At 40.5% G+C, this 267,013-nt stretch overlaps 4 protein-coding genes across 7 annotated transcripts; 2 read left to right on the top strand and 2 right to left on the bottom strand.

Annotated features, from left to right (window-relative positions):
* The first annotated feature begins 2,951 nt into the window (after window positions 1-2,951).
* On the top strand, window positions 2,952-32,656 carry LOC131573692 (mitochondrial 10-formyltetrahydrofolate dehydrogenase). Its single transcript, XM_058827888.1, has 23 exons — window positions 2,952-3,024; window positions 8,739-8,880; window positions 10,710-10,944; window positions 14,497-14,662; window positions 15,504-15,605; window positions 16,159-16,248; window positions 17,029-17,163; window positions 17,555-17,680; window positions 19,078-19,169; window positions 19,999-20,146; window positions 20,423-20,542; window positions 21,787-21,914; window positions 24,338-24,488; window positions 25,191-25,261; window positions 25,366-25,471; window positions 25,835-25,922; window positions 26,610-26,703; window positions 26,972-27,068; window positions 27,533-27,631; window positions 28,983-29,148; window positions 29,705-29,810; window positions 31,176-31,375; window positions 32,363-32,656. The coding sequence occupies exons 1-23, from the start codon at window positions 2,974-2,976 to the stop codon at window positions 32,416-32,418; spliced, it is 2,769 nt and encodes a 922-aa protein (XP_058683871.1). The 5' UTR covers window positions 2,952-2,973; the 3' UTR covers window positions 32,419-32,656.
* Window positions 32,657-33,647: 991 nt separating this feature from the next.
* On the bottom strand, window positions 33,648-38,111 carry LOC131573762 (NOP protein chaperone 1-like). Its single transcript, XM_058827992.1, has 4 exons — window positions 38,013-38,111; window positions 37,180-37,266; window positions 36,082-36,218; window positions 33,648-34,843 (listed from the first exon to the last, which is right to left on the bottom strand). The coding sequence occupies exons 1-4, from the start codon at window positions 38,080-38,082 to the stop codon at window positions 34,658-34,660; spliced, it is 480 nt and encodes a 159-aa protein (XP_058683975.1). The 5' UTR covers window positions 38,083-38,111; the 3' UTR covers window positions 33,648-34,657.
* Window positions 38,112-41,041: 2,930 nt separating this feature from the next.
* LOC131572680 (solute carrier family 41 member 2) lies at window positions 41,042-85,087 on the top strand. Its single transcript, XM_058825941.1, has 11 exons — window positions 41,042-41,182; window positions 47,828-48,559; window positions 49,768-49,875; window positions 54,690-54,761; window positions 55,556-55,700; window positions 57,545-57,691; window positions 62,146-62,293; window positions 62,712-62,791; window positions 72,778-72,909; window positions 73,844-73,992; window positions 83,886-85,087. The coding sequence occupies exons 2-11, from the start codon at window positions 48,005-48,007 to the stop codon at window positions 84,069-84,071; spliced, it is 1,722 nt and encodes a 573-aa protein (XP_058681924.1). The 5' UTR covers window positions 41,042-41,182; window positions 47,828-48,004; the 3' UTR covers window positions 84,072-85,087.
* Window positions 85,088-93,956: 8,869 nt separating this feature from the next.
* Window positions 93,957-251,705, bottom strand: LOC131573362 (carbohydrate sulfotransferase 11). 4 transcript variants are annotated; one of them, XM_058827258.1, is made up of 4 exons: window positions 251,446-251,705; window positions 185,872-185,957; window positions 98,045-98,823; window positions 93,957-97,635 (listed from the first exon to the last, which is right to left on the bottom strand). In XM_058827258.1, exons 1-4 carry the CDS (start codon window positions 251,561-251,563, stop codon window positions 97,551-97,553), a joined length of 1,068 nt encoding a protein of 355 aa, XP_058683241.1. In that variant the 5' UTR covers window positions 251,564-251,705; the 3' UTR covers window positions 93,957-97,550. The 4 variants fall into 4 exon arrangements, with proteins under 4 accessions (XP_058683241.1, XP_058683243.1, XP_058683242.1 ...); XM_058827260.1 differs by having other exon boundaries at window positions 251,461-251,705; XM_058827259.1 differs by having other exon boundaries at window positions 93,957-98,823.
* Between the last annotated feature and the right edge of the window lie 15,308 nt (window positions 251,706-267,013).

Here is a 267,013-nt window from a genome sequence, read left to right as displayed (position 1 = left end):
GAGATTTTGGATCATGAACCAAGATTTGAAGTTCCATGAACTTCAGCAATCCTTTAATCTAGCTCCAAACCTTGCATTATAGGACCATTTTCATGCCAGCAGTTATAGTAGAAGTTGATTGCACCCTAATTGTATGGAATTTGTGCAGCTCCCATCAAGTCATGGGAATACTACACATGCATTAATTTATCCTACTGGCAGAGGTAGAATTATCATTCCTTTAGTGAGGACTGTCAATACTTCTTGTTTGAGCAGATTGTGGGTTTGCTCAGCTGCAAATGGAGCTTTCCATGAACCTGTATAATCCTATTGCTACAACATGACCTATCAAACTGGGTAGCTAATCCTTCTGAAAGAAAATGCCAATTCAAAAAGGAAAACAAGATATTAACAGCAGGCATTTCAGATCAACAGCTCCTGCAGTAGTTAAATGATGCATTTTGGTCCAACAAAATTATTAGTTTTAGTTGTTCTATTGTACAATTTAAAGAGGGAGTATTTTAAAGAAATTTAGCAATGAAGTTTTGTAGATCTTCTGTGGGATAATTGGAAGATATGAGCCTGCATACCCATGGAAGTAGCCAATAAAAATATTTTAAGAATAAGTCACAAAGCAAAATCTTTTAGCTTTCTAAATGAAATCTGGAATTACTGTACACCATTCTTTTTAAACCCACAGTACCACAAATACTAGAGAAGGAACCATTTATATAAACATATTGTCCCACTTTGTTAATAGAACTTTTTGATTAATTTTTTTTGTTTAGTTTTTAACACTTCAGAGCAAAGAAAGTCACTAACTCCCTTGGCTGATTTTTCCATAATCTAATAAATCACCACACACTCCACGTGACACCATCATGAGAAGAATTTTCACTGAAGTGGACAAGTACTCCTGTAGCTTTTTCACCCCATAGAAAAGCCATTACAGGAACTGACTAGTAATTTTTCTTTGTGGAACCTCTTTTGCAAAACAGAAGTGCAGTGGTTTATTTTAGTTAAAATGGTTTTAGTTTAATTTCTGTTGATTCCACTCAGTGCCACCTACACTTGTCGGACCACCAAGAGCCTTGAATAAAGGACAGGATATAACTTTGCTACACAGGACTAAATCAGGGGATGAATAATGGTATGAGACTCATAATGCAAGCCCTTGTGTAACTTTTCTCTGTGGGGAGACTGTGTTGTGCCAACCTGACTTCCTTGGGGACTGGCACAATTTACCTCCTTCAGCACCTTTCCCTCCTGTGCCCCCTGAACAGGGATGCAACAGCGCTCCTTGTCCTTGAGGAACTTCTCAACATTTGAAGCCCCCTGAGGAGGAGGTTGGGGGCCTGGAAGATAAACCCTGGTGATTACTATTGCAGCTCTTTTGCAGGAAAGCATAAAAAAGTCTCATTGACATATGGATATTTGCATTGTCTACTCTATTTTCAACTGTAGCAAGGTGACTGCAGGTCATAACTTTGGCTTAATCATTGCCTCTGACCTCTCTGACATAGTTCACAACTTGGCTATAAGAACTTTTTTTTTCCATTTTTGTCTTCCTTGTTTTCCTGACAGGAACATCATGTATTTCAATTTATTACACATGCATATTCTTTGTGTTGCTGGGGTTTAAACCTGACCTAATTTGCAATGATGCTTATATTACTGTCATACTGTCTACTCTTGCTTTTGCTATTCCTGTCCTTTTTGGGGTCATTTTCACTTGCTTTCTGGTTTTTTTAGCACCTTAAATTTGTATTTTCCAGATCTTCGCCATCTCTCTGACAAGATTTTGTTGTAGCTTCCAAACAATATTGAAATTGAAACACTTTTATTAATAGAACTCAAGAGGTAGATTTTTAAGAAATTGTTAAGTAGAGTGACCTGTTTTCATAATGCTTGGCAAAGGCAATGATATGGATTTCCAGCAAGTCATTAATGTTTTTTAACCCCATTACTGGCACCAAATAAACTAAAAATTAATTCTGATAATCTACATGATCTCTGACTGCCTCGGCAGAGTCAAAGGAATGTCTCACCAACAGCCTCGGTGAAGGGGGAAAAGGTGCAGGTGAGGCGTTCTGTCCCCCAAGCTGTAAATGGCCGGAGCACTGCTGGGGAAACTGCACACATCTCAGAATGCAAAATGCCACCTGGGTGGCCTGGGTGGCCGTGACTACACAAAACCAAGGAGTTACTGGAGAGGGTGCAGTGGACAGCCACAAAGATGATGAGGGGTCTGGAGCATTTCTCTTACAAGAGCTGTGGGAGCTGGGTCTGTTTCAGTGTAGAGAGGGCTGAGAGGAGATCTCATCGACTCCTACAAATACCTCAAAGACGGGGGCTTGTGGGGTGGTGCCGGACTCTTTTCAGTGGTGCCCAGCAACGAGGAGCGATGGCCATAAACTGAAACACAAGAATTTTCACCTCAACATGAGGAAGAACTTCTGTACTTTGAGGGTGGCAGAGCACACGAACAGGCTGCTCAGGGAGTCTCTCTACAAGGAGACATTCAAAACTCACCTGGACGCGTTCCTGTGTGACCTGCTCTGGGTGACCCTGCCTCGGCAGCGGGGCTGGACTGGATGATCTCCAGAGGACCCCCCCAAAACTGACGATTCTGTGATTCTGTGACCCCCGCGCTCTCGGCCCGGGAGCCCCCAGGCCCCGGCCGGTCCCTGCCCTGGGGCCCCGCGGCAGCAGCGGGAGGGCTCAGCCGCCGCGCTGGGGTCGGGGGGCAGCGGAGCTCGCCCGGCTCCCCGCCCCTCCGCTCCCCTCCCCGCCGAAGCCGCAGGGCCCCGCCACCCCCGGCGTGCCCCGGCACCAAGGGGGCGGCAGGTGCGGGGCGGCCCCGCTGTCCCGGTGGCCGCGGGCCCGGGCGGGGTTGCGCCGCCGCGGATGCAGGCGCTGGCCCGGCGCCAGCGGCATCGGCGCGGGTTGCATCAGACGAGACGCTCCGCTCGGTGTCGGCCGGGCGGCCGCAAGATGCTGCGGACAGCCCCTCGGCTGCTGCGGACCATCTGCACCACGGCTGCGGTGAGTAGCGCGGGGCGGGCGGGCGCCGACCCGCGTCCCCCCGAGCCGAGCCGAGCCCGGGAGCCAAGCGGTCGGGGGGCAACCAGGGGCCGAGCAAGAAGGGGGATGGCGGGAGCGGGTATTTTCCAGGACGTGATGAGTATTGTCTGTGCCGAGGATTTAGCAAAGCGCGCACAGGCACGGCAGGGTCGGGAAAGGGCTCGGTGCGGGTGCAGAGGCTGCATCTCGCCGTTCGGCGAGCGGGATCGCAGCCATCATCTGGGCGCTGCATCGCGCAGGGATGTGCCTGGAAGCTGCGGGGAGCAGGCACCGGCGATGCTGTGATAGTGCCCCGTAATCGTGTGTCAAGAACAATGTGATGCAGCCGTTCTCTGCCTCCCTCGTGCTGGATTTGCCCTGCGAGAAGCTGAAGGCTGTCACCTCAGTTAGAAGGGACCGTGCTCGTTCCCAGTGCCGGAGAGAAGCCCCCCGCCCTGGCCTGTTTCGTTTGTGACCGTGTCATCGCCGGTTCATAGCTCTGGGATGGTGGGTTGCTCAGGGTTGAAGTTGATGGCCTAAATTCCTCTGCACCCCGTGTTTTAGTCTTTTACAGCTCTGAGCATTTGTTTCAAGCCATTTTCTTTACGTCTTGTTGCATATATAGTCTGCAGAACTCCTCTGAGTAACCGCTCCCTGAAAGCCTTGTCCAGTCCAAATTATCCAGATGTGTAGCTCTGGCAAGTGGAGTGAGGCTGGGGGATTTTTTTCTTCCCTAGAGATCGTTCATTGTTTCGTGTTTGGCTGCTCAGTTTCGTGTGAGAACAGCAATCCTCGGGAGGTATCTGCATGAAAGGCGTTAGAATAAGGAGATTTAACACAAGCCTTTTGGAAATGCAATCCAAAAAAAGAGAGAATGAATGAATGGGAACACATTGCCCTGGATGTGTATGTCGATGGGGGCGGGGCTCTACTATAGGTTTCTATTTACAGGCACTGGAATTTAGCACATGTAGGGAGATCTCAATAGAAATAAAGTTGCAGTACTGCTTCTCAAAAGAGGCATCGTTCTATGATTATTTGAAAAAGATGTAACCATCAAATATTTTTAGTTTCACTAAATTCTTATGCAAACTAAGTAAAATACTGTAATCTTTTTGATAATAAGCTTTGGAAGCAGCAGAGTAGAGGTTACTAAATCTTGATTTTTAGGAAATTTAATTAGAAGCTGATAACCAACTGAAGTTTAGATGCACAAACAAAAGAGGCAGTAAGAGAAAATTATTTTTATCCAAAAAGTAAATATTCTCCTGTGGCGAGATTTTGTAACTTTAGACTCTTCTTAGTGAAGAAAATGTAGATGTTGAACTTACCTCCCATTTCTACGATCTAGAACTTGACAAGATAGTTACCAGAATTGGTCAGCCATCTATGCAGTACTTAATTCTATTTGTTAGTTTTATTTCTGTTTAAGTGTTTTGGAGGAAAAATAGAACCAGAATGGAATCGAACATTAAAATACTGTATAACTTTTAATGAGCTATTGTAAAACAAGTTCCAATATGGTATCAAGGGATTATATGGACAGAATTTTTAAATACAGAAGTTTAACTTAAATCTTTGCTCTTGTATTGAGGTGGTGAAACACATGTGAACTTTCAGACACGTTGAACATTTAAGATAAGACTGTTTGTACAAGCACTTCTCAGATTTTATGCTTCTACCTTTATCTTATTTTCTTCATTCAAATCATGAGTGCTTGAGTCAAGGAAACATAATCACTGTTAATCTGTGTTATGTTATAAAAAAAAATAGAAAGTTAAAGAAGAAATGGAAAGTTCAGACAGTGAAAACAAGAGAATTACAGTAAAGTGAAAACTGATTTTCTAAAATCTTGTATTTTGGCAGCTCTGTCATAATAACTATATTAGTCTATGATTAGTCATAAAAGAAAGGCCAGATCTCCCTCAGCCACCTGAACTGCATTGTTTACTATAACCAGGAATTGGGTAATCTTACAAAAGTGCAGCAAAAGATCCACTCTGATGGTACATGACCATTAACCTTCGTGTGCATGCTACACATTCACAGTCAGCCAGGCAACTGCAAAAGAATTCTAATATAATCTCTTAACCCCACTGTCAAAAACAAGGAAAAGTTTTATCTCTGTATATGTTAGTGATGATGATGGAGTATCCATCTAGCACGTTATTCAAAATCAAGATTGTTTTGGTGTTCTTTAACAGAATCCATTTTTAAAGTTTCGTGATGAATGCTAGTGATGGCAGGGTGGCCAAAATGTGTCATTTCTGTGAGACACAAAACATCAAGCTGTTTTTCTTCTCTCTGTCATCTTATAGAACTTTCCATTTTAATTGGGTGTTATGTCCACATTAAATTCTTCTACAGAAATTTCCCACTTCCAGAGGTCTGATTCATTTTAGGAGAGTTTCCAAAAGAAGATATGAATGGCTATAACACCTCATTCAGTTTTTCCACTGTAATTTTTCAAATAAAACAAAAAATGAAGGACTGAACTTGTGGTCTGATCGTGCAAGCCCTTCCACACAGATTTCTTTCCCTTTTTTTAACTCAGTGGAAACCCTGTGCATGGTTGACTTGTGAGTTTCTCTCCTGCTTTCTACCGATGGCAGTGAATGTTGATGCACAGACAGTCTAATCAGATGTCATGCAATACTTCTGTACCATTCAGTGAAGAGAGAGAACTCAAGAATCACTGGTCACATTTACCAGATCCATATTGTGATTGAAACCAGTCCCCATTTGAGTTACTTTCTGTAAGTGTGAGACAGCAAAGCTCCAGACTAATGTTTTTGTGCACTACAGATTTTCCCAGCCTGCAATCTTCTCAGTCTTGCCAGTTTCAGTTTGGGTTTGGTGGGCTTTTTGTATTTGTTATTCATTTGGGGACTGTGTTCTCTGTTTGCTTCTCACCATTTTTTGATTCAGTTCCACAACTCGCAGAAATTAAAGGTGTCGCTTTATTGAAAGTATGTTGATTTACAGCAACTCATGATTTGGAACTGGAACTGCTATGCCATTCCATGTAATATGAGAATCAGATTTATTCACAGGGAAACATAAACTGAAAGTTTAGGAATAGAAGGTGCATATGTTATTAACACTGTGAATAAACTCTTTGTGGAAAAGTAACTCTTTAAGTGGTGATAAATTGGGACTTAAAATTACAAGAAGATTGTCCAAGACCAGAAAAGCAGCAGAATACAGCAGTGAATACTCCGAAAGTATTTGAGAATACTCTAAAAGTGCTTTGAGAAAGAGTTTGGGTAGATTTATAAATGCAATCATATGACATGATTATTTGTGATGGCAGAGGAGAAGATTTATGAGCTAAGAAGATCCCTTCCAGTCTTGTGTTCTTAGACCTTCTGTGTTCTTAATGAGAGATGTTAACGAAAGGACAGAAGTCGAATAACTAATTCTCATCTGGACTATTTTTAACATTTATTCAATATACTAGTTGGGCACTAGTTAGCACAGTACAGAGATCAGAGGATTTCATACCACGATAAACATGTTCAATGACCCAGCAGGTTAATCTTTCTCCAATTTGTCTGCTATAGTTATTACTTGGGAAAGTCTAATTATTGTTTTTTGTAGCAATATTTCTACTGTAAAGATAAAGACATCCATCATAAAGCATTGATAATGAGCACTACCTGCATCTGTTTGGCCTTGCTGGATAAGGATTGCAAGGATAAGTTGTAATTCAGAACAAGGTCTTGTCCTTGTTAAGAACAAAATAGTGGACTATTTGAGGTATAGCTGCCAGCAGTGCAGTGTTGGTTAGTAATATGATCATCCCCAATCTCACAGATGTTTTTACCAGCCAATTATAACAGTCTGTTTTTCCAAGGGCTTGAGTTATGCCCACCTTTGCATCTTACTGCTTGTTTCTACTGCAGTGACACTAGTGCTGAGTAATGCTGCAATACAGAACTGTTTTACTATGCAGTTTCATTTTCAGGGAAAATACTGTCACTGTTACAAATAATTATTTCCTACTGTTTTATATTAAAAAAAAATTAAAAGCACACTTCAGTATTTCTGTAATGGTACCTACCAATTCATAACTCCCTTTTCTAAAGCCAGCTGCACAGCAAAAATGTAACCTGAAACCATGTAAAATGCATTCATAATAAGTCAGCTGTGAAATGAATTGCAGTGTATTGTGGTTTAGAGCAACCTGTTTTTCAGGACATTTCTCTTTGTCATGTGATATGATGGGCAGTGCAGACCATTTGTTATCCAATCAATAACCCACTCAAAGTATCCTCATGTCCCAGCAGCCTAAGAAAGGGAGGAGGAGGGAGGAGATAAACATACAAGTGCCAACTTACAAACAAGACAAATGTCAGTGGTTAAGACATTCATACAGAGCTTTGATTCCTCTAATGGGTCATAATGAAAAAATGGAGGTCAAAGTCCAGTTGTGAAAAATGAAATTAAGAACAAAGGCAGGGAGTGTGTGGTTTTATTTCCTACCTTTCACTCACGCCTTCTAAGAGGAGGGATCTGTATAGTTTGGGTCTAGGAAGAGTTTGTGCCAGATTCAGCTTTGAGGAAGGTAAGTTTTCTGTTTATTCTGTGCAGACCTTTCCTTTTTAAGCAGCTCTGGTAGTCCATTTGTTTTTCAAAGGTCTCCATTTTCATTTTCCAAAAGTTGACTAAAAACACAAAGACAGTGCATATAGAGATAGTTCTGCCCTTCTGCCATGTTTCCATTCCTGCTCCCCAGCTGGCCCTATGTTAGGACTCACGGCAGTGCTATAAATTAGGCTGGTGAATAGATCCAGTTAAGAATAATCTGCATTTTTTTATGTCAGTGCCTGCTTACTTCAGTACCCTAATGCAGCTCTTGCAGCTACAGGAGTACTGGTTCTGGGATAAAGGTTAGAGGTGAGGGGCTGGAGGTAGGGTGGGAGAGGAGCACAACTGAAACATAAATCTAACAGGACTCTGAAGGAAAGAGTAGTTTTCTCAGGAAGCAATCACTTGAAAAACATAGCAATATCTGATATTCTGATATCATCATAGTGTTCTGATTCTAACTATCATAAATTTAAAAAAAAGTGTAGGTGGTTACTTGTACCTGCTCAGCCTGAAAAAGCTTAAATCGTATGTCCAGTATACTGGGATCCAAATGCAGCAGGCATTGGAAGTCCAGCAAGGGAACCACATGTAGGAGGATCAAATGGATGATCATCACCTTTAACTTGGCAGGAACAATGCAAGTTTGTCTTCTTTAGCCTATACACATTAACCACAAGTATTATACCTCAGTTTAATTACAGGGATTTAGAGGGCATGTTCCAGCCACTTAAATTATGCCTAGAAAAAGAGTTTTATGTATGTTTCAAAAAATGTATTTTAATTTCTGACTATGGATAAGATCATGGAGCCTCTCATAAGAAGCAGTGGGTCTATCTAATAAAAATTCTAGAAAAGCCTTATAAGCATCAGTGACAGTATCAGATGATACTTTCATGTGAAGTATGCTCTCTCTGAATTGTATGTTGCCTGTTATTAATCTCAAAAAATTGATTATTATTCCTTCAAAGGTGATTTGGCTAGAAAAGACTATTCCGTTTTAAATCAAACTAAAAACTGACAAAGACAGATCAAGACAGAAACGTAAGCAACACCATATTTTCTTTGCATCCTAGAACATGTTTTGTTTTTATTCTTTTTACCAGGCTTATCAACATAAGCTAAAGCTAGCCCTTATAGGCCAAAGTATTTTTGGACAAGAAGTTTATAACAAGCTGAGAAAAGAGGGACATAAAGTTGTGGGTGTATTCACTGTGCCTGACAAGAATGGACAAGCTGATCCTTTGGGTAAGTGTAACCTTATGTTAAAATGTTATCCAAATGTTAAAATTACAGGTGTACATTACAAATTTGCCTTTCCATGAGAAGGTTGTATCTATATGGGAATGACTTGCATATATTGCCTTTGTTCCACTAAATCTAGTACAAGAACTATGCTTTAACGAACACCAGTCCCAGAACCGGTTTAACCTCATCAGTTTGTCAGTACTTTAAAAAAGCAACTTTTAAAGTAGTTTCTAAACATGCAGGGCTGTATATTAAGATACTGGAAAACCAAAATTAATCTGGATATTTATTTGAATGTACAGCCTAGAGGTAATCAATCTGAACTAGATCTGTATCTTACAGCAAATAGCTGCTGAGCCTGTATTCAAGTGCAAATGTCTGTCACCTGCTTCACTGCGCTGGCTGGGACACTCATGGCATAGAGCCAAGATTGTTTATCCCTGGCTGTCTGCCCTTTTTGGCAAGCTTGTATGTGGCAGTGTACCTGCAGAGCCTATTTCTCTTCCACCTGGACTATGGAAAACACATTCAGAAGGTTGGAGGAGGCTCTGCTGTCCCTTTTTCCATGGTCAAGGTGCATAAGGATTTTTCTAGGCTTACTAAAGAAAGTTTTGCTTATTCAGAATTGTACTCATACTCAGAACCCAGCATGGCAAAGAAGCTAATTTGGAACCACCTGAATTGTCACTTTGGTTTTTGCTTCAGTGACACTAAGACAGTGAGTTAATATGATTAGCAAATAGAAGTGCCAGAATGGAATGTACCTTTACACATAATCTGAAATCAAAACTACATTCCATGAGCTGTTTCAATTCTCTCTTCATTTTGGTTGGAGGGGTTTTTTTTGGTGGTTTTTTTGTTTGTTTGTTTGTTTGGTTGGTTTTAGTATATTGTTTTTTGTTGGTGGTGGTGTTGTCTGGTCCTGACATGTTTTTACAGAACTCTCATGAGGGAAGAATCAAACATAAATTTTGCCTCCTAATGCTGTGGTGTTCACAGACTAGCATGTAGTTCTCAATTCTATCTCATTAAAAGACTTAATCACACTTTGGAAGAATTAGAGAAGGCAACTATTCACTTAGAAAATGAAAAATCGACTATCCATGTCTGGGTTGGATTACATTATATAAAGATTTTATATATGATGTAGCATAACTTGTTTACAGTATATAAATTATTCTTGTACAGCTATTATGCTAACAAATGTAACTAACTAAATCTTCCAATCTTTCAATCATATATTTATTGTAACTAAAACCGCAGATTAGTTTACTCCAATCTCTCCTGATTGGGGGAAAAAAAAAAGAAAATTAAATTACTAGCTATCTTCACTTCCTTTTACTTCCAGATGACTCAAAAGCTTAAGTCTCAAACGTTTTCTAAAGTTTTCTGTGCCCTCAGACAGCTACAGTCTTTGTTTCTAAAAGTAACTTCAGTACACACTAATTTGTGTGGAATGATATTTAAGTAAGTATTTACTTAAGAGTTAAATCGACAAGCTAAAAATGCTTCAGGTCAAGATCAACATCCAATTTCACAGACAAAAAAGCGAAAGTAAAGTATGAATATAGGTCTTTTCTGCTTTCATTGGTACTTATTAGCCAAGTCATAAGGGTGAGCTGAAAGCTGGGATTGACATAAACTGTAAGAATGAGAATCAAAGACAGAATGAATAAAATATATCCAAGCACAAAGGTTTTTAAACAGCATACAGAAAGGCACTGTAGTCACATACTTGATCTGCTTGAGTTGTCATGCAATATGTCTCTGACTTCAGCTTGAATTTGCAACACAAAAAAAAATAAAAAAATCCTGTTCTTGCCCCACAGCACTGGCAGCAGAGAAGGACGGCACTCCTGTTTTTAAGTTCCCCAAATGGAGAGCTAAAGGCAAGCCTATCCAGGAAGTCATTGCAGCCTACAAATCGGTTGGAGCAGAGTTAAATGTCCTTCCATTCTGTACACAGTTTATCCCCATGGATGTTATTGACTGCCCAAAACATGGCTCTATTATTTACCATCCATCCATCCTACCGCGCCACCGAGGAGCTTCTGCAATCAACTGGTGAGTTCTGTGCATCAAAATTACGTGTTTGTCACCTCAGGATGCTGCTCTGCACCCATTGCTCTTGTAAATGCTGCAGTTGACTTGCAACTGCTCTGAAGGAACTTCTCTGGAGCAGCTGACTATTTGATACATGCACTGCACTTCATACCTAGGATTCATTGTTATTTCCAATGCAAGTTCAGCTGTTACTCTGGGAAGATCAGTGGTGTGATCTGTACATTCATATATTTTACTCACATGCACAAATCGACAATCTGGAGTTTCCATAAAAAGGACACTGCCCTTGTACCTCATCCCCACAAACACTAGATAACTATCACAGGAGGGTTTGATACAGACCCTAAGATTTCACAGAGTGGAGGGGAGAAAAGAGAGGAGAATGCACAAGAATAAAACCTTATCTCACAATGCACAAGGTAAGTTCAGATTGTCACCCTGAAGGAACTACACTGCAATAATGGCCACAGTAGACTCAAATCTGGCACTCCTGTGACAACAGAAATGACATTATCACAGTCTCTAAATTAAATAGGAAATTATATAAATATGAAGAAACAATTTTAAAATAATCTTACAGGCGGCATGGTGCCTATCTGAATCCATAGTGTTGTGGATTCAAAGCAAAAGCACACTTAGTTTTGTTTTGTTAACTTTAATCCCTTACTAAGATAAAGTACTAAGCTGAAGTACTTAAACAGAGGTGTTAAGGAGACTATTAGAGAAGTAAAGAATTCAAAAAGTGTCAGTTGTGTCCAAGTGTGTAATGTAAAATAGCATAAGCTCAGAGGAAAATGGGAGTCAGATGGTCCAGAAAATAAAGAACCAACTTTTTAAGGCACAAAATGTAATAACAACAATTCCTCCAAATATGTTAAAGGTGGGAGGTATGTAAGTGATAGAGGTGTCTGATTTAACAAAGGTATTTATAAAAGAGAATACCACAGTAGGAAATCTGTATTGGTATTCAGGATGGAGGAGCTTAAAATGTTACTATCCTACAGTCCTTCTTTTTGTCGAATAAATCAGAACAATTCTCTTGAGCTGAACTGTGAGTAGAAGACATTTCAGTAAACTGATGAAGGAATAAGAATCTCTTATTCAAGACCACGGGGCTTCAGCAAATTTGAAGTTGCAGATTTGAGATTGCTTGCAACATTTCTGTTTCTTAAGATTATGTTGATGCAGGTGACTGGGAAATATCAAAAGCAATACCAGTTTTAAAAAGGCTGAAAGAGAAAGCCAGGAAACTTTAGATCAATGACTGATTTCAATCTGTAATAAGGAATTCACTTGCTGTGCAAATGAGTAAGTGTGATAATGTAAAGGTAAGAAAATTTGAGGTCAGATTCAAAGTTAAAAAATATAACACAATGCACACAAGGGGAAAACCCCCCTGACTATGTGTAAGCAGTGTTAAAGCCAATTGCTGTTACTTAAAAAAGATACCATGGAAGGATCCATTCATTCAAGAGTTGGACTCGATCGTCCTTGTGGGTTCCTTCTGATCCAGAATATTCTGTGATTCTGTGATCTTAAATACTGTCTGCATCTGAGCTGGAACATGAACAAGCTAAGTTCAGAAAAGCCTAAGAAAGATGGTCAAGAGTATAGGACAGCTTTCACATGACTGGAGACAAATTATGTAGTCTTCATCATGGAAAAGAGGTCATTGGGAAGGACATAGCTAGCTGTGTGTTGAGCATGAAAAACATGGAAAGGTGAATAAGGAATGATTGCTCATTCTCATCAGAAGTTAGGGAGCAGCCAGCTAAGACATCAGGTAGTAGGATTTTTCCAAAAAAAGGAGTTACTTTTACTCCATACAGTCTGTTATTAAATTGTGCAACCTCATATCTAGAGAGCTCTAAAAGGTTTTTATGGAGGAGAAGTTCATCAAGGTGTATTTCTCAGAAGGGTGTAGATACAAACTCTCTTTCAGAAAGGCAAAGGTTTGCAGAAATGGGAATGTATTGCAGTGCTGTATCACTCTGTCTTGCTCTATTTTGCATATTCCTTCTGCTCCTGCCCTTCTCAGGTAAAGACCATCATCCCAAGGCCTTTAAACTAAGCTAGGATTTGGCCTTGGCTGTCTGTTCTTGTTTTTCACCCTCTCATCCCTTTTTCTAATCACTACTTTCATATATTGTGGCTACAGCCCTGGTTATGATTAGGCCCTTTATCCCCACAGTGTAACCAAGAAGACCTTTGAGAATTGGGCATGGCTGAACATAACCAGGTACAAGCTAAGGCCCTGGAGTGCAGAGGGTTCCTCACTCACTTCATTTACAGTCTTTTTCAGCTGCTGCCACTCTGTTATCAGCAGCCCTTTGTGGAAGGAGCTGGTGGACAGAGGAGGGGGCACACAGTTCTTATCTTGTCACCTATTCTGCATCAGAGACATTCGCTCATAAAACTTTCTTGTCCATGCTTAGGACATCCATTTCTCACTAGAGTACTCTTTTGGAATTTTTACATAATAAAAAAACAGAAGAAATGCAGCTTAAATATGTGAAAGATCTGATATGAGCAGGGCAAACTCCTGGAAGATTTCACTTCTGTTATATCTGCCAACTTCCTCAGTTGTCTTTGGAGTTTGTCTCTTGTTCAGCCCATATGTACTTCAGTGTACTTCACTCGTTTTAATAATGTAGCTTTCAGTGCTTATAATTAATGAATTTTCCTGTGTAACAGCCAGATCTCAGATGATCCTTGTTACAGCATGGACTGCTGAGGGAATACTTACATGAGATATGTACCACTTAAAATAGGATTGGCGTTTGCATGCAGACAAATGGCTGGAACCATGCAGGAAATATTTTTGTCATCATTTCTGGCTGCACCCTTAAGAACACTTTTCCATATGATTCCAGTCTGATTTTCCATCATTCTGAAACACATGCCAAAGAAGAGCTGAAAAATTTTAGGAGGCTGGAGTTCCCTTTGGGTGCAGAGGCAGATTCTGAGCTGGGGTAAATCAGCACAGGTCTAATGTAAGCATTGCTATGTTCATGCACAGCAGCTGAGAATCTGGCTGGATAGCCTTAATTCCCATAACTTTTCCTTAAACAGTTGCATATCCATCATTTTCCACTCTGAGTTTAACTCCTTTTCAGTGGTGTGATAAATGTACTTTTCTTGTTGACCTACAGAGGAGTCATGAGGCTTAGCTAATAATTACAGTAAAGAATCATGAATTATTAAGATAATATTCTGTTAGGTTCTTCCATCTTTCAAAATCTGTCATAACTGAGGCACACCTTTTTCTCTGTCTTGTCATTAATAATACTTTAAAAATAATTATCACAATGAACTGTGTGAGACAGTCTGGGTTCAGTTGCAGCATTTCCTCTGTCACTTTGTGGAAGCCACACATCAACAGTGTCAAAACTGTGGGTTCCTGGCTGTGAAGTGAGCAGTGAAAGTATAGCAAAGATTGTTAGGATTTTCTTTACTATCTTCCTGAAGAAAATGAATGTGTAACATGTGAGTTGATACTCCTAACTACTTTCATTTTGTCTGTATTTACTGTAAGTCTTTTTTTATGCCCAGGACTTTAATTCAAGGAGATAAGAAAGCAGGATTTACTATTTTTTGGGCTGATGATGGTTTGGACACTGGACCAATACTTCTGCAGCGAGAATGTGATGTTGGCCAAAATGATACCGTGGATGACCTATATAACAGGTTTCTCTTCCCAGAAGGAATAAAGGCTATGGTATGTTTAGCTGTGCTAAATACCAGCTTTTTTAAGAGGAGAAGAGGTTGGAAACAAAAGAAATATAGAAAAGATATATGCATTTGGAAAGACAGAGGTTGGGATACTCAGCCAAATCCTAGACTTCACTGGAACCGTGCAGCTGCACAACAGCTGAGGAAGTGACCTCAGAATATTTGTTGCTGACAGCAGGCAGAGCATATTCTGTTTCCACAGATGGCAAGAAGCTGAATTTGTCTGGAATGTGGCTCTTTCCATAGGTTTCTTAAATGCTTTTACAAGACAAAATCTTCTAAAGGCTCAGAAAAAAAAAACCAAACAGACGTGAGATTTTTAAGAAAAAAAGGCAGTATGATGTTTGAAGCTCAGAGTTCTGGTGGATTGACTTTGGGTTTTCTATGCTTGCCGTTTTTATTTTTTTTTTAAGTGAATAAAAGAAAATGCACAAAAAATACTCATCATTACTCCTTAGAGATTTTTTTTTTTCCTTCCTCCATTTAAATGCAGAAAAATTACTTTTTGCAGAGAGAAAAATGAAAAAGTTGAATGCAATCATACTGAGCCACATTTTTGTTCTGGGGAACTCATACAGGTGCCCTAAGTTTGGTGACTAGATACTCCCATGAAATTTTGGAGGCTATTTCTTTTGCCAGAGAAGCTCAAGGAAACACACAAATTTAATCAGGGCAGCACTGGTCCCTTGAAGTTTGGAAAGACTAGGTTTAGAAAAACCCAAACCAATTCACCTTGTAGCAGAAAGTCTTTTGCTGTTATTCCTAAGCATGACTGAGGAAAAAATGGTGAACCAAGCTAATATTAAATCTTTTACTTTTTCACATAGGTAGAAGCTGTACATCTAATTGCTGATGGTAAGGCCCCTCGTATACCTCAGCCTAAAGAAGGGGCAACATATGAAGGGATCCAGAAAAAGGAAAATGCAGAGGTAGTGTGAAGTAACACTATTTTTTTGGCATAGCATTAGAAAAGCTATTAACTCAAATTACAGTAGCAGCAATATGAAGTTCACATGAATTTTAGCTGAGTTGTTTCTGCTTTTTCCTGGGATACCTATTAGGATGCATGTAATGGAGCCCCAAGTAAAGTTCCATTTTTCTTTCAGCAGTTACATGTATTTAGAAACTTGGTGTCCTATTCAGGATCATGTACAGGCAGCTAAGAGGCAGCTGCAATTTCACTGGATTCTTAATAAGCCACCAGGCTTGTAGATACAACACTGAATCAGGATCACTCTCTTTGTTTTCCAATAGGCCATAGGAAATTCTCTACCAGAAGTACATTTGATTTTAGGAAAAGGGAGATTTGGCACCTTTCCTTCTAGTGCCAAAAAAAACCACAGGCCATATAAACAACACATACAAAAATAATTGAATTTCCATATGAGAATTATTTTATCTAAGCACCCCTAACGCATTAGATGATCTTGTTTGTGGTTGGGAAGGTGTGGTGGTGCATCCTGGCATGTCTTGATTTCCTAGATCTCCTGGGACCAACCTGCAGCAGCTTTGCACAATTGGATTCGAGGGCATGATAAAGTGCCTGGAGCATGGACAACAATAAATGGACAGGTATGCTCTGAAAACCAGAAGAATATTCTTCTCTATACCCTCTTTTTTTACTTTTTTTATTCTAAAATTAGAGATGTCTGCATACAGGTGAATACAAATGGCTGTTACATTGGAGTAGCTCTAATTTGATGACTGTATGTTTTATGTGTATCTAGAACAGGCACCTAAAGAAATACACAGTATTTCTGTGCATAGTAGTTAACAGGTTTTTAGTCACAGAGTCATTTAATTTGAAGAAGGACAAGTACAATATCTGAAAAAAAAAAAAAAAAAAAAAAAAAAAAAAAAAAAAAGACATGGTACAAAGGTACCAAGAGTAGAACCAAACTGAGCCAGTCATTTTGGGAAGCAGGTATCCATTACAGTATAATACAGCCTATGTACAGTGGCCAACATCACAGTATTGACAGCAAAATGAAACACTGAGCTGCTGAAATAACAGAAGGTTTCATTTTAAGGACATATGGGCCTAGGTAGTTTGCAGAAATAAATCTATGAAATTTTATAGAGTGAGTGGTCCCTCACTCTGGGCATGCACTGACAAAAGCTGCTCCCTTTTCCTGTGCTGGTTGCAGCATGCACATTGTTACAGCTCAGCTGCTTTGCAGGTTTAGGCAATTTGCTAAGTTTTCCATGTTCTGAGTTACAAAGATCTAGAAATGTTGTAACATGTTTTCCATGTGTAGGTAATTATCTTTTATTTCTATTATATGAGAGTTCAAAACAGTATCATAAAATTGTTAACATTTAGAACCTGTGCGCTTTTAATTACATTTTTAGGTGGTTACTTTTTATGGATCATCATTACTTGATGCTTCAGTGCCTGCTGGACAAGAGTTGACAATAAAAGGTGCTTCAAGACCAGGCCTTGTGACAAAGAATGGCCTTGTTGTTTTTGGAAATGATGGGAAGATGGTAAGCTCTCAGTCTGGCAAACTTAAGCATAGTTTTAGCAAAAAGGGCAAGTAGCATGGAACTGTCAAACTAGAGAAATCCAGGTGCTTATGACTAACAGCTAATTCACTTGGAGTTTATCAATCCTCTGCCATCCTGCAGAGAAGACATTCATGTTTTGCTTTTCACTCAATCCATAATCATTTCCTATATGGAGTAAAATATATTCTTACTAGGAGAGAATCCAAAAGACAGGTACGAGTGGCCTGTGCTAAATTGCCTGCATCAATATCAGCTTTTCTGTAAGCCATTTATTTCATTATTTCAATCACTGCATTAATGCCTGAAAACTCTTCACCCAAGGATGTACTACCTCCCAAACAATTTAAAACCATATCCTCTCATTTTTCAGGTACTAGTGAGAAATCTGCAGTTCGAGGATGGAAAAATGATCCCTGCATCTAAATACTTCTCTGCTGATGAAACAACTGCCCTGGAACTTACAGAAGAGGAGAAAAAGATTGCAGAAGATATCAGAGTAATACACTAAACTGCTATAATGGGATATTATTCAGACAAAAGCATTAAATACTTAATTTTGGCAAGACATATCTTTTGTTTAGTCATACAAATAATCTTTTGATAAAATATACTCAAAGTTTATGGGGGTGAAGGTTTAGTTATTTATATTAATTCAGGTGGAATTGGGAACTCATTTGTGTATTTGTCTCGCTTTACAAAGTTTCCCTTCAGATACAAGTGATACAAAAACAGTCAGTGCAGGATCAGTAATGGGAAATATCTACAATTCATGAAGGTGGGAATGAGGAGGAACAATCAGAGCTTCACTTCATAGAAGTGAGGTTTTCAACATTGGCAGACTCGGACAGTTCTTGGAATCCTTATTTCTCTGTGGTGTTAATCACTAGGATGTGCTCAGAATGGGCCTGTTGGACAAGCTCCAGGGAGTCTCAGAACAGCCTTCTGAAAGCAAAAGGCAGCAGTGTTCTCCCTGCACCTGTGTGCACTGTCTCTTCTGCCACTACCACACACAAGGGGTTGGCTTCCAGAGGGATGGGAACAGCTGGAGCAGAAAACTCTCAGAGCCAGAGAGAAATTTTTCTGCCCTCTCCTGAAATCTGTCTCTCTGTAGTGTCAGTGGCTTAGCTGAAAGCCATGTTTGTCATTAAAGTTTTGTGCCAGAGCAAATGAATCATAGATGTCTTCCCTTGTGCTAACTCTGCTGCAGGGTTATTAACTTTTGGCACAGGTCATGCTGCTTCATGTACTAATATTTTAAACTGCTGCATCAAGATTACTTTGAACCTGCTTGCCGGCAATCTAATTCATAGCCTGGAGCTATTGAATGACTGAGAAAATTATGAAAAATAAGTATAAACTCAGCAGTTGGTGACACTGCCTGCTAACTCTGAAACTCAATTATAAGTAATTGAAATATTACATTACCAGTTATTTAACTGTTTATTTCTACATCTTATGCATGCAGCTTAAACTACTTCTCAGCTTTGGCCAGGTGCCTGAAATGCCATCAATCCATTCATAAACTGCCCCAGGTCATCCTTGCCTATACTGATGACACATTCCATCATGCAATGGGAACTTACTATTTGGAGGATAAAAAAATCTTTAAAAAATGGGTCTGAAAATTTTTAGCATTGCACCATTCAGGTTTCTTTCCTGAGTAAAATTACCATGGACAAAATACTATATTTTGATCATCTAATTATGAAACTGAAAAATTTCTTGTCTGATATCATGTCTCTAGGCTGTTTGAGACCTTCATAAAATAACTTCATGTTTTAGAAACCTTTGAAATAAGATATGTTGTAGGCACAGATACCATAGAAAATACAATTTGATAAATACTTTCTGCTATTATTCATTATTTCCTCTGTTATTGTTATGTATTATTAGGCTATTTGGAAGGGCATTTTAAGCAATGTTGCTGTGATTGAGGATTCCACAGACTTCTTCAAATCTGGAGCATCCTCTATGCATGTTGTCAGGTGAGAATATTCAAAATAACAAACTTGTAAAGCCAAAGTTAATGAAAAAAAGTTGTCACGGTGCCTTTAAATCAGTGGTGTTAAAAAATAATCCCTCTGTGTTTTCCAATATTCTTACTATTCCCTTTCTTACCTGTACAGTTAAAACATGTACAGTTCTTCTCACAAAGTTATGAGATATTGATGTAATCCTGCTCTTTCTACTTAAGAAAAATTCCCCTTAACCTCAGGAACATCATCCCCAGGGGAGATTGGTGATGCCCAAACCTGTCTGCATGCCGCCACAGGTATCTCCAGACCAGGGGACTGACTGGGAACATGAGCAAAGAACTCTCCCAGAGGGAAAGAGAAACCTTTCACAGAAAGAATTGAGCCCATGCTTAAAGAAGCACTGAGTTTATCATGACTTGGGTTTGCCTTCTTTTTGCAACACAGACCATGATATAAAACCAGCATTTTTTAAACAAACTGATTATTGTGTTGATTGCTTACCAATCTCAATGTCCTCCATATATTGATTGGAGTAGTCCCAAATACTGCTTTTCAGTGGCATATCAATATCTTCTTGTAATTGTTTTTCAAAAGTTTACCTAAGAGTATTCCAGAAGTGACATTTTCTTTTTCCTAACATCTACAATTAAATCAACAGATTTCAGTAAAATGGATAACTTCTATGCCCTTCTCAGAGAAACACACACACAGACACACACATATTTACATGCATACAAACTGAGGCCCAGTTTTGATCCCTTATGACCTTCTAATGATTCAGTTATCTGGAGAATTCTTTCATTATTAATTGAAGTTTTTCCTTCTTCCAAACCTTTAGAATGCTAGAAGAGATCAAACAGAAGCATAGTGGACTTCAGCTACAGAATGAAGATGTGTATATGGCCACTAAGTTTGCAGACTTTATTCAGATGGCTGTCAGAAAACTCAGAGGAGAAGACAAAGAGGAAGAGTTAGTCATTGACTATGTAAGACCTTTTATTTTGTACTTAATGCTTAGTCTTTCTTGGGTTTTAGAGGTGGGCAGACAATGCATTCAATTATACTGCTTGATGCAGTAGGAAAACAAAGAACTACTTGGTTATACAAACTTCTGTATATTTCCATTACATATTACTTCTAACAGCCACATATACAGGCTAAAATGTGTCTGGATATTGGCTGCACATATCAAATACTTGTTCAGGTACATTAAACTATTAATGATTATACATTTAAAATAATTTGTTGTTTGTTTCATCCAGGTTTCAAAAAATATGAACAACATGACTGTGAATATGCCATACCAATGTTTCATAAATGGGAAATTTATAAATTCTGATGATGGAAAAACATATGACACTATAAATCCAGCAGATGGATCAGTAAGTAATTTCTAAATATGATTGATACCAGTTCATTTCATTGGTTTTGCCTACTAAAAAATCTCAAACATTACCCAAATATTGCTGATTTTTCAACAATATACTAAATGGAACAACCCCTAGAAATAATTTTAATTTTCAATTTACTTCACATTTTGTGTATTCTACAATTTTTTCCATTTGAGTCAAGCTGCAAAGCAAAAATAACCTACTTCCACTTCAATTATTATATCACTTTTCACACTCAGCTGAATATTTTACCCTGATTTCATTCCTGTTTAGCTTTGCAAACAGAAATTGCTGAAGTTTATTTGCTAAGGAAGTGTTTCTTTTAGGATATTTGGTATATTTTCTGTCAGTAATTAATTTCACTTTTTTAAAATTTTTTTTATAAATCTGATACCTTAGAGTCATTTGACATTAAAACATCCCTTTAAATTCCCAGTACAAAAAATAATTTTTCAATAAGAAAATGCATACTGTTGCACTTCAGCCCTGAACTACCCAATATTGGTTGAGCAACTCATAACTGTGAATTATAAATAAGAGAAGTGATTTTGATGTCCATGTAGTTGCCATTTAATTAAAAATAAAATAAAACAACAACAACAACAACAACAACAACAACAATAATAATAATAATTATATATATATATATGAAATAAAATAAAGTCTGCTGGAATCAATGACACAAATTTCATTATCATCAGAAGTCAGACTCCAATACTTTTCCTGAAACTCATCATAGAATGGAACAAAAGTCATAACAATTTTGTATGAAGATTTACAATGTGTGTATTTATAGAACACAATCATCTTAAAATACTGTGTGTTTGTGGTGGTTTAAGATAACAGAATCTCCATTTCTTAAGAATGGAACAAGTTAAAGGAACTTGTTTTAGCATGTTTAGATATTAGATTGTGATACCACATATAAAGGCTTCCAGCTTCCATAATATCACATTGATTTCACATCGGAAAGAGAGCATCAGATCCAGCGGGACAATGCACCTTGCTTTGAAGAAGAAGAAAGCTTGAGGCATCTGAGTCCCTGCAGTGTCCTCCAAATTCTGCCACCTCAGTTGTAATCTGAACTTCTTGCAGCCTGGCTCACCCACAACAGTCACCACAGATGAGGATATTAAGCATTTGCTTATACCCATTCTTGAAGTTTGGGAGGAAGGAGTAACTCTGCATCCCAATGGTTCTTCTTCTTGAGCTAACACAATGCTACCTTTGCACAGGTAATAGCCAGTGTTTCTTCTGCCTCACTGGCTGATGTTGACAAGGCAGTGGCAGCAGCAAAGGAGGCGTTTGAGGATGGTGAATGGGGAAGGATGAATGCAAGGGAAAGAGGGCGACTCATGTACAGGTATGTACAAGACAGCTTGCATTTGTTTCATTTTCTCAAATCTTGCTCTGTTTTGCTGAAGAATTGTTGTAAATGTTTCCTGAATGCAATGGATGCTCCTAATCCCACAGTCAGAGGCTCCAGACTAGTCAACTTTTCACCCCCATTCACAATTGATTTACTTCAGTGTACCAGCCTCAGGTCTAAGCTGGCCAACTTTCTTGTGGCAGAGAAGAATCTTGTGGTCTCTCACTGCCACCATTCTTTCATTATTATTTATGAATGGAAGCAAAGAATTTGAGGAAAATGTATTTTAAATACTTGATGTCTTCATTTAAACTATATGAGGTTTGTTACAAGGATTGAGAATTCCCTTGTAAACCCCCATCCTTCCATATAAATGAGGCTAAGCTTTAAAAACAGTCTCCCTGAGTTAGGTAGGCAGAGATTTGACCTTGCTAGGCCTGCCTGCACATGCACTCTGTACAGTAAACATACAGCTACAGTATGCCACTAATTGTGAAGTAGACTGTAACTGATGCTAGATTTTCCCAGGATCACAGGCCAGCATCTGGCTAAAGACCCACTGTGGAGATGTGTTATGGTCTGCAGTGGATAAATTGTGCGGAAGTTCTCTAAGCTGATTCCAACATTTACACTTTTATCTCTTTTTTGTATCTGTCTCACTGCGTCTAGTTAATGCCTGGTTCTTATTTTTGGCTGTGTTGCTATTGGTTCAGAACATAAGCAGGGGTTTTGTTGAATTAATGGTATTTTAATGCTGAGGTTTGATTATTGAAGGGGAAGGGGTATCTTAGAAAGATGGTAATACTGATTAGATAATGTAAGCATGATACTGGAGGCAGCTAATAAAACCTCAATTATTAGAGATTCTCCATATGCAGTATGATACTTCTCACAAGCACAGGGAGAACACTGTTTTGCAAACTTCAGGTGACCAGAAGCATCAGAGCTTCCCTACACAGAGAGCCTCTTGTGTGGGCTATATTAAAACCTTTTGTTGCTTTTTCAGGTCTAAACATGCAAATTAATGAGTAGACATGAGTAAAGAAGCTACTTTTTCAGGTTGCTACTCCCGTAAAAATGCCAGATTTTACAAGACAATGCAGGAATTTTAGCAAAAAAGAATGAAAGCAAAGCCAAAAATTCTGCTTATCTTATAAAGTGTGTGACCAGGCCATGAAAAAAGGCCTGCAGGACTCTTACACAGTTAGTAGTCTTCACAAGAGAAAATGGGCAAGTCTGAACATTAAATAGAGCCGGTCACTTAAGTTTTTCATAAGTTGTACATATCCAAAGCATGCATAAACTTGTGTTTAATTTGCATCAGGAATGTAAAGTGCTTGAGAGACGGAGTTAACTCTGCCCTAAAGAGAAAATTTTAAGGTGTGAAAATTCCTGCTCTGTTTTATACTTGGAAGATTTGCAATAGCTATATTAGGTATATGGAAAATGCAGTTCCCCTACACCACGTAGGTAATCCCTGGATTAAAAGCTTTGCTTAGGGAACTCATTCTCTAGGATAAAACACCAGAGTGTTTATATTGCAAACCATTCCTTGTGGATAAAAGCCTCTCTAGATCACCTTAATTGAAATAAGACCCCTTCTTCTCTGGCCTCTGTTCAAACTGAAGATTTTGAGTGCTGAGCCAGAGTGCCATTAAAGCTCTGCTGCTTTGTCTCAAGGAATCATTAATAAAAGATATTAAGCACACTTTAAATGGAATCTTCTCCTTTGTCCCTGACATGCCCAAATCCATTCTCTTACACAACACTGCCAATGCCCTGACCTGTAGCTGGGTCTCCAAGAGACACTTAAACGTATTAAAGAACATTTTCCCACATGTCTGCAAATGCTTTAAATGGCCAGAATTTACATAGTGGAAAAATTTCACAGATTTCACACCCAGTTTTGAATACTCTTTACAGGATCTCAAATGCACTTTTTAAGCTCTTAAAATCACACGGGAGCATTGATTCTGAGTACCAAATCACAGAAGGAAGCTGAAGAAAAGCATTAATGCATGTGAGACAGTGCAAAGGACTGAATGTGAAAATTCATTGGTGCAAACAGACTTGAAAAAGGGAACACTAAACAGCAGTGCCTCATAAGTACAGGTATCAGTCTGTGCAGATGTATTTTTGAGACACTTTGACAATTGTTATCAACTTACTACAATCTTACTTGCACCTCTTGTGAGTTTGCACAGTTCATGTCTTCATTCAATCTCTGATACAGCCAGTGTGAAGACATTTGCAGACTAATGGGAAATTGTTCATGTTAGGGAGCAGTGGCTCTACCTCCAAATTTAGTGGGAATGCTATTTTGATTATGCTTCTTTGCCACACTTAATATAATTTTAGGCTGTCAATGGTTACATGTCATTTCCCTTTGACGTGGATTTTTAACCTTTTTATTAAAGACTTGCAGACCTGATGGAAGAACACCAAGAAGAGTTAGCAACAATAGAGTCTATTGACTCAGGAGCTGTCTACACTTTAGCTCTGAAGACTCATATTGGAATGTCTGTGCAAACATTCAGATACTTTGCTGGATGGTGTGACAAAATTCAGGCAAGTGAATATGTAAAAGAAATGATCAATGGCAGTGCTTCTCCACACTCCTTTTTTGTTTTTATTCTTCTGAAACAGTGCCAAAAAGGAAAAAGTAAGGAATCAAAAACTAAAGCAAAATTAGAATTTTGCCTAGAATGGGTCTCCCTGTCAATACAAAAGGATAGTCCACCTCCAGCTGGAGAATAAGGATTTAGAATGTGGCTCTAAATAGCTAAGGAATCAGCTAAGGTGACACAGTGGATATATTTGCTTGGTCAGCTCTTGATTATTCATGGGACAGAATGTCAGAATGTCACTGTGCTCATCATGCAGGTAAGTGCAGAGGCTCGTGCTTTGCTACTCACCAAGGCTGGTGAGTTTGCTTGATGGCCACACATTATAGAGCATTTCCTCCAGTATCTTTAAGACCAATGAAGAATATAATCCGGCTTTTTTTTGTTCATCAGACCCTCGCTTTATGTTCTCCCATACTTTTTTTATCCATGCTGTTATTTCATCCAGCTGACAATCAGGACTTGATTACAATATCCACAGTAGGGAATCATACATTAGAAGCATCTGCGACTCTTTCCCTGATGCAAAAATTCTTGCGGTTTTGAAGCCTATTCTGCAGCTTTCTGAAACATACTTACATGGCAAATATATTTGTAAGAAAAATTATAAATCAGGATGAAGATTTGTCTATCCTCTGTCTTTTAGGGTGCTACAATTCCAATTAACCAGGCCCGGCCAAACCATAATCTAACATTCACCAAGAAAGAGCCAATTGGGTGAGTATCACTTTTTCTTCTTAGTGACAACCTTGACATGCAGAAAATCCATTGAAAAGCTGACATCAAATATGTAATCTTTCCCTGTTTTTCCTTACTTGAAGTGTCTGTGCAATTATTATCCCCTGGAATTACCCACTGATGATGCTTGCATGGAAGAGCGCAGCATGCTTGGCTGCAGGCAACACCCTTGTACTCAAACCAGCTCAGGTGAGAGCAAAAAGAAAAATGCAGATGGCCCAGATGCCCCTGTTCAGGCAAAACAATTCAGGCAACATAGCAGATTTCACCCCTAGGTTGATCTGTCAAAGGTTGACTGTGTCATATTTTTGAAAGAGCTTTTGCAATAATACAAGTTGCCATGGTGGTACAAAGAATTGATTGACTCCAATTCTGCTCTGGTGCTAATCTCATTTTCAAGAATTAATTATTTTCACAAGAAGCCACTACTTCTAATTTGCCAATACTTAAGAAGGTGAATATTGTATCAAAACTATAATGTATTGAATGTAAAAGGTATCATCATGTTATTTTGATTAAAATAGGAGACCTAATCTAAATGTTTCTACTTAGGTCACACCTCTGACTTCCTTGAAGTTTGCGGAACTCTCAGCTAAAGCTGGATTTCCCAAGGGTGTTATAAATATCCTTCCTGGTTCAGGTAAAAACTTCAACTCATCATTTTTCTAGGAGAGGTCATGCTAAAACTGGTGAACTTCTTCACCTTTGTGAAGATCTATTACATAGGTATGTTCATAGGTACTAGGTTTGCATATTTTCATGCAGTTATTCCACATGTTTGTGGAAGAGAGTTGGACAAATCTGGCTTTAGTTAGTTGTAGGAGCTGTCAGCCCACACCCTTTACAAGTTCCCACAATTGATACAAACATTCTGGAAAAGAATGTATTGAAGAGAAACATGTTTCACTTGATTATAAAGCTTCATTTTTTTTCTCCTAATTTTATCATATATGATTGTGAGACCTAGAGCAAGCTGGTAAAACGCATATTCATAGTCCACACTGTGTTTGCTGCCTGATGTCACGATTTTCCTCCTTCCCCTAAAGGAAGAAAGTGACAATGTAATTATATGGGGCAGGCTTGGTTACAAATTAGATTATTCCACCTACAGTGGAACATTCAGAAGCTCTTTAGTCCAGACAGATGTAAGAATTTGGAGACACTAATGGGCTCCAAGTTTTTTGTAGTCCTAGGAATAAAGCTGCAAATATAAATAAGGATGTGATACTATATTTGATTTGTGGTGTAGGCTCCTTCTGTGTTACAATGCTGCTGCTGGAGTAGTAAAGATTGTCTTACAATTACACTGCTTTCCTCACCCTGATAGGTGGCTTGGTGGGACAGCACCTCTCTGAACATCCAGATGTTCGCAAAGTTGGATTCACTGGTTCAACACCAACTGGTAAACAGATCATGAAGAGGTACTCTCAATAAAAGATTAATATATAAACCCTGCTTAGTCTGGTTCTGAAGTGTCTTGCTAGATATATTGTGCACATAGCAGTAATGAAAAAACCTAACTACATATGGTCATTTACCACTATGTAGAATTCTACAAAGTCACTACGGGACAATAGAGGTTTATACATTTTCACTAGTTATGATTCAAAGGAAATAATGGAAAAATAAATTAAAAATTTGGTTTATATTACTATTTTGGATTTATATGACTATAGTTATTTTTTACAGTGCAGCTGCTAACCTGAAGAAAGTTTCTCTTGAACTTGGTGGCAAATCACCCTTGATCATATTCAGTGACTGTGAACTTGACAGAGCTGTAAAAATGGTAATGTTACTTTGAAGTAAAATTTATTCAAAGTCTTTGTGGTACATCTTCACAGTATTGCAATATTCATCTTGAATTGCCAAAAAAATACCAGGGATCCTTTGCATGAAAATTTCTTTATGCCAGCAAAATTTAACTGTTAATTCTGTCCCAAAAATACAGTACTACAAGAAATATACATTAGAAATTACAGCAAAACAAAAAATAGAACTCCCTATTACAACTATGTAGTTGTTAGTTCATCAATCAATCAATCAATCACCAATTATAAATCATAATAATTAATTTTCCCTACCAGCCATATTGTGTTCAAAGTTCATAAATAAGATGTCACACTGGTGATATCCTTTTACATAAAGCATTAAACTGATGGGGTCACAAACACTGTATGCAACCTAAGGGAACAGAATGGAAGGGAGACTGAATAAAATGCCTATAAATATTAATGCTTTTTTCCTGATCAGGGTATGGGAGCAGTCTATTTCAACAAAGGAGAAAACTGCATTGCAGCTGGCAGGCTGTTTGTGGAAGAATCAATTCATGATGAGTTTGTTAGAAAAGTGGTAAGATATTCAAGGACTAAATATGTTTTACTGTGACAGAAGAATCCACTAGTTTTATAGACACTTTTGTTTCTTGTTTTCAGTTGCTTAATTTCTCATTATTGCATATGATAGTGCTGCTTCTCAGGATCCTCTTATAGGGTTAAAAGGAAGCACTGAAGGAAGATAATTGCAACAATAATGCATAGATAAGTGACAGTTAAATAGATATTATACCTTCAGTGATAGTTCATATTTGACTAGGTAAATAAGATTACAAATGATTACTGAACTCAGGTCAATGCAATTGAAGAAGGCTTCTGTAAAGTTAAAGGAATATTGGAAGCATAGATAGAATAATAGAAAAGTCACTTAAAGGTCATTAAAAATCTAACAGTCACCATTCTGTGCTACTGGAGAATTCATTTATTTTGCTTAATGTCCTGGTTTAGGGCAAATTTAGGAGAAAACCTCCAGTGGGGCTTCCCCCCCCGGGAAGCAAACTCACGTGGCTCTTTTCCCCCACCCCCCAACCGGTTCGGGAAGAGATTTCTCCGAGAGAAGTGGAGAAAACCTGTTTATTTCACAGGCACAGCACCACCCAGCACAAAAATGAATGATATCAAATAACAAAACCTCTCGCCCTTCAGAAGAGATGACAAACTTCAGAGGGTCTCTTTCCTGTGGGTGTTTGCTCTGTTATCAGTCCCTCTGGCGCTGGAAAATGCTGCTGCCCAGGCTGGGCTCCCGGTAGTCCACGGGTGCAAGCTCCCGGTGCTCCCCCGAGTCCCCAGTCCAAAGCAGGTTCGATTTGTTTCAGAAAAGGGAAAGAAAACAGTCCAGGAAGACCTCTCTGCTCCGGCTAGTTGGAAAGCCAAGGCGATCTGTGTCTTGTTGTCTGTCTGTGCTGTAGTCAAAACTCCCGATGTGAGGGGAGCAAGTACAGTCTCTGATAACAGACTCGGTGCTTCTTTTCCACTCACTTTTAGTCTCAGATGGAATTTTAAGAATATAAAACCTGTCTCTGGGTTAGGTGGACGAATGGGGATACAATTTAACATCATAATCAACCCAGGACACTTAAGAACAGGAAATCACCGTCTTAAGTAATTTACCATTGGTAAAAGTTAACATTTTGAGTGTCTATCTTACTAGCAGAAGAGAATATACACATGAACAAAACATCAGAAACTTCCAGAAGTAATTAGAGATTATGAAACCAAAAAAAAAAAAAAAAAAAAAAGCCTCACTTTAAAAAGGGAGAAGCATTATATCTAAGAATCCAGTAATTTCTTAGATGCAATCTTCATAGCACCAAAAAACTGCAATATTGCTGTGTTATGTAACTTCATTTTAATTGGGTAACCCATAGGTTGAAGAAATAAAAAAGATGAAAATTGGTGATCCACTTGACAGATCCACAGATCATGGTCCGCAAAATCACAAGGCACATTTGGAAAAGCTGCTACAATACTGTGAAACTGGAGTAAAAGAAGGAGCCACGCTAGTGTATGGAGGAAGACAAGTACATAGACCAGGTAAAATACTTTCCAGAGTTATTTACAACTTTTACACTTTATTCAAGTGCTGTGATGATTGTCTCAGCTGTATTTTGTGGAGTTGCAGTATCATGGGAACAGTACACAGTACCAGGTAAGCCCACAGAGCTTTCAAGTCTAATATTATGAGAAGCTGTGCAAACAAAGTACGAGATCTTTATTCAGATCTTACAATCTATCTTCTTGTTGGGTAGCAAGAGAAACAGTGGCCTCTGTGACTTGCTGTAACCTTGTCTTCCTGCTGTCAGAGTACAGGGTCTTGCCCCAAGGAGTCACCTGGGCTGTGGCATGCAGACCTTCCAGCCTGGCAGGAAACAGCATGTTGTCTCTGATCAATGCAGGCCATTCTTTTACCCTTTTGCCTGCCATTTCTCTTGAAGTGCGTGCATTTCCATTCATATGTCATTCATATCTATTTTCTATTTCAAGTTGCAAGTTATTTATGACCTCAAAGTATGGGACAGAAATAGCCTGGACAACGGCAAATCCTTAAGTGCTTTTACCATGCTCAAATGCTGCTCCATCCTGTCTCTAGGTTTCTTCATGGAACCCACTGTCTTCACAGATGTTGAAGACCATATGTATATTGCCCAGGAAGAATCCTTTGGTCCTGTGATGGTCATCTCTAAATTTAAAAATGGGTATGTGCTCCTCTGGTTACCATTAGAAACTATTTTCCCATTTTCACCCTAAGTGAAGAAGTGACAGCATACACAGTATTTTGTTAAATCTGAATACCTAGCAGTATGCAGTGAAATGTGTTAGTGAAGTTTGTGTGGTAATTGCAACAGCTTGATCAAATTACAAATTGTGTATTTTTCCCAGCGGAATTACTTATTCTTCCTGTTAGAAGTCTGCAGTGTTGTGTATTGTGTAACACTGGCACATTACTGTTGCAAATGAAAATTCCTCTGTATATTTAATAAACTGTCCCTCTATTGGGAACGACGAGAAGAACGACACAGACTCTCTTGGGAGTCGAACTGGAGAATTTCTCTCGGTTTATTACCTCAGGTCTTTTTTATAGACCGATACGTGAAAAGTACAGAAAAGTAAAACTCTTATTGGTTAGTAAACTAACACATCACCATCATTGGTCAGTGGGGTTCACCACCCCTCGACCTTCTCTTGCAAGAAAACAAGGAACAAACAGCACCTGCAAGGCTGTTTTCTATCTCTGAGGATTGTTTAATTCCTCCTTATGAAAGGTCACTTTCTCAGGCAAGACTGAGAAAGTCATGTGGCCTGCAATTTCCACAGGCACTGTGCTGCCTGCTTCAGAGTTAGCATCCATAGTAAACTGTCATTTCTAATATCTTTCATTCCAGATCGTAAGAATTATTTAACATACAGATGAGATTAAAACCCCACATAGAAACTTCACATAATTATTTCCACCAGGTTTCATCTTCTGCAGTTTGATAATCAAGTTAAGAACCAGCCATGTAAATAACCCTTCACATCCATAAATTCTATAGTCTGAAGGGACTGTATTGAATCTTTTTAAAGTTTTAAACTACTATTGATTTTTGAAGCTGTATGGAAATGAGATACAGATAGAAAACAGCACTCTGGAAATGGCCTGAAATTTGTTTCTTGACAGCTGTTTAAATTCCAGCTTTTATTCTGCAGTAATTTGTAAAGCTGGACAAAATTTTAGCAAACTGATTCATCATCTGCTGCCATGCTGTCCTTTACAGGCATATTTGTATTGCTCTAATTCCCAAGTTGTACAGTAGCAACATTTCCCATGGCATTTCTCAGTGTAGATATTAACCTTTGAAATGTGAGGTTATGAGCTTCGCAAGCTTGAAGCAAGGGTGTGAGTTTCTGTGGATCTGCCAGATCGACACACAAATTTGTCCTTAATAAGACATCCTTAAAAAAGCTCACTCGAGAAGAAAGACCATGCGAAAAGTTGCTTCAGTGACAATGAAGGTGGAAGGTTGCTAACACTTGTTTAATTTACCAAGTTGTAAAAATTAAATAATTTCTTTCCCCCATAGGGACATTGATGGAGTATTGCGACGGGCAAATGCCACAGAATATGGCTTAGCTTCAGGAGTTTTCACAAAAGACATAAACAAAGCTCTCTACATCAGTGAAAAACTAGAAGCTGGGACAGTTTTTATTAACACGTACAACAAAACTGATGTGGCAGCACCATTTGGTGGATTTAAGCTGTCTGGCTTTGGGAAAGATTTAGGTAAGTTGTCTCCTTCCCTTGTTTCTTGTCTAAGAGTCCTAATCAGTGAAAGAAGTACTGTCTGGGTACAGTGTATCTAGTAAAAAATGAACTATGGGTGCACTTCCTGCATCTCCTACATTCCTCCAATTACAGTAATCCAATTCCTCTACTTCCCTAAATATTCCCACTTAATTCCTCCCATTCAGCTTTTCCTGTAAATTTGCTGAGTAACACAGAATATTCTTCTCCAACTGCTCTGAGAGCAGACAAATAAATTACAGCTTGTCCAGAGCTCTGTACAGGCTACAAAAGGCTGTCAAGTAAAAATGGTATTGGCCAAAATATTCTTTTCCTCAGAGAGAATGCTAATTTAGATTTCTTCTCTAAGTAAGAGCATGGGAAACTTTTTTATGCCTTAAAATGTCACCAAAATTTGCCAACACCCACAGAGAAAAATGCATAAAAAAATATTTTCTTTCCAAAACAATTTTTTAGAAAAGTGAAGTCACTCTGTCCAAAAAGCTTCACAAGTTTGGACAGATCAAGCTTCATGGCAGAGAAAAAAAGGAAAAACAAATTTTATTCACACAACAGATTTTTTTCTTTTGGAAGCTGCAAAGACTTTCCTGAAACCAAAATGAGTGATGGCATCAAGGAAAAAAAGATTACTGATTTTTACACAGCTTCTCTACCTATGACCTTTAATAGAGGAGAGGCAAAGTTCATAAATTCAGCTATGGGCCCCCAGTGGCCATCTAAGGACTGCTGCTGCTTGGGGAGCTGCTTATTAAATTCCAGTTCCTTTTTCTTACACATCTGTTGGGTCTGGCCTCTTGTCAAACCAGTTCTGTAAATCACAGTGGGAAGGTAATTAGTTTTCATTGTTCCTTAAGGACTCAAATATTGGCTAGAGCATTTCAAATTTTTTCTTAATAATAGTTATGTTCTGACTAACATAAAATTAATTTAGCTGCTGTTTAACAGTTCAATATTGTGCTTGTACAGGTGAAGAAGCTCTTCATGAATATCTCAGAACCAAAGCCATCACTGTGGAATATTAAAGTAGCTGCTTCACTTGAGAAACAGACTTTCAGCAAAGTTTGAATCTTGACGACTACACGAAGCACCTGATACCACACCTAGAATATGCTGTCTGCAGTGCTACAACCAAAAAAACAAAACAAAATACTCATTCTATGGATAAGTTTCTATAAATTAGGTCTAAATTTTAGTCTGATAGACAATGGCTTTTGGAAATCACCCTGAAGTTATTTAAATTATGTAGCAGCAACAGTTAGTAGCACAATTTCCCCCTAACCCCCCCTCCCCCTCCCCAAGAATATGGTTCAGTTTCTTTTTTTTAAATAGAACTGAAGAATAAGTTCTCACATACCTACTTCATATTTCTGTTACATGTTTACATGATCATTTTAAATCCTTAGTTATTAGTCTTCTAAAGCTGAACTAAAATATACTGATGATGCCATTTTTGCTATAAACCAGTTCAGGTTTTACAGTAGCAATTAAAACACTCTGCTCTGGTGACTTTTCAGCAGTACAGAAAACCTTTGTGCCATAAGAAGTAAATCAATGCAAGGAAGTGCACTTACTATGATCTTTGTATAGTAATACAGAGTTCAATATTGGTGTTAAACTATGCATATAAAGCTAAAGTTCCTGAAAATATTTTCTACCTTTTTGTTGATACAGAATGTGTGATCTGCCTGCAATTTGAAAGGTGGTTACATTAATGGATTAAAATCACTTTTTGTGTCTGTGCACATGGACTGTAATCACTGTTTCGTACTGCATGATTATTACTTTGTATTTCACTTTTGGGTTTTTTTTTAATCTGTGGGAAAACCCTTTGTAAAATGACCAAGGTCAGATGTTGGCTTTCAAACTTTTTTCAGGTTGGAAGAAATTTTCTATAGATTGAGACATTACTTAACTAAGCCTGTTAAGACTCCTTGCTCTTAGAATGCAAAAACACCCAAAGCTTTGACTATGGCTTTTGTGGGCTGCTATTTAAGGTAGCAGTCTGATTCTTTGATTCCCATCCTTCCACTTCACTAAAATATTCCATGGTGTAATCAGTAAATCATGTCTCCATCCTACATTTAGGCCACAATGTAAAAGAAAGACCAGAATTCTTGCTATTTCTTACCACAAATACTACAGAAACAGGTATTAAAACTAGAACTTTATGCACAGGATTCAAAATAAATTCTAAAAATAACTGCAGGTTTCAAGTCATGACATTAAGTTTAATATTTGAGCAAATACAGTATAGAAAATTTTACTTTATTGGTGTAGAAAATACAAAGTTCCTTTAAGAAACAATGATACCCAGGAGCATGACAGATACTTCTGAAATGCAAACTGATTTATGAAGTAAATGTAATGGCCCATACCATTGTATTTGATCAATCTGAGTTAATGTGTGAATGGGACACACTTTTATTGATTCTGGTTTCACAATTGTGTCAAGCCTACTTAAATACAGGCCAGCTGAAAATTCACCTTTACATCCTTCTGTCAGTGACAGCTGTTAACAAATGGAGATTATAAACATGGAAGGGGAACTGGGGGATGAAAAGTCTAGCTTAAAGCTATCACAACACCCGAGAGGCAGACTTGATGCTTTGAGTATGGTGGGTGTTTGCACCACAGCCACACACATTTCCCACATGGGCCTGTAACCTCCCTGTGCTGGTGTGGAGCGCAGTGCAGGCACACAGGGTAAGTAACCCTTTGCTGAACTCTCTGGTCATGGCTGTCCTTACCCAGGCTCAGCCACAGCTCCGGTGTTCAGCGCCATGAATGTAATGTAGGCATACCTTTGAGCTATTAAAGATCATGTTTAATATTGAAGAGAGTCCATAAACTCTTCACGGGACATGGAATATAAAAACAAAGCTTTCTTCCTAGTTAACTCTTTCTTGCCCTTGAAGAAAAACCTTCTATCTTCCTATAAAAAAAGGTCTTTCTTCAACAAAGCAACAGAAAAATAATTTTTAACTTTCAAGTGCCCCTTACTCTAGCTGTTTTCTTGGTGTAATCTACTATGAAGTGCATTTCCCTGTTATTTGATGAATCAAATCACACTTAATTCTTCTGAAATCCAGCTTTTCCCAGTCATGAGTGGATCCTGAAATCTCCACCATGTAAACTATAGCATTTCACAGGATCCTGAGAGATGCTACACTAGGAAACAAAGTGGTTTTAAGGGCCAACTCTTCAAAGCGAGAAAACATGATTTGGTTGGTTTGGGGTTTTTTTAAGTAAAATAAAATAGATTTACTCATTTGTTTTGCTGTCCAAAATTTCTATTTTGCCCTTTTCTCCCTTTTGTTTAGGAAACTTAATGTTGTCTACTGTCACTTCATCAGTTACAGAGTCATCTTCGTCAGATTCCGAGTCATCTTCTGAAGTCAGCAACTCTTCATCTGTATCAGAATCACTCAGCTCAACTACAGCCACATTCTGAAAATAGAGAGATCTTGGTTAACACATTATATATACTACATATATATATATATGTACACACACACACACACTACAGCACTTCTATCACTGGAGTAAAACATAAGGCAAACACATTAAACAGCCTACTACCACAAGAAAACTGTTATCACAATAAAAAAGACTTCTGGGTTTTCCTACAATTATGATAAATATCATGAAGATTCCTAAAGATTCAAATTTATATTGGCCTATAGCAAATCTAAGGCCATATTTATACCATTATCAAAGAAAGAACTGAGTCAACAGCTGAACTCAGATTGTCTAAATCAGGCATTTAAAGTGATGAGCAGCAGGCATCAAAACCACTTTTCAATTAAAAATTAAAATTAAATAATTTACTGCATAAGGTGTTGACAAATACACAAACATATGTAGGTGTGCATATACATATATATTAAAAAATAGTTCAGATTTTATAATGTAATAGTATTCAGGGCACTACAACTACTCTAAAACAGCAAGCAGTTTAAACCACCAGGATATTTTTGAAGGGATCTCATGTATTATTTATTTATTTATGAGGTATTTTTTAAAGGATCTCATATATCCATACACAGAGCCATAATCATAATTTCTGCTTAGCCAGAAGGCATTTGGCTGGGTCATGCAAATTTATCACCTTCATAATAATGTTTTCTTATATACGCATGTGGCTGCAGCACTTCAGTTAAAACCAGAAAAAAAAAATATATGTGACTGTAAATAAATAGACAAATACCAGTAACAAAGGACCACAAGAACACTAACTTTTCTAAACCCAAGATCTAGTCATTCCTGAAAATATGAACAGAGCAGAGCTGAAAGCCAGTTATTACTCTTACACTAAGCTTTCTGTTATTCCTTATTAGGCCTTATATTGCTCAGTTTCTAAACCAAATCACCCAGGAGACATTTAAAATAAAATTTGTGATTTCTGATACAGAGCTGTCATTTCAAAAGCATGTCTTATTCTGTTCTTAAACTACTTCATCCCCAGTGATTAAATTCTGCAAGTATGAAAACCAAGGCGTAAATTTCAACAAATAAGCATGTTCATTATATCTATGTTTTGAATTAGCAGATTCAAAGACTATGGTAAAGACTTCACAGAAAATGGTAAAGACTTCACTTTATCTATCATATTACTCATTCTAAGATCAGAGAGTTATTTTAATTCCATCTAGATTTATGTTAAAATAAAAAAAAAATATATTTACCATTTCTATAACTTTTTCTGTTTCACTGTCTAGATGTTCAATATCAAACTGATGAGCAGGTGCTGTTACCATTTTTCTTTTGAGCTCATCATTTGCCTGGGCCATCTGTGGTAAAAAGCTCTGTACTCGGTCCAAAACTGAAAAGAAACAAATATCACATATATTATATATATACATATAGATAAAGAGATGCTCATTAGTGTTCACACCTCAGAAATGAGCCTTTAAACAGATACTGCTTCAACTCTGATTTCCAGCTGTCTACAATAATTAAGTATAGACTGAAGGTCTCAAAGAAGATGGAAAAATTAGTTGTAGCAGATCTCATGATAGACTAATGAAAGGTCAATATAATTAACAAAAGAAACTCTGAAATTAAGATGGTGGGAGAGAGATGGAAGCTCCAGGTTGAAGTATCAAGCACTTATCCTCTACAGCTCAGTGAGACTTCACAGGAATTTTCAGGTAATCAATGGAATTAGGAGAATCACACTCATATCCCTTCCATGGAGGAAGGCAATATTTCCACCTCCAGAATTTCTTCAAATAAACTGCCCCACACATGCAGATGAGCCAAACACTGGTTTCTTTCTTTAAGAAGAGGTACTATTCCAGGGGAGCTCCACAGAAGTCTAACAGTAACAATCTACCTTTGAAACACTGTCATCTTTGTCAAATTATATCCAACAAAGAATTTGATGTAACAATCTTTTTAAAGTTCAACTCAATCACAAAACAAAAAATGAAATAATTTGACAGGAGACCTTTTTAAATTAAATGCTTTCATACAACCAATATATCACACAGAGAAGTTAATTCTAAAAAGAGATAAGAGGCCCAAGCAACAACTCCATACTAGGAAAGAACAATCTGTCCCTAAGACTTAGAGCTGTAACTCCTAATATTGCAAAATGTAATTTTGCAGCAGCAGCATTTACCTGACTCACCAGTGGGACATGGAACTGTAATGGGAGGAGGACCTTACACCTGTAGAAACTGAACACAAAAGCTTCTCCTCCTACCTTTTCAAGGAAAGCACTGAAGCAAAAGTTGTGTCACAAATGTTACTACTCCAGAGACAAGCTCCCCATTACTTACCATCACTCCTTGGCACCTTAACCGTCTGTAAAGTTGTGGCCTTCTTGCTGCTACACTTGGAATTAATCAGCAAAATGTCTTCCAGGCCTGCAAACAAACAAATGAGTATCGAAGCGCTTAAGCTGTCAAGTTCTCCGTAATTGTCATCTGCTTTTGCTGCTCTTGGGAGAAATACTGAGCTGCAGGGGTCAGGGGTCCCACCCTGCAGGTCAGTATTCACACACTCCTCAAGTTTAAGCTAAAGTTCCTTAAGCTGTTTTTGAGCCAGAGATTGATTAAGCGAGAGTCATAACACATAAAAAAACCTCTAATACCCCACAGCAAGGCATGGTGAGGTGGGAGCCGAGGCGTGCCACTCGCACTGATTTAAATCCCGGTGCCAATGACCTCCGCTAACAGTGGGCAGCAGCAGCGCCGTAAAACCCAAACCGTGTCGGCCAATTCGGCACCAATTATCCTCATTAATCCTTATGACCGCCAATGCAGCCATCCGCCTGAGTATCGTTACTTAAAGCGAAGCGTTCTGTCTTTTTCACTCCTTTCTCTGATCTCATAAAAACGTCGTTACGACTGACCATAGTTAAATGTGGATTTCCGCACTTATTTACTTCACATTACCCCTCCCCGGGAAAGCAGCTCTTCAATACAGGCACGACCTGTATTGATGCGACCACGAGTGGGTCACCAGCAGCCCGGCGGCGCGACGAGCACCTCCTTCGGGCTGCCTGGCCGAGCCGAGCCGAGCTGAACTGAGCCGAGCCGGCTGCAGGCCGTGCCGGACTCACCTGGCCGGTGCCGGACTCACTCACCTGGCCGGTGCCGGACTCACTCACCTGGCCGGTGCCGCACGTCCAGCAGCTCCCGGGAAGCCGCGGGCCCCGAAGCGCCGCCGGGCCCCGCCATGCGGCAGCCCTCACGGTACTGGAGCGGCCCGCGCGCTCGGCGGCTGCGCGCCCCCTGCCGGGCGGGAGGACCGCGGGCACTGCCGCCCGCTCCCGTGTGGGCCAGCGGGGCCAGCGCGCCGCGAAGATCGTCATGGATCGGTTCGGACCTTCCGAAACACAACAAGGGCAAACGCACGGAGGCCAGCCGTGTTGTCCTGCTCATCTGCTCACCCTGCTGAGGCACATCTGGAGTGCTTTGTCCAGTTCTGCGCTCCTCAGGACGAGAGGGACATGGCGGTCCCGGAGCAGGTCCAGCGGAGGCGACAACCACGATCAAGGAACTGAAACATCTCTGTAAGAGGAAAGGCTGAGGAAGCTGGAGGCCTGTTTAGCCCCGAGAAGAGATGAGACTGAGAGGAGATCTCGTCAATGTAGGTATGTAAAGAGAGGGTGACAAGAGGATGGAGCCAGGCTCTTTGTGATGGTGCCAAGCAACCGGACAAGAGGCAGATGATGACGCACAGGAAAGTTCCACCTGAACCTGAGGAAGAACTTCTTTACTGTGCAGTTGACCACACACTGGAACAGGTTGTGGAATCTCCTATACTGGAGATATTCAAGAACTGTTTGGACACAATTCTGTGCAAAGTGCTCAAAGACAACCCTGCTTAAGCAGGGAGGTTGGGCCAGATGATCCATTATTGTCCCTTCCAACCTGACTGATTCTGTGATTTGGCACAAAAAGTCCATCCCATCACCATGAAGTGCCATGAGCATGTGGAACCAAGCCACCAGCAGGTAACATCACCTGAACACCTGTCAGTGGCAGCTTGTCTCTCAAAACTCCCTCATTTTCATTTTCAGAATTTGGAAAATGAACCTGAAATTAAATATCATAGTCTGAGGGAGTTTTACTCATCCTTTGGAAAAGAAACTTACACAACCACCAAGTTCAGCAGACACTGGCCAACCTGTTATTCAGGATTTGCTCTGCAGTTTCTGTCCTTATGTGTCCCTATCTGTTCCGCAGTTTCTGTCTTTTCACATCTAGACAATGTGAAAGCTGCAAAAAGAAAACTGAATGGTTCATAAGAAATAAAATGGGAAGTCCAAGATGAAAATGAGAAAAAATAGTAATCAGGTAAGTGGTGTTTATAGGCCCTCATTACAAAGGACACGGGAAAAAACCCAACCACACAACCACCCAGATCCCAGCATCTTGGAACTAGCGTGAATAACAGGCAAACCTCTGCAAGGCCTCAAGCAAGAGACCACCCTGCTCTTTTCCTGACAGACTGTCCCAAACAAGTGCCTCTGCCACTTCCCCAGCCCACCCACAGTGCCAGGTGCATTCCACTGAATTTGCAACCTGGTTTGTACCTTTCTCCCTAAATGTGCTCCAGAATTTCCATTTCTCAGAAAAATCCCATTGCTAGCTTTAATGATTGAAAAATATTGAGGGCTGAGGTTTTTGCCTTGGGCCTCAAAAGTGAGTCTTTCTGAATTTGTACCCAGCCCAAAATAATAGTGTGTGAACCTCAAACAGTATATTTCATCCATGGGTATTATGTGATTTCCATGGAGGGTGGGGCATAGTGCTGTCAAGGAATCTGTAGTAGGGAGTTACGAAGTGATTGCCCAAGATAACCAGACAAGCAACTAGAAAAGCCAGAAACAGCACCCTCAGGTGCTATTCCCAAACCTCAGGTTTACAGTCTCACCTGTTGGCAAGGATGGCAGATGTAATCTTTATCTGATTTGTAGGGTAGCCCAGCTAAGTATCCATGCTGTGTAACACCTGAGCACACACAGCCATAGGGTTGCTTGCTAGGGTAGGCAAGCTACAGTATCTGCAGCCCAAATCCCCAATAAATAGAGGATTGAGACAGCTGAATTGTTACCTCCGAGGTCTGGGCTGCTTCATTCATTTAAGGTGGAATTGACATGAGTGTTCAAGCTGATCCTGTATGTTTCACTCTTGTAGCACAGAATGTTTTGGCCCCAGTCCTGCAAATACATTTCCCTGTGCTTAAGTTTCTGCTATTCCACATATCCCCACCGCAGCTAGCTCCAGTTTATGGCAGCCACTTGATGACTTGCTTGTGCTGTCTTTTTTTCTCTCTGTAGACAGGAAAAGGTTGCAGGCTTGGCTGCTGTCACCATCATTACATCTTCTCTTTTCATCCTCTTTCTTCCCTCTCACCTTCCAGTTAAGGCATCCTTACCAAAGTACCGAGCAACAGTTGAGGAATATTATTAATACTGATAATAAATGCACAGATTTAGCTGGCTTGACTGTTTTTATAAAGTGGTGACATTAAGTGTTTTGCAAAATAGGAGTCCAGCAAGGCCTCGGTTCCATACTTAGAGGCAGCTGATGTTGAGGGAGGAACTCGCAGACTTAAACGCTCTTTTCAGGGTGTAAAGTCTAGCTCGGCAAGAACAAGAATATTCCAACTGATCCAAGCGCTTAAAAAAAAATGGGACTCCAGAGAAAGCTGCTTTTAGCCAACTGGCAGGAAAGTGCGACAATGTCCTGGTAGCTGGCAGTCAGCACTCAGTCCAAAACGGCGACTCCTGTGCTACATCGCCAGGAAAGCTTTTGCGAGTGGAAGCAATGGGACGGGCACCGCCGGCGCTGCTCGGGGAGCGCCCTGGACCCCATTCCCCGGCCGCGGGGCACCAGCCGGGCGCCTGCGGGGGCAGCGAGGCGGGGCTGCAGCTTCGCCCCCGCTACGGCCGAGGGGCCGGGAGGGCGCAGCGGGAAGGGGACGCCGGCGGCTCCCGCAGCGCGGGCGGCTGGAGTCCGACACCGGGGGCTCGCCCCGGGGGCCAGGCTGGGAGCGACCACGGGCACGGCGCCCCATCCCGTCCCACGGGCAGCGCGGGGCGGCGGCGCTCGGCTCCTCCCTCCCCCGCCCAGCGGCGGCTCGGAGCGGCCGGTGGCGGCGGCTCTGCGCATCACGGGCCACATCATCGCGGGGGCCGCCCGCTTCCGCGCCTGCTCAGTGCCGGCGGCGCTCACCTAGCGCGGAGCTGTCACCGCCGCCGGGCTGCTCCCGCCCCGCCGCAGCGATGGAGCGCGACCCCGCCGCGCTGCCGGCACCGCTCTCGCCCAGGTGAGGGGAGGGCGCGGCCCGAGGGGGCGGCGCGGGGAGCGAGGGCAGCGGGGCCGGGCGGGCCGGGGACCCGCCGCCCCGGGTCGGGGGAGGCGGCGGGGGCCGCGGGCGGGAAAGTTTCCTGGCGAGTGGCGGAGCCCCCCGAGCCGGCCCGCCCTGAGGCCGGGGTGCCCAGGGCGCCCAGGGCTGGGGGGCACTCGGTGCCGCCCGCCTCTCTCCCCGGCCGGCGTTCCCGGGTGCCGCGGGGCTCGCTCTCCCCGTGCTGCGGGCCCCGACACTCCCGGCTGCCCTCCTTCCGCAGCCCGGCACCGGGCGGGCTCCGCGGCTCGCCGGGCGGGCCGGTGCCCAGCGCCCGGAGCGCGGATGCTGCCGCGCGTTTGGCCGCCCGCGCCCCGGTACCCTGTGCTGCTGCTCAGAGCCCCGCAGCGCGTTTCATCATGTGCGCCTAATTATGCACTGCTCCAGGTAACCTGGACAATGAGCCTTTTTTTTGGTTTCTCTGTGCGTGCGCAAGACCTGCTTTACATTCCCAGTAGCCCCTATTCCCTGGCACTCTTTACATCCGTATGTGCAGGCAGTTCTGTTCCCACCTTTGCACCCACAAAAGTGTGCCAGACTGAATCGCCGCAGATGCAGTGCTAGACGAGCATGGAACCTCTACCTGTACAGCACGTGTACAGACTTCAACGATCATCTCTTTTCTGATAACAACCATTGTAATTAATGTCTGATGGCACATTCATTCTCTTTCCATACTTTTGTGCCAAAACATAGGAGCTTTTTGTGATTTATTCTACTTTACTTTCTACTCTCTCATTAAATCTCAGTTAACTTCAAGTTGTAGGTCTCTATTTCTTCAGTTTCAATGAATGTTATAATTTCTGCTTCCACCAGCCCATTGTCCAGGATATAGTTGTGTGTCTTCTTCACTCACGTATATATCTGGGTTATAGAGCACAGTACAACACGTGGCTCATACAAAATAAAGTAATTGTTTAGTCTTTAGGAAGAGTCCTAACAATGTTTAGAATACACACCTAGTTATCCTCACTTTACCAATTTAGTAATGTGGGTAAAAAGATGAGAGCAGATAGGATGACCTGTTTTGGCAGCATTCCCTATACCTACTGCCATAAAGACATTGTGAAACTGGATCCATAAATGCTGCAGTATGCCTGGTAGACACTTTAGGAGGAAAAATAACAGTGTATCATTTTCTTCTCAAATACCTGTACGATATTATCCACAAAAACAATGGGAAGTCTGTGTCCTAGTGCCTAACTTAATAAGTAATTAATCTCTCCTTGGTGGTGACAGTAGGGACCTGTAATCAGGATCCCAAAGAGTAGTTAAGATTCATCTTGGTAAGTACTTATTGGTTACTTAATCTAGAGGACTACATTATTTCTTACATTTCATACTTTCCCACCTGCTTTTGATGGGCTGAAGGATGTGATTTGCCTGGTATTTTTCATGTTGGTATTGCATTTGGGTCATTTTACAACCACCCACATTTCACCGACTTGTTGCTGTGTTTTGGTCTCTTCTACATGAGTTGCCTTAAAAGTGCAGAGTCAAACCAAGTCTTTTTCTCACAGCTGCTTTTCTCTTCCTTGGGGCCAAAATCAAAAGCTGCCGTGTTCAGGAAGTGGAATGCAGCAGTCTCAAACTTGTCTGAAAACTGAGCCTGAGGGTGGCAGGTTTTTCAATGTCTTACTGTCAAGAAGGCATCTGGAGGTTCTTTAATCTGTTTTTTTTCCCCCTCTAATTATTTGTTTCTTTTGCTATTAATTTAACCAGCAACTACCATACAATAAACACAGTGTTAACCGGTTTACTGCATAATACTTAAAAATGGTATTTAATGGTCTTATATCTGCCTTGCAGGTAACATTTGTTAATTTTCAGCATGTTTTACAACCTTTTACACTCTACACTCAATATCTGGTGTAAGTAATCTTAGCCCAGTGTACCACGTTGGTTTCCGGATTCTGTGGAATGGTTAATGATAATACAGCCTGTTTACTCTCTGTAATACTGAGGGGTTATGCTGTAGCTTTCCCTTCCACTGATATGCCTACTACACTAATGTAAATGATTATCCATGGCTGCAATAAGGGTATCAGTGTGATACTGACACTTGCACTGACACAACACAATAGTGGAGAAGAGGCCGTGCAGATCCCTGTATCACCTGTGTTCTGAACTGAGAGGATGCCCCCAAAACCTCACATTTCAGTCTTTACAGGATCTCAGAAATTCTGAAGCCAGAAGGAATTGCAGGAAATTTTCTATTCAGCCACCTCTGCTCAGTGTAGGGTCAAGAAGAACAGGTTGCTTGGGGCCATGTCCCAAGTTTGGTTTCAAACATCACCAAGGATGGAGTCTCCAGAACCTGTTCAGCCACTGTCATGGTAAAACCCCCCAGTTTTTTCTTATGTTCAAATGCCATTTCCAGTGTTTCAGTTTGTGCCTGCTACCTCTCATCCTTTCAGTGAGAAGAATCTGGCCTCATCTCTGAAGACACAAAAAGAGTCTTTCATGCCAAGGAATAATCCAGCTTCATCTTTGCTTATTATGGCAAAATATTAAAGTTCAGTGTTTCGTTAGCGTTTCATATTACTTTCCTGAATCCCTTTCCAAGGTTTGTTCTTGTCCTGAGAGGCAATTCTCAGACAGGCATGTTTACACAATTGTATTTTATTGTGGACTGCTTGGAAGTGCAGTGTAGAGATTATTAATGCTTTAAAAGACCACCTATAAAAAAATGTTGGCAACTTTTAGGAAAAACAGGTTTTGACTGTGGTGTGATTAGCTTTGGATCCCTTGAAAGCCCAGAGAATTATTTAGATAGATGTTATCTTTTGGTTTTTTAGCCAAGCTCTGAAAGAAATCAGAAATTTCCCTAGACCTAAACTTCGGTAATTATTTGTTTTAGCCTGCCATAATGTTTACTCTACAGAAATTTCATGCTTGATTCTTCCTCCTTCCCCTTTTTTGAAGGTCCTTAAAAGGTCATGGTGATTTATTGTGTTCACACTTTAAATGAATTGTTGGCAGTCTAATATCTATCAGATCAAATTTAGCTGTAGAATCCGGTCTCTTAATCCTGCTAATGCTAGATGTTCTTTAAACCAAGGGGAAGTATGAAAGAAGCATTTTCTTTCCCATGCTCTTGAGAACAGCATTATAGGTGTGTCTGAAACAATGTGGACAATTATTTGGGCCATAGTGAAGAGAGTTCTTTGAGCTTCTTCCTGAACAATTTAATTTTTTTGGTTGTTTCATCTTTCTCAGATGAATCAAGCCAATCAAAGGTGAAGGATGGAAAAATGTGGTAATGATCAGGTGTTCAGTTTCATAGCTGAAGAACCTGAGATTTTTCTAAAGCAGCTTTGCATTTCCAAAAGTTAGCATCTCTCCCAGCTTGTGGACCTATTTTGTACAGCATTTATTTCTGCCTGTCCATCACGTATACTGTCTACATGTGCCTTTCTAAAATTGCTGTGTGCATCAGTTGTATTAATTCTTATGGGTAAAATTGGCTTGCTCTCTTTTGGATTTCCAACTGTCTCGCTTTCAGGAATACATCTCCAGTGAATGGTAAGGTATGTATGTATTTCTTATTTGTTTATGTTTACAGAACTGTTTGTTTATGTTTGTGTATGCTTGCAGGACTGAGAGAGAGAGAGGTGGGTAGTACACAGTAATTGTTATGTGCTATAAAATATATGAAGGAAAAGAAGAAATTAATAAAAGTAGGTACTTGGGAAACAATCAGGAAGAGGGAATTATTTTTTTCAGAGTTTGGGCATAGGTCATCATTTTCCCTGCAGGGACAAAGACAAGGTATCCTTTCATTTCACATATAATATGCCAGCTATGATAAATCTGAGGCTGCTTCCTGACTTCTCAAAGGATCTTTGTCTCTCCTTTTTTTTTTTTTTTTTCAGTACTTCATCTTTTTCTGTAACCTCCAGATTACATGTCAAGAAACCAGAACCACTTATCTCTTCTTCCTACAGACTGGGAAAGAGATTTAAGAGATTTTAACTGCCTTTTCTTCATATGAATTATGCGAGCAGTGCTTGTTTCTTTAGGTCCCATATCTTTCCTAGACAACACTACAACATAGGCATTTTTCTTGTCAAAGATAAAGCTTCTCAGGAAGTTCTTGTTGTTCCTTAGAACAACATGAACAAGGTTTTCTGCATTTTGTAGGTACAAAAAAAAAAAACCCTGAAAATACAGCAATTATTAGCATCCTGTAAATTAGGATAAAAATATTGCATCAGCATCCTCTAAATTAGGATGAAAATATTGCATCAGATGACATTTAGAAAATAGCTTTTGTTGGAACAGGTTTTTAGACATGACTAGTTACATTTAGAAGGATTGGTAGTTATCTTTTCTCTGTATGCTCTGAAGGAACAATTACTCTTTACTGTATATTATGCTATACAATACTTTTCCAGCCTAACAGTTTCATGATCCCATGTTTTTCAGTTTATCTTCTTAAATTCTCATTTTCCAGCCTTTATCATTAAGTTCACATTTTGTCATTCTAAGTCTTTGTGGTAGGAAAAACATAAATGGCTGCCATCCAAACTGCTTTGTACTATTTCAATTGTTAGCCATCTTCCTCCATTTGGAACTTGACCAAATAATATTTCTGTTCCCCTTTTTTTTCTCCTTTTAAGTACCATTTCTATTTGTTAATACTTTCTTATATTAAATTAAACCACCGCCTTATCAAAGGATTTGTTTCTTAAAAAAACACCAAAAGAGAAAAATTTAAAAGGAGAACAATCCATATGTTAAAAAATATATGGATAATTAACCCAAATATTTTTTGGCCAGAGTTTCAGAGCAATGAATAATTGCCATGAGTCACTGGTCTAGCACTCTGGTGATGAGACTAGAGGACATATGGGAAAAACTGCAATGAGAGCCAGACTGTGCCTTGCTAAAGCTGTCAGAAAATTTTCTCAATCCATTTTCCTTGGGAGTGAAATGAAATCCTTCAATTTCTTCTCCTCATTCTGTCTTTCTGTAGCACTTAACAGAGCACTGTTTTGATCTGTGGTTAGAGCTGCTCCAGCATAGCAGCAAAAGTTGTTTTGTTATTCTTTAAATAAAGTTTATGGAAACCAGAATTGAGGCCTAGGATTTTTTTTTAATGCACTGAAACTGAAATGTTCAATGTAGCACGGTCTGCTGCAGAGTGGCAAAAGATAATGCAGGAATCTTGGTTACTCTGTTGCTCTTGTGGCAAAAAGATTGCTGTTTCTTGCAAAACTTGGCTTCTTTCTAGATCAAGCTGTAAATTGCATTGTCATTTTAAAAATATTTGTTCCTTGGTCGGAGCTCCCTTGGATAAAGCAAGTGCTAGAGAGAAAATCATGTTGCTTCTGAGTCATCTTTTCACTTGAAAAACCCAAATCTAGGAGTTCTATGAGCAGCAGGAATTTTGAAGTTGACTTGCTTTGGCCATGTTGGAGTGAGTTATCGTAGCTAATGTTTGAAGACACCTAACAGCAAAGGCACCAACTTGGATCTCTTACAAGGCTATTAGTTGCTAAAAGCTTTGACATCTCCACTCCCTGTAAAATCTATCTGAAATTGCACTAGAAATACTGGATGACTTAAATCTTTGAAATAGAGGGAGAAGAAGTGTAGGAATCATAACATTAAAAATATGATCATAGGAGGCTGAATTTCTTAGGAAATGCAGATTAAAAGTCCTCCAGCTCTAAAATATTTTAATTTCTTGCAGTCTGTGAAATGTTTTCACAGCTTTGCGTAGATACAAAGTCATGTGGAATTGTGTTATCCTTCATCATGCTGGTGCAGTCTCCCTGACCTTTGTTTCTCTGTTTATGCCAACCATTTACTTGTATTTATGGAGTTTATTAATAAGTGCCATGCTCAGCAAAGCTTTGAGTCAAATTAGAATGGTTCTTTTAGTAAATTACGACAATTATTATCACAACATGAAAATTAAAGAAAAAGAAGGTCAAGTGGCTTCTGATGGAGGGAATGTGAAATGGCTTGAGACTGTCAGTATATCATTGTTTATTTTCCTACCATGATGGAAATGTCAAAGTAGAAACAACTTCATCTTAAATCATGATTCTGTAAATCTGTAAATCTATAAACAGAAAAGAGAAAATATTGTGATCTGAAAAAATAAACCAATACCTCGTTGTCGTTCTATTAGGAACGGCGAAAGAACGACACAGACTCTCTTGGGAGCTGATCAAGAGAATTTCTCTCTGGTTTATTACCTCAGGTCTTTTTTATAGACCGATATGTGAAAAGTACAGAAAAGAAACTCTTATTGGTTAGTAAACTAACACATCACCATCATTGGTCAGTGGGGTTCACCACCCCTCGACTTTCTCTTGCAAGAAAACAGGGAACAGACAAACAGCGCCTGCAAGGCTGTTTTCTATCTCTGAGGATTGTTTTAATTCCTCCTTATGAATTCCCAGGTCACTTTCCCAGGCAAAACTGAGAAAGTCATGTGGCTTGCAATTCCCACAGGCACCGTGCTCTGTATTTCAGAGTTAGCATCCATACCTTGTGTATTCTGTAGAGTTAAAATATTTTAGAAATAAATACATACTTTCTACTTTTTTGCAGATCCAGTCTTGCATATGTTGAAGTTGAAGATCTGAGAGCAATGAAAAAACACTTTTGCTTGCAAAAAAGGAACATTTTGGTCCACATGTAAGTGTGGTATTTGGTGACTCACCTGCAAGATTTCTTGGCTGACGTCTGAAGAACAAAGTGCTTTTCAACCCATACTTCTGTAGCACTATGACTAACTGTAAAGGCAGATCTACCATCTCCAAAACAAATAGCAAAGTCCATGACAGAGAAGGCTTTGTAAACTGGACCATAAACCTTAATACAATTCAGTCTGATAAATTTTTGAGACTGCTTTTAAGTATGGTTCCTGTTGTTTACCAGATAAACCAAGAGGAAAGACACAAAAAGGTGAATGGTGTCTGGCAAGATGGATTGCAACCAGCAGGACACAATTTTAACGTCAGGTCTGAACAACACACAGAGTACCATCACTTCTCAGAACCAAGCTTTCATGGTAGCAATGGACACAGCCCATCCAGCTGTAGCCCTAAATATGATGATTTTAGCAGTTATAATTACTGTGATGGAATGGACACTTCAGAAACAGATGCCATGTTGCAGGATGACGCTCTCTCTAGTGACAGTAATGAAGATATCATTGTGGAAGGAAGTAGAAAACAACCCAAAGAATCGAGTAGTATTATGGCACTGCAGATACTCGTACCTTTTTTGCTAGCAGGATTTGGAACTGTTTCTGCTGGCATGGTTTTGGATATTGTACAGGTTGGTATTTGCTTTGGAAGACTTTTTTTAACAGGTAGTCGATGAGGTCTGTAGTTCTAACGTGACATTCTAGATGTCTGCAATGTTGGGATGTAATTAGGTCTGTGTGTGGTTCTGCTACTAGGAACTTATAAAAAGTTTGAAATAACCACGATTTTTTTTAACAGAAATACAATACAAAAATTAATCTGTGTGGATTTTCCTCCCTTTTGTTTGCTTTTGCTTCATTCAGCTTTAGGGAATTCTTTAGCTACACTTAGAGTTTACAAAGTTAATGAAAATAGGAGGAAGAGGTGACAATCTTTGTCACTCAAAATCTTGAGAGACTAAAGGAAGCTCAGACTTCAATCAGTTGCAATGGAAAGAGACTTTGTTACCTCCAGAAAAAGGAAAATAAAATTTGACATACAAACTATACTTCTTCCTTGGGCTGTTTGACACGCGTCTGGTGCTTTGTTCATGTACATCTTACCAATTTATTCTATGTACAGATGCTTTAATTGGATTCTTTTCATTAAAAGAGTAATTAAAATTGTTGTAAATTGCTGAATAAAAAGACAATTTTCAGTTTTGTTAGTTTAGTTAAATTGGTAAATGATGAAAAATACATGAGTTGACAAGACATACGCAGCAGCACAGCACTTCAGTGCTGAGATCTTGGTGGACAAAAAATGAAAAGAGTTTTCTTTAAAAAATCTGTGTTTTGGAAAGCTGTGCTCTTGTAAATTTCACACTTAGAGGTAAAAGAATAAAGACAAGCTTTTTTTACTTACAGGCTCTGTTCATATGACAATTAATTCCTTGCTGGTTTTATGTGAGGTTTCTACAGAGTTGGAAATGAAAAGATGAAAATATTATTGAAAATTAGGAACAGAATTCAAGAGCAGTGATAGTATCTGGAACTATTTTAAACGATGAAAAACTAATACTTCAAATTAATGACATATTTTTTTAACTACATTTGTGTTAAGGCCAAGTTTTGTATCTATTGCTTATGGTCTTCTCATCTTTGAAGAAGTAATATGCAGTCATAAATCTGTTTTATCTAAATAGGTAACAGTTCTGCCTTCAGGTCTATTAGATCTAATACAAAAAGTTTAAATTTTTTTAGAGGGTTAAGTTATGATTTGCAGAATTTTTTTAATAATTTGTGGATGGTCTAAAGAGAAACTTTCAATTAAATGTTTCCCACTGTATCCTTTGAATAGCATTGGGATGTGTTCAAGAATGTTACTGAAGTCTTTATCTTGGTTCCTGCACTTCTTGGTCTCAAAGGAAATTTGGAAATGACCTTGGCATCCAGGCTGTCAACTGCTGTAAGTAACTTTCTCTTCCTCTTCACTCTTCTGATACATGTTTAAAACATTCCAAAAAGGAAACAAATCTTTGAGACATGAGTTTTTTATGCTTATGAATTCATCTGGCTGTTATGGGGCAGTTTATATCTGTTATTAAGTCAGCAAAGTTAAAAAGGTGACCCTTCTCTCCACACATCAAAACTTCACTTCCAACTCATCATGCAGAACAGATAAAGCAGATTTATATACAGATGTATTGTGTAAGGTTGAGAGATCTCTTTGACCTTGAGGGATTTTGAATAGGCTGATAAAATGTTTATGTTTTAAATGCATTTTTTAAACACCATTACTGTGGTACCAAAATAAAGCATCAGTAATAATTTGCTATTCCAGACCTCTGTTGATCAAACTGTAAGAAAATTTTTTTTTTTTAACTTTCTGGCTAAACAAATTTATTTATTTTTGTTGTGATGAGGTTGTTCTGGGGTTCTTTTGTGTCTGCTTATTTTTTGTGTGTGCCAACACTGTAATGTAGCATAACTGGTTTATTTTTCTGGGTGTTTTTTCTCATGTATTTGTTACAGCTGTTTTTTACATATCAGAGGATTTTCTATCTCTTTCATTTTTCTAGTAAACCAGATTGCCTTCCTGTGTATCTTTTGTGTGTGTGTGTGAATAACTAGTGATTAGATCAGTCTAATAATGTGGCTAGGCTATTTCTGATAGCTGCACTGGGTATCTCTATAAGGCTGCCTAATGCAGTGCTTCTGTTCTCCAGAAAGGCCCCCCACACTCTGCCTCTTCCTACTTGAATGAATTTTTCTAGTACATGTCTGGTCAAAGGTGTACATAACTCCAGATGAGGTTTTACTATGTCTTTGTAGAATATTGCTCTTGAAACTTTCTAAGGTTTTATGTACTTTCTTGCCTAGAAGGGTCAGATTTAGACCTCTCAGTCACATTGTGATCAATGGCTATGCTTTATTATTTATGCTTTTGTTCATTTCCAGCTGTCACTCCCATCTTCTGGCAGAAATATTATTAGTCCATAAGTGCATGACCTTGCATTTCTACTGCTGAATTTTATCAGCAGTTTTTGCTGCTGTATCCCTCAAGGACATTCAGCTTTTGTATTGTATTACAATGCTCTGTATTGACAAGGTCTCCCAGTGTTCTGTCATTAATAAATGTCTTTGCCACATTCTATTGAGATGTTGCCTGAATGCACACTGTGATGGACATAGCCTTGACAGTCCTGTGAAGGTTTGCTTGTGTCATGGCCATTACAGAAATTGATTACTTTCATACATAAGAATTGACATATTCTATTGCGTCTTTACCAACGTCATCCTTAGTCATTTAATCTTGTCTTCTGTTTGATTTTATTGTTCTTACTTTTCTGAGAATTCTTACTGTTTCTTAACAGCATTTTGTGTTTAAACCTTACTGCCTTTACTGTCAGGCATGAATGCTTTTGGCTATTACTTTGCCTTTTCGTTTTTGTTGACCTGTTGCTTAATTTGTTTCTGGCTGGTACAGTCTGTGGCCTGAGGATTAAAAATGCTTGTATTGCATAGTGAAAAATACACCAAGTCCAAGATTACCAGTGCCTTACTGAAGGCTTAAAACAAAGAAGGTCAGAATACACTTCACCACTTCTTCTTCAATTAATGTGATCTTTAATTCTTTGTCTCAATTGAACTTTTGTGACCTTTGTGATATCACAAATTCTGAACTTGTCTTGGCGGGGGGGTCAGTGGCTGAATTCCCCATCCTCATCAGTGCCATCACATTTGTGAACATCACAGCTCTCAGGGCACATTTGGAAAAAGGACACACAGACCCTTTCTTGGCACAGTGACTCGTGACCTCAGTCTTTATTATCCATCAGCTGTTTCCAAGATAGGAGCTGATCCCCCTCTCATGCACACAGATTAAGGATACTGGAGTTTCCACAACACAGGCTGCATGTCCAGTGGATAAACTAAGAGAACAACCCTGTACAAGAACAGTATAGATCATTCATTATCAAGGGTATGCTAACAAGATTATATCTAAGTTTCATACTTTAAAAAAAAAGAAAAAACTTAAAAAAACAAACAAATAAATAACCAGTTATGACCTAATAACCCAAACCAAAGCTGTGGAAGCCTTTTACAGATGATGGCTTACTACTAGACCTGCAATCTACCAGCCAATTCTCTCAAAGAGGTCATTCTGACTTTTGCATTCTTCCCATTGATTTGACTCCCTACTCTCTTAGCCACCCAGCCTTTGGTCCTGTCATCCTCATCGTAGGTGAGAACAGAAGGAGAACATTAATTTAGAGTATATCTAAACAGTTATTTGGAAACCATTTGTCTGATTAATCTTCCCCTCTCTGACCCACATTTGCACTATCTGACTCCCCAGCAGACACCTGTCTAAGTAAAAGCAAGACTGTGCCCCTGTGACCAGCTTTACTTTTTGAGGAGGAAATTTCTGACGGGAATTCAGCATTGGAGTTCATTCATGCCCTGCTTGCTCACTTAGCTTATAATTGCATCTGAATTTGCAGACATGTCTGTGCTCTTGGGACTGTAAACTAATTATCTTTACTTCATTGTTAATTATGTGGTCAGCCAAAATGTGGTGTCTTCTTAGCAAGTTTTTTATCCATAGTACATCAGTTTCAAGTGTTGTCCAGTCACTTTCATTCATCTTGTTGCCCAAATTTCTCCCTTGGCTGCATCTTACTGATCACTCACAATTTCCCATCCACTTTAGAATCAGTTATTTCACTAAATCTGTCTCGAGACTGTGTTTTTCATCTACCTCAGGGCATAGCTTGTACTTCACTTTGGTGTTGGTGTAAACTCTCCATATGCTGGCAATCTTACAACCTACTATTTTTAAAACATCATTTTATCCCATCGGAAGTTACTTCATATGTAGAATACAGACAGCAAAGAGCAAAAAGGTGCTTCTGGAATTCTTCCTCTGCCCACTGCCCACTGCTCCCTCTGCCCACTGCTGTGCTGGCATAACTGTGCGAGGTGCACTTAAGGTCAACTGCCCATTTATACTGTGTTTTGTGTCCTTCAGTTCTTCAGCTTTGTTCTGTTCTTTGGGTCTTCTTATTGTCTCAATCCACACTGCTGTCTTTTCTCTCTATTCCTTTTTCATTTTTAAAGAGCAACAACAGCAAAAAACCCCCCAAAGAAATGACCCACCACCCACACCAAAGCACCACTTATTCAGTCATTCCTATAAATTTGTGCAACTCTTGCTCAGACTGTGTGCTATTATAGTTAAGCATTAACAGTACGACTTTACAAACCTTTTGTTTAGGTCCATCTATTTCACTGTGTCCCAATAAACTTGATCTCAGTTTATGGAAATCTGCAGCTGCAAGGAGTGGTCCTGCTCTTTTTCCTTTCCAAACCCTGAGAGCACTTTTGCGAGGTTACATGATTGGATGTGACGGATCAGATCATTTTATAGCAGATAACAGCTTTTTGCTCCTGGAATAAAAATGTTTTCCACCAAAGCAGCACATTTTTGGTGCCACAAACTCACTCATGGGGCTGGTTCAAGAAAGAAAATGTGAATATGTAGGTGACAGTAGGAGAAAGAAGAGCTGTGGCATTTGGCAGGAGCTCACCCTTAGGCTGGATTAAGCTTTTTGCAAGATTACTTCTTTTAACAGGTATTTTTTGGATACTTTTCCAAAACATTTGCAAAGGAGAGAAGAAGTGAAACTCTCCACAGCCTGCCACTTTGTTCATTTATCACACACACACACACACACATATATATATATATTTAAGAAGGATGCAATGGAGATTCTTATCAGCAGTTCCTGAAACAACTGCTGTTGCACTTAAACTTACTGAATATATTTGCAGAGCTTTCACTGTAGTTTGAACATTATGAAATATTTATAGTGTGATTAAGATAAAGTGCCTTTGTATATTTGTTTTTAAATTAACGTTTCTTTTAATACTTTGATCCTTTCAAGTCACTACTATCACAAAATGAAGCAAAATGCAAAAGAAATTGAATTGAAATCTACTGAAAAGGAATTACCAAAAGATGAAAAATATATGCATGAAGTCTTTCTTTTTTTTGAGGAGTATGTTATCTTATAAATTAATATTGTATGGTAAAAACCACTAAAATTTATGCTCTACATGTAAAAAATGTTCTGTTATCTCAAAAAGGAAGTTATTTTAAACACAGGCATACTGCAGTGGTTTGTACTGTTCATCAGATCTTGTCCTCTATCTCAAAAAAAAAAAGCAGAAGTAGGAAATATATTATAAAAGTGTATATATGTACTTTTATATTTCTTAAAATAATTTTTTTTGCTATCTTTCAGCTACTACTTTAATACTGGCCTTACATCATTTATAGCATCAGAAATATCTAGCTGTATTGTATAAATGAAAAGTTAGAATGGTAAACAGTATTAGATTCTAGCATTTTTTTATTTTGAGAATTTAAGCACCATAGAAACAAGCTCAGTCTAAAGGGGTCTTCCAGCCAATCCAGGATCTTCCAGTGATCTAATCACTGGTGGTGATTGGACATTCCAGGAATGTAAGGTGGCTGTTGTATCTTGCAGAGCAAGCTAATGTTAAACAAGTTACCATGTAAAACTGCATCAATTTTAGCTGCTTTTGGAAGGATACTGTAAGTATGATTTCAAATCAAAAGCATTGTTTGACTTTTAAAATAGATATGTTTTTTAAATCAAAGTGTTTTATTATATTAGCTGAATTATTCCTGTGTATTTTCAAATAATGCCATTTAAACCCCAAATGTCTGAATATATTTTCTAATTTTGATAGGTAAATATTGGGAAAATGGATTCTCCCATTGAGAAATGGAACCTAATAATTGGCAATTTGGCCTTAAAACAGGTAAATATAATGGGTGTATTGGATTGATTCTTGTAAGTGAGTGAAATTATTGAAAAGGTCAAATCACAAACATTGGTAAGTATGGAGATGAACAGTGTTAATGGGAAAGTAGCTCTACTACACTGGCTCTTCTCTAAAAAAACATGAGCTTTTATTTATTAGAAGGAGAGGTAAAGTATTATTTGTGACTGTACCAAGGGTATTTCCTTCATAATTTTTCCTGAGAAAGGATCTGAGGGTGACTAGAGAAAAATTTCAGATTTGACAAAACCTTTTAAATTTGACCTTTCAAATGTTTCTAGTACCATATTTGCATTGGATTCAATGTTTAAAGGAAGTGTGTGATAGAGCTTTTGGATAATAAACGATATTTTAGATACCTGAGTCATTTGAGGAAAGGAATGCATGTTTCTCCAAAGAAGCTGTTTCTTGAGACCTGTTTCTTATTCATAAGTTACAGTGTAACATTCCTAAAACACTGGTGAAATATTTATTATGACTTCAGTACTTTAAGTGGTTTAGAAGCTTCTTTAGGCATTGGCTTCTTGTAAATCCTGAGCTCCTCTGCCTGATTTTGCTATTCTGAAGTCTGTAAAATGCTGGTAAAGCCTTTTCTGCTGTCCTAAGATTTTCCTTCTTAATCATCCAAGGTTGTCATCCTCCCTACAAAATAGATGAGCATGCTCCTGTTATACCTGGCATGTAAGAGTAGATAGGAGGAAAAGCTAACAGAAAATGATTCTGTGGTCCTCCTAAGTCTGTCAATTACTTTATGAATTCACTTTCTTTTTCAGGTTCAGGCAACAGTAGTTGGTTTTCTGGCAGCAGTGGCAGCAGTTATATTGGGCTGGATTCCAGAGGGCAAATACCGCTTTGATCATTCAGTCCTTTTGTGTTCTAGCAGTGTAGCAACTGCCTTCATAGCTTCCCTTTTACAAGGTAAAGGGGGGTGGTGCACATGTTACTTTGTGCAGTTATTTATTTTCCTGTGGATGCAGAATGTGTCTTATGTTGCTATTCCTTTAAAATTTAAATCCGGTAAGGTACGATACATCTGAAAACCAGCTGAGGATAAGATGCCCTTTTGCAATTTCCATATAGGTGGGCATATTGCATTCCTCTTCTGTCACAGTCTTTGGAAAGCTTTTGATTTGCATGACCTCTTGAGCATATCTAAACAAAAGAGTATGGTTTTGAGACTTCACCTACTATGATGCAGAACTTCTCCCCCTGCCTTCTATATTCATTAATGTACAAAATATATTCTTTGTACTAAGCAGGTAAAACTTGTTTATATCACTCAAGTGATCCTGGATGTTACCTTAACTGAATTCAAAGTTCCAGGTTGCCCATGCTGCTTGTGTGTTAGTTTGTGCTCTGCTTTGTGGCTGAAGTGAACAATTTGGCCCATTATTTGAAGGGTTTGGACCAAGTTCAAGTCCAGCTCTACAAACAGCGTCTGTTTGGAGCAATATCGCATGATGAATTTAATTCTCTTTCTAATTGTCAGGGAACATTTAACCATAAAAGATTGTACTTAATGGGTGTGAAGGGGAGAAGGAAAGTACCTCTACTTGTGACACGTTCTTAATGAAAATACATGGTCAGTAGTCTTAAGGATAGTAAGGCAAGTAAAATGGGTAACTTCCTTGTTTTACTGCTTTGCTATGCTTACTTATGTGAAAAATACAAAATTGTTAAAGTTTTGCATGGAATTAAGAGCACACATGTTTTTTAGTGACTAGAAAGTCACTGAGTTTGATCACGTACAAAATTAAGGGCAGCAAGAGAACTGAGGAATGTGAGTGCATTTTTTACACTGCTCAGGTATAATTTGGACATGAAGAGAAACTTTGGGTTTTGCCCTGGTGATGGGCCAGTATAGGAAATTACTTTCTAAGCGTTATCCTCCTACATGTGAAATAGGTTCTTTTGAAATATTGTGATCCTACAGGAACACTCCAATTTATTCTTTAGAGAATTTCCTGGTGTATAACTCCAAAGGCAGTTTCTCTGAAAGTGAACTCTTAATGTAGCGTACCATACATAATATAACATAAAGGATAGCATATACCATTGAAGTTCTTATAAATAATATATGATGAGAGAGAAGTTACTCAGGTTGTGCCAAAGACTGTTTGTAACAATGCAAATTTTACTTTTAGTAGCCACTTGCATTTTGCAGGGAGATTACTCTTCAAAAGTTAGTGTTGATGTTTATAGGCAAAAATACAAATTATTTTACCTCTAATTATTTTTTCAATTGTGTAGCAAATAATATTTTTAATATGTTGTCTTTGGTTTAATTTTTTATGTAGCTTCTTGGTGTTTGGTGCTAAATCCTTGGTAGTCCTGCACTATATCAGATGTCAAAGTATTTAATCTTATATTGTTTTCAGCCTAGGTTGATTTAAATTTAAGTCAGCAGAAATTACTAGGGTTGGAAAAGAATACACTTCTAATATTTTTCTTCAGGAAATAGCTGCTTTACAATTTCAACAGTGCTAATTCTAGTCATAAGTAAAGTAGTTTGTTCTTGTTGAACCTGTTTATGGTTCTTGATTTTTTATTTTTTGTATGTGCTCACTGTGTTTTTTTTTTTAAAGTGTGTGTCCATTTTTTAAAATGCCTAAAACTTAAAAACACAGTCATCAATCAGGTGGGAAGAACAATCATCCTGGGAATAAAAGCACTGACTTCTTATTTATTAAGTTTGAAATGATCAGAACTTGGAATTACAACAGTGGATACAGTTGCTTTACTGTCTTCTTTGTTGAATTTAGGAGTGATAATGGTTGGAGTTATTGTTGGATCTAAGAAGACTGGTATTAATCCTGACAACGTTGCCACTCCCATAGCAGCAAGTTTTGGAGATCTCATCACCCTTGCCATACTAGCATGGATAAGTCAGGGTCTGTACACTTGCCTTGGTAAGTGTGCTTTGAAATGTGTATGACTCCCAGGAACCTTTTTTGGGATTAAGAGGGTGGCCAGAAGGCTGGGAGGGAGAGGTTAAGCAAACCTTTTAGTCTGATTTACTGTTTTGTCAACATTTATACCATTAAATGCTAAATCTTAGAGTGCCATGATGTTTTTTCCCTTTTTTTTAATTAAATCATAGAAGACACTAACCTGAACTTTGGCACAATCTAGGACTATCTGAAAGACTTTGACAATATCACAGTCAACCTACATGTGAAATATAAGCCTTAATAATGAAGAAACAAATAATGTGAAAATATTTTCTCACAGTGAGAAAAGAATGTTAAGAGCCTTATTCAAAATGAAATCATTGCTGCAACTAACTCATTCCATAGAAACTATTAAATGTTTATTGTATTTTAAAAGACATAATTGTAGACAATTATAGTATAATATACCACAGAAAAAATACTGTGTTGTCCATAACTTACCAGAGATGCTGATATCATCACATACAGTCTTTACAGCTCATTGTCCAAACCCTTTTATATGGAAGTATTACAACATCAGCCAGAAAAAATATCTAATAAGACTCAAGCTACCATAGTGTGACTTGCAGTTGTTTTTTCAGTATTTGGTTTTTCATGTTTAGAAAGTGTTGTCATAATGTCAACTTAAATGTATCAGTGTGCAAAAGAAGTATTTTTTAATATTTTCTGTATTTTTGTTAAAACTTAAATAGCATTGTTTATTTTGTAACCATAGTTCAGTCTTTCATATTGTATTCTAATACCTCAAGATTAGATAAATCTAATACCTTAAAGTATTTCTCAAATACTTTTTTAAACACTTTTTTTAAGGAAGTTTTAAAATTTACAGTGAAAATTGATGAAGATCTTATTTAGCACCTCTTCTTTCTTCTGATGAGAAAAACTCTTAAAACATGCAATTCCTTTTAATCTGTCAATCTAAACAAAAAACACTCTACCCTTCCAAAAAAGGATGGGTAAAGAAACCTGGACTTTTTATTTCCTTTCACACATTTCCAGAAATTTACATTTCTAGATACAAGTGTTCTAATTTATCTCAGAGGAATGAAAAAAAGAAGTGGGTACAGTTTGAACTGATCCTTTGCTGCTTTTATAGCTGTCATGACCACTGACATTTTCCTCTGCCAATGCATTTGGAAAGCAGATCCCACAAGTGTAGGGGTAAGAATCAGTGTGCTTGCAAGACTGACTCTCAGTTTTCTGTCTTCTGGAAATACTTCTCTTTTGGTGAAGTATGTAATTATCTAGTTACCGCTAAAATGCCTCCTTCTGCTCTTTGTATTTTTTTTTTTTTTCAATGTCTTTGTCTTTCTTTCTTTCTGGAAACAAGAGAGTCTTTCTAAAGAAAGAAAATGCCACGAAACCCTAGGAAATAGGTGGTTTCCAAGATGCACATATTTGAACTATGAAATAGGAATAAAAGTATGGAGCACTTTCAGCTCAGGAGAGGTATATCAAGTTGGGAATGGAAGGGAAGAGGCATTCAGAGGACAATTAGGCAACAGGTTAAAAAAAAGTTAAAGAATTTTTATTTAAACAATACAGTAGTAGGATGTGAGACTTACAACTGTGATGTATTAAGAGGACTAGAGTGATTTTAGAAAACTTTGGGTAAACCAGAGAGGAACCCTTTGAGGAGTATTGACCAGACAGATGCAGAGAGAGACTTGAGAGATGAAATCCCTGATGCAAACCTCAGCAGAAGCTGACAGCTTCTTTATGCTTTATGCACCTTAAAGAAGCATAATTCTAAACCTGTCATTTTTCTTTTCTTCTCTCCATAAGCCTGAACTGTTGGCAATAATCTGAAAAAGGATACTGGACTGGATGAGAATTGTGCCTCATCCAGCACAGATATTTTTATGTTCTTTCTCCTTTCTGTTGTTTCTGTGCTTTCTCACTGCTAGAATAAGAAGCCCAAGGGGAATGATAAAAAAACCCATGAAGTTTATAGGTAGTAATGAAACTGGATTCACTTTTGAACTGTGTTCAGAATTAACTATTTTCCCATGTGATTTATTAGCCTAATGAAATGGTCTGAAATAAAGTAAGTTTCTGGGTGCTCTCTGCATGGGATGAGTTGTTTTCAGACAACAAGACTGGAAGGATGGAAATTATTTGCATACAAGCTTTATGTTTGTGTGTAACAGAGGTGTACAGCCTTTGGTTTGATACAATACTTTATGACATACCCTGAAGAGACAGGGGAAAGGGCTGTAGCATTTTTACCTAGGCCAGGGCCAAATGAAACACCTTATTTGGCCACTATCAGATATATAATTTCTTAAAGGTTGTTCTGAGTGCTTTAAAAACAGTGACAAAGTTATCAAACACGGGGATTTAAATAGTAAAATGTTAACAATTCTCAACTCCCGAAGAGCTGTCTGTGAATCCTTGTTAAATAGCTGAGGGAAAGCACTAGAGGGCTCCCCAGGACCATCACTGGGACCTGGCACATTTCCTCCAACAGACCACAAGAAGCGCTCTGGAATACACTCAGTAAATTAAATGTGGAGGTCTGTGTTGCCTATTGTCAGTAATAATTTGAAAACTTCTTTGAAACTTCCAATTTTTCTCACACAATATGCATTTAGCTCCTGTATATGTTTGATCCAGGTTGAGAAGACAAATTGTGTGATTCACTTTATTGTTTTTGGGTTATTACCAGTTGTTTTGAAGCAGTATATTTGCAGTTTACCTCTGATTTCTACTAGGGACTGCATTATTTGAGCAAGATGCCTTTTCCCATGTAAGCTGCCTGCTAATAAATCTAACAAAAAAGGAGTGAAATGAACCCTAAAATTGAGTTAATTTTCTCCTCCCATTCTTCAGCTATTGTAAAATGCATTGTTTTCTTCTGTGAATTAAATATGAAGAGGAAGATGTCTATCTTTCATTTAAAGATGCATCTCAAGGTTTATATTTTTAGATTTTTGTAGTAGGAAGTTCTACCAATAGAACTTCTTTTAAAAAAGTAAAATTAAAGTCCCTCACTGTTCCCAAGAGCTGAGTATTCTCAGCTGGAGTTGAGAATTCTCACTGGTCCACATCTTAGGTCATGGAAAGAGGTGAAAGAAGGAAAAAAAGACCACTCAAAGGAAGAGGGAGATAATACACTATAGAATAATTAGATAAGGACAGGAAAAAATTACTTCTCTTTTGGGCTTTGTCTTGTTCTCATTCTAATAGCTTTCTACTTTTAGTTTGCTCAGGGAAACATAGCTTACTATGTTTTCTGCTGGCTCTGCTGCAGAGGTTGTTACTCAATGCAGAAGGGTAGTAACTTCTAAAATTTCTACAGCAATTATTTCAGGAGATCCACTAAGGTAACATCAAAGTAGTAACTGCTTGGATTTGCAGCCATTATAATAAGCCATAATGTATGGGTGAGAATAATTTTTATATACCAACTACTCCTCTTTGTTAGTGTTTGTGTGATCTATATTAACTATTTCAAACTGTTAATTTAAAATATATTTTGTTGTAAGACTAAATTTTGAAGGTTTTGACAAAATGTGTTTTAACATTAGGTACATGACCATGCTTCTCATAAGACAAATATTTAAAAGTGGAATATTTGCACAATTTATACTTATATATTAGCCCTTAGGATAGATTTTCCATTATTTACCTCATTGTTGAATTAGGAAGCCTTGGATCACTGGAGTAGCTTCTGTGAGGATGTGATTACAAAACCAAGTGATTGCAAAAAATAGTGTCCTTTCTGTGGAAGCAGCTGTTCACTTTACAGTCTCAGTTTTATGATGGTACTCACCGGTGTTTGCATTTGTATTCCTGTGAAATAGGATGGAATTCTCATGGGCAGGTGCAAGCAGCAGAATTGCCTGTTAATTTTTAGACTCAGACTGGCTGTGAAACAACTGAGCTACTGATATAAATGTCTCAATTTTGCGTTTTGTGCTTGAATCTTATTAGATATGCTATATCTGGAAAGATTACCATAATACCTGCTTTGGGAAGAAGGGAGTGTACATATGCTAAGAATTTGGATATAAACAAAATGCATTTTTATTATATTCAGTTTCTTTTAAAAATTTTTTCTTCAGTTACAAAATAATGTCATTTATTCTACATCCTTACCATATTTTTTATCATAAAACATCATACAAAAATCCTCTTCAAAATTCCTTCTTTGTACTGATGGTTCTGTCCTTGAGAAGGTGAGAGACGATGATCACAGATGGCAGATATTAACCATATTGTTTAGTGCAGTAGTTGAAACTTGTATAAGTACTTGTACAAGTTGTACATGTAATAGTAACGTAGATTATTAAAATTCCTCAGTTGTATGGCATAGATCATAATTTATTTTAGAAATCTGAATTAAGAAAGAAACATTTAGGAATATCTTGAGAGTAAAAGTTTGGTTTTTTTCTTCATTATTATTTTAGAGACATATTACTATGTATCTCCTTTGGTTGGTGCCTTTTTTTTGGCTCTGACTCCGATGGGGATTGTCATAGCTGCCAAACACCCAGCTACGAGAACTGTCCTCCATTCAGGATGGGAGCCTGTTATAACTGCCATGATTATAAGCAGGTAGGTCTGTTTATCTCACTGTATGGAAGCATCTTGATAGCCATCCTGCATCTCTGTGTATCTTACTTGATTGTAATTAAGAGACACAATTAAGGAGCTTCTAGAATTTAGGCTTTTGAGTTTTGAATGGCACTGATCTGAGAGATTATTTAATCCAATGAAAGTTATGAATCTTAAAACTAGAGGAATTGGCTAATACTCTGTGGTCTTTCTTATACAAGAAGACAATTTTAAGAATAGCTGTAGTGAATAGGTATAGTGATGTTAGTCTATAGCTCAGAATGAGGTAATGGCTCAGGGGAAAGATGAGATCAAAATCCTGGTTTGGAGATGATCTAAGTCAGATTGCTATAAAATTTTTAAAATACTGTTTAATGGTCTTGCTTGCCTTATTCTAAATATTGTACTTTGTTTTCAGTATTGGTGGCCTTATTCTGGACACAACTGTATCTGATCCTAACTTGGTTGGAATTGTTGTTTATACCCCAGTAATTAATGGTAAGACACTGACAGGATTAATCGCTACTATGTATCAATTTATATACCTTGTTTTGAGAAAGTAAATTTCTCTTGTGCTAATTAATATCTGGAATATTAATTTCAATTTTTGATTTTGATGTCAACACCTGTTTATTTGAACACCTGAGAAGTGCTTCCTGTTTTCACTACAGCCTCTAAAACAGGGTAGAGAATGTGAGAAGTAGAAACCTCAAGTATGTATTAAGAAACTGAGAGTGCAAATATTGAAGGAGTATATTCAAATATTAAATTAGCAAATATTATATTGAAGCAGTTATGGCTGGGAAAAGGTAGTTAAATTTTGTCTCAAAGGGTTTTTTTTTCTGAATATCCAAGGACAAATTTTCAAGCAATAATTTACTATCATCCAGTAATGTGTATTCTTATAATATAATAATCCTGTAATGTGTGTTCTTATAAGAACTAAGAAGCACACTACAGGCAAGTAAATAAACTTCTCAAGAAAAATGTGTGTTGTTTCTGATGAATGGTATGCACTTTTCAGATTGGTAAGAATGAATTTGTAAAAATTGGGTCCTTAAGTTAAGTGTTCTATCTTCTAATGATAAGAACAAGGCAAATTTGGGAAGACTAGGTAATATCTAATTAGATTGGTGCAGTTTAAAAATGCTTTTTTTTCCTCATACAGTACCACAGGGTTGATACCTATTTAGTTTGCAACAACTATAATCACCAGATCTGTTCCCACTGTATTGCTGCCTAACTGTTCTTTCTCCTTTCTGTGTTTTTCAATTTGATTTCTTACATTAATTTGCACTTTCATGTATTCTTATTAAAACCATTTCTCTAGTTACCAAGAAGATTCTGTTTTAACTTAAGTTGGCTCTTGAAAATTTCATGTGACTATGTTCTATTCTGTTTTCTAAGCTATAAATTAAATTAATTATGGCCACTTCTTTTCCACCTTGATAATAAGATGTTAATATGGTCACTGGGTTTTCATTTTGAACCACATTGCCTTGATATAATTAATTTTCCAGACATTGTTAATGGAAATGTAACACTGGATAGCACCCAAACATTTTATAAGCTTTACTGTGGTTGAGAGTTAGTAGATCTATCGCTGCAAATATTACACAAACTGTTCAGTGAGAGGCTTTGACAGAAGCATGTTCCTGGCAAATTCATGTTAGCATGTTTTAAAGCTTTCACGTCTTCTGGAGGCTTATAAATTGTCTTTTTAGTAATTTGCTCTAATTCTTCTGTAAGAATATGAATTTCACTGATATACAGATTCTCTGTGTCATCCTTTTTGACCCACTTTAAAGATATATTTTCTGTTTTCTCCACTACAGCCCTCAGGAACTCTCTAACCTCCAAGTTAATCAGTTTGCAAAAATGATCACTAATACTTCATGGATTCTTCCTGTAGCTCTCTAGATGCAGTAAATTTAACTTAACCCCCAGGCCCTAGTACTTATCTACTTGTGTTCAGGAATCACCATTTTTATGAAGGCAGTAGACAAAAGGAACAGAGTATTTCAATCTTCAGCAGAGCACGTTGCTTGCTCTTGTTTCTCATTAAGGCCCTCTATTTCCTTTCTTCTTACTTTTAATGTGAAACATTTCTGCGTTGCAGCTCGAGTTCCTTGCTAACTGTAAATTAATTTTTACACCACTGACATTGTTTCCTTGCCTTTTTATGAATTCAAAATTACAAATACTTGCATCTAACTTTTGTGTGTTTCCATTTTGATTTGTAGATACCTAAAAGGCAAGGCAGACATGTTGATCTTCAGTTTTTTTCTGCTTTACACCTGTAATTTTTCTTATAGTAGTCCTTTTTTTGGTTAGCCCCCTGGATTTGCTTCCTAGGAGAAAAGGATTGTTGTTTTTTTTCTTATTAGGCAGGTGTACCCAAACCAGTATTAAGGCAATGCCCATACATTCTTTTGAACTGTCTTTATAGTAAAAAGAACTAGCCAAAATCTATAGAGCCCTGGAGGTTTAGCTGACAGGTCAAAAGGTCTTTGAAGGGTTAGGCAGGTGTATGAGAGGGAAAGCTGAGGCTGCTGTAGCAGGCAGGGAGGGAAATGACTCTTTCCAGGAGTCTGGGATAGCAAGAAGCATGCTTGACTCAGAATTCTAAAGGTAGAGGCATTTCTACTGGAAAATATAGAGAAAATATGTTCTGTGTAGAGGATGCAGGGTTTTATGGTACACCTCCTGGAAAAGGAAACTGTAGGCAGGTAATTTTTTGGGTTGCTGTTAGATTAGTCTCTCCTGGGTTTCATAATTCTACTGACACCTTTTGATATTGCTGGTCAGTACAGTGTAGTAAACTGGGGGTAAGGAAGTTGTTCAGTTAAAAAAGCACATCTGTTGACACTCATTTACTGACATGAAAGGTGTGTTAGGTCACTTAACAGATGGCTTTTTAAATATTACTGTTGCAGAAAGTTTACCTTTCTTGGCCTTGGAATTCTCATTGTAAGCCAAATAGCAAAAGAAACTGAGGGTTTTCTTTTTCTGGTTCCTTTATCTTAAAATTTGTAGCTCCTATGGCACAGAAAACCTGGGGAAAAAAAAACCCCAGGGAAATCTGAAAGAAATATTCTTTTCTATTAGGAATTTGTCCAGCCAAAATTTGAGGACATTGTAAATTTGTCCAGAATTTCAAGCTGTCACTGTTTTTTCAGGGCCATTTGCTGTGTCTTGAGTACCTGAACAGTATTGACTGCAAAATGGTCAGGTGTTAGGGTTCCTGTGCACCATTAAGTAGGTTTCATCCAAGTCCTGTCTAGATAGTTTGCTTATTCTTAGATGTGAGACAAGTGATTTTAATCATATCTTACACTGTGGAGCCATAAATATTTAAGTTTAAAAAATACTGGTCTGGAATTTGAGCAACCTCAAAGTTTCCCACCCCTATTAACAATAACTACAAATATTTGCCCAAAATATTAAAACAGTTTTTAATCAGAAAGGCATTTATAGTTAGCTTTACAGCTGGTGGCCAGACATATTTCACAACTGTTTTTTCCATTTTCCCACTGTTAAACACATTTCTTGAGATGAATAGTTATTTTTAATTCTATGGGTGGGCTGGGTTAAACTGCATCTCTGCTTTTTGAAAATAAATAAATGATTTTATTGTTTCAGGCAACTGCCAGACTACTTGAGATTTAGATGTCTCTTTGATGTACTGAAGTTCTGAATAAAATAACTAAGCCCAAGTGTGGCTGTGCTTCAATCTAGATACTCGAGTTGTGTTTTCTCATGAATGAGATGGTTAAATTTGCAAATCCTCTTACAGCATCACAGCATGTTGAATTTGGCTCAGGATTTCCAATTTGCAAGTAACCAAGTTCCTTTTGTGCAGAAAAAAAGATAACATCTTAAACAATTATATGCTTCTGAATATGCAACAGAAATGAGCTAAGGTGCAGTTACCAGATAGAGCCACTTTCCTCTCCATTTTCGTTGTGTGCTTATACAAAACATTGTGAGATATCTTCTAAGTATTTGCATTTCTCAAGTTACTGGTAATAACCAGCATGTCAGTAGACTTTATTCCATTTTTTATGCACCTTGAAGAATGAAAGTTCTGCAAATTAATTCTGAAAACACCTGAAATTTTTAAATACTTCATATCAGAAAACTCCTTTGCAGGTGGTTTGAAGCAGTACTCTTTAAAGGTAACACAAGCCTGTTCTAATATTTCTTACTCCTTGGCTGTCCATACTTTAAAAGTATTTGCTATCTGGAGGGAATACATAGGTATTGAGGAATATGAAAAACACATGTGAGGAAAATCTAATAGAAAACTTAATGAATGTTAAGACAATTCCAGTTGTTTGGGAGATGAAAATTAAGCTTAGGCATTACATTCTGCAAAACATCCCCTTTTTTTCCTGTTTGTAGGGTAAATTGAATGACAGACATTCAGATTTTTCAGAGAGCTTTTATTGTAAATTGTTTTGGAGAATATGGGGAAAAAAAAGCCAAAGAAACCATTCATTTTCAAAAAAATAAAATACATCTTTTAATAGTTAAATATTTTAATTTCTTTTAGCATAGTTGTACTTTGATTTTTCTCACAGTGGTGATTTTTCTCTGAGTGGTGCTTTGATTAGAATATAACCCATCTCAGAGGGCTGAGCATCTGAAATCTGCCTCTGTAAATCACAAGGGAAAACATTAGTGTACCTGGATGGTAATAGAGCAATTTGGCTGGGTAGCAAATTAATTTTTCTGCATCCTGAATTGGAAAGAATGTGTTAGACTCAGGAGGCACCTCTACTGTATGAAAACTTTATAATTCAATCTTTATTTTGGCATGAATAAGGAGGAGGGTTTTGATTTTTGTTATTTACTTCTGATGCATTATTGGGTGGTGGATTTACTACCTCTTAGTTGCTAACTTGTACATGTAAACCTGCATATATTCCTTTATAGTGTGTGATCTTTCTTTCAAGTCTTACTTGTAAATTTTTTAGAAGATTTCAGTAATCATTGTGTCGTTTTCACAACACAATTGTATCCAGAGCATTTTCATTTTTTGACAGTCAAGGAACAATTTTTATTAGTCATAGGAAAGAAATTATGAGTCAATTCAAACATGGAATGTAATAGTTGCATATATAATAAAGGTTTCTCTTAAAAAACATCCATCTAGGGAAGGCTAATATTTTCCATCTCTTTTCCCCCAAACATTTGTAAGTATTAAAAGAAATGCTACAAAATAAAATGGAAGATGAATGAAAAAAACCCCACATAAATAGGTAGCTATTTAGGTATTTCACTTGCATAAAACAGGATTTTTAAAAGTTAATGGTAGGGAGGTCAGGGCAAAAATTCATCTTGTATTTTCTGAAAGATAAGATGATTATTCAAAAATTTAGAGTTTTTGGTCACCATTGTAACTGAGATTATTTTTATTGCTTTTAATTTCATTTTTATGATGCAGATGTTGAACCTCAAAAAAGCCTGTTTGTCAAAACTGACTATTTTGAACTATGGATTGTGCTCAGGAATGTGCAAAAGTGAGAATCTTCCAGCCTTCCCTCTCTTGATAGATTTACAAGATCAATGTGGGAATTATGTTGGCCTAATTCTCCCCTTATGTAGATATTAATTGATTTTAGGCCCATTGCACAAACTGTATTATAGGTGCTTGGGAACAACACAGTATTCTGTGACTGATTAATCCCTCTCCATGGAACTGGGTTTCTAAAAATCTTTAATCTCAGGTTTGCTTTGCCTGTTCTTACACAATCTTCTGTGTGCCTCATCGTGAAACTATTTACATTTTCATGAGCAGTCATAGCAGTGGTCATTAAAGCTGAGTATATTCACTTTATCTGTAGGGTTCTCAGTACTTTAATTGGAGGCAATTTTCTACAGGAAAAAAAATTCAATTATATATATTCAAGGAAATAAACAAAAACAAAAAAAAAAAAAGAAGAATGAGATTGGGACCTATAGGAATGGAAAGGACTTCATAAATAAAGTAGTTGAATACTGATTTGAAAATTTTATGTTGCCTATTGTACAGTTCTCCCCTTGCACTAAACAAGTACTTAAACCAAGATGTTTTGCTGATTAGTAATAACATGGTGCATAGGGTTGTTCCTTCTCAGATGGAGGACTTTGCACTTCCTTTCGTTGAATATCAGGAGATTTTTCTTGACTCAGCTCTCCAGCCTATTCAGTTCCCTCTGAATGGCAGCACAACCCCTGGTTTATCAGCTGCTCCTCCTGGTGCTCCCTCAAAAACCTTACTCTATTTATCAAAAAGTACAGGAAAAACCAGCCCAGTGCATTACCCAGAGCAGTGGATGATCTCAGACTGATCTCTGTCAGCAAGATCCAGCTTCCCTTAACTTCCCTGTGTTTTTACCTGCACTGAGTTATGAGACACAGATTTGCTTTGAAGTATTAAGACTCATTGATGTAAAGTGCTTTAATGTGGTTTTCTGAATAGCATGGTTAGTTCTATTATTAGAAAAATTTTGCTAGATGATGATTAATGGAATAATGCCCATGGGCCTGTTTGCAAATACATGGCATGGTTCTGGCTCTACTTTCACTATGGTTCCCTGTGCTTGTTAGACAAAAGACCTGTGATAACAACTTTTACAAGAAATGTTCTTGCTTAGCCCTTAACTGCCTTTAATAAAATGATGAGGTTTTGCATTTTCTTTTAAAGCTGTAAGTCAGTGTGACATCCTTCACACTTCAGCAGACAGCATCTCTTCTGCTTATTGACAAAGCAGCACCCTCATGTTGAAGTTAAACACATTTGCTGTTCTGAGAGGAATGAAGTAATAATTGCTGCATTTTACTTCAAAATATATTGTTTTCCCCTATGTTGTAGTTCTTGGAAAAATGAAAGAAAATGAAAGAAGTCTTTGCAAATTTAATATTTGTTATGATGGCTGCAACAGTGCAATAGGAGAAGAATTTCTGTATTAATCAAATGTTCATGTAAACAGTCCTCATATACATTTACAGAGCTTTTAATAATATGAGCAGCTACTGAGCATGTGATCATTTTATACGTTTAGAAGATGCTGAGAAGTTATCAGTTTTGTGTATCGACATCTTGCCAACCTTCGCAGTTTTATCTTTTCTCTGTTACTTGCAGGGATCTGATTAATCTGGTTTAGCTGAGATGGTAACTGCACATGCACAATAGCTGCTGTTACCAAACAAACTGAGTATCTCTGTACATATCAAAGTGATTCATTCAGCCTTATACAAGTCATTCTGTGACCAGCAGAACAGTGAAACCTGATTCTGCTCTCATTTGGATCCTGAGGTTTTAGACAGTCTTTTCAACCTGCAGTGCTCCCTACTGCCTCGTGTTCCTGCTATACCCACTGCTCACAACATTCTCTCCATTTTCCCTCTGCTTTCCATTTTCCCAACATTGCCATTCCTCTTCTGTCTCACTGAGCTGTTGGCTGAGCAAGAGGCATCATGCCTCGCTCCAAGCTGAGTGCTGACTGGCCAGCTGGCCTGCTTATGCTTATGCCATGAACTATATAACTCATATTATTACTGTCCTTGTCTCACTGAGGACATGGGTTTGGATCTTTTCCTTTATTTATCTAGTCACTGTTTTGTTTTTGGCAGATTGTTTAACCATGCCTAGAAGTATAGCATATCTGTCCTTGTGCCAGACATGGTTGAAATTGGCCCAAAGGTTCAAAAAGAATTAGAAGAAAGAATTGACAGGTGAAAGGACAGAACTCAAATACAGTGTTGCTGCTGCAGTCACCACCATGCATTGTTGGCTGGCTGAGACTGAGCAGGATGTATGGATTCTAGAAGCATTTACACTTTATTATATCTGGATATCTTCTGTGAGTTGAATGATACCATTAATATTAGGTTATTGAGACTCAGACAAATAAAATTTAAAATAATTTTGCTGAATATACAAATACTTTATTTCCATTTAGCTAAAACAGATTGTTCAACTCAGCTGTAATTAGTTACACCTCTTGAGATCACACTCCACACTGGCTGTTCTGGTTAGCTTGTCAGCTTTTGCAGAGCAGCCATCCCCTCCTTTACCAGTATTCCATGGCTGGCCAGCTTGTTTTAGAATCTCTTTTGAAACTTGTGAGTAATTTCTTGCTATCCATGAGCAATAGGGCTTGGGGAATACTTTCTCTAAATGATGGTTATAAAAGTGAAAAGATTTGTCATTAATAGCTATCCATCAAAGGATTTACAACCAATCTTACACCTCCCTTCATAGACTTGTCAATGTCTGTTGTCCAGACACATTTTTGTAATCACCATTTCAAGTGAATTTATTTCCATTTTCCTTAATTAATTTATCTCATTTGGTTTCCCTTATTATTAACTAGGGAAAAAAGTCCAGATCACCTGTATTTCTATTTCTGAGTACCTGAATTTGTTGAAGCAAACAATTACTAGTCACAAGAGGAAATTACATACATTCTAGAAAATACTTAAAATCTAGAGAGTTCTGCCAAAGTGGTTTGTAGTTGCCTTGCAACAAAACTCAAACCAGCCGTATGTACTTCTGCCCTTTATTTCTTTCTTTAGTGCTATAAGAGAAGCAGATAGTGGAGGAATATTTTACTATTTTTTTCTCTTAATATTGTTGTGAATAAATCAGTTATTGCAGTTGTTAGCCTGATGGTAATTATCCAGATTGCCTTTATGTCCTCTTTTTTAGCAGAAACTGTTTCATATTTTCCAGTCATATGGCACTATCCCCAGCTATGTAGCTCTACTAAGAAGCAGTTTTACATAACAACTTTTTCATAATTCAGTCACAGAAATTACTTGATCCCCATCCAAATGTAGTGCATCAATCCTTAATTTTACTCATGCCTCTCTTTCTGTACCTTATTCTCCTTAGTCAGAAATCTCTAATTTGTTCTCAGCTGAAGGACAGACTTTGAGTCCTATTTAGATTGGTTTTAATCTTTTAAAACCTTTCATAGATAAATCTCCATCATTGCTACTTTTTCTGTAGTTCATCTGAAAAAAAAGAGCTACTGCTATTTTAATTTTCTTTGCAAATTCTAAATCAACCTTTTGGTAGTTCATCTTTTATCCTGTAGCTCCTGACTGGGAACATGCATTCCCTGATTTGTATTTGAAGTTTTTCCTTAAAAGACCTACTTCCTTGTTAGCTTCAGCCATTTACTGTCTTCAAGCAGCAGTGAGGCAGGACATTTTTCAGATCTCAGTATTAGACCTCTGTGCTAACCACTCCATTGTAGTCACCAAAGTAATTTGGCAAACAGTGTTTTCTGATCACCACAGATACTTGTTCTGGAACCAGACAAAGCCCTAAGTGTCACATAAATTAATTCAACTACAATAAGCAAGTCCTTTCTCCTTCTGAAGTGGGGACAGGATCTGCATTACTTCTGCTTCTCAGACCAGCCCATTGCTATGTAAAGCATCTGAAGTGGAGGAAAGAAAAAGCATGTGCTTGATGTGCAAGTAGACAGCTCGAGCATAATAATAGGAGAGTTTCATGTGACTGCATTCTGCAATGTGGATATTACAAATTGTTTTAGTTTTCTGTTCACTGAAGTAAAAATTCATAGAATGGGAAACAGCTCAGGGTAGAAGGAACCTTGAAATGTCATCTGGCTCAACCTTGTGTGAGAAGGGGATCTTGGATGAGATTTTCTAGCACCTGGTCTGGTCACATCTCAAAAACCTCCAGTGGAGTGGACTGCACCACATCCCTGGGGTGGTTGTTCCAGTGAATGATTGTTCTCACTATAAGAAATTTCTTTCTTGTATTGAGATGAATGCTCTGCCGGTACAACTAGTACGTTGCCTCTTTTCAGAAAGAAAATAGAATAGAATCTCTGTCACTACCATTCTTTTAACAAGACAGCTATTCAGATGCTCATTCTTTCAGCCTGAATTCTGAGTGGCAGAAGACTATATTATTACTCATGCTTTATGTCAGAGGGGAATGAATATATTAACTCCTGAAGCCTTTTCTGGCCCTGTGGTTCTGTGTGTGAAATCTGAATTTGTGTTTGTGATACTGAGTGCTTCTGCTTTCATTACTTACCCTGGCCAGGAATACTGTCCTAGGGAGGTAATCCAGCAGTGGCACAACTGTGTCATACTTCTGGTGACCCAAGAGGGATTTCCAAAGAAGAGGCAGTGATAAAAGGGAGTTTCACCTATGAGAAAGCATAGGATTGAACCTTTTGGAAGGTTTTGGATTTTTTGCACTTACCACAATTCAAAACTTATCTCCAAATACTCAGTGATACATTAAACTGTAGCCCACATTTTTTGGACTTATTTTAATGATTTGCAGCCTGTCTATAACTAATATAGATCCTAAAGATATTTCTCATTTTGACTTTCGTATGTAAAGTACTGTGATAAACAGAGAGGAAGTTGGTAAATGTGGAAAAAATATTGGCTACTAGAGGAAAAAAAAGTTGAACATTTTTCATTGGTTCCCTTTTGCATTTCAGGTATTGGTGGCAATCTAGTAGCTATTCAAGCCAGCAGAATTTCTACCTACCTCCATTTACACAGCATTCCTGGAGAGCTGCCAGAGGAGGCCAAGGGTTGCTATTACCCATGCAGAACATACTATGGTACAGGTATGCCTTACTTAAAAATCCTGTCTCACATCTCTTTACTCCTGTATGCCTGACTGTACCACCAGTGAGAAATGGCAATGAACTGAACTTTCTGTCTGCAATTCAAAGGCTGGTGAGGCTTGGTAGTTTCCTTTGCTTGCTGCTGTTTGCCTGTGAGAATCACAAGAAACTCCCTAAGGGGTGGAGGAGAAGGGAGGAGCACAGAGAAGGGGTGAAGCCCTGGCAAGGGCTGGTGAGGCAGGACACTGGGATACCTGCTCAGACGGGTTTCAGCCTTCAACTTTCCTTAGCTTCTCTACCTGCTCCTAACTTCTGTCTGCCTTCAGAACTTCAAACCAATTTCCTGTTAGGGCCAAACATTGTATCAGACATTATTACTAAGCCAAATCCCTGATTTCCATTTTCAGTTTGCCATTTTCTCTCTAGATTGTTTCTTCACAGCTTATTCCTCCCCTGTGTTTCCCTCTTTCCTAATGAAGTAGTAACTGTGGTGAAACGTGATGTGTCACCACCATGTATTACGCTTCCATATTTATTTAATGAATTGAAAGAGATGTGAAAATGGTAAATGTGGGATTACTTTTTAGAAATATAAGGTATTTTTGAGGATGTTTGGAATATGGAGTCCAAAAGATCCTCTTTCCTAGTAAGGCTTTAGGACATCCAAAAATGTAGATGATATTACATGAGCACAGAATGAAGGCAATTTGCATCCTTTCCCAGAAGGGCTCTGCTTACCTTTTTTTGAACGCAGTTAAATTTCTCAGAGTCTTCTAGTGGAAAATAATGCCTGCTGTTCCACAGTAGCCAATGCTGTGGAATTCCAAAAATGGGAGTGTTTTTATATTGAATAAAAATCTAATATAGTAATTGAAGAGCTTTACCAAATTTTGGATTTTTCTTTCTTTTTTTTTTTTTTATTTTTTTATTTTAGGAGTAAATAACAAATCAGCCCAAGTTCTGCTTCTCTTGGTGATTCCTGGACACCTGATTTTCTTGTACACAATCCACTTAATGAAAAGCGGACATACTTCCTTAACCCCCATCTTTATAGCAGTATATTTGTTTGCAGCTCTGCTACAGGTAAGAATAAGTACAACTGGGAAATGCTTGTATAAAATCAAGTTCTTGAAGAAATTTTTTTTTTTCCCCCCTGGTATCTGAATTCTCATGAATGGCACAAGAAGGTGTGGTTTAATAGAGGCTTTCAGCACAGCTCTGAAGTAGCTGATTATCTCCAGAAATATACAGCTTACACAGGTGTACTGTTGTTGTGAGTGCTTTTCAGAACACACTTGACTGCATTATCTCCTTGTCATGCATCTTTCACATGCTTTTGGAACCATTGCATCTAAACCCCCATCATTTTAATCAACTAGAGGGGAAATGGAAAGAAGGGAGGGGAAATGCAAAGAAGGAAAGGTAGCATTTATGAATAAGGAAAATCAAGGAAAACTAAAGAAATCTCCTAAAGTGGTTTACATTAGTGTTTTAGTCAACATAGTCCAGTAGATGAAAATATTACAGCTTCCTGGGTGTGTTCTTAATATTTATTAGTTTAAATTAATATGACAGCAAACACTCTACAAGAAATTGTAATTGCATTAATTGTCAAACTTTGTTACCTTATTTGGCTGTTTTATCTAGTGATCTGTTCATACCCACCAAGGGCAGTCCTTGAAAGGTATCTTTTGAAATAGCAATGTCTCAAGGTGAAATTATTTCATTTTGAGAAATCACAAAATTAAGGATTTTATTACAATTACACACAATTTTTAGGTATAATCTGCCTGAATTAATGTTTCTTTGCACCTTAAAACCAAAAAGTGACTGTTTGTGTTGGTAGAAGTGTAGTTGAAATATCCATAATTTAAATATACATACTGCTTTGAAAAATGTGACGAACTTAATTTTAGAATACAAACAACATTATCAACAGGTCAGTACTTAATAAAATTATAATTTTTAATGTTCTGGCTTGTCCCATTTTTTCCCACTGCTATCTCAATAAGGTCAGGTTTCAAAAACTGTTACTATTTTATACGAGAATTTTACACCTTTCTGGTAGAACATGACTGGTAACGTTTCAACCTTTGCAAGTGAGAGTGCCATATTAAAATATATAAATTACTTTTAATTTCCCTCTTAGATAATATTCCTAGTTTCCAACCCTATCACTTGCTTTATAGTGTGTTTTCCAGAGGAAATGATGCTCTTCCTTTACTCTATATGTGCTGTCTGGGCTGGGGCAAGAGTCCCTGGGAGTGTAAGACTGCAGTGTGATTTCAGGCAGCATTAAACTTCCAAGATTTCCTATGGGAATTAACCTGAATTCATAAATCCAGTCCTTCTGCTCACAGAACTGCAATCACAGCATGTTTAGGAGCACCGTTTCTTCAGCAGCAAGACTTGAGAAATGCAGAATTTTCAGGTTCTCACCTGAAATCCAAGTTAAGGCATTATGGCAGGGCTTTCAAATGACAAAGTAATTCAGATCCAGCAGCAGCATGTTTACAGGTGTAAAGTTGCATTTTTATTAATTCAGAATCTGATTAGAGTATTCAGTTTTTAGTCATGTATCTCTATTGCAGTACATCAGGCCACACCTGATTTTCTCAATTTTTCACCAATAAAGCAGACATAGGGCTTTTTTCTTCTTTTTCCCGGCTACCTTTTATGGATTATTATTTTATTGATTATTTTTTTTCTCATTAATCTACTGCTTTTAGTCATAAAAGGCATTTTGAGATGTATTTATTTGGAAATGGAGTACCAGTATTGCAAAATATAACTTCTCATGGGTATTGACATATTTACAATTTGAAACACCTTGGCTTTTAAGACTTGAAAATACTTAATAGATTCCTTCCCCCATTTGAATTATTCTGGCATTTTTTTAGTAGTGATTATTGTAGCGTTGCATACCTCAAATTAGAGCAGATTTAGTTTTCAGAGAGATGATGCTCGCTTTAATCTTAAATCTTCAACACACTTTATTTACCTGTCAGTCTGGAGTACTTCCATACTGCAGTTTCATGCTTTTAAGTTTCTCCTTTCTCAAGGAAAGCATTTAAATATTTGTACTCATTCCTCTTCCCTTTTTCAGTGACATCATCTATGCACCTGGAAATAGTAAAAAACAGTTTTCAAGCTGCCATTTCTTTTGGCACAGACTAACAGCTACTGATCCTATTTTTCCTGAAGTCTCATATTTTTGTCCTCTCAGTGAGAGCTTTTCCAGTTCTGCTGTAAAACTGAAAAATCTCATAGCTAAGTATTATTATTTCAATTAATAACAAACCAAATGCATTAACAGACTTTCGAGCAGTGAGAGATCTGCGCTCTAGGCCTTTTTTATAATATATTGGACTTTGTATTTATTTTCACTTTGCATGGAAGGTATATGAAAATGGATGTAAAACTTACAATCGTGCTTGCAAACTGGGTATTTGATTTTTGATATGGTAAATGGTAATTTAGCAGAGTACAGTGATTCCCAAAGGTAGGAGTTAATTGTCACAGTTAGTCCTGTGAGGAAGTTTGATATCACTGCTTTGTTCTTTACCATTCCTTACTTGTGTTGAGCTGGGGGGCAGAAAGTGTTGCTGAAAATTATTATGGCAATATACCACCTATGCAGGTTTTTTCTCACTATGTTAAAATAATGATAAATTTAAAAATAACAGCAATTAAATGAATTTGCTTGTCTTTAAAATTCAAGTGATTATTGTTAGGTGTTAAATTATTTAATGGCATATTCTACAGTGGTCTGCAATAGATTGTTAATTGACTTTGATTCTGATTATTATTTCTGACTGTCCAGCTCTGTTTATTTAAAATGGACAGGAAAGGGTTAGCAAAATGGCAAATGTTGAACTCCAAATTGAATGTTGGAGTAAATGGGAAAAAAATCAAGAAAATATTAATGCAAAGACATTGATTATTCCTTTCATATTTCTCTCTGTCTCTTGCAGTTTATGCTATCCCACATTATCTCTACAGTAAAACTCTAACATATATACGAATTCTATTTTCCATTTTAACAAGCCTTTTCCAAATTGCCTGTAAACTTCACTATCCATCCCAAAGTGATAAAAATTGAATTTATTTGCATTGAAAGCTCTATGCAGGATCACTGAAATTCCAGTCAGAGAGTTAGTTTCGTTTTCATCCAAATCTGGTACTTTCATTGTTCGATTGTTGTTTTTTCACCACCCAGGCCTACCTCTTCATCTTTCTTTCATCTCTTCTTTCATCCCTTCTCCCTACCTGTTCTGAGATAGTCTCAGATATATTCTCCACAGCATGTCATTTAAATAAGCTATTTATGGGAACTAATAATTAATTCCCATAGTACTAATGCCATGATGTATTATAAATAGTATAATTCAATTTTTATTGACTGAAAATATGCACTGTAATGAAACAAAGTACAGTTTCACTGAATACGTAGGGTTTTTTCTAAAAATCATTACATGAAGATATTTTCAGTGATATGAGTAGCCAGAGCTATGATTTGCATTCTTTTTGGTTCTCTGTGAACAAAACAGTTCTGGGTTTCTTTCTGGCTTAAGAAAAAACAGAAAACATTTTATTCCGTTTTCATTTTCCTACCATTAATAGTACAGCTGTTTCTATTCTTTAATCAATATATATTCTTGAAGTGTTCTTCAATTAAATTTAGAAATTGATTGTAGTGCATTCAAGGTTGTACTCACTTTAGAGAAGGTGGGATTTCACAATTATTTTTCCATAAAGGGGGAAAAATTGCACAATTATTTATATTAATCTGCCTTCAGGTAAAACATTTAGGTGAAGTTTAGAAGGTCTGAATTAGATCCGTAGTGAAGAGACTGTTCTGTGTTTATGAATGGCAGCACCAGAGGAAAATACAATAAAAATTCTACAGGTATTGTATACCCTGTAAGTATGTAGGGTGCTTCACACAATGCACTGTACAGTATCAGGGCAAGCCAATGTGCCTAATCAAACCCAGTATTATGTTTTTAAGTGTGTTTTGGATTTGGTGAGTGGGCTCTATTTAAGAAGAATACTCTTTCCTTGAAAATCTTACAAGAACAAGCCACAAACATGCAGTGTCTTGTGGCAGAGCAATATGGCATTTGAAGGTTCTTTTAACTGCGAGACAGTCCTCCTCTCATTCCTCACAAAGGCACAAGTATTTTTTCCTGTAGGAGGCTGTGCACCAAGCAGAGTTTCATCCCCTGTCTTGTCAGCCTGCAGCAGAAGGAGAGCAGTGCTGGAATTGCCAAGCTGTCAGTCCTGGCTCACGGCTCTGGGCACTCAAAGGCGGCCTCTGTTCCACATGTTCTCGCTGAGCCAGTAAAACGCCCTCCGAGGAATTTTCACACCTACTGACCAAATCTGAGCACACAGTTATGTTAAAGTCTCGGGGAATAAACAAACAATGGGGAGATTCCCAGAGCTATTACCAAGCAAATAATTAATTCCAAAATTCTTCTTAGCCAGTGAAGGTCAGATGTGCACAGCTGTGAAGTCACTTTGGCAGTGCTTCAGGGCTGTTTGGGGCAATAGAAAACCAAGAATTCAGCGGTGCTCATAACAGCTTTCTGCTCACATCAAAAATGTCTTAGATTTCTCACCAGTGTGAGGATTCTAATGATGGTATGGGCCTCTTTAATGTGGAAACAGAACTCGTGGGATATACTGTATATTACAGAGAAAAAAGGATGGTTGTGTTTACAGACAAAATATTGATGCATTTTAAATATTGCTTTTTCTAACAGGAAAGGTTATTTCCGAAAGATGGAGCGTATAGCTGCTAAAGAGACTATATTTCAAGGAAATATGGAAATTCAAGCCCAAATCTGGACAGTTCTGTATGTTCAGTGTTTTCTCATTGCAGCATAACTAGCAGACTTGCCAGACTCACAGGGGTCTGACCATGGGTACCAACAGCTCCTTCATTTCCAGGAGCCCAGCTCCTACCAAGTCACAGCAGGGATTTATCGTTTTTGCCTCCAGAAGGCTGAGCTCAAAGTGCTTGTGTATGTAGCATGACACACTGAGTTGTGCTACAGCTACTTCAGGCTGAGCATACCAGAGCACTTACTGGTCTGGGTTACACATCCTAGCAGAGACCTGAGAAACAGCCTGAAATCAGGACTGTTTTGGTCAAACCAGGGTGTCTGGCAAAGCTACAAAGAATTCAAGATAACAATCTGAAAAACTTGATTCAAACTGAAATCTAAAAAAAAAGAGTTGCTTCCCACAAAATGACATCAATATAATGAAATTGACTCAGAAACAACTTCAGTTAAAGAGGTATTCTCCTTTTTACTTGAAAGAGGTCTTAGTCTGACATCAGTGTATGCTGTGCTATCTGGGTGCTTGGATACCTTACAGGAGCTGATAACACTTAGCTACAATACAAACAATAGCAGCAAGAAAAAACCTTGCTGGTCTCCTTGCAGCCAGGTATTGAAGGAAATCTCTGTATGTTTGGAGGAACTGGAGGCTTTACCCCTCTGGACATGATACACGCCAGATACGCTACCAGATAAAACCGTGCAGAAAAATGTCTTTTTAAAAATGTGTGTAGTCCCTGCTCTGAGAGTTCACTTACTATAGATTTCTGTCTGTAAACAATGGAAACTCAGCAAGCTCGGTGTAGATCTATTACAAGCACTTTACAGTTACTACTTCATCAAAAGCCATTTAAAATTGGAGATATGTAATAGATAATTTGAAAATTAACTTAATGAAGGGTGAAAACCAGTAGAAGACCTAAACCATAACTATGGAGAGAATGACAGAGTCAGAACACAGTAGTCTTTAGAGATTCTTAAATGGGATATTTTTTTAGTCATTATTAAAAAAACAAACAAATAATGAATTTCATAGATTTGTGAGAGTTCTTATCCAGTAATTGCAGGATCTTTTCATAGTGAACTTACGGGTAAATTTTGAGTCGATATAATTTTGAAAGTAAAGGAGACTTAAAATACACTTGAAAAGAGGTTACCTCAGTTAATTTACATCTGTGTTTCCTGTTTAAAGTAATAGAATGCAACTATTTTGTAATGCACCTTCAGACAGAAAAAAATTTAGGGTATAATCAGTACTAGCAACAGGCAGTTTAACAGTTTAATTTTCCAGCTTGGTGTTGGAATTCACTTATCACAGCAACTAATGTAAAAGTTAATATAAAAATGAACAATTCTACTCTGCTTTACAAATAGTCTTCATTTGAATATTACACTTTTATCATTGTGAATTTGACATGCACCCACTGATATGGACGTGCCATATGAAAAAAACAATAAAAATATTAAAGCATCCTGCAACTTATTAATTAGGCAATAAGAAGCCTAAACAGTATTAAGAATGTTTGGAAGGAGTTATGTATTTTTATTTTAAATAATAGAGTTTCAGTCTTCCCATTTTAGGAATATAAAAAATTATTTCCATGTGACATACTGCATGCAAAAGATCCAAAAAAATTTTTCTTCACCTAACTTTTCCTTGTTTTTTGTAGCTAAAGACCTTGAAAGAATGAAAGTAAATTTTGGAATGAAATGAAAGGGAAAAAATGAAAGGAAAAATACTTGCTTTGTAGTGTGTAATGTTCCAATTTCTAGCCTTGCAGTCATAAGATTTGAACTTTCAAAATAGCAAAGCTGGCTCATATTTAAATATTCCTGTTCACTTTTAGTTCCAATCTGAAGTTCATAATTTGAGTCAGAAAGTTCAATATCAAGAATTACTCTCTATTTCTGTCCTTGGTTGTACAAAGTAATACGACTACTTATATTCCTTACATTTAGATTCTTCTTCATTAGGATTTTTCAAGCTTTCCCCCTCCTTCCTACTTTTATTGATGTAGTCTGCTGCTTCTGAGGACTTTTTTTTGACAGTGAGCCCAAAGGGAGATTTTTAGAAATGCAGTCTAAGTCTGATCATGCCTTTAGTTTCATTTTCCTCTCTTTTGATTGTGATTTTTTCCCTGTAATAATGATAATAATATGGCATGATTTCTCTTTTAAACTATTGAAACATCTGGAATTTCGCTAGTATTTTTGCAGTCCTGTCTCTGGGGCCTTTTTTGTTTTCTTGATCAGTGACTATTGAGTGTCTCCCTTTTCTTAGCCAGATCTTTTTATATAGATAGAAATTAAGTGATTTTTTTTCCTTTCTTAAACCCTGCAGTTATTTCTTCCTTCAGTCTTGAAGAATTCCTAGAGCTTTGTTTCATAATTCTACTACTCCTCATATCTTTATTTTGCAGAAAACTCTCTATATTAAATAATTTCAATACAAAATAATTTCAGCTCACATCTTGAACAGTGCAGCATAAACAGCTAAACAGCTAATTTTTGTACTGTATTATTAGGCTTTTCTGTGATGTTCATCCCTTTATTTTTCGCTCAAAACCAGCTGGTTTTCAGTTGGAAGAAGGAAGGCTTTCTTCTTCATAGCATGAGTGCAGGGCAGAAATGCAGTGTTTGTATGCTGTGCCATCTGCATCAATTTACTGACAGAAGTATCTGTCACTGATAAATAAATAAATCTCACAAAACGTCAAGTGTCATCTTGCAATGTCTCTTTTACGACTTTTTTTTTTTTTGTCTGTCAGATCTTGTGAGTCACTTATCACTTTGAATTCAAGCCTGTCTTTCAAAAATTCAACAAACTCATAGTAGGGCGCTTCTTTTTTTTTTCTTTCTTTTCTTTCCCTTTTCTTCTTTTTTTCTTTTTTTCCAAAATAGTCAATGATTGATGACTTTGATTGCCTTCTCTTAACAATAATGAGAACCAAAATCTTCTTCAAGTCTTAGTCACACTGATTTTGTTTTGCATTACAAACTGATGTGAGCAAATAAGTAACCATTTCCAAAGACTGAGCCCTATAATTCTTAAATGTTAGTGAGTTTCTAGCCATGCAAATGCATGATGGATGATAGCATTAATCCTTCAGCAAAATGGGTGAGGGCTGGAGCTGCAATCTCATAACAATCTGTAAGCACTAAGTTCCAATTGCCATCACATACTGATCCAAGCACCAGTCCATATTAGCTGCTATAAATTTTTCTTGTGACTTACAGAATGCAGGCTTGTTATAATTTGAATTATTTATTGTGCACCCATACATTAATACAGCAAAAATAATTATTTGGGAAGGTTCACCAAAGCTCAGTTTCCAAACTGCCCATTTAACACTGTAGTCTGTTATTTCAGGATGGAAAGCATATAGCCAACTGAAAGGTTTTCATGTCATGATTTTTAAGAGTCAAAAGTGACTACTGTCATCTAAATTGGACTGTGTATGTTATGTCTAATTGGTTGTGTTATATGAATGCAGTGTATATTTTTCTTGGAATGAATGTTCTCGTCTTCCAATCGAACATGCGTAACTATTGTAGATGTGGGGCGCTGCAGCGTCTTCTGGGCACATCCTGTAGGGGATGGGAATGTACAGGATCTTTTATAAACAGGCCTCTTTTTGTCTCAGTAAGAAGAAGGAGCTGACTCAAGGAATCTGATAGTCTTCCAAAGAAAACATCTGTTTTAAATATATTTGTTTGGATTCCAGTCAGCGCACCTAGGACTTGCATAATTAGCTTAGACTACAGAGTTCCCTTTTCAAAAGATACATTTATATAAATAAGCCATGCATTTTTCATTAAGCAAATACTCCTCCTTTCTCTCTCTTTTTTAAAATTATAAATTCAGGCTTGTATTTTAACATACACTTTTGCAAAGTAAGGATTAATTGGGAAACTTTTTCAACACAATTATTTGTATGACATTCATTTTGCTGTACTTAGAAGTGTCTTGCAACCATCTGATCAGTATTTCAGTGAATGAGTGTATACATTTATAAGCATGCTTTTGATGCTGATAATTGATTATTTAGTAAATTAAATAGTATTGTTGTACTTTTTACTACTTTTGATACTGCATTATTTTGATACCTGTATTATTTTAAATGTAGATAGTATATTTTAAAAAAATTTATTATGGTAGTACATCTTAAACTTACCCTTCTTAAAGATCTGATTAACTAAAAATACCTAGAATACTGAATTTATTTACACTTAAGCAGCTCCTTAGAAGCTACAAGAAGAAATGAAACTCAGTTAGTGGTCCTTTCTCCATTCATCTTGTGCCATTCCATACCACATGATTCTACTGAACTAGAATCCCTTATCATACAGCTGTGCAACATTAAAAGGATTCTTTTCTAAAATTGAGTTAATAATTATGCATACCTTTGGTATGAAGATCAAGCCTCTCAAATGTTCAGACATTCACAGTTGGGAATTAAATATTTTACTTAGGGACAAATTCAGCCTGGAGTGACAATTTTATAATATATATTGCAGGTGTACCTTATTACAGAAGGGCTGAAGGTCGTATTTCAGACATTAAAGTAGGTTCTAGGCCATTTTTTGCTGTTCACGCAACCCAGGTGAAACTGTTCTTAATTTGACCTGTTACTCTTTATATCGCATTTGATTTCAGGTCTGTGCTAGACCTGTGCAAACAGGAATTGTGCCTGGGTTGAGTGTATTCATGTGGGGCAAGATGATTTGGTTCTGAGTTATCTCAAAGCTCTGCTTATGCTCTCTCCCTCTGTACAGAATGATGTGTTATGTGAGAAGTGCAGTTGCATGTTTGGTGGAAATTTTTTGGCTTTTCATGCCATTTTCAGAAGTCCTCAAGCATTGTCTGGATAAAAAATGCTGTCAGTAATTCAGTATGTTCCTTCCAGCAATGCATGTGATTGAGAGAGGTTGGCTAAGTGTCCCTCTCTCTGGTTGTGGGGAGCTTTAATTGTCTGAAATTCATCCATATTAATTATTTATGTTTTTCAAAAGCAATGGTATACAACACTTTGGTCTAGCATGGAGAAAATAATGTTGGCTGTTGACTTCCTTTTGATGTAACTTACATGATAATAATACAGATTTTGTTTGTCTGATGTTGTGTAGGTGTTTACTCTGTTGTGGATTGCTGACTGGATGGTGCACCACTTCTGGAAAAAAGGAAAAGACCCTGACAGTTTTTCTATCCCTTATCTTACTGCACTGGGAGATTTGCTTGGAACTGCCTTATTAGCTGTAGGTTTTCATTTTCTGTGGCTCATAGGTGACAGAGATGGTGACGTTGGTGACTAATTATTCCAACAGATGCAATGACTTTTCCTGGAATATTAACAAAACTGATCACTCCACTTGAGGGTCCTCAAAGTGTTTGTTCATTTTGGTCTAAGTAAATCCAGTCGACACAGACATAAAACAGCCTTAATGATTTTAGTTTGGTTTGCTTTTAAAAACTTGGATGGAACTAGGATACTTGAGAGCTTTATTCTGAAACCAAGGTGAATTGGTGGTAGCCGAAGATACCTGAGTAGACACAATGAAGGGCAGATGAATCCTTTATCAAGTTTTAAATTGCTTAAAGAGTTGATGATATGTTCTTACCTTGCAATTTCAGTGCTGTAGCTCTCTGACCATTGCAGAATAGATACCAATAATGACTGTTTTGGTCCACACATTTTTTCACAGGCTTTATTTTCTGTAGAAGAATATGACCATCAGCATTTATAAAATTAGACACTTAAAAAGTGTCTGCAGGACTGAGCCCATTTTCTTTGTGCTAAAATGAGCAACCTAATTATTTTGATGTTGGGATTTATTAGAACAAAAATAGTAAAGGCAAATAATAATGTGACACTGATCTGGTCAATAATAATGAGTGAATGATTAAAACTCCTTGTGTTGAAAAGTGTATGTTCATTTAGCAATTGAAAAGATGTTTAATTAACTGATATTAATGGTGTTGTGATGGCCAGTATCCTGAATTTAATGAAGTATTTAGAGGTGTTGATTTAACTGTATATACTGATCCCTGCTTGAAACTTGCAGTATAAAAGATGAAGTTTCTTTTATAGGCACTTAGGAAGTTACATAAACTTCTCAAATTCCAGAGCTATGTCATCAATTTTTAGGCAGAAACCTCTGCTTTCAAGGTTGTGAGTGCAAATTATATGGTCAATAAGGAAATTTATGGCTTCTCAATGATTTCTCTTATTTGTAGACCTGAACATTTCAAATAATACATTGATCATGAGGACTCTGGTTGCCATTTTGAAAAGAAAGGTACTAATTGCTCTATTTTAAAATCTGCTGGGAGCTCCTCACAGCATACATTTTAAAAGACTATAGGATACGTCCTAAATGCATAATGAAATAAACAAATTGTATTTTAAATGTTGTGATTGAAAGTTTTAAATTTTGAGATTTAAATTAGGCAACAGAATCCATATATCAGCATATGGTTTGATCCTGTAAACATTAGTCATGTGCTTTATGCATACAAATGCTTTTTAATTTGATGGACCTACTCAGATGAGTAGATTACGTGGATAAGTGTTAATGGGACTTCTGTATGTGTTGGTCACCTTAAACTCTTTGGAAGTTCAAAGTGTTTGCAACTTTGAAAATTAAACCAGCTATTCAGTGCCTACACATGGCTTTAGATGCCTGAATTTTAGCTCCCTCATTGAAACGTTTTTATTTAAGTGTTTTCTTACTGTTATGATAATATAGTTGTTTGAATGAATCATATGTATTATGTCTTTTATTATGTGCAAGAAAGATGGAATCTTTCTAACTTCAAGTTCTCTGACTTTTTTTTTTTTAGTTTGTATTAATGTTATTTAAAATAGTTTCTTGTATGTAGCATTGCAGGAAATATTATTAAATTGTTTAAAATGGAACAGAAATAACTCAATTTTTTCCAATAGTGATTATTTAGTTTTGATACAGCCATAGATGCAAATTTTCTTATTTCTGTTAGAACTGCCATCTGAGTCAACTCAACTGACATTTCAAGCACTTATTAGAGTTATTGGACTTTAAGGTGTTTTTTTAATGAATTGCAGGATTCTTAAAAATTTAAATTTCTTGAGATACTTGCAATCTGTGCTTATCCAGTGCATGAGGGAGTTATGGTATTTAGTCATGGCAGTATCCTTAGTGTCCAGTATCCTAAATGTATTTCCCAGTAAATAAGCAACTGTTCATACAGTGTGACTGTTTCAATCACTGAACTGGGGAAGCAATGTAACATGGGTAAAATTAAGTCAAATTTGAAAAAGGGAAATATATTGCCAGACTGAAATAATCTGGGCTTGGAAACAATAAGTGATGGGAAAGTGTAATGGGAAATTTTGCTGCTTCAAAAAGGGGAAAGTCCACTGCATGGTTGAGGGAGCAAAATCTATATTGTGGGAAAGAAAAAGGTGCAGACTTTCACACAGCATTCATTATGAGAGGCAAGAGTAAACAGAAGGAAGTTACTTGGAGAAAAGAATCAAAAGGCACAGCCAAACTTTTTTCTCAGGAAGGGAAGAAAAATATAACTTGTGTTGAAAGGACTTGGGGAAGAGGTGTAAAAAGAGATACTTTAGGGAAGGGTGAAAGTGAGGGGAAAAAAAAGAATGCTCTCAGATATGATTAAAGAGGAGCTTGAGTGAGGAAAGAAGTGTGACTCTGGTAAAACAGGGAAAACCTTGACATCTGGAAGAACAAGGAATAAATAATCTATGATATGGAAAGGGATTTGATTCCTATGTGAAAGGGACATTTTAGGAACTTACAGGCTTTACAAACTGCTACCTCATGTTAAGAAGGCAAAAAGCTCTTACCACATTTTGTGTATTCCAGCAGTGAGGATATCAGAGGTGGCACAAAAGAGTGCTTGGATACCTGAGAATTTTTTCAAGTACTCAAAAGCTGTACTCCCTAAACCAATTTTAACTTTAGTCAAGTCAACCTCTTCACAGTGTTCCACCTACTTGATTTTTTAAGCCCAGTAATAGTGAATTGCTTCACTGCATGTGTGGGTAAGAAATGTTAGCAGAAATTCTGACAGAGACAAATTATGTGCTTTTTGTAATGCTTAAAACATACAATTGAAAGGGACATCCTGAGATGTTATTGTCTCTTGCTATCAAAGCAGATGTATTTTATAATCTTGCAGATAAAATTATGATTCTTGGTATTAAAATTCATTAAGTCTTTTCCTCCTCCCAGCCTGCCAGAAGATTATTTCAAACCTTCCTTTATAATCTGCCTAATTAGGGCTGTGGCTGATTCACATCTCTTTGCTTTTGAGTCAGCATGGAGCACTTCAGTGGTTCTTGCTTATATCAGCTCATTCAACTCATTTAAGTTGTGGGTCATCCTAAAGCTCCTCCTGGAACTTCTTGTTCCATTTGCATTCTGCTGATGAGCTAGACCAGCCAGAAGCTGCAGGTGGTTTGCCTTTCAAGATACTGTCTGTAACCTGATGCTGAGCAACTCTTGGAGTGCTCTTGTTTAGCCATTCTTATTTTCTGCTCTTTTTTTCCCCTCTACTTCAGGAATATCTCTGAGGTAAGTAGAAGTACAGGCGGGTTATTTGAAATGTGTGTAATTCCCATTCTGAAGGACTCTGTGACTATCTTAATGGCTCTGTGAGCATGCATGAAAAGGGATAATCTTACTTGTAAAGTACAGCCAGGTGCAGCTTTAAATGCCTAAATGTGAAGTCAGAAGTGTTTCATACCATAGGTGTTTTCTTTTCCTGTGTAATGCTTTGAAAATTATCACTCTAGTGAGCTACTGAATTACTCCAGCTTCTTTTTAGTGTAATTATATAGCCAGGATTCTTCCTCTGCTTTATTATGCTGTTTGACATAGGGGAGGATTAATCTTTTAACATATGTAGATCAATATTTTGATTTTTATAGCATTACTGTACACCTTGTCTTAATCTGTGATGTTTAAATTGGCAAAATTACCTCTCACTCCCATGTTTAATATATTAATTTCCCTGGGATTTTTAGAATGTTGATGAGAAACTGGCAAGCAGCAAATTAATTTCACTCCTTTTTACAATTTGCAAACAAAATTAGATTTTTCTCAGACAAAATTAGACTTTTCTCATACAAAGACTAGAACTGAATGAGGATTAAGGCTTTACAAATGCAGTGTAGTTTGCAGAATCAGGACTCAAAATAAGATCTATCATCTTTTTAATTTATTTGCTATTTCATTTCTGTTGTGATCATCACAAAAAGCTCTCTTAAGTGCAAGAATGGCTTGGAATACACGTCAGGAAACAGTAGTATAAGTACTCTCTGAAATGAAGCATTTGAAATTCCTTATTATTATTGTAATGGTAAAATTGCTATTGAAAATGAGATAGTCTCTTTAGAGGTGCAGAAAATAGCAACAGAATATGGTAATTGAATTATAATCCTCTTTGAAAAAAGTACGGTAATGTTCACAAACAGTACAAAAGGACTGGAGGCACTGTGAAGTCTCTTAGTAGGATTTTTCTTTTCTTTCTGGCTGGATTTTTTGCAATACCATACATTGTTTTAATTGTGTCCTCTAATCCATTCCTAATCATGTCAGTCCATTGCTCAGTAATCTTTTGGATTATCATTTTTCCACATACCTATTTGAAGTTAAAAAAGCAGCGTTTTGTATATGTAGTTTGGTAAAGAACTAAGAAAGGAAGGTGTGTTTTAAAGCCTCATTCTGATAGTCCTAAAGGACAGTCTGTGAAATTTAATGAAAACTTGATCATCACATCTGCTGTGCATGAATACTCTGGGCAATCCAATATTAGCAAGACATGAATAATTCACAATTAAAGCTAAGAACCTAAAATTACTAAATATATTTACTAAATATTTACTAAGTATACAAGATTGCCATATTCTGGGTGGGTACCCAAGAGCAGGAATCATTCAGTATTGGTTGGGCTGGATGGGCTTCACCTTCTCTGCAGCTAAAAAAGTTACTTGATTTCAAATCTTGCTAGTTGTTTATTGAATATGGAGGTTAGTTCATCATATACTCTGTTTATGCTTTTATTTCTCAGTCCAAAAGATACTTGAAATACGTTTCTTCCTTTTTGAGATTGAGAGATTGTTTCCTCCTCAAGAGTTGCTTAAGTCTTAGAAGGTCAAGGAAGTGCTTTCCTTGAATAATTCTCCTTTTTACAAATGAAATAGGGTGCAAGTGAAATCCTGAATGAATTGTATGGTAGACATCTAGTCAGTTCTGAACAGATACTCAGGAATTAACAATGCTAAGTTCTCAGATTTACATTCTAAGTTTTACTGTGAATAGGATCTTTAAAAAGATTTCTTCTGTTTACTAACTTTTTTTCTGTCACCTTCTGTTTCAGATTAATGAAACTGTTGCCATGTCCCATGTACAATAGAATAATATTTTTATAAATCTGACACTCTAAGTAGTATTTCAAAAGTTATGAACAACAATTCTTGTTTCATACTTGAGAAACAATCATCCACTACTTTCCTATGAATCCTCATACTATGGTTAACTTTAGATCATCCAAAGCCCTTTTCCCCCCCTTTTTGTTTCTGTTTTCTCAGCGCCGACACAACTAATTATTTTATTACCTTATAATATCCAGAGTTCTGGAGTAACATCAGAACAAGCTTCATGCCAAACATTTTCAAGACTAAACCAATTTTTACTCACTACATAGGAAAACAGATGTATCTGATTAATTCTGGTTCTAGGGAGATGAAGGGTAGCTTTTGTTGGAGTCTGAGATACAGAGTGTGTGCCCTTGTTTCTAATACTTAATTCTAAGATCCAAAGAAACACTGAATTTCATATGACATGAAATTCAGGAGCATGTTTTCATGGTGATACATGAGAACAAATATTAAAGTTAGATAGAAAAAGTGTAAGTGTGTGGATTAGATGGTTTCTTAAATCACTGGGTGAAAAAGTTAGTTTAGAGAACAGGAGACAAGATGGAGGATTTAGGGTGTTGTCTCTTGTCCCTTCTTCTTTCTTCTTCATGTTCTTCTCCTAGGGGTTTTTGGGTGGTAGTAAGTGGATAAAAAATGCCGCAGTGCAGCACACAGGTGTTGGGTCATTGGGTCACTAAGAAAAATAATTTAGTTAGCACCTGTTAATTGGGTAAATGGACATATAAAAGACCTTGAAGAGGATCTTTGTTAGCCATTTTACCCCTTTTCTATCATAGTGCACATAACTCCTTGTACCTTGTAATGTTGATAAGAAAAGAATAAACAACTGAGACCGAACAAGAGAAAACTGCCTCCCTCTCATCAATCTGCAGTTCAAAGGGAAAAAGAACCTAACCCAAAAGTCCTTAACGAAGCAGCTTTCACTTAAAATAGATGAGTAACTCTGGAGTTTGAGTATTTTCAGAATCAAAAGTGAGCTTGCTAAGCTTGACCACATTTAGATAACTGAGATCAGCTCAGGTACCAAATTGTGGACAAAAGTTTGGCTGATGTAAAGACAAAAGCAAGCTCAGTATTTGTCTGATACATGAAATTTTCACTCATTTCACCTTCATGCTTTGCCATTGTGGCCTCTATAGACCCAACCCACTAAGGCCACTAAGTACTATGTGTAAGTCCATCAAGTGTGTGGGGACTGTGGTCCCCCTGTAACAGCAGAGAGGCCTTTGAATAAAGAAACCTTTAAAAAGCGTGCATGTTGTTTGGCCAAAATGAAAGATCTAAGATGCTGTGAATTCAGATCCAAGAAGACATACTTATTCCCTGGTTTCACTTCTAGCTGGCCTTTGGTCTATTCCCACATTAGAAAGCTGCTTCATTTTAAAAAACTAAAGCCTTTTTGGAAGCACTGTAAGGTTACTGAGCCAAAGAGCAGGAAATGCTGCAGTGTTAGACCCCACGTGTGGTTATGTGCCCCATACACGAGACTGACAGGAGCTGTGACAGTGTTCACTCCTCAGGGAGAAATAAACCCCTGCTTTGAGCCTGACTAGAGCCTTGGCATTAAAGCATGTGAATTCACAAATGCTGGTGATGCACACGTACCTCTGGAATTTGTACAGCTTTCAGACTGGCACTAAGAGAAACAAACATTTTTAGAAGTCATTACAAGGAGAAAAATGTCTTATTACCATAGGAACCCTCTCACAATGACATGAGACAAAACTAATGAATGTTCACCTTTCTGGTTGTTGATTCTCATTCAGCACTAACTACATTGCATCCAGTTTTCTGCCATATTATGAATTGAGGTGTTCAGCAAAACTAATTTTTAGCTATCTTTTCTTTTTTCTGGTCACAGTCAACTCTCCTTCTAGATAAGCATATCTATTTGTAATCCATTTTGTCCTGTCCATACCTATACAGAAAGCTCCTGCTCCACATAAAAAGATATTTTTTCCCCCCTATTCTTCTGCTTTTAGGAAGGTATGGCTTACAGCTCTGTGGACTAGGCAAAACCCATGCACCCTTCTGTATGCTCTGAGGGCAGCTGTTTGCAGGAAACCTCTGAAAGCCACAGAATAATCTGGAATCCCTTTTCCAACACAGGACCAGAAATAGGAGGGCTATTTCCGCTTTGCTGCAGCTATACAGACGTGATTTTTCACCTGAATTGCACTCAGCTGTGCCTCCTTCTAATCTCTGCACCATAGACTTCAAGAGCTTTTTTTTTCATTAAAAAATTGTGGATTTTATTTTTGAAATTTTTCTCATGGAAAAATGGAGGCTTTAAAAGCATCTGTTTTGGGAATTCTACATCTAGTGTAAAATAATATTGCACACAGAGCAGGAACATTACCACGATAAAATAGAAAAGCACATTGTAAAATTAATTCAAGCTAGTGAAATTGTTATGTCCTTCCATATAACTGAAGGCAAATTTCTTAATAAATAATGAATAGCTGTAATTCCTGAAAGGAATATATTTTGTTTTTCTTGAATGGAGGTCAACATTTACCTGGACACCTCTGCAAACAGTGCTTTTCTCTCCACAGTGTGGCTCCTTGCTCTGATTTTATTTTTCTTTCTAAATTAATTTCTTTGAAGTTTAAAGAATAGTAAAAAAATGCAGTGATTGATTTCATTCATAGAGCAATCACTTTCAAAAAATCCCTCTACTTTAGACATAAAACTAAATCAGTTTTAGCTAGAATAGTTATCTGCTAAAGGAAGTCTGAATAAATTGAGCCTAAGAACGGCTTAGGTAAAGGTTAAACCCTGACTTTGCACAAACTTTTATGGGAAATTTGGGATGCTGTGGGTTGCAGATTTTGACTTGATATAGGGCTGCAAATACCTGCTTACAGCACAGAGACCTCTTTCTGCTAAAAAGTCATGAATTGTCACAGTAAAAATCTGGTTTTTAGAATAAGCCAAAGCCTAATGGTTAAACTGTTATTATTCAGCTGTATGTTACCCTGACAGCTTTATGTATTAGTGAAAAAAAAAGGGAAGCCAGGGCATAAACTTTGGATTGATTTTTTTTCTCTGACTGAGGAAAACAGCTCTGCTGGTTGTTTGTTTTTTAATTAAAAACTCTGATTGAAATGAGATTTTCAAACCCATGTAATTTTACTGCAAGTGCTATGTCTCATTTTCCAAAATGATCTGTCCATTTGCTGCATATTGGTAGGATGTGTGTTCCTGAACACCTGAAGGAATGTTAGCTCAGGTTGCTTTTACTCAAAAGAAAGAGGGACAGTCAGTGTCAGAGTCAGTAATGTCAATAAAATATAGACAAAAGATATTTTAAACCATGTATAAAGGAATATTAATATTTTCTATATTTTTTCCTCCCTGAATAAGTCAGTACTCTTGGTCCTAAATGCCTCTGACTTAGCCAGCAGAAGTTTTTATTGACAGTGAGTTGAATCTTGGAGTCCAGAGGCTTGAGCACACCAGTGGAGTGACATTTCAAGTAACAGGGGAAGCAGCTGCCTTCTTGCCAATAGAGAAGATGAAGTTGATTTTTCTCTTTTAACATAGATTTCCTTTTAAAACTGATTAGCATGCAATCTGGGGACGTGGCGTGTGGATGCATCTTTCAGTGCACTGAGGAATAAAACCATACTCTAATATTTCAAAAGTTTCAATCTTTGGCAAAGTTGTAAGTGCAACTGGAAAAGCAAGATATTTTTGTGTGGTATCAGGAGTCTTGTACGTGATGATGTGTAACACAGCTAGTGCAAGGCAAGGTGCTGCTGTTTGGTGAGAATATGCTCTGCTCTCTGCTCTGCTGCTGGCTGCACTTGCTTCATTTTTTTCTCTTTTCCTTCCCATTCCCCATATCTTTATAACTATGATGGAATTGAATGAAACATGTTTTCAACCAAACAAAGGTTTGGAAGTGTCAGAGTTCATGCCTGCACATAGAGCATGCCATGACCACATGAAGAAAAATTTCTTCAAATTTTGAATCATCTCTGCTGGACTTAATCTCTTATTTGGGCCGGAGGACACCTCAGATGTGCAGGATCCTGCCACTTTGTCACACCCCCAGTGCTCCACATCCATGTCCAAGTGCCAGGGTGCTGCACACAGCCCTGCTGCTGCTAGCTCTCCTGTCCTACAGCAGCTGCCTGAGGCCAGTACCACAGGGCAGCTACTGGGTACCAACAGGAAAAGATTTTGTAAATTTGCAATTATTTAATGGAAAAACTGAGGCTTCCCAAAAGGACAAATCCTCAGGTTTTCTTCCAGTGGTGCAAATCCAATTTTGTCAGTCTCCCTGGCAGTATCAGGGACGGGTCTTTCCTTCCCACTATCTTACAAGCAATGAAGGAAATCACCCAAAAGCTGTGCACCCAAGGGCTGTGCAAGGAGGCCATTTTTCACTCCATTACCCCAAAAATGGAAGTTTCTGAGTTTGTGTGCATGTGATTTCAATTTTCAAAATGTGATTTTCAAAAGCCCCCAGCTCCCTCCCTCTGTGGCTGAGTTCCGCAGCTGCTGGTTCCCCCTTGCCTGGGCTCAGTTCCTTGGCTGCTCCGCCCACTGACCCCCACTCCACCAAGGGATTTCTCCTGCTCCACAGGAGTAGATAATTTGGAGTTTTCTGTGTGTCCTGCCTACAATATACAATAAGGCAGGTGAGAAAGCAAAGCTGTGAAGACAAAAATCCCACCCTGAAAAATCCATCCTGAAAGCATGAGCCATAAATAAAGCACACAGAGAGGAATTTTCTTTCTTCAATTTAATTGAAGTTACTTAGAAAAATAATCAGGCTTGAATGGCTTTTTTAAGGAAAGATTCATGAGCAGTTCACACTTGTGTTGGCAATGTATAATTTATCTTTTTTTTCTTTATTAACAGTATATTTAAGTATGAGGAGATACTTTTCTACAACAAGCCTTCTACTGCATACAAATAGGTTAAAAAAAAAAAATCCAACCCCACATTGATGTTAAATTATTCGTACACATTGTATTGTGCATGCATGTAAGAAAATAACACTCTCTGTAACAAGAGTAATAGTAAGGACAGTCCCTTTTTGTACCTGAAAAGTGCAGCAGACTACAGTGAAACCCTAAAACATCTGGGGTCAACTTACTTCTAAAAGCACTTCTGCTTGTGGGTTATTTATTTCACTTGTCTTTCACAGCGCATGGTTCAGGCAGTTTGCACATTTCTGTCATAATGGACGTGGTTTATGAAGAGGCTGAAGCACGGATTGAGCCAGGTTTGGGGCACATCCCACCACCCAGGAGTCACCACCACGTTCAGATGGGCCAAATCCAGCCTTGCACTCCAGGTTGAGGTGTTTGGGGTCATTTGGGGGGAATGACCCCTCAGCTGTGGGTATGGTGCCAAGTACAGAGCCACCAGCACTGCTGGGCTCAGCGCTGGCCCTGCCAAATGACAGGGAGGCATCAGACACGAGGGTCACTGCTCCAGCAGATTTGAGGGGGCTGGGGACAGAGGTGGGGAACAGGAATTCCCCCACTGGGTCCTCTGTGCTCATCACTACTCGACATAATTAATGCACACCCTTCTACAACAGCAGCTTCCTGGGTGGCCCTTGCAGCCCCACAGGCACGTCTGTATTTTACGTTTTGCTGTGGCTCCGTGCTGCCCGCTTGTCTCCCAGCGTCAGCTGCGGCCACAGCAGAAATGGAGCCAGGAGAGAGGCAAAACTCCAGAGCAGACTGGCCCCTCTTCTCCTCCAGCTGGGAAACCCAGCAAAGAGTTAGAGGGTAAAACCAACCCGGTCCCCTGGCTGCCCCCCACTGCCAGGTGGCTGCCAGCTCACTGATACGAGCACGAACAACCCTGAACGTCCTCCTGTGTGGCTGCAGTGGAAAGAGATTTTTTTGCCTCAGACAAAACAGTACACCCAATAGACCAAAAGAAATGGCTATTCCTTAACATCTGTCATTCTGCTCTGAGCTGGGCTTGCTGCTCACTGCACAGGACAGACCAGATCCAGCATGTCAGCTGTTCATTTTAAACACACATCTACAGCCCATTCACGGCACCTCAAAACAGATATAACACACTAAATAGCCAGGTTGTAGTAGTTTGGGATCAAGGATTTTCAAAAGCAAGTGACTTCAAGCACCCACTGAAGTCCACATAAAAGCCTCCTCTGTGCTGAGCGTTCACCTATAGAGCTGTCCTTTGTGGGGAGCCAGAATTTGGGTAATCCAACCCAAAGCTTTTGCTAAAAATCCCAGCTGGAGCAACAGTCACCCCTCAGATCACCTGAAGGCATTTTTCACCTAAAGCTTTTCTATCACAGCTACCATATAGAGGTTTTGTGTCTCCAAAGTTGTGAAACTACAGAGAATATTTCAGAACACATAAAAATGTGGTGATGATGCCAGAGAAAACTACAAAAAGAAAGGGGGAAGCACACCCTGTTCTTTAAATATTTACTTTCTGAAGCAACTTTTGACTTAAATGAAAAAAATCACATCACATTCTGTTGGATGAGTTAACAGCTAACTGAGAAGAAAATTGGACCAAAATATGAGCACTGTGGGATGCAAGACCAAAATACAAGCACACGAAGAGCTTGGAGGAAGTATTGTGGGGGGGAAAAGAGGAACCTGCCTCAGACAGTTGTTTTTTTAACAAACCTACAACCACTGAACTGGGAACATAGGAGAGCCAGGGCACACTGTGAGGCACTTGCAACAGCTCCACATACTCTAAATGAGACTAAACTGCTTTAAAGTAAAACAACATCCAGCAATCAGCAATGGATCAGGAATTCAGAGGGGTCAGACACAGCCAGCCAGGCTCTTGTCAGCCACTGGCCCAGCGCTCCAGGTTATAAATAGAGCCTGGGTTATGAAAACTGTGGCTGTTCCAGAATGGATAAGAGATTTATTTGTATGGTATGATAGAAAAATTAATGACCCGAGTCCTGCCTAAGACCAAATCCAATTGCAAAAGGACTTCAGTTGCTGTTTGTTATGTTAATTTCTTTTTCAATGAGATTTGTTCAGCAACTTATTTTTTATCAAATAAAATGCAAACTATTTTTCTTCTTTAATCACATCTGTATCCTGGAAACTAATATAATTCAGTGAAAATTACTGGCTACTGTACAATTTGACATTTTTCAGGATCTGGCTCTGATACTGTTAAAACAGCTCTACCTTCAGCTGAGTTTGTTTAAATCATCAGTCATTTTTGAAAGAGTTTGTTTTGATCATAAGATTGACATGCAGGCAAGTTAAATCCCCCATTTTTAACCATGTATCAACTTTAAAACAGATTTTATATCTTCAGAAGTGCCTCGATTTAGCCTATGCCTTCTTTTGCCCACCAGCTGCCTGTGGGCACTGAGGTGGCTACAGAGCATTCCCTCACCTGCATCCAACTGAAGCAAACATCTGGAGAAGCTTGAACTCCTGCTCCCATTAGCTGGCTAACAGATCCACACTGAAATCCCATTTTTCATTGTTTATCTGCTCTGTATAGATTACTATTTGCTTACCCAAAACAATCTGCCATCCCAAAAAGCTGTTAAACACAAGACAACTGCTACTGAGACATTCCCCTTAAGGAAAAAGGTCATGGTCTTACACTAGAGATGACTTAGATAAATTTCTAACTCACTGAACTTAGAAAAATTCCTGTCAATTCCTGGCATTTAGGCATCAACTAAAAAAAGACTTCTTCTTCTCCCTTGGAAAAAGCCATGAAACCAGCATGTAGGAAGATTTGACCTTTTTTATTGCCTTGCATGCTTAGAGAATCAACATGAAGATGTCTTTTTGAATTTTCAAATGACATGCTCAGATTGTTTATAGCAACATACCATGACCAGTGTCTCTCCAGACAGTTTTGGTTGCCCATCTTAGGATCAATTAGGGAGGCACAACTTGAAGAGGATGGAGGTCCCCACAGCTCCATCCTGGATATAAATTAAGTCAATGCCAATTGCTTTAGGCATTCAAAAAATCTCTTACAGTCACTTTCCAAATGCTGATTCTTTTCTGATAGACCATCCTAAATTCATTTGGGCTGGAAGGCTTCAAATTAAGATACAGTGAGAATAGTCATATTCTCCATAAACTCATTACGACTTTAAAAAAATTTATGGTTTCTCTTCCTAAGCAACACATTCACATTTCTTTCAGTCATGGGTTTTAGATATCATGAATCTACCCAAATCTGAGATACTTTTCCTTTTTGGGCCTAGAAAGATAGATTTTGTACTGGTATTGAGTGCCACATCACTTTCTAAAGAACTCACTTTCACCACTTTTCTCAAAGCGTGTGTTATCCAGAACCATTCATGTATTTACCCGCATCAATGGCTAATGGAAGAATATTATTACCCAGAACAAGCTCGATCGAGGAAAGCACAAAACCAGACTCCTTTTGTCCACGTTACCTTATCTCTGCTGCTGAAGTGAAACCTACCAAGAGACAATGTTTTAAATAAGTATAAATAACATTAATTAGAACTGGAGGAATGCAAGATCAATGAAATTCACCAGAACACAATTAACATTTGTTTAAACAGTGTAGCAGTATTATTAATTTCTACAGCTAGATCGTCACAATCCTGTTACCCTGCAAAGAGAGCTGTCCTTTCTTACAGTTGATTTAAATAATTTTGACTGTGCTGCTCGCAGCATCATTCAAAAAAAGAAAATATTAATTTACAAAATAACCCATTCTCCATATTTATTATGACAAATAAAAATCTTAAATAAAACAGGCTTTCTCTCCCCTCTTTCCCCCCAACCCATCCCTCATTCCAATTTCAGGTAGCTTGGCACTGAGTAATTAAACATTAAAAAATCAAGTTTGTAGACTTCATACAGCTGCGTTTGGTGCAAGGAGCTGATGTTCTGGAAGAACTCTGTGGTCATTTCATCAGTAGTTCTCGTAGACTTTGCATAGGTGGGGAATTTCAGGTAGTTGCCTACTCCCGCCAGCTGGAGAATGTAATTCGAATCCTCTTCGAGTGTTTCGTACTTTCCTATGAGGTCGTAGTGGATGTGGCAAGGGTGGCAGAGGGAGTACACAGTCTGCCAGTGCTCGTTGAAGGGCTCTTCTCTTTGGGTGTGTGGGTCGATGAGATAAGCCACGAACTCTTCAAATTTCACGTCATCACCTTTCCGCAGAGCTTCCTGGGTTGCGTTTTTCCTCTGGCGCCTCACGATTTTGGTGCCGTATCGCTTGTGGAAGGAAGTGTTGTACTTCTGGGTGAACTTGTTCCTGTAGGCTGACACCAGTCTTTCAAAAGGCTCGCGAACAAAGAGGAACTTCATGTAGTTTTTCAAGCGGTGGTTGATCTCTGGGATGCTGTACTGGTTGAGGGTCTTCAGGTTTGAAGACACGTGGGCTTCGTTGGCCGGGATTTCCATCGGATCGCTGTACTTGCCTCTTCCCGTCAAAACCATCATGACTCTCTTCCAGTTTGTGCAGGCCACTTTGGGAACATAGCAATAGATCATTTCATGATCTTCATCCACAACCAGATGCTTGAGATCGTTGGGTGTCAGCACACGGCGCTTCCTGCTGGACACGCTGTTTGCTCGGCACGTGTCTGTCACTTGATCTCGCCTGATCTGATGAAGAATTGCTGTGTTGGACAACTGCAAAGGAAGCACAGGCACCAGTAGGTCAAGGGCTGGGAAACTCAATGCCTTTTTTGCTTATTATACAAATTCACAGAGAAGCAGATCTTTCCTTGCATGGATTAATTCACTGTGTGGCTGACTACAACTGATACTATTCTAGAAGATTTTGTCTCCAGACTTCTTGATACACACTGATTAAATGCTGTTCACGGAGCATCCAGAGCTTTGCTTTGAAGACAACATGAAGGAGCACAAGTGCTCACACAGCATGGTGGCAAGTGTATTTACAGAGCCCTCATCCTGAGATGTGCTTCTCTTAGGCCTGGAAAACAAATCTCACCTTCACTCTGCAGTCCAACCCACAGCTACAGCAGTGTTGGACCTTTTGCTGCCGAGATGGGATAGGAAGATACTGGAAAAATTGACAAAATGTAAACAGTGTGTGTTCTTGTTGCTGTTGTCTTTTAGGTTAGAAAATTTAATAGTCATGGCTTGTTGCTTAGCTAAGGCCTTGAATATGGCTTTTACAGCTATGGCCAGAATAAATGAAGCCCATGGATATTCCTACTACTCTCCAAGAGAAAAATTCATTCAGATATGATGACCATGCCAGTGCAGGGCTCCTGTGTTTGGTTATTCAGAAGTGTCTTTGCATGGCACAGGGTTTTGCTGTGCAGCCCTATCCTCACTGCTACAAATACCTTATTACTTATTGAGAATAAACTGCATCAAAGCAACAGTGGGAAGATTTTAGTAATGTTATTTACATTTATTTAAAACCATTTACCTGTGAATTTCAAGAGCCTTATGCTCAATAATTAAGTCAGCCTCAAAGATGAGAATTAAGGCAAGTATTGACCTTCCTATTTGATAGGCAAGGAGGTCTGAGATTACTTCTTGTATGCTGAGTCTTTCAGAAGTATTTATCTTGTACCTTCTTGTTGAATTAACATGAATCACAGGACACTGAAGAGAAGTATTTGAGGCAATGTAGGCTCTACACACTTGCTGTGTGTTCCTTTGGTTACAGGGGCCAGTAACCAGACAAGACGAGTACATGCCAGGCAAAACCCTTTGTCCTTGGCAAATAGTTTTGCACCAGCTTGGGAGGTCATACTGAACCTCCAGTTCCTGCAGTCATGGGTCAAATCTCTGCTTTCAATAGCAGTACTTAGCCATGATTCATATTTAAAACACCTGTCAAAACTCAAATAAAAGAATCCAAATGAACTTTAGAGTTAAAACCCAAATGAAACTCCAAAATGGGACCAAGCCAGTTGTGGGATTTCTGAGCTTTGGAGAGAAAGGAAATAGAAACAGCATTGTTGCAGACAAGCACTAAGAGCCCAAGTTTTACTCACCCAAGGGGCAGCAAAAGCTTCTGCACCATGTGAACAAGGGACTTTCCCTCTCTCTGGACTGTGGTGGGTTGCAGAGAAATGTTTTCAAGAGATGAGCAACACCAAGGGGCTGGTGCAGCTCTGAGCAGGAGGACTTTTTTCTTAAGAGAGTGTGTATGTGCCAAGCGTGGGACCTCTGTATTTTGCACAGTGCCACCCACCACTTATCCTCTGAATCCCCCAATACTTTCCTCAGCTCTTTTGCCCCTCTGTTCAGTAAAATGCTGGCTAGTGGTTAAAATGTGCAGTAGCCCAGAGCAGCTCCTTTAGACGGCTTGTCTTGTCTTTTGTGTGTGTGTGGTATCCCCCTGGATACCTCCCAGGTGCACTTCAAGGAGAGTTTTATGTTAAAGAGATGAGAAGTCAGATGTGAAATGTGCTTTGTGCTTCCTAGGAAAGCTGACTGGCAGGGAGTTTCCATATTAGATGTTAGAAAATAGTTGTCAGGGACCACACATTTTTCAAGAAAATTACTTTTTCTGTAAAAAAATAATAATAAAAAATCCCTATTTCAATTTCTGATATCCTCAGAGCAAAACAGAAGTAATGGATCTCAACCAGCTCTATACTGGTTAGTTATCAGTCAATAATTTCCAACAAGCTAAACAAAACCCTATGCAAACACACAGACATACAAATTCTCCTTTGCAGATAAAAAGCTGAAATCTCTCCTCCTGCAGATTTTCATCAAAAAACAAATAGCATAGGAGAGTTGTTTGCCCCAGGTTTTAGAGTAAAAAAACAAGAAAGAAATGCCTGAATATACTGCTACATTATAATATGTTAATGCACTGTATTTGATTTTCTGGGGCTGTTCTTAGGATAAATACAGAATTAAGTGGATGAGATTCTATGGTCTGTATTAGATAGAAGGTTAGATTTGATAATCTAATGGTTGCTTCAGACCCTAATCCGCAGATGAATCTTTGTAGAGCTGTGCTTTGCTCCTGATTTCAGTCCTCCATCAACAGGCTAAGCACTTTTCCCCCATCCATTAACATTAATGAGATTTTCAGACATTTAGAGTAAGGGGTAAAACGCAGCCTTAGTATTTGCAATTACCAATGAGCTTGTACTACATTAAATTAATTTAGAAGATAACACTTGCGCATTTTCAAGTGGTACTTTCCTCTCACTCTTTTTAACATGGAAAAAAATATGAAGAAATGGCATAAATCTACATTTGCTAAGTATACAGCAACACCCTAGGGTGAGCTGTGCATGTGTTCTGGCCTGCCTGGGGGCACACAGAATGCATATTAAATAGCAATGCAACAGCAAAAGGGATTGTCTAGTTCTCATCAATGACAGCACCCTTTGGTATGGCTGATGGATGAAGGGCCATGCAGGAAATAGAAAGCTGCACTTCCTTTTTATTCTATGCTACTGACTTCAGTTTACTAAAACAAACAAAAAAAAAAATAAAAAGGCCAATCTAGTGACTGTCTTAGAACAATGCCAAGTGTATCAAAGCCCATTTCTTCTGCAGCTGACTAACACACCTGATGTACTCTGGAAGAGCTGACCTACACCCTGCTCTAGTGAAAGGTCAGGTAAGGCACCTGACAGCCTTTTATGGAATCCTGAAAGAACCACCAAACTCTCCTTTGCACACAGGACATGCTCTGTGGCCCCTAGAGTCTACAGCACCATGGAAGGTAATCATAAGAGCGTTTTCAATTTAGTATTTTGAAACTATGCATTAACAGTGAGTTATCTGATGGCAATATGGTTCCTTCTCATTTAAAGTTACAGGCAAGGCTTTTAGGCCACATAACAATTTCATCCTGAAGCTGGTGAGGGGAACTTGAGAAACGGTAAATTTAAATGAGACTGGAAACACATTTGTTTAAACTAGAGGTCCACTTGGCCAGGGAAAAAGTGCAAATGTGCTCACAGCTAATGAGGAAAATATACCCCACAAATTTAAGCAGCCAGAGAGAAGATCCAAGGAATGATGGTGAAGGACAAGACAAAAAATTAAAGTCATGGACTCTCTTCCTCCAAAGCTGTAACACATGTGGCTACAGCAGAGTCGTGAGTGTGCAGCTGCCTGGACACTGATGGCTGTGCCTGTGCTCACTAGCAGAGGTCCCTGCTGACCCCTCAGTTCTAGAAACCACAATAAGTAATGGCCTAAATCCAATTTGGGAGAGGACACTTTTAAACGTGTGTGCAGATTACCCTGAGAGCAGTGTGGGGATGGTGATAATGTCAGTGCTCAGGTGTGTCCTCTGACAGCTCACCTTGGACTTCATCAGGGCATTAAAGGTTTTGGGAAGACATCGAATAAAAGCAGCTGTTCTTCCCTGAGAGAACTGACACCAGAGATGCACTTAATCATGTTTTTGTTTTCCTGCAGAAGTAGTAAAGGGGGACAGAGAAGAAGGGCATGTCAAGATCAAAGCTTTCCTTCCTTTTCTGATGCAGCAACCAAGTTGAACAGTGAAGCGACATGAGCAGCGGGAGACTTCTAAGCTCAGTGGCACTAAAAGAAGGAAAAGAAAAAAGTAGGCTGGGGACACTCTGATCCCAGAAGCTTCTCATCTCCATCAGTCCCAAAGTAACAACAAGGGAGGAAAGTCCAGCACACTGTGCCCATGTGGATGTCCTGTTCACTGGAAGGTGGTGGTGTGTGTGTGCAGCAGGGGCAGGAGGGTTTTTTGTGGAGAGCACTAGAGAATATACTGACCAGAAATGCATATGCTGACCAACTGGCAGTCATCAACTCATTACAGGCAAAGGTTATTCAAGGTAAACCAGAGTAATGAGATGGGAGGTATTTCCTTCTGGTTACTTAGGCACAGCAGGATAAAGTAATCTTTGCAGACCTTTCCAAGCCTGACAGCCAAGCAGCAAGTATGGATTCAAACACAGGGAATTTTTTTTCCCCCTGAATATAGTAGTGTACTGAAAACCAGGTGCAAAGATTAATTCAATTCACAGGTATCTGCACTACAAGCTGTTTTTTAATAGAAGGATGGAAATACTGAAGTGTCACTGAAAAAGCCCATTAATTAAATTCTGTCTCACTATAAAAAATATGGTGGAAAGCAGTACCCTCCACATTTACCAGGCAGGGTTTTGTTTACTTCTATTGCATTGCCTGCAGCTAGTTCTGTATTACTGTAACCAGGCTCACAACCAGCCTATGCTGGGACTGCTAGCATGATATTTGATCATGGCAGACTGAAGGACAAAATTATCCAAATTAGTTTAACATGGAATAAAGAGGATAAATATTGTCAATGGCTTTTGCAGGCCCAATCCTTGATAAATTGCTTTTTCTCTTAAATTTTGCCTTAACAAAGACTTTGCATCTGCCTTTAATTCTTCAGTTACCTTCGCGTTTGGAAGTTTGGTTTGTGTCCTATGCTAGAACTGTGCAAGTTGCTGCAGAGTTCCCCTCATCTGTGGTCCATCAATTAAAAAACAGCTGACACCCAGCTGGGTCTATCCAGCACTGTTAAAACCTGAGCTCCCCTCCACCAAATTCTTCTTAACAGTATTTGTTCAGAAGGGGTGTGTGTAGCAGCCTCAGAATACACAGAAAGAAAGGTCCTAAAGTGAGAACTGTCAGACAGACTAACTATAGGTGGCACTAATGGTCCTGGTTGTGTGACACTGAGAGAGACAGTTATCTGAAATCTCTGTTATTATCAGCTCTCCTTCCTCAGCCCATCAATTACACTATCTGAGTTCTAGGAGGTGTTTGTTATTCAATATACAGCATGTCTTTCAGTATTACTTTTGTTTTCCCAGATGCTAAAAGGGTGGGGGATTTTTGAGCATGAGGTTACATGCAAAGCATGTTTCCAATCCTGTTTTTGCATGAAAGGTGTGAATAAGATTCTTGCAACCTTGATGGAGAACCTTGAAGTTTCAAACATAGTTTAGACTATTTTAAGACCTGGCTTTTACAATTTGCATCTGTAACTCCCCTATTTAGTGTACATATGTGCTATACACCAAGTTCTAGATTGTATTCTTAAAAATGTTCAGCATTAGACAATAATGGGGAACCAGCAATTTTTCATACTTGACAGTCCAAGCATTTCTCAAATCATCACAAATAATTATTACTCTGTGCAGATTTCTACAGATGACAGACAATGTAGCTGTGTAAATCAAAACAGTGTATCTAAAAGAACAACTGAATTTTCAAAAAAAGGGATTTTATTAAGCTGACCTGAACTGCAAAATTTTTTTTTAAAGTAATAGCTTTGAGACTTTTCATACTTTGACTTACTTCACATTTCATAGCATATTATTTTTGACTTAACTTTTTGAAAAACGTTGAGCACTCAAATGAGTCGCACACCAAAAATTAATATTCATTCAGAGAAAGTTCACTGTGTGTCCTAGAGATGGAAATGCTTAACATCTTCCCTGAAAACTTGTGGACAGTCAAACTGAAATATGAATTTGCTAAGAAAATGTCTCTACAGAGTGGCTGGATAATTGAAGATAAAACTAATATTAACTTAGGAGCCTTTTTACCAAGTGAGAACATTTTAGGAGCAAATTATATCCTCTGAAGGAAACTTGAAATATTACAAAGCTGTCTTATTTTCTCCATTTCATGCATTGAGCCTACTGCCCTACAGAGAAGATTAAGCTGAATATGCTTTTTTTTTTCAATTCTTTGTATTGCAAACCAAGATAACCACACAATTTTCAGTTCCCATTGCAGAGAATGCACCAGGGCTATGAAAAGAAGTATCAAAGCTCTTGAAAGGGAAACAGCCATACACAGTAGCTGCTAATACTGTATTGCCAAAAATCCTGAACTGCTTCATACATTTCCTCCTTCCTCTCTGCATGTTCCCAGTTTGGTCCGTGTGTGTCTGTGTGCACTCAGAGAAGGGTACAGCAGAGAAGGGTGAGATAATTCAGCATTACTGTGGGGACCACAATGATTTCATTAAACCCCAAACCCACATCAACTCTGGCATTCACTCTTCTTTGCCCAGCTACTAGACAAGTACCACAAGGGTGCTAGGAAAAAAAACATACACAGAACCAGTCAAAACCTGGCAACAGACACACATGCAGCCACAGACGCTGGTACTTTCCTGGGAAAACTTCACAACTAGGTCATTAAGTACTGGCCTTTTCATCTTGTAGAGAAAGTGAAGTACCACAGGGAGACTAAATAATGCAAAATCTTGAAAAGTCAGAGACTGACACCAAATGGCACAGCTGTATATGAAAACCAGCTTTTTTAATCAGGCTAAAACTCTGTTACACAACAAGATACGGATACAGGAAGAAAAGAGCCAGATCCCTTCCAAAGCCACCTTCTCCTATATAATCCCAAGCATCTTGGGAAGCCTGTCCATTCCCATTCTCCCTAACAGGAACAATTTGGTATCAGGACTCATCCTGTACATTGGGTTTGGGGCTAATAAGACAATACATCTTATAAAGTGTCTCCTCTGAACAAGGAGAGGGAAAAGTTGGAAGTCCCCAGGAAGATCAGGCAGAAAGACCTATGGTCTGGCCATATTGAGGATGAAGGATGTGTTGTTATGCATGTTGCTGTTCTGAAGCTCTGGGGACATATTACCAACACAGGGCAGGCAAAACTGAAGGGACTGAGTTTAAGTGCAATACATGCAAGAGGTAAGAAATCTGCAAGGAGGGCTGGCTAAGTCTTGAGCTGGGAACACTTAAGGCAAGCAATCTGCATGCTGGTGGTTTATTGGGATTTAATATATAGAAGATGAGTTTGGAGCTTTGTGTTGCGTGTACAAAGGGCACTTTGCTCTGTCTTTCCAGCAGCCAAAGAAAAGAAGTGGGAGAAGGGCAATAGATGGTCAATTTTTTAAATTTTTTTTTTCCTCTCACAACAAGAAGAAATGGATGAAACCCCAGGCTGGGACCTCAGCAGCCATGGTGGGGTGAGGGTGATGGAGCTGTGCTGCCTTCCCATGGCAGAGGCTCTGTGATGGGACCTGACCTCTCTGCACCGCCACCACAGCTGCTCGCTGCCGCTCTGCCGTGAAAGGATGGCGCGTGATGAATCTGTTTGCTCCTGGCTCATTCTTTAAGTGCAGCAATAAATCACTGTTTGCATAAAAAAGCTGAAAGGTCTGTCTATTGTATGAATTTAATTTTAAAATGAAAACTCTCTGTCCTTTCCCCTCCAGTACACACACACACAGACAGATGTGCACATGTCTGATGTCTGGGGCTGAGCTCGCGCTCTCCAGACCTGTGTGAGGAACCTGTAACACACAGGGACACAACCACTGTCCTTCCAACCCTCCTTTCCCAAAGATACACTACTGTTGCCCACGGGTGCTTGGGAAAGGGCCAGGCTTGCAGAACTATCTCCAAGTCACCAGGGAGTGCAGACAGGGTCAAAGAGGCTTCCACTTGTTTTCTCACAACTGCCAGGTTACAGTCGGGACACAGATGAAACACTAACTGGGACAACCCAAGCTCAGGAACAGGCACATGGATTGGGAAGCTCAAAGCCAAGCAAGTGACCTGTAGCTGCTGCACTCTGCTATTACATCTTTACTGTGGGAGCTGTAGGTAAGATTTTCAATGAAAGACTTGAGGACTGGTTAGGAAAAGGCATGCCATGGACATCAGCAAATGATGCACCAGGAGGAGCACTGGACTGGGGACACATGGAGTCAGCCAGGGTGGAGCTGGGAGTAGCCCTTAAAAAACAGAGTAAGAAACAACATTTTAACATAGGCGGCATCTAGGAGACAATGGAAAATCTGACATTTGTTTCTCTGTTGCAAGGAGCTGTGGTTGCAGGGATGAGATAAACTGGGTGGAGTGGGGAAACAGGGAAGAGTAGATACATAAATACAAAAATACATAAGAAATTGCACAAGGAAGAAAGGAATAATTTGAACTCAGTCTGGTTAGGACAAGTAGTAACAGAGCTAAACGAGTGAGACTCAGATACAGGATAAATCCCAACAGAAAGGTAAGGTATGTGTGTTCTGAAACAGAATGAGGAATGCCCAGCATTGAGAACATCCATTGGCCCAAGAAGGGAGAGGGACTCAAATTATCCCACCACACAGGCAGGTGCTGTCTTGCAGGTCCTTCAAGCTTTGCAAATGTGGGATGGTAGCTTCTGTAAACTAAGCTCACTGTCATAAACCTCAGTATTCCACAGACTCCAGGAGCAAGGTTTTCAGCAAACATTGCAGAGCTATACAGGCAGGGCCCAGTCAGTGCTGTGAATGAAACCTCCCTGAGGAAAAGGCAACACCACCCAGCTCCAGGGTGGCCAGAGACCAGACAGGAGCTGGTGTGAAACCCTGCACAGGATGTGGGGAAGAGATGCAGGAGGTCTGGATGCCTGGAGTTGCCTGGCACACATGTGCCCTGTTCCCCCCAGCAGCTCTGACCTGGCAGCCAACATTTATGGATTTCTCAGTAACACAAATCCTCCTCCTGTACCTCCGGGCTGCAGCTTAGGTGTCACACAGTTGAGTAGAAATACTTATTTTTTTCTCAGCAGGATATCTGCTATTTTAAGTGAATACAATTTACTTGGTCCCACGCTAAATCAGAGTAATATGTTTCCAATTTTTAACTCAGTGTGCAGCACACCAATATTGCTCCAGAGATTTTGAAACCCAAATAGGAGAAACAGGAGAGAGTTGCTGCATAGCTGGCTTCCTTACATATAATTCATGGGCTTTAACGTGCTCAAGGAGAGGGGAACCCCACAATTATGTGTTTAGCATGTTTTTTAGCTGTTCCTCAGCCCAAGCAGGCATTTGGTTGGAATGGGACACAGTGCAATGTCCCTTCCAGTATCTCTGGGCAGGTCAGGTGAAGGCTGCTCCTGTGGGTCAGGGATGCAGGTTCAGGCCCCCACCAAGAAATGCTGTGTTGTTATTTTTAAGGTATGAGGCTGGAAGTGGGAGTGCTGATGCCTGCTCATGTATAACTCTGCTGTAAGCTCTGCCCTGTGAGCCTTGCTTCTGTCTGACTGGATGGTGCCAAGGTCCAGAGGGGACAGGGAAGAGAGAGCTAATCTCACCCTCCCAGCAGGTCAGTGTCAGAAACAAAACCAGATTTCATCTATCTCAATAAGGCTCTCTTTTCTTGTAATGATCTGGATGAATTCATCCTGGCACAGACTTGAAAAATACCTAAACCCTTTGGATAATGATTTTCTTCTCCTCAACTAAACTATCACAAATTAACACTGAATTTATTTTACTTCCCCCTGGTAATGTTTTATTGTGCTCAGACTGAACCTTGCTGTTCTAAGGAAATTTTTTCTGGCATGTTTGACTGTGCTGCTCACTAATGCTCACAGAAGGTGACTAACCAGGGTTGCTCATGCTCCATGGCCTTAATTACAGTTAACTGGAAACTCTTCACCTTTCTGCTGCTGTACAAAAAGAATTAGATGACCTCATGTTTGAAAAGACAAAAGTCCTCTTATACTAAAATACATATACATTTATATATATATATTTATATATATATATACACATATACATTTATATATATTTATATATTTATATATATGTATATATGTATATACATATATACATTTATATATATTTATATATTCATTTATAATCTTAATTACAACAGGCTCCCCAGGAAACTTTCTTGCTGCAGAATGTAGCACAGAAATAAGATTCTGGGTTAACACAAAAAGCCTGTTTCATCTATAGCTTCCTAGGTCTGATTTATTCTTTATTGAGACAAACACCAGCAACTCCAACGCCAAGGGATGCTCAGTCCCAAACAAGCCAGCAGTAGTCCTTTAGCCCAACTATAATTCTGTCAGGATTGGGCCCAAAGAGGGATCAAGACAAAAGTCAGAAGATGAACCATGACACAGAATAGGAAATAATTTTCTTTTTCAGTATTTTCTGTTTTTGTTAAAACCCCCAGCTGTTTCAGTCTTTATGCACCAAAACAAATCCACTGCCATAGCCAACCACAAGTGATTCTACCATAGGCTCCTCTGGGAAGCAAAGAGCACGTGCATAAGTCTGCTTTCCCAGCTGGCCACCAGACACCTCTTCCCAAATGCCAACATGATCCACCCACTGTGCCAGCTCCACACAGACAATATCCAACATTCTCTGGATCTGACCACCAGGCCCTTGCTGGAAACTTCCAGTCCTCCTGGGTTCTTCTACATGCTCAGCACAGAAATGAAAGAACAGAAAATACACCTCTTCTTTAAATCCTGACAAGCCTAGGTTGACTTGGTTGCATTTTTAAGCATCTGACTTGCTACATTAATTCTTCCTACATCAGAACATGAGGACGATGTTAAAAGTCCCTTTCATCAGCCATTCAAGACAACTAGAAGGTAGAAATATTAGTATGATGCCTTATTCATTTTCCTCACCTCTACAGCTGTGTTTACTGTGATTTCTAAGGGTTCTCTGTCTCATCTAATAACAGATCTATTTAGGGACTGCATACTAAATATTGCTTTACAATAGAAGAACAAATTCTTAGTATTTAAATGGCAGCTATTTTTTTCAAACTGTTCTACAGCCTGAAAGAAATTGCACATCATCTTATTCTCTGTTTTTTTTTTAATGCTCATTCTATTTTAACTTCCCAAAGAAAATGAGCAGAAAAGGCCCTCTGAGCTCAGGCTTCTGGGATCCTTCTCTGCCTGCAGCCAAGCAGTGTCTCCTTGCTCTCTGCTCCTTTCACGGATGCTGAAGGCATGCCAGCCTCTCTATCCGCTGAAAGGGCTGGCTCCCTCTTCCTCGCTCTGCTACCCCTGTCATCTGCCTTATCCCACCTGCAGCTACAGCGTGCCAGCAAAGATCGGAAGAAAGCAGAGCTCCAGGACGGAGTTTTCAGCCAGCTCTTGCTCTGCACGCACAGCCCCTGGAGCAGGTCCCTGCTGTCCCTGAGCTCGCAGGCCCGCAGGGCCAGGCAGCGGCCTTGGCGAGCCTGGAGGGCACGGAAAGATCGGGAACATCTCCCCTCTCCCCGAGCAGCGAGGCAAGGCGGAGGTGCCAACCCACAGGCCGAAGGGACGTGGTCTGACAGCCAGGAGAGAGTCCAGGCATTCAGCTGCAGAGCGAGGGGAGCCAAGAGCGTGTGCTCCGTGGAGGCGTGCCTGCCGCAGCCGTGGGGAACAGGGCGGCTCTGTCCGCACACAGGGCAGGGCCTGTTCCCTGCTCCGCGGGGCTCCCGAGGCTGCTCACAGAGCAGGACAGCTGCTCACAGCAGGACAGCTTCTCCTCAGCTCAGGTGGGCTGCAGAGCCCGCTGCTTTACACTGGCTGTGCTGCCTGCTGCTACTGCAGCCTTGGCAATGTGTTTGTGGGGAACTGACTGCTTGGCCGGCAGTAGCCCAGCTACCCCTGACTTCTGCTTGCCCACCCTTGCCGGTCTGCTGTGGCTCCCAGGACGTTTGCTTTCAGAAGCTGCTTATTTTCTCTTTGATGAACAAATAATGCCAAGATGCTGAGCGGGAATGCATGCATCTCCCTCCATACATACCTATGGATATGTGTACATGCATCCCTACCCACATCCAAGCAGTAAGCACCCAGATGGCACAAGCATTTGTGTGGGTCACAGACAGACCAGGGCTAATGGGTGCTCCCAGGCTGTTCTGAAGCACTAGAACACATTCTGACATGTAAGTAGGTAGGACTGAAAAAATTCAGTGGCCAAGTGGAGGGAAAAAACACACTTGTTGCTGATTTTTCTTAGTAGGGTGGTGTGAGAAGCATCCATGGTGCCCACTCGGTACCTGGAACTGCTGCCACCTCCCTGATGATTTCAATCAAGACAGCAGAGATGTCTGATGGCTCCAGAGAAACACCAGCAGTAGGAGATATTCTGGCTTATTGAATAGAGGTTGTCTTTCTCCAGAGCTGCCAGGTGACACAGACTTAGGAGCAGGGAAAAATGACAAGTTCACATAATGTAGGAAGAGCTGATATTCCTGTCAGAAGTAGTACACCTAAATTACAGTTTCTTACTAAGAGAGCTGTCATTTTAGACTCTCTGCAGGAGCTTCCACCCACTGGATCCATGAATGAAGAGCTCAAGGTTTCTCCAACCCGCAGCGCTGCCTTTCTTCTCAAGGCAGGGAGAGCTGCCAAGTGCTCCGTGCCCTTCTGCTCATGGGGGTGCTTCCATGGCACAAATGCCTCCACAAACATGCTGATAATTAACAGTGGATTTTGCTCTTTGAACATATCCTGTCTTTTATGAGATATATCAGCACAGCTGACCCAGGGATTAACAGTGGCATCCAAACCGCTTTTGACCGTCTTAGTTTTGCATTTCAAATATAAAACTGACTGCATAAAAGTCTGTTTATCCTGTTGTTTCTAAATCCCTTCTGATGGTTGATCCTGATTGGAGCAGGTCACTGCACAAAGGCCCATTTGTAGGACACTTTTGACCTGCTGTTTGCAACTCTATGTCCATTCCTGCAATCCATCCCATGGGTATCTTCCACTGATGTGTATCCCAGCTAGCACGAGCAGGGAAGTCTCACAAAGCCTCTTCCCAACTTCTTCTACTGTATTTAGAGATACTAACTTCCTGCTTCATGACCTAACTTTATCTCTGGCTTTGTTTAAAAATAAACTTTGTTCACAGGGGAAAGTGGTACATGGGATTCACTGCTTCCAGGAACAAACTGTAATTTCATTCAATTAATTCTTCTTTCCCAGGCACTCTCTTACTCTAGCTCTCCATCACCTCTCTTTATGCACCACAACTCCAAGCCCACAACTTCAGTCCCTCTTCCCAGTGCCCTTCAGAAGTGGTTATGGCCCCTTAACTCACCTTATTAAGACCACTGTGTTCACTCAGACCCTGGTTAATGTGATAGAGAGTCTAATCCCAGCTATTTTAATATAATATATAAGTATTATAATATAGTAAGTAATCCCACTTATTTTAAGAGTAGCTTTAACTCTTCCTTCCACCTGAGCTTCTTTTCCACTTGTGCCTCTCTCTGCTCTTCCCTCCCTCTCTCTCCTTGACAGCTCTTCATTTAACATCCCCTTCTGCAAGCTGCCCTCAACACCACTGGAGCCCAAGCTAAACTTTCAAACCTCATGGGAGGGCTGGGAGAAGAGTGGGGGAGATGCAAACATTTTCAAAGGAAGACATGGATGTTGAACAGGATGAGTAGAATGCTGCTCCAAAACATGTATTGTTAGGAGACCAAGATAAAGCAGCTACCATACACTGCTACTGCTACTACAGGAGCAGAACATCTGCCCCTGTTTTGCTTTTCACAATTCATGTCCTCTTGTCTGCAGCTCTGGAGAGAGAAGGACACCTGAGCAGGGACAAACTGCTGGTTCACTCGGACTAATTCCAGGAGAAGAAAACGCTTGCCAAGATTACCTGAGAAAACCTGAACTGCTCAACAGCCACCTAAGCTATGAAGAGCCTGCACATCAGTCTAACAATAATTTTTGTTCCATCTTTACCCACTGCAGATAGAATTGGGCCTCTCCTATCCTCCGGTCCCCACTTAGTTTTTGTGGATCAACTGAGATCAGTCAATCTCAGGGACACCACTGCAGCCTCAAAGGGCAGTTTGTTAGAAGTACTGAGATCTCTCAGCTCCCTGTGGTGAGGTAGCGGTGGTGAGGTACTGGAGCAGACCTGATTCCACTAAAACACAGGTGTATTTTAGCCATGTTCAGCCTCTTTAGGGACTGAAGGCAACAGATGTATATTCAGTGGGAATAAATGCTTATTCCCAAATAAAGCTCAGATAAACTGCAGAGGGATCTGCAGGTGCTGGCAGGATGGGTAACTTCTCCTGAAGATGCATCTGGAGCCACTACTGCAGATCAAGGTCTGGGATAAAAATAACAGTATTTACCTGGTATTTTTTCAATCTGCAAACTTTAAAGCATCACCCCTGCTTTCCAGATGTGAGAAGCCAACCACAAAGAACCAGTTCAGTGTTGCTGCCACCATTCTTCTACCACCTTCACAAGCTGAACCTTGTCCTCTTCCAACATCTCTTCTCTATCCAAGTGCAACTGACAACACGGCAACCTAATGCTATCAGTACTTTCAATTTTCTTTTTCTTAAGAGGGGAAATGGGGTTTACTTTTCAGCCCTGGTTCCTGGTACTGCTCTGGGAGAATTTCAGAACAAGATGTATCTCCAAATATTTGTCCTCCCTGAGGTTTCAAGTCCTTTCTGTTATAAACAGGTTAAGTAAACTGATTAAACTCAAGATTCAGATTGAGAAACTGCCAGTAAAAAATGCTGGAAGCAGCAGATTACACATATGCAAAGCATTCCATTTAGGCTTACACCTTTCCCTTGTCATTTCTTCTCTGAACAGCATTGGGGAGATTCACCTTTGGGTGTAACTTCCACAGCAATCTAGTGTCTACGAGAAATCAGTAACAGGCATTTGGCACTGCCCTTTGTGAAATATTTAGCATGTTCTGCAGTAACACATATAGCTTTCTGTTTATCAAAACAACTATCATAAATGCCACTGAGATCTCACATAAAGTCATCAGAGTGAAGCACAGTCAGAGCACTCCAAGATGTGCCAGGATTTAAAAAAAATCACTTGAAGTACAAAATAGAAAGGTTGCATGTGTTAGTCTGTTTTTTAATTTAATAATATGAGTTTCCCACAGCCCTGAGAATCAATCAATGAAAAGGAAAAACAAACCATAAACCATTTACTGATCTATAAAGCTCATAGCAAAAAATGAAAGTTAGAATTTTATTTTTTTTTTTAGATACTGGTAGTGCAGACAGAGAAGGGTGAGAAGCAAAGAGTTTATCTGGAATAGGTGGACAATATTAAGCCAACCAGTCCAATTTGGAGAAGTAGCATCAAGAAGCTAGTTAGTGGGTACAGCTTAAATGAGGTCCTACAACTCTGCCTACCTGTGTCAGCCTACCACAACTTACTCATTGACACTAAAAATAACTAGAAACACGGCAAAGAAAGTGAAGGAAAATGTGAAGGAAAAAAAGCAGTCTGATCAATCCCATAAAAAACCTCCAAATAGTAACAAAACCACAGCCTGCCTGGGAACAGCCCTCTGGGTTTGAACTGCGTCTGCTAAAGCAGCCTGGGTACCTCCACATCACTGCAAAGATGAATTAATGGTCTAAAATGTCGGTCCATGGATGACAAGAGAAAATACAACATTGGTAGAGTTGTCCCCTCCAAGAAAGTAAGTGAAATCAGAGCCTGGCACTGGTGTTAGACAGTGAAGGGGAAGGACACAGAGAAGGAAACAAAAATGACAGCAAGCAAAAATACTGCTCCTACATGACTGGGCTGAAGGGCTTCCTTGGAAAAACTCTTGTTTTTGATGGCGGAGGATAATATCTCTCTGGGACGAAAAGAGGAAAGAAAAACAGAAAACTCTGTGATAGATTAAAACTACTAAACAAAAGAGACTGTCTGAGGAATTAATATTTATGAAATGCAAAAAAGATTATAGTAAAATAAGAGATAACACAAATCTAATAAAAGCAGAGTTGTTCTGAATTAAAAAAAAACAACACAGATGCAGAGCCTGCAATCTGGTGCTGTACTATCAAAAAGCCAATTCCCCCAGTCTTAGGCAATGTCAAAACAAAAACCCCCACATATAGGTCTGGTTCAAAAGCTATTGAAGTTAATAAAAATTTCCTCTTGATTTTCAAATGCTTTGAAAATTTGACTCCTTGGTAATTTCTGATGCTGTTAAGAGACATGTACCAATACTATCACCCTCACAAGAAATCCCATAGCTCCCACCATGTTACACAGAGATTCTATAGGGCAGAAGGGCTACTGCCAGATGTCACCCAGCTTCCCTGCTCAGCAGAGGATGATGGCTCATCCCAAATCCTTGTGTGGGGTGTCAGGGAGTGTTACCTGCAGTGTTATGGAGATTATTTCTTTTGAAACTGCATATGAGAGTTACTGCACCAGTGGCTTCTTAAAGCCTTTGAAAATTTTCACCCATCAGAGCTGTGAGCTAGAAAAGATGTTTTTGCTTCCTGCTGTGGAGAATCATAGTGTGCCATATTTAATGCATCACCTAGTCTTGTTTTTGAAGGACATTTGCTTTAGGGGAGTAAAGTATGCTATAATCCTGATGCACCCCTCTGTTAAGAAGCATTTATTTTGATTATTTTCTGCTAAAGTTTGTTTCCTTCCCTCCCCAAATTAAATATACCCGTGGCCAGAAGATCATGAATGTAGAAATGTGTCAGTTAAAAAAAGATGAATGAAAACCACTGTGACAACCTCAATTCTGAGTTTGTTGCTCTGTATGTGCGTTTCTTGGATGGAGTTTTCATTTTCAGTAGGGTTGATTTTAATTTCCAGGCATGGTTTGTTCTGGTTTATGCCCAAGAACTTGCACTAACAAAGCCTGATGGTTCTGTGAAAGGAGTATAAACATAGATGCTGATCACCTGAAAAGGCAAATCTGTACAGGCAACTACTCCTGGAAATAATGGCTTCTTCCTGGGCAAGAAAGGGTGAGCATCCAGAATGAAATTCCAAGTCACAGGGCATTTCAGACCTATTAATATAATTTAGAAAGAAAAAGAAAATCCACACTGGGCTATTAGCAACAATCAGGTGTTAGAGTGCAGGGAAGACACATAAAACACTGCATTAAACTATGACAGTTTTGCTCTACCTCAGAACATAAAGTTTATTGAATGGCTCCCAGAAGAGGAAAAAATGGATGTGGCACTCAGCACTAAAGTCTATAATTACTTTTTTATAGAACGTCCACGGACTGTGTCCAACTCCTGGCAATTTTTTATGGTGTTGACTCATGAACGGTCTTGTCCAGTGCCACCGTAAGTGGGAGCAAGACATGCAGCTGGAGAAGGGTCCTGAGTTATCCCTTGCCAGGAGCCAAGGCAGACAAAAAGCCCACAGAGGAGCCCAATTCTCCCTGTCTTGCCATTGGAAAGGAGTATTGGAGCCACTGGGTGGGTCTTGTCACCTGCCCAAAGTCACCCAACTACCTGGAGAGCAGGGACAGACCAGGGAGAGGCAGTGGCAGTGACCCATCCACTGAGCTCAGCCACACTGGAAGAGCCAAACTCACGGATGTGTCTGTGGAAAACCTGGTGTTTGGTGACTCATGGACCCTTAAGCATTTCTAACCATCTGGTTTCCCAGAACTGGCCAATCTGACAAGTTTGCTGCCAAATTAGCAAAGTTAACAGAATGTGCAGATATGTGAAATTGTGAGGATGCAGCTAGGGATGTAACATATCACTTCATGGAGATGTAAAAAGCTCTGCATCTGGAATCAGGTTGGGCAGAGGTGGGATGACTAAAAAAGTTCTCTAGCACCACAAGACTTTTTGATGTTACTTACACAACAAAATTTTATGCTCAAGGATGCCTGAGTCATTTGATAGGCAGCTCACAGCTATACAGTGACTGTGAAAAATAACAAATACAATTTTGGATGAGAAATTTATAGACATGTTTTTAAAATGCACACACTGACACCATCATTTTACTTTTTCTAGTGGCCCTGCCTTCTGTGCATTCATGACCTTCCTGAACCTTGTGTGAAATTTGAAAGGACTTGTAAAAAAGAAACAACTCAACTAATTCTAGTTGTGGTCATCAGGCATTGCTCCCTCTGCAGCTCAACAAAGCAGAGAAAACACTGATTATTCCCAGGCTTAGCTGCTGTAAGTCTGAGTCAAGACAATGTACAATTGTCACACCAACCTATCTTTTCTATTTAACTTAGCAAGACCTGTAAATAGGGAAAACATGTGCCTTACCTAGAGATTAAGGAAGAGCACTCAGCAGCGCTCTCACTGCTGCACACCGAATAGGTGAACACCAATAAAAACATGATTAGCCCATCTGTCACACAATTAGAAGGCAGCAGCCTTTCACTAGGGACACTTGTGAACAACCAGACAGCTTATGTCTCTGTAGGAGCATGGGCAGTCCCCAGAATTACAAACTCTCAGGCCCACTGTGAAGCATGGAAACATGATCACTGCCCAGTAAATGTGAAACTTGGTCATTTTGACACTGTGAGTCTGTGGCAGAGCCAAGCCTGACACTCAAAGAGTGTTTTGGTCTCCTGTCATCAACATCAGCTTCTGCAAGCAGTAAATATACCAAAATAACAAGACAATCAAAGTAAAGCCTTCCCAGTTTCTTGTCCAGTATTTCCCTTTCTGCATGACACTTCTCAATTTTCTTATTGAGCTCAGTGCTCAATGAAAAATGTGCCTTTGACAAGGCTGGAATTAAGCACAGCACGAATTTCTACCATGTCCACATTTCACTGCAAGAAGTCCACATTTCACTGCAAGAAGACTGGGGCTTGGATCATGTGCCTTATTAAAATTAATGTCAAGCTTGTCAGTGACTTCAAGGAATTCAGGATTTCCTCCACTGTGTTTCTGCAATGTCCAGAATGGCTGATTGCTAGCTGAGACCAGTAAGTGTTGTTCCAATAAATAGTTAAAATCATGGAAAAACTAAGCAAATGCAAAGTAAAAGGCAAAGAAAATGAGAAGCAGTGGGAATACAGACAAATAACATTAACATGCTTTGCCTCTTTATAGAAATGTTCTTGTCATTACAAAACCAGGTGTAAGAGGTTTTCTTTCAAACACCTTAGGGTAGAGCATCAACAGCAGTTTCAGAGGAAAGCACCACTTTGCATAATGATAATGAATAAAAGTTTTTTGTAAAAAAACCCCCCACAAAACAAAAAAATCTACAAGTGTTTCCAGACTCTATGCCTCTACAGGGTTGCTCTGTTTCATCAGTCTCAAATGATGGAAACTGTCCAGCAGTTATGAAAATATCTACCTGAGAAAGTTATCAGAATTCTTGCAGGACGCAACGAACCCTGCTGAGGGCTCAGCAAATGTCCCACTGACATGAGGGAGATTTATAATATAAGGACAGCTTCCCATGGGTTTTATTATTAAGTTTCACAGCCAAGTTTTCACACAGAAGGAATTGGGAAAAAAAAAAAAAAAAGACAAAAGAAAGTATTTTGATATCCTAAGCATGAATCCAATCCTGAAAGTTTACACAGTGATGTGACTGAGAACTGCAAACAGATGAGAAGAATCTGATGTCTAGATCAACACACTGACAGTCCTCTGCAGGTGCCTTCTCTGGTGCTGGTGTTTGTTTTAACATCTCTCGCTTTGAAAAGCATAATAGATACATCGAGGGTTGGTAAGTTCTGACCTGAAGACATTTTCCCAACCTTGCAGGTCATTTTTTTCTGCCTCTGCAGACACCAGGAGCCAATGGGAGGTTCATGCCAAGGCAGTTATTTCATGCTCTGAGTAACATTCCAATTTCTGTAACCAGATTTTTGGAACAGCAAGTTCTTATTTTGGGCAAATCCCATGTGAAGGGCATGCTTCAGTAGACAGATGGATATCCTCAACTTATTGATATAGCATAGCTATTATTAGATGCACAAACAGCTACTGCCTTGTTGTCCTTCATATGTTGAAAACTAGTAATGCAAAATCCTGTTAATGAAATAGAGCAATACAGATATCGTAAGTGAAAGAAGAATGCTCTTATTTCAATATTCTAATTTTGATCAAAAAGATTAGCTGCTTTAGACTTCATGGTTTAGATGAACTGCAGCATGTCTTTAAGTGGCTGGGGACTTTATCATAGGTAACCGGTGCCTCCACTGGGAATTTCTGTATTACACAATCCCATTGATTTCCATATTGTACACAATGGCTACAAGCCAGAATATTGTCTGGGGGTGTATGCAAGGATGTGGGAACACCCAGGCAGGGGCTTACAGGCTGATCTGTGGAGAACTGGAACAAACACTTTCCTGTTTCTACCAGTGATTTGTGCAGGGCTGCAGCAGGCTGACATTTTTTGTATGCACAGACTCTGGGAATCTGAGCACAAAATTTCTGCTTTCAGATCCATAATGCACAGAGGACTGGGTCATGTCAGTGAGGTTCCCTCTTGGGGACCAAATCCAACATGAGAGAGAAAGATGGGTACAGAGACCTGAGAGTGAAATTCTCACCCTGCAGTTGGAAAGGCAGTGTTCTGGATGGTGCTCAGGAAAATGCCTGGCCACACCATTGTCAGTCACTGCACAGCAAAGAGGCACTGGGTTTCCACTACTTTGGACCCTTTTCCAGCCTTATCTATGAAGGGGATCAGATTAAAATTTCCAGCCCTTAAGGCAGGCAGCCCAGCACACAACTGGGACTTGCACCAGAGACAGGATTACACCGTGTGTTCAAACCCAAGCTGGGCGCAACATTGAGCAATCAGTGCAAGGTTTCCCTGCCCGTGGCAGGGGGGTGGAACTAGGTGATCTGCAAGGTCTCTTCCAACCCAAACCATTCTGTGATTCTGTGAACAGTAACCTGCATTACAGCAGGCCATATGGATGTATTCCACGTTCATCTCTCAGACATGATGTGTTTGTTTGCTTGTCAGGCCCACCAGATGGGGAATCATGCAACAAAATTACTCTGCAATGTGATACCAGCATTTCCCTTCCTGTCAAGAGCCACAGAATAGACAGGGGGAACAGCACGATCTGGATGATGCAAAATAAGGTTTCCTGACCCCTGGGCATCCAGACCTTGACCCTGGATTGATTGCATCAGCTGGAGAAGAGCCCATGGTTGCTACCTCCTCATCATCATCATCTACATCACCAGACCCAGCTGGGCACACTGAGGTTGGTCACATCTTTTAAATCCCCTTAGGGGTGGCAACTCCACCACTTTTCCAAGCAGACTGTTCCAATGCTTGACAACCCTTTCAGTAAAGACATTTTTCCTAATATCCTATCTAAAACTCACCTGACACAAGTTGAGGCCATTTCCTCCTGTCTGGAAGAAGAGACTGACTTCCACCTGGCTACAACCTCCTGTCAGGTACTTGTGGAGAACAAAAAGGTTCCCTGTGTGCCTCCTTTTCTCCAGCCTAAACAACCCCAGCTCCCTCAGATATTTGTCCCTCAGGACTTGTGCTCTAAAAAGTACACATATTGCCCCTCAAATACATATGAAAACCAAAAGTAACAAAATTCACCAGGCTTTTTTCCTAAGCAAAATTCAGTCTATGAAAATTCTATGAGTGATTTTAGTTGAAAATAACAGGCCTGGTCCAAAGTTCCTTTAAAATCTTACCCTGGTGAAATTCCCTCAGCCTGGACATATTGTCAAGCTGTGCAAACTTTACCACACATCACTGCTCTGTGTGTTAATAGTGCTGAGTGCTGGCCTGAGCTCTGCTCCCACCCAAGTCATGCCAATGAGATTAACTCCCCACTTCAGTGGGGAATTAATTATTATAATGGTGAGTGCTTTTTGAAAATCCCACTTCTCTTGCTCTGCAGGCTGTTTTTTGGTTTTTTTCTTAATTATTATATTTCAACTGAGAACGGCAAAGTTGGTAGAATTATAGAATTAATAGCAAAGAAATACTGGAGTCATCCTGCAATACCTGAGTAACTGGCAAGGCTCATCTGACCCATCACTCCCCCCATCTACATGGGGTCTGTAAATAAGCATTGAACAGATATATAACCCACGTGCTGAATTTTATTTTTTGCTATAATAATAATAAAAGCCATGGAGAGAGATTCATGATAACATGACTCCTCACTTGACTGCACACAAACAGCATTCATTACATTCTGATGATGCATTTAACCCTCAGAGTACAAAGAGAGTTTTACCTTTTTTTTTTCTGCACCAATTTGCATGAGAAGTACAGAACATTTAGTCTTTGAATTAATCAAAATATCTCTGCCTTCACTGAATAAATATATTTGAATACATGAATAAATAATATATTGAGTAAAATAATGAAACTCATTTAAAAGGAAGTTGAGAATGAGGTCATAGTTTTTATTAAATGTGACATTTTCCACAGTGTTTACACTGCAAGTGATAATAGCCTATATATTTTAAAGTGGGTAACAAACCATCAAAAAATCAACTTTAGATAAATTAAAGTAGCTTAATTTTCAGCTGGCTCTGGGTTTTTAACCTGACTTTCTGAAAGTCAGGTTAAGATGATTCCAGATGAAACTTGGGCTTATGTGTCTAGGATTAAAATCTTCATTTAAAATCAAAGGAACCACTTAATTGCCAGGTAATCCTATGGACTGGAAGTCCAATTGAAAGGTCAATCTTGCTAAAGCTGTCAGGCACCTACCCTCGGATAAAAATATTTCATCTAGTACTTGCATTTCAGCAACAGACATACTGTAAGTACAATATACTGATTATAAACAAAAATGTTAAGCTTGTTACAAAATCCTGTTCCTGGAAGCGAGCAGAGAGCAAACAGGAACTGAACTTGAAAAGCTCTCCTGAAAACCCACCGACCACATACAAAATCTATTCACCAATGGTTGACTTGAGGACAAGTCTATTTTACTTGGCTGCCTAAAGCCACTGCTTGCCCAGAGAAGTCAGCAAACAAAAATATGAGTGAAGCAAGTATAAGAAATGAGCTGAATTAATCTGGATTTAGAAGAGGAAGAAAGGAAGAAGATAACAGACACCTTAAATACTGAAGTCCACGGAACAGACCCTATAACACTGCCACCACCTCACTCCATCCCTGGTATCCCAACAGTCTGCAGTGAGGAAGGGCTGGACACAACCAATGCACGGTAGCAGACATTTGCCAGATTGTTTTCATTTGCTGCTGTCTGCTCAGGGTTCATGTCAATTAGTACAGGCTAATCAGTATTTCATTAAAAACATAATGAAAACCCTAACTCTAACACAGATTTATACAGTTGCCTATTACCACCATATTTGAGTGTTGTAATTAAAACACACCTTCATTATGCTTCACCTCTTGTAACTGTGACCCCACAGGTTTTGTAATACCTAGCAGCAAGGTCAAACACCCCTTCATGATCTGTTTGTTATTACCCTCATGCTCCCAGGTGGCTGACAGGATGGAGTTTCTCAGATCAAAATAATCCAACAGCACAGCAAGATTTGGGATAACTGGAAAGCTTTGTCCTGCTTTTTCTTCCAAGGTAGTGGTGGAAAGTCACTTGACCACTGCTACGTTGAATATTGTGCAGTCACAGTAAAATGGGTTAAATACTGAGACCACTTGATGAAGGTACCTGATTAAGGGGATTAATACACCAGCCTTTTTCAGCTATAAGTGTTCCAAGTCCAAAGCTACTCTATATACTGAGCAGGTGGGCCAAACTCATCCCTGCACCTGAGCACTGGTCTGCCATGTCCATCCCTGTGGCCAGTGCCATGCAGCGCTCTCCCAGACAGTCCCTGGGTGTGGTTCAAGGGTCTGCCCACCCTGGACCATCTGGATGGCCTGGACACAGCAGTCCTGGTCATGAGGTGAGGTGGCTGAGCTGCAGGAAAGCAATCTGGCAGCTCATCTCTGGGCCAGAGAGCAGAGACTGGCTCTCTTTGCCTGCTGTTAAATCCCAAGCTTTTTCTTCCCTCTGCTCTAAAAAGCAAAATGTTTTGATTTATACTCTGATACGCCTTTGAGTTTAAAAACCTTTTTGGTCTTTTGGTTTGCACTAAGTAGAATACTTGATGTTGCCCATCAATTTAACCTTTTCATTGAAACCTTTATAAATCTAATGCATCCCAATGCACTAGATTTTCCAGTACGGTGGAGTTATTTGGCTAAAGCAACACTCACAAAGCACAATGCAAGCAGTGATCTTGGGAAGTCATTAGGATTAGTGATAAAATGATCTGCAGTGTGGCTGGCCCACAGAATGTGCAAGAGAAAGAGCTCAAAGTCGTTACCCGGCTATACATAAATCTTCCTCATCGATAAGAAATTATTTATTCATTTAGTCCCATAGTAACTCAAGTTGAAGGCTGCCTTTAAGCTGTGGTAACCCCTCTGCACCTAGAAGTCCTGAGGTCCTGCAAGCCTTCCCTTCCCAGCAGTCCTGAGAGGAGCTTCCAGTGGCAGGAATGCACGAGTGGTTTCCACGGCTGTGCCCAGGTATTTCAGCAGCTGAGGAAGTGGGTGGAAGAGGAGTTTGGGAGACATTCTTAGCAAACTGGTGAGGCACTGAAGACAGGAACAGCACGATTTATGGACCCATGAGAGCAATCCAGGTTGCAGGTCAGTGCCAATCACACTGCTATGAATGGTGACAAAGGAGTCACAGAACCAGGACAGAGGTCCTTTCTCAGGTCCAGCCAGTTAACCCTGGCATACCACAGATGGCAAATCCCAACAGTTTATCCAAAGTAATTTTATTAAACCTCTGCCTTTAAGAATAATTAAGTAAATGAGGTGAATGAATACATACAACCTCCAATGGAAAAATCCATGCTTTCTGGATAAATTTCACATAGCTGGTGTTAGATAAAATAGCATTGCTTTAGGGCATCCCTCTACCCCAATCCTTCCTTTTCAGTCTGAAAAATTAGTACCTTATATCCCATTTAATTAACTCTTGTTCAACCAATAATGCCACTAACTGCCATGTCATAACTCTTTATGCAATTAGAAGCTGCTTGATACAAGCACAGAAATCAAAAAATACATGTGGAAAAGCCCTTCCAACAAGCAGCCATGCCCAGAGGGGACCAGATAACTGAGACCCCAATAGTGTCATTAGTATTATTAAATAATGCCAAGTTTGCTAAATTCCATCCCCTGTTACCTGACATCCCCCTCGGATGCTCTGAGCACAAAGGGCTCACTATCACCTTTCAGTCAAGGAAGCATCCTCATTCTGGGAGTGCTTCTGACACTTCTGATTGTGCAAATCCAATCCTGAATTTTTGTGAGGCTGAGGTTGGGATTGGACACTGCTGGACAGTTTTAGACCTCAATCATGCTGGGATTAGGTTTGAGAATCTGTGTTAAGCACCCTGTACTGACATGGTGAGCTTCAGAAATTCTCATGAAGCTTCTTGACAGAGGTCCTCAGGCAACCCTGCCTGGAAGGCAGGTCTGTCCTTCAGGCTGAAGGTGCCTGGAGCACATGACTCAGTGAGAAGTTAAATGAAATTAGATTTTTTTTTTTTTCCCCCGCCTTTTCACTGGTTTCTGGAAAAGCTATGCATGAAGATATTCCAGGATAGGGTTTGCCAGCAAGAGGTGCCACCTGGGATGTTGCCCCGGACTTGGTGGCAGAAGCCACCATAATATAAACAGTTAAAGGCAAATAAGTGAAACTAAAGTAATGGAAACTGTGTGAGTACAAAGATAAAAGAACTGACAGCCTGGAGGCACAACCTCTGTTTACAGCCAGGCACCAAGACATAATACACCTCAGTGGTGTTGGCAGAAAAGGAAGGTCTCCCATCCTGGCTGCCTCCTACTGAGGTCAGAATGGGCAGATGCTATGTACATTTCAAGAGAAAACCAGGATTTTATTTTTTTAAAAAAAGAGTACTTGAAAATAAAGCCTCTTATGACCAAGTGCTTTTGCAGCTCTGGGTAAGGAGCATTAATCTTCAGTCCTAATTTTCTCCTCCTACAAGATGTTGGCAATTCCTGCTGCTGCATCCCATGGAGAATAGTATGCATTTTCTCAGCATTTATAAAATTAAATACACCATCCTGCTTGATTTATTCCTCTTACTCCTGATACAAATCACACAAATCTGTGACTCATGTTTTAATATTGATCCTGTAATTAGTTTGGTGTAGGTAAGCCTTCATGCTAGTTGCAGTCCTACATTTACTCACTTGGATGCCATTGTAATACTGTGTTTAGATGCTAAACCTTTACAAAGAATCCTGTTTCCCACTGTGGTAACAGCCTGATGTAATGATGCCTTACCTGAATTAGAGTTCTCATGCAACTTGCATGGCTGCCCTCACACACACACATCTGGATGGGACACGAACAGCACCATCCTTGTCACATAACCCCCTGCCATTCCCTGGGGATGGATCACTCATCCTTCCACTGAAGATCTTTGTGGGATTTGGAGAGTGTGGAACCCTGGATCCCATGAAGAGCCATCCTATTGAGCACTGCCAAGAAGCCTCCACCTCCAGCCACAAGGCTGCCACGGCCAATCCTGCTGGCTACAGTACCAGCAGCCTCTGTCAGCACCATGGGTGGCTGCTGGAGACGTGTGGAGCGCAAGCAGTTCCTTCTGCCAGGCTCTGGAGCAGCTCAGTTATGGCCACTGAATCCAGCAGCATTCCTCCACCCCTTCAAAGCCTCCTGCCAGGAGCCCCAAGGAGCTGAGCTCTCTATCAGATGGTGCAAACCTCCTACCCCACCATCTAAGCTTCCCTGGCCCATCATCGTGTTACGCCTGCACAGGGGGCCTCTTCTTCCTACAGAGACAGGAACAGAATTTTCTTTGCAGTAAAGCAGTTCTTCAGCTTCAGAGAAATTCTTCTCACTTTAGATATCAAGAAAATTGGAAATTCATTAGGTAAAGCTTAAAAAGAAAAATGTATATAACCATAATCAGTCTGATACTGTAGTGTGTGTATAAAGTTCCTGATCAAACAGGACTTCTGGCAACAAACACTATCACAGAAACAACAAATCCTGCCAAATTTTGCTCCTTGCTGGGAAATTATCACTTGGCAGATTAACCAAGTCTATACATCCAGCTCTTTCACCACTACCACCATATGCCCCCAAACTAAATACTGAACACCCATTTTATCCATTAGACTGAGTCCTGGGTTATTTTGGGTTTCATTTTCAATAGCACTCACAAAGCACAACTGCACACTTTAATTTGGTCTTTCCATAAAGGTAAATTCTTTTCATGACAACTGATTTAGAAGCAAATCAGCGATGCAGCCAGTAACAGAGACCCATTCCAGACACTCAACACTTATACTGGCATCCCTCTCTAAGTTGGAATAAGCTTCGCCTTTCATTCAGGAAAGAGAAGGGAGCTGTTTGTATGGATGGACATTACAGGCACTGTCTACTTCAGAGCACGCATGCATGAAGTGGCACTCAGCTGATTTAGTTAGTGGCCTGCAGAGATCATGCATTACAGATCTTCTGATTTACATACGTTTTGGAGAAAATGTCAGACTCCAGCTTAGCTCATCATCTTGACAGAGCTATGCACTTAAGCGTGCGTTTAGCATTAAGCCTGTGCTTAGTTGTTGTGAAAATCAAGCAGCTGTTCTGTCATTTTGAAGAACTGTGCCTTCTGCTTTTTTAAGAAATAGCTACGAAAAGTAATAGAAAAAGTTACTCCATCTCCTGTTACATGCTAAGAATCTTGGAGGCCCTTACAAAATCATCACCATCATTATCTCTTTCCATGACTGCTATGGTTTCTCAACACATGAGTGCAATTATCCTCACATTTTGAGGGCGAATGTGTGATTCCAGAGAATCTTGCCATGTGGTATGTGCCATTTGTTTTCTTGTAAAAAATATTAGCTGCCAGACAACCATGATCCTTTATTGCCACTGCCTATAAAAGGTTAAGAAATACGTGAGGAAGGCTTTGTGATCCAAAGTGTTGCTGCAAACTGGAGATGGAAACCAAGAAATAGTGCTGCACTAGGTACAAATTCATAATTCCCATCTTCCCAAATTAGGCAGTGGGAATGGAGAATTATGTATCTTGGAAGCATGTGCCTTCCTTGAGGAAGTTTTCTTGAAACTGGTTGCTGATGTGTTTGAGAAGGACTTGCTTGAGGTGATAAAGTTAGCAAAATTGCTAAGTCAACCAAAGATCTGGACAATAAATACCCTAGTTTGGTCAGGCTCATTGAGGCTTCAGCTCCAGTTTGGTGCAGGGGACTGGATTTTCCTGCATTGTGATGTGTACAACCAAATTCACTCCCATAAGCAAGAAGAGAACAGCACCCCTGACAGTGCAGCAATCACTTACTTGGGCAGTAGCCCTTGTAATCTACTGAGTATTTTTTGACAACCAGAGGTGAGACAAAGGAGAGCCAGCACCATTTCACCAATTCTCTTCCTGTGCCAAACGTCCTTGCTAGCCATGGACACTGCCTGTCCCCTGCAGTGGACCTGCAGCCACACTGCCCACATCTTCCCCACACAAGGACCATTCCATGCCAGCATGGCATGACAGCAAAACCACGTGCTCACCAAGCATCTCCATTCCCATCACATAAACACTAGAATCCAACAAAGAACACTTCAGAGGGGTTTAAGGCTAGACAGGTCACCTCCTGAAACTTTTGCAAAGAAAACCTGTTTCTAGCCTCTGAAAAATAATGCTGGGGACAGGTAAATGAAGAGTTGTCCTTCATTTACTGGGACTGTAAGCTACAGCTCTCCCAAAATGTTAGGTCTGCACTGTGATTTAATTGCAGGCTGTATCGCTTACACAGTAGACACAAAAGGAATTAAAATACCATATGCTGCTTTCTGTACTTCACAGAACCATGGAATCATTTGCTTGGAAAGGATCTTTAAGACCATCGTGTCCAAGCCTCAATTTGCTGTCTGATGTCTGTGCAAGTGCACCCTGAGAGAAAACCTGCCTTTATAAGCTACTGGGAACGCCATGGGCGAGGCCTTGAATGGTTCCACACGTAGAACAGTAGCCAAACAGGCCTCACATCTCTTGTGCAAACACAGGATGCTGGGTGCCCAGAGAAGGAAAGCTGAAGCACATGCCACACTGGCTCCTATCCTGAGCCACGCATTAGTTTGGCTCAAGTTAGAAAAGCCCCTGGGCCACGTAAAACTACACAATCAAAGTCTGTTTTATAACACCCAGAGGGACTGTGTTAAGGTTACCAGGCATCTCTAATCCTGCTCCTTCCTAAATTCTCAGAGACTGACTTTTTTTCCCTTGCATTCTTGCATGCAGCCCTGTTTAACCTGAAGTTAGTGATGACCACGACTCTTAACAGCAACTGAACAAAGACGAGTCAAGGGAGCATTTGTGTTAAAGCAACAGGAGGGGCTCCAAAGAGAAAACACACATCCTCAGATGTGCTAGAAAATTGTTCTAAATTATATTATTTGTGAAAAAAATTGAGAAGTGTCAATGCAGGGAAAATTACAAAGATTAAGGAGAATTATTTCCTTTAGCCAACTACCCATGATAAAAGATCTTTTGCTAATCCCTTTAAGCACTCTACAACATGAACACATGCAAATGCACTAAATTCTTACAGAATACAAAGAGTATTCCCTCTGCAAGAAAAACAATCTAGGTTCAAAAATGCATGATCCTCAGGATGCTGACTATTTTGGTCAATTACAGGAATGGGGACAGCAGGTCATGAGCAACAATAGAGCTCTTATTCTTGGAACTAAATACAGTTATTTCCAAAGCTGAACTCACAAAACTGACTCACAGACCTGTCAGTCGAATCACGACCAACATGTTCCCAGATATGGCTTAACTGTAGGAAATAAGAACAAGCTACTGCTCATGGGACTCTTTTCAGATGAAATTCACCTCTGGCAGACCATTATATCTCCTGGAACTTCAGGGAGGGACATAAAGCCAACTGGAGACAAATTGTCTTGAGAGATCAGGGTTTATTCACTCTCAGTTCTGCTCAATGATCACGTATTTAACCGTACTGTTTCTTCCCTAGGGCTCTGACCTGTAGATCTGTGGGCTTCAAAACCTCAAGAAAAGGTCAGGTTTACTGAGCTAGAATAACCAAAAACCAAAACAAACCAAGACCAAACAAACAAAAAAGGCTCTGGGAAAAGATGTTTGCTCACTCTGGAATAGACAGACTCAAGGCTGAAGGCAGTGATACTGGGATGACACCAAACTCAGAGTTAAAGCCTAACCCAAGAGGGCAGATGGCCTGTTACGGTGGTGCAATCAGCTAGAAAAAAACATATATACATCAAAGAAGTATCAGAGCAAAAATGTTTTGTGTTGTCCATGAGGATAAGTGCCTGTAGCCTTATGGAATTATCATGAACTCAGGCACAGCATAACATTTTCAGAGATATACACTGAATTACAAAGTTACAACTGAAAACCTGAGCAATAGCTCTACTCCTATTGAGTGTCTTTATTAAGCACAAGTCACATTCAAGACAACAGAACAGTCTGTGCTGACTTTGATCACTACAGATAAGCCCCTGTTGCTGAGTTAGCTCAGGTCACTGGCTGCCTTGCTCAGCTGAAGCTGATTTTGAGTGGACATCCTGCAAAACTTTTCTAGGGATAGTACATCCTGATGTGTACATCACACAGAGCACCAAATACAGCAAAGCCTTGTTGGGGAAAATTACCCAGCCTCTTGGGCTTCCACAAGACAATCAACAGGGTGAGGTCCTGTTTGTATTTCTGGGCACACAGAAAAGCAATATGAGAAGAATATCCTTCCTTGAGAGGATGATGGTCCTTGCAGGACCCTTGCTGCAGAGAGGGCCAGTCAGCATCTGGAAGCGAAGGTGCACCTGAATATATTTCCAGGTGGACCTGCTGCCCCAGCTCCTACTCACCACTACACCCAGAAGGGCAGGTTTTGTGTGTGGCCAAGGACTCAAGAATCATTTGAACTGATGCTGCAGAGAAGATAAAATCTCAGCCTGCAGCCCACTGGAAGTTCTCTGTTACGTGAATTCAGTTACTGAAACATGAGACAAATGGATGATATTTCACACACCTGGGGCTTATCTAGTGCAGTGGCCAGAGCTGTTAAAAGATAAGCAATTAACATATGCACATCTCCCTCTGTGAGAGGTCATTGTTTTTCAGGCCAAGGCTGAGAACACTCCCAAGGACATCTGTTTACTCATTCCTTGATCTCCACTAACCACAGTGTAAGCACTGCACGTCACATGAGTATGTTGCAGACCAGTGCTTTCATGGTCACCGTTTTATAAGAGCCTCCAGCAGGATGCAGAAACAACTTTTAGATAACCTCTACTAAATGAGGCTGTAATGTATGAAAGGGTTCCTCTTACTTTCTGAGTTCTCAGCATAACACAACAGATTAGTTTAATCCCAGTGGATATAAAATGCAATGATTCTGCCACAGCAATTTATGCACTGGATATTACAAGCCCTTAACATCAGCCACGGTAATTACTGCAGGAAGTGAATCAGAAACACAGGGCCTGGGAGGGTCTTTCAAGGAAAGAAACACATCAGCCTCAGGGTGATGAGGGGCTAGGTCATGCCTCAGTGCCCCTTGCTTGCCCTCAACCTGCCATTACTTGAAATAGCTGAAGAGGGTGGATGATAATGTAGATGCAGAAAAGGAGGCAGGCACATGTGCTAAGGCTGAGAGCCACCGTTTAAGGCACTCCACTTTCACCTGCTTTGCTTCTGTTGTCCTGTCCACACCAGGGCTGCCCCATGCACATGTGCTGCTCAGAAGTGGGTGGAAGAGCTCAGGGTGCCTCTCAAGCCAGACTGGGAGGTGTTTTGGTGGAGCCTGTACTGACACAACTCACTGAAGGCAATGGGGTCTTTGTGGTCTGCTCTAAAAACACCGGGACTTCAGGGTGGGCACACAGTTCTGTGTCATGCACATCTTACACGTATTTGCAGGTGCTCCTCCACAGGCTGCTACCTCTGCAGAAGATGGAAAAGCTCCCACAAAAGGTAAAATTAGCAAAAAGGTCTTGTCTGGGTCTTAAAACTAGCAGATTATGTGCTAGCCTTCCACAAAGGAATGATTTTCACACGCCATTTCCTATCTTCTCGTCAAGTATCTGATCCTGGCTTTAGCCTCTGTTGCTATCTAGAAAAATACTCCTTCTGTACTCTGGTGAAAACCCAGAGTTAACTCTTTGGTGGTTTGGCTTCACAGAGGATCTTTGTTGCCTGTTTCCTGGAGGCAATCACAGATCATGCCCTCCAAGTTCCTTTTCCTTCACACATATTCATCCAAGGACAGACGAAGGCTTTGAAAGCTTCAAGCTAACACCACAGGACTTTTTACAAATTTTTGAACAAATGTTTAGTTTTAAAGTGCAGAAAGGAGAGCTAAGAGGCCATCATGGGGCAGTCATTTGCTAAGCAAACTCACTTATCATCAAAGGAGAAGAGAAAGGAATTACATACCTTGATAAAAACCAGCGAGTCATTAAGGAAAGGAGGAGAAATATGTAGATGGTGTTTAACATACTTTGAAGGATCCCCAAGGGGTCTAACACTACACAGCATGTATTCACACCAACTGCTCTGCCAGAGGTAAAATAAGCAGATTCTAGACAACTACTCTTCATTAAGCCTGTGCTTTCTCCAGAACAGAGATGCCAGATGACTTATTTGTGGAATCTATATTTTCACACAGATGCGAAGTATTCAGCAGCTGTACCCCACATTAAGATGATCCCAGGAGATGACAAGGGTGGCCTCTGTGTAAAACAACAGATCATCTTATACTACCTGTACACTAAAAAGACAGACCCTGTAAAATGAACTGCAAACAATGAGAAGGACTGGTTAATCCCACCTGAGGCTGATCCAGGAATCTTATTCTACCACCATGTAAATGTCACCTCCCACTAGCAAGAACTCTAACAGGACCTAAGCTTCCAGCTAAGAAAAACGTTTCCACTGTGACCTTCCTTTTGATGTACAGTCAGCAAACCTGCAATTTCATAATCTGTCCTGTTTGGACATGGAGGATATAGTTTGGTCCCCCATGGCAGACACCTGCGTATGTCTGTGTAAGCATTCAGCTCTTCAAGAATTAACATCACTTTGACGTGCTATTTTTCAGTTCTCAAAGCTATTGATCCAATTCTATTTCAGAGTTCCAAAGAGGGCAGTAATCAAAGCAGCTGCAGCACAGGAGAATGACGGATGTGCTTCTGCCCTTCCCAAACCGGGGGCTGCACAGACCCGCAGGACCTGCGAGAAGCTGCCTCCCAAAGATGCACTGTGACACCTGGCATCTGCCCATGAGTATCCTGCCTCTGGGCACGGTTCCCACTGAATTTCAAACCCTCTTGGACTGGACACCATGACTCCCACCTTCTGCACTCCATCTTGGCAGCTGTGCCAAGTTTTGCTGTTCCCTGGCATACCTGTTTCCCTCTGTGTATTCGCAGGCAACAAAGCAGGTCTGCATTATGACATTCAGAAGTGCAAATTCTGGTCTCCATGACAGAGCTATCAGCTAGAGCAATCTGTGTTAGGATGTATGAGGGAGGTCTCATGTCTCAGCTCCCTGCCTTGTAACCCCCAACTGAAGCTTGCAGAAGTCAGAGGAAGTCTTTCATTATTTTCAGCGAGTGTGGATCAGCATCACTTTAAACCTGAATCACAATACCTTCTAAACACAGCCTTTCATACCTGAACTCTGTGCAAAGCTGAACAAAAGGAACTTGCTATATATAAACATGTGGAGGAAAGCATTATGAAATTCTTTATGATCTATAATGCTCTGCCTGAATTGAATCTTTTCACTTAGTGCCGAATTGCGGTAAGAGCCCATCACTATCTTCCCCCATGCAGTATGAAAAACTAAACCCAGCCTCACTTTCCTGTACATTCTTATTCTTCCTCACCACTGGAATACCAGCTACAAAGGAGAGCACTAAACCTTTCAGCTAGCAAAGCCAGAGTTTGAGTCACTGTTTTAAAAGATTATGTAACATTAAAAAGTCTCAGATGCCTGCATCTCCTCTGAATTCAATGCAGTTTGACCCAGTAATTGTCCTGAAGCAAAACCAGAGAAAGACAGTTAATAAAACCCTCCTCCTTTGCCATCCAATGCTCCATCCTCCCACACTGCCAGTCAACCACTCTTAAAATTACCCTTCATAAAATTTAATTCCTAGCTTCAGAGGGCTACAAATCCCCTACAAATCTAATTATATAATTTCTTGACCCAGTGTGACTGATGCTGTATCTTCTTTAGGTAAGGTTAGGTGCCACATAGAAGCAATTGTCTGCATACTGATGGCTCTAGCCAAAATCAACATGGAGAAAGTCAGAGACTCTATATGCAGCTAGAAATTAAACTTAATCTTAAGAACACATGGATATATTTTTCTTTCACATTCATATAACATTGTCTACAGTGTAACGGGCATACTCCAGGCTCTTCAAGGAAGGCAGGAAGTATCACACAGTACCCACTGTGTGATTTAATATTGCTTCATTTGTCTAAGAAAAGCCTCACAAATTACAGACAGCATTTGATGGGGAAATTAAAGTACCATCTACATTGCAACTGGTCCGCCGCCAGCTGTATGGATTGCATTTGAGATGCAGCTGCTGTATAAACAGAGCCATTTACCAGCTTCACCTAAGGCACACAGTTAAGTAGGTCTCAGCTGCCACACAAAAGATTGTGAAGCTGCAAATACAGTCTCCGCAGAGCCATAAACGTTTTGAAGTCGGGTTGCATTTCAAATCCCCCAAATTGGGCTTGAATGGGCTGAGTATATCAAAAGGGTATTACCCAGCTTTTCTGTTGTTGATATGACTGCTAAAAGAAGCACTGTTGCCAAACTATGTATTCTTAAAAGAAATTTGGAGTTTCAACTTTCTCATCTCTCATAATCCTCACAAAGCAGGATAGCATGTACCCTGGGAGGTGTTTAACTTGAAACTTGTTGAAACAAAAGGCTCCAGTATTCATCAGTATTATGTATTTTACTTGCTGCAGGCTAAAAAAAAAAATAATCCGTGAACAGTCCCATCAAGCTGTTACCTTTGGGTCTCATTCTGACTGCTGCCTCCCTGCTCTTGGAGCAAGCTGTTCTGATAAAAGAAAGAGCATGAGTTGCAATTGAGATAATACAGAGATAGATCACACTGAGCTGACCTGTAAATTTTATTTCAGTGCCTTCCCCTGATGGTGCTTCATTTGTCTGCGGGACATGCACTAGAACAGAGAAGCATTCAGACAAGGAAAAAAATTGAAATATAACACAAAATTTGTCTGTGATTTTAATACTAGCAGTTGATTCATGCCATGGGAGGGCGGGGGAGCAGTTCTGTGGCAGTCTAAGTAACAACGATCATTTTTTTCCAGCATCACCGTAGCAACACTGTAGTTATTGTCAATGAAGCACTTTCATTCTAAGGTGCTATTTTTAGATGATTTTACCTTTCCAGAAGAATTACCCTCTGGGCTGTAATTTATCATGTTTTGTTTGTTCCATGGCCCACGGGTGAATTTTAGTGGGACCTTTATTTTATTATTAAAGCAAAACCAACCAGCTCTCTTTTTTCCCCCCCGCAGACATTTACGCTCTCAGCTCAAAGTGTCTCTGCTACAGTTCAGACCTGGCAAGTATCAATGAGGGTTGAGCTCCTGGAGGAATTAAAAATTACCAGCCTTCCTCCCTCCCCCAGCAACCATTGGTAAAGAAAAAAGGCAGAACAAATACATTTTCAGCACAAGAAAAAAGGGGCTAAGGACAGGAAAGGGGAGAAGCGAGGACAGCTGGAGGGAGGCTGAAGACCCAGCCTTCTCCAAGGCTGGAACTAATGGCTGTAGCAGCCTCCTTAGCCTGGGCCTTATCCTTTTCCTAGCAGCTTCCCAAATCTCAGCCTTTCCCCCATCGCTCCATGCCCTGTGGCAGTATCCCAGGATGCTCCTGCTTAGGTGTCCCATCAGCACAACCACACAACAGCCAGCCTGTCCCAATAGCTACCCCGTGCCACTGTGGATGGAGAGGAACTGCGGATCAAATGCCACTGAGTGTCCCCAACACACCACATTCTACATTTGCAGAGGTTAAATATGTATTTGTACAGTGAATACACAGGACTGGGATTGTTGCACATGTCCACAGAGCTTGTGGACACAAAGTCCACAGTCCTTTCAGAAGGACTAAATGGACATAGTAATGCCTCAAGATCTTGCCTAATCAGGCAGCCTACAAGAGGAAGCTGATTACACACATCCAGTTACGAGATCTAAATGAGCTCTCTGTTCCTACTGCTGTAAAGTTAAATAGATCTGCACCTACTGTGTGTAACCACATTCACATGAGATGTTGAACTGGTACAGCTATTTTGGTATAAACCTAAGTTCCCACATGAAATGCAGATAAAATCTCCACATTACACAAATTCTCAGGTATCTGAGGGGTTGAGGAATGGTTTAGGGGGCTTGTGATCACACAGCCAGGGTGACAGCCCCTAAGCAATGCCACAAGACAAGTGAATAGAGATACCCAGGCACAATCGTTGTGCTTAGCGCTGCTAAAACCTCTGGGAAGGCATGCTGCAAGCCCCACACAACAGAGACAGGCTGCTGGTGGCACCCTGAGGGTCCTTCATGAGGTTTTTTACATCCAAATGACACTTTAGCCTCAGAACCACGACATCTCTGCAGCACTGCAGGGTTGTCAGGAAATGAAGCCAGAAGCACACAGGTTGGGTATGGGGCCATGCACACCATGTGCAGTGATGGCACGGATCTGTAGAAAAGCAGGAACAATTTCCTATTCACACTGCTGAATAATATTATTGTCTGAAACCACAGTCTGCTCTTGGGGTCTGAAATCAGTTCCAGAGTCCCAAGGTTTCCTTAACTCTCTCTCCTGTTCCACCCCTCTGAGCTGTGCTGAGCACAATCCCTTGGCATAAATGACATCCTTGTGCATCCTCCATCCTGGCAGCCATCCTCGAGCAGGATCTGGGAGCACCCCTTGCCCTGTCCCAGCCCCACAGCTCTCATCAAACCCTTTGTAATCAATCACATCATCCCTTGCTCAGAGCTGTGGTCTCAAGACACCAGACACCTAACTCATGGAAATGGGAGTTTAGAAAAGACTAGTTTGGCTCTGAAATTTAAAGCACCAGTGAATTGTCCACCTATTACCTTAGCACAGGTTTTGTATGAAACTGCATAAAGGTTGTTTTTAAATAACTCCAGTCACAAGTCAAGCAGAACTTAAACAGATTACAGAGCACTATTAAGAAATCAAGGAATAAAGTATCTGCTGATTCCTGTGCAGCCACAATATTTCTGTGAAGTGTATGCTATATAATGTCACACATTCTTCAAACCAAAACTGTATTTATTGACTAAGAGGCTCATGAAATAACAAAAGTCTCAGTCTGACACATAACAAAAGATCTACATTAGACCAGTGCTGAAAACAGGACAACACTTCTCACAAAAAATCTGCCTTCCCCTTCTGTTAGACATTTTATATCCCATATTTTTTCTTCAAAAGCAAGCACTTTTTAACCTTAATTAACCTTTAACCTTAATTATGTCTAGGCAAGCTGTAGTAAAGCAAGAAATTAGGATAATGTCACTGCTCCCAAACAGTTCTCTCACCTGGCACACTTTCATACTAAGAGCACCTCTTGCTAAGTTTTATTTTCATAATCAATTGAAATAATCAACTGAAATCATTCTGCTCTCATGTTGTGGAAGCAGTAACAAATAATCATTTCTGGAAATTATCTTTTCTGAGAGCTGCTATTATGTACCTGCACATACTGCCACCTTCTTCATTTGTAGCCTGCACATGTGAGAACAACTCCTTGAAGCACCAGTTTATCAACTGTGGTGATTATGGGGATGTGCTGCCATGCTGAAGTTTCTAATCTAAATAAAGGAGTGTCTGAAGTATTGCAGCCTCATCATAAGATAGCACAGGCTGGAAATCTCAGCAGTCCTAAGTCGACCTGAGCAAAACTTGGCCTGATTTTATAGATGCTGGATTCAGAAGGCAGTGCAGGGGCCCAGCCAGGCCAGTAACATACATGAGAATATAAGTACCCAAAGAAAGCAATACACCAAATCCTTCTGCTCACTGTGTAAAACTATAATTATTGCATTAAAAAGGACTTGAATCACTCCATCTCCTCCCTAAAGAAAACAAAGTGAAGTGGAAATATGTAACTAGTGTCCAGGGAAGCAGAAAGGACTGTGCTAGTTAGAAGTGCTAGTTAGTAAGGCAAATTTCCTTAGCAGCAATTCTTTTTCCTTCAAAATATACCTCAGGCCAAACAGATCTGGCCATGAATTCCACAAACTATTTAAATCAAAAAGGCCATATTTGTAGTGGGCAAGGATTTGAAATGTTTATTCAATAAAAACATTTTAAAGTCACTGGCAGGAGAAAGAAACCTAGCCTGCAAGAAATTATTTTTCTGTACCACAAAAAATCATTCAGCTTTGGCTGAGAATAAAAAACATAATTCATAAACCCTTCATTTTGGATTTCATTTTAATTGGCAAATCCCTTTCTTTTGTTCACCTCGGATAAATTTTCTGTTATTTTGCTGGATGGCCAACCAGCTGAAGAAATCAAGTATTCAGCTCAACTACTACCAAGCCCGTTATAATTCTAATTTAAGGTCCCTGTATGGCAATTGCTTGGTGCTGACATGTGCTTGGTTTTGCAATAGCACAGCCTACATCTTCTGCATACTTGCCAATATTTCAAAAACTATAAATGGAAATCTTCAGAGAGGAAAGTAAGGACATAGCTCAGGAAGTGCACCGGTCTTTTAAAGATTTATATAAAAAGTCTAAGAAGAATGCAAGTCAAAACTTCTAGAGAATTGTAACCTGTGCCTGGCAATTATAAGGTTTGCTAATTACTTGTTTGGAGACAGAACTTTGCCCTAATTTTTATGCACATTTATTGCACAGTTCTGACTCCATTTTGGAGCACAAAACTTTCTAAGCTTCTTTTTATAAACTGGCAGCAGGCATATCTACCTTTGGGATCTCTTCTATCTCTCTCTGGATGACAAATGCACTAAGCCCCAGAGTGAGCTGGCTGCCCTCATGACAACAGCTCAGCTGAAATCAGCATTACTATTCACATGCCTAAAGCCAAGGTTAAACGCAGTTTGCTGGGTTTCAGTCTATTTTGGTCTGCTCTTCCATCCTCCAGCCCTCACTGTGGTTTTTCTTCTTCTTAGCATACAATTTTGATTAAAGAAATTCTTCAAAGCTACTTCAGTTGGAAGTCAAACGCTGGTTTAAAAATTTTAAAATGAGTGCCAGAAAACACTCCTGGTGATCCAGTGGCCAGCTTGGCAATTATGGAAATAACAAACCCCAAAGCAGCCAGGTTCTCCTGGCACTTCTTCCTTGGTCCTCACATCTCTTCTCTGAACGACTACAGCTGGGTGTTGCCATTCATGTTTGGTGTTTTACTGTGGTCACCATGCTTTTGGCTTCTGCTGTTCCCTTTTAGATCTACAGTGCTTTGTGCATCCTCCTGGGCACCAGCAGAAACTCTCATGGTGAACCAGGCAGACCCTAAGGATTCAAGATTCCCAGTGCAGGAATGGACAATTGAGGATATCCAAATCCAGTTTTAGAAAGACCATATCCCAACAGCATTCTGTAATCTCCATGATCTCTAGAGACATAGCTACATAATCCAGCTCAGTACCATGCAGAGATGCCTGGGCTGGCACCCTGGGTATGAGAAAAAATGAGACCCATGGAAAAAGCTTTTCCCAAATATGTTGCACATCTCAACATGACTCCTAGACTCCATTCATATATTTCAGAGCTAGCCTGGGTGTCTCAAGATCCCTGTACCCTGCAAAAATCTTGAGAGAGGCTAAGCCATATGGTCTGGCTATTTGCTACTCAGCAGGAAAGAAAGGAGTCAATGGTAGGGATGGGCTCAGGGTTCCTTCTCTCCTGCATGTCACTCAGTTCAGTCTCTTATCATGCAAACCTCTCTGGAGAAGAAATTTCGGGTTAAAGGACATCTCCCAGCCCTAAAATCTGTGAAACACTGAAACCAATTGTCACAATAAGGTCTCTGTAAACAACATTTTAAGTAAAGAAAATTAATCACACGTACTTTTGCTGCACATCACCTTGGAAAGGCTACAGTTTCCCTTTGCAAGTCTGAAATCATTCACCTATTTTTTAAAAAAATGCTTTTTAGGTACTTGGTTTTTTCCTGCATTTACAGGAGAGGGTAAATCCAGACAGAAAGGCTGGATCCTGCAAATCTCCAGCCTTCTCATGGCCACTGCTTTTTCTTCTGAAGTTTAGCTGCAGCACCGAGTGCAGGAGTCAGCCAGTAGTGTGTGACCCTGGGCCATGCTGGGGACCTGGGAATTGCTCCCATCTCAGTCCCACACCTCCCAGAAGCTGCTCTGACTCTGAGCAGCCTCTGGCAGACACAATTCACAGGAGAGGTGGCTCCTCACCCTGAAGGTGTACACCTTCATTTGAGCACACACTTACACAAACTAAGCAGTCATATTAGCAATACCATTGCTATGGTTTTTATGTAAACATTTAAAGCTGTCTTTTGAGCTTTACAGCCCTGTGTCCTGTGCATTGGCATAGATCACACAGATCTGCGTGCAGATGGTTGGTTTGCCTCACCTCTATAAAGTAATAGCACTGTTATGTATCATCTTAGAGTGCTGTTCTGGGCTGCAAACATGCACTAAACAAGTTTGTTACAAGTCTGTCTGCTTCTGCATTATAAAACCTAAAAATGTTTTATGTTTAATTCCTAATGGAAACACTGCATTACCTGTGAAAGTCTGATCAAACACCGCGCTGCTCTCTGTGTCCTGTCACTGCTGATAGGCACAGCAATATATCCTGCCTTTTCCAGTATAAACTCCCTTCCAAAGAACAGGCTTAAGTTGGGGTATTTAAAATTAAATGCTGTTCTTCATAAGGTCTTGCACCCCTTGACCCCTTCACAGGCATGTATCACTTGATCAGTTGAATAACTCTTTGTTTCCTGCTGTCTCGGGGTGTTTTTTTTTCTTTTTCTAAAGCAGTTCTGTATGTTTTCTGGTCTGCTTTCTGTAACCACTATATTGACTCCTTCAGCTAAGGACTGATCATTTGTTTAACCTAACTCTGCTTGAAATAAAAGCTTCATTTGTTGTCGGTTGTTTCATTTACTTTTTAATGGTGGCCAATAAAGACTAAAACACATACACGCTATATATTTTAAAAAAACAACAACAAGAAATCAGCACAGAGGTGCAATTTTCAATCACTGCTCTGGAGGAGCACAGGAGGGAATAGGGCTATTGTCAGGAAAGCCTGGGGTGCTTTGGTGGGGTGAAGGAAATGCCTTGGCGCTTGCCAGCATCATTTCAGGCTGTTCTCAGTCCTGCCGGGTATTGGCTTTTCATAAGCAAAGAAATACCTCCCTCTTTTCAATACATGAATAAACAAACAAACAAAAATAAAAGCAGCACTGCCTGAAATCTTGCAGGAGCAGGAAGGGGTAATCTCAATGTGTCATTTGTTCCAATCCAAATGATCAGCCAAATGCTGCTCAGAGGAGTTTGGCTCTGCGCCCTGTTGCAGAACAGTCATGCTCCAATGTCCCACTGCAGAACAGTTCCAGTCTGCTAAGGGGCTGATAGAGCTACCCAGCCTGTGCAGTCTGCACATCCGAAATCTGTGGAGGTTTCTGTTTGCACTGCTAAAATTGTACTATGGAGGGCTGGATGAGTAAAGCTGTTGTAGGCTTTTTTGCACACAGGGCATAACTTGTGCTGCTTTATCTGTTTAATTGATGTTTGATGATTTAATTTAATTGGTGCTTGCAGATCCATTCATCCATTCCAAAATGGTCTCTCTTTCCTGCAGCTAATCCAGACAAAAATAAGAACGGAAGAAAAAAACCCAAACCCTAACTAGCCTTTAAGAATGTACTGGTTTGTAAAATTAGATTGTGCATAAGAGATACACCGGTTATCATTCAGCCTCTGAAACAGTGAATCTCCAAGAATTCAATTTACAAAGGATTGTTCTGTCAGGAGCTTGTTCACATGTGCTCTCAAAGTTCTGGAAATTTTGCTTTGAATTAATTTTGGTTTTCCTAACACAGACAGCATTTTGAAGACCCAGGATGTGAGAATGCCTTGCTGTCAGCTGCTTTGATTATAAAGCAAGCTTCACAATCCCAGTATGTTCTGGGGGAAGGCATGAGGCTACCTCGATGACATCCCAATCTAAATGACATAACTACATGAGACCCACCAGGTGGGGAAAAGCAGGACAATTCCCTGGTGCTTGCCATCACACAGATATGTAAACCATAAAAACTAAAGAGGAAATAAAAGCAAACACATATTTAAAAGTCTTTTTTTAAAAATATGCAACTCATTAATTTTTTTTTTATTATTTGGCAGTCAATGATGGTTGGGAAATGCAGCCCTTGGGGACTCCACTAGGAGTTTAAGATAGTGATTGCCAACCTGTGTATTTTCAGTAGGTGCCAGAAAGCCTCAGCAGTGGCAAAACCACTCTCCTGCTACTACTCTTTGAAAAACTCCACCCAGCACACAGGATATGACAGTGGATAAAGAGAGAATCCATAACACCAGCACCTGAAGATGAGGATGAATTTGGGGGTAGAAAAACCTTCCCTGCTGCCGTGCTTCTGGATGGTAGTAGAGGCAGAAGCCCCATCCAGTTTGCTCTGTAAAAACAGGAGATGCTCTGGACCTTCAGATTCCATCAATGGAGGAGAGAAATGTCCTAGCACCTATGAGGGAAAAAACCCTCTGCAGCAGCTGGAAGCAAAGGCATTGCAGCAGCATGGGTTTGGGAAGAGGTGCAAGGGTTTGCCCAGGCCTCCAGGGTGGAGCTGCTTGGCTGTTTGGATAAATGGGGGCTGACCCGACAATATGGAAGAAGAATGAGGTTAATGTGTGTCACCACTAAATGGTTAACTACGGAAATGACAAAAATTAACATCAGCCTGAAAGAACAGACAGCTGCTTTTCTGAAGGGGCAGAGAGGTAATTCCTTGGGAAACAGTTCTGACTAAAGGTGCTGCTCCCCCATTAACAGCTATCTAGGAGCAAGTGACTCACCGAAAATAGTAACACAGCAATAGCAACAAAATTTCTGTTTGTAATATACTGAAAGCTATAGGGCTTGATTCATAAACACTGACAAATCCATGGGAGTCCACGTGATTCACTAAAGTGGGCTTTGGAAGAGATCCACATCTGGTTTTATTTTATAGAGGGTCTCAGAAAAATTAATTTATTGCTCAGATATAAGACCACCAACTTCCTGCAATGGGTATTAAAAAGAAAGAAGAGTTGTTCTGGTCAGGAGCAAAGCTTCAGTGTTTCAACAGCCAGCCTCACACTCAACAAGGAACTTAACTCCGGCTTGTATCTGGGTTTTTTGAGAGCTGCTAGGATAAGGAGGCAGGGACAGAAGCATGGCAATGTGCCCTCATGCTCTCTCCCAGCACTACCAGGAGATACTAACCCCAGCAAGCTCTGTCCTGGCCAAGCTGGCAAAGGGGCCAGCCAGCACCTAACATGGCAGTGATGACTGGCACCCAAAATCACTTCATGAATGTCACCACATCTCTTGGTCAGTCCAACCAACACCATCCTTGGTTAATGTCCCACCACCAAGCGAGGCTGGGAGAGCCCCAGGTTGCTCTTTCCTGGATTACTCTGGTACTTTGAGGAACTACCCACAGTTTCCACACCTCCTGAAACACAGACATACTGACCAGACTCAACTGAGGTTTGCTGAGGTCCAAGAAACAGCCCAGCAAGCCTGGAACGTACCAGGACATCTCATTCCATTCCCATCCAGGCACTGTGGGTCTGGCACACAAGGATCTCAGCCCTCCATTTCAGATGTGGACACCACAAGACATTGCTTGGTCACTCTGGCATTGACACTGGTTCGTGCTGAGGACCTTTTTTCCCATCTTACCCCACAGAGCCTGGTATTGATGCTTTGAGCTGTTATTACACTGCTCTCCCCTGAGAGCAGTCTGCACCTTACAGCCACAGTGCCCTCAGCTACTGCACGCCTTCTCTTTAATTCAGAGGAGAGGAACATTTTCCTTTTGTGCCAATTCTCCTTTCCAAAGAGGAAAAAGAAAGGAAAGAAATGCCATACAGCTCCACCCTTCAGAGGCAGTGTCTGCCTGGCACAAGCCATCAGTGTTTTTATTCTGTATTTTTACACATCCTGAACTTTAGGAACCACATGTTCAGTTGTGGCAAACACACCCATCAATCTACACAGTTCTGTGTTTGTCCTTGTCATATCCCAAAAGTGAGGTTAGCCTGCATGCCAGAGTAAATGCATAAAAGCAAATAAACTCAGAAATTGGTTTACGCTGCGTTTAACTATCTGCAAATAAACATTAAAAACATATTTTCACACCTTATCAAGCTGTTTAATATTCTGAAAGTATGCAGCCAAGTTTTTCAAACTTGTATTAATCCAAAGTAGAAGCATCTCTTTCTGAGATCAAGTAAGTGTTTGTCATGCAAAAATAACTCCAAGTCAAAAAGACCGTACTTGAATAACTAAAATGAGGAAAGAAGGGATTCATAAACAAACAAACACAACTCCACAAATAAAACTAAAAAGCTAAAATTACCCGGTTAATTTTACGAATCACACAGAGATTTTTTTTTCCAACATAAAAACAAGCTCCTGATTGTTGAGGCTTAATACCAAGTCCATTAAAAAATGGAAAATGCACTAGAGGCACGGGAACTTTCAGCACAGCTGGTCTAATGTAAAAACAAAGTATGTAATTGTTGGCGATTAGCAAAATTGTGCCTTGAAGAGTTGGTAATTTATCCAAAGCTCAACTCTGAGCAAGGACTGACTACCTAATGATTTTCATTTTTCCGAAGACTGTCATACCACAAAGAAGTTGCTAAGAATTTGGCTTTTTAAGCAATGGCTTCAGGGCTGGATTTCTCTCTGTGATACAATAAAAGTGGACTTCTCTGCTTCCTTCAAGGATTGTCTGCACCTTTGAAAGAGCAGTGACAGAAAGAAGAGTAGCACTGAAATTTTGGTAAGCAGGACAGCATAAACTCCAGTTCCATCTTCACCTTCAGTGAAAGCTGCTGTGTAGGAAACAAGGAGGGAATCTTTAGTGATTTGTTATGTGAGACCACCAGAAAGAGGCCAGTCCCTTGGAGAGCAGGCACCTGTGACACTGTCTGCAGGAGAAGGACAGGACTAAGGGAAATATTTAATGGCCAGTGTCTCCTCCCACAGAGGAGGGTGAAGCCCACTGCACTTCCAAGTGGCAGTGACATTCATGGAAAGCCTGCAGTACCTGTCAATCATGCCGCACCCAAGTGCAAGTGTGGTTGCCAACAGCAAACTACCAGGGCCTCTAATTTGTTGCTTTTTTGGTATCGAATTCTTTTTCATTGCCAGAGTGCTGTATAAACCCAGAATAAACTTGTTTTCATCTAACTCATTGCATGTTACTGTGCACCTCACTTCATTTCTAAGGTGCCTACGGAAGACCTGCTTCCTATGGATTTCCTACAGCAGCATTCTGAGCGGGAGGAGGGCTCACACATTAACCCTTTTAATGACTTTTGTATTTAGCAATCGGAGTCCAAACCAGAGGACTGTGTTAGCCTACACGATTAACACAGCGACAAAACTAATTATTTTTTTTTTTTCCCCCAGGCTGAGTTTCAGCAGAATACCTGCCAAGAAAGGTGATGCTCAGAGATATGCCTTTCAGAAGACATCCATGCCAAGGCCAATGGGAGGGAAACCATTCCCTTAAGATTAAGAAAATGAAAATCCAACCACAGCAAATGCCCTTCTCCCATCTCCCGCAGATTCACAGGATTAGGGAAGATTACTCGGAGCATCGAGCCTGAGCTCCTGCATCGGCTGGAGTGCACAGTTTCACAGACAGGCTCCAAACTGAGTAACTTGTCTATGTGAATTTTTAATGACTTTTTGATTGCGAACATATGCCGTGGCTGGGCTTGCTCCAGCTCCCAGCTGAAGTCAGCTGGCGCCTGTCAGGGTGCAGCTCTGTGTCACGCTTCGTTCGGTTCAGTGGGAGACTCCAGCTAAAGCAGGTAGTCCTGGTTTCCTTGCCCTGTCCAGCATTTCCTGGATCAGACCTGCTCCTAGATCAGACACTGGGGACAGTCTGTGTCCAGTTACCTGCAAGGCTCCATAAAATGTTGCCACAAATGCGAAGTTACCAGGGCTCCCTCTCCACCATGCAGGGGATTGACCCTGCAGAAGCATCCACCACCCACCCCAGGAGTTATTGCCTACCAAAGTGCGCTCCACTGAAGAATAGTGCTTTTAAACACAGAAGCTTTAAAAGTCAGGATTTAAGAAACAAGCCAAGGGCAACAATCAATGCTTGTTGTTCAGCTTTTGCACTGTTTGACCATTCCATTTCCAACACAGGCATCCTGCACTTATCCCTGTGCTTTTCCTCCTAAAGAACCAGCTTTTCAATACGTTTTAAGACATCAAGGGAAAAAAGCAACCTGAGGTGACTTAACACATGGAGTGCTATCAGCAGAAGCATTTTGTAGAAGCAAATGTCTTCTGCATTCACCCCAGAATGCACCCATTACTTCTTACTCTAATAAGTGGTCAAAATACAAATAGAATAAAAATACAGTTTCTGCCAGGTACCTGAGCCCCCCAAATTCTCTGTAAGCAGAGTAACAACCGATAGCAGCGGAAGCAGTGAGGAAGCTCAACAAGCCTGAAACAGAAACCTTTGTCGGCTATTTCAAAGGAGCTTAAGAAGGAAAAATAACAACTCCCATTGAAACATCACAGAAATTAGGTGTCTAACTCCTTTGGGTGCCTGTGAAAACCCTGCCTATTACCTTTTTCTTTTGTGATTGTGATATTCAAAACACCCTGAGACACTGAAATGGAAAGCTAGATTGCAAGAGAACACACCACACTTCTCCTGATGAGCAGGAAACCCTCCCCCCCACTTATTGTTTTTATGTTTTTTAGTCTCTTCCCTGGGAACTGTTGATATTTGTGATAGCTTTGGCTGCAGCTTGTAGCAGCTGTGTAGTATGCATCACATTAAATACACTGGTGTGTCCTGCACAGTCATTCTGGCACCGCTTCTATTTCATACAATGCCTTCAGTTTTTCTACGTAACCTCAATCATTTATCGATCATTCACCAATGCCAATAAATCAAAGGGTCTGGGGACCCTTAAACATAAAAATAAGGAGCTGTAAAAAAATATTACTACAGCAATTAAAGACTCAAATAGTAATAAACTCTACTTGCATTACACTTTTAGAAAGCCCCACTGAAATTAAACAAACATCCAATATCAACAATATGAAAGGGGCTTTTTCTTCTAGTTTATAATAGCTATGGGTTTATCCAGAGCAGAGGAAAATTAGGGTTATTTTTATAGATCTTGGAGACTAAAATGTAAAAAATGGGGGAGGGGAAACAAAGTAGAGAAAAGCAAAATAAATTAGTGATTTATTTTTTTTTTTCAGAAGACTAAAAGAACACATACGAGAATTTACAAAATAAAAGTGAATCTTTATCCACAAAGCGTAATCTTTGGTTTGGATCAAGACTGTATGGTTAACAAATCTATTTTGATACCTCACAGCTGGGTCTTTTAAAGTAAGTTTTCTATTTTAATACATAAACTTCTTTTTTGTTCTTTTCCTCAAAAGGCTTTTTTATTTTCCAGAAAAGCCTTTTTTTTTTACTGCCACCCAACACGAGGGAAAAAAGGTTTGCAACACTGAAGAAAAGAAAATGACAAATATGAGCCAGATGGGTGAAAACACAATCATGAGCAGACCTAGAGACTGCCTTAATTAAGATTGCTGCTCAAACCCCTGATGAGAAAGGGGCATTTCTCTTTGGAAGAGGTGGTGTGCTCTAACTGCTGGGACAGTCTAGCCCTGCATTTACTGTAAAAACCCGACCATTCATTTCCACTAAAAGCCACACAGCAACACCGGTGCATCTCACAGAGAGAGCAGGCTTGGGTTTCACCCATGTCAAAATCCTGAGGTTTTGTCAAAGTATTCCCATCTCCCCTCTCGAGGGGATGGGATCCTGTGACTACACAGTTTTTCCACCAGGAAGCTTTTGGAAGTGTGCCATGAAGTGGGCCTGGCTCACGCTGCTGGGGCAGGGCTCTCCCTGGGCTTCTGTGTTCCACTCCTTAGCTGAGGGCAAACACTTGTTGTGAAGAGCTTTTTTATGACAATAAAAATTCTGCAGGGGACCAAAGTGCTTGGATTAATATCTTTATTAAAAATTACCAGTCCCAGAGTGCCGTTGGTTTGGATTTTGTTACTTGTCCACCACAACTACTGCTAACACAAAAGGGCTAATGCATCAAACCAAACAACAAATGCTTTTACACCTTCTTCTTTCTCCCTGCTCTTTTTTGCTGAATCTTTTTTTTATGGGATGGGGTGTGACACTCCACGTTTAAGGGAGGCCTCCCTTCCCTGGGTCTCTGCACTAAGGCTACAGGAGCTAGATGTGGCTGCACCAGCAGCCAGACCTGAGGAGATGCAGAAAGCCTTGATGGACCCCAGGTTGGGGCTGTCATGGAACCACAGAATGCAGATCATGGGTTGGAAGGGATTTTGAAAGAGCATCTAGATGCAAACCCTTTTCCATGGGCAGAGATACCTTCCCAGAGACCAGGTCATTCAAAGCCTCGTGCAGCCTGACCTTCAGCACTTTCAGATGTGCCTGTTAAACATTTTTCTGGCCCAAAGTAATGTATTTATGATTTCTTACATTTATCAATCTCCTCTGAAGTGCGTTAATTAAAAAAAAATAAAAACAAAAATCGGTAACTATTGATTTCATCTGAAAGAATAGTACTGGAGACTGAAGGAGGTGTGGTCTGGAGGCTGTACCTAGCTGGGTTTCTGGGACCAGTGGAAATTTCCTTCATGCTTTTTTTGCAACAGTATTCTCTTTCAGTAGTTTCCTCTCTGCTACAAAGTGTGCTTTTATTATATCTGTGTTGAGCCGGTTCCAATGACGCACCTAAAATAGATGAAACTACCCCAGTGTGCTCTCCTGTGTCCGAACACCAAGCTGTGCTGTCTGCAGCAGTGCTGGCACCAAGACCAGACATTCAGCAAAGCCATTACCTGTGCCAAGCACAGGTACTGCCAATGTCGCTGCCAAGACAGGGCCAATAAATCCAAACACACTGTGCATCTCTTATCTGTACTCCCTCTGTGCTCAGAAATTCAGGGACTTCTTTTCCCAGACAAGTCACTACCCATCTCCACGCACCTCCACCTTTCAGAACCCAGGCAAGCTGCAAATCTACATGAGGACTAACAGATTCAGCAGAAAGCTTTGGAGAAGCTGCAAAACTAAAGGAGTCCTTGGGAAATAAGCTGTAGGCTTTGAAGACGGCTGCAAGGAAGCCTGGCAGAAATGGGGATGATGATCTGCACCCAGCCACTCCAGCTGCAGATCTGGCTGAGGAGGCTGCACTGAGCATGCAGGGTGGCCAGCTGCCTGCCACCTCCTCACATTTAATAAATTAGCACGGATAAGGAAGGTAAGGCTGGGCTCGTAGACACTGAATATATACAGACCTCGATATGAAGGTGCATAAATGGCATGGTTTGAGTCTGACTCATTGTGTCCTTATTACGTTGCTGGTTGCTTGGAGACTGACTGAACGCACACGGCAAAGATGCTGGCTTGGGAATCACTACCCTGCCTTATTTTCTTTTTCTCTGTGCACATAATTTTCCTTTAAAGGCTTGCCTTGCCTCTGCAGATTCCTTGACTCCCTCTGCCACTGTGGAAAACTACAGCAGGGGAGGCAGCCGGGTGTCCGGGAACACTGTCGGTGTTGTTCCACGCTCACCTCCCAGCCCCGGCTCCGTGCACTGCAGGGGGAAAGAAAGCACGTCTTTATTCCTCTACAGGCTCTCCTGGATGCTAAATTTTACCTTAAGCCAAGGCAGTCACAGATTGCTTATTGAGAGACATTCCCACACTTTTCCAACAGGTTGCCCTGAAATCCTCAAACCTCCTTAGCCAGGAATAAATACCTACAAACCCAAGAAAGCGGTGGAAATGCAATGGGAAACTTGAGCATGTTCCACTTCTTGACAGGCACGGCACAACTGAGCTCAGATGGTTAATGTGAAAATCTTGCCTGGCTCTTTCCTTACACAAAACTAAGCAGAGTGGAGACAATTATTCGTAATTTAACAAGTGCTGAAATTTAATGCCTGTCGTATCTTGAGTGCTAACAGTATCACACTTCAAAGCGTGAGCCTGTAAAATATAAGCCGGACTTTTAGGACACTGTTAAATTACATGGGCTGGAGTCTACCTTAGGATAAAACTAAGGATTGTGTGTCTGCTCCCAACAGCCCTGTATCTCATGTATTCTTAATAGCTAGAAACCAAGCAATATGAGGTGGTATTGCCTAATGAATGACCTCTTACTTCTCTGTTTTAACAGGTCTTTATTGCCCTAATCAATCTCATCATTCACACCAGGGGAATCAGCTAAAAGCTCTTCAAAAATACATAGGTGCGCTCGGGGCACATCCTGCAGATTTTTCTGAAAAGACAATTTCTGTAAATAAATGATTAAAAAGGAAGCAGAAGCAAAGAGGCTTTGGTGGGAATTTCAAAGGAGTAAAGGTTCCTCCTCTGGAGGCCAGAGGGCAAAGGGAGGCAGGCCAGCCTCCAAGCTTTAGGCTTCGCTGACCTCAGAACTGCTCTCTCTACCGAAAGAGGATGTTAACTGATTTTTGCTGGAAAGTAAGGAAAAAGTGGCAATGAGCTACTTGGAATTTCAGGGAGGAAGAAAAAATTTGAGCAACAGTGAAGGAAGGAGCCTTACAGAGCTTACTGACAGTCCACTCAACGCGAATGAAATGCCCTGTGCCAATTCAACCTCACGACTGCAGGGGCACATTGTACTTGCGTTCAGGACTGCGTGGGTGGCAGGACAAGAAGGGGTTTTGGGAACACTTGTCTGAGCTTTGGGCCCTATTCTGAAGGCCTGGATTCAGCAGCACATCCCTGCCACTTGAGCCACCCTGTGTCCCCAAGGCACTGAGATGGCACAGCCAGGCATCACACTGCACAAATGAGGCACGACAAGCCTGAATTAATCCATTCAGACAAACTATTTCCTGACTTTCTCTCCTTGCCCTACAGGTGCTCCCAGCAATTCAGGCTGGGAAGGCTGATGTATTCTTGGTCAGTAGTCAACTAATCTGAGCACAGCAGGATGCAAAGGCTGCTTGAAACCTTGCTAGTCCCATGGGGCTGGGGCTGTGGTGCTTGGGTAGCAAGAGGCAGGATCCTAATGATCCACAAATGGTGCTGTGTCCAGCAGGATCTGCTCCCCCTCTCTCTCCACAGACATAACACCTCAAAGTAAGCCAAAACCCATTCCAGAAGTGGTTTTTAACTCACTGTCTTAATTGTCAGTGAAAACCAAAGCTTTCTGCAAGATTAAATAGCTGTTAACAGGAAAGAAAAATGGGGGGAAACCCTTGAACAAAACATGGCTTTTTAAAAAAAACAAAAAACCAAAAACTGTATAAAGGTGTGTAAGTTGCATGTTGAATGGCAGGGTGGCCACAGAAAGCCTTTCCTGAAAGTAAGGTTGGCTGCAAAGTGAAATGTGCAGAAATCAAGTGAACTTAACACTTCTGCTGATGGTGATCATTCAGTTGTTTTTTTCTCTAATGATCCAGATACAGTTTGGCTCAGGGACAAAACAAAGGATGATGTTGCTCTTTAATACCCATATTTATCCTCCATATGCAATCATAAGTTCTCGATCTCTGCTCTGAAGAAAACTGTATAATCAGACAAAAAATGTGTGCAATTGTTCAAAATTTCATCAAAAGGTACACCAAAGAAAAGAAAGGAGTAGAGAAGGGTAATCTGGGCAGGCTTCCCTGCACAGGCTGCTCCCTGCAGCTAATGCTGGTTTTGAATAGGGTCTCTCTTTGCTTTTCTCCATGGCAGTAGAAACCAGACAGCCAGCTAGTGTGCTCTATAATAAATAAACAAACATCCCCCTTACCCCCAAACACATGTAAAAGATGGGATTTAAATCATTACCATTTACTTAGCTCTGAAAGGGAGTAATTTTTCACCAGACTGCAGAAAACCCCACTGCAATGGAAGGACTAAGGCTGAGATTTTCAGAAGAAACGGAAGGAGTTCAAGTACCCAATTTTTACAGAATTTTGAGGTAATTTGGCCATGGAGCTCCCTTGTGCACCTTCCCCTGAGAACCTTGCTTATACTCAAAGCTAGATTTTTACTAACTTGAAATGAAGCAACTGAGTAATAAGCTTACAAGTTGCTTTTAAAATAGCAGTTAACAGAGGGCTTGCTTTTTCCTCCCCATGACTGTGCAGTTACAGAAAGGCTAAAGCAGCTCTCTGGACATAATATGGGATGGGGGGAAAAAAGGAGTAAAATTCCTTATTCTGCAGCTAGCTTTTTGTACACACTTGGACAGTCAGTTGGAAATTTGTAAGGACTTCTGTGTCCAGCAATGCATTTTCAAAAGTGATTAGATTCTTTGGATTTCAAACAAGGACAAAGATGTAGTTTTAAACTACCCTAAATTAAAAGTTTGACAGGATTTGCAAACACTCTGTTGATAAGAGCAAGGATTGCTCTCTACAGCTGGAACTTTCCATCCAAATAATACCAAAGCTCGTTATACACAAGAATGATTAAGGATGAGAAACATGCCTGTTACATACGTTCAATATTTGCTTATAGCTCAAATTTGGAAAAGCATGCAAGCACTCCAGGAGGGGGGGCCAAGGTAGTATTTCATCATGGCAGGACTGAGAGGACTCCCAGGACCTCCTCAGGCTTTCTCTGAAACACCCAAGGGCTACATATAGGGTAGACCCTCCTCAGCAGCCAGACTTTTGGCTCATTTTGCCAGAATCTCATCCAAGTCCCAGACAAACAACTCCTCCTGCATTCATGCAGGGAAGCATGGGTGGTTTCTTCTTGCCTAGTGCAGCACTGAAGCCACATGCAATGTCAGGAAGGCTGATCTCATGCGCTGTCTCTTGCCTAAGTGGACCTTGATGAAATTACCCCTTAGGCCTCAGTAACAAATTGAGTAGCCCATGTAAATTCAAAGAGGAAAGTGTAGAAGTAATTCCATCTTCATGCAAATTTCCTACCTCCCTTTCCTGCCTCAAGGCAAACGATCAAATGCAATGAAAGGAAATATAAAAGTCACGCAAGAAGCTTCAAATGGCCTTGGCTTTCTTCATGCAAGTATCTCTATCTTCTCTTTGTTTCATTATTCCTGATTTCTGACATAAAGCTCATACAAATGAGAGGGAGAAACTGAGAAAAGACAACACCATCAAGCACCCAGGAGCAGTCAGATCAGACTTAAAACAACCAAACTCACATGTAAGACCCCAACTCAGAAGAACCTTCACAAAGTATTTAATGGCAGATGCAAATTTCCACGACATTTTGCAGAACCCCATTATCTTGTGTTTGCCTCATCCATATACAGGAGGTGCAAGATGCAGCATGCAAAGCTGCCCTCCCACACCTTATGGCAGATGCCAGCTCTGAGAGGCTTCACAGCACGTCCAGGTGGCACCACCACATCTACAGAGGGTTTCACACAACTGGAGGGCAAGATCAACAAGGCACCTGCTGGAGAAGGCTTCTGCCAGCTCACACCCACTAAAAAGGCAATTGCTTTTCTTTAGAACCAACCTCAGCTTCCACAAACCTTAGCAGTTCCTTCACTGAGCTGTGCTGCACCCTTAGTGAATTGGCCCCTGAGGATCTGATCCTAAATGTAGCACAGCCTTTCAATCAAATTCCCCTTATGTGCCGAACCAGAAGCTTGCCAAGCAGTAGGAACACTGAAGCATTAAATAAAGAACATTTTCAGCACTCAAGGCCAAGGTTAAAAGCGTAAGGAATGTGAAGAGTTGTTTTTGCAGTGAATTTATTGTATAGGCAAAGTAATAAACCATTTGCATTTGAAGGATCTATAGCATAATGATGTAGATTAGTAGTGCTTCTGTTGATTTATTTTATATATATATATATATATATTTAACACAGGGAAACTCACTGTTGTCTTCTACAGGGCTTTGCCCATACTCTTTCAGCTACTGTGGTAATTGGGTGAAGGCAGCTGTATGCTTGCAGTGCTTGGCTCAGAGCAAGTCCTTTTTTCCCCAAACCTCCAGCATTCCTCAAGGAAGGATGTCAGTTGACTGCCATTTTAGAGTAACAATTCTGAAGTGCAATTTCTCTAATAAACTGCTTTAAAAACCCCGAAACAAACATACAAACAAACAAAAAAACCCAAGAAAAATCAAAACAACAACAAAAAAAACAACAAAAAACCACCCATCCTGAAAAAAGCATTGATTTTTTTAGACCAAGCTGAACAAGGCTTCCCTTTTTTCTGGATACAAGCACACACAGGCTCTGGTACAGTCACTCAGAAGCAGAAGGCTCTATCTGCAGATGTCTGCATACCTGGGGTTCCACCAGCAACTACTCAGGCTTGCAAATTAAAACCTGTCTAAAAACCTGACACTATTCATGCACCCAAATGCTTTTAAGAATATGGGTTTGATCCAAAAGTCCATTAAGGCAAATGGAAAGACGAATTGATTTTCCACTGACTTTGTATTGGATGCTAAACTTGCAGCCAGGTCTAAAGACCATCTCATTCCCTCAGCATTTAAGCCAAACCTATTCAAAGCCTCAATTTACAAATCCTGGCATTATAATGGGGCATTCAAATGCTGCTAGCAGATTCCCAAAATTAGCTCTTTGGTCTGTAAAATATGCATTAAGCATACCTTGGTGCCAATATAAACATCCAGCTGCAGGGATTTCTAAAAAAAAAAATCTCATTATAATTGGGCTCAACAAAAATAGGTTACCACTTGTGACTATTAAAGTGTGAGGAAACCAGAGGAATGAATGAGAAGGCAAAGCTGAGTGACCTCACTCAAATTCCTCTCTATCTGCTGCTTTTTGCTTGCAAAGCCTGCCTGGAAAGGTGATGATGGCTGACAGCTTACCAGAAGGCAAGGCACAGTAGATGGGAATTCATTGCTTGTTAAGGTATGCAACAGGTGATCAAGAATCTGGCACTCTGAAACCAAAAGAAGATTAAAAGGTGCTTTGCAAGGTGACAAATAGTGCTGAGAGATATGGAAGAGTAATTTAAAATTAGAGTACTTCAGCAGAGCAGCTGCTAGGTTGCTTGTGGCTTACAAAGCTGCAGTGTCCCAAAGGCCTCCTTCCACATAAGGACTGACTCAAAGTCCAGCCCATTAAGCATCACTGTGGCAGTCTCTGTCCAGGCTAGGGGTGGGAACTACATGGTCTTGAACATCCTTTCCAATCTTGGCCATTGTATGATCCTGAGTCTAACCTAAAACGTTTATCTGTTCCCCAAAACAGCAGGGTGAGTTTGATCCCTCTGCCCATTTGCAATGTTGAGGCATGTGCTCTTTGAGGCAAAAGCCACTTCAATGGGAACAACCTGAAAAGATGTGGAAAACAAAAGACTTAGAGGCAAAGAAGAGCTGTTATGTTTTCCTACCTTACAAAAAACATTAAGCACATATTAAAATTTACAGTTAATAAAACAGCATGAAAACTCTCTACCAAAACTGTTTTGGTAGAGCCAGAACTGTTCTACCTCTTCCTGCAGCCTTTTCTAAATACACAAAAATCAAAATTTAATGAAAGTCCAAGGCTGCCAACTTTCCAAATTTGGACAAAAAATACCAGGTCAAGACAGCATCCGATCACAAACACTCCTATTCCTCTTCTCCCTGAGTGGTCCTGTGTAACAAAAAACTCTTCTTTATTTAAGAATGCCAGAGATAGCTCTCCTCCACCAGCACATCACTACGCATGTTATCACATGATGAGATACTTCCTTATCAGCTCTGTGTTTACCACCAGCCACTGCTGTCCCAAGGAGCCCAGCATGTGCTGTGAGCCACAGCAACCAAGTCAGTGCTGGAGTGCTGAATGGAGCCTTTTAAACACTGTTGATTGCAGCAGGAGATGGAGACAGACTCCCTGATTATGGAGTTCATAAGAGTGCACAATACACTGTGCCAGGAGCTGTGCCTCAAATTCAATGGTGTTAGACTTCTCCCAGCAGGAGAAAACGGTGACTTATCTTCAGGTTGTCTTTTGTGATACACCTGGATCTCACCTCTATTTTTCTGCAGTGTGTTGTGAACCAGGTGGTAAAAAAAATCCTTTAAAGAAGTGGTTGATGTAAGACAGCAAAGCAAAGAAGCAGCATCCCTCTGTGCTGGGATTATGGGCCCCGGTGGGAAGAGTTCTGAAGAAGAAAAATGCTGTAATGACGTCTTCGCTACTGTTTGATATCGAACATTCCCCCCAGCTGATGGCGATTTTCAATTTACTAACGGAGAGGAGGGGGAAAAACTCTGTTCTGAGTGAAACAAAAATCTCAGTCTCTTTTCACTCTCTCGCATCCTCTATATTCCCTTTGGAGCAAATTATATGGAAATATTCAAATACTTGTTGTATTGATACTGGGGAGTGAGAAGATACATCAGAGAGGGTCTTTGCCAGGCAGAAATCCCAAAAGGCAGATGACTAGCAAATGCTTACATCCTGCTGACAAACCCCTCTGATAATTTTTACAGCATGTTGCTGAATGCATGATGGGGATACAATGCCTGCTATTATGCTCAGCTCTGCCTGTTAACACATCCACACCAGTGCTGCACTTCATCGTGCACTGGGTGACTGAAAATTGCCAAGGACAGTAGGACTTGAACTGACTAATGTTTCTAATTTCCACAGCATCCAGCAGCTTAACTACAAACTACCCTCACAGTATTTCCCATTTTATTAAACAGACCCTTTCTCACGTGTCAAAGGGGCAACTTTCAAGGCTTTGCATGAGTGATTTGGACACCCGGCAATCCATTTTACAAGGTGCCTGGCATGCCCTGCTGAAATTTTTTTTGTCAGAATATGCTTTTCTCGTCCTCACATACATTACAGCTGCTCTGAATGGTCTCAGTCATGGCTGTATCTACAACACATTCTCTGCTGCCAGGCAGAATAAATTGACCAGATCTGCGATTGACTATTACCATCACCCAAATGTGAAGTTGCTGCATGGATCACGGTGCTGTGCTTTACTTGCTGTATATATTTTCCCTTCCAGGGCTGAAAACACGAAGGCTTGCAAACATGCAGCTCTGTCTTTTCACTGTCTGACTGCTGTGTTGAGCTGAGGATTTTTAGTTGGCTCTTTGTTTTTAACAAAACCCCAAACATTACTGATAAAAACTGAAATACCTTTGCAAAAAATTATTTTCAGTCAGAAAGCCATTTTTCCATGAATACAGAGGTGGCCTGAGTGGTAACAGTATAATAAAGAACCAAGTAGGGATCTAAATGCCAGACCTGCTTCAGTGCATAAATCACCATTAAATTGTGCTGGTTCTGGGGAAGTTGGTTTTAACAACACATTTCAACACAGACATAATAAAAAATGCTATTTTTCCACCCCTGTTATGCTGTGCAGGTTGAAGAGGGATTTGGAGTTTCATCCAGAAGGCTTTGCTTTCTCCTTTAGGCTGTGGGATGAACAAGCAGCCACTCGTTTCAGTGCCATCATGTACAGTGTGGGGTGGTCTTGCAATTATCGTAAAACCCCTAACTTTGACTCTGGTGGGTCCCAGCGTACTTTAGCTACAAACAATAAATACAATAGAAAGAGAATCACGTAATGAATCCAAATCTAGGCTTAGGACTGAGGTCTGAACTTCCCAGCTGCTTTGTATGCAGGTATTCACCCTGCAGTCACACAAGCCACACACAGGAGATATGGTTACAGGGCACAGACTCCAACTTAGGCTCATTTGCAGACACCCTTGTCTTTTCCCTTTGCCTCATGAGGTATCCCACAGAGAATGAGACCATCAGAGTTATCTTTACCCCTTGCAGATTTCCAATCAGATGTCAAAGTAGGAAGGAATTTTTTATTATTTTTTTTTTTAGTTAATTCATGCAAAATTCATTTTTGTTCACTTAGGAGATTTCTAACTATGACACACTAGAACAGTTATGGTGGTTTTTTTTTTAAGAGAATATTTCAACAAAGTAAGTAGTTGAAAAAAATGGATTTTTAAAATCCAATTTGTCATTTTTCATGGAGGCTTAATGATATGAACAGCTCTCATAAGCCCATTGCAGTGCAGTCTCCTAAGATTCTGGAATATATTATCAATAACATAGTCTAGGTCTGGCAAGGAAAAAAACCTCATCAAAACACTACATCTGTATGTTCATTTCCCAACATTATTTTCTGAAAAACAAGCAGTCCAGGAAGTTAGGCAGTACAAATTAGAGAGACAGTTTTTGAATACTTTGAGAGCTTTTAAAGAAAATAAAATTTCACCTCCAGACCTTCAACTTCCATCCACTATTCTCCCAAATAACTGAGATATTCTCTGAGTGAACCTCCAGCACTCTGTCAGCAGCATACAATCCATGTGTAGGACTGTCTGGTTACTTCAAATATATGCACTGTCTTGCAGTAAAGTCCACCCCTGAAGTTAACAGGAATTATTTCTATTGACATTAATGGGGTTTTAAATCAAGCCCTGCTTCTTATCATCAGCTGCACATTAACTGTTTAATCCTTTAAGTGTCTGATTTTGCAAAGTGCCAGCAATCTCTAGAGAAGTGTGGGCCAGCTAGTAGCTTTGTCTCTTTATTCTTTAACAACTGCCTCACATACAAAAGTATGTCTTAAAAGAAATAATAGATTAATAAAAGAACTCATGTGCCTTATCAGCCTCCCAAGCTTTTATGTTCCAAGAAACATTCAACTAAGCCCGGTGGGCTTAATACTGAAGGCTTTAAACAAGCCCAACTCCCTCTCAAATCCACGGCTAAGTAGCACCCAGCCCACAGTGAACAGATCATGAATTAAAGATTATTCTTCAGGAAAGCAACAGATGAGTCAACTTTCCTAGTAATTTAGGGTGTTCCTTCAGAGAAGGCTGCTGTCATGTATGGAAATGACACTGAATGGGAAAATGGCTTTCAGAAAACTCTCAGGAAATTGCTATTGAAAATCCTCAGCAGATTGCACCAAAGTCAACATCTACCTGCAGCTAGGAGAGGGCTCACCTCTGCACAGAAATCCAGCAAGACTGTTTTTCCAGATTTCACTGAGCAGAGATACAACACGGCTCTGCTGAAAGATGGAAAAGCCAAGGCCAGCCCTGGTGGGTACTGAGCTCAGCCTTGTTACTGTGCTCAGATTTACTGGGGACACAGCAAGGGACAGGTTAAAGACAGGCTAGCTCCCACTCCACCACACTTCAGTGTGTCCTTGAGATCGGCTGGACATGTCTGTCACTTCCACCACAGCTTCAGCCATCATTAGTACAAAAAATATTAAGACAGCTATTGAATCTACCAAAGTTGTTACTGTTTGCCATACAGACACATCAAAAAGCCATCAGCTGGTCTCTCTCAGCTTTTAAGGGATCACCTTTACAAAATGCAGAATGCCAAATAATGCTGCTAATTAAGAGCAGCAGTCAGGCAGTCCCCTCTGGAGGGTTAACAGAAAGAGACTCTACTCAGGTACCTATAACATTGAGAAGAGCAGGTGTAGGTCCAAGTTTTTACTAGTCTCCTTACCAAAAGCTACAGGTTCTGTAATGATTTTTAACTTTTTAATTTATTTATCTCTTCACCTTAAAAGGGTGAGATGAGCATGGCCCTGAGGACAGACACCACCTACACCTCTGCACAGCTCTGTGCAGCAAAGCCACAGGCACCAAGCTCTGCTTTTGCCTCAGCACAGCAACAAGAGGTGCTACATTCTTCTCCACTGACAGATGTGGCATTTGCTGCCAGAGACTCTAATTATGTTTCCAGACATTGAAAACCACTAACAGATTTGTTAAGAAGTTAGTGGGGATATTCACACTGTAATTTAATAGAAAGATAACTACTGCATTTTCTCACTGCAGAGTACACTACACCTTGCCTTTCCACACCACGTATCTACTAAGCTACCTTCAAATAAATTTCATTTATTATGCCTTCATACAAATCCCATTACTTGCTCAACAAACAGTTTTGTTTTCCTGTCTGGGCAACCCTCCAAACACAGGCTGCTGCGTATGCTTTTGTAATTACTGATACACTGTATAAAAAACTATGGCATGTTTCTGACAGACTAATTAAAGGCAAAGAACAGCCTTCCCGAGACCTTGATTCAATTGTTATTCTCTCCTTGACTTCCCCTGTGATCTCCACCAAGCCGTGTAATGTCTCTACACTTCATTTCCCCACCTGTAAAACAGGGATGGGAACCTCTCATCCGCCTCACCTACTTACGAGATGAGATCTTCATAACATTCCCAACAAACTCCTGTAACACGTGTGCTTTACCAAAGACAGGGGGCAAGCCCAAGCCTTCCACATTTTGGCACCACTTAAGTCCCTAAATGGAACCCCAATGGCTGTCAGTCCCCAGGGGCTGCTGCCACTCCCCTGCCCAGGAGGGTGCCAGCAGCCAGGGAATGAGTGCAAACCTCAGCTTTGGAGGCTCCTGAACAAGTGTTTAAATGCATGACTGGAAACCTAAAAACAACCTCTTCTTTAAGTCTGTGTTTTAGACTAAATCATAAATTTTCTACAGCTCAGCTGTCATCTGGTTTTCTTGCACAGTAACACTGAGAGGCAATAACTGTTATCCACGCTGGGAGATCCAGGAGGGAAAAGAGGAGGGATTTTAAAACCTCATTACAGAAATTCCTCTGGGTTTTGCAATATCTTTGTGCAAATTAAAAGGAAACAGCTGTCATTCGAAACCAAACTGCATGTGGACTTGCGTTAAGTGTTTCATGCAAATATAAAGTTTGGAGGAACAGTTAAAGTTGAAATATCAAAGCTGCCTCCAACACAACTTGTCTCAATCTACTAGAATTTTATTGGTGATCCATTAGGGCAACACAGCTTTTCTTGACTAAGCACAATTTTTACTCGATTTGCTCCTTTTAAGCCCCACTGTACATGCAAAATATTAACAATAATAATAATTATTATTATAATTGGCAGGACAGATAATGCTATTCCATTTCAGATCAAGAAGAAAGAGCTTTTCTTCTTAGAAGCAGTAGGACAGAGCAAATATTAACAAAAGCAGAGGTCGAATTCTGTATCAAGTTCATGTGCAGAAGCATTCAGTACTGTTATGTCTATTTAACTGGCTAACGATATGACCTTTCTTTCTTAATACTTTTATCATCCATCTGAATAAGCTCTCAATATTTGCCTAATAAAATTTTCTTTATTTTAAACTGATTGATTGTGCTAAAGAAGGGTTAATGCATACAGGCTAGGCTGGGAGGTCTAATTTTCTCTATTCTCTCGTCAGGTGTAGAGGAGATGAAGATTGCTGTTGATAGAGAGTAGAAATTGAAATAGCATGAGGCAAAAGAGAACTGTGACATTATACAGGCTAAATGCTGTCTAGAGATCTGTATGTTAATCTAAGTTTTATTAAAAGGCAGAATAAGTGAAACCCCACATCCTGGCTTAAAAGGATGATTTTTTCTGAAATAGATTAAGACACCAAAAGAAAAAAAATATTTATTTTCCCAACACAATACTGGTGTTTTTTATCAATTTTACAACAATTTGGCAAATGTAACCATGTGATATACTATCTGGACAGCACAAAGACCAAACAAATTACAGACTATGTGGAGAGCACATTTGGAAGAGCTTTTGCAGCTCCTAATAAGCCAAAGGGGAAGTACATTCAGTAATGGTGTTTCCAAACAGGATATCCATAATCCTGACAAATGGGGAATCGGGAGTCCCCTGGAGCAACTCAGAGACCGTGGCTGTGGCAGGTAAAGCACTCCAGCCATAATGGGCTGCTACACTGAGCCTTGCTTAAGAAGATGGGCTTCTTTTCTTGCTCAAGCTGTCTTTTTTTCCCTCGACACTTCAAGGCTGAATAAAACCAACTTACTCTGCCCATCTGCAACCAGGCACAGCCACACTGTTTTCAGCTACAGCCTGAGTGAGGAGACTTCAGCTCCAACATCCCCTCCATGCAACCTGCCTGCTCCAGACCTAATAACTGGAAACATCACCAGCCTTCAGATAAATCCCCTCTCAAAAGATATTTCTTTATCCTTTCCTAGCAGGCTTTTTTCCCTCACCTAAACAAAGCAGGAAAATATGGCAGGCTGTAAATTATGCCAAAGGGGAGCATGGAAGGAGTGCCTGTGCCACCCCAGCCTGGCAGACAGGTCTCTTCTGTTTGCTGTTGAAACTGCTGGAGGCATTAACAAGGACACAAATACAGTAGCAAGACATTTACTTTGTAGTCAAAGGCTTCTATTTCCTTCACCATCCATACTGCCATGTGCTGATGACAGGTAATAAAATATCAAACCTTGCAGGTGTCACCAACACAGTCTATATTTAATGTCCTGTTTCTGGTGCCTTTAATACTTGCCTCTGGACAAATCCACATTAGTTTAGTTTCTACAGAAGCAGAAAACTCAAGAGGTCCAATTCTGCTCTCCCAGAAATGCTTCCACTGACTTTAAAAAGCCTATAGAGCTCATGCAAAGGAGGACTCTGTTTCCATTAGAATATAAACTCAGTGTTCTAAAGAGAAATAATGTGTATGTACAATAGAAAGAATTATATCCCTCCAGGCACTGTCTGCTTTTGCTGTAAAAATCTACTACCTTTGGGGCTTCTATTACCAGTCATGTTATTCCACCTTCATGTTTTTCTTAGTAACAGATTTATGTAAAGCTGATGATCTGAAAGGAGGACTCCAGTGAACAAGTACAATTTACATTAAGGTTGGTCATTAAATGTTATTGCTTCTTCCTTCAGAACACTGTAGGTTACAAATACATTTTGCTTCAGCTGTTACGCTGACAAATGAATTTTCCTTTACACAAAGATCTGCTTAGGAGACAGCAAAGCATGATGTGCAGCTTCTGCCCTTGTGCCTTCTGCACTGAAATGACTCCAGGAGTTGATTCCTGTTGGTCGGTCAACACTGCAGTCTTGAGGCAGAGGGTACCAGCTGAGCCCCTTGGCAAATTTAGCAGATGTCATGACAAAAGAGATTTTGACCTCAACAACCCCATTCTTCCACCTCATTGTATACAAAACCCTGTTGATCCAGTAGCATGAAGTTCTCTGCTGCACTGACAGAGAGAGGAAAGAGGGAACAAGAGGCAGAGGATAGATAGAAAATTCTGTGACACTGTAATTTCTAGTGTGGACACAGCAGACTTACCTGTAGTTACCACTGCAACTTTTTTGTATTATGAAAGCTGAGTAGGAAGAAAGTGAAAAAGCTGAAACACAATAGCTGTACAAAGTGTGCTGATAAGAAAATGACTGGCATTTCTGGGGAAGATTACTGACATTTTCACCATGCCTATTTTGTCAATCTTGAAAAGGCCTAGCATGTATCAGGCATTTAATGAATCATGCATCACCTTGTGAACTGAATGCAATCAAGATCAGGCAAATGGTGATAGATTTCAATGAACGTGTCACCAGAAACACCTTACTTGATGAAAACATGTGTAGGTTTGTGTCAGAGCAGCACTGAAACTATCCCACTAAAGGGCACTGTGCAAAGGCTGATGAAGAAAATCATATGTGAGGGAGAAGTGGAAGTCCTCTAAAGATGAAGTTGAAAATTAAATCTTTACTCTGCCAAAACTGTCCCTGTAGCTCCTCTCTAAGCAACGATCCTCATCTGCAAGCTAAACTTTTCAGTGTTTAATACTGTGACCACTTCAAATCTGGCCGACTCTGAGTCTGCTCAGTGCTACAGAAACTTACCCACTTTGTTGGAGGTATTTCCAATGGTTTGAGTTTTCTCCTTCTTAGCTGCAAGTCTTAAAACTTAGGCATTGCCTAATAAGCCTAGAAAGCTTATTAGATAAGACATAACTTCATTAGGAAGGTTGCTAGCGTACTGATCAAATCAGGAGACCGGAGGCAAATTCAGATTAAGGATTCCATGAATTTAAGGATACTCAGTTGGCCTAATTTGTTCATTCTCTCTTAAGTAAGACTTCATTTATTTCAGTCTCTTAGATCAAAACCTTTCTTCTCTGTGTGTTACAAACACCCCTTGCTTTATTTATAACACTACATTAATAGCAAACACCCAGAGCTGTTGAAACACATCTGCAGAAATATGGAAATTATTGCCCAGTGCAAAATGTGACATATTCAACTAAACCAGATATTTTTATTTCCCCAGCACAGAACTGGAACAATTCTGGCCATGTGCAAAGAAAATCAAAACAGTCAGAAAGATGAAGTGACATTTCACCCCAAAGGGCAGTGGGCAGTATCTGGGACAATCGGTGGTACTCTCTCTCTCACATTCACTCTCTGCTCAGCTATCAGGCAATATGCTTGCAGCCTGTTTGGTCTCTGTGGTATAATTTCATACAAATAATCAACATCTATTCAAGTGGAAATTAGATCTGAAATGCCTTCATTCCAAAAACTAGTATCCTAGTGCTGGGGAGGGACTTTTGACAAGGGCATGGAGAGATTGGGCAAGGGAAGAATGGTTTAAACTGAAAGAGGGTAGATTTAGACTAAGAATTTTTTACAATCAGGGTGGTGAAACAGTAGAACAGGTTGCCCAGAGAGGCTATAGAGGCCTCATCTCTGGAAGTGTTCAAGGCCACTTCTTGCTCTGAGCAACCTGAGCTAGTTGAAGATGGCAGAGGAGCTGGACTAGACGACTTTTAAAAGTCTCTTCCAACCCAAACTATTGCATGATTCTAAGTCACAGATCTGACATTATGTCCTTCAGGTTGAGAAACACTAGCTACAATCACCAAGCTAACAAGTAAGGGAAACCCACCAGTAACTCTCCTTCTGCCAGTATTGTAAATCTAACCCTGAAAAACAAGTGCTGTTGGTAGATCCATCTGGTCTAGTGGAAGGTGTCCCCTGCCTGTGGCAGGGGGCTGGAATCTTCAAGGTCCCTTCCAACCCAAACCAATCTTTGATTCTATTAAGGCTAGATATCTACTTTTAGTACTTTGGAGCAATGATCATAACAAATTAAAGCTCGGTGCTCCAAGGGCAGCACAGAACACACTTGCACACTGGGCAAGACACTGAGCCAGGATTAAAAATGCCCACAGAAAAGCCAAAGGATGCTGATTCATTGATGTTCACACAGTACTAGAGATCCTCTGATTGAAGGCTGTACAGAAGTATAGAGAATTATTAACTACAGAGACACTAACTGTGAATTCATGAATAATGAAGAGAGCAGAGGAAGAACAACCACACAGTTCAGTTTCCCTAATCACTGCCTCTCCAACATTCACCCACACTGTCAGATTGGCAGTTGGCAACTGCAGCTAATATCTTATGTAAAAAGGACAGAGATTTAGTATCACAGCATTCCCCATATGAGCCTCAATTTGGCAATTTATTCAAGTTCACTCTTGAAGCTCACACTTGACTATGAACTCTACTGAATGAAGGTCTCAGCACCCAGCAGTGTATGAAGCCAGGGCAGCACAGAAGGCAGCAGAGCCCAGGAATTAGGGTGAGGAGTGCAATAATCCTTAAAACACTGACTGAGAGCCTCACTCTACACAGCTTGAAGAGCCTCACAGCTGAACAGCACCCTGGTGATGCCCAGCTCTTTGATCTACTGAAGAATACATTCAAACATACTCAGTGTTGCTAGAAGGTAGAAAGGCTCTCACTGTTGGTTTTCACTTGAGCCCTCCTTATATCACAATATTTATCTGTTGCATGCGCCAAGCCAGCTGGTGACATGTCACCAAGGCTCCTAACCTGGGAATGTGAGCGCAGGATTTTTAAACAGTAATGCAGAGGTGTCTCATAAGCAGCCAACTCACCAAAAAAAGGTCAAAAAGAGAGAGTTCAGGAAGTAGACAACAGGAATAACACCTGATAAATGCAATTCTACCCTATGTAAGACTGAAAATTACTGCACTGAAAATTATTGCGCAAGTACCAGAGGTTCCTAACCATTTGTGGGGGGGAGGTGGAACTATAAACCTTATTTATGATCTCAGTGGCTCTCAAAGACTTCCTCTTTTAGGCTTTATTAATCCCTTCTTAGTTCCATGTTAACAGGTAGGAATCTCATCTCTGTTCCATTTTAAATTGATTTAGAATACATGATTTACTGCACACTGCTCAAATGTAGGGGTATAGCTTAGAAGTCATTATGTACAGAAGCAGCTGCCAATGATAAAACAACAACTGTACTGCTGTGCCATAGCTTGACAGCATAATGCAATTTTTAGGACTTCCATTTTGGGTTTGCAAGGATGTCTGCAATAACAAGGAAAAACAACCAAGCAAGAGAAATGCTATTCTGCCAGTGTTTTTCAAGGTTTTTATCAAAAGATACAGAATTATCTATGAAGAACATGTTTTCCGTATGAGCTTAGATATTAATTTATATGGCTATCTACAGAGATCACTGCTTATCAGATCACAGTGTCTCAACTAGCAGAAGCATTAAATATTCCAAATTCAGGGAAATCCTGTGTTACTCTAGGTTTAGCCTTGAAATGGTAGTAAATGTTCAATTTTTTAATGGTGATCACTGTGTATCAACCCATATAATGAAACCAACATGAGGCTTTTACAGAAGCTAAAAATGAGAATTTTCTTCCTTTGAAACATGCCTTAGTTGTGAAAAGCATTAATGCAAATACAGCACCACTGTACTTCACAAACCTGCTTATTTGTACACAATGCCAAGTGATTAAAAATACAGCCCAAGCTCCAACATATGACTTCCTGCAGGATTTTACTGTTTATAACTCTTCAGAATCAGTCCTGGTAAAAAAGGCCCAGCTTACACCTTATTTCTGCTTTTCTACCACCAAACAATCCTGTTGAGAGTATTTCAGACTCAGACAATTACTGGCACACCAAAGACAAGGAGTTGAGCCAAGTTATTGCACTCCACCTCTGAGACGGTGGCAATGAGGGCAAAAATAGACCAAGCTGGAAAATTTAGAGCCTGCACCAGCCTCCCTGTGGGTTTTATTTGGGCCATTGAACCTTTTTTTTTTTATTACATTTTGGAGGGGGAAAGGGGAGGGGGGGGCAGAAGAAAAGGAAGAGATAAATATTTTTACAGTTTTCAGAACCCAAATGGAGCTTCAAAACTAGAACCTCAAGAAGCCCCTCCCAGCATCAGCTGAGAGCACAGGACCCACATAGTTAACATTTTTGTGCAGCAGCTATTTTATATCAGAATTGCACTTTCAAATTCTCCACAGTGCTGGCTGCCTGAAGTATTTACAGCAATCCTAGAAAATACCTTCACCTCTGTCCTGCACCACAGCTTCAAAAATGAGCACATGGGGGAAACACAGGCTCCTCTCAGCACCTCCAGAGTATTCCATCCAAAGACCATTTAATTCAGTGGCACTCTTACCTTACCAGTGGCAAGTGAAGGGTGGGCTTGGCCACGTGAATACAGTTAGGAACATCAGCACCACCAAAACTTGGGGCTGAACAAAGACAAATGCTTTCAAATTTAAGATGTGCAGATCTTAAATAGGTCTTCGATGACAAAGTGGTCCATCCCAGTCTTAAGGTCAAAAATCTAGATCTTATCGTAAGATCTCTATGTAAGAGCTGAAGTACAAATGATACACAGATGAAGTAGGAATGTACAAAGGGCCTTGTGTAACACTCCAGACAAACCTTTAGTGCTGAGTGGCTGCCAAATGAGGGAAAGGACATAGAATGCAGATCAAGGCCCAGCCAGATGATTCAGTCTGGTTAAAGGATTGATAAGCTCAGTAACAAGAAAATCATCTTAGCATTTCCTCACCAAGCCTGACCCCTCAAAGCCTGCAGACACTACCACAGTGAGCCATCACAGTGGGCTGCCCACAGCCACGGTACTGGGAGCCACTGAGGAACAAAAGCAGAACCAGGAGAAATTTTTCACTTTCTAAAACACAGTTAGAAGAATTTAAAGATTGCTTGATGGAATGATGCACTGTTCTGTGTAACTGCTTGTTTGATAAAGAGCAGGCAGTTACAGCTCACATTTTTAGCCTTGAATTATTGCCAAACGGAGTTATTTTGTGGGGTAGAACTGAATCAGCAGTTCACTTACAAAAATTAAGCCCTGGAGAATGTGAAACAGTGAAATATTTCTACTCATTAAAGAAGCCATTGGTGGTGATAGTCAGCACACAGACACAGTCCAGAAAGGTGGAATATTTATGTCTCCAAATCACTTTCCCTGAGATTCATCTGATATGCAAATTGGCTACTGCTAGATAGCATCTCTTAAATTTACCTCCCCTACAGATTTATAGCCATATCCTAATCACAGCTTTCCACCACAGTGCTCATACAACAGTACCTGACTGGCGTTCTCTGCATCACCTCCTTTCTCTAAAATCAAGCAGTAAAGACAAAGGTTAGTTCTGCACCAGACAGAGCGTTAAAATTTAGATTAAATTTAAACTCCTAAAATTTAGATGAAATTTTAGGAGTCATTCAGTGGTGCATAGGAAGAAACATCATGGTTGCAGTCCCACTTGCCATGAACACGCGTTCTGATCCTCCAGACACAGCATTACTTCAGTCACAGAAAATTACTTCAAGGAACTGATGGCTGGATACTGGTCTTCTTGCCTGTCTGCCTGTCCTGAGGGAACAGCAACAGATGCTGTAACATATCTGATTTGTGGTTAAATCCATGACATCTCTGCATCCTTCAGAAAATAAAAAATTCATGCCCATACGTGCGAGTAAATTACCTTTGGAACATCCAGAATAAAATAATTTGGGGCACTTAACACAGATAATAGTTGCAAGAGCAATTTACTTCACAAATAAAAATTGTGTGTATTTCCCTCTACAGTGCAAATTCATTTGCCACTGGATAATATTAGCCTGAGCTGGAATATGTGCAAATTTTAGTTCCAAGACAATTACATGTTTTGGAGCTGATATTTCACAACTCATCAAAAGCAGAGACCAAAGCTTTTGATGCTTTAAAAGGCAGCATCTCATTCTTCCAAAGAGAATTACAACATCCCTTTCTAACTTTCAGAGACACTGAACCATCAAACTTCACTTTCAATTTTGTCACAGTTGAGAAAAAGCTGTGTGAAGTAATTTGTAAGAGTTTCTAAAATTTATTTTAATTTCTTCCCTGTCTCCTTGGAGCCTCTGTGACTACTGGAGAGTAGGTTTAGAAGTGGAACATTACTGATGTAAGTTGAGAATGATGCAAATTTGAGAGAAATCTTAAATCCATGCTAATAAGGCTTTATATCACACCTCAAGTATGCACCTCTTTCTCTGTCTAAATGCTTAAATTAAATGTTAAATGCTTGGCTTCTTGGGAAGGATACATCTTCACATGTATGCCCAACAATGCTATTACTACATTTAGAAATCAGAATCCCTGAGTCTAAAACAGACAGTAATGAAAAAAACCAAAAAAACAAACAAACGGATAAAAAGGAGAAAGTGTGAAGTGGCAGAAGCACATTATCCTAGGGAAAAATTTATACATGTAAGTAAGATCCAACATACTATTCTTGTAACTCTTCCATGCTGACTGACTGTCAGGACCCTAGCTTCATCCAGCCCTCAGGTGAACATGGTCCCAGGAAAGGAAATCCTGCCCAGCAGTGACTCGAGCCCAGAGCAGGACCTGCAGGGTCATGGGCAGTTCCCTGCTCTCTCCCACCTCTGGCCCCAGTGGTCCCAGTCTGGCCGTGCTTCAAAGGTCACAGCTGAACAGGATCATGGGAGCAGATGCATATCCCAGAACAGAACACACCAGATTGGAATAATGCATTTGCTATTGTGGAAATTCCTTTCCAGTGCTATTTTTAATACCCAGCATTAAACATGCTTATGGATATTTCCATTCCCAGCACAGTTATTACTATTCAATTGCCATTAATGTAAATGGCCAGTGCTGGTTAATGCCAAGCCATGTGATGAAATTATTTCCTTTCCCATCTGGGTTCCTGTAGTCTTAAATAAATTTTGAAAAAGACACTATTGAGATCACAGCTGAAACGTTCATCCCCACCAACAACACATAATTTTGGAAAAAATCACTGTTTTTAGGATAAAGTACATCACAGGCATTATCCTCTCTATCCTACCTAATGCGTAGTGGATAATACTACAGTTAAAAATATTAATGAAAAATGACTAATGGTAACTAAATGATTCACTTAACTTGGCTCCCTCTGTAATGTATTCTTTATATGACAGGCATTTATTAGCTCTCACTGATGACTCCACAGACACCCTGCTATGCACAGAGTGCCTGTCTACACATTAAAACTTAATGCACAGAGCAAGAATTATTGATGCTAGCTCTGTTCTAAAAGGGCATATCAGCAGGACTTTTTTTTTTTCCCCTGCCATGGCTTTATTTTCCTTAGCTACTGAATAATCATGGATTTTAAATTTTACTAGCTGCTAGTGCTCAAAAAACCCTCTTCATTTCACCACAATCTTATTTTTCTCCCAATTTCTGGCTTTTTGTGCGATTGGCTTTTTGGTTTTGTTTTTTACAGACATATTAGAATAAGTATACATGTGATGTTTCAATACTAAAAAAACCAGCTTGGGAATCCTAGTGCTTGCACACTGTGTGCTATCTGTATGCCTGGGGAAGCAGTGAGTCTTAATGGACCTTATGTTTTCCTTGGGATTTCAGCACTTGCAAGAACAGTCAAAGGCTGATAATTAATGGAGCCAAACACTGCATGAAGTTGAATACTGCCTTGAACACGAACATACAGTTGTCTTCCCTTAATTGAATGTATTTATAGGCTCTGTCTGAGCAGGAGCTGAGTGGTTTGCTTCTGTACTGATCTGACCAAGCATCTCACATGCCAATGTAACAAGACCTTCTCTACCCGAGGTGCTGCTGATTGCCCCAAATCCCAGGCCCAGCTTTAACACTGTTGGGTGCCTACCAAAAATGATGTTAATAAATGGTTTAACAGCCTTCCAGACTCCCTGAGTGAAATTTTTAAGTGCCTACATCCTAGGCACTTGGGAATCTCAGAAAACCCATGGTATCTCAGTCTTTTGGGAAAACCAACACCAACACCAAGTGACTAATTACTTTAAAACTAATAAATGTTCCCCTTCTTCCTGAGCTAAACAGACCTCAGGCACGATACACAGCTTTTTAATGGTGCTTGGCCATCACTGAAGGAGATCCTCTGCTCCCCTGGGACTGTCTAGCTCTCTTTGGTGCAGCACAGCAGCAGCTCCTGAGTGCCAGCACACACAGTGCCAGGATGGAGCCCTGGAGAGCCAGTGTTTGCTGCTGGGGAAGGTGGGTGGCCACCACTTCTCCTCATACCTCAGACAGCTGGACCACAGAGCAGCACTTCCTGCAGCTGGACAGATCCTGCCTGGAAAGATGTGGCTGGAATCTGTCCAAAAGCAAACCTCAGTCAGACACATCTGGATATTGCTGCTGCCTTGCAAGGACCTACAAGAAGGCACCCAATTGTGGCTGCTTCGGGCCAGCCCTGCTCTGCCCCCAACTTGGTGTAAGCCTTATGCCAGCGGGAAGGGGGCAGAGTGGATGCAGAATGATGCTGTTTGGATTTGGCAGACTAAGGCACCTGGGCTGCAAAGTCCTTCCCTACTCAAGGAACTTCATAAAGCCCCCACGTCAACTGGAAAAAAAAAAGCCTCCAAGTTGAGTAGTTGAAGTGCTCCCTCTGTTTCTTTTCCTCTGAATGGAGACAGAAAAGGAAGCACTTTCTGAAATGCTTGAGTGCCTGTCCCCAATACTAAATCACCAGAAACCTGGAGGAATCACACACTTTTCTAATTGCAGTAACCACGCTGGAAACAGACTTCAACCTAAGACACACAAGTTTTTACCCTAAGCCTAAAAATAATTTCCATTAACACTCTTGCTACACTGCCTTAATATAAATGGCAGCTTAGACCAGATTTAGCAAGAGCCTATAATCTTTTAACTATGTTTCAACAAAAGAGAGGTCAATAGGCTATTTACCATAATCTATTCTTAGGTTTCATGAAACTACAAGAATAAGAAATAAATCAAGCTTGGCCTTTATGATCAGGAAAGAATGGCTTTCTGTGCATTTTTCTTTTAAAAATAGCCTAAGATGGAAGGAAATGGAATTATTTGTTAAATGGATATGTTTGATAAGGGAATATTAATGCATTTTCCAATAATAAAAGTGAAGAATGCTGTTCCAGATAGACATTCCTTTTCATTTTTACTGCACAGACAGTGCTTGATTACAGTTTAGGGAAATGAACTGAAAGAACAGATGCACTATTTTGTGATAGGTAGTCAGAAGGGTATTTTATGGAATCTGAGAAGAGTTGGAAGGCAGATGATTCAAAGGATAATTGAAGAATGATATTTGAACAGGTTACATTTGTGCCCTCAGGCACTAAACATAGGAGACTTTTTTTAATTCTCAACACGGTAGTTCACATGGCTGAAAAGCAAATGAACACAAGGAATAATTTTGTTTCAGAGACATGCAGTAACTGCTGCTTAGCAAGAAGGGAATTTTCCACAATACTGAGAAATAGCAACATTTTAATCTGAATTATTTAGAATAAACCAGATGTTATTCAGCTTAATATTAATCAACACTTGTTATTTTATAGTATCATATTTTCACAGTAGTTTCAGAACAGAGATCAAAAACATTTCAGGGTAACACTGGCAATAGCAAGAATGCGCAGAAACAGCCCCAGGTGCAGGACTCTGGCTCTCTGGTGCTGGGACTCCCTTGTCAGAGCATAAGGGATACTCAAGGTAGGGACAGTACTTTATTCAAGATTCATCTTTGGTGGCAATTTTAATATCAGATTTCAGGAAAAAAGAAAGAAAAAGGAAAAAAGATACCTTTCTAAGGGTTTCAGCCCTCACTAATGTGTGCCCTGAACAGCAGGGCAGTCTCCTTAAAACCCCTGCAGGTCTGACACTCCCATATCCTGCTTAACAACAGAACCCACATTAATCCTTTTCAATAAAAACCAGATATATCAATTAGCGGATTTCAGTGGAGCACACACCCTACATCCACATCATTGACACGTTAGTGCATCATGATTAATGTTGTGCATTTCATGCCAATTGAATTCCTAATGATTAGCCACTTAATTCTGAGCTGAAACAATTACTCTTCCTATTGAGAAATACTTGTTTCAGCTCAAAGATCGGCAGCTGGAGTACAGAAAAGCCATCTATAGCCAGTCATGCAAGCACATCTTGTGGAATTGAAATGCAGGTTTACTAATGCGTATTTTGTATGCATAATGAAGCACTGGGCATACAAAACCATCCCTTTTCAAGACTGGTACAAAATCTATTGGCAGGACTGAGCAGATCCCTAATTCATAGACTTCAGCAGCAGCTGGGGCATGCACACACTCATGTTCATATTTGTGCATGAGAAAGCAGTTTGCCCATGGTCCATTAAGGTCTCCACACAAACACTGGTTCTCCCTGAAGCCACTTAGATGAACATTTCAGACAGGATATATTGGTGGAGGCTGTCATGACAAAGATATCTGTCACAAAAATCAAACGGGTACATCTTAGATAATTATAGAAAGGAGCAATTACTTGGCCTGCCTTCAAGTTAGGGAGGAATTTAAGAGGTACATCACATGGCAGCTGTGTAGTTTTGGTAGATGCACAATTTAACTTGTAACCAGTAATTACACTTGTCATTTTTTATGATCAAACCATTATGCAGACAATAATTATACCACAAATGTGCCCCTAAGAAACAGATAAACAGGCAGAACTGTTACAAGCATCACAAATGTATCAGAGACACAACAATCTGATGAAGAAAAGCACTAATGGAAGAACTACTATTAGGATGCACGGTGTGCTGATGGTGCAAACCAGCTCAGGCTTTGGCTGAACATCCTGCAGCACGGCAGGAACAAGAACTACACATTGCCAGGCCACTGCTGCAGCGACTTTGATGTGGTGCTGATTACTGTATCATCATTTAGACAGCGATTTGGTGATTCGAGGAAAGCATTAGTGTTGCCACACTCTGGGGACACGCGCTGCGGTACGCAGGGCTGAGTATCGCCGAACAGACGGGAGTTCTCCAGGAACAGTTGCTCAGTGCAGTATTTATAACACAATCTGAGCTGCTGACAATGTGAGTGGAGCATTTCCCTAAGTCTCTGAAACTAAGGGACTGCCCCCAAGGCAAACTAAGCCACAGGGGAGTCTTTCTGACTTCAGTATCCACTGAATGAGACTCCTTATGTGTGATACAATGGGCTGCTCTGACATCTGCAAAAAGATCTCCACTGACTTTCAAAATACATGGGGCCATTTCATCACCTGCACACTGACCCACCACACAGTACAGCGTTTAGATTTCCTATTCCATGTGGACTTGCAGCTTTGCAGTGAAACACGCTCTGGCAGTTCACTGTGTCAGGGATATGAGGTTGATGTGTATGACTGAGGATTCACAAGGGACTGAGTTATTCCAGGAGACCGCTGCAGTGTCCAGGAGATGTTACTTGGAGGAAAGTCAAAAACTGCTTCTCCGAGTTAATTTTGCAAAATAAAGCAAGAGTAGCTGACAAGTGTAATAGATATATAATCCTCAAATTTCTAAATCAATGCACTTTCGGTGTCTGCAACTGCAGACTGAGCCCTTGCCTTTAGTTTTATCCTTGCTTGGCCTCTGCAATTACCCTCCACACCCCACTTCTCCAAGGCAGAACCCATGTGAAGAAGCCACAATCCCATATAAGTATATTTTCTGAAGATACACACACTGGCCAAGCCCATTTGCATTCAGACTACTTTCCTATTCCCTGTTCATATTCCCTGCTCAGGCCTGATTTTTCAACGTGCTTGTAGCAGGGCAAAGGAAATCACAACAGCAACCATCTGGTGGGGCCTGGTGAGTGACCCAAGTTAGTGACCACCCATAGTTCTGTGACAGGTCAACTGGAAATACACACCAATATCCACATACCATGCACAAAGCCAACCTGCACAAAGCAAGAATCATTTCTGTGTACAGCTTCCAAAGACAGGAGTGGGTTTAGCGGGGAAGGAAGCTTATTTAGGTTATTTTTGGATGCGGGTAACAGATTGAACACATGGATTTTTATCATGTTGGTACTTACACAAGAACAACTTGTTAGTGACAAGACAGATCTTGAACCCACATGACTGCAGGAGAGCCTTTAATAACAGATGACAGTACTTTGCCAGTGGTGGGATAAAGAGATTCAGTGTCTTAGCGGATGATACCTTCTGTCTCACTTCTTTAGCCACAGATTTAATTACACCGATAATGTCATGAGAAGCAAAAATCAATTATTCATTAAACCTGCCTAAGAAATCATTCTTTTATCCCACGTATTTTGTTTCAAGATCATTTACACTTGGGTAAAAAGGCAGTTTTCTTCCTTCAGTGTCAATATTTTATATAGTAACTTACTTAACAGCCCAAGTGAAAATTGAAGTGGGTCTCTCAAAGGGGACCAGCACATGATACTCTGTGTAAGGCACAGCAGTGATGCTTGAAGATTCCACCAATCTTCCCATGCCAGATCAGTGGTTGTGTGATTCAGGGATCATAATCTCAGGGAGAGATCTGTTACATCCCTTTTGAAAACAAACCCCCTCAATGCATTTACATCTCAGCGTCCCATGACTTCTTTAGTGGCTGTTGGAGGTGAAACCGTAGGTCTTGCATTACTTGTTTTCTAGCTCCCTCCATTTAAATAAACACCTAGCCTGTCATTACTTTGGTAACACGCTTTCATGATATTTTTACCAGTAAACAGATACAAGTTTTTCTTTTAGCTGGTTTGTTTTTACCCTAGTTGCCTAAAATAAACAAATAAACAAGAGTGTAATTTTCAGAGGGAGAAGTGCCTCCTTTCACTGTGTGGCTCCACCACTTTCTGACAAAGCCATGACCATAAACCTGCACAGTAATTCATGCAAAAAATATACTCATTTTTGTAAGAGAAAAAGTAGGAATGGGTGAGGGAGACTGAGTAGAGCTGAAGTCTGAGAAGGACTAAGGATGAGAAGGAGACTTCAGGGATGGAGGAAATGGCAGGAAGGAATGGAAAGAACAGAGAAGTAGGTCTTGGCAAGGAGACACCCCTTCACACAGCTGCAAATTCAGCAACAGTTATTAACCCAGGTTTGCATGAAATAAAGAAGACAAAAGCAGTTGCAGAGAAAGCAGCAGGATCATTCCTATCCCTACAGTGAGCCACCCTGCAGAGTAACTGAGCCTCAGGAGGCTGTTTGGGAGCTGTGTTTGCTGTGTGAGTTGTGCTCCTCCATCGCTCTGTCAGTGCAGAGCTGTCTGTGCTGTGACATTTCCTACCAAATACAACCACGCATCTGAATATGCACATGGCATTCGTTTTTAGAGTTACCCCAGAACCCCTGAGTTCCTGCCAGAGTCCAAGCCCTATCTGAGCTAGAAACTGTGCAGGGACAGGGACGAGACACAAGCATCTCTGCAGATTCCTGACTGAGCATCAGGCAGGGAGCTTGAGCAGAGTGCCCATGTTCTTCAGATGAAGACTGAGATTAGCAGAAAATTATGCACAAATGAGAGTGTTGTAGAAGGGGTGAGAAAAGCCTACAGATCCAGGGCTTACTCCCATAGTGACAGTGTGCTCCTGCCTGGAAAATGCAGTGTGAAAGGATTTGTTTCCAGGCTGTAAATACATGGCATTTAAGAATAAGAAAATGCATGGATATGCTTTTTTAGGTCCAAAGTTATGGAAAAAAAAGAACAAAAAAGCCTCTCCTGTGCTCAGAATTGTGACTTTCGGCTATTACTTTATAGAGAGATGTCACTGGCACAACAATCTCTTACAGGAAGAAACCAGTGCCTAATACTGCATATCTCACCTTCCCCACAGAAACCTTCTTTCAACTTACATTAGGTAAGATGTTACACTTTTGGAGAAGTACCAGTGATTTCAGCTTCCCCTTACTGGTTCATTCTCCTTCAGTTGAGCTTTTTATGAATGTTTAATGTATCAAAATGAACTGAAAGCTACCAATATGCATCTGCTCTCCAGATCTTTCATCTATCTATTGTCAGCCAGGCTCAGTTCACAAAATATGACACTAACTATATTGCTATGTAAATACAACTCCTTCAACCACTATTTCATAAGTAAAATGTATGCAAGGCAAAAGCCAAGTCTGACTTGAACAGATGAAACTGTCCTCTCCTAGCTATAGAGATGTCTTTGTTACTTGCTCCCAATGTCAATTCCCCATGCCAGATTGTAAGTTCATCTTCTGTCCTCTAATTGAATTAATATTCACTTCCTCCTACTAATCCCCAGGTGCTTGTCTGAAATGGTCTGAGCCCACATTTACAGGGAGAAGAGAAAAGATTTATACTAAGGCATGAATTTGATAGCAACAGAGGTTGCTAATTTGCTGTGCAGCCAGGCAATTTGACTGTGGGGACACTGTCATTTTTTACTGCTCCTCTAAAACTTGGATGTTATGTTTTGCTTTTAGCCCTGTGCTGGACAACACTCAGAATACTGTTCAGATGTGATTTAAGGTTGAAAAGAAAGGAACACTCCTTCCTGGATTTTCCAGGCACCAGAAATACGCATCAATTTCAGTGCACTGTAAATTTTCCAACTCTCTTTGATTTGGCTGTATTTATTATGTCACTACTGGGGGAAAAAAAGGGGGAAATATTTTTGGAATAAGACCTTCAGTACTTTCTAATGCAATAGAATGTGTGGAATGATGAAAAGACAGATAAAAAAATACTCACAAATATAGCTGCTTTCTGATTCGCTGGATGAGATCTTTTAACTCAAAGTTTAGCCTCTTTAGGAGTTTTGCCATCAATTTTCAATAGATCAAGTTTCACTTTTCTCCCAAGGTTATAAATTGATAGAAACATCTACACTGAGCAGGCTGGGAAACCTGGAATAAAAAGCCATTCCTCCTTCCAATGCAACAACACAAAAGCATCACTGTGAAGGAAATTTTTTTTTTTCATTCCACCCCTTGTATTTTGCCATTGCCTCATGAACATAGGAATGGTTAAAATACAAGATCCCCTCCACACTAGAATACACACCTGCAACAAGTAAATAAACCAAGTGACCTCCTGAAGTGGCCTCAGTGTGATAGGTACTATTTTATCTATAGAGGAAAAAAAAAAGACATACACAATACAAATACTTTTTTGTTGTGTTCAAATGCTGTATAGGTACTACGTTGTAAAAATACTTTTTTTTCCCCTTTCTTTCCTCACCTATTTCATATGAGTAAGTAGCAAGGTGTGAAAACTAGTGAATAAAAGCATTTTTAAGTGTGGCTGGCTCAGGTGATGATTACAGAAACAACCAATCTTTCAGTCTGATGATTAAAGAAACAAATGTAAGGACAACTCCAACAACCAGCAGCTGGGTGTCTCCCATGCATGGGGCACTCATCCTCTGTTTGCAGGGCTTCAGCTCCTGGCTCTGTGAGAGCACTCTGAACACTGGCAGGAGTAGCCCAGGACCCTCCAGTTTGTACTCTGGATTCAGTGAACTGTTAATTACTGCTGTCACAAGGGTTTGATGTCAGCAAACAAGACTGTCAGGGCATGGCAGAATTTTCTCCTGTTTTACTGGATCAACAGACGAGCACACAAGGTCTTAAATCAGCCGGGGCTGTTATTCTATTACATCCTCATATATGATCATCCTGACAGAAGCTTAATGAAGAGCCTGCCAGCCTGAAATCCTGCTCATTTCTTCTGTTTAGCTTCAGAATGCATGACAGCATGAATAGGAGAGACTGAAGGCACTCTCTGCACTGTGTCACCTGGGTACATGCCCAGTCTGGGATACACAACTGCATCACCTCAAGTCCATCATTGCCCACACACACTCCCCAACCCTGTGAGATTAACTCCAAGCCAACCCAAGTGTTTCCCACCTACTACAACTGGGAGAACACCGCCCAAACTCGCAACTGCCTTCAGCCACCCACAAACTCTGTATTTTCCTGAGAGTCTGCTCAGCTCTGTCCATAATCATGAAGAGCAGACTCACTGCATGGGAAGCCACTGGACTGCAGCACCTGGCTTGACCCACCTTACACTTCCCCACAAACTTCAACTAAAAAAAAACTTCCTTAGAAAGCGTCCTTAAATAATCTGTGCTCAACTGGATGATTTAGGTACTTGTACAAAAAACTCTACAGCCTGTCTCCCCATAGTACCATGAATTTCCTTAGTGCAGGAATCCCAAAAGGCACACTGGCTCCTGCAGCCACATCTTTCAAAGGGCAGTATGTTAATCTTGCTGCATCCTTGGCATTCACAGAGAAACATTCCTGAATTATTCCACTGCATAAACAGACAAGAAGATTATTGTACTTTTACTGAAGAAAGCTTTGGTAAGGTGCAGCCCATTCCATTATTTTAGGTTAATTTATATTGTACAAAGTGAAAACGTGAATGAATACTACATATTGACATTACATACAATATTAATGGATATTACAAGCCATTTTACAGAACTTGAGGTTCTGCATCACATACAGCTAAGTCTGCAAAAATTCAACTTGGGGAATCTAATCCTTGAAACTAATTGCAAATTTACCTACTTCTTCTGTTCCACCTTAAAATTAAGGTAAATAAGAATTACAAGTATCAGACAGACTGTACGTCTGTATTCCCTGATTTTCATAGTTACATCTATTGGGATACATTACCATCCCTCAGAGGAGAGAGAGGTTACAGCTGGGCTCTCAGGATTTAGAGATCATCTGGCCCTGTCACAAGTGGGCAACAACTCTGCTGCAGTTAAGAAACCTCTTCAACTAAAAAAAAACAAAACCCAACACAGGGAAAAGAAGGCAGATGTTTAACCAAACACAGCTGCTTTCCTTCACACAATGGAGAAAGCTGCCCCAAAACTACCAGCACTAGAAACAAGCAAGAGGGGCTACAGTTTACAAAGTCTAGGCTGAGAACACTGGGAAACACCAACTTGGGCAATGATGCTGGAGCACTTGGATGGTTTCTGATGCTTGGAGCACAGACAGAAAGGAGACACTCTGCTCTGCAGGGACCAGGGGCAGAAATCTGTGCTCATTACAGCTATTTGCAAACACTGACATCCTCCCACTGCCCTTTGCTTCCTCCAAATTGCCATACCCCCCGCATTCTGAAGTATGATTACAAAGCTTTTCTGGTCCAGAACTTAAGAATGGGGAGAAAAAAGGGGAATTTAATGCAGAGAAAGTGGCAGGTGAGGTGTCCCATCTAAATATTACTGAGTTCAGAGCAAGCATTTGACTGAACCAACATGGTTCAGGTCTCTAGAGGCGTGATTTGGAGACAATTAAACACAAAAAAGCCACTGAATGGCACCAGGTCAGAGTGCTGGAGTCCAGGTCTTCTCTCCGCCCAGCTGTCCAAGTGCTTGTCTAACAGAAAGCCCACACATTGCATACAGATAGTTTTGAAAGCTGTGTTATCCTCTTTCACCTCCACCACATAAAACCCTTTTAGTTTTGGCCATGTCTCTTGTATTACTAAACCTTTCCTCTCATACTTTTATGCCTCCAGAAGTTTTTTATAGTAAAACTCATACACTCTCAAAATAATAAAACACAAATCAAGGACAGGAGAAATTAAAAAGAGGTGCTGCTTCTTTTTTTGTCTGGGAAATCTCAGCTACTTTGAGTGAGACTATTTTCATTCACTTCATGCAGGTAACAAGTCTTTTATTAAACACAGGTGCCCAAAAATTCATCCCAATGTACTGCAGGAACTTGAATGAGCATGTCCTGGGGATAATTCTAGCCTTGAGTGCTCGTAGTTACTGTACATACTTGTCTGATTAATTCCTCTTGACTTACAAAGGTATCCATCATGTCACAATGAATGATCTATGAAGCACACCATACCTGAAACCTTCCCCTCCCCAAGCCATTTCCTCAGCATCTAAAGCCAGCTCTTATCATTTGCAATCAGTAATTAATAACAAAGCATTCTCACTAGTGCAATTTTTCTGCTAAGGTTAATGTAATATTTCATCCCAGGCCAGCTGCTGTTTTATGACTTCAAGCACGACAGTAAGTAATGTCTGTGCATAAGAAGTCATCCACGGAGTAAATCAATTATCTCCTCTTTCATCAGCAGGCATTTTGCTGCAGCAAACGAGGCTAATTACATATGAAGTTGTTGTTTACCAACAGGAGTAGGTTCCTAAAGTTTGGCGTTGCATATCGACTGTTCCTCCTTATGTCTCCATTCTGTACCTTTCCCATTCAGGAGTTTTTAATCTAGGATCAATCAAATACTGTGATTATGAGCCGTACCTACCATGCTGTTATCATCTGCACAGATTTGCCTACAAACATTAGCATCAATCACACAACAACATATGTTTTCAGTACTGGTAGAACTTTTGGGTCACTTCTTGCCCTCACTAAGGACACATACATATTTATGACTCGGTTGCAAAGCATCAATAACTTCTAACATACTGTTCTTTGGATAAACTGCACTATTTCTCATATTCAAAAGTTCACTTCCCAGGACAGCTATATGCCTGTCTCAAGGAAGAAATCTGAAACACAGAACATATCTATGTGAAAACTGGAGAAAAAATAATGGGTAGCACTGGCATACAGTGCTTCTGTAATTTTCTTGTCTTACTGGAATTGGCAAGTAACTCTGGAGATCTACTTTTTTTCTCCCCTTTCTGACTGATATAGTAATTGTCAGTCATCTCAGGCTTTTCTTGCATGATATAGCTGACAAAAACACAAGTCTGTCTCAGGATGCTCATGACCCACAGGTTGTGCTCTGGAAGAGTATAATGACTTTTTTATCACTCATAGTCTGGTCACTTGCTGCTGAAGACAAACCACCAGGTGAACTGGACCTCTCATCCTACTCACTGACCTGCTCTTTGGTTGTTGTGGTTCTGAGAATGAGATGCCAAAGCACACTGATACAAAGCGCATGGTGCTCAGCGCCTCAGGCTCACCAAGGACAGAAATACCAGCTCCTAAGCATCGGAACCTTTGATACAAAATGCTGTGGATGATGTGTACACCGAGCTCAGACCACAAACCTCTGTCCAGGAATGGGTACAGCAGCCCACAGAGACATCCTAGGGAGTGAAAATCAACTGAAGATGGGAAACAACAACCCAGGTGAGTGATGTGGGCTGAACTAAGTTCATACTTCCTGATGCTATCAAGGCAGTCTAAGCCACAGGACAGCTCCCCAAAAGCAGCATCTGTGGCCTGAGGAACTGAGGATGTATAAACACTGTCTGCAAGGCACCAGTTCACTTACTTCCTTTCTCCTGCTAGGAAGGAGAGGTAGGTAAAAAAATAGAAGTAATGAAAGAAATGGATCATTTTGGAATGACTGCACCAAACCAGTCCAATGCAATTCCATAACACAAAAGCAGCAAACACATGGTCTACAGCTCTGACTCTCCAATTTTAGCAAATCACTAGACCTGCTACACCAAAAGCAGACACATAGAAATATCTCTCCTCAACAAAAAGAAATGTTTGCAAAGGCAAGTAGCATGGCAAACAACACAACATTTAGCAAAACAGTCAGGCTGATTCATGAACCAAAGTTAGGCAATGGCAAACTAGCAACAAAGACAAACCCATCTTTGGATTTGGATCCTGATGGATACGCAACTTTATCTCTTCTGTGCTCCTCTCAGAAGTCTAGACAGTTAGACTAAGCAATGGTGCTACTTGCATTTAATGAGAATTAAATGTTAATCTTGACAGCTAGAAGAACAAAATTTGACCTTAGAGATGCAATTATTTCCCATTCCTCTAACATTTGGTCTATTTTGGTTTGAAACTTCTTGTAATTCAGTAGCACATTCACTGTACCACGCAGATCAATGTTAACCATGAAAGTGTGAGCAATGTTACCCAATTCTGAACTTCTGGTGACTCCAGCTCATGGGCTGACCCACAATTATCTGTTATTCTTGGAGCAGTGGGGCTGTACACAGCCATGCAAATTACAAGACACAGTTTTTTATGTTGTCTTCTAAGAATATGTACTGCAAGTATTTGTTTACCCACATTCTTAAATTCCTGGGGTTTCATATGTAAAAAAACACCATGAAATCTACCCAAGATAAATTCGAGTTTGTGTCACATTCCTGCAGGGCCCTTCATTTGTGTTCAGTTACATCCACATTCTCTCCTTTCCTATTTGTTGTGTGTTTGAATCCTCTTTCCATTTATAATTATGTGGCTTTTTAATAAACTCATTAAATAAACAATCAATTTCAGCCCTCAAAATTTGCCACTGGTATCTCTGCAGCTTAGTACTAAATCTCCAGCTAAAAATGAAAGACAAAACAACAGATAACAGGGTCTGAGACATGCTGCACATTGCCTGCTGTGTATGGGGAGACCACAGCCTGGAAATCCACTTACTCGGTGTAAAACCAGTTCGGTTATATTGACTTTTCTTTCCCTCATGGTATATTAGTCCTCACGAAAAATCTTGCAGTGAAAGCCCTAGAGAAAAAAATCTTTTGTCCACAGACAAATGCACTTCCCATTTTCTGCTTTATTACCACAGGCAAAAGAGCAAACCTGTTGTTCTTACTTTTGCAGTAATCACAAGGCCAGACACCCAGCTAAGGCGTAAATACCACATAGACTTTGTCATGGATGCTTCCTCAAGTCTTAATTCAAGTTCTATCTCTACCCATTTGTCCTCTCTTTCTCCACTAAACCTAGGAACAATTATAATTAGCCCTCTGAAAATCTGACTGCAATCCTAACATTCAGCTCCTACAAACACCAAAGGACCCATTCACTCACCTTCAGATCATTGCTACATTTGAATTTCCCAAAGCCAAATCTTTCTTTATGCCTTTTTTTTTTTACTATTATTATTTTTATTTTTTCCCCCTCTCTTCTTTTTCCCTTTCCTTTCTCTTTCCTTTCCACAATCATTCACCAGGCCAAAAAAGATTCAAGAGACGAATGATGGCATCTGCAAACAGCTCAACTCCATGGAAGGAAACAACAGGCCAGGATCAGAGAGGCTGTTACATGTCAAGATAGTAAATAACCAGAGTCAAATTCTCAGCTGGTGTAAATCAACCTATCTCCATCTGGTTTTATGAGGGCAGTGCAACTTGATATTAAACACAGACTAGAAGAACCTGATTCATGTTAAATTACAGCATCCAAAAACCCAGTGAGTATTGACCCTATCAGACACCTACTTCAATTGATGGCCAAACTCTCACCTCCCCAGGCAGGGAACAGCCAAGAGCACATAGAATGCAAGGCAGAATGGGCCCTTAATACATCTCAAATTTAAAGTTTCCTACCTTTATAAAATCACAGCTATACCTAGCTTGTACTAATCCAAATCCATAGCTTCAGGGCATCTTTCAGTGGTGTTTATATTACACATACTATTTTGAACTACAAATATCTGCTCCATCAGCTCTGCTGCTGTTCTGAGGGAGCTAAACTGAGTGCCAGAGAGTTTCTGTGATGGCACACACAGCCACTGGTACCCAGGAGAGAAACATGGATTCACATCAGGAGTCCAACAGCTTCTGATAGTCAGAGGTTAAAGATCTGACTTTTTCCATTACCTAGATCAGTAAGAGACAAGATTTTGGCCAAAAATGTCTTTGTAGAATCAAAGAATGTTTTGGGCTGGAAGGAACCTCAAAGATCATCTTGTTCCAGCTGCCATGAGCAGGGACACCTTCCACTAGAGCTTCCATCCAGCCTGGCCTTGTCTTCTTGCACATTTACTATATATTGACTTTTGGGCTGACTTTACAAATGGCTGATTGTGACTGCTTCAGCATGGAAACATGAGAGATCCGATCTCCATCTCCCCACCCTTGCAAGTACAGGTGAACTTTTGAGGAACAAGCACCCTCCTGCCAAAATACACCCCAGTCTCTAACCTACCACCTTAAGAAAGGTGAGACAGACATATCTCTGGGCACAAATGGAAAAAAAAAAAAAAAAAAAAGATGAACCATGTATCTGATGAAGCATTCTAGGTGTCATCTCCAGACTGTTGTTTTCTCTGGCAGCCTCTACTCACTGCCTTTTCTTGTTACTGTTTTCCCAGATTGCATACACGTGTTTGTCTGGCCCTCTAGTACTGAGGGCAGCATGCAAAGCCCCTTTCAAAAAAAATCAAGCACCAACTAAAAACAAAGAAAGAAACAAAAATTAAAAGCTTCATAAAAATGGGTATTCAGCAAGCTGATGGAAACACTTCTGCATGAGAAACACCATCTCTTTAGTTCAACATCAGCTGCCAGAACTGCTGCACTTCCTCAAACATTGACTTTCTGTCTGGCTCACAGGTGAGCCCAGAAAGGGATGCTAATGGTTCACTTGGTCAAGGTACACAGAAAAGAAAGAGCTGCCAGCTATGTCCCCTGCTTCATTCAGAAAGCTCAGGAAATCTTTTCAGTTGTCCAAGTTTGCAAGGGCTCTGGGATTATGGCCCTTCCATGGACAGGAATGTTTCTTTCCTATGGCTTGGCCTTCAATAACGTTAAAGGGCAAAAGGTTTTGCCTGACACACACCAGACCCCAGAGAGACTAATTACTCAGCCAGCTTCTTCTCCTTTACCCTCTCCTCTTGAACATCTGCAAAGAGTCTTTAAATTTGACCTGCAAATGATAATAGTTTTCCTTTGCAGCACTGGATTGTTCCTCTTCAGGGTTTCTGCATGCAGTTTCCATTTATGAAATGCTGACTCCCATAATGGTCAATAAAGGGCAGGATAATAGTATGACAAACTTATGTTCCCAGCCATGCCCAGAATTCTAATTGAATTAGAAAGTCAGCCTGTGTTCATAAAAACAACACTAACGAGCAAATGGAGCTTTACTGTGCTACGTAACAGATATCACATATCTTTGGGTTGCTGTCAATTCTTTATGTAAATACTTTAAATCCCTCAGACTTCGTTTTGCACACTATATAGTGAGTCTCTTCATAATCAAATAGTATTTAAAACATTTACTGCCTTGTTAAATCTAACAAGTTAGATTTACTGGGATAGTCACTTTCCCTAATAGCCAATTTAGTAAAACTCAATGTACTCATTGATGGATAAATATATAATAGGCGGTTGTTAAACTTTAATAAATATGTTTAATAGTCAGCTGGCATTTTCTCTCAATGGCAGCACTTCCTCTCAGCTGCCAACAGGAAATGCTTCTCCTGAATGTGCCAATTCAGCCCACATGTAGGGAATAAATTGATCTAGAGGAGCAAACAAGAGCATGAATTTCAGGTAGTTTTCCTATGCTGCTTGTCACAAGAAGAGCAATAACCTGAGGTCCTGAGCTCCTACCACGACAGTCAGGTGCTGAATAGCACACAGTATAAGGACGAACATGAGCTACAGTGTTTGTCTAGACTTCATACAAGCAATGGACCAGGACAGGAAAGGCAGCTGGCTATCCGAAAGCCATATAAATGATACTCATGTAGCATTACTGCAATTTACAGTCTTACTGTACTCCTTGTCTCATGTAGATCATGTCACATTCTGTCACCCCACCCTGCCAGTCTGTGTCAACACAACGCCTTGGCTTCTAGCTAGATCTAAAAAGTATACTCTTCTAGGGCTTTTGGGTTCCTAAGAAAAGATTTTTGACAAGTCCACATCATTAAGACGACTAAAAGCGTTTAAAAATCAGGCTTTCAACTCAAACTGCAGATTGTTATAGCTAAACCCTGAAGGTTCCAGGACCAGTTCTCCCAAATGAAGGAAGCTGTTGCATGTAAATAAGAAAAACAGACCAAAATATCATCAAAAGAGACTGTGTTTGTATGCTGGATTGGGAAACTTAATTATAGCCACAAAATACTCACCTGGGTGGGATTATACAGTTCCTGGAGTGGGCTTCTGGATCCTTTCCGACAGCAAATGTCCATCCCAAATGGATTTCTACGCATTACTGCAAGGGGAAATTGAAATTAGTACAGGTTAGCAACACTGGTTAGCAGAAAGCAATTGCAATACTTACAGCAAGAAAAGATTTTCTGACAGATCATAGGATTCTAGACAGTGTTGTCACTTAACTCCTGATTTTCCTTTCCCTAGCAATTGTCCAAGAGCTAAATCTTCTATCTATGGTGGAAGTTACTGAAAATAAAAGCTCTCTTATAAAAGTTGTTAGGCAACAACTCTCAGTCTGGGTGCACAAAAATTCAAGCATGGACCAAAGCAACACAATTTTCAGTAGTGCCAGACACCTCTCTGATCATCAGGAAGGAGTGAGATGGATTCCTACAACCATCACCTCTGAGGGGTAATGCTTGAGCCTCTCTCAGCCTAAATACAGACATATGCAGGAACCTCATATTAAAATGCATGATTTTAAAGCTTTTGGCCTAACTCTTCTGGTTCTCCCAGAACAGATACTCATCAGTACACAACACACATACAATCAAACACTGCCGCCCTTCTTGCCACAATTTTGCTCTACATATTTCAACTGGAAATTTGACTGATCCACAGAACAACATGCACTGTGTTATACTAGTAAAGACTAGCTGGTTTGCAAACCAAAGGCTTTGTCTAAGTTCTGATCAAGGAGCATTTTGGATGACAAATTTTTCGGAAGAGGTGTTGACCTGAGCCCCATCAGGGTGGAGACCATCAACTTCAAGTCAGAGCTTTGTGTCCATAAAAGTCTGTAAGAAGACATTCAGCTCCAACCACCTTCTACAGTCAGCAGGAAAACAAGAGCTTGCTGTGCTTCTAATCTCACATGGCCCACGTCATCCTCTGCCAACACTCTTCTGCCCCCAGCTCACCCTGGGAACTCCGGAAGGAGCATCAGCCTGTCAGACACCCACACTGGGCACCGCAGTGGGAGAAGATTGTCTCATCAACCTTTGATTAAGACAAAACAAAAAAAAAAAGGGAAAAAGAGATGTTCCTGCTGGGAGCATCATGTTAAACTGAGTCAGGCATGCTTTTACCACTTCTTGCCACGTTTTGTAACCAGAAACTACTGAAGCGTCCTATAACAATGAGCTGCACCACTTGCAGACATGATATTGTGGGCTTCAAGCCAAGTCAGAGAATACAGTCCAGTAATGTTTTAACACTGAGGCCCAATATACAATCATAATTGATACATCAAGAAATATAAACCACAGAAAACTGTGTACGGTCCAATCTGGAAACATAATTGATTTCTTCACTCACTTCCTATCTATTTTTCAATAGGAGGTAATTATCTAATAACGTGCTGGCTTGCTTTTTCCCTAAGCAACAGATTCCTCGGGTCTTGTGGCAGGAGGCAGACATACTGAGTAAACAAACTGGCTTCAATTTTCTTCACAATTAAGACACCAATGTTAGTAGAGGCAATAATTTTATTTGACACATTTAAACACCTGATTAAATTCTGAGCATTTTTAGTCACGCAGACAAGTATTGTGATTCCCCTATTTCTGAGCTCATGTGCCCTTTTAAAAGATTGCAGTGTGTTTTAAAAAGTTAAAACTTTAAAAATATTTTACAGTAATTTTCCAGAGCCTGGAAGTGGTTTTAGGAAGAAAGTATTGAAGCAAGGATGTGAGACATCCAGCAGCCATTCTAACTACAGAGCTCCTGTCCACCTCAGCCCCCTCCAAGCTCTTGTACCAGAACTCTTGTCCAGAGAAAGTTTCAAAATTATTTTGTAGCCCCTTCCTCAATGAAGAAACCTTTCAAAAACGAATCATTCTACTCAAGGGCAAAGCACATTAAAACACCACAGCAGGGGGAAAGGGAGAGTGGAACATTTCAGTGTATCCAGCTCATTAGACTCATTAACTAAGGTCCTGCAACACTGATGCTTCCTTCTAAAATGAAGAAGAGTAACAATTCTAGTATGGTGTTTGTTCCCTGACTTGTTATTTCACTTTTCACTTCCATTAAATACAGTAAATAGTACTGTGCATAAATGTATCCATCCCTTCCTGCTTCACTTAGCCAGCAGGTATCAACACTTTATGTGCAGCAGCAACAGCAATAAAGATTAAATTATTTACACAACATGAAAGATTTGTTTCCAGATGTAAATAGACAATAAAAAGAGCTATCTCTCCAGCAAAAGCTAAATACTAATGTAGGGCTTTAATCATAGAGGTGTTTCAACCTATTTTATAATTTCCAGTATTACTTAATTGGTTTGGTTTTTTCAGTGAAGCCTTTAGAATCAGACTGTGGGCTTAGCACAGCAACTCTGCACTTGGTTCCCTGTTTCTTGATGTCAGGAACAGTACTCCCTGATACAACTGTACACAGCACATCTGTGCACACCTGGGAAGTACCTGTGCCTGGGATTTAACTGCAGCATCAATATAAAGGTGAATACTCCCCTTTCCTCAGCAGAAATCCCACCTGCACAACAATCCTTATGTGAATAGCTATCAAGCATGTTTTTATACAGTTCAAAACACTTTCTGGCGCGTCTATGAGCAAATTCACCTCTCAGGGCCCCTGCAACCTGTTTTCTACAGTCTCAGCTTCTCTGAGGCAGTGCTTCATTATGCCAATGACAAAACCTCTTGGGCCTGAACCTCACCTCTAGCAATCTGCAGTATGCAAAACTGTAGTATGGAGGGTAACTACAGCTCTACTAATTTTAACAACACTTTTGCTAAGGATCCGTCACACCGTCGTGGAAGTGAAAATTAAAAAATCAAGCCCTTTATCCTCACCAAATCTTCTTATTAGCATATAAAATATCTAAATCTACATTTTATGGCTTGGGCTGATCTCCATACATAATTACAGTTAATTATAATCTAATGATAAGTATGCATGGCTTCAAGAATCATTCAAAAGATCAAATTCTCACACACAAAGAGTGTGAAGCAGCTGACAAAGAAATTTATAATTGTCTAGGTTGTAAAAGACCTTTCAGATCAGCAGCATTCAGTGCCTTTAATGATTCAAGAGTAGTGCTAATACTACAAGTGCAGCAAGAACATGAATCCCCTGAATTTAGCCAGGAGTGTGAGCAACTGGATGAACTGTGAGTTTGTTACTTAAATACAAGAGCTGTAAAAACAAGACCTTAGTTCCATCCTCACGTGGGGAATGATTTGTCAAAAATGCAGACTTGGCCCATCTTGCAAAAGTACATGTGGAACCACTAGCTATGAATCTAATAAGGAAGTCTGTAGAGGATGCTATCTAGGCACCAAATTTCAATTTCTCAAAAGAGGAAGATAAACAGCCCTACTTATCAACACAACAGTCAGCTGTGTATGCATACATAGAGAGGAGTGTGTAGGCTTTAAATCATCTCAGAATGAAATCATCTATGCACAGTTTCAACTTCCAGAAAACTCCATTTAGACCCACGAGCACCAAGAGCAGGAATTCGACCTGAGAATTACAGTGCACTGAGCACAAGAACATTGATCATCATTCACATGGAAACATGTGAGCCAGGCTTAATCTGACACCACTCCTTGGCAGAAGGCATTTCCAATGCACTTGGTAACCTTCAAAGACCTTATCCCAGAATGAGAGACCTCTGGAGAAAATACTGAATATAAGCCACATCAATACAATTTCTGCCTCTCCCTATCAGGAGCTACAAAAAACTGAGCCAGGGGACATGGTAGCACTTCTACTGGGAGATTACTGGCCTAAAATGTATGTGAACACTGGGACTACCTAGAGAAAGGGAAAGGGGGAAGGGCAGAAATCTCGGGAACCAAGGTTTTTAGAGACTGAAAGCCATAAAGGTGACCTCCTCACAAAGTGTCAGAAGGGCAAATCAAACAACTTCTCACATGTCTGTGTGGGATTAAGTCCCAGAGGAGACTCTGCTGGAAGAGACACACAAAACAAGTGCCACTTCTTCCTCAGCACTAAGAGAGACAAACAAGTGGCATTTCAAGCATGTGTGCATGCATTCAGCAGCCATCTCTATCACTTCCACTCTACCATCTCACAGATGTCTGAGGCTCCAGTTCCAAGACTTCTGTAGATTAAAAAGGTCCCCAGCTGCTACCTAGCAATTGCCTCCCTACTTGGTAACATTTAATTTACATTGCTTGGACTATTCTAATTACTGGCATGATAACAAAAGCCAAATGTAAAAAATTTACCTCTGTTCACTGCCTCTTAAATTAAATCTCATATTACAAATATTTGAGAAAAGTTCTGAGGACATATTAATATTTAACTTTTCATTACACTGGTCTAAAGTACAAAGAATAAAATTCCCTAATACAGCGTTGCTTAAAGCTGACATACATAATTTATTCCTCCTATTGGGATACAAGTTTTCATACTGAGGAGGAAAAAGTGTGCACTGGCAGCAGTATGGTGAGACTCTGGTTGAGGATCAGATCCCGTTCTTTTTTTAAAGAAACTTGTCCAATAGATTCCTCTTTTTGGTTTGATTGCTCTTCATTTTTGATCTGATTCAGCATGAGAGGCTGAAAATGGTTGCTCCTTTTGGCTGAAGTCCACTGCTCTCCAGCTAATCCATTGCTCTCCTCCTGCCCAACCACCCCTCATTTCAGGCCAGAGTTAATGCTTCCCATGAAGCACCTTCTTGACAGCGAAGTGCAGGTACATAACACAGTAGCTTTTCCTTGAGCAGTAACCCACCAATTAAGGACTGACTTTTCACCTAAACATTCCCTACCCAACCTAGACAGAAAAATCCATGCCAATTGGTCAAGGCAAGATATCAGCACCTTGATACTTACACCTTTGCCATCTCTAGCCATGTCCACATGAGCTACTGCCTTTAGACTTCCTGAATTTTCAAATCAAAGCAAAAATCAATAATTGTACCCATACTGAAAGTTCAGAGATTTTCTTCAGCTGAAGACCTGAACATGGTTTTTCTTGTGTAGATTTCTGCTACAACTCCAAAGCAGCAGAGAAGATCACTTCCATTTGGTATATAGGATGAAGCATTGGAATACATACTTCAATACTACACCAAACACCTTAACCACAGTGAGATATCCACATCCCAATTGTAACCATTCTTCTGTAAATGGTATTATAAAACAATGCTCTTGTACTAGCAAAAATTATGCTCAAGGCAAGCTGGTTATGTCCAAATACAAATCAAGCAAGGTTCAACCCAACATTCTGCACATCCAATGTTCTTGAAGCATGGTAACACTCAGGGGAGGGCTGAAGTTGGTGACCCAAGGAAGTACCCCTTTCCCAGAGTTCTTCAGTGGTTTGGGACTGGTTTTGGGTTTTTTTGGTTCAGTTTGGAACATCTTGTCCACATACCTTTCATACAGTTAGCTAAAATCATGCTGAACAAGCTTGTGATTAGTAAACAGATTGTTCCGCTTCAGGAAGACGAGTCTTCCATAATAATTTATAACAATTTGCTCTGCAAGACTTCAGCCAAGTTTAAACCACAGGCAAAACAGGAAACTCAGCAACAAAAAGTCTATCTCATTCAAATGACATTAAAATTCCTATTCTCCCTTGTGCAGAGCAATCAGGCTAAGGACACCAAATGGTATGAAAGGGTTAATTTTTAATCATCAGCCAGGAACATGAGGAGTGAATGCAAATGCTGTCACCCAGCACTGGCTACAAAGCCTGAGTAAGGAGACTTTGAGATAGCTCTCCAGGCAATGATTTATGAACACTAATCCTTCAGCAGGGGTTCACAAAGATCAATGGATTGATAGCAACATCTTGCGACATCTGGGGCCTTGTGCTTTGCTGCATTCAGCCCAGGATTTTAGACTAAATTATTGGTCCTTCAGCTGGAGACCACAGGTACAAGGATTTATGGCTAAACTCTTGTCTGGCCGCTTTTGATTTCTTAAGGCAACACTGCAGCTTTCTTCCCTGGAGCTCGAAAGATCTATTTTTAGGAAGCAAAAATCAGATTAGGTATTGTATATAAGCATGCAGAAGTCTTAAACCCAGAGAATGTGACAATTCTTTATATCAATGGAGGACAGATTTCACCTTACACCAGACAGTAACTACAAAAACAAGGGTTTACTTAGCCTGAGAAACAAACAAAAATGGATACAAGAAAAGCAAAGGATAAAAAATAAAGAAGAGATCCCACCTCAGTGAAATGATTGCGGCTGAGAGGAGCAGGAAGGCTGCAAGTTAGGGGACCAGGGACCAGCAAATAGTCCTCACTTCCCAGGTCAGAAAAGTAGAGGCAAAGACCTTAAAAACTTCCACCAAACCTGTTGCTACAGACTGAATTCATTTTAGGAAGTGAGATTTCTATAAACTACTCCTTTAAGCTCCTACAATTAAAAGAGAGCCACACCTACAGAGATGGGCCACCCCAAGGGGCTCTGGAGGTGGCTCCTCTCCACTGACCAGCAGCCTTAAATGCTTGAGGTTACGTGAAATAAATCCTGGCACAGTGAGGAAATAAATCTCAAGGTTTGTTTCTTGGTTCTAATCACTAATTACAAAAGTTGTAAATGCTCTCCAAAGAATAGAGAGACATTTAATTCCTTTTTGCTTTAGACAGTTTTCCAGAAATAAATTTGTACTTTATCCTGTTTGTTCTCAGATTAGCATGGGGATGGGTTTAATTGGGCACAGTGGGGAAGCTAATATCCTTGGGTGAAATTATGCAGAGACTCAGATCCTTGGTCACCCTACAGACATTGCATGTGGCATAAATTAGCACAACATCTTTCCTGTTAATGAACAATGAGAAACTTTTTTCCAGTAATTTTTAAAAAATGTTAATCTATACAGCATTTCTTTAGAAGTCTCAAGAACTTATCCACAAGCCTAAATCAAGAGACTTTTCCACAGGCTTTACTACTCCCATGAGGAGAGTTCTATTTTGTTTATCTCAAACACACAGGCTTCTTTAAACACTGCAAGTTTTTGTGGGTGCAAACTACAAACTATATTAGACTTGGTCAGAACTTTTCTGATACAACTTTGTTTTCTCTGGCATGAAATGCAGATCTGGGGGCATCACAATATTTCACAGGTCCATTCTGGATGGATCACTGACCATCTCAGCTGTCTGCTCACCTCTGAGAATGCTGTAATTTATGTCATCAATTACAAAAGCCATATATCACAAAATATTGATCAAAATAGTGTATTTATTTTCTTGCTGAACTACTTCTAAGTGCTTATGAATAAATAAGTATTTTTTTACCATCTCTATCAACTTCAGAATTTCTCTGTTTCCTTTTTTTTTCCATCTCAAATGTAACTTTCTACAAATGAAGTTAGAAGCTTAGGAATTATGACTTGAACTATACTTATTTCACAAACAAACAAGTGCATTATGAATTTGCATGAAGGGACACTGTGGATCCAGTACATCAAATGCAAAGAGTAACTCTTCCTGGACATTACAATTTTTCCTATCTTTCCGCTACAAGTCAGGGATGTGTTTTGCCAAATGAGACTGCAATAATCTGGGAAGGTAGGAAGATTTCTAATGAGGATTACAGGTTTCTAAACATGCCTTCCTCCAGCTTCTAGATACTCACTGTAACAACATCAGCAGGCGCATCTGCTGCTGGGCTGTCTTTATAGCAAAGAGCTAAATGCTCTACTCTGTTCTTTTTATCAGCCTAGTTCTCCAGCTTGTAGATAGTTGGCTATATCCCATCTCTCTGATGTAAGTTCAAAAGAAAACTGTGTAAATGTAGGTCCAGGGGAAAAAAAGCTGTAGATTTGCATTGTCCTAAAAAAATAAAAAGCTGGATTTCTTTTTCTTAATTTCTCACTACTTCCATCACACTGTTAATATGAGTCTACTTAACAAAAATGATTTATGAGCTCAGGAAAAAAAAAAAAAAGAGGGAGAGAAAAACCTTTAAAAGAGGAAGGTTTCTTTAGAAAGCTGTAATTTTAAAAGCATTTATCTTGAATCACAGTCAAAATGAAAACGACAGCTGCTGCAGCTGCAGCCTATTTGAGCTACTGTTTCCTTGCTATTCTTCAACAGATGTGCACAGAAGATGAAACACAAAATCATATTTGCAATGGATATACTGAAACGCAGAGCAAGTCTTCTCACAAGCCAAGCAGAATAGAAAATAGAGCTGCAGCAGTCTTTTTAACCTGTAGCAATGAAAGGCTCAAACTTGGGGTCTGTGAACTTGAGGCAGAAGCAGTGCACACACACGAATGCACACCTGACCTGATAACCAGAAACCAAGGGACACAGGCCACTCCTGTCCTAGCAACATGTCAGACCAAGATTTACCACCTCTGAAGCAGTGCCTCTGGTATTTTTAGTGCAGTCACAGCCCCTCGATACTTTACTGCGTGATTTATGAACAACAATTTTCTTTACAAAAAAGAAGCATTAAAGAATTTGATAAGCAGAAAAGAAAGTATGAAATCCTGCAGTAATCGCTTCCAGAGAAGTCATTCATTATGGCAAAGAGGATTATGACTGCAGCTTGTTGGATAAGCAGATGAGCTCTCACAAATTAAGGATGCTACCTCCTTGGCAATCTGAAGGCCAAATGCTGATATTAAAAAGAAGAAAGTATCGCAGACAGCAAAGGCCTGATTCTGTGATTTGAAAGCTGTCCGAACTAATAATTAATACACAGCTGGGCTTACTGTCTTATTCCAAGAGTTTATTCTGTTTAATACTTTTAAACTCCAAGAAATCCCAAGGCACAGAGACGCAATGGGTTTCTTTGCAAGAATTTTCACTTTTCCAGCAGCTGTTTATTGTCTCAGCTGACTGGGATCAGCACAGCTCTAGGTCTGTAGAGCAATGCTGGCCCCATGTCCTGCCCCACTGGACCACAGAAGTTCTCAACCACTTCTGCCTTCTTCCAGCAGGACCCACACATCCATGCAGGGAAGGCTGGGAAGCTGCTTTCACATGCTCCTCTCTCTGTTAGCAACGAGTGTACATGGATAATATTGCTTTCATATGTACGAATCCCCTCATGTGACACTTCTGAAATATCCCAAACCACAGTTCCTGCACAACATTTTACATATGAATAGGACATTGTCAGCTCCCTCAGACCCAGACTGCACTTCACCACACAGAAGAGTAAAATACACATTAGCACTATAAAACTTCATCTCAATTAGCATAATCTGTATTTCCATTATAGAGCCCAGCCTTATAGCCAGCTCTGGGTGAGGTGCTGAGCACTCTGGATCTGTCTTTCTCTGAGGAGACATTCTCAAAACACAAGAAAACCATTCAGCATGGTGAATGCACAGGGTCTCAGTGCCTGCTTATCTTTATGTGCTCCTACTCCCTTCATCTCTCTCCCTCCAGTACTCCCATCATTTCAATGACTTTAATTAAAACCTTTTGATGAACTTTTGTCTACAGTGAGGAAATGCAGCCATGCCTCACACATATACAAGTGGATGAGCCAAGCACACCAACTCCACCTCCTGAAGACATGTCCCAGAGGAAAAAGGAGTGAACAAGGATTTTTCTGTGATTTTACATCCAGTGAGAACATTCAAAGGTGAACTACAACAGCAGGCAGCAGTGGCAAAATATACATATTCTGATATCACTAACAAATAGGATAGACTAAACATTTTAAATTGACTGGGACTCTTCCTCCAAATAATATGGATGTGATATATGCATATAAAAGCAACATGCACAAATAGCACGAGGCCACCATGGAAGTAATTTTCCTCTGCATTAGATGGGAATGAAGGAATCACAGAGCACTTCAACATGTAGTTTCAAAAGGCTCCAGAATACTGGATACCTATGTGACCTCTACTGGTAATAATAGTGTTTAATAATTAGCATGCAAAATACTAAGCTTTGGTTTCAGGAAAATAGCCTGCCAATTGCATTGAGAAACTCTGTTAGTGTTGCAGCTGGTGACCAATAAGGAGCTAAAATCCAGGATCTCTCTGACAGAATCATTCTGAAGGAGACAGGCAACAAAACTGTTTGACAGAGCCATGGACTCAAAAAGTTCTTCTGTAGGGAATAAATGCTGTCCTTGCTGTTGTGATGCCTCATGCAGAGAATGATAGAAAGAGCAGGAGAGGAAACAAAGGAAAGCACCCTTTTCAGAAGATTTTCCTAAAATAATTCCCAACTAAGCAATAGTTCATCTTTCAGAAAGACAACTCATCTTGTTTCTAAATTTGCCGGGAACAGAAAATACACCTCGAGAAACTGATTTGATGTCAAATTTTCCTCCCCAACCTTTTGCTAAGCTGATGTGACCTATCTGCACCTTCCAGCCGCTTTATCTTGTGGTACATCTTGTCTCCTCACCTCCATGCACATAACTTATGACCAAGGCACCTTCTAACTTCCCTTTATTCTGTGACAAGTTTTCTGGGCACTTCATCATTCCTTCCTTTCTTCTGAACACCCTCAAAGCCAACACTGCAGCTTGCTGACACCAGGGTGCCCCACATCACACAGCACCACAGCAAAAGCTGTGGCAGGACCCACAGGATGAGCAAGTGCCACCTCCCCTTGCTGGCCCTGTCCTCCACCCTCAGGTGCTCTCCTGTGTCCCAGGCTGCTGAACCATCACCCTCAAACCCTTTCCAGACCTCACTTCCAAAAAAAAGTCCTCTACTAAGTAAGCATCACCTAAATTTTATTCCTCTATGCATCCACTGCTGCTAAATGACTAAAACTGGGCTGCCATCCAAGTCACTGGGTACTCACAATTCTGCATTAATGATTTGCAGTTCTCTTCTTCTCCATTTACCACTGCTCTAACTTTTGCATCCTCTGTAAATTTGGTCAATAATTGAGTATGTTTTGTTCTGGATGATAAATTAGAATATTTAACAAGCATCAGCCCAAAATCTGCTCCCCTAGAGATCCCACTGGAAGTGTATCTGCTTAGTGATGATTTCCCAGTTACAGCTATTTTTACAAACTGTTCAGAGTTTTTAAAATCAGTAATATGTTTACCAAATTGACATGCATTCACTTGCCAATTTAACTTTTTGGGTTGTTCATTCCTGTATCACCTGTATAGGAGTAATTCTGACATTCAAATATTGTGTCATTAAAACAAAGAGGGTCATCAGCTTGGAGAATTAATTTAAAAACATTTATTTCTGAAAAGATATTTAGGCTCATTGCCTGTCTTTAACCTTCCAAGGCTGTGGAGAAGGCTTCTGTGATGTACTCCATTCTTGCTTTGCTCTCAACTCTGCATGGGTTAATTTTATCACAAGTTCTTAAAAGCTGAAACATCAAAACTGAATTTTAATTGAAAGTACTTTACACTTTCATCTTAAAAGTATAGAACAGAATAAAAATTACAGTCTAAGTGATGCTTTCTCTAGCCACAGAGCTGAATGGCAGATTGCTCCCTCCTGATCACTCTTATCTCAGATGGTTGCTGATTTTGGGGCAATTCTTACACTTTATTCTGAAAACTCCATTTGTCTTCTTTAAATATTAATCAGGTTTTACCAAGGAGTAAAAGCTGTGTTAAATAACAGAGCACAACAAGTGAAGGAAAAAAAAAAAAAAAAGCTGATTTGATTTCAAATTTACAATAAAGGGTTGTCACATATTATCCCTTTCCAAGCTGAGATAAATCATCTCAGCTCCATGAACTCGAACAGATCTCCATTCTTCTGCGTGGCTGGGAATTGCACCTGAACTGTGAAAGGTGAAAGGAAGATTTACCAAGATTGACTGCTTGAGTCCTCAGCAGTGAAAATAATTTTATTTCCCCAGCTGGGAAGGACAGCATTTCTGTGCCTACATGGAGCTACTCGTGCAGGTATGATATGAGTGACTAGATTACACCCATACATGAGTGAGTATATACTTGCATTATTGATGTTGACACGGCAAACCAGTGTTTAACCCACTGCCAGATGCTGGTTTGGTTTTTTTTTTATTTTGTAAACAATTTGCAGAAGTTGTAACATGCTGCATATTATGTTCTACTATTCAAATCCAGCAATGAAATAGCAGTTTATTTCGGTTTCTCCTTTCCATTCTCTGTATCTTGCTTCTGTCTATTTCACTACAGGGCTGCCAGAATTAAAGCTTAAGTAATATTCAAAGAAAATGGCAATGTGAATTTTTCATCTAACAGTAGTCTCTTATTTAATAACCTTTTCTTTCCAGAACACACGACTTTTCAACTACTCTATTTAATCAAGCTCTTGACATAATATTTTCCTGTCAAAACCTATTCTATTTTTCTGGAATCTTTATCCTCTCTTTATTCCTCTCTGACCTTTTCTTTTCTCCCATCACCAAATGATTCCCTTCGGCACTCTGCTGCTGCTGTCCCTACACACCTCTACCAATCTTTAAGGCTGTTTCCCAGCTAACCATTTCTGTTCCCTCCTCTTTCCTAGTCTTCCACCACAATCCAGCTCCTTTCTTCCACCTTCTAAAGCAACGAGCCATGAAAAATCCCAATCTACTTCCTAACTTCCACCATGCCAGGAACCTGTGTCCTGCTCAACACAGAGCAAGGGTTGGTGAGGAGAAGAGGTGCTGAAGGCATGGGCACTTAGCTTCAGCTGCTCAAGAGGAAACAGAAGACAGCCCTCTCCCATGCGTCCCCCGAGGTTTTCAGGTTTTCCTCCCATCCCCAAGACTGGCAGACTTTTTCCATTACCTCGGTGCCCCATTCCCAGCTCAGTGCTGTCCACCCCACACATTCCCATCCCCTACTCCCAGGAGACCCCCCTGCATCAGCTGAAACCCAAAATAATGAACAAGAGGCTTGAGAGGCAGGCAAATTACAAGGCCAAGAGCTACAGTGCAGGAAGGTAAGGAGGCATGACCGGTCTTATTTATAGTTTTCACCTAGGGCTTTGTTTTTCCAGCAGTTAAAACAGTCAAGAAAGATGACAGAGTTCAAGGCCAGGAGCATTGTCACAGGCACACTAAGGCATAACCAGCCAAAATGTTTGGCAGTGATGTTGCCAAGTGCTTTCCCATTTCTCAGCAAACAGCAGCTTTTCCTTTCCTTTTTACATATTCACTTTCAGTTCTCTATCCCACATGTTTAAGCGAGGAGCAGTCACCCCTCAGACAATTAAAGGCTGTGAGTATAGAAAGCAGTCCAATACTTTACATGCTACTTCCTGATAGGGTGTGTGAGAATTTTACTCTTCCCACCAAGGCTGTGCTCCCGCTAAAATCAGTGTTGGAAAAAATATTCAGGTAAATACAAATGGCCTTAGAAATTAAGACTGCTTATTACCTCTGCCTCAGCTGTGAATCTTTTTTGTAATGGGAACCCCGAATAGAAAAGCAAATGAGGACACCACGAGTTAATAACCCCACTATTATTAACCTTGCAGAAACTGCATTTCTAGTATTGTGTTTGTGGCTACCACAAGATGTGTGCTAATTTCAAAGAACATGCATACTCTAAAAAAATCAAATTCAAACCACTAGCACCAACTAATTTTGCTCAATAACTTACATATCTCTTTTTTTTGTTACTGTTTTACACTGCCCACAAAATAATGAGAGATACAAAGGCTGTAGATGAGGATATGAGTGAAACTCAAAAATAACTACTTCTGATGACCCCAAGATAATTGCAATATAAGTAAAGAGTGCAGGGTGAAGGTAACAAGTGATTGCATTTAGATCCTCCCCACATGAATAGGATTAATTCCATGCCCTGTAGATGTTCATTTGTGTCCTACTTATCCTATGAGGAAATTAAAAGACAGGGTGGTTTGCTGTATACTCTGATCACCATGTTAAGACAATTTCACTGTTTCTCTTGCAGCAATGCTGCTTCCCTTCTCAGAGAGGACAACATCCCTAAAGCATGGACACTTCAGCCCAGCCCCAGCACCAAGGACCTCATGCCTCACTGAGGAACGTCCCTTTAAGCAGAGGCTCCCCCTACATATGTCATCTTCCCATATCAGTAATTACAGAATCATGGAATGGTTTGGGTTGGGACATTAAAGATCACCTAGTTCCAACCCCCCTGCCATGCCCAAGGACACTTTCCGCTAAACCAGGCTGCTCAAAGCTCTATTCAACCTGGCCTTGAACACTTCATGGATGGGACATCCAAAGCTTTCTCTGGGCAACCTGTTCCAGTTCCTCACCACCCTTCACAGTTAAGTATTTCCTCCTTATATTTAATCTGAATCTACTCTCTTCCAGTTTAGAGCCATTACCCCTTGTCCTGTCACTCCATGCCCTTGTAAACAGTAATGCTAGCAAGTACTGAAATTCAAATAAACTGTCTGAGGCTAAAGTCCAAGGTATTAGAAATAATATGTGCCTGGGGCTTTGGTGTGAACTCTTCCATAAGCTCCTATGTGTGGCTTCTTCAAAACATCTGATGGCATCATTAGCTTTCCATATGTGTACCCCATCACAGTTAAAGCTAAAAACCAGTTTCCCTTCGGACAATGCAACAGAAACCATCTCTTTCCAAACCTGCTTTGCCTCACAAACTCCCTGTCAGAGGTAGTTCTTTGCATCAATGCTTCTTTGTGTGGAAAAGGGTGAAAATGCTCCAGTTACATTCCCACCATTTTCCATGCAAAGAAGCTTCAGAGAAGCTTCCTCATGGCCATGTGGGAGCTGAATCTTCAGCACACCCTTTGGATGGTGCTCAGGGCTAGTGGCAGGTTGAAGCTCATCCCAACTTGCTCTCTCCAGAAAAAAGCTGGTGGTCAAGGCATCCCTATCCTTAAGTCAACCCCTAATAAAATTCACAGTGAGGGGAGAGAAAAGGGTACATGAAACACAAGTACAGCAAGCCCCAACCAAATATTAAGGGTTTCTCTCCTTCACTCGTTAGCTCTTTGTACAGACAAAAGACAGAGTTAAGCTAGGCACATGACTAAGGGTTTCCAGCACCAGGGGTTTCCCAATGCTATTTGCCTAATCAAAAAGTCAACAAGCTCCATCGTGGATTTTTATCCGTAGGACAACACTGAGGAAAGAAACCACAAGACTTCATTTCCTTTCTCCCATGTTTTTCAAACAGCATCTGTTTGCTCACCGCAGACAAAACATAACACAGGCTTCTTCTCTCTCTTTAAACTCAAGATTAAGATACTTAGATAGTCTTTAATATTGAGAAACAAATGACCAAAACGTTTCTTCCAAACCCAAGCAGCATTCTTCTTCCCCATCACCCAGACACAACATGGTCACACAACAGTCACACGGGCTCTGTAATCTCCTTCCCAGAAGCTCCCTCCCAGCAATGCCATTTCTCCTCCTCACAACAAAGCTTAGGTCAGGATTAAAGGAGGGGAGGGAATGTCTGAAATACAAAAGGTCTTTTACTGGCCACATCAACTACAATATGAGAGAAGGAAATGATAAAAGCCAAAGGAAGATTTTCAGCTTCCCAGCAAAAAGCAGCCATTAAAAGCAGTCATCAAGGCCAGGTGCCAAGCTAAACCACACACAGGGTGACAGCCAGCCCTACCACTTGTCACTTGGTAAAATCACTGCCTCTGGGCTAATACCTCAAACAAGCACTTATAGACATCTTGCTGTCCAAATCACACTGGGAGGAGATGAGCAGGATGAAGTGCCGGCCACCCCCGATGGTCACAAATGATGCAATCTATTTCTAACAGATATGGCATCACTACAACCAGCATTACTGCTTGACTTGAGAAGGGCAGCAAAAGAAAAAGCTTCTTCCTCCCTAAATCACTCTTTTCCTCATCCCATGGCCTTTCTCCTGAAAAAAATGTGAAGTGATAAAGTGAAAACGAGACTAATAAAAAGCTGTGCCTACTTGGCACAAATAAAAAGAAATTTAAACAGCTTCCAAAAAAAATAAGTTTCTTTAAAAAACCTAACCATATTCTACTTTCTCTTTGCAATGACAGCCATTACAGGAAAGATTTGTACACTTTCTTACCCAATTCTATAATTTGACTGCTATCACTGCACAGGCACCAGTGGTACTGAATTTACACCGAGTCACACCCAGAAGGTTATTAAAAATACAAATTACACAACCCAGTGCTGAACACAACAGCTTTCCTGAATTATGGTCATTTCCTAAAATATGAGCTGGTACCACAGTGACAACTGGAGCCAAACGCATGACCAACCCATGTCTTTCCAAACCACTTCAAAAGAGAGCAGCAGCGGCAAGAAACGACTGCAAAGCAGGGACACTCAGCCTGAATTTTGAATGCAAGCACGGGTTTATTATTAGGCTGTTCTTCTGAGTTACACAACCAATGCCTTGGCTACACTGGATAAAAATAAAAGCACAGTACTTTACAGATCACCTGCCTCTCTTGACGCGAGCTGCTGCCCATGCTCCGCTGTGAGAAGGAGCACCCAGCTGAAGGGAGGCACACAGAGAAGCCGTGTGGCTCCTTGCCAGGAGTCCCAGCCACAGCCCTGGGTGAGTGGGAGCAGGGACTGGGTCACACAGATGCCCAGCTGGCTCCCACTGCCACTGCCCACACTGCTGGGCCCTTCCAGAGGAAAGCAGAGAGTGATGGAGAGGTCTGAGGCAGGAACAGCACTACCACAAGCCAAGTTTGACCACTCTGCTCTCAGCAATGGGGAGAAAAACACTTCCCTTACTGCAACAGTGTGGGGCTGAGCCAAAAGAACATGGGGGAAGACCCAGAATAGACCTAACAATGCCCCTAGGACAAAAGATTATATTAAGAATTATATCTATTTGGAAGATATAAGAAAACTTAGTCGTTGGTAGACAGGATTAATTTTCAATGTGTAAAATCTCAACTCCACTATGAAGCAAAGAGAAAAACTATGACTCTCCAGGAATCAGCAAGAGCAGCTAATCTGTTGTCTTTCTCAGGTTTATATATAAACAGCTACTGACACCACTCAGCACTTGCTGCCTCTCACCTTCCTTCTCTCCACTATGAGCAACTTCAATGACTCTTCCCTTGGCCCAAAGAATTTTTGAGTTACTAATCTGCAAAACTGCAGCTACTGAAAAATAACAAACACAGTTAATGATAAAACATACTATGCCTGAAACAGAGCACTCAAGAACAGCTTCAGCAAAAAATACTCAGACTTCAGATTACCTACTGGAAAAAAACCAAACCTTTACATACCAACTCAGGATATTCTATGAATCTACGATCATTATTTGTCTCCATTTAACATCCCTAAACAGCTCTTATTTATTTTACAAGAGTTAACCAATCCAACTTGAGAGGTGCCTAATCCCATCACAGTCTTCTTTCACATCATAATCACATACCTTGTGTCTTTTTCCTAAATCTAGATATGCATTTCTCAAAGTCCATGGGCAAGACTCAAGTCTTGGGACAAAATTCTTGCCCAGGATGCCAAGGTACCCCACAACTGATACCTCCCACTGGAGTTTACTTCTGGCTTCTAATTTTGGTTCCCCTACAGTCTTCTTGTGTAACCTTGGGGGTACCACTTCAGCCCAAATTCATCAGTATACTGAAGCCCTCACTTCAAATCATGCATATGAGTTGAAAATCAATGTAAGTATATTGATACAGTCGTGACTTGCTGAAGGTCAGAAAACAAACTGGTGACAGAGCTGGAAATAAAGCAGAGACCTCCTGATCTCAAGATCAATTCCTTTAACCTGCAGGCCACGTTTGCATGAATTATCGAGGGAAACAATTCATCTGCATGTGGTCTGAGTCATTTTAGTGATCAGGTAATGCGTCCCAGTTCTGTCATCATTACATTTGATGGCTCTGGGCTCCAATTTCCACCCCCATGCCACTTGCCCAACAATTTCTGTCCTTGGGAAAAAGCAATCAAGTATGATAAGGATGACAATCATAATTAGCTTAAAATACAGGCCTGCTGGCATGTATTGAGAACATATTTTTATATAAAGAGCTAATGCAATGGGAGAAAAACTAAAGCAATAGAAATTTTAGATTAATTGCCTATGGACATCCAAACCCAAATTATGAGAAATCATCATTTCAGGAAGTGGTAGGAATTCCCTTTACATAAATTACTCCTTTAAATATTTAAAATCCCACTTCAGCCTCACTAGAAATTAATGTTTAATAGCTGCTCTTCTATAACCTGACAGAAGTATTTGTAAAGTGAATGTAGCCTGGTCAGCTCCATCATGCTCTCAAAATATGGGCAAAAGAAGAGGGACAAAGACCAAACAAGGTAAGAAACAATCTGATTTGCTGAGCTACCTGTCACAAAGTAAATCACTTGCCAGAGAAGAAAGAAGAATAGACTCGAATGCTTGAAGGTGACTCTTTGTAACAGCAACCAGTTATGAATTATATCACATTAGCACCACTTCTGTATTGTAGACATTTTCTTGTTCCAATATATTTGTCCATCTTCTGCCATTTTTCACAGCTAAGCAACTACTGGTGTGTTGGAAGGACGCCAGCTGTCAGTAATTCTGAGTAATTCTGTCAAACTGACACTTCACAAATCTGTAAGAGTCCGCATTTCTGATGATGAATTCCTCACTGTGTGTGTGACAGGATAAATTACTGCCAGCAGTACCTACACAATGACTCCATGGGTCAGTGGGCTTACTGTAAAGAGAGACGGGCAAGGTGAAAAGCACTGCCATGGGATGACAACTGCCACCTTGGGGGATTTAAAGGGAAAGTTGTGTTTGTTTTCTGACCTTCACTGAAACCCCAGCTGTCCCAATGCTGTGAGCACTATGACCATGCCCATTACATCAGTAATGTGTGATAAGAATTAAGCAGAGACAGGGGATACAGTTTTATCAAGGAAGCTTGAATAGCAACACTAGATTTCTTTTCAGCCACACTGATAGAAGCTCTCAGAGGACCAGTTTTAGGACAATGAGCCTGGGTAAAACAACTATTTTCAAGAGTCTTAATGCTGCATTTAAACGGGTATTAATTTTTAATCCTCTTGTCCACCCTACTGACTCATGTATCAAGGATATAGATAAAGAGATTGATGTCACATTGATAAAACACAGATATCAAAGCATTATCACAATGAGCATTATTTATCATAGTAGTGCTGGCTACATGTATCTACAGCATAAGCCTGCCCTGAAAATTTTCTAAACTTGCCCTAATTCATGTCTTTTCCAGGCCCCACCAACACATAAGCTTAGTACAAGCAGTAAATCCTGGTGAGTTTCCACTCCTTTGCCCTTCTCACAGAATTTCAGTCTAAGTTACACATTGTCCCATGAGATGAGGAGAAAAAGACAGTGTGGGGTCAGCAAGCTGATGGATAAAAAAGGTTTATTTAATCAACCCTTATTGAGCAGAGCTTGAGCGATTTATCTGTGCAAGTGCCCAACTCTTCCACCAGCTCCCTTGCTGAGTCTCTCCTGAATGACTCATTAAACAGAGCAACGAAGTACCACCCTGGCAGGATGATTAAAGTCTCTGCATGAGGAACCCTCTGAGATCACTCAGTGTGCACCTAATAGGACTCAGAACCAACAGAGGTTTCTTTCCAATTGAGGAAAGAAAAGTTATGTGGATGTGGTGGTGGGGGGGAGAAAAAGGGACAAAGATTTTCACTTGTTCTTTTAATGATTTCCAGTGCTATCAAAAGACACAGAGGAACATGTACAGCTGATACAAATCTCAGCAAATCCACTGACTTTGATAACACTACATGTATCTAAAGCAGCTGAGATTTTGGACCCAAAGTCTTAACAATTACAAATAAAACAGTACCACCCTAAATTTTGGTGCCCATTTAAAAACCCAGTGACTGCCCCTGACAAAACTGAAAATACTCACTTAGGTTTCTACTTGCCTAGGCAAAAATGAACTTTTCTCAAACTGAATAGAAAGAACTACATGCTGCTTAAAATAACAGCAAGCACTGCCTGCTGCCTCCACTCCTACAGTTACCTTTCATTACTGGAAGCAAGCAGTCATTGTGCTGCGCTAAAGTTTTCTGGACAAAGCAAAACCAAAAAAAAAAAATAAACAGTCATCATATAAGAACAAGATGTTTAAAACAAAACAAAAAATATTGAGCTATTTTAAGTTAAATATTAGTCACACAGATTCCATCAAAATTGTTACTGACTCATTATTACTAATATAGGATAATAATGTACTACGGACAGCAGACAAAATGTGTCCTTTTCTAAAAACGTAATTTATATAAATCCATATATAATTTATTTGAAAGACTATGAAACCACAATTGCAGGGAAGACGTACGATACAAAAAAAGATAATACAATTTTTTTTGAAAATCCCACAAACTGCTGAAACATCTGGTTATTTCCAAAACAGGATTCCCATAGTAAATGAAAAGCCACTGAAAATAGCACAAAGACCCCCAAATAGCACTGAAAACCTGACAGAAGTAAAGCCTCACAGGAATGTGTTGTAAAATGTCTAACTACAGCTTCCCTAAATAACTCAGCCACACGTGGAGGATATAAATCATATTTCTAACAGGACAGAGCATCACGAGCAAGTGTAAATCAATAGGGCTGCACATGTACAAGCAAATGCTAAAAGCGTTAGAGCAAAACCCTCTGTGCTGAGGGAGACCTTGCAGCTGCTCCAGGAAAACACTGGCACAAGCAAACCCATGGAGTAAGGAGTGGAGTGTGGTGGAACAGTATTTTGACAGCACAGGGAGGCTGCCAGCACTGAAATCCCCACAGAAACACTGTGCCTTGGGTTTTTGGGGTGAACAGGGAAGGATCTGGAGCCAGCAACCCACGTCACAGCCAGCTCTGGCCATCAAACTGGAGACTGAGCTACAAGGTAGCTGCACTTCCAGCACAGCAGGAAAAGTTTGGGCTTATTCCCACATGGAGTCTTGATCCAAGACTCAAAAAAAAAGGGAGTGATGTCACTGTGGTTGTATTTAAGATGGGCCACATTGACCACATATACTGTCAAAACTGAGCTAGGTTGAGACCATACACAAACAACCATATTTAAGTAGAAATGATTAAAGGCATCCTTACGATTCAAAAGCATATATAGAAAATCTGAATCTTGGACTAGTTCCTCCCAAACTGATGCTAAAAAAAAGTGAAAACTATTATTTTCATTTTTTTAGCAACACATTCTCCTGCAGCCTATGCAACCCAGCTGGGACATGCAGAAGGTCTAAACTGGAACATAATACAGCTTTAAACTAGAATAGATTTAAAAACATGTTCAATGGATGGGGTTTTGTCTCCTCTCCTGATTCCGGGCATAAAACAGACAAATACTGACATTTCTTTCTCTGTGAAATAAAAATAAAACAAATGACAGCACAAGAAACTGGAACTTGAAAATTACACACCAATTTTCTAAACCTAAACCAAAAAAACTACCTGGATTAAAATATTTGATTTTTCTAATTTAATTTACATTGTTAAAACCTGACACTAGAATAGCACAAGCTGTGAAATGGAAAGATACAACACTCTGCCCTTAGCACATGAACTGAATATAAGAAATAGAAGAAATGATCGAAAACTGGATCACAAAAGATGCAAAGTACTAACAGAAGAAATACTCTCTACAGTAGTTTTATTTTTAAAAAATCAACAATTATGATATTTAAAATACTCCAGTTTGCAAACCCGAACTGTAACTTCAACTACTACAACAGGAGTCTGGGATGAAGACGGGATACACAAGAGATCCCTTTCTTCACTTACACTGCCAGAACGAAGGAAGGTCAAAGGTAAGCAGGGAAAAGGGGAGAGAGGAAAACCCCTAGCTGATGCATCAAACTACAGCTACAGCTGGGAGCCAGGACTGTGGTAACTGGTGAAGAAGCCTTTAGGCAGCAAAATGAAGGACATGAATCGAGATCCCACACAGCAAAGGTAGGTAAGGACACTTCCCAGGAACACACAGGGATCAAAGAAAGGGCAAGTGCTCTCAGACTGGCTGGATCAGAAGCACTGAATGGAGCCAGAAGTAAAAAGAACCATGAAAAAAGCAGCTGTCATTAAGGAGGAATGACAAGACATGTTGGGACAAAAACACTGGAGGAAGCACAGGCTGGATTCACTGATGAAAAGAGGACAGGCAGCGGATACCGGCAGAGCGACGCTGCCAGAGTACAAAGCCAGAAGCAGTCTGGGAAACCCGATAGCAAAGAGCAGGGCAGAGGCTAAAAAGGAGAAATAAAGGAGAAAGCTTTAGCAATCAAAATGACCTTTGAAAACAAAGCTTTCTGAGAAGGAAAAAATCAAGTGGAAGATGTGGACACACATCATCTCAGTGCTGTAATTCAGGGTAGGAAAATTACACAAGAATACACAGCAAGGGAAAAACTTGGAATAGGAATATAAAATTTGCTATAGAAGATAATTAATCCATCTGAGCATCTCACATCTTGCTGTGGCCCCATTTATGTTTCTACAGAAAGTATCCAATTAAATATCTGGTGCTTGGCTGAATACAAAAGAGAAAATTATGTCCTAACACCCACCATGGTCTTCCAGTGGTGATTGCATCATTACCATAACCAGCCTAAGCTTTACATATTTGACATGAGAAGTCACTGTGAGGAACAATAGCAGACCATTTCTCTTCAACTTTTGACTTCGAACAATTTCTTTTATACAATTTAATTTCACTTTGACAGAAGGAAGACTATACCTGGTCACACCAAAGAATAGAATTTTTTTCTCCTTTTAATCAAGAAGTCTCTTCTAGGATAAAAACACCCTGCACACCATGCACATACTAATTCATTACATGCTCTTGTTCATATGTTCATCTAGTCAAGTCTCTTTCAAAGAGATCTGCCCAGATCTCTCTCAAATCAGGCTGTGCCAGCCCTGGTCCCATACTATCCACCTCCAATAATGTTACTTAACAACTCAAGAACCCACTCTGTTCTCCCACTGATTCCCTACTTTGCTTATCACAATCTACTTCCTAGTTTCGAGCTAAATTGTCTCTTTCCTCTGTGGCTAATTATTTTCCAGAACAGTTTCTTTTAAAGGAAGGCTTCGGTTTTGAAAATTCAAGTTAGTTACAGCCTCCAGGTCAGTTTTATTTACCATTATGTCAACTTTCTCAGGTTATTCTTTGCAGATGAAAGGAAGCCTTGCAGAACCTGAGCACAGCTCACACCCTTCAGGCGTTGGTGCATGGCTGGGGTGCAGCCTCGCTCTGACCAGTATGCTCAAAGAAACCTAATTTTGAAAATACAACAGTATTTTACCTAGGAGAAACAACCTGATAATTAGAGAAACAGCTGCTTAGACACTCACTAAAATGGAAATTACTTTTCCAGTCCTGATGGCAGAACTACAGTGAAAACATTTGTTTTCTTTCTCTCAATTGCCAATGATAATAGACGCAGATTCTTAATAATAAATCCTATCTAGCCACACCCAGAATCAGGCCCCATCAAGATCATTTCTGATGTAGTTTTCATAAGAAATGTGTAAAACCAGGTTTTCAAGCCCTGCTGGACACAGAGCATTCCCCATCCCTCATCACACTTGAGAAGCTAAGCTGGCTTTCCTTTACAGCTTCCATAGCTGCCACCTTACTTCAGTTCTTCCCCTCTTTATATATTCCTCCAGTGAAGCTCTTTTGTATTTCTTACCTTTCCAGCACCAACCTCATCATCCAACACAAATAACACAAGGAAGGGAGGCAAAGGGCTTCTGTATGGAAACCGAGATCTCCCACTGGTGTGGTTCAGCATTTCTGCGTTGCCCCCTGGTTTTGGGGAACCCTCTTTACACATACAGGAAGCTTGTTAGCCAAAAAGCAGAAACCACAGATCTGGAGGCCTCGCACCCCACAGGGGACCTGCACCTCTGACAGGACCCTTTTTTCCCCCCTGCAGCCTCTGGCCACCCAGTGCAGAGGAGAGGGAGCGCTGCCAGTCCCTGCCAGATGTCTGCCAGTGGTCAGCAGGATGTTTTCATCAGGAGAGAGCCGGGTGAACCCTGATGGTCAGCCTACCTGCTGGAATTACAGCAAGGGCTTCAGTGGACTCTATTAACAAATTAAACCCTGTCCTGAATGCCACCACGGCTTAGCCTCTCTGTTCCACTTATATTAATGACATTGTTGTGCTTTTGGGTGGAGCTCTGAAATACTCGTCAACCATTTCCACATGCAGGGATGGGGAGGTGGCGTACATCCTCTAGAAAAATCACCATTTTAATTTTTAATTTAATTTTTAATACATCCATTAAAAAAAATACTCACCTTACAATGACAAATAATAACAAATGTACACTTCCATGTGCTTATGTATTTAAAGGACTGTTGACCACATCCCTCCATATTAAAGAGCTGCTTAAACTGCAGCAAACTGTTAGAAACTAATCAGTCCTACAAGACACCAATTCATTACACTGGCTAAAATACAAACACTAATCTCTGATGGCTATCTGGTGAGGATGTAAACTTCATTAATTTCATGTTTTGCTTACATCTTGCATAAAATGAAATATTGATTGTCTCGCCACTTAATACAATGCAAAGATGGTATACTGGAGAAAAATAAAAATATGTATTACAGAACTAATCAAATGCCAAGAAAAGCCAGACTAACCACTTTTTTAGATTGCATTTGTGTGGATTTTTTTTTTTCTCAAAGAATCAAAGCAGCACTGAGGGCCTGCTAAATGGGAGGAATAACACAGGCATTAAAGTACACACACTCAACTACTTTTATTTCCAATTTGCTTTATTTTTAAAATGAGGGATACTCCAGTTTGAGGAAATGGTTAAGACCAGGCTATGGCCGTGATTTTGAAGTACAGCTGCAGGGGACACAGCCATTGTTTGCTCAGGGAAAGGGAAGATATTACACAGAAAGGATTTAATTTCTCAAAAAAGATTTTCTCATCACTTTATACATGCTTCTGCAATTTAACCTTCACCATCTGGTTCAAGCAGTTTCCCAGGCTCTGTTAACCTTACTTTTGGGGTGAAAGGAAGCAGGAGTCATTATTGTTTACTGTGCTTACTGCGCTTCTGCAGCAGAGATTTTAATTAGGGGGGCATAAGGAAAAGTGTAAGGAAATAAATTGCTGTGTGGTCCATGAAACAGAGTCAATCTTAGCAACCTTTCCCAATGAGACTCTGAGGCTGACTTTCTCCTCTGGGTGAAATATTAAAATTGACTTTATTCCCACATGCCGGCCAATTTTGATACTGCACTTGCTGACACAAAAGCTTAAAAAGAATATGCTAGTTAATTAGATTAATTACAATGATTTTGAAAACATAGCTTAGAAAGGAGGTTGAACATACTTCCACTTGAGGGATTTGCTACTTCTCTGCAAAAACAGGCAATTTCTAAACTTTACAAGCACAGCTCTTTGCAGCTGTGAAGTGCTGCAACAGAGGCTTCAGGGATATGAGGACATCACACAAATAACTAGAATACTCTCCTTCCTGTGACTTTGATATTTTTGCTACAAGATGAGGGCTGGAATACTAAAGTCACTTTGTTCTGGCATTTTACTGTGGTTTGATACTGGATGAATAAAATTTTAAGAGTCAATAACTCCAGATAGTTCAAATAAAAGAGAAATAAGATTTTTTTTTTTTCCTTAGCTAAAGTACTTGTTTGAGGTGAAAGATGAGACATAAAACAAGATATCCTGAAACTATTAGAAAAGGCAGAACAATCATTGGTTAGTTTTCTGTAACTGACCTACTTTGCCTTACCAAACTACATACATGTTGTAGGGCTACAGGCTCCATTCATAAATGTACCTGAGGGTACCTTTTGCTCTTACTGCTTGTCTTGGGAGAGAGGGTCATCTTTGACACATCAGGGCAGTGATTGAAAAATTCAAACTGCGAAGATGGCAACTGCTAGGTGACTTTTTTATTTTTTTCCCAAAAGAAAAGGAAGTCACCTTCACCTGGGCTTTTAAATGTCTTGTATAGACAGGGTCAAGAAAAGATTGGTTAATGCATTGTGGGTGTCACTTTCCCCAGAGCAAGAAAAGCTCCTTTGATATCACTTACCACATACAGTACCTTGATATGATGTTGAATGATGGCAACTGATGGTGTGCTTGCACTGCACAGCTGACAGACATATAATGCTCTTTTCCTCAAATATAAATAAAATGTCTCCTTCCTCACCAGCTATTGCTGCCCTGGCAAAGCAGCCCCTGGATAACAAGAGCAGCTTCCCTGAATGTGCCCACCTGATTGCTTCAGCTCAGTCTCTCAGACAACGGGGTGGTGCTGCTCAGGCTTTCATTTCATCCTTCATCTGTCACCCTTTTTGTGGCCTGGCAAGTATGACTGGTCTCTCAGGTAGGTTCAGAGCCACATTTCCATTAAATGCAGCACAGGCATGTAGCACGTGACAGATAAAGACCTACCTTGCCTAACACAGATCGCAAAAGAGATTTAGATTCCCCCAAAAAATCCTTTACAGCTACCTGGCAGCCTAGCACAGTCAGCAAATCTCCAACAACTGGCACACTCTGCTTTCTCAAGAACAAACTACTTTTTTCTAGAAAGAAAAGACACTTCTTAAAATTTATAATTAATCTGTACTCTTGAAAGCAGTTCTGCTGCTGCCTTTGTCAGGAAGCAAAGTTACCCAGCAGTTGTCTGAAAAGAAGCTTTTTACAGCTCCTAACTGGGGCACAGAGCAGGAGTTGTTACAGCTGAGGAAGACTGGTAAATCCACAGAGGATGTTTCCATAGAACATCACAGAATTAGCTACATAAACCAAAAGGTGGATTTTCTCAACACAAAAACAAGGAAATTGATAAACATTCACAAGACCCACTTCAAATAATTGAGTGCTTATTCAACATATTCCAGTAGTGTTTTGTTGTGTGTTGTCTTGGTTTTGTTCAAAATGTACATGTTTTATGGACTTAAATATGCCCATCCATATATTTTTGACATTAGGAGTACTATGGAAACAAATACAACATTAAACAAAATTGTGAGCAGATTTTTCTCTTTCTTCTTCCAATATGGCAAAATAACAAGTATCTTCATTACCACAGCCATTTTCCTGTGACAAGGCTTTCCAGTTTCTCTGCATTAGTTCCTTCAGAAGTTTTCCATCCCTCTTTCTAGAAATTTCTAGAAATGCAGCAGTTATTAAGAAATTTTCACATCACTTTTCTCTATGCTTTTCTCTCCTATAGTTCTATTAAGAGTTGTTTTGAATCTTATACCTGGGTTATTCACACCTCTCCTTAGCCACTGCCCCCGGCAGTACCTTGGGTGAAAGGCAGAGTAGCATAGGATAGATAACATAACACAAGGGTGACAGAGGACACCCTAAGTACCACAGCATTTACAATGCCTTGCTGAAGGGTTCAACAGGAAAGAAAGGACCATAGTTCAGCACTAGGATGGAAAACCAACTAGTTTGAAGGAAAATGCTTCTCTCTCACTTGTCTCTGAGAAACAAGGAAGGGAAGACTCACATCCGCAAGGAGCCCCAAGCAATCTTGCTCTCAAGGTCACGGTGAGTAAACAACCTATAAAAAGGTACCCTGAGCTGCCACCTACAAGTGATCAGGCAGTCACTGTAGTTTTCTCCACTAGACTGACATGAACTATATACACAGAAAGAGATCTCTAGTACATATGCTTTGATCCAGTTTATCCTCAGTGGCTTTCTGAGACCATTCCCTCTTTACAACATCCCAAACAACTCCTTTTGTTCCACCAGCACCTCACCAGAATATTTGAAAAAAAACCTGTAACTTCCAGGGAAGGTGGATTAAAGGCAACAAACCCTGCTCCTATCCCTGCATTTACAGGGCACAGTGATGCTTGTACTTGTGCACTCAGACAAGCAGCAAAACACACAGCATTAAGCTCGAGTGGCTGTCAAAGATGATGCCTCCCTGGAACTTCTTTAAATTTATGCTGTGGTGTTATACAAGCCCTACAGCTACTGAAGGGATTCCATGCTAAGAGGCTTCAATAACATAAATGTTCAGAAAAATTCTACGAGTTTTAACACACCTATGCCTGCACCCAATGGCATGCCAACACAAAAGTCAGACAAAATGTCAGGTTTTGTAAAAGCAAGTTGAAGGGATCTTAGAGGATTCCATCACCGGCAAAACTTCATGGATACCTTCATGGACCTTTCTGAATGGTCTACATCTGGAACAAAAGCACAAATATGTCTTTAAAATGCGAGGCTGACCCACGAGCTGCTCCAATCAGGGCAGAGAGCAGCTGCAACAAGGCAGGCAACACCAGCCCTGATCCAGGCCATGTCCTCCACGCCCATGCTTGGCTCAGACTGTGCCCCCAGGCACACTGCTCTGCTTTCCACTAGAACAGTTTATTTTCCTCACAGCAGCTATGTTTTGGATTTGTCTTGAAAACACTGTGAGTAACACTGGGATGTTTTCCTTATTGCTGAGCAGTGCTTACAGAGAGTCAAGGCCTTTTGTAGCTCTCACTCCACCCTGCCAGGGCGTGGGCTGGGGTTCACCAGAAGCTGGGAGGAGTCACAGCCAGGACAGATGCCCTGCTGGAGCCCTGCTTCATTTGCTGGGCTTTAAATCCAAGATGCTTTGTGGCCACATGACTTTACCATGCAGGGGTTGAAATCAAAAGAAAAAGGGTTTTCACCCAGAGGGTGGTAGAGGCTTCCCAGGGAAGCAGTCACATCACCAAGCCTGTCTGAGTTCAAGAGGCATTTTGATAACACTCTCAGGCACATGGTGTGACTCGTGGGGTGGGTGTCCTGGGCAGGGTTAGGAGTTGGACTCAATGATCCTGATGGGTCCCATCTAACTCAGCATATAACCTGATCAAACACTTTTAAAAGGTATAATCTGAACAGGTTACCAGACTATGCAAGAGAACAGGGTTATGAAGTATCAGACTTTCAACATCAATATAATCTAGATCCTTAAAAACAGTACCTTGGCTTTGTTTTCAAAGAACATAAAACCTACAGTAGAAAAAAGAGCAAAACAGTTCTAACTGCAAAGAAAACCCTTGACATGGTGGGACACCACACAGATGCTTTGTGCTTCAGTCTGGGCACCATGTTTTCTCACCCCATGGATTTGGCATCAATCCTCACTTCTGAATTGCTATAACTGAGGATGAGGTTCTCCAAAACCAGAGAACCGTGGAACTAGAAATGAACAGAGATCTTGCTGTTTAACACTGAGGGACATTTGTTACGCAGTTCCTGGGACCTCCAAATCCCACAAAACCCATGGCAGATTGCACAGGACTCAGTTGGAAAAGCTTTACCTTGCCAGTTAATGTAGAACATATGTACAACTCTATAAGCAATCTTTGGAAATTTAATACTCAGAAACCACTCTGTAAAGATAAGGTTGAAGACAAACAAAATCACTGTTGTTACAGTCCAGTTTTCATCTCACCCAATTTACCCTCCAAGCCTCCTGTTCTCTAGGCAGTATTTTATTATACAGTGCACAAAGGGGAGGGGGGAAAAAAGAAAAGTAAACAAAAAAAAGAGTGACCTCTTAAGTTGCCAATCATTCTACCTTTCTCTTACTCTACAACATATGACTGCTCTTTGAACATGTCCCTCAGCCTGAATTCTGCACACCCATTGCCCCAAAGAGCTGAAGGGCAGTAGGGAAAAGAAAAAGGGAGCTGCTGGTGCCAGAAATTTAGCTATGAACCCATCAGAAAAACTAGAGGACACAGAAGAACAGGGTGCAGAATGTTACATGGATTCTGCTTTTGGCTCAGCAGCCCAGAAATGCCTCCTGCACACAGCTACAATCAAACTTGTCTTTCTCAACTGAAATGACTAAGTGAAGGAACAACAAAGCACAGTTTTTGGTTAAAAACCACAGAAAAATTCTTTGTACTGTGAACTTCATTTAAAAATTATTCTCCCTAAAATTTGGCTACTGCACCATAATAAATATTCTCAAGTGGACCTTTTCTTCTGAGCAGATTTCCAGTCTCTGTGAACATGGAAGTTGTTCCAATACACCATGTCTGTCTATGAAATTTATAATAATTTGGGTGAGTTTTGAAAAGGTCTAGAGGACTGAGAAGAATATCTCCAATTATTTTTCAAGAGGGCTCACACACTGAAGTCACTAAAGACTCACCTTTACGAAAAAGCTAATAGATATATTATGAAGGGGTGTCTGAGGTTGAACATTTTAAATCGAGTGGATGTAATATGGACCGTAAGTCAGTTGCATGATCCTAATTTATACTAATTAAAAGCTAAAAACATCAACACATGAAAGAAATATACAATGGAATTAAACTAATAAAAGTTTCTGAACCTAAACTTCACTGCTGTATATACTGTAGATCCTACACATCAATAAGCCCAAGATATTAGACTTAAAACTTTTAAGTGGATGAGCAGGAACATGTACCTTTCTTAGAAAAGGATGTATTTAAAGGCTGTCATTTTTTATTTCTTCCTCCACCTTCATGGCACTATTAACCAGAAAAATACAACCATTTAAATAATTAAATTCAAAATTTCAGGCACTGTTGTTTTGGGTTTTTTGTTTTTCGGCTTTTTTATTATAAATAGTAGATTCAAAAGGTGAGATTAAAGTTCTACTAAATGTCAGGACAGACACAGTGTAACCATAGTACATTATCCTGAGAAAGGTTACTTGAAAGTGTTAGCAGTGGAACAGATTTTGCTGCTGTTAAAGGTCACACACATTTTTTCTAATAGTTTCCACTGGAATAAGATAGGGCCATTTTGGTAACTGCTCTGCAACAGCAAAATGGATAGAACTGTGCACTGAATAAACAGTAAAAGCCTAGGAACAGTTGGGTATTTTTATCTAACTGGGCTATCATTTTGTGTACACACCGATATCATGTATTTACACAGCCAGCAAATTATACCTGTAATGGTTACAAAGCTACAGGATTAGTCACCAAAATCAATTCTATCGCTACCAATCTCAATAAAAATTAATGTCCCCCACGAAAATACTTTATCTGCCACAGGGGATCAAAATAATTTCAACTTCACAGAACACTTGTTTATTCCTAAAATTTCCATGACTATTACCTTAGCCTGTTTCTAAGAGGAATTAGTGCAGTTCCACAAAATTGATAATGTAAATCACCCAAGTGGCATTAAAGGACAGTGTGCTTCCCTCTCTGATTTCATATCATCCTTGTTTTGATGGGTAGCACAACATTAGAGTTTAATCTTGCAAAGGCAAATTTTGCATTGGTTGTGGCAGTGCAGGAGACTGATTTCCAGATAATTGTTTATACAGTAACATCAACCAGAAGCTCCAGCACAGAACCAGGGACCTGCTTTGCTGGAGATCCCCCAGTGAGGCAGGACCTGTCAGGAAAACATCCCAGAGCACACTCTCCGTGTCCTACAGAGGGGTTCTGCAGCACTTCTCATCTGCCACTCCATGAGAAGCAGCTGATGTAGGGAGAGATGAAAGCTGAGCCCTTCCAAGGCAGAGTGACAGCTGTCAGTCACCGATTTTGAGGAACGGGTGCTCAACTTTGAGGACCTGGGCAGCTCAGTTCTTATTAAGGAACACACAGCAGAACTGCAGTTCCCCTTCACATTGAAGCCACAGTGACAAGGTCACTCGTCCTCTGCCTTGTGATACAAGCCTCCCAAGACACTTGCTAATTAATAGTGAGACTCCTGGAAATGGAGAATAAATTAAAAAGATGTGGAACAAATGTATTCTCCATCTGTGACTCTGACCACAAATCACTCCACAGAAGCTGGAAGTTTTTCCATGTGATTTTAATGAATAATAACTTGGTTGCTCTCAGCTTTACAGTGATCTCATAGCTAAAAACATTTCAAACAGACAACTCAGAGTCTTTCTCCTTTAGTGTCAAATATAACAGAAGTAGCCAAAAACCCACAAGATTTGCAAACCCATAAAATGGCATTTGGCTTTCAGCTATGGAACAAAAATAGAACCGAAGCACAGAGGTCTTATATAGTCCCTGGAAGCTTCAATCAAGAAACAAACACGGGCTACAGCCTTTGCCCAGTTTTTGACAGATCTCTGATTCCAGCAAAAGTAAAATGGGTTGATGGTTATTGGGTTTGATCTTCTGTGTAAAACAAGCCTCCACTTTCACTACAGCTGTCTTTGCTCAACGACTTTCATCTAACATGGATCACATTATATAGAATCCCATCCAATTTAAATAAACACTGTGGGCAACTGAGGATTTATCACATCGTAGATAATCAGTTCCACTGCTTCACTGCATTCACTGTTAAAAATACCCTTTCATCTCATCCTGATTGAGTTTTGGTGGCTAACATGGAACCACAGGAAGTAAAGAATCCCCCCAGGAACAGAGATGCTCTCCTTGTGGAGGCAGTTATATACCCTAAAATCCAATGTTTTCTTTTTAATGAAGAAGCCAATATGTTTAGTTTAAGTTCTCATTATAAAAACATGTTTTCCTAAATTCTCTGGAGTTAATTCCCCACACAGAGTGATCTGAAAATCTTGTTCTTAATTAAACAATGCTTCTCTTGTACTTTACATGCTTTCTTAATTATATCTTTCCTTTCTTTTTTTTCTATAAGATCAATTGCTTTGATGTGTGAAGCAAAGCCAATAATATAGTCAGAACATTTCATATAAGCACTCCACTTTCCCATGCTTTGAGCATCAATACTGCTATCTGGTTTTGAAAATTTTATTCCAGACAAGAAAGAAATATTTTTTTTGTTCTACAAAAGTTAGTCTCAGGATGAAAGTAACACTGTTAATCAGTAAATGTGAAAGTTAATTGGTTAATTAGCTAACTAGTAAAATATGAAAGAGTAGATTAATTTTTTGTGACCAATTTTCTGACAATGACAGTTACAACAAAGCAATTCTTTCACCACCAGCAGTTATTTATTACCTATATGAAGCAAAAGAGGAACCCATTCTCCCTTCAGAGACAGGCAGCTCCCAAAATAACAGAAGCATAAACTTCAGCTGGCTGCAGCCAGTAAGTGAGGACATGCCAGGGTCTTCCTGATGGCAGTGTACATGCCTTGAGAAGCATTGTTAGAAGCTTTCCCAGTGACTGACAGCTCCTACAAATAAGACAAAAGCTGGGACATGGACCATAGTGACCATCTAACCTGCCTGCCCACACAGGATCCTCCCCTGAATTCATTAACTTGGGCCCAATCTCTGTCAGATGGAAAAGCCTCTAAAACCCCCAAAAGACAGGAAGTTTCACACATTGTGTGCATTTCTTCCCAACTGCCTCCTTAAAAGGATCTTCTAATGGTCTGATATCTTTTCAGGGAAGGCTGCCCATCCCTTAATTCTGTATGGCCAGGGGATTCCACAATCTCTGCATAATCCACAGAGCAACAAATGTTCTAGGTGTATCTTCCCTCTTCACTTCATTCCCTGCACACAAGGGCTCCTGTCTCTTCACATTAAACTCTTTTGTTTCCTTCTGCTGTCTGAATTTGGACATGTCCATGCCCAGTCTTTGATCAGTGGCTGTGAAATACCTCTCTGGCCAACAAATCTGGACCACAAAACTTGGAAACAAAACAGATGTTTGCACAGCAACAATAATACTTCATCATACTAAAATAGATAAAAGAGCCCAAGTGCACAAACGTAAAAGTCTCAAGCATCACTCATAACATCATAAAATGGTTTGGGGATTGAAAGGGACCTTTAAAAGTTATCTAGTCAAACTTCCCTACAATGACAAGAGACATCTTCAACCAGATCAGGATCCACAGAGCTCTGTCCAACCTGACTTGAACATTTCCAGGGATGGGGCATCCAGTATCTCTCTGGTCAACCTTTTCCAGCGTTTCATCACCCACACTACTTGTCCCCATCTTTCTTATTAGTCCTTACCCACTCTTTACAGACCATGTCTCAGCTACAGATCCAGTAAAAGCTCGTGCAGAAATACTGCAGCAGGAACAAATCCTCTCCAGCTTTGCTTTGTATGGTGACAGCAACAACAGTAAAAACCATGTGAATGTTTTAAAGACCCATCAAATCACTGCAGTGCAATACATACAAATATCCACTGTACACTACAGGACTTCAATACCAGCTAGCACTTCCAGCATATAATTTTTTGCTTTGTAAAGTAAAAGCAGCCTAATTTTGAAGACCATTGGGTCCCTGCTGCTCCTACTGATGACAGCAATAATTCCCCAGCAGCAATGGGGAAGGAAGCTCTGTCACCGGCACACACTGAACTACTTTGCCAGCAGGTGCCTAATTTAATGTGGTTTTATGTAGATCTGGACCTGAACAATATGGAACAGCTTTCTGGATAAAAAAAAAAAAAAAAGTAGAAAAAAACATAATAGTGTGGTCAGTTTGTTTTTCAAGAATGGTTTTCATAATGTTCATGGAAACTGAATGAACAAAAAGATAATGTAAAACCCTGTAGAGACTAACCTTTTATCTTAAAACTATCTTTGGAACTTCAATTCTATGTATATCAGACAGGATGGGGCAGGGGGTTTTTGCTTTTGCTTTTTTTTCTTTTCCTTTAAGACCTGACACTGAAGAGTGCTCAAGGATTTATTGTTCAGGGCACAGACAGGCCCTATCTTGCAGGCCCTTCTGCAAATTCCAATATAGAGAACTGAGACTGGGAAGACAAGGAGTCAAATTTAACTTCATATTTTTGTTTTCTGAGGGCTGTACCCTTTTCTAGGCACCAATTCTGCAAGCACGTAAATTGATGCTTATTTTCAGTCATACCAACCATCTCACTTCAATCAATAGAAAGTATATAAGGCTAACATGCAGGGGGTTTTATTTACCTGGGTTTTTTTTGTGACAGTGTTGTGTTGATGTTTTTTAGCTCAATTTCCATGTTTTCATTTTTTACCTTTACTAAGGATTAAGACATACAATTACTGAAATTGAGACAGGCATTCTTTATCCCCCACCTGCTCTTAGACAGGCACTTCTAAACCAGTTTCAGTGTTGAGGCAATTGGGACTACTGGAGATTTATACAGGAACTCACAGGGGCAGATTCTGCCCCTAAGCAAAGTAAGCAGTAACCTGAACTCCTGCAGCTTGTTGCCAGGTTGAGAATTAATAAACACACAGCTATCAAACTATCTCCTCCTGTTCTCCCACATTTAGTCCACAGGACAATTCTTTTCCTCCTTGGCACACACATTACCAGGGAGAAAAAGAACTTTTTAGTTTCAGTCCTATGGCTAAAGTGAGGGTGAACACTCAATGAAAAGCCATTTGTTCAAATGTGGCTGGAACTTTTTTTTAATGATCTCAAAAGAATGTTAAAATTTTGTGGCTAAACTGTCTAGACCAGGTTTGAGCTGTAAAATATTCCATTTACTAGGGAAAATGCATTCAGCAGCAAGTCCACTCTCAAACAGGATACTCTCCCAAACTACAGGCACAAGAAAATAATTGTCAGTTTATGTTAGTTTTCACTTCTTCTATTTGTCCATTCCCTTAGACCATCTGTACAGCATCTTGCCTGTTCTTGCCAGATTTGTTATTGAAAGCCTGATCACAAATGACATCAGCTCAAATGAACTGAAGTCTCATCCCTATTACTGGCTCTCTCCCCAGATGCCTTGTTCCTAAACAAGGCTATATTCAACTATGGTGTTTTCCAGGGACCTCACCAGTCTCTAGAAAAGGCTCCAGGCATGGTACTGCTATTGCCTTTTCGTGCTGGGTATGTTATCACACGACTTCTCCTCAAAAACCCAACAAAATCAGCTATGCAGGGAATTAGAAACTCACAGATACTAGGTTTCAAATGACACATGTATCTTTCCTCCCCGTGTACACCCAGCCCCAGGTCATAGAGCTGCCAGACACACAGAGGATACTTGCAAAGAATTTAGCAGCACCAGGAAAAACTATTCAATGCTCCCAGTCTCTGACTTGTTTGCATTGACACAGTCTCAGGCTTCTCCTCTCAAAGATCAAAGTTTCCTAAGGGATGGAAATTGCCAATTCTTATCAACTCTGAAGACAGGCAGTGGAAAAAAATCCCAAACTCCTAAGCTATAAGCTTCTTCTGTACCAACCTTAAGACATTATTTCTGTAAAGACATAGCCCTAGCTATGCATATTTCAATTCCTGTTAACTTTAGAGCAACTTTGAACCAAACATGACATAGGAATCTCCCATGTCATCTAGTTCCTGGAGCTCTTGGGAACATAAGCAGCAGAGAAGAGTGACTACCAATGTTCCCCACAAGGAAAAGGTTGCCACGTGTCTTAGTCCTCATTATAAATCAGGAATTCAACATTGCATGGAGGGAATGTTGATGGGGAAGATGAAAGGAGGATGTTAAGAGGCAGAGCTCCTAGCACAAAATCCACAGCTGCATCAGCAAGCTTCCCCATGACGGTGCTGGTATCAGGTGAGTGCATTCTGCTGTTCCAAAAGCCTTTTTATACATCTGAATAGAAGGGACAAAGAGGATTTGACTACAAACAGAGCTGTCCTGAGCTAGAAACTGTACCAGTAAAGGTCTTAGACTCCGTATGACAGAGAATTAAAGTACACACCTGCTTGCACGCATCAGCATCAACTGCTATTGAGTGGAGACCTTCCATGTGCTATTCCTGGACACTGGTGACTATAAAGACCTGCCAAAGAACATGTCTATTGTTCAGTGCCTTGCAGGGCTGCTCAGATAACAGATGTCTAGCCATAAGTAGCAGCACTGTCTTTGAAACAGAAAATACCCTCACAGAGATCAGCAGCTTTCCAAGTTCCTTAAATTACTTCTAAATGTATTTATACACAGTACAGCAGATTTTTTTATTTTAATTAAGATATCCATCTGAGCCTTGCAGGAGATCTCAGTGCTGTGTGCTAGCAGTACAAACCCAGAAGCATGACAAATAATTGTCATTAAAGCATAAAGGTCAGGGCAATCCCAAGCACAAATGCAGGCTAACTGGAAAATGGATCAAGAGCAGCCCTGATAAGGCCTTGGGGATGTCAGTGGATGAGAAGCTCAACATGAGCTGCTATGTGCACTTACAGCCAGAAAGTCCAGCATGTCCTGGGGTGCACCAAAAGCAGCAAGGGCAGCAGGGTGAGACAGGGGACTCTGCCTCTCTGTTCTGGTGAGACCCCACCTGGAGTGCTGCATGCAGCTCTGCGGCCCCCAGAATAAGAAGGACGTGGACCTGTTGGAAACAAGCCCAGAGGGCCATAAAGATGATCAGAGGGCTGGAGCAGCTCTCCCATGAGGACAGGCTGAGAGAGCTGAGGTTGTTCAGCCTGGAGAACAGAAGGATCCAGGGAGAACTTACAGCACTTTCCACTGCCTAAAGGGGACCTGCAAGCAAGCTCGTCCTTTTACAAGGACATGTGATGGGACAAGGGGAAATGGATTTCAATTGAAAGAGAGTGAGTTTAGATTAGATTTGAGGAAGAAATTCTGCCCTTTCATTTGCTCTCTCTTCAGCTTCCTCCTGTTACACACCTATGGCTGGGTAAACTAAATACAGTCCTTCCTCCTCCTTCCTCCCAGCCCTCAGGGATGCAGACTGCAGCAGCAGTAGATAAATCTTGCAGCTGCCTCGTTGGCAGATGACTGGATCCTGCCTCCACCTCCAGCTTCCCTCCTCCTGGAGGCAGCTGCTCTTGGTGACAGGCCTGCTGCCACTGCCCTGGGGCTGCAGATGAGCTCAGGTGGGTGACAGGAGGGCCTGCACAGCCCAGATGCTCCTCATTCCACATCTGCCAGGGAGCCACAGGAGCCAGCCATGCAGAGCCAGGAATGTGGAAGGCGACTCAGGCATTCCACCCCATGGACCATGAGAAAGTGATGCAGGCCTCACTTCCATGAAAAAAATGTTGCAACATGGTTTGATCTTAAATGTAACATCATTTTCCCCCTTCCTCCATCTACACCATAAGCAGAGACTGTAAAATGAAAATAAAATTGTGGACTGACATCTCGAGGCACCTCTGTCAGCTGTCATCGTGGGATTGTTTGTACTGGAGGCAGAATTAAGGACACAGAACAGCAGACACACACTTTGGCCTCCTTTTGGGCTAAGCAGCAACTGAAGAACAAAACCCAATGTACACACACAAAAACCAGGTAACATGCAAATTCTAGATTTATCATTAACTAGGATTTAATCTTCTGCTTCTACCCTACATGTTCATGTGGTCTCGACTGAGGCTGACTGAAAAGGATTGCCCAAAACAAATAGGCCAATATTTTCATTCTCTGGGAGGTCTGCAGTGATTAGAAAAAAAAAAATAAAATATTTTTTTTTATTTCAGTACCTGGTGAGTGTATGCTTTTCCTCAACAGTTACAATACACACACATGAACCAGGATGACTAGGGATTATCCTCAACTTTCTACCACTGATGCTATCTGAAAGGATCATACTGCTTTGCTACTCTTCAGCTCTACCAGCTCACTGCAACAAGACAGTAAATGCTACTTATCAAGATCAGAATATGTTAAAAATGTTCTGAAATCCCCTAGGCTCACTTAGAAGAAGAAAAGTGTCAAGAAGCAGAATTTGGGGCAGTCACTTAAGGAACACAGATTTACAAAAGAACCTCACTAAAATGAAGTTCCATGAATGGACTTTTTCAATGATCCAGTCTCTATTTAGCCACCAATATCAAATCTGAACATTTGGAATAGAGAAGGAGGAAAGAAAGAAGAGAACCTCAAATCCTGGGGCTGAAATCCTGAAATAAAGAATGAATGCCTAAACCCTTCTTTAAAAATGTTTCCTTCATATGTCACATTTCCATACTTGCTACTTGGGAAAGGTTCCTTAGATGAACTCTAAGCAGTCTCTAAGAATCATTCACTAGAACAGAGATGAGTATCTTGAATAGTCTTTTTGCAAGTTGAAGAGAGTCTCTTGTCTCATGTTTCTGAACAACATTCTTAACCAAATTTACAAGAGCTGTCTCAGAAACAAGTAACATCTCACACTAATGTAGGCTTAACAAATTCAGAGTCAACAAAAACTTCTTTATATAAATTTTGTGGGCTGAAGGCTGTTAGCAACTTTCTAAAAAGTTTTGGAAAAGAAAGGAAGTTTTAATGCAAGAAAATTCAAAACTTAACCAGCAGATTCTGCAAGGACTACTCTAATGTTTAATAAACTGTGCACTTAGGAAAGTGTCAATAAGTCAACGACACAGTGTGAACCTCAAATAAATCAGCTATTGATTTCAAGACAATTCAATTTAGGCAAAGCAAACAAAAAAAGCTATTGCAACTGAAAGTCATCTATCTTTATTCCACAGACACTTGGACTTCTGAAGGTCAGGTATGTGTGGAGGAGAAGTGCTGCTCAGGTTACAAAGGAGCTGAAGAACAGTTTGAGGCAGTTCAGTCCAAATACTAAAGCCCTGCAATGCCGGGCCAGGAAAAGTGTCTTGATAAAATACAATTGTGGTTCAGACAGACTTTTGTTCCCTGATCACATCATCCTCCACAGTCCAAATCCACCCTTCCTACAATTCTTCACAAGAGTGGTTTTGATGAAACAGAAAAGTCGGGATCTGCTGTCTTGATCTGCTAGCTAAAGAGAGCCTGTGTTATTTATTCCTGTTTAAAATATTCTCTATCTTCTGTAAAATATTTAGGGTATTTTGTTCTGCATCACAAAATGTCTCACAGACATATGCAAGATGAGGTTTCCCTCACACTCTGTGTGCTCAGATGAAGAACTACCCTGATGATTTCCTGAGTGGCCACGGAAAACAAGACTCAGCATAAAACAACTGAGTGGAAAAGAGCTGCCCACACCATTACTCCTTCCCTGTGACACAAGTGTCTGAGTGTAAAGCTGGGAAACCAGATGTGGCTGCATCTTCCCTGAGCCCCAGCCAGACCCACCCTGTGCAGCCCTGCCCATGGTCATTTTAGTATGAAATAGCATCCAGTAGTTTAAAATGAAGACCAGCAATAGCTATGCCATTCCAGAGTCACAAGGAAAAGCATGAATTACAGCAACAGCAAACAAGCAGAAGCCTCAGAAATTATGTTTACATCCATCACCACGCACACAACCCGCAAGGCCCCAGTGATGCACACAGAGCTTGGGGCACAGACCTGCCAAGCTGCTATTGACATGCCAGGTGCCAGTCAATGTGACCTTTTCCACATTTAAGCACATACACACTTAGAATTTCAGTGGAGTAAGTTTCTGTCATTCACTCTTACCTCAATGTAAGTATTAAATAAAAAAGAATTTAGTAAGCTGTAAGTGGGAGGGGCTAATATATGCAGACCTGACTGCAGAGTCAGCAGGAATAGCAGATTTTATTTTAGAGCTATCTGAAAGAAACAGATTTATTGTGAAAGAACTGAACTCTTAGCACCCTCCTCCTACAGAATTATTCATCTATTTCTGCTCAAAAGCTAACCACTTTAACTGGTCTGTGGAACTGTAGGGGCTTCTGTCAGCCGCCTGCTTCCATCCCAGCCTCTCAGCTCCCCAGCCAGGCTATGGACCCACAGGCTCAGGAGGTACAGCCTTTCCAGGAGAGAGGATGGTCCCCATGTGCTCACAGGTCCCCATGTGCTCACAGCCAGGGAGCTCATGTTAAAGGGAAATGCAGAAGGACTGCAGCAGCTCTTCTAGAGAGAGAGAGCTGTGGTGCAGTTCTGAAAGTTTCATTTAATAGATGGAAATACACATGAAAATTGAATTTAAAAGCAGGAGAGAAAAGTGCTGTGAAGATACAGGACAACATTACTTGGTTTGACACAAAATTGGACTTCATTAACCCTACTAGAGGCCTCTGTAAATGCACAGTAAGACTCTGGTCAATCAGCTACTCAGCATACACGTTACATGAGAATACAACATTTGAGCACGGAGGAGAGGAGGTTGCAGCTGCAATGTCACACTAAAAAAACAGGGGAGGCAGATACTGATAAATGAAGTAGAGGACTAGTACAGGAGCTCCTATGAGAAAAGTCTTGTCCTTTAACTAAAACAACTAATTAAACAAAAAAGAACTGACACAGGATGAAGCTCTTCTGACCATCAGAGATACAGAAAAAGAAATTCACTTCTACTGGCATACTGCACAGGAGAAGCAACAAACTTGATTGAAATACCCTGAGAGATGTGCTGGCTGATGGTACCAGACATCACACCTCCAACAGGAACCTCTGACAAGGACCAGAGATGAATCAGGGGAGATGTATTCACTGTCTGACTCTGCACTGAACCCAATACAATTGTGAACAAGCTACTTAGTTTCTGTGCTAGGGCATCCTTCCCAGTCCCAACAGCTGAAACAATACACATTTTGACTCAGTCATTGCCTCAAACCACATGAGCATGCATTTCCTAGGATACCAAGGCTCCTGTAACAAAAATACTTCTAAATGTGTATCTGCCTTTTACTGATACAAAGTGGTATCTATGGTCTGACTGTCACTTTGCATCCCCATTAGAAACAAAGGAGTTATTTTTCCACCCAGGAAAGAGAAGACAAAGTGAGTCACTAGGAAGGGGATGAGTCAGTCTACTTAGATGCTCTAGCTTTGATAAGTGATGATAAATGACAAACCCCTCTGCAGTCTGGAGTCTCCTCCAGCTGCAGAGCCTGCAGGAAAGGAGGCCAGATCCTGCCATCACCTCTCACTCCAGCCTGGAGGCCCATAACAGCTCCCAGAGCCCACAAGTGAAATTACATAGGAATCAAGTTAAATGGGAAAGCAATTGTGAATTTGAAATATTGATGGAAGAAATCTAAGTTTTCAGTGGAAGGGCCAAAATACTTGCAGTGGAGCTGTTAAGAAAAGACATCTTGCTAGTTCCCAACAAGAAACAAGCGGAACCTATCACTGCAACCTGACAAAGTCTGACAAAAAATGTCAGAAAAACAATTAGGCTGCCTCTGTCTCATATGGAGCATCTCTTCACCTGAAGTTCTTCAAATTAATTTTCTTTGGTAAAGTAAAAAGCCTAAATGTTTTCAAAGCCATGCACTTCCACAACCAAAAGTAATCAGCAATGCTTTGTTTAAAACACAAACAATTTGCAGTACCATACTTAAAAGTACACTTGGTCTAAATTACTTGCAAAAAATTAAAGAGAAGAACAGCAAGTATGGAAAAAAGACAAACCACAACATGCTTTATCTACTATTTGCCATGGTTTCACAAGTCTGACCTTTCCCAAGTTCTGTCATTCTAGCCTGGCCTTATTTTGGAACAACAGTGACACTGAGCAGTTTTCTGTTACTGCTACATACAGATAGTGAAAACTGCCACCAGCTTTAAAGAACAAGTTTTTGTTCTACTTACATAGTCTGTGATCAGAGAGACAGCTGCAAGGTCAAGGTAACACAGAGACACACACTCAAAAGGTAATTATCTATTTGTAGAAGTCCCAGCCACCAGGCAGAGAAGCACTGATTTAAGTAGCCTCAAGGCACAAAGACATGGTTGTCTCTGCTCCAAAAACACTTCCACAGAAGTAAGAACTAACAAAGAGTAGTGTCTTCTTTTAGATCAGGACCCTTCAATTATATTCAACAAAAATACTGAATCAAACTGGCTTTCTTAGATTTTCCCCACTTCTGAAAAAAGTGATTAATGTTATGGTTTAACTTGTTCAACTCAACAACCAATTTTAACAGAATAATGCTTTTACACAGCAGCTAATGTCTCATGGGCACATCCTAGTGGGAAGAACAATGCACTGTTATTACAGCAATGGCCCTTGGATCAGGCTGCTGGATAAGGAGAATTGGGATCTATTTTAACTGGACAAGAAAGAACTCAACACAGCATCGGAATGCTCAGCCATTAGCATTCAGTAGCTTGAACTGTGTTTAGCCACAAATGCAGCCAGATGTTCATTAAATTGATTTATTAGGGAATGATGGTGGTTTGACATCACAGGAGATATTCAGAGTGAAAACCTGCTGTCAGAACCTTAACAAGATTTTTTCATATTTTTCCACATTTTCAGGATGTGCTTTAGTCTCTGCCCACCTTCTGCCTTGCAGCTCACGAGATCCCAAAGAGGATCTGTGATTTGGCCTAAGAAAGTCATTAGCAGCATCACCATTGACTTGTGCCATCATTTTGTCATATTTTTGACTTTTGGAAGGAGCAAAATGGGTAAATTCCTCAAAAAACAACCCAAAACCAACTTAGAACAAAACAAAAACCCCATACCATCATGGGAAAGACCCAAGAATAGGTCCAGTTATCACTTATTTTTGTATTATGTATTTTGTGGCATACAGATCTAAATCAGCCTTTGGAGTCTGGAACTTAAGTATCTAGCGTTTTCTCTTCATCACATAGACCATGAAACAAAACAGTAGAGACCCAAAATTCAGTGTTTTCTTTCATGTAAAATCCATGTATTTCCCAGGCACACTAAAGCAATTATGACTGCTACAGGGCTTGGGTGCATTAAGGCACAGCAGGTTAGTTATTCTAGGGAGTCATGTTCAGGACAGACCATTGTTTCTTACTACTGCAGGTAGCTGTATTCTACAACATTTTTTATAAAGTATTTAAAGGTTTAACACTCATTTATTTTTCTTCCTTCTTTGCAAAAACTCTTCTGGTGGAAGTCCAGAATAATATATATATAAATAAACATAATTTATTCATACCCAAATTATGTGTATTTATCCACCCTTTTTAAAACCGATCAGGTCTCCCTCATCTTGTGGCATTCTTGTCAGTATGTTTGCAAACAGCAGCCTCCTCTCACCTGAAGCACCTACAGGTAACATCAAAGGAAAGACCTGGGCACTTTATCGCAAGGAGCTCTGTGTATTTCAAACAAGGATATTGTGGAGGCAGCTGTCATCATTCTTGTGATGATCTAAGCTTGAGGGCCCACAGGGGAGTCCTAGTACAGCTGCTTTACTGCGTGCCTTTGACCTAAGAAAGTTGGTACAGAAAGTTCCTGTTGCAGCCAGACGCCAAGCTCTGGGAAAAATCCTCCCCTCTAAGCTGTGGAAAGTCCAAAATTGTATGGTGTCAGTACAGGAGGTGTGGTATTTTGGGACTCCACTTCCAAAGGAGGCACCTCTCTCAATGCAAACAATACCTGCAGGTTTTTAAATAAAGTGAAGAACCCACTTTGCTTGAGCCATGACCAAGTGCTTGACTTCTGCAAACAACTCCCTGCCACTAATTGAAAACAAAGCCAGGTGACCTCCCACCCCACTCAATATACTCAGCAACTTGCAGGTATACAACTCAAATTCCTTCTTTGTTTCCCTCCATCCAATGAAAGAGAAGAGTTGGGAACTGTTAGGGAAGTCATTAATAATTAACTGGGAGGGGGAAAAAGTTGCCTCTTTTGTTATGCTTCACTAAATTTTGTTCTTTATCCAAATACTGGTCAATGATTTTTAGAAATCAGAATTTTAACCTCTTTCATATATTACTATCAGGGCATTGATTCACCTACATGTCTGGTATCTATTTACCAAGAGATATACATCATATCTGTAGGAATGAACCTTCTCTTGACAAACAGAGGTTTCTCTTAGGTATTCCCTCAAGCATTCATTCATTTTAATGGTGTATGCTTCACATTGAAATTCAGCCTTGAAGATGTTAATTATTACTGGTGTTTCATTGCCCTTCTGGTGTTCTACAGCAAACCCTGATGAAATCTGTCATGCTTTATTACATACTGCAAAGCCTACCACAAGCATGGTTGGTTTGGGGTTTTTTTAAACCACTCAGTGCTTTTAGGGTGCATACCTGGATGACACATCTTTGAACTCACCTTGCTCTTCACCTACACGACTTTATCTCAGCCACTTAATTTGCTCCACTCGTGCAGCCAAAGATTGTGCTTTTTACAAGTCTCCAAAGGTTCTCTGGTGAATCAGCTTTTCCCTGTGATAGGAGACCTTATAGGCTGTAAATCCGACATTGTGTTGATACATTTGCCAACAACTGAACTCAGATATTGCCAAATTACACCAAATTTAAAGAAAAAAAACCTGAAGTCACATTATTACTAAGAAACTTAAGGGATAAAAAGGGTGACTTAAAATTTGTCACTCTGATCACATACCCAGGAACAGAAGTAGAGAAAGAACAGAAGAGGAAATTCACAAATACAACAGGGACAACATGAATTAAACTTGCAACCCATTAGCACCAACCTGTATTCAAATAACTTCCTAAACATCATTGCATGAAGCAAGAGACGCAGCAGGAAAAGCACAGCATGTTGGAAAAACATCTTTATAACAAGAACACCCTCATTTGCCAACCATCACTTCATACCCATTGTCACAAATTAGCATTAAAGCCCTGCATCCCCTCAGCCAACATAAAGCACATGCCAAATCTATTTTAGTGTTGTTCCCTTATATTAGATATAGAATTCACATGCACAATTCACTGATAAAATGAACATGGATTACATTCTAGTTCTTCATCTCAACATCATTCAGTACCATTTATTTCACATCAAATTAGAAGACATTTCAAGTTCCTTAGCAACAAACTCAACCAAATATACAGGGTGGCACTGCAGAGAAATGTAAAATATATTGATACAGGCAAATGATACAGCACAAGGCCCTCAGCCAGTAATCCTGGGAGTATTCAGCAGTTTAAACCACTGTTTGTACAGCCTCCTGGGCCTATCATCAGACAGTGCTGAGAAGGTTCAAACACCAGGACAAATGCTACTCTACAAGTTCATGCACAACTTCTGTCCCATCTGCAACAAAACATGCAGGAAGCATCTTGCCCTTAAGTGGCTGTCCTACAGACAACTTCTGAATTCAGGTTTGCGTGCTTTCTTCAGATACTGGATTCAAACTAGGTCTCACTTTGCTCACAGATTTCCCACTGTGTCAAGATCCTAATATAACCACAGCCTTACAAGCAAAGTATGCAAATAAGTGAGAAGTGCTCAGCATGGACCAGGATGACTCAGCAGGTGATCTTTAAGATATACATATATACATATACATATATATATATACAGCTAGATGAGTAAACAGGGGTCCCTGGGGAGGAAGGCTGGTTGCCACCCCAGAAGGGCAGATTTTGTAATAAATAAATAATACATATTTAGTAGTCTAAGAACTCATTAGTATTTTGAAAGTATTTTACATCTTAAATTCTCTGAATTCTAATGACACTAAGTGGGAAAGCTGAAGGCAGAGCTCAAAACTGAGCTGCCAAGCACTTTGAACTTTCCCATGGAGAACTGGCAATTTCAGATGCTGTAGGTCAGCCAGCTGATAGTGATCCTATAAAACCATGCTATAAAAAAGACTGTTGCAGCTCAGTGACAAAATCATGAGAAACTTTTCTTTTGATTTCTTCTAAAATAATTTTTCCACAATTTTACACAGACACACACAAAAAGAATTTTGAAGTTTTTTTCCTCTCTCATTTTGCTGAATTTCTCTAACACAAAGTAGCTATGAAAGCAAGAAACTATTAAACTGCTTATTGAGGACAGCAATTAAAGGTGCTGGAACGAGAGGGCATAACCACCAGAATATAAAGTCACTTTGGCTGAGCCCCTTGGCCAAGTAGAACAGCTTCACAAGACAGAGGGGACACCAATCCCCACAGCTCAATGCCACGGGCTCCCTTCTGAAAAATGGGGAGTCACACAGTTCATTTTCTCTGCTTCACTGGGAGCCATCTGAAGGACACAACTTCATCTCAGTTGGGTAAAGCAGACAGAACTCAAGAGTTTCAACCTCCTTAAGCAAGTAAACTTTGAAAACAAGCAATTTTACAGCAGAAGGTAGGAAAAAGGAAAGGAAGGAATAGGTCACTGAAAAGTTAAATAAAGACAGAAAAAGGTCAGTTAAAATAATTTTTAATGGAACGCTAACAAAGGAAGTTGGATGAGAATGCTGCAGGGTTCTATGAAGAGAAATAGTCCAGTGATTAAATAAAACAGAACACCAGCAGCAAAGGATTTGACTTACTGTGGAGTCCTGCCTGATCAAAAATGTTTAATTAAGACTCTGGGGCTTGTTCAAAGCCACCAGAGACAGTTTGAAACAAAATAAAGTTTTCGTAGCACCACCAAAAACTATGTTGTTAGGGGCATGTTGGAGGTCAGAGAGCTTACAGTGAGCTTGCAATAAAAAAGTTAAATAAGAAGAGAAAAAAAACCTTTCTCATCTCATCTATGTCCACATCACAGAGCATTCCCAGGAAGCCTTCGCTTGACAGCAGACCCTAAAGCAGCTTAGACTGACACAGATCCTCTTGGCTTTCAGTGCTCTCTGTGCCCGAGGGAGATGTAGAGGTGACCTAGAACCAGAACATTTTCAGCATCCAGTCCACATTCAAAGCTTCATAAGTTCTTCATAAAAAAATAGGAAATCTTGCATTTATGTAATTACATCATCCCATCCTTGTCAAGAATGCTTTCAAAACTCAGGAGCGATCATGAAATTTGGATCGCTAATGAAGAGAAAACGCTTTCTGCGCTCTTTGGATGCTGCCAAAAAAGACACAGCCGTTATTGCCAAATGTTGCATTCTTCACAATGTCTAAACAGACGTGCCTCTCCCCTGTACCAGCCTTTAACTACTGGCTCTGTTAAAATCCACTCCAAACTCACTTACTGGAGAGGGAAAATAGAAGGAAGAAACTTATTCGAGACAACAGTAAACCTGCTTCTTGCTGAAACTCCTCCAGCTCTGATGGAGCTGAGGTAGGGCCACGCTGACATCTCACCCTGTGAGTCATGGCTGTGACTGTGCACGGTATCACCTACCTCAACCTCGCTGCCTGTTTGCACCTGCACCTCCCCAGCGGCTCTCACACCACACTCACCTCTTGGGCCAAGGCACCACACTCCCTAAAAACTACCTGGGACACACACAGGCACACACACTCCTCCAAAAACCATGATTCTGATGAACTGCCTGATCAAACAGGCAAGTGCTGGCGATGCCAGAGCAGTGGGGCTGGAGCCGACAGGGCAAGGCAAAGACAACTGTATGCAGGTGACACACATCAGGTGGCATACAGAAAACTAATGTAAGAAATACAGAATGGGTTCCACAAATGAACAGACTCCCTCTTCAAACGCACATCCAATTGTTTTACCCTCGATTTTTTTCACAGCATTTCCCTACACCTTCCACCTGTGACCTCCTGGCAGCCCGGTGCTGTTCATCCTCACCTCCCAGCTGTCACTGTAGTACCTCACACAGGTGAGGAAAGGCAGGAAGATGGTTCTGTGAGGTGAGTGTTTTCCTCCACTTCAGCTATGCCAATGACTTGATTTTGAAAGCTGTGCCTGTAAGGGTGATTTAAAGGTGTAACTTACAGCTACAGGCACATCTGTAAGCATGTTTCTGAAAACATTCCCCGGATTGGCTTTTCATCACTCTGTTAGCCATAAGCACGTAAGTTCTACACAATGATGCAGCAGCAGCTACACGTGACTATCTCCCACCAAAGCTGCTGTCCTCTTAAGGCTACCAAATCCTACCCAACCTCCTTCCCTGAGCGAGGGCAGCACACCCCTACTCACAAATACTACAACTTCAAACACAGGCAAAACCAATGCCTTCAAACATTCATCTTTTAACTCCCTAGCAACAATTCTCTCTTGCCCAAATTCTCCATGCTGCTCGCACTTTTTTATTTTTACTGAGGTCTCTTCTTATAGTGCTTACAAGTACACAAACAGTTTCACCTTCATCTTCAAGAAGTCTTTTAAGCCTCAAAGACTGAAGATTTTCAGTACAATGGTGAATTTTTCACTTGAAGTTAAAGTATGCAACAAAACCTCATGTTAAAACAAGATGCCTCAGTCTGACACCCAAGCTTGAAACAAAGCGACATTTAGGCTTTGATCCTCAATCCCAACTCACAAGTCAGCTTTGGAAACAGACCCAAAGTTATCAAGGACCAATCTCTGAATCAATTTCAAACATGACCCAAATTGTCAGTCTTGCAATTAAGATCCTCTCTGCAGAGATTAACACTGTATAAATTGACATAAATTTAAATTCTCCTTCCTCAAATCTAAAGTTTTACAGCCAGATCACTTGACAAACTTTCCATTTACACTTTGGCTTCACTAGAAGTCCAAGCTCAAGACTGAGTTCTTGGATGCCATGAAATCTGTCTCTTTCAGACTAATGTAAATCAGGGCTTGCTTTTTTTTTTTTTGCTGACGATATATGAAGATAAAACAAGATTCTTTTTTTTTTCACATCAGTGTTGTATCTGTTTTCTCTTCTTGCCTTCCTTCAAGGAGAACTGGCAACACCCATACTCGGAGCACTGTAATAGTCCCTGGGAAAGCCAAGCAGCACAATTGCTTATGCCATTGCAGTTCTAAAGCAAGGATGGAAAGATCAAAATAAAAATACCAAGCAAATCCACTGGCAGTCTTGCTAGAAAAGTCCTGAGAAACTCTCCTATGGCTTCTTGGCCATTTCCAGCACTCTTGGCCATCCTGCCAACTAATTACTTGTGCTTCCCAGTCAGTCCTGTGCACAGGATACCTTCCTCCTCCAGAGGTACTGCTCCTGAATAACATATTTCAGGAAAAGGAAAAGCAGTCAAGCACAAGACAGAAATCGCAGCTAAGAATAACCAGTGGTAAAACACAAACCCTAACAATATTAATCAGTAATGCATCATAAAAATGCAAGCATTAGCAGTAGAAAGTGGCATACTAAATTGCTCACAAGAAAAGATTAATATATTCTTGTCATAATGGAATTGAGTGACACATGATTGAGAATTAGGGGAACTTGTCCTTACTGCTGAAGATAAACTGTTCTCACTGTTACTCCCAATTTAATTTGAAGTATGTGTTAGCACTGATAACCCAGCCCTAAGGTGGTGACTGTCAGAATGAACAGCACGGCAACACCACAAAAAATATTCATTCACAAATCAACTAGGATACATGGCAAAAGGATAAAAATGTAAATTAATAATTAAAATTTTACTTATCAGTTTATTATTCCAATACGAACTGCAGAATCTGTTGCTAGTTAGGTTGACACTTCTTAGCTGAACCCACATATGTTTCTTCTGCTCACTCCTTCAGAAATACAATTCCCTCCCTCCAGAAGAATCTTCTGCGGAGCAAAAAGTAAGAAGCCCTAGTGTGCAGCAGCTCTCTTTTTCCATACAAAAAATGCTTCTCTTGCCTTAACATCAAGCTGCAGGCAATGGCTCAGCACACTTCCTACATGCACCCAGAGGTTCCAGTGGTGTTCTTTATTTCATGAAAGCATTTATTTCAATAATATTAGGTTCAGTAATCTCTTTTTAATTATACTGAAATTCTGACTCAAAAAACCCCCCTACCTGGTGACATACTTCTCCTCAGTACTAATGCCCACTAATGGGAGTATTTGAAAATCCCTCATTTTAAAGCAAGATCTAAAAATCCAATTAGACATGTGCTTTGATCAGCTTTTGCCTGCTTCACCACCAGTTCCAGCTTGAGAGGCACACCAACGTGGACCATGAGGAATAGCCCAGCATGGAATAGCAGGGAGTAGTTTGCATGCCAGCACCACCGGAGCGAGACAAAAGGGCAAGCAGGCAAAAGAAGAGGAAGCAACAAAAGCCATGACCTTCAATGTTCTTGCATGTCACCAGCCAGCTCTGCCAGGGATCACACACTTGGAAAGCCAGACCTGCTCCCCAGTAAATACATGCCAGTTATGTGTATCTATCTAGCAGAAAGTTACTGGTTTTCCTTTGAATAAATATTCCTGGTGAAATAGATCCCCCTAGTAGGGATTGTTCCTCCTGCGTTATGCCTTTGCTTTCTGCCCTGAAAGTATCTTCATATTTAACATCCAAAACTTATAGTCAGAGAGGCAAGGTTAACCGTGACCCATTACACAACACATGAAACCCTTACAACCACAGTGGTGGAACAACAGGCACAGCAAATTCTTCTCACTGCCTACCACTTGTCTCTGGGCTCCTGTGCAGCACAAGGCCATCTGTGAGGGCTGTCAGAAGAGCTTCTTCAGGAGCTGGTACGTTCATAGATCATAAAAATAAGCTAGCAAGCCTACTGCCAGGACCCTGAGGGAACCAAGAGATCTCAATTGCCCTAACCAGGGGCATCCCATCACCAGGACCATCCCTTCCTTCCCACCTTGCTTATTCCACTGACATAGTCCACAGATGTGATCATTCAGTAGTAAGCCTGAAGCTTGCTAGGTTGAACTCCCATCTCCGCCACTGCCTGAAGTTATGGGCATATGCTAGGAAGGAAGTTAGTTTTACTGATTTGGCCACTTTACTACAACCTGGTCTCCCAACGTAGCAGATGACCTACACAAGAACAGTGCTGGGGACACAGCTCATCCCAATACAGATGCCATGAGAGCATGCTGCTCACAGGGGCAGCTCAGCCTAGTGCCCTACAAAGCACTGCCTGTCCCAGAAAGGAGGCCACAGGACCAACTCACCGAGCACAAGCCCACAGTGTTGGTATAAGGCATTTCAAGATATGCAGGGAAGAACACAAGTGGGAAGCTACAGACAGCCTGTGTTTGGTTTACCGTGCTGCAGACATGGGTGTACATATCCTTACTCCAGCAGTAATGAAAGTGTGAGCGTTTTCTCCACCCAAACCTCGGAGCTCCCATGAAGCCTGTACCTGACACAGAGCCATTTCAAAGAAATTGCAGAAGTGAGGTGATAATTGGGGTGATACACAAGCTCACACTTGAGTTTGAATAAATCTGTCAGAATTATCAGTTTTGGTAGCCAGCAATTGTTTTCAGCAGTAATTTGCATTTCTCTTGTGCTGGTGATACCCCCTACCTATGTTGAACTGTATGGGCTCAGAGAAGCTCTGCAACACACACCACTGTTGCCATATCAGGCCCATCAGACTGCTGCCCTCAGGTTCTGGTCTGCACTGTGCCTGCCATAGGGCTGTGCTTCAGCTGAGCCACAGAGGTGAAACATGGCCTGGCACTGTAGAAGAGTGAGAAGGGAGATAAAAGCAAGGTTGGAACCAATCCCTCCCTCCTGACAGCCAGTTGCTTCGGTCCACTTGAACAAGAACTCATTTTTACACCCTCTGTTCTTGATCAAGGCCCTTTACAAGAGGTCCTACTCCCACTTTAGCCATGAGTGCAGAAACGTGGGGTTCTCAGATCACTTTCATTTATGGCACAACCCCCTGGGAGCTGCCTCGCTTGCGTATGAGAAAGTGAGACACACTTGGGGCACAAGTGCTCAACTTGCAACTTTAACCTGTCAACCTTGAGTTGTACTCACAGATTATTGGCACCCTGGGAAGACAAAGCTTCCCTGCTTCCTGAGGTCAGCCTCTTCTCCCTAAGGACCAACTTAAAACAGACAAAGAAAGAAGCAATTAAATAAAATCCGAGTCTTATTCCCTGAACTTGACGTTTTCACATGTTAGAAAACTGCAAACTCATTTGCCAAAGGGCACAGAAACAGATGGGAACTGAAAGGGCTATTACATAAATTAAGCATGTAAACACTGGTTGTCTGCTCAAAACCCAGCTCCTGTAATTTCCATGTGTGCAGTATTTGATGTGGCCATAGCACCATTCCCACATGCCCTCACTTGAGGAAAATGGATGCACATTTTTCCAGTTTGCTACATAACTATGCTGTGCTTAAAACTGCCTTGAGCTAGAAAACATGATAAACGTGACAGAACCCTGCTATTTCCAGCAAGGGAGTCAAATGTGAAAAAAAGACACCACGTGTATTTTTAGGCTATAATTGAAATTTTAAAGCGGTCCCTCCCCTGAACATTTGAACAGATGTAGTGTGCAAGTAACCTACTACCAGCCACAACTTGTGACAGAGCAACATTTTTCATAATTCAATGCAAGATACAGCTGACAGATGAGCAAGAAGCAAACTAACACCAGAACTTCAGGCATATTTTTTACTATGCTTGTTTGACTATGAGTGGGACACAAACTTAGAGGTCAGCAGGGGAGAGAAAAGGCAGGAAGAAAAGCATTCCTAGACGCCTTGCAGTGATTGCAAGAAGTCCCATCTCTTCAAAATGCCTCACTGCAGCTCTTAGTCCTGTGCACTTGTGAGAAACAGTCACACATGTTCAACAAGATAGATGGGAAATGTTTTGTTTCCAAGGCTGAGGTAAAAATACCCTTTCAAACATGCTCAGTAGCTTCCATTTCCCCTCCTTGCAATGCATGAAGCATTACTTCCAATGCCCCAGAACCTCACAGGAACTGAAAAAGATACTAATTTAGATCTGAGACCTTTCTGAAAAAACACACTAATGAAATGCTGTACCAAGGTTTTCTTTTTCAAGGAATGAACATAAACAATGTCCCACAGGCACCACAGAAAATGTGGAGGTCTAAAAGGGAAGGATCTGGGAGAGCATCAGCCAGCAGCTGCAGCCCCTTACAAAGACAGCTGATGTTACCTTCCTATTTTGACTTTAAATCTGCAATAACAGAAGAATGAGCAAAGTGCAGGGACAACATACTTTACAGAGAGGCAATAGTTTAATTTACAGCTATGTTAAATGTTGGTGAGTGAATAAAAATCCAGGATGCATCATGCACATCAGCCTTGATCAACATGTCTTTGCTGACAACAGAAAGGATACAGTTTCATTGTTTGTGCTTTTTTTTTTCTTTCTTATTTTAGTAAACTTAGATTTGCTGGCAAAACCTCTAGCAGATCTGCACACAGAGGTAAAAGAAAATGAAAAGGGAAGAGGCAGGCCTTTTTTTACCTATACTGATCCAGTAAACCTTTCACTGGCAAAAGCTGTCCAAGCACAACACGATCAAGAGTAAGTCAGGCTTGCTATTCCAGAAAACAGACTTCCAAGCACAGGTGTGGCCTCCACCTCAGTCTGGCCTCATGGAGGCAACACTTTGCTTTCAACACAGGAACACAGCTTTCAAAAGGAGCTCTCAAAGCTTCATGTATTTGCACCAGGAGCATTTTCCTGTCAGGAGCACTCCCAAGGACACAAGACTGTCCACAATAGCCATCCTCACAAGCAGAGAGCACACCTGGAGCAGGCTGCAGGGGTGTTCCTTGGGCTGAGTGCTGGGAACTGGGTTCTGCCTCACACCTAGTTTGCACTATGGTCTATTCCAAACCTATAGGGGACTGCAAACCTCAAATCATATAAGCTCAAGAAATCCATCCTACCCCTCCAGTTTTATTCCTGAATGTGCCACTAGCCTGGTGGGAAACCATTAAACAAATCCCAGCACACATACCCTTCCTGACCATGCCTCAGTGACCCTAGCTATAGAGTTAAAAAGAAAGCATGGACCTACTTCGTGGACAATTTTGAAGCCTTCTGATTAAATTAAGTATTACTGCCCCAGAAGTAGATTTGGACCCAAATTCTCGAAGATTTCCAGAAATGCTGCTCCTAACTTGCTCCCAGTGAAAGCTTTCAACTGCAACAGACAGCAGGAAAGCACAGACTCACCATTAACCAATATACAACACACATGGCTTGACATTCAGTAGTGTTTCCAGGCTGAAAAATGCTGAAAGAGTACACCAGGCATAAACCATTCTGGCAAGCTAAGAGTGGCTGAGGTACAATCTGATGACAAGAGATCCCCTCACAGCTGGAATGGGAGAATGAAATAAATCTCTTGGTCACATCCCAGTGAATGCAAACACAAGCAAAAGATCTGAAGAGCAACAACAAAAAAAAAAAAAAAAAGAAAAAAGCCCCTAAAATGAAGGGGGTAAAAGCCTCTGTAAAGACTGGCAGTCAGAAAAAAAACCCCAGCTAGTTTGGACATACAAGAATTATGGCCTGTTTCCCTTGGTTCCCAGGCACACTGGGGGCAATGGGATGCATTTCTAGCTGCACAAAGAGTTCTCACAGTACTGTGTTACCACACTGGGTATAGCATTCTGGAGATGGATGAGGTTGTAAGGCACTGACATTATACTGATGTATGGACTTCATGCATTACTAATCATTCAGACACAATAGCCCCGAGTATATTTTTGTTTTGCATCCTCTGCCAATATTCTCCTCTCTCTACTCTGCAAGTTTTTAAGAAAAAGTGTTCAGGAAACAGGCACAGAATGGGGAAAGACTCAACAGCAACACTGGCTCTGGGGAGGAGAGAAAGAAAAAAGGAAACAAAAAACAAACCACCCAAAAACCACAAGCTGGCTCAAGACAGCCAAATATGAAGACAATTTTAATTAAACCACGTCTGTCTTATATCATCTATTTCAGTTAATTTAGTATCTCAAACGAGTTTTATCTCAAAATAGTTAATAGCTCTAGAAGCCCAAACATTTTCCCAGTTTGTTCTTTAATGTAATTACATTTTTGCTGCTGCACCAGAAATATTAATAGCCTTTTCTGCATGAGACAGAGAAGCTCTACAGCAGGACAAGAAACTTTCAATCCTATTGATGATCTGCATGCTGATGGTTACATACAGCTTATCTGCCAACGTAATTTCTACTGAAGCTATTGAAAATAGGCAGCATCCCTCTCAATACTTCAAGCATGCATCTCTATAGGAAAAAAAACTTGCATTCTCTTGACTGTAGAAAGGACAAATAAGTCCTTATTTGATAAGCAAAATACTTGTCAAAAAGGAGAAAAGCAGAGTTATTGTTCTACTGTATATTGCTCTGTAGGAAGATAAAGAGGGACTGCTCTTCATTACAGTACCTTTGATTCAGAATTGAGCTAACCTAGTCAATGGAACTGACCCAGATTTACAGGGGAGAGACAGTTCAGGGCTCCAATCCAAGCCTGCAATCCTATATTTCTACCTCCAAGGGGAATGTATGCCCTTTGTGCAATCCAAAATCCTCTGTTCTAACACAGTAGACCTGACCTAGTACTCACTAACACCAACTGAAAAGCAACCACGGTCTCCTCCAGGCCATCATGCAGACCTCGTGCCATCAACCCACCAGGAAATTCAAACCACTCAGTGAACTCCTTCCAGGAAAGGGGAAAAAAATAAAGTAAAATTTTATGGCTTGCCCAAAACAATCCCCCAAACCCAACAGCCTAGCAGGGAGCCATGTTCACCCTATCTGAGCTTCCCTAACCTTGCCACAAAGAACAAGCAAGACTGATTTGGGAAGAAAAGGAATGCAGAGAAGCAGAAATTAGATGTCACAGCCCACAGGATTGCCAGTGCCACGGTGGCAGGAACGCTGCACAATGTCTAGCTGACTGATCCTGTAACAATTAATAAAACCAGCGAGTGGGACACAGCAATGCCTGGGAGTGCACATGTCCACAGTCACCCTTGCAGTCCATCACTCTCTGGTGTACTGCTCCAATGATTAGCAATTACTTCAACTTCATAATTACGTGCACACATGCACGTGCTTAATTCTAAAGATAAAACGCTTATCACCATCTGGAAACTCAAATGTATTTTAGAAGTTAATCAAGACCAAAATACATAATCAAGTCAGGCCTATCAGTTTTGTATTTATGACCCCAACTGACACATTTTATTAATCAGCAAGTGTTTAAAAAGTGTTAAGGACCTCCTCCTCAGTTACTATAAATTCTCTGCTACCACTTCCAACACAGGCTGTAAAAATACAGATTACTAGAAGGACATATTCAGCTCCTGGTACCCACCAGCGTGGGTGCAGAATGTGCTATTCCGTGTCAGGTCACTTCAGATAATACAGACATTTTTGTTCTGCCTGCATACCAATCAGCTTTAATGCACTATAATGCAAATAGTCTTTAAAAGGATTTTAACTACCTAAAGCTCTTTGTTTTAAGACAAAGTACTACAGTAAAGATCATCCATGAGATCCAATTACAGTCACCTTATTAATTATATTTCTACCTTGCCAAATTCAAAAATCCCTAGCAGCTATCCAGTTTAAAGTTTTTGATTCCTTTATACAACCATTTATCAGCCAAAAAAGCCAAAAAAGCATGAAAATTACTAGCTACAATGTAATTTATCAAATTAATTCAGAAGGCATTATTCTAAGGGTCCTTTTAGCCATCGACAAAATGTATCTTGAATGTCCATGTCTTAAAAATGAATAAAAGGAGGAGGAAAAAAAAGAATCCCACAGTTCTCTGCTTTTTACAGACTACAATGTGTTCGAGAAGTGGATTGAAACCCAACAAAGCCTTTTCTTCCTGGTGGATTTTATATGTGGAGACTCTGCAATTAAAATCTATGTCTCCTACCACTCAGCCAAATAACACAAAAAGACATAATCTTTTGATATTAAGATGACTAAGGAGGGCATCTTTTAGCCTGAGACAATGCTCAAAGCAGCAGCAGTGATTCCTTTGCAGATTGAACACAGCTGAGGATGAGATCCTGCTCTTTTACCTCCTGGAGAAGAGAGAGAAAAGGGGGTCTGATCCTGCAAAACCACACATCGATCACTTTACTCACATCCTTGAAACCGAGGCTGCCTCTCCCCGCCAAATGAAGAGCAGACAGCATTTACAGGATGTGAGCATTTCGCACCTGTTTTTGCAGGGTGCAGTCCACCTACCTCCACAACATGTGCTGGATAGAGTTACCATCTCCCAGACCCCCGGAATCACAGTGCTGTGAGAAATTCTGCTCGATTGCATTGTTTGTATTTTCCATTTCCCCCAGCACCTTCTTTTACGTTTTTTCATAGGAGTGTGAAGCCATCGCAGTAGTGATTGATAGTAATGGAGCAAAGTCATCCCTCAGTGTCTACAGCCTGGCACAAAAAAGATGAAGGCTACCTTGAAGAGGCACTCTTACTGTTTAAGCTGATACTCTGACAAACTATAAAAAAACCTTGCTCTTCTACAACCTACAAAGAATTAATAAAATCATTCCTCTCTCAACCTGGATGTTTCCAAACCTGTAAGTTGAGAAAGAGTAGCAGAAATAAGAAACCACACTTACTACTTATTTACTCAATTAGTAAAATAACAAAGGCACCTATGTGGAGCCCTTGGCACTTCTGGGATTTCTTTTAATAACAAATAATTTCATACTCTACAGCAGCCTTGTTAGGAGAAAAAGGTTTGCACTTCAGAAATCACTGCGTTTGGATTACCTGGGCCACCAGCTACAGATTTTGTAGGGGGTGGGAAGATGGATGAGTGCATATGCACGTTCACACACATTTGTGGGCATTGCCTTCGTCTTTTTCCAGTCAGCATCTTCTATGTGCTCATACTCAGCCTTTTTAATGCACGGATTCAAATTTGTCGGGAAAAAGACATGAAATACTAAGTTTCCAAATCTAGCCTCAGTGTCAGTCAATATGTTCTAATGAACATTTTCCTTCAAATGTTTCAGTGGTAGCAATCTAATTTTATTTCTTTTTAATAGCATCCTCTTCTGATGCTTGTAACTTAAATGTTAATGCCTCATTCAGGACCTCATCTCTAATGTGTAAAATTAATATGGCCAAAAGGAAAGCTGTCATCTGCTTTCATCGCCAACACTGGGCACAGTGTAAAAAGCAAACCTAAAAAAAAGCATTACTATTTTAAAATAACTTTAAAAATCCTGGATATCTAAATGTTAAATGCATAAGGCAGTGAAATTTCTTTAGACAAGGAAGCCTCCCTTGATTCCCACGGACACAAAGCTTCATTGATGCAATACAACAAATGCTTGTGCTGCACCTACTTATACCGTGCTGTTAACCAAAGTCCTGTCATCCACTGTGGCTCTCTGAGGCTTGCTGCCACGGAGCTTTTCAATCTCTGAGTTCCTAGAGTGGAACCAGTAAAACACACCAGCTCCCACAGACATGCCTGCAGCTCCCATGTTCTATCTGAGGGGCTCCCCACCAGCCTGCCAGGATTGCACACCAGAGAAAGGGCAGAGCAGAGGATGCACACTGCCATGGAATAGCCAGCACCCTCATTCCTGTATGCCTTATAGATCAGTGCTCCCAATCTGTGCACAGGCTGCTTTCCATTAGGTAATTCCTAGTGATGCTACAGGCGTTGTGAGTGCTCCAGAGGACAGTGGGGAGGGAGCTGGAATTTAACACGGGCCATTCTTATGGAAACCTACAATTTCAGTTTCACAGAAGGGAATGGATCTATTCCAGACAATTCCAAGTCTTTATGAAGGAGCACGTGGAGAGGGCAAGAAAACAAACCACATTCATTGACCAGCATTAAATGAAAAGTGGAAGATGATAGTGTTACACAAGAGAAGCAACCCAGAGTCCAAGTGCATATGTGGCAAAATTTTGATTTATCCGTGAAACCTTAGTTTCAGGTGCCAAACAATGACATGAAAGGGGGAACATGCTGAATCCTCTGCTGATTACATTCACAAAATTGAAATCCAAGAAAATCCCTGTGTCTGGAGACATTAACTAGAGATAATTAGAAACTGAATTCTTTCACTGGTTTGCAGTAGTCTCTGGTGGTCTCACCTTCTAGTTAAGAGCACGAGGCTTGTGCCAGAAACTCCACTTTGTCACACACAAGCATTCTGCCCATAACAAAAGGATGCTATCTATAACCTGGGTACTGAAACACAAATAATGAGGAATCAACTGAATTCAGTCAGAATTGCGACTGTAAGGACAAATACCTCATCCACAACAATCCTACATGAATGGGCTACAGGGAACAGGAGCATCCAACAAAACACGAACATGCTTTGAAATGTTATCCTTGTAAGACAGTAGGTGCCTGGTGAAGCTAAGTAACTCACCACAGACATCTCTTGGTCTTTATCCTGGACATGCCAGGTCTACACAAGTACATAATTCCTGAACTCAATTTCATTCCTTTAATTTGATAGGGAAAACTCCTTCTCTTTTCACTGATTTCAACTGAGCCCTTCATCCATGCATCTTATGCTTCATTTTATGTATGTTGACACTTCAACAAGTCACACACAGAACTCAAACGTTTCCTTTGAACAGCACAAACAATCAGAAAGAAAAACCATCAGATTAAAATCATTGTGTCCCCCATCCTGGTCCTTAACTCCCTCAGGATCAACTTAGAGTTGATATATAATACATATGCATCAGCCCAAAAGGCTTGAGAGGAAAAAACTCTCTAGTGCTAGGATGACATTCACACAAGGGCAACCGCAGCAGCTTTGTCAGGCAGGATTTGATATAGTACATCTGGCAACAGAGTCAAACAAAATACAGTTGTGCTGGCTTTGGGAAAAGTAACATGAATCTAATTTCTTCCAATTGTCTGAACCACTTTTAGAGTTAATTACATGGTACAGTACAAGATGAACTACCTGCCACTTCTGAAAAGTAATGGAAACAACTTTAGAATTCAGAAACATGTTCATATTTCTGAATACGAAATAAAAATTAGTTCCACCCAATCAATTGTATAAATTTGTTAATAAAAAGCACTGGGAATTTCAGCTTTATATGCTGTTTTGCCAAGTTCAAAACAAAGCTTCCGTGCATGCTGACTTTATCTCTGAAAAAGTCACTTGAGCTAAGTCATGACACTTTACATCTGTGAATAGAGTGTCAGTGCTCTGAAAGGTAGCATATACTTTCCCAGTATTGATACCCAGTAATGAAAAAAAATAAAAGCTTATAGAAACCTACATGGTAGAAAATGTAATGGTGGACTAATAAATACACTGATAAGTTAAAATGTAATAGACATGACCACAACATAATTACACAGGTAATTTTTGTGCTTGAACGTATTCAGAGACAGATTTTTATTTCTTCAGTTCAGCAAGCAATTGTTGCAAAAACCTACACTCATTTTCACTGCAATAGAAAAAGTTGCTCTTCTAGTAAGATTAATATTCACTAAGCAGGCAGATTTTCACAAGATACAAAGAGCAGTTTAATTCTCAACTTAAAGCAGGTTCCAGACTATCAGTCCCTTTGAGAAGAGTGACCAGAGTAGGTTTGCTCACACTGATGACAGTTCCATGGGAATCCATGAAAAGCTTTTATAGGGACACCAACAAATACATACAGCACACAGCAGGGTTTCTGGGGGATGCATTTCATTGCATGCAATTAAATGAGGGCCAGTTTCTTGTGGCTGTCAAATGAACTCCATTTCTCTGTATCCCAAACAGAATAATTTAAAACCAGTATACAGGGTCCATCAAAGGAATGCCACACACCCAACTGCCTTGCAGATCTCATTCTCCTTTGTAAGCAAGAGAGAAAGCGAGGATCAATTGCAATATGGGAGACTGCCACATTGATTTTCAAACAGAATCTGCCATCAAAACCAATGGTGAGCTTGTCTTCAGACATAAGGAAAAAAACCTCCTGCGGTCTGAGTTGTTCTGATACTTGAGCAAAGGTAGACACCAGCTCTCAGTCACACCATGCTGCATATGTAACTGAGACGATCCTGGACGTGAGGCAAATCCAACCTAACCTTTGAGATGCAACCTTTGTTAGCATCCAGAGGAGAGCAGTACAAGTCTAAAACAGGAGATGTAAAATGGAGCAAAAAAAAAAAACCAAACCCGCAAGTAGGAGGGGTGGGAAAGGAATCAGGTTTAGAGTAAGTTCGTTTCATAAACCTGTCTGAGGTAAGATAAAGATAGTATTAATTATCCTGCCTCTGCGAGGAATTTTACACCTTGAGGGATCCTAACACACTGCCAGTGTGCCCCCCCCAGTCCGGCAGAGCAGCTCCTGCCTCCACTGGGTGACTCACAGTCCCCTGCTTGCTGCAGCTGGGAAGCCTACAGAACAAAGCAAACACATCTGTGGAAGTGTAGGCAGGCTAAAGACTAGTGAGCAAACTGATTTCATGGGAAATGCAGCAGATAAAACTATGATGGGCTGTCATATAAAACCCCAAGACTGACCTATTTCATGCAGACAGAAGTTCCAGGAGCATGGAGCAATAATCAGCTTGCACTCAGTTATCTAGATAGCACATGGCAGGAGAGTGAAGGGGAAAAATATTTTGAGCAAAAGGGACAGGGAAAATCAGCTATATATTGCTGTATCTCCAGCTAGCAAACACTGCAGCATGTTTTTCTTCAGAAAAGTCTAGACAGGCAATGGGAAAGTACACTAAAATCCCCATTACCACTTCCCTCAAGAGCTAACATAGCCCCAGATAAGCTACAACAGCTTATCGTCTCCAAAGTTTTCTTTACAGTGGTCCTGAGCACTGGAGGGCTGGACAACTTACCTTCCCTCAACAACTGGTTGGGGAACCTAACTTGGGAGGGTGGGTTCCCAGCTCTCAGGCAGCCTCTGGCAAAACTCAGACAATGCAAAGGTGCAATAACCAAACCACATCTATAGCTGGTTTCCCAACAGAGAGTGGGTACATAGCCAAAAAGAGAAAAAAGAGTAAAAAACAGCTCATTTCCTTCCAGTATGAATGTGTTTGTACTTGATACAGCACAAGGAATATATCACACTCTCTTTCAAAGATAAGGTTAAACTCATCTTCCCAGCTTCAGGCATTGGGTGTGTTTGTATTGTTTGGGTTTTTCGCTTGTCTGTTTTTAAAAAAGGCTACTGTTAACTATGTAATTTTATTTCTTTATTTTCTTATTTTTTTATCCCAAAGGGAGAAAAAAAAAAAAAAAAAAAGAAGAAGCTATCAGCAGAAATTTGTGTCTCACACTTCTAACTAGAGTTTCATATTCAGATCTCCGAAAACGGAAAACCCTCTCTAACAGATAAAGATTTATCTTAACCCAGGGGGGTTTGGACTCATCATCTGGTGACCTTCTAGCATCTTTCACCTTTACTTTCATCTGAAACTGATGAGAAAGCTTTGTAAGCCACCTCCTGAAATTCACCGAGAACTCTGGGGCTCAAGAAACCTATAGTAAGGTCCTCATTGAGGACTTATCTGAAAACCTTATTTTCTCTCCAAAAGGCTTGGGTGGGAATTTTTCATCTAATTCTGACTGCAAAGCGCCTCTGCTAGAGAGCATGGTAAGCTACCATAGCAAGCCAGAGACAAGAGACAGCTCCCTCCTGCAGCCATCCAAAGACATGCTTCAGTGGAGACCAGCAAGAATTCTGAACACCCTCCAACAACAAAAAGGACATTATCCAAGATTTTGAAAGCTCTTAATACCTCCAGTCCTGACACACACTCTGGCCACGATCCGGCTGAATTCTGACAATCAAAAAGGGTTACGAGCCCATCTTACAAAAAAGACTGAATTCCTAAAAATGACCCACGACCCAATGTATATCATATTGACAGGTCTACCACCTCCCTCTCTCCTGACCCTTCAAGAATTCTACATTCATCTATCACTTGCACTACCAGGATGGTAACATGTACAATGGTATAACAGATACCTGGGAGAGCAGCTGTCTGAGCCTCACAAAGCATATGTAACCCAAATAGGGACACTGTGTGCAGGACTAGAGTAGGGCTTGAGAGCTTCCCCGCAGTTTCTGCTATGGAAACAGCCCATTAAAAAAAATATAAAAATCAGAATCAGTTATGATCAAAAAGGCACAATAAAGGTTGTGATCTATTTACTTCCAGATCTACTCCACTCACACTAACAACCTAAATATGTGTCACACAGAAAATGGGTGCACATTAACCTCCGGGTGATTTCACAGCATCGCATTCTCTCCTCAGAGTTTATGCTAAATCCTTTGAACTGTACTAAAATCCCAGCCTATTTATAGCCTCACAATACAATGAATATAAAACCATAATCTCCAACAGTTAACTATAGAGCATATTGAGAATTCTTAAAAGAAGATTTTTCTACATTCAAAAATTCACAGAAGAATATTCAGGGTAATCTCTCACCTACTGCATGCTAAGTTTGTGTTCCAGCAATATAATTCATCTGAAACAAGGGGAAATAATAAGTCTTGGCCAAGTTTTCTGAATATGTATGCAAAGCATATTATCTGTGGAACTCCACCAATTAAAATATCACACTTTATTAAATTGGTGAAGATATGTTACAACCCATAATCCTGCATGGTGCCTTAAAGACCAGAAATAAAGTCTTCTCCAGGTCTGCTAAGGACTGAGCAGTCCTTGTAAAACTAGTAAGCATGGGGCAGACATAGCAGGAAAGAGAATAAATATGCTAATTTTTACAAGTTGGCAGGCATTAACACAGATGGGCACCATACAAGAACACATTCATCAAGCAAATTATACCAACTCTGGAGGAGCAGGCAGCTGATAGAAAAACACCAAACAGGACTTGGCTTCACCACAGAATCTAATGATTCCTAATTCTATCAATGCACCAAGCCTCAACCATTTGATGAAAAACTCTCCAGAAACTTTAAGGAAAAAACACTTCTCATAGACTCATTTAGGTTGGAAAAGACCTCTGAGTCCAACCACTAAGCCTGCACTGCCAAGTCCACCACTAAACTACGTCTCTAAGTGCCACATAGACATATGGCAACTATGGTAGCCACAAACGGGAAAGAAAGAGTCAATTTGAACAGATCTTTTTTCTTTTTACTAGACTGCAATTCCCTTATCAGCTACAGCTATATGCCTGTAGCCAGGACGCTTGAGAGCTGGCAGCAGACAATAACAGGTACGGCTGGGAAGACTTGCCTGCTGAGGAGTGTGGCCAGTCTGCCAGCTACAGCTGCTGGCCACAGCCGTATCACTCCCTCTTACCAGTCCTGATCCTCTGCTCAGCGTCAGATCACTCCAGAAAGACACTGCAAGTGCAATTCCCACGTCTTTTCTCAGGCAGAAAGGGGAAAAAGTAAGACAGCCAGATCAAAGTGATTTTTTAATTGTTTTTTTTTTTGCCATGCTGGACAAATTTCACCAAGCTTCACAAAACATCCATGAGGGGTCTGTGCACACAGCTGACACCACATGGAGTTTCCACAGCCCAATCCCACCTTTGTGTCAATCAGGAGCTGATCTACGTGGGACTTCTCTGGGAGCCAGCATCTGCTGCCCCCGGTACAGCTCCATCCCTAGGCTGAGGGAAAGCGAAAAGCTGAAGTCGGATTAGGTAGGTACCCGGGAGCATGGACCCGAGGTGATCCCTGCAGCCCTGCACGGCGCTCCGCAGCCTGCGTCCCTGCCCGTGCCCAGCCAGAGGCTCCACCCGGAGCTCCTCGGCCGCCCGAACACGGCGGGACCGGGCAGCAGCGCCGCGGGCAGGGATGGCCGGGGCCGGGCAGCCGCCCCCGCCGCTCCGGACAACTCGGGCGAGCCGGCGCGGAGCTGCCTTTGCTGCCCTTGCTCGGCCGCGGTGTCCCTGACGCTTCCGAAAACGAAGAGCTGAGAAGACGAAGGCCCGCGACCCCTGACGGGAGAGGGGACCTGGGGTCCCGCTCCCGGCGTGGGGGACCCGCGGGGACCGGGCAGCTCCCGGCGCCGCTCAGCCACGACGCGCTATCCAGAGGCTATCGCCTCCCGTCCCCCTCCACCAAACCCACGATATAAAGCGGAAAATAAAAAAAAATCTTAAGCAAACCAACTTTCCTCCCTCCCGGGCGAAGTTTCCTGCGGGGGGCGAGGCGACCTTCCCGTGGCCGCCGCGGGCGCTGCGCCCGCCGCCGCCGAGCCCCGCGCCTGCCGCAGCGGCGCCGGGAGCCGAGAGCCGGGGCCGGCGGCAGCCAGCGAGGGCTCCCGGGGCGCCCGCCACCTGCGCCGGTGGGGAGCGGGGCGGGCGCTGCCCTCCGCGGACCCGGTGGTGCCGGTGATGCCGGTGCGGTTGCGATGCCCTACCTGGGTGCAACATACTTTGGAAATAGAAGATGACGAGGATGAAGGAGCCCACGGAAGTGACCAGGACCATCCTGCACACCCGGTTCATCCTCATTACTTCCAGCACCGCCGGCTTCATGGCGTTGTCCGGCGGCGCAGAGAGGGCGGCGGAGCGCGCAGGGCTGGCGCTGGGAGCCGCTCCGCGCCCGCCCCGCGCCGAGGAGCCGCCGCCGGAGGATGCCCGGGCGCCCGCGCCCCGCGCCGGGGGGCGTTAATGCCGCGCTGGGCGTGACCACGCCGCGCGCCAGGCGGAGGGGCGCTCTGCGCGCGCGGGGGGGAGGCGGGCCAGGCGGGGAGCCGGGGCGGAGCGCGCCCCCCCCCTCGCCAAGGGCAGAGATGGTCCCGCCCGGCGGCGGCGGCGGGCGGGGACGAGCCGGGCGGCCCCGAGGGGCTTCGGGGCCGCGCCCCTGCCCCTCGGAGCCCCGGGGGCGTCCGGCGGCCGCCGTCCGAGCAGCCCCGCTGCCCGTGAACTTGACCACCTCTGGGTCCAGCAGCCGCCGGCGGGTAGGAGCATCCGCCCCTGCTTGGCTCTGCCCGCGCTTCGTTTGTGGAGAGAAATTCTCTCCCACTCAGTGGTGCCTGTCGCTCCGCTAACCCTAAATGCCTCCTTGCAGGTCTCCCATGGCTCCGCAGGTCATGTTACAGCCGGTCCTTGCAGCCGCGTTGTGCCGGTGTCGCGCTGTCCCGGCCGGGAGCTGTTCATTTTATCAGCGGTGCAAACACCAACTTCAGGCGCACGGAACCATCCCCAGGGCAAACAGTGCCACCTGGCCTGACAGAAATGAAAGGGGCTTCTTCTGTTTTCAAACCCGAGACTTTTAAGTTCTCTGAATTGACTAACAGTGCTCATTTGTCGGTGGAATCGAAAGGTCCTTGCCCCGCGGTCTGTCCGCCGAAGGTGGATCTACCTTTTGATAGTCGAGAGCAACAGCAGGCGATGAGCTACGAGCCCGTACGTGGCAGGAATGCAGAGGAGCTGCGAGCTACAGAACAAAAGGCCTCTGCCGTGCCCGAGCGTGCATCGCGTTTGGGACGGCTGCGGCTGCTGGGGAGCCGGGGGCTGCGGGCGGCTGCGGCTCAGCTGAGTCCCGAGCGAGGTTTCCCGACGCGGAACAGCTCCCGAACTGGGAGTATCCCCTTGCTCTGAACTACGCAGGTGTTGAAAAGTACAGTGCTGAATGGAAATGTCTTCTTAGCAATATACCATTCGTCTTTGTGCCGTGCTAACAGTTCTGTTTGTTCCCCTGATGCACCCAAATACCACTTTGCTATCAGTTTTCTTTTTGCTAAACTGAAAATCATTATACTGATGCTGATAGCATCTTCACGTGTAAAAGGATTTTTCTTCCCCTCGCGCTTCTCTCTGTTCTTCCGATGAGCTAGGGGGAGGGGGATCTTTAAAATGAAAACAGCCCGAAACAGTCTGAATCCAAAGCTGGGAAGCAAGTGGAGCAAAACATATTTTAAGCTAAAACAAACCCCCTCCCACTTCCACCCCCTCCTACCCTTGCCCCTGCCCCCCCCAAAAAGCCAAACCCCACGAACAAACAACCCCAAACAAAACAAACAAGCAAACAAAACCCCAGCCAACAAACCCAGAAGGTATGAGCGTTCATTCCCAGTTAATTGTGACAGAAACATGCAAAGTCATCAGAGTTTTCCATTTCCACTTTGCAAAAGCCAAAGATTTTTCCTCAAGGATAAACCAGTAATTAGATAGGCATTTGCTACAGAGTAGCTTATTTAGGTTTGGCCTGAAGTTCCTTTTATCAAAAACAGATTACATTGTTCATTAACAAAGATTTTACACAATATTTTGCTTACTTTCTCTAGATTTTCTCAATTTTTTTTCTTTCAGCAATTTTAATATGCAGTGACCATTTTCTAGTCTTCCTAATGTAAAGGAAGCTTTAAATTTATTTTTTGCTCTTAAGTCCAAACTGCAAACATGACAAAAAGGCACTCTATGAAAAGCACTAGACAAAGAGAAGCATTTCTATGTAATGCATCAAAGTGGCGGATCGTTAAGGCAGTCAGCAAAAGTCAACCAGAAGCAGAGCCTGGCATTTCAGCATCCTCTGTCAATACATGCACTGCAGTACACCAGCAATTGCAGTATTTTAACAGAAAGAACTGGACTGTCTCCAGGAGCCTGGATAAGACATCGAGGGAAAAAGCCTAGAACTCAATGCTCAGCCAAGTGACACAATAAGAGAAATGCTTTATGCTGTTAGAGAAGGTGGATGGTTTTTCAGTGTGGTTTAACAATAGTTACCCCTTTTAATTTTTCTTTTTTTTTTCTTTCCTTTTTCTTTATTTTTTTGTGAGAATCATCCTCCAATGGAACAATGGACAATTTTAAAGCATTAAGAAAAAAATCACCAGCTGTGTTGCCACTTACTTTTAAAAGCACATCATAAAGCAATAGCATCATTTTGGACATTGGTGATTATAAACTCAAAATCCACCCAAATACTTACAGCATCTCTGCAAATTTCCAACTATGACAGCCTTCCTGGTGAGTCAGGACAATGAAATGCAGCAGCCTACATTTGAGACAGCCAGTTTTTTGTTTTCCTACAGAAAAGAGCATAACTGAGGTAACATAAGGAAACACAGTTGTCTTTCCAGGTGGGTGCCAAGTTATAGAATAAGTACGTGAACAGCTCAAGCACTTCTAAAGTATGCTTCTGTCTGAGTGGAAACTTCAGCAGCTCCAGAGCAGCAGGGAGTCTGGGTAGTACTGTGGGTGTGATCACCTACCATTCCCATGATAATAACCAGCATTCAGTATCTCTGAATAAAAATAGTTCCATCATCCAAGAGATGTCTGGAAACAAAGACTTAAGAGATTAGGAACCAGATGCCAGTGACATCAAAAGAAGTACAGACAGTGTTTTGGGGATTATTTTGTATAATAAAAGGGCTTCACGAAAACAAACCCCCAACCAAACACAACTGCCCACATCACTGTTTATTGATAGGACTCCAAAAATAGCAAATCTGCAGTTGAAAACCAGCACAGATGTAAATACAGCATGTAGTAAATTCAAGGTGCAATTTATAAAAAAAAAAAGTCAAGAAGGCTGACATTGAATAGCATGTTGAAAGGTTAAACAGAATGCCATTAGAAAATAGAGGTATCTGTGAGAGACATATAGGGTCTGTGCAACTTTTCCTCTCTAAGGAAAGAATCTCAGACAAAAAGTTTTGTTTTATACTGATAAGCTTCATCCTTTAAAAATGGAAGGTGAATTTTTTACAGAATGTCTAATGTTGTTGAAGAAATACACACAAGCTTTAGTCATGAAAGCTGCCTTCAGATCTGAAAAAGAAACTGCAAATTTCAGACTCTGTCTAACCAGAGACCATTGTGACTCCAATCCCATCACAACCCTTAACCACCATAGGGTGAAGTCAGGTGGATGAGAAAATCTTCTGGATGCGTCTTCTGATTATATTGTGGGAATAGTTTTTAACTTCTCTGGCTGAAACAGCAGTATCATAAAGGGACCAGGTCTTGGGCTTTTTCCCCGCCAAGGAAAAAGCACATTGCTTTAATGATTCCAGACAGTCAGTGGACCTTTCATTTGACAAGCTGCTATAAAGTGTGCTGTCTGAAGGCAGGTAGTCAAATAAGTAACCATGTTAATAGTCAGGCACTCTCCCTACCTCAGCCTGGGGTTGCCTGACAGTCAAAAAGAATTTGGCAATGTTATTCCATTAACGTACAGTAATGTCTTTTAAGATACTGATTCTGAGCTCATTAAAAAAAAAACATGCGAGAATCTCCCTGACCCAGCCGATTCCAGCGGAATTAGGACAAAGCTCATTTCCCTACAAAGATTTCTCAGTCAGCAATTCACTGTCTGCATGAATAAAAGGCCACCCACCTCTAGGAAGCCATCATCATAGAGAACTGAAAGACAATCCTTTCTGGAGCTAAGCAGATATCTTGCCCCCTTCTTCTTCCCCCCAAATAAGACCCCTTCATGTACTGTGAAGCAACCAGGAGGAGCAATATATTATGTATTTCGAGATAAAATAGGACCTTCAATCTATACTTGATGTAAGACCACTGTGTTATTAATTGTAAAGTTCTTAGTAACAAGATTTGGAGGAGATAGGCATAGACGCAATTTTTTAAGCTTTGATTCAAAGGATGCAATTTCTAGAGGTGATGGATGTTTATACCTCTTCCCATTGCGATTAACAGCTGCTGTGGATCAAACCCAGTGGTCCAGCACTGTCCAGGACAGTATCACTGGCTTCAGAGGAAACATCACTTTGCCCTCCAACAGGTAGCAGTAGTCAAGTCTGCCAAAAAATCGGTGTTTGCTTGTGACATTTATTAGGCAGAGCTTGGCTTTTGTCCTGCAATGCAAATGACTTCATTTGGGGAACACCCTTCTGAAAGTCAAATCCAAGAAAAATTCCAATGCATCCTGTCACCACAGTTACAACCAGAGCAGCCAATACAAATTCCTGGGCAAAGCAGACATTAAAATATTTGCCAAGTTCCAGTGACGTTCAGTGCTCTTTTTTTTTTCACTGTGTGTATACTTCCTTTGCAGTTTTCCCCATTGCCAGTGAAGGACATTTTTTATGAAGTGAAATACTGGAGTAAAACTTAACATTTGTAAGGGCCAAAGCAGCTGCAAGACAAGCAGAATCCCCTTGTTGAGTTAGCTGCCTGTGTTAAAAGGAGACTTAAATGGACAAGTATTTTCCCCAGCAATGGCAGTGCACCCTTAAGTTGCGATGAAATTCAGATCTCTATCAATTGACCTTGAGGCATCATCTGAAGTGTGAATCAGAGTACAGAGAGGCTGAAATAAGAGGAAATAAGAGGAATTACTGCCTTTTTGTAGGGTTGCTCACACCAATTCTATTCTCAGACAGCAGGGATTACTCATGCTCTTCAGAACATATTGCTGGCATCCTGCTCTGCTGCTCATTAGACACAAGGGTGTCAGAATGAAGCCCAGTGGCCAGGAAGGCAGGATGTGGTGAGCAGAAACAGCACAGCATCAGAACAGTACAAATTGCAAATAATTTACAAAACACAAGCATGCTCCCTCCATTCACCTGGTAGCACTTTCCCAGCTAAAGTTCAAGCAAGCTGATTTCAGGAACAAATTGATTTGTCTCCAAAAGCTGGAGTGGCTTATATGCTACTTGTGGGAAAAATCCAGCTGAATAGGAATGAACACACAGACTTAAAAGAACCTCCAAAAACATCTTTGGAGAAGACATGAAGAAGATCCTAGAATAAATTATTACTGGAGGGACTGGCAACAAGGAAAGAACTGCCCCACCAAAAAAGAAAAAGGAAACTGGAAAACCAGTTATTCAGATTGTCAAGATTGAATTTTTTTTAAATAAAAATCCATAACTATCTTCTGCGTTTGGGGTTTTAAAAGAACTTTTACATGGTTGTTTGGCTCTTCTGAAACAGTCTCTAATTATTTCTGATGATAGAAATAAATTGCTGGTATTTCCTGTAACGCGTTTCTTTCAAAACTGTTCTTATTGTCTCTTCTAGGGTAGATCTACTGCCCCAACTCAATGTTCCATCCATTTGATCTCCAGCTGGTCAAATGTCAATACATGGGTAGTCAACAACACATTTACGTGACATGATTAATTTGCACTGTTTTAGACATCCATGCAGTGAGGTGAACCATGCCCTGAAAGTGCCCATGGACTGAAAAGCTCCTGGATGTCTGGCTCTGCTACAGACTCCTATATTGTACAGTTAAGTGAAAAAAAAATCCCAACAGAGCCTTCTAAATATTTTGTTTTTGAGGGAAATGCTGCCAAATCTCATCTTTTCTGTGCTCTAATGTTTGGCTTGTATCCTGTTATCTTCTTACCTCAATTACAGTCAAAAATGGGAGCCTCATTTTATATTGTACTTGACCATGTTAATTTCAGTAGAGGTTGTTTTAGGTCAATGATATGTCCTCTCTTTTCCTAGATTTTTTCTAACAAAAAGACCCGAAAGAAACCCGAAAAAAAAACCAAGTTCAAACTGCATACAAACATTTTTCTTTTTAAAATGTTTTCAAATAAAAGTATTAACCAATTTTCTGACAATCATAAGGAACTAAAATCTTGTATGAAAGTATGGAATTTTGAGATAGAGTTTTCTCTTTTCCTTTTATGCCAAAACTGAAGATAAACACATACCCTCTTTGGATACCTGGCATGTGTTCAGAAGACCATTTTAAGTCAACAGATGCTGGAAAAAATCTTTACTATTTTTCAGTAGTGAAATGAGTTCTATGCAATTTTTCATTCTAGTTTACATGTAGGACTACTATATGTTCACATATTTGAATTAATTGTGTGCTTAAATGTGTTGAACTATTTCCAAAATCAACAGCAAGTCAACAGCCTTAAGTGGAATGTTACATACCTCTTAAGTTGTTATGCTTTTCCTGTGTCTCATTCCTTTGACATTTGCACTAGGAGAAAAAAATCCACTGAAGCAGTAGAAGTATAGATGTGAAAAAGAGATCCAAGGTTGAAAGCAAGGTGGGTTTTGTGCCCAAAGGACAACTGCACTACTAAAAATCAACATACTGAAGAAGAGAGGCAGAAATGTATACTTACAAGTAGGATTTTTCTCAATCTACACTACAGTGACCTTAGGCTTGGGAAGTGCTATGAGGTGCTTAACTGAAAAGCACTATGGGGTTATAAGAAACAGTTTAGAAATGCATTTAAAAGAAAAGCATTTTCTAGAGCTAATTAAATGCTAGGTTTTTTTCTCTTTCACCCTCCCTTCTCAATTAAAAGGTGTGACTTCAGGGACTCTTTCTATTTAAAGGATGTCTAGGTGATTTTACAGGAGAGGGAACAGAGATAATAAATCACACAGCAGCTGTTGAAATAATATTATCCAACCTGCAAAGACATTTTTCCAAATCACTTCACACATCCATTGCTCCACAAGTGTCACATCTATGTAACGAGTTATTCCTTACCTTTGCCCTCTGGTGTGGCTCCCTGTTCTCACAAACAGCCCACACTGGAGTTACAATTCCAACTCTGCTTTGAAGTGTTTGCAAAGGAGAACACAACTTAGCACCAGCAAAGAGAATCTGTAAACCCTGTTGAGAGGTGACAATGGGAAACCATGGCTGAAACAGTGAAGTATACTTTGGTCTATGTGAGAGGAAAAGCTTGAGTTTACCACTAATTTAATTATATTAAGAAAAATTAACCCAGTTAGAAAGGTTACCCAGTTCTGGTAATTGGATACATCTTCCTTCTGCAGTCTAGAAGGCAAAAAGGGATATTTATGTCACCTTTCTTCAGAACAGAAAGTTAACAACAGAGCAACAGCAGCAGCTACAGTACATTTTCTCCATTCATTCTGATATGGTTTCAGATCTGATTTATGAAACATGAGCCATAATTCTATCACAGCTTATCTCTTCCTGAAGATGAGCTAGGATAACATATCCATATTGAGTCTATAACATCTGTCAAAGGCTGATGAGGAACAAATACCATTAAGCTGTCTGTCCAGCCCTGTACAGGAAGAAGAATGACCATTTGCTAAATATGATTCATCTTGGAAAAAAAAACCAACAATAACACAAAGCAGAACTGTTTTCTGGAGGCTTTATGGTGCCTTATTATTCTCTTGTAGTCAGTATTTAAGTAAAACAAATAGAGAATGCAAATGCATAGTTTGGACTGCAGAAGTTTATGTCTGATGACTTTCAAATCGTTCCCTTTCCACTGGTCTCAAAATCAAATAACGTTGCAAATGCATCCTGAAAGGCACATTGTTTTTCACAAAAAACCATATAGGTAACCCCAAAAAGAAAGTTTTCTGCCAATGCAACTGCAAACCATCTTCTTTCAATGTCACAAAACAGACTTGATATTACTTTATAAATAACAACTACTGGTAGAGATTTCATTTGAATCACAGCACTTCAAACTCAGGCTATTGAAAAGCAAACTGATCTACTGAGAAATTTGCCCTTTCTGCAAATGGTGCCATACAATTGTGCTGTTGGCATCACTAGGGAGAGTGAGATTTTTTTACAGGACATCAACTTGTGCCAGTTCATTTATAGCCAATTAGAAATAAACTAATATGGTGAGAAACAAAGACAGAACTAAAAAACAAACCAAAAAATACTCATAAAACCAACCAAACAAAAAACCCCCCAACCCTCCCAAAAATAAAAAAAAATAACCTCATCTTCATCCCAAATTCTATTCTCAGCTCACCCTCCTGACTCTTCTACCTCCCTCTCCCCCAAGCACAGGGTGATGGAGGAATTTGATTTGTGTTCAGTCCATGTAACAATTCTTCTCTGCCCATCATTTCTCGTCACGCTGTTCCCCTGCTTCAGCGCGGGGTCTTGCACAGTGGCTATCTGCTCTGATGTGAACCTCCATGGACTGCAGGAGGACAACCTGCCTCAGCACAGCCTTCTCCATGGGCTGTAGGGTGACCTCTGCTCCAGGGCTTGGAGCACCTCCTCCCTCTCTTTTTTCACTGACCTTGGTGCCTGCAGGGCTGTCGTTTTGTTGGGGTCTTTTGCCTCATTCTTCTCTCTCACAACTGCTACACAGCATGTTTTACCCTTCTTAAACACTTTTCCATCAAGGTGCCACCAGCCTCACCAATAGGCTCAGCTTTGGACAGCAGTGGGTCTGTTTTAGAGCCAGCTGTATCCAGCATGGGGCAAGCCCCTGGTCTCTTCTCACAGCCCTCCTGCTGCCAAAACCTGGACACGTAAGTCAAATACACTGAGGAAGTAGATATGATCTTCCTTTGTGTGTTTGGACTATAAACGTTTCTTCCCCTCCATTTTCCATATTATCACCAGTTTGTGAAGTAAAAAATTAAACAGACCTAGTTCAAACCACAGCATGCTCACCCACCATGTAACTGATGGGATTAAGGAGAAAAAACCCCAAACAACAAAACATCTGTGATTCATTCTAAGAAGAATATAAACCATGACCAGAAAGCACTTTAGAGAGGGGGATTTTAGCCGTGTGTGCACAGCTTGGATACACATTAACACTTTTACTGAAATGAGATTTGAGGCTTTACAGAACCAAACAGTAGTATTCTGTGCCACTGGCACAAACCCCTGGCTGGAGGGCCACACCATCCCTTCCTGCAGAAGTTCTCAGCAGTAGCAGTAGTGCTTCTGGTGTTCCTCAGGCTGGCTGCTCCCCTGCAGAGCTCCTCCCTCTGAAGTCCAACCCCAGGTTTCTTCCAGCCCTGAAGGCAGAGAGTCCTCCTTAAGGTGTACAAGCCATTTTGGTTAAAATGCACTCACAGGTCCTCAAGAGCAGGCAGCCAGCGCTGTATTTCTGAGGGCTGCTGATCTCAGAGGTTTTCATCCTCAGGGAGGAGGGAATATCCTGTAGCATGCTAGGAGACTGCCTTTCCTCTTTGGGCAGCAAGCAAGGGTACCGCGGCAAGCAAAGGCTTGTGACAGCACTTCACTGCACTTTGGGGAATACTGAGAGAAGCTCCCTTGTAAGAGGGTTTCCTCTCCCTTCCACAGAAGAGATTTCCCTAAAATACCTGCAACTTTGTTGCCTTGATTTGATGTTATATAACTCAGTAGTTTCGGACTGTCCAGAAGGTACAGAGCCGAGGGAAGAAAAAAAAAGACCAGGTATTTCTTTAATAACTAAGTTCAGTGGTAGAGCCCACCTTTAGCTTTATCTTTGCAGTTGTGCTTTTCATTTCCTTATTTATAAATTTATGTTAATTTTTGTAACTACCTCTATCTGTCACAATGCTAGCTGCAGGTGCCAGATCCACATGTATTAGAGCAAATATCAAGTAGCTTTGCAGTTAGGGCAGGGGAAAAATAAATCAAAACAAAATTCTCTCTCAAGGGACCCAATCATCCTGCCAGTTAACACACACCTGATGAAATGATCGTGCCTCAAATTAAGCCTTCTAATTTGTGTATAAAACTAGGTCACAAAGCTTATTTCCTCTCTCCTTCACAGCTCCTATATATGCTAGTGCACTATATTACACAGGAAAAAAATATGCTGAAAGGTAGAGCTTTGTACATGGCTCTTCAGGATATCTACATCATGTGTTAAAAGTACAGCTTGCAGCCAACATGAAAACCAAATCATAACAGAGGTGCTCTTTGAATCTGTTACTGTCATGCTCCTCACTAAACATAACACTATTGATGTGATAATATTCCCTCCTCCTTTTTTAAATTTAATTTTCCCACTCATATCACCAGCATCCAAAAAATCTTCAGGGCTATTTTCGCAAATGTTTCTCAGCCCTTTGAGTCATGCAGGCAGTTTCCAGACTGGAATTTGTAAGCTAACTTGGTCTTTGCCACCACTAGTTTGCAAAATGTCCATTACAATATGCAGTAGACACAGAAGATTTCTGTTTTCTTCCCCCTGTTTAAAAAAAAAAAAAAAAAAAAAAGGATTAAAAAAAATCTAAAAATATCTAAAGTAACCTGTATTTATTTAAAATGATTCTACTGTAAACTGGGAGGTAAAACATTTGTCACACATGCTGACAAAGCCCCACAGCCAAAGTCTCTTATTGCTCAAATATCCAGACAAACAACTGATGGTTTTATTCCTTCAACAGATGTTCCAGCTGCTCAGGTTAGCAGAATACACACTTCCATCACTGCCCAACAGCAGCAGACTCGAGCTCTTGAAAGTCACCATCTGACACCAGGAACAAAAGGTCAAACCATAGTCTAGACAGAAGCTGTAAACTGGGATGCTCAAAAGTCACCAGTCTGACAGACTGAAAAAAGAGCTAAGCAGGGCTTTTCTCAACAGATTATGTGCATGCTAGGTATCTTATCAAATGTATCTTGATCAGATTTTGACTCAAACTACAGTCTACATAACTTAATAGCTGTTTATGCATCCTAGCTTATCCATAAAGTAACACAGTTGTCTCTATTTTTCAGGATGGTACTCAATCATCTAATGTTGGAAAAGCAGATCCAAAAGTACAAGTCAAACACACTATAGACATATTTTTATGGAGATGGGATCAACTCAACTGAAGTTACTAGAAAACTTCCAGAGATTCATTTAACTTTAGGATTAAATTTACTTTTCTGTCTGGAAAAATCCCATTGAAAAGCCATGGCGGAACAGAGAACTAAACTATACAACTGTTGCACGTCCATTCTTTTTCTTTCACAACCCATCACAACACCTAGTGTTATCTCAAAATCAGGTAGTACAGGCACCCTAGCAAGATCCTTGGTACTTTTTATTTGACTTCTTCAGAGCCCAGATTCCACATCACCTGCTTTATAGCTCCCTCATAGAATAGTAATCTGAAGGTGATGAATGAAAAATGCAGCAAAACATGCAGGATTTACACTCAGCTTATGCCTCATTATGTTTCCAACTCACTAGGTTCTGCTGGTGTCATGGAGCACAGCTGAACACCTGCATTTTGCTACACAGCTCTAATATGCATACAGCTCCTGTGCCCCCTGCCTACCCTGATTTCCCCTGCTTTTGGCAATTAACACCAGGAGATTAACAATTGGCTCCAGGACAATTGACTCTGGAGGTAATTAGCCTCTTACAGGCACCTCACTAGCTGCCAATTTCATAGAGGTGAGAGGTGCAGGGGCTATTAATGAAATGCATCAGGAAGAAATAACTGAGCTGTCAGTTAGTGTTGGGCCTCATCCATAATTCTGCTCAAGAACAAATGCTGTAATTCCCCATCCCATGTGAATCACAGGAGGCTAAAGTGAAGTCACCTTAGATAGACAGCTTTATTTTGCCCAAAACAAGGGATTAATTAGATTCTCCCATTATGGTAACATCCATTTAAAATTTTCCCTATTTTATACAAATTAAGTGGTAGTGAAGTGAAAATACAAGGACATGGCTGTGCCAGTTGGAGTCATACCATTCCTGTCTGACTTCTAAAACACTGATTAGACACATCTCTCTGGCCAGTCTCATGTTGTGTATAAAAACAGATATCTCCACAGCTGGGTGCTGTTTGCAATGCTGTGGTCAGTTTGTAACCAAATCCAAAAATACATGAGCTGTTTCAGAAGCAGATGGTCTACTTGAGCCACTTAAACAGCAACAAAAAATGTGAGTTTTTCGGGTTTTGTTTTTTGGTTATTTTTACTATTTTTAGTATGTTATAAGCTCAGTTCAGCAATCCTTAACTATTTAAAACCTTATTTATATTGGTAAGAGGTGTGGGGGTATATATCCTTTGAGAATAAAGAAGATGGCTTCCAGGCTTTTACTGTTCAAAGAACATGGAAATACACTTCATTCAGCAAATCCTCATGTTATAAAAACAGGTAATGTATAAGGAACACAATGCTGCCACAGCTGTATATCAGAAGTTTCTCAGAAGAAAATCTATGAAAGGAATTAGATGTTTTAACTCCACAGGGGAATCTTCCTATTCTCAGGAGACAGAGATGCTCAAGACTGAAAAGGAATAGAGTGCTGAGCCATCCTCAGAGAGTCCTGAAGAAGAGGCTGGCATCTTGCATCTTGTCCCTTTCTATGAGTTTGTTCGTGGCCATGACCACTGGAGACCCCACAGTGAAGTTGTTGCCCTTTGTAGCCCTCAAAGGGGGACTCCAGGAGCAGACCAGGTTCCCTTTGTTGAACTCAGAGAACAACTCCCTCCTCTGCCTTTCCATATTATCCGTGTTTAGGTTCCTCTCTGTACAGAGTCCTGGACCTGCTGACTAACCAAGTAGGGGAGGAAGGTCACCATGGACTGAATTAAGAGCAAGATCTGCCAGAGGGATTCCTACAAGCAGGACCAAATGGTGTAAAGAATCTAAACCACCTTTACAAAGAGCATTAGCAATTCTGGTTTTTCCCGCTAGCTGCAGCACAAGGGGCAGCAGGATGGTCTGGCTGAAAGACTTCCCTTGTGCAGCAAGCAAAATTGGCAGAATTTTAACATTTTGAACACACATTGCAGAAGAGGATGCACGGTTAAGGCTGTACTTATTTATCCTATGCTTGAGTCTGTTTCCAGGAGTTCATTGCCTGCATTTTCACTTTCTCTCTCCCATTTTAAAAACATCTCTTAGCTTCTATAATTCTCCTTCAAAAGATATTTTCCTGTTAACAAATTAAAACTGGTGCTCTGGAGGCCAACAAAAAGCAGTCTCTTAGTACAGGTGGGCTTTTTAAAAGGTACTGAGTGTTTTACTTGAGAATTGCAGAGGGAGAAACAGTCACATAAAAATTAAATTACACCTATTTGATACCAGTCATCATTTTATTGCACATAAAACCCAAAAAGCAAAACATTTAAACTCTTCTGTATTTTCAAGTCTAGTAAAATATTGTACTTAGCATAAAATATATTCTCAACCAAAATATTAATATTCCAGTTATCCTAGACAGAAGGCAAATAAGTGTCAGTTTAATGTCTCCCATTTTAGTTTAAAACCTGTCAGCTACAAGAGAAGGAGGTGAAGTCAGAATGCCTGTGTGCATGTTGGGCTGGATCTTCTCCGAAGATCACAAGCAAGGGATGTACCTGAGACTGGTACCTGACCAGGACAGAGAAAAGAAGTGAAACCACAGTGCCAGTGCCCTCAGATGGAGCTGAATTGCCTGCACAACAGAGGGAATACAGCTGCTCTCCATAGCTTGATTTCTCTTCCATGGTATTGCCTGCAAAATGGACATTGGGGAACACAGTAGAGGGTGGAATTAATCCCCTCCAGGAAGGTGTTTGGGAGGCCTCCTCCATTTTTGACAGAGGTATTTCAGCTAGGAACATATCCACAACTGGATTGTAGATTCACACTCCTCTATACAGCCTAGAACATCAGAATTTCAAGAAAAGACACAGAGCTGAAAACAAGCCTGACAGCATAGGGAATGACAAACATTCCCCTGAAAGCTACATAGCCTTAAAACTCAGCAGTGTCTGGAGGGAGGATCCATACAGACCTGAGAGAAAATGAGGGCAAAGTCCACAGAAAACATGTATTCCTGCAGAAACTGATACAGGTACCCATTATCTGACAGAAGGTGTAATATACCACACTAATTCCAACTGGTCCAACTGGCTCCCTCTGCAGAAGGCCATCTAGAAGGAGAGGGCTGGACATGTCCTTTTCTAGCATGCAGACCTCCAAGGCAAGAGTGCAACAAAGGAACGACAGCTATACCTCAATGTGTGCTGGTATTCCAGCACATCTGGGACAGACTGACACATCTGTTTCACAACAGGAGCAGAAAAGCAGTGACTGAGAAATAGAAAAAATAATAAAATTTTTATCCATCATTTGGATAGTTTCAAAGCTCTTCAATCCAACCAAAAGTGAAAAACTTCTGCAGGGTGTCCAGTGTGTGTGAACAGAGCGGGATGCCTCTCATAATAGGAAAATATAGCTGTGCATTTTTATACCCAGGAATTGGTATAATGCCTGACTGCCTCACAATAGAAGTCATAGCAGAAGCTTAATGGTGTGGGGCAAGGAGAAGCCTTTGAATTTGACCCTATTCAGAACAGGATTAAGACTTAAAGGCCACATATGTGGCTAAAAAGCACAATACTGCTGCATGCAGCTTTGGTAAAACAAATAGTCAGAAGAGCTCTGAAGAGCTATTGCAGCCAGTAGAGACCAACTTCTGTCTTCTGACAAGCATATTAACCTTTTGAAACTCTGATCCAGGTGCCTCATCAGTTCTGTGATAATTCTTTCTCTCACCATCCATGCACACATTACGCTCACACTATTCCACTCGCCAGCCAGGTCACAGGGGGTGCTGCTGCTCTGAGCTCATTTATGGTTTGATTTCACACACCCTTCATCCATTTTTTTCAGTCTTAAGAAAGCTCAGCTCCTGCACAGAGGCCAGATTCTTTTTTCAAAAGCGCTTAAGCTCTCAGAGTCTCTTCTTGCTCTCAATGGGAGATGAACCCCTTAGAAAATGTCAAATCTCCATTTAGAGTGTGCAGCACTGTTGGAAATCTGACCCTTGGTGTTTTGGAGAGCATTACATACCCACGTGTTATGTCCATGGCAATCGTTTTGCTGCTGAAAAGGAGTTCACTCTACAACTGCATTCTTGTTGAGTGGTCTGAAACTGGATGAAGCATGCTCCCTTTTATCAGCTAAAAAGAATGCAAGCTAGCTACCTCTGAAGAGTGCAATTAACCCTCATATTTAGATAAGAAATCTTAGGTATTTTGTGGTTGTTAGCACACTAATGCCTGCACAATCTCTTGATTACATTTATCCCCATGTCACCCCTATGGGATGGGGTTATCACCTCCATCTTGCTGATAGGGAGCTGAGACAGGGAGATGGATTAAGTTAAATCACCCAAGGTGCACTGAAAATCTTCACTGAAACTGTCAACTCACCCAGGATTCTGCTCAGGGGCTTCCCAATGAATGTGGACTCTTTGACACAGAGTGACTACAAAATGTGGAAATTATGAATTTATACTCCAGAATTAAAAAATTCAATCACACTGAACTCATTTGATTACTTTAAGT

Source organism: Poecile atricapillus, chromosome Z (assembly GCF_030490865.1).
Source record: "Poecile atricapillus isolate bPoeAtr1 chromosome Z, bPoeAtr1.hap1, whole genome shotgun sequence".
NCBI classification, from domain to species: domain Eukaryota; kingdom Metazoa; phylum Chordata; class Aves; order Passeriformes; family Paridae; genus Poecile; species Poecile atricapillus.
This window is presented reverse-complemented; position numbering and strand designations above follow the sequence as displayed.

Bases quoted from the DNA above. Each gene is read 5' to 3' on its own strand.
- LOC131573362 (XM_058827258.1), bottom strand. From the start codon at position 251,563: ATGAAGCCGGCGGTGCTGGAAGTAATGAGGATGAACCGGGTGTGCAGG. The intron at 185,958-251,445 runs GTAGGGCATCGC...TTCCCCTTGCAG, and splicing joins CCAAAGTATGTTGCACCCAG to TAATGCGTAGAAATCCATTT. The intron at 97,636-98,044 runs GTATGAAGTCTA...GTCTCTTGGTAG, and splicing joins TCCTTGCACCAAACGCAGCT to GTTTCACTTCAGCAGCAGAG.
- LOC131573762 (XM_058827992.1), bottom strand. From the start codon at position 38,082: ATGGCGGGGCCCGGCGGCGCTTCGGGGCCCGCGGCTTCCCGGGAGCTG. The intron at 37,267-38,012 runs GTGAGTGAGTCC...GTTTGTTTGCAG, and splicing joins GGACGTGCGGCACCGGCCAG to GCCTGGAAGACATTTTGCTG. The intron at 34,844-36,081 runs GTAAATATATTT...CTCTATTTTCAG, and splicing joins CAGAAAAAGTTATAGAAATG to AATGTGGCTGTAGTTGAGCT.
- LOC131572680 (XM_058825941.1), top strand. From the start codon at position 48,005: ATGACTAACTGTAAAGGCAGATCTACCATCTCCAAAACAAATAGCAAA. The intron at 57,692-62,145 runs GTAAGTGTGCTT...TTATTATTTTAG, and splicing joins GGGTCTGTACACTTGCCTTG to AGACATATTACTATGTATCT. The intron at 72,910-73,843 runs GTATGCCTTACT...TTTTTATTTTAG, and splicing joins CAGAACATACTATGGTACAG to GAGTAAATAACAAATCAGCC.
- LOC131573692 (XM_058827888.1), top strand. From the start codon at position 2,974: ATGCTGCGGACAGCCCCTCGGCTGCTGCGGACCATCTGCACCACGGCT. The intron at 10,945-14,496 runs GTGAGTTCTGTG...TTTTATGCCCAG, and splicing joins GGAGCTTCTGCAATCAACTG to GACTTTAATTCAAGGAGATA. The intron at 29,149-29,704 runs GTAAAATACTTT...TCCTGTCTCTAG, and splicing joins AAGACAAGTACATAGACCAG to GTTTCTTCATGGAACCCACT.